The 280,046-nt window shown below is 49.2% G+C and overlaps 10 protein-coding genes, 2 long non-coding RNA genes, 1 other non-coding gene and 3 pseudogenes across 34 annotated transcripts; 7 read left to right on the forward strand and 9 right to left on the reverse strand.

Annotated features, from left to right (window-relative positions):
- Positions 1–26,492: 26,492 nt before the first annotated feature.
- On the reverse strand, positions 26,493–30,519 carry CTF1 (cardiotrophin 1). Of its 2 annotated transcripts, none has more exons than XM_036413059.2 (3): positions 30,370–30,519; positions 29,052–29,170; positions 26,493–27,082 (listed from the first exon to the last, which is right to left on the reverse strand). In XM_036413059.2, the coding sequence occupies exons 1-3, from the start codon at positions 30,392–30,394 to the stop codon at positions 26,612–26,614; spliced, it is 615 nt and encodes a 204-aa protein (XP_036268952.1). In that variant the 5' UTR covers positions 30,395–30,519; the 3' UTR covers positions 26,493–26,611. The 2 variants fall into 2 exon arrangements, with proteins under 2 accessions (XP_036268952.1, XP_036268953.1); XM_036413060.2 differs by having other exon boundaries at positions 29,052–29,167; positions 30,370–30,468.
- Positions 30,520–33,110: 2,591 nt separating this feature from the next.
- BCL7C (BAF chromatin remodeling complex subunit BCL7C) lies at positions 33,111–36,637 on the forward strand. Of its 2 annotated transcripts, none has more exons than XM_045572432.1 (5): positions 33,111–33,349; positions 33,862–33,940; positions 34,221–34,329; positions 35,882–35,967; positions 36,444–36,637. In XM_045572432.1, exons 1-5 carry the CDS (start codon positions 33,258–33,260, stop codon positions 36,567–36,569), a joined length of 492 nt encoding a protein of 163 aa, XP_045428388.1. In that variant the 5' UTR covers positions 33,111–33,257; the 3' UTR covers positions 36,570–36,637. The 2 variants fall into 2 exon arrangements, with proteins under 2 accessions (XP_045428388.1, XP_045428389.1); XM_045572433.1 differs by lacking the exon at positions 33,862–33,940 and adding an exon at positions 34,417–34,578 and having other exon boundaries at positions 33,211–33,349.
- A 5,836-nt stretch (positions 36,638–42,473) lies between these two features.
- On the forward strand, positions 42,474–43,270 carry LOC123651316. The gene is made up of 2 exons (XR_006739940.1): positions 42,474–42,877; positions 43,154–43,270. It is a non-coding gene; the product is annotated as an uncharacterized LOC123651316 (long non-coding RNA).
- Positions 43,271–74,697: 31,427 nt separating this feature from the next.
- On the reverse strand, positions 74,698–77,212 carry LOC118704843 (annotated as a pseudogene).
- A 6,743-nt stretch (positions 77,213–83,955) lies between these two features.
- On the reverse strand, positions 83,956–91,180 carry LOC123651310. The gene is made up of 3 exons (XR_006739931.1): positions 91,131–91,180; positions 88,225–88,437; positions 83,956–84,409 (listed from the first exon to the last, which is right to left on the reverse strand). It is a non-coding gene; the product is annotated as an uncharacterized LOC123651310 (long non-coding RNA).
- A 1,822-nt stretch (positions 91,181–93,002) lies between these two features.
- ZNF629 (zinc finger protein 629) lies at positions 93,003–101,380 on the forward strand. Its single transcript, XM_036412785.2, has 3 exons — positions 93,003–93,122; positions 95,472–95,579; positions 95,729–101,380. Exons 2-3 carry the CDS (start codon positions 95,507–95,509, stop codon positions 98,257–98,259), a joined length of 2,604 nt encoding a protein of 867 aa, XP_036268678.1. The 5' UTR covers positions 93,003–93,122; positions 95,472–95,506; the 3' UTR covers positions 98,260–101,380.
- Positions 101,381–104,436: 3,056 nt separating this feature from the next.
- Positions 104,437–116,117, reverse strand: RNF40 (ring finger protein 40). Of its 4 annotated transcripts, XR_006739932.1 has the most exons (21): positions 115,985–116,117; positions 115,681–115,879; positions 115,137–115,304; positions 114,865–115,006; positions 113,898–114,122; positions 113,269–113,390; positions 113,016–113,162; positions 112,838–112,912; positions 111,998–112,117; positions 111,729–111,908; positions 111,403–111,538; positions 110,417–110,538; positions 109,904–110,331; positions 109,709–109,826; positions 109,439–109,588; positions 109,061–109,273; positions 108,856–108,981; positions 107,618–107,758; positions 107,426–107,527; positions 105,008–105,438; positions 104,437–104,767 (listed from the first exon to the last, which is right to left on the reverse strand). XR_006739932.1 is itself a non-coding variant. In XM_036412780.2 (20 exons), exons 2-20 carry the CDS (start codon positions 115,807–115,809, stop codon positions 105,262–105,264), a joined length of 3,003 nt encoding a protein of 1,000 aa, XP_036268673.1. In that variant the 5' UTR covers positions 115,810–115,879; positions 115,985–116,117; the 3' UTR covers positions 104,437–105,261. The 4 variants fall into 4 exon arrangements, 2 of the variants coding, with proteins under 2 accessions (XP_036268673.1, XP_036268672.1); XM_036412780.2 differs by having other exon boundaries at positions 104,437–105,438; positions 113,898–114,104; XM_036412779.2 differs by having other exon boundaries at positions 104,437–105,438.
- A 226-nt stretch (positions 116,118–116,343) lies between these two features.
- Positions 116,344–120,654, forward strand: CFAP119 (cilia and flagella associated protein 119). Of its 2 annotated transcripts, XM_045572507.1 has the most exons (9): positions 116,344–116,727; positions 117,013–117,044; positions 117,895–117,960; positions 118,108–118,277; positions 118,933–119,003; positions 119,191–119,307; positions 119,388–119,457; positions 119,531–119,620; positions 120,438–120,654. In XM_045572507.1, exons 1-9 carry the CDS (start codon positions 116,527–116,529, stop codon positions 120,614–120,616), a joined length of 996 nt encoding a protein of 331 aa, XP_045428463.1. In that variant the 5' UTR covers positions 116,344–116,526; the 3' UTR covers positions 120,617–120,654. The 2 variants fall into 2 exon arrangements, with proteins under 2 accessions (XP_045428463.1, XP_045428465.1); XM_045572509.1 differs by lacking the exon at positions 117,895–117,960.
- A 77-nt stretch (positions 120,655–120,731) lies between these two features.
- Positions 120,732–139,207, reverse strand: LOC118704829 (phosphorylase b kinase gamma catalytic chain, liver/testis isoform). Of its 4 annotated transcripts, XM_036412790.2 has the most exons (11): positions 138,671–139,177; positions 137,530–137,700; positions 130,182–130,294; positions 125,867–126,042; positions 125,546–125,600; positions 123,853–123,918; positions 123,606–123,769; positions 121,795–121,885; positions 121,563–121,716; positions 121,366–121,491; positions 120,732–121,285 (listed from the first exon to the last, which is right to left on the reverse strand). In XM_036412790.2, the coding sequence occupies exons 2-11, from the start codon at positions 137,695–137,697 to the stop codon at positions 120,992–120,994; spliced, it is 1,407 nt and encodes a 468-aa protein (XP_036268683.1). In that variant the 5' UTR covers positions 137,698–137,700; positions 138,671–139,177; the 3' UTR covers positions 120,732–120,991. The 4 variants fall into 4 exon arrangements, with proteins under 4 accessions (XP_036268683.1, XP_036268685.1, XP_045428435.1 ...); XM_036412792.2 differs by lacking the exons at positions 137,530–137,700; positions 138,671–139,177 and adding an exon at positions 130,866–130,884; XM_045572479.1 differs by lacking the exons at positions 137,530–137,700; positions 138,671–139,177 and adding an exon at positions 130,662–130,680.
- A 55-nt stretch (positions 139,208–139,262) lies between these two features.
- On the reverse strand, positions 139,263–177,123 carry LOC118704822 (Snf2 related CREBBP activator protein). Of its 7 annotated transcripts, none has more exons than XM_036412774.2 (34): positions 177,012–177,123; positions 175,308–175,381; positions 174,458–174,720; positions 173,005–173,256; positions 170,533–170,718; positions 170,139–170,279; positions 167,751–167,973; positions 167,358–167,635; positions 166,668–166,761; positions 166,448–166,537; positions 165,531–165,719; positions 165,127–165,452; positions 164,846–165,023; positions 164,009–164,145; positions 163,609–163,778; positions 163,295–163,487; positions 162,031–162,167; positions 161,747–161,933; positions 158,582–158,751; positions 157,955–158,220; positions 157,456–157,749; positions 156,738–156,902; positions 156,036–156,221; positions 155,555–155,821; positions 153,507–154,978; positions 149,184–149,446; positions 148,843–149,045; positions 146,971–147,140; positions 146,626–146,822; positions 146,417–146,531; positions 146,089–146,208; positions 142,624–142,818; positions 142,404–142,487; positions 139,263–142,308 (listed from the first exon to the last, which is right to left on the reverse strand). In XM_036412774.2, the coding sequence occupies exons 3-34, from the start codon at positions 174,509–174,511 to the stop codon at positions 139,657–139,659; spliced, it is 9,654 nt and encodes a 3,217-aa protein (XP_036268667.1). In that variant the 5' UTR covers positions 174,512–174,720; positions 175,308–175,381; positions 177,012–177,123; the 3' UTR covers positions 139,263–139,656. The 7 variants fall into 7 exon arrangements, with proteins under 7 accessions (XP_036268667.1, XP_036268668.1, XP_045428392.1 ...); XM_036412775.2 differs by lacking the exon at positions 177,012–177,123 and adding an exon at positions 176,780–177,005 and having other exon boundaries at positions 157,456–157,752; positions 157,958–158,220; XM_045572436.1 differs by lacking the exon at positions 177,012–177,123 and adding an exon at positions 176,780–177,005 and having other exon boundaries at positions 157,456–157,731.
- LOC118704955 lies at positions 166,846–166,974 on the reverse strand. Its single transcript, XR_004983555.1, has one exon. It is a non-coding gene; the product is annotated as a small nucleolar RNA SNORA30/SNORA37 family (small nucleolar RNA).
- Positions 177,124–187,851: 10,728 nt separating the features above from the next.
- On the forward strand, positions 187,852–188,326 carry LOC118704845 (annotated as a pseudogene).
- A 31,369-nt stretch (positions 188,327–219,695) lies between these two features.
- Positions 219,696–231,944, reverse strand: FBRS (fibrosin). 5 transcript variants are annotated; one of them, XM_036412782.2, is made up of 19 exons: positions 230,395–231,942; positions 229,912–230,091; positions 229,195–229,230; positions 229,054–229,083; positions 227,952–228,000; positions 227,571–227,862; positions 225,950–226,251; positions 225,557–225,744; positions 225,399–225,443; positions 225,106–225,201; positions 224,806–224,874; positions 224,004–224,033; positions 223,559–223,630; positions 223,157–223,277; positions 222,975–223,055; positions 222,018–222,101; positions 221,686–221,893; positions 221,449–221,591; positions 219,830–221,406 (listed from the first exon to the last, which is right to left on the reverse strand). In XM_036412782.2, exons 1-19 carry the CDS (start codon positions 230,839–230,841, stop codon positions 221,006–221,008), a joined length of 2,874 nt encoding a protein of 957 aa, XP_036268675.1. In that variant the 5' UTR covers positions 230,842–231,942; the 3' UTR covers positions 219,830–221,005. The 5 variants fall into 5 exon arrangements, with proteins under 5 accessions (XP_036268677.1, XP_036268675.1, XP_045428404.1 ...); XM_045572448.1 differs by having other exon boundaries at positions 219,830–221,398; positions 221,429–221,591; XM_036412784.2 differs by lacking the exon at positions 221,449–221,591 and having other exon boundaries at positions 219,696–219,891; positions 230,395–231,944.
- A 1,226-nt stretch (positions 231,945–233,170) lies between these two features.
- PRR14 (proline rich 14) lies at positions 233,171–238,663 on the reverse strand. Of its 3 annotated transcripts, none has more exons than XM_036412786.2 (12): positions 238,415–238,655; positions 237,554–237,625; positions 237,261–237,429; positions 236,085–236,206; positions 235,811–236,012; positions 235,522–235,565; positions 235,214–235,323; positions 234,343–234,931; positions 234,142–234,211; positions 233,968–234,059; positions 233,644–233,715; positions 233,171–233,554 (listed from the first exon to the last, which is right to left on the reverse strand). In XM_036412786.2, the coding sequence occupies exons 2-12, from the start codon at positions 237,574–237,576 to the stop codon at positions 233,296–233,298; spliced, it is 1,752 nt and encodes a 583-aa protein (XP_036268679.1). In that variant the 5' UTR covers positions 237,577–237,625; positions 238,415–238,655; the 3' UTR covers positions 233,171–233,295. The 3 variants fall into 3 exon arrangements, with proteins under 3 accessions (XP_036268679.1, XP_036268681.1, XP_036268682.1); XM_036412788.2 differs by having other exon boundaries at positions 235,826–236,012; positions 238,415–238,651; XM_036412789.2 differs by lacking the exons at positions 236,085–236,206; positions 237,554–237,625 and having other exon boundaries at positions 238,415–238,663.
- Positions 238,664–247,309: 8,646 nt separating this feature from the next.
- Positions 247,310–248,546, forward strand: LOC118704830 (annotated as a pseudogene).
- Positions 248,547–271,339: 22,793 nt separating this feature from the next.
- Positions 271,340–275,851, forward strand: ZNF689 (zinc finger protein 689). Its single transcript, XM_036412798.2, has 3 exons — positions 271,340–271,897; positions 272,574–272,687; positions 274,251–275,851. Exons 1-3 carry the CDS (start codon positions 271,693–271,695, stop codon positions 275,432–275,434), a joined length of 1,503 nt encoding a protein of 500 aa, XP_036268691.1. The 5' UTR covers positions 271,340–271,692; the 3' UTR covers positions 275,435–275,851.
- The last annotated feature ends 4,195 nt before the right edge of the window (positions 275,852–280,046 follow it).

The following is a 280,046-nucleotide window of genomic DNA, read 5'->3' on the forward strand; positions in this document are numbered from 1 at the left end:
ATGGCGGCCGAAGGGAAGGGGAGACAACGAGCTGGGATTTGTAGTCTACGCCCTAAGGCTACTCCTTGCGGAAACCGGGAAAAGGACTACAGCAAAGATGGCGGCTTACCGCGCTCCCTTTGTGGCAAGGCCTGCTGGGGGATGTAGTCCTTGGGCTTTAGAGAAAGGACGTGGGCAGCAGGAAAGTGCATTACCGCACCCCAGCCGAGCGAACGCCAACTTGGAGTTGTCCTCTCTGCTGCCCCCTTCTCAGTGATCTGCCGGGAAATGTAGTCCCACACCTTCACTCGCTAGTGGAGGGGGAGGATTTATGTCACTAGTGGGGATCGGTGCAGGCGAGGGAGAAGGAAGTATGGGCAATCCAAGAATATATCATGTCCGCCTCCCCGTGTGGCGAGGACTTAATATTTCTGGGGCGGCTCTTAAAGGAAAGCAAATTAGTATTGTCGCGACAAGGGAGGGGTGGTTCAGGCTGAAAGCACTGTCATGCTGTTGACCCTTGGAAATCTTGTTCATCTCATAACCGATGCTTATTCCCCCAAAGCACAAGGAAGCAATCAAGTCGTGAGGGTTCCAGGGAAAAGGCTCTGAGATCATGCACAATTTACCCGCCCCTCCTTTGGAAGTCACTAAATCTCGGTTTTCACCTCTGAAAAATGGGGATAATGATACCTACCTCTGAGCAGAGTTAGGAGTGTAAAGACAATGGTCACGAAAGTTCCCAGCTCAGGGCCTGACATGGGGCACATTTTAGCCCAGTTGTTCTGAGATCCCAGGAATCCATCATACTAGAAGTTCGCTCCTGGGGGCAGGCTATCCCCAATTGCACCTCATTCTCTCCCCTCACCCCCACCTCAATCTGGTCCTCCAGCATCCACTACCGAGCACCGCTCCTAGGGGGCGCCCATTCTCCACTTGTCTGAGGTCCTGCAATCTGAGGTGGTAGGCGCTGCATACTGCCCAGCCGCCTCCTGCCAGCTTTGGAGGGATCCTCCTAACCTCAGCTGCCAAAGCAAACGGAACTGCCTTCGTACTGCCCTTTCTACCTGGAAAAGTGTCTTGTAAAAGACTTGATGGGTATGGTTTCTCTGTCAGAGAAAGTTAACCGCTGGCCAGTAAGGTGTGAAATCCTAAATTTGCAGGGACTTATAATATTGTATGTAATCTGTAATTGGAAAATAAAAAATGATTTAAAAAAAAGACCAGCTCAGCCAACATGGCTCAGTGGTTGTCACACTATGAACCAGGGGGTCACCGTTCTGTTCCTGGCCAGGCATATGTCTGGGTTGAGGGTGTGGGGCATGCAGGAAGCAGCTGATCAATGATTCTCTAATCATTAATGTTTCTCTCTCCCTCTCCCTTCCTCTCTGAAATCAATAAAAAAAAAAAATTTCAATTTTATTTATTTTTTATTTTTTTTTAAATATATATTTTATTGATTTTGTACAGAGAGGAAGGGAGAGAGAGAGTTAGAAACATCGATGAGAGAGAGTCATCGATCAGCTGCCTCTTGCACACCCCCTACCGGGGATATGCCTGCAACCAAGGTACGTGCCCTTGACCGGAATCGAACCCGGGTCCCTTCAGTCCCCAAGCCGACGCTCTATCCATTGAGCCAAACCGGTTTTGGCAAAAAATTTCAATTTTAAAAGACCATATTCAGACCTTCTCAGACATAAGTGAACTCAGGGAATACAGCACCCATGAGCCCCTTTATTTTTGCTTAAAAATGATGTTTGGCCCTGGCCAATTGCTCAGTGGTTAGAGCATTGGCCTGAGGACTGAAGGGTTGAGGGTTCAATTTCCCACCAAGGGCTCATAACTAGATTGCAGATGTCCCAGCACCCCCTCTTCCCCCAGGGGCGCATGTGGGAGGCAACCAATCAATGTGTCTCTCTCACATGGGTTTTTCTCTGTCTCTTCCCCTCCCTTCCATTCTTTCTAGAAATCAAAGGGGAAAATATCTTCAGGTGAGGATTAACAACAAAAATGGTGTTTGCTTTCTGTCCACCTTTTTCTTTAAAAAAAATATATATTTTATTGATTTTTTTACAGAGGAAGAGAGAGGGATAGAGAGTTGGAAACATCGATGAGAGAGAATCATTGATCAGCTGCCTCTAGCACACCCCCTACTGGGGATGTGCCCGCAACCAAGGCACATGTCCTTGACCGGAATCGAACCTGGGACCTTTCAGTCCGCAGGTTGACGCTCTAACCACTGAGCCAAACCAGTTTTGGCCTGTCCACCTTTTTCATGTGTTTTAAGAATCTTTGGAAGGTTGGCTTACGGCCCCTGGTTAGTGGTGGTTTCCTATGCGAGGGCCTGGGCCAGGGGTCCTCAAACTTTTTAAAGTGGGGGCCAGATCACGGTCCCTCAGAGAGCTGGAGGGCCGGACTATATGAACTACTAATTCCTACTGTAACACCTCGGCTGCGCTCACTGCCCAAAAAACCTGGCGGGCCGGATCAGACTCCTCTGCGGGCCGCATGTGGCCCGCGGGTCGTAGTTTGAAGACGCCTGGCCTGGGCTGTGGGGCTGCAGACCAGCTTCAGAAACAGGCTCCGGTGAGGAGTTGCTGCAGGGAATGGAGGGCACCTGCCTACTCTCAGACCTGTCTCCAGCCTTGGGATGAGCATGGCACACTGAATCTCCGAGCTGGAGTAGCCCACCAATCCTGTGGTTTCTTCTTACCAGTGGCTGGTCTTCCTTCTCAGTCTCTTCTGGGTCTTTGCAGAAGTTTATAGCTTCCGTGTCAGCAGGGTGGCGAGGTTCTCCTTCAGTAACAAACAACAACCACATTTTAGGAGCCTTCTAACAGCAAAGGTCTGCTGCTTGCTCATGCTGCACGTCTCCTGCTGTCAGTGGAGGGCGGTTTGCTCCTCGGGGAGTGAGGTGGAGGGAAGAAGCCGTCTACTGGTCTAATCACAGAAGAAGGGGAAGGAGGATGTGGCGACATGCTCACTGGCTTTTTAGCTCCTTCCAAGAAGAGACACATGACAGTTCTGCTCACATTGTATTGAAGGGAATGTAAAAATGGTGCAGATGCTATGGAAGACAGTATGGTGAGTCCTCAATAAACTAAACATCCACTTAATGTTTAATTAGTTAATTAATCAAATGCCTACCTTTATTTTTTTTTAGATCTTTTATTTATTTTTTTATTAATATATTTTATTGATTTTTTTTTGCCCCCTTCCCTCCCAGACATACCCTCCCTCCCCAGAGTTTTATGTCCATTGGTTGTACTTATATGCATGTATACAAGTCCTTCGGTTGATCTATTATCTCCCCCAAATCTCCCTCCCCTCCCCGCTGTAATTTGACAGTCTGCTTGTTGCTTTACTATCTCTATAACTATCTTTTGGTTCATCAGTTTATAATGTTCTTTATTATCCACAAATGAGTGAGGTCATGTGGTGTTTCTCTTTCATTGATTGGCTTATTTCACTCAGCATGATGTTCTCCAATTCCATCCAGGTTGCTGCAAATGATGAGAATTCCTTCTTTTTTATGGCAGCATAGTATTCCATTGTGTAGATGTACCATAGTTTTTGGATCCAATCATCTGCTGACGGGCACCTAGGCTGTTTCCAGATTCTAGCTATTGTAGATTGTGCTGCTATAAACATATGGGTGCATATATCCTTTCTGATTGGTGTTTCTGGTTTCTTGGGATATATTCCTAGAAGTGGGATTACTGGGTCAAATGGGAGTTCCATTTTCAGTTTTTTGAGGAAACTCCACACTGTTCTCCGCAGTGGTTGCACCAGTCTGCATTCCCACCAGCAGTGCAAGAGGGTTCCTTTTTCTCCGCAACCTCGCCAACACTTGTCGTTTGTTGATTTGTTGATGTTGGCCGTTCTGATGTTGGTGTGAGATGGTACCGCATTGTTGTTTTGATTTGCATCTCTCGGATAATTAGTGACTTTGAGCATGTTTTCATGAGTCTTTTGGCCTTCCTTCTGTCTTCTTTTGAAAATATTCTATTTAGGTCCACTGCCCATTTCTTAATTGGATCATTCATCTTCCTTTTATTTAGTTATATAAGCTGTCTGTAGATGTTGGAGATTAAACCTTTATCAGTGGTTACATTTGCAAATATGTTCTCCCACACAGTGGGCTTTCTTGTTGTTTTGTTGATGGTTTCTTTTGCTGTAAAAAAGCTTTTTATTTTGATGTAGTCCCATTTGTTTATTTTCTCTTTAGCTTCCATTGCCCTAGGGGTAGTATCAGTGAAGAAGTTCTTTTGGCATATGTCTGAGATTTTGCTGCCTGTGGGTGTTTCTAGTATTTTTATGGTTTCCTGTCTTAGGTTTAAGTCCTGCATCCATTTTGAGTTTATTTTTGTGTATGGTGTAAGTTGGTGATCTAGTTTCATTCTTTTGCATGTATCTGTCCAATTTTCCCTGCACCATTTATTGAAGAGACTGTCTTGACTCCATTTATATTTGTGCCTCCTCTGTCAAATATTAATTGAGCATAGTGCAAATGCCTACCTTTAAAGGAGGCAGAACGCAGAACTCCTCACACGCCTAGAAGGAGGAGAACTGGAACATTGTTGACAAGCACAGCTTCCTGTGGGCCCTGAGGGAAGTTGGTCCCACCGCGCAGATTTCCTGGGTAAGCACCCACCACAAGACACGGAGTGAGTTCTTTTGTTGCCACATGATACGGCAATGGCCACAAAAAGTGGACTGAAAATGCCACCATGAGAGGGTGATGTTCAGCCCGAGATCACAGTCACAGAAGGCAAAGCTCCCCAAAAGCTGTGTGGATCTCATGAGTGTGAGCCCCAGAGGTGAAATGCGATGGGCGTGGCTTCAGGTGGCTGCAGAACGTTCCTGGAGGATCTGAGGACAACAGTAGCTGGGTTTCTGCTGGTAATCCATGTGGAATTTCTCCCCGAGGCACTTCAAATGGTCATGTAGATAATATCACATTTCTTTTTTTTTTTTCTTTTTCTTTTTTTAGCCATCTCTATCTATGTAGTTAAACCAGCTTGGCTGCCTCTCTCAGATCCATGGCAAACAGTTAAATTCTGGAGTCTGACCCAATCCGAGTGATGTGCATACCTGAGAAGGCAGCATCGTTTCCTAAAAGCTTGTCCTCCGAACTGAAGGAAGAGGTTCCCTTTCAGGCGAGAGAACTTTAACAGCTGCTGGGCCCCGCAACTTCCCCTCTCCCTATCCTAGGTCAAGGAGAAAATCTAATATCACCTTTCTTTTTGAATTTCATTTGGGAACTATGATTGATGTTCTGAGTGGGCTCCTGCAGCAAAGCTCCGACATCATATAAGTTTCCCCTTTTAGCTTAACAATAACCCACAACCTTTGGACCAACTTAAGTTTCCCCTTTTAAGATGGGAAATTATATATAAACTAGTGCTGGCCAGGGCCTGCCTTCATTCCACGCCACCCCCTGGTGGTTAGCACACATCATAGCGAGTGATTGAACTCCCAGTCAAACTGTGGAGGGGATACTTTGCATATTATATATATATATATATATATATATATATATATATATATATATATACACACACACACACACACACACACACACACACACACACACACACTAGAGGCCCGGTGTCTGAAAATTCATGCACTGGAGGGGGCGTCCCTCAGCCATGCTTGTCCCCTTTCACAGTCAGGGAGCCCTCAGGGCTAGGAGGTGACTGGGGAAGGCAATGCCCCATCACACCTCTGCTGTTGCCACTGCCAGCAGCGCAAGCCGCAGTGGGCAGGCCCTGGGCAGCTGGGGGGCTAAGGGAACTGGGCACTGCCATCTTGTGGCTGTGGGTGCTTCCATCTTTGAGGGCAGGGCAGTCAATTAGCATATTCTCTCCTTATTGGCTGTGGGCACCACCATCTTTGTGACAGTGTGAGTGTGAATTAGCATATTCTCTTTTTATTAGATAGGATATTTTGCCATAAGTAAAACTTAAAAAATGTTTTAAATATACTTTTTATTAATTTCAGAGAGGAAGAGAAAGAGAGAAACATCAATGATGAGATAGAATCATTGATCAGCAGCCTCCTGAACATCCCCTGCTGGGGAGGGAGCCTGCAACCCTGGGCATGTGCCCTTGACTGGAATCAAATCCAGAACCCTTCAGTCTGTAGGTCAATGCTCTATCCACTGAGCCAAACCAGATAGGGCTTAAAACTCTTTTAAAATATATTTTTATTGGTTTTAGAGAGGAAGGGAGAGAGAGAGAGAGACATCAATAATGAGAGATTCATCCATCAACTGCCCTCCTGCAAGCCCCTACTGAGGATTGAGCCAGTAATCCTGGCATGTGCCCTTGACCAGAATCAAACCTGGTCCTCAGGTGGATGCTTTATCCACTGAGCCTAATGGGGTAGGTAATATCAATAAATAGTAATAAAAATAACGGGCTAATTTTTTTCTTCATTATATTACTGTAGGAACTACAGATAAAACAGAATGGACTCTTCTAGGTAGAATGGAAAGGGCATGATCCTTTCTTTAAAATTATATATATATATATATATATATATATAGATAGATAGATAGATAGATATAGATATAGATATAGATATAGATATAGATATAGATATAGATATAGATATAGATATAGATATATAGATATATAGATATATATATATATATATATATATATATATATATATATATATATATATATATAAAAGCCTAAGCGACTGGCTGACTGGTAGCTATGATGCACATTGACCACTCTCAAGGCAGGAGCGGAAACCACAGGCATTGAAACATGGAACAGACTGATGAATCTCAGATGGAAGGGGATGAATCTCAGAGGGTTCAGCCTGGCCTGAACCCTCTCGCAAATCCTTGGGGGATGTTGGAGAGCTGGTTTCAGCCTGATCTCTGCAGGCCAGCCTGAGGTACTCCATCGGTGCACAAATCCATGCACCAGGCCTCTAGTTTGAAAATATAGATCTAGCTAACCTAGATGACTCAAAAATTTTGTTGATTTGAGAGAAAAAAAGGGGGAGGAGAGAACTTATGAATATAAACAGCAGTGTGGTGATTTCAGGGGGGGATGGAGGTGGAAGAGGGTAATAGGAGGAAAATGGTGAAAATGGGGGGAAAAAGACAAGAAAAATTGTTGGTTATCATCGAAAATATTTAAATATCAATCTAAATAATTAAGGAAATAAGGATTGTAGATAGAATACACTGTAAGTGTAAATGCATGTTATAACTATTAGTAAGCTAAAAATGGTAACATAACCAAATCTGGATATAGAGGAAGTGAGAGGAATGCTGGGAATGAATTGGGAGTAGCTATTGTGGAAGGAAGTCAGCTAGCCATATTGACTTTTAAAATGTGATTAAGGACAGGTGCTGGCTAGAAGGAGTCAATGGGGGCAAAGAGAGACACCTGTAATTGTGTGTGTGTGTGTGTGTGTGTGTGTGTGTGTGAATCCTCACCCCAGGATATTTTCCACTGATTTTTAGAGAGAGTGGGAGGGAGGGGGAGAGACAGAGAAACATTGATGTGAGAGAGACACATTTATTGGTTGCCTCCTGCATGTGCCCCAACCAGGGCCAGCATCGAACCTGTAACCAAGGTATATTCCCTTGACCAGAATCAAACCCAGAACCCTTCAGTCTGGGGTCCAGACGCTCTATCCACTGAGTTAAACGGAATAGGGTTGTAATACTTTCAACAACAAAGATTTTTAAAAAACAAAACATGTGGGCAGTGCCCTCGGTGGTCCCAGATCTGTCTCTTGCTTCAACAGTGTTTGGATGAAATATACCCAGGGACACCCCTTCTTCCAGCCTCTGACCCCTCTCCTGCGTCTTACCCAGTCACCACCGTCAGAAGCACCTCTGGGACCAGCCGACACACCGGGGGTTTTTCTACCTTAATTCTCATCGCTGAACAACCATGAGCTCCCAAATTCCTCAGAATTATTCCACCCGCCTGGCCAGCCTGCACCTGCGGGCTGCCCACACCTACCTCTCTCTGGGCTTCTATTCTGAACGTGACGATGTGACTCTTGAGGGCGTGGGCCACTTCTGTGAGTTGGCAGAGAAGAAGCGTGAGGGCGCTGAGCGTCTATTAAAGTTGCCAAACCAGCGTAGTGGCCGAGTTCTCTTCCAGGACGTGCTGAAGCCTTCCAAGATGAGTGGGCAAAACTCAGGACGCCATGGGTGCCGCTCTGGCCTTGGAGAGGAGCCTGACCCCAGCTCTGTGGACCTGCAGGCCCTGGGTTCTGCCACACAGACCCTCAGCTCTGTGACTTCCTGTAGGACCACTTCCTGGGTGAGGAGGTGAAACTCATCAAGAAGATGGGCAACACCTGACTCACCTCCGCTGGCTGCCGGCCCCCAGGCTGGGCTGGGCGAGTATCTCTTCGAAAGACTCACCCTGAAGCATGACCAGGAGCCCTCTGCCTTCCCCTCGTGTCTGGCTTTTACCCGGGCTTCTCTCTGAAACTCCTGGGCAGTCTTTGAAGCACCCTGAAGCCCTCTCCCATGCCTTGGACCAAAGGAAACAATAAAGCTTTTTGCAGCAAAACAAACAAAAAACACCACCCAAAACAAAAACATGTTATCTCTATACACTGAGCGGCCAGATTATTATGATCACCTGACGTTTGTAGGCACATTAGCCGTACACTTCATCATATGGGATATGAAAGCCAAAAGCATGTTTAAACACCGGTGCTGTCTGCAGTTACCAAGATAAAACGTCTCCAATTCGCACAGGAACACAGACTGGACAGTCAAACATTGGAAAAAAAGTCATGTGGTCCGAAGAATCACGTTTCCAGTTGCATCATGCAGATGGCAGAGTGAGAATTTTGCAGAACAGCATGAAAGCATGCACCCCACATGCATGAGTACAATCCTTGAAGCTGGCGGGGGCAGTGTTATGGTTTGGGGCATGTTTTTCTGGCATGATTTGGGCCCTTTAATTTGTGTAGAACAACGTCTGAATAGCACAACATACCTAAGTATCATTGCTGACCAAGTTCATCCTATCATGTTGATGGCGTATCCCAATGGAGATGGCTTCTTCCAACAAGACAATGCGCCCTGCCATGGTGCTCGTATTGTACAGGAGTGGTTTCAAGAACATGAAGGAGACCCTACCTTGCTTAGGTGGCCCCACAATCACCAGATCTCAACCCAACTGAGCATTTGTGGGACAAAGTTAAAAGAGCCATCAGACAGCTGGTTCCACAGCCATCAAATCTCACAGACCCGACAGTGCTATTCCTCAGGCACGGTGTCAGATTCCTCGCATCACCTTTCAGCATCTCGTGGAGTCAATGCCAAGGAGAATCGCCGCCGTATTGAAGGCAAAAGGTGGCCCAACGAAGTACTGAAGATGGGTGGTCATAATAACCTGGCCACTCAGTGTATATAAAAGAGTAATATGCAAATCAACCAAACAGCTGAACCACCAGAATGACAGCTCGACCAGTTGCTCTGAGGCACACTGACCATCTTCCTGTCCCTCCCACTGGCCGGCAGGCTCTGATGCGCTGATGGTGAACGGGGGTGGGTGCAGAGGAGGGTGGGGCCGGCTGCTGACAGCCAGGGAAGATGACCCTGATCACAGGCCAGGCCTAGGGACCGTACCCATGCATGTTGTGCCCCAGGCCTCTAGTCCATAGATAATAATTCATACTCCATGTTTTTTAAAAAAGCTTTTTCTTTGTAATATATGTGTGTGTGTGTGTGTGTGTGTGTGTGTGTTATTGATTTCTTACAGAGAGGAAAGGAGAAGGATAGAGTTAGAAACATCAATGAGAGAGAAACATTGATCAGTTGCCTCCTGCACACCCCCTACTGGGGATATGCCCACAGCTAAGGTATATGCCCTTGACCGGAATCAAAGCTGGGACCTTTCAGTCTGCAGTCCAATGCTCTATCTGCTGAGCCAAGCCAGTTAGGGCTCTTTTTAAGATTTTAAAACCAGAATTTATTTTTATTTAAAAATTTGCAAGAGGCCCTAGCCCAGGGATGGAGGCAGCTGATCAATGATTCTTTCTCATCATTGATGTTTCTATCTCTCCCTCTCGCTTCCTCTCTGAAATCAATAAAAAAATTTTTTTTTAAATTCTGGAAAATTCAAATATGCCTAAATATTGGTTGAGGACCACTACCACTAGATTGAATAAATGAATAGGAAGCACCTCTTGTATGCCAAGCCCCATGCTAGGCGTCTATGATGTAAAACTGTCTTAATCCACAATGAGAAGGGAACCTAGGCCTTTGTCTAGAGATGTGGGTGTGGGATTTATTCTCCCCAGAATGCAGGGTCGGTAAAACTATGGCAGTAGTCGGCAAACTGTGGCTCATGAGCCACATGCAGCTCTTTGGCCCCTTAAGTGTGGCTCTTTCACAAAATACCACGTGCAGGCATGCACGTACAGTGCGATTGCAACTTCATGGGCCATGCTCAGAAGTCAGTTTTCGGCTCTCAAAAGAAATTTCAGTCGTTGTACTGTTGATATTTGGCTCTGTTGACTAATGAGTTTGCCGACCACTGGACTATGGCATCCTGCATGACATCATATCCAAAGCACAGCGGAGAGCGTGAACACCAGCTGCCCCTGGGCCTCCTGCCTCCATCCCCTCTCTGAAATGGGATCAGCTTCTCCATCCTCAGGGCCAGGTCAGCCCCTAAACTCCAGCTACTCCTTCAGACACTAGGTGCTCCCAAGGACTTAGATTTGCTACCCAACATGCTCTTTCACTAGAATGACCTGAATCTCCTTGTTTTCTTTGGTTAAGATAGAGTCAGGAGTCAGCTGCCTCCCTTCCTCCCTTCCTTCCTTCCTCCCTTCCTTCTTTCCTTCCTTCTCTTTCTTCATTCCCCGCCCACCCTGCTCTTTTTTTTTTTCTTTCACATTTATGGTTATCTTTCCCCATCTGAAATTTTTCTCTAACAATTAAAATACAGTCAATATGCAACAGCATTAGAATTTGTATATGATTTCAATTTTATTGTACAGCTTTTAGTTTTAATTCACTTTGATTTTTAACTCTTTATTATAGAAAATTTTAAAAACATAAAAGTAGAACAGTGCAATGTTCTAATCTACATAACTCTTACTCAAGTCAATATTTATCAATATACAACTCAGTTTCATGTAATCCCCCATTCACCCCCTTCCCCATCCCCACTGCATTATTTTAAAGCAAATCCCAGACATCATAACATTTTACTTGTAATATTCTTCACATATCTCTCTAATATATGAGGAATCTTTTTTCTTAACACCACCAGAGACTTTTGTCACATCTTACTAAATAATGGTAATTCCTTAATACGATCTAATACATAGTCCATGTTCAAATTTCCCGGATTATCTCATAAATGTCTCTTTTCCGTTGGTTTATGGAAACCAGGTCCACACGTTGCATTTGTTGCTGAAGTGGGTGGCGTCCGACATGGCTCCGAATGATCCCTGCCCCCTGGTCTTCCCGCCCTATCCACAGAGGCTGGACCTAGTGACTTCTATAATGAACAGCTTAGGCAAAAGGAGTGAGCAGTCACTTCCAGGATACGGCCACCAAAGACTGTGCCCCCACCTTCTTAGCACTCTCTCTGCCTCTTCGTGGCTCCTCTGAGGTCATGTTGTGAGAGGCCCAGGTGGCCAGGAACTCCCAGCAGCCTCCAGTGAACAGCCAGCAGGAGTGAGGTCCTCAGACCAGCCACCCCCTGGGAACAGGATCCTGCCAGTGTCACATGGGTTAACTTGGACCCAGATTCTTCAGCCACTTGAGACTGCAGCCCTGACCTTGACTGCTACAGCCTTTTGAGAGCCTTCAGCCCAGTTTCCTGACCCATAGCAATGGAATAATATGTTGTTTTATTTTCTAGTGCTTTTTTGGAGGGAGGAAGGGAGGGAGGGAGGGGGAGGGAGGGAGGGAGGGAGAGAGAGAGAGAGAGAGAGAGAGAGAGAGAGAGAGAGAGAGAGAGAGAGAGATGGATAGATTTGTTGTTCTATTTATTTATGTATTTATTGGTTGTTTCTCGCATGTGCCCGGACAGGGGATCAAAGCCACAACCTTGGTGCATCCAAACGACACTCTAACCAACTGAGCTGCCCGGCAGGAGTGAATAAATGTCATTTTAAACCACTAGGTTTGAGGGCAACTTGCTGTGTGTGAATTTTTATATATTTAAGACAACAAAGTATTTATAGGAAAATCAGCTTGACTACATATGAAATGTTGAAGACAAGAAATTATAGGGAATCTGAAATGTCAGACCCCCTTCGTTTTACTTTGTGTTTTTAAAAAACATACATTTTTTTTTTTTTTTTATTTCAGAGAGGAAGGGAAAGGGAGAGAGAGGTAGAAACATCAATGATGAGAAAGAATCATTGATTAGCTGCTTCCTGCTCACCCCCTATTGGGGATCAAGCTCACAACCCTTGCATGTGCCCTGACCAGGAATCAAACCGTGACCTCCTGGTTCATGGGTTGACGCTCAACCACTGAGCCACGCCATGGCTTCCTTTGTGTTTTGAACTGTCTGGATTTTTCCTGCAAATTACTACTGGGTCTGTGCAATTTCATTGCTTTTTATTTCTATGCCACATATTTCAGTCCTTGTTTTAGTTATCTCGTGTTTCCTAAATTTAGTGGCTTAAACCGGCAGCAATCATTTATGATCTCTCTGGTTTCAGTGGGTCAGGAATTCGGTCAGGCCACAGTAGGGCTGACTTGTCTCTGGTCCATCATGTTTGGGGTCTCAGCTAGAAGTCTCTCTTTTAAAAATATATATTTTATTGATTTTTCACAGAGAGGAAGGGAGAGAGAGAGAGCTAGAAACAATGATGAGAGAGAGACATCGACCAGCTCCCTCCTGCACCCCCCCCACTGGGGATGTGCCTGCAACTAAGGTACATGCCCTTGACTGGAATCGAACCTGGGACCTTTCAGTCCGCAGGCCGACTCAGGCCGACGCTCTATCCACTGAGCCAAAACGGTTTTGGCTCAGCTAGAAGTCTTGAAAGCTGGGGGGATCATCTAAAGCACGTGTGTCAAACACAAGGCCCTCGGGCCAAATCCGTCCCGCCAGGCCTTGCAATGTGGCCCGCACCGCGCTGTCATCACTGCACTCCGCTGCGTTTCCATCACAATGACAGTTTATGACTGTTCAGTAAACCATTCGGCCCGTGATTTAGGCTGGATTTTAGATTTTGGCCCCTTCTCTGATTGAGTTCGACACCCCTAATCTAAAGCTTCATTCACTTACATGTGTGGCTATTTCTGCTGGCTGTTGGCTGAGGGCCTGGTCTGGGGCTGCCGGCCAGACACGTACACATGGCCTCTTCTGTGGCCTCGGCTTCCTTACAACACGGGACCTGAGTTCCTAGAGCAAGTGTCCAGAGAGACGCTTCTTCTGACTAGCCTCAGCAGTCACACGTTGCTTCTGCCACGTTCTGGTTGTTACTGTTGAGTCTCTAAAACCAGCCCACGTTCAAGGGCACGAGAATTGCACTCCTTTCGAAGGGAGGCATGTCAAAAAATATGTGGACATGTTTTCAAATCAACAGACATTCATGACAGTGTCAGTGGAAGCGTGACCCACTCGTGTTCTGTATTGGAGAGAGTGTGTGTCAGTAATCAGCAATATGTGTGTGCACTTACAATAAAAAATAAAACAAAACAGGAGAGAGTGCCTTTAAATTTATCAACCTTTAACCTTTTACTTTTGTAAGTATGCTTTGTGATTCTCTTTTGAAGGCTTCCTCTTAGCCCAGCCTTTTAAAGTATTTGTCTATGTTTTTGTTTAGTAATTTTAGAAATCTCTTTCACGTTTAACACATTTTAAAAATAGTATTAGATCAGGTTCCTGAGAAACAGAGCCCAAAATGGGAGTTCTTGACCGCGTGCCTGGGGAATTGTTCTAGAAGAAGGAGAATGAGGCCATCAGGACAGGGCAGTGAGGAAAAGCTGAGCAACGGCTCAGTCATGGAGCCCCAATGGTCCCACCAAGTTAATTCCACCTGGAGCATCCAGACCGTTCAGACACTGGGCGAGGTCTGCCTTGAGGAGGGTGGGGATGGTGGGGGTGGGGACATCGGGGGTGGGATGGGAGGGGGTGTCACTATTGGAAAGGGATCTGGGGCAGCTCAGAACACTTGCTTTCCCAGAAGGTCACTCCATCCAGCTATTGCTCCTGCAGCATTCCGATTGGTCATACTTTCTGGTAAACGTAGAAGAGGAGAATGAGTTCTAGAGCCTTAACTGATATCCATCCGCGCCTTCCTCTGCCGTTCACTCATCTAGCCCCCCTCCCCCCTTTACAGCTGGCTTCTCTCTGCTGCTGTCTCGCAGCTTGCGTGGTGCGTGGGCCCTGCTCCTCATCCCTGAAGGGTTGAGTCCCTTCAGGCCGTGGCCATGGAACTTTCCTCCTTAAAACAGAACAGCCTGGAGTCAGGAGAGGTCCCCGTGGATCACCGAGTGCCCGTTACGCAGCAGCAGCTCTGGCTCCGTGAGCACCAGGGGGTGCCACCCCAGGCTGGTGGCAAGGCCTGTCCTTCCTGCTGCTGTGTTGGCACCAGGAGGCCAAAGCGGCCAACAGGTGGCAGGTGTGGCTCTGAAGTCACTGCAGGAAACGTGCCGCCCACTCTGGAAACGGGGGTGTCTAGACTGTGCTGGAAGCACAGGTTCCCCAAGGAGGCACTGGGGTGACGGCAAGCAGGGCCACTCCCGCGTCCACTCCGGGGTCCCAGGCTCCCGGGGCTGAGCTGGGCACGGCTGTGCCGTCCCCGCTGGCTTACGGTGTCCGCTCGCCCTGAGGACGCAGCACCCTCTCCCGCTCCACGCGTTTCTCGGCTGCGTGTCCAGAGCCTGGCCCATCACCCAGCAACCTAGCAGCTCCTGATGGTGCAGCGCAGGCAGCGTGCCCACCCCACATTCCTGTGCCTAAAGGGGCCGTGTCTGAGGAGCGGGGACAGCGAGAGCCCGCTGCCCACACGCACACGGTGGGGACAGGCGGGGTGCGAGCGAGGGGTCTGCTGGCACATCCCGCGCCACAGGATCGAACTCACACTTTTCCATGTAGCTTTCCAGCTCTCCCCAACCTCTCATTTAATAGTTCATCCTCCCTCAGTCTTTCTTTTCTCCCGAGTTTAAATGTCCAGGATCACACCCTAAAGGGCAGTCTCCCTGGCTCTGCCCCTGGCCTCTGCGTGCCCCAGGCCCGGCTCCCGCTCCGCCCCTGCCGCGGGCTTGGTCCCGGGGTTCAGGGAGTGGCTGCCCCTCGGTGGGGCTGCTTCTCTGACTAGACCCCTCGTTGTCATTTCTTGGGAGTTCAGGTCACACGTGGGAGTTTGGTCTGTGATTGTCGAGTGGAGGACAGCCCTCTGGCTCTAACTCACTTCTCCCCACGTGAACAAGCCACAACCCTCCCATCAGCCTCTGCCTCTGCCCGGACGCAGGGCTAAGGAGCTGTTCTCTCTTCCTCATCAAGGATGGCGGCCTGGCCCTGCCGCAGAGGTGAAGCTGGCTGGCTTCCAGAGACCGCCAAGGGCCGGGACAGGGGTGGGGGGGTGGGGGGGGATTGGGTTAGCTCATCCTGGCAGCAACAGTAACGGGCAGATCTGACAGGTGGCGACGCAGAGACCGGGACAGCAAAGGAGCTGCGGCAGGGGACAGCTTGGACCCGGAGCCCGTCCTGAGGTCAGGCCGATACAATCCACTCCCTGTGTGATGGGTGGCAGGTCACCTGACCTCTCTGAGCTTCGTGTGAGGAGGTGGAGCTACTGCCGAGAACCTGCCTCCCAGGCGGGGACCAGGTGCGATGAGACCACGTCTGCGTGTGAAGTGGCCGCATGGTGATTCTCCTCCCTCTGCTTCTCCCTGGGAAACCGGGATGGCACCCCTTGCCAGAGGAACCCCTCGGGGAGCCCAGGGCGCCTGATGGTGGGAAGGTCTCCCAGACCAGAAAGCCTCGATCCTGGAGCCTCGAGGTGTGATAGTGGGAGGCCCCTCCCAGCGGTGTGGCCTGCAGGATCACTAACCTTGCTGTGCCTCAGTTTCCTCCTCCGCGCGACGGGAAACAGTGCTGCCCATCGGTGGGGTTTGTAAAGGAACCTTGAACCGAGAACAAAGTCTGCCCGCAGGACGTGTCAGTGCCGCCATGAGGGAGGCCGCGCGCTCCGGGAGGGCAGGCCCTGACCCCATCCGGCGCGCTGAGCAGCTCCGGGGGGCAGACGATGCGGCCCCTGCTCCTCACCACCATCCCGCATTGGGCACCTCTTCCATGTGCTCGCTGTGCCTCCACCGCCATCCCACCAGGAAGGGGCCCTGGCACAGGGGTCCCCCAGACCAGCCGCTCCTCTCGGCACCTGCTCCCCTCACAGCCACTCCGGGGCGTGGACCCAGCCTGCTCCTGCCTTCCTCCCTCATCCCCACTCACTGAGGCCTCTGGGCGCTGGGCATCCGGAGGTGGCAAGTCTCTGCCTCTTGTCACTCGAGGGAGAGAGTAGGAGACTGAGAGTTACAGTGCGGGGTGATCAGTGAAAGGAGGGAGGGGGAGACGGGGGGGGGGGGTGCGCAGGCAGAGGGGGCTGTGGGAGCCCAGAGAGGGCAGAGGAGAGGGAAAACTTCCCAGAGGAGGCAAAACCCGAGTTGAAGTTGAAAATCTGAGAAGGCTTGTGCCTGGTAAGGGTAGCGGGGAGGGGGGGGGGGCGCGGGGGGGGGGGGGGCGGGCAGGAGCGCTTTCTACCCCTATGAGCAGGCTGCATAGCCCTGGCCGGGAGGCAGAGGCGCAGTTGGTTGGAGCATCATCTGCTACGTCAAAGGTTGCAGGTTCTTTCCCCATCGGGGCGGGCACCAATCAATGCTTCTCTCTGACAGCAGCGTTCTTTCTCCCTTCTCACTCTCTAAAACCCAAAAAACAGATCCTCAGATGAGGGTTAAAAAAAAAAAAAAAAAAAAAAAAAGCTGGTTGTGTGGCTGAGGCAGAAGTTGGGGGAAAGCAAGCAGTAAGGGTTGGGGTGCACAGGGACTCGGAGTTGAAGGCTGCAGAATGGGAACTAGCTTTCTCCTGAGGGCCCTGGGAGTCAGGGGAAGGGATGGGGGTGGCGGAGGAGGCAGGACAACCCTGGCTCTTCCCTGTCGTGTTCTTTCTCACCCAGCACCAGTCTGCTCCCCGCGACCTGGGACCTGTGAGCCGCTCCCAGCTCAGGCCTCTGCTCGCGCTGTTCTCCGCCTGGAGTGGGTGAGGGCGTGCAGTCAGGGGTGGGCATGGAGCCTGTTCTCCGCCTGGAGGGGGGTGACGGCGTGCAGTCGGAGGGGGGATGAGCTGGACTTCATTCAGGGCCAGAGTGAGGGTCTGGCTTAGAGTTCATGGTTATTTGTTCTGAATGGGCTCCATGCTGTGACCTGCCACGTGGCACTGGTCATGCTGAGTGACCTGGGGGATGAACAGGACAGATCTCTTGGGAGCTTGTATGTGTGCACTGGGCTCCAAGCATGCAGTGGTGGGACATGGAGGGAGCGTTATGTACCCTTCAGGGGCCGGCGCTTGGTGGCGGAGTTGGTGAGAGCCTGGGAGGTGGATGTTACCATCCGGGCCTCCCGCCAAGGAAACGGACTGGGGCTCAGAGATGGGGAGTGAGAGCCACAGCCGGTGACGAACAAAGGCGGGTCTGAACCCTCTGTCCACCCCTGAGTTACTAGGACCCTCAGGCACCAGCTGCTGGTGAGAACGGGAGTAGAGCGGGAGACAGGTGGGCTGGCCAGCAGGCAGAGCTGGTGACCGCTGGCGCCTTGGACAATGGGGCTGGACCTGGGCTGGGCCGATTCCAGGGAAGTTTCCCCCCAGGGTCCAGAAAGAGAGAGAGTGAAGCCCGTGAGCAGTGGGTGTGGGGGTGGCCAGGGAGGGTGGTCTGCCCTCCGTTCACCTGTGAGCGGCACCTGGCCCGCTGCCTGCCCCCTCTCCTCCTGCCCCCTCTCCTCCTGCCCCCTCTCCTCCTGCCCTGCTGGCCTCCTGCCCGCCCCCCCCCCCCCCCGCCTCCTCCTCCACCACCCGGCCTGGCCACGCTCAGTGCAGCCATCCAGTGGGCCTAGTCCAATCCCCTGACATCCCCGCCGCCCAGTACAGTCCTGTCTAGCAGCCCTGGCACTCCCCCCCAACACACACACCTCGCCTTGGAGTCTCAGTTTAGGATCCTTCACCTCAGAACCCATCTTCCCTTCAACCTCTCTCCTCCTTCCGTTCCCAAGCTGGGGACAGGAGTCTGGGGTCTGTCCTGGCCTTGCTGTGTGACTCGGGTCAGTAGGCACACCCCTCTGGGCCTCAGGCTCCTCAGGAGTCTCCTTGACCACCAGCTAATCACATCGGCTTATATTGGCTTATCCTCTGCACTTTGCTGCCTCAGGACATTTTTTATCAGTTCACAGGTCTGTTGTTGGTCTCCTGCACTGGACTGAGTGCCCGGTATGGGCGGGACCTGGCCTGCCCAGCTACTCACCGGGCTGGCGCTCAGCAGGGACTCCATGGGCATGTGCTGGCGGCAGGAACACATGAACGAATGAGCAGATGTACCTCCTGCCTAGGCAGGGAGGGGGCCGGCCTTCTCCCTCCACTCCAGCCCCCAGTGCTGGGGCGGGGAGAGCAGTGTTCCAGCCCCGAACTGGATGGAAGCCGGGGAGGCCTCTGATTGCTGGGCTCTGACTCAGCAGGTGGGCGCAGGCTGAGCATCGAACAATGATTCCTGTGAAGAGACTGGGAAAGCGCTGGAGAGGGACCAGCCCCAGCACCTGTCTCCCCTCACCCCCACCCCCGCCCCTCTAGCACCGGCTTGGAGCAGGGCGGGCTTCAGATGCATGTCTGTGTGTCTGGGTGTGCTGTGTCCGGGTGGAGGCAGCCACTGGCCCACCATCTCCTAGGAAAGCAAAGACTGAGATGTGGCCCGATCTCAGGACTCCTGCCCCACTGCATGTGTGCACACACATGCCATGGTATGTATACACCACTTATGTGCATGTCTGCTCTGTGAACGCACCTCTGGCGAGGCCTCTAGTGGTGGCTATGCACTCACATATCTGTGCATCTGTGTGGACGAGTCTATTCACAGGCTCTGCCTGTGTAATGTGTGCAGGCCTAGTTGGGAGTGTGATACATGTGTGAAGGCGTGAAGTGTCAGTTCCAGAGGGGCAAGGATTTTTGTCTGACTTGTTCTCTGTTCCATCCCAGAACCTGGAACAGGTCCAGCAGGCAGCAGTGTCGATACATACGTGAATGAATGAAGGGATGAACGTGTGTGTCCATGTCTGCCATGTGCCCAGGTACCAACATGTGTGTAGACGTGTGCTTGCTCCTGTGTGGAAGGTGCGCCTGGGTGTGGGCGGTGCTGCTCAGGACCACCCCTCCTGTCCCTTTTGCAAATTCCTCCAGAACCAGGGCCCAAACCTGGGTCCCTGTGGGCGGAGCAGGGGGCCGCCTCCTCCTGGGAAACTGGGTCTCAGGACGTGAGAAGCTGCAGGGAACTGGGCAGCCCTTTTGTCCCCTGTAATCCCTCCCTGCCCCTGCCCCTGGCCTCCCAGCAACCAGGGTTTAAGGTAGAATTTCGGGGGCTGTAGAGGACTAGGATGCAATCTCAGTGTCCCCTGCCCAGCCTGCTCCCTACCTCTGCTCCTGCACCCCCCTCTCCCTCTTCCTTTTCTTCTTCCTCCCCCCCCCCCACCCCGGACTTCCTCCTTCCCTCTTTGGCGGGCCCAGGTATAAAGCCATCTGAGGGACAGGAGGACAGGTGCCCCAGAACAACCCCGAGGCTGCAGAGGAAGGAGCCAAGGAGAGAGCATGAGCTGTTCTCTGGCTGAGTGAGGGGGTGGGGCCCCAGGACCCCAGAGACCAGCAGGGGAGGGGCAGTGCCCAGGCCCTCTGGCTCAGCTGTGCCTGGTTGTCTTTGCATCTATGGAAAACCAGCAAATCCTTACACACAGAGGCTTCATTCATTCATTCATTCATTCAAGAAATAGTGTTTGAATGACTATTTCGTGGTAGGTAATACTCTAAGCATTAGGGATTGGGCAAACAGACAAAAATCTATGTATGGTCTCATGGAGATTTCATTCTGTACACAGGCAATCCTATATAATAAAGAGGTAACATGCAAATTAACCCTCACGCCCTCACAAGATGGCTGCCTACAATCAGGCTGGCAAGGGGGTTAGTGAGGGACAACCAAACGACTGAACAACAGGCTGCATGGGGTGACCAGGCTGGCAGGGGGCTGTGAGGGGTGACTAGGCTGACAGGCAGGGGCAGTTGGGGATGATCAGGCCAGTGGCGGGGGAGGGGGAACAGTAAGAGGTGACCAGGCCAGCAAGGGCGGTGTGTGTGCAACTGGGGGCAGGGGAGGCAGTTAGAGGTGATCAGGCCAGCACTCAGGCAGTAAGGGGTGATCAGGCTTGGGGGCAGGGGGGCAGTTAGGATTGACCAGGCAGGCAGGCAGGTGAGCAATTAGGAGCCAGTGGTTCACGATTGTGAGAGGGATGTCCGACTGCCAGTTTACCCAGGGATCAGGCCTAAACCAGCAGTCGGACATCCCTCAAGGGGTCCCGGATTGGAGAGGGTGCAGGCTGGGCTGAGAGGACCCCCCCCGCAACCTCCTCCCCACCCACCTCCCCCCCCCTGTCCTGCACAAATATCGTGCTCCGGGTCTCAAGTACATTTAATAAATAAGTAAATCAGAATGCTGTGTGACAGAAGGGGAGTGGAATGATCCAAATTTGCTGAGTGAATGAATGAAGGGCCTTCCCTCGGTTCTGAACTGCTAGGAACTCAGGGATGGAGAAAGGAGAATAAAGGAGGCCATCCGGTTTGCCTGTCACCTCCGTTGCTTTCTGCTGGCAACCTTAGGTAACGGCCCCTCCCTGAGCCGCACGCCTTTGGCGGGAACATAACCTGGGCCTGATCTCTGAGAGGACAGTTCGGCAGCATTTATTCAGATTTGAAATGAGTGTCCCCTCCAAGCCTGATATTCACACTTTCACCTGTGCCCAAAGAGCTGGGGTAAGGATGTGCATGGCAGCCTTCATACAGTCAACAAATATTAGGCTCCATGCTAGCCCTGGCTGTGTGGCTCAGTGGTTGAGCGTCGACCCATGAACCAAGAGGTCACTGGCTTGATTCCCAGTCAGGGCATATGCCTGGGTTTCAGGCTCGACCCCCAGTGCGGGGCATGCATCAGTGATTCTCTCTCATCAGTGACGTTTCCAACTCTCTCCCCCTCTCCCTTCCTCTCTCTCTCAAATCAATTTTTTAAGAAAGCTCTATGCTGGGTGCCGGGGAACCAGCAGAGATGAACCAGGTGAGGTTTCCTCTTTCCTGGAGCCAACAGACTAGGGAGAGAGACAGCAACAAGCTGGTAGACAAAGAAATAAACGACGCAGTTGCAAGCAGCATGAGCGTCTGTGAAGACTATAAATCCGGGAGGGAGAGGTTTTGATATATAGGAGTTGAGGCCTGAAGAACAGGAAGGAGGCAGCCTTGGGGAGGTTTTGGGGTGGCCTGGCAGGCCCGAGGGGGATGCTGCACCACAGAAAGGAGCTGTGCGGAGGGGCAGGCCTTCACTCTGTGTGAGGTGGGAGCCATGGAGGGTTCAGGCAGAGGAGGGATCTCGTTGGACTCAGGGGTTCCAGGAGGGGGTGGGGAGAAAAGGAGGAAGCAGAGACCAGCGGGGAGGCCACTGTAATGGTCTGGTGAGAGGCGCTGGCAGCTGGGATGCAGGGGAGAAGTGGATACACCTTTTCATCTTTTAAAAGGTTTGATTACAAATGACAAACATACAGAAAAGTGCTCGTCATGAGTGTACATACAGCTCAGTGAATTTCCGCAAAGTGAATAACCCTGTCATGAGCACTAGGTTCCAGGAGCGCAGACCTGTGCTGGCGACCTGTAAGGACGGAGCCAACAGGATTTGCTGTGGGGCTGGTATGAGAGGAAGGAAGGCCCCAGAGAGGACCCCATGACGTTGACCTGAGCAACCGGAAGAAGGGAGTGCTCCTGTCAGAGGTGGGGGCTGCCCGGGGGAGCGGGCCAGAGCTGAGTGGTGCCTATTTTGAGTTTGAGGTGCTTATTAGTGTCTAAGGGGAAATGTCAAGCCGGAAGTTGATCACATGGGACTGGAGTTCAAGGGGATGTTCTGGGCCGGAAACAATCTCCATTCAGGGTTACTCTGCCCTGATCTGGATACGCAGGATTGTTGTGGCCACAAGGGCTGTTTCCGTTTAGGTTGTAACGAGAAATAAATGAACCAGTGGGCGGAGTTGGGGATGGTGCTGACCTCTGATGCCTTCTGCCAGCCTCCCTCTGCCTGCTGACCCTGCTGCAGCCCCCTCAGTCCGGGGCCCCATCTCCCCAGCTGAGCCCATCAGTCAAGCCCATAGCCAGGCAGAAGAATACGTCAGTGCTCCTGCAGATGGCTGTTAGTGATGCTGGGCCTGAGAGGGAGTGAGGGGCGGGGACATGCCCTCCGGCTCTGCTCTTTGCAGGGGGAAGAGCAAGGCCAGGGGAAAGTTCCTCCATGGGTCGGAGGGTACAGGCGCTCTGTTAACTAGAGACACACCCACACGATCACGGTCACTGAGGGCTGGTGATCCTGGACAAGTCATTCTTTCTCTCTCAGCCTCGGCTTCCTAGTGATCCTGCCTTTGCTGACCTCTCGGGTCTGTTACAAGATTCAAAGGAAGCACCAGAGAGAGGGCTTTACCGCCATGATTATCTCCACAGGCACGGGCTGTGCTGTTTATTTGGTCCTCATGCCCCGAGGGCACTCCCTCCCATTACCTCACTGACTTCTCCGGAAGTTCTGAGACAGGGACCTACAGTCCACTTCGCAGACAAGAAAACAGAGTCCGAGAGGGGTGAACAGTTTGCTGGAGGTCACGCAGGAATACCGGGAAGTGCCAGGATCTTAAACCAGGGCTGTGACATTCAATGCCAATTCTCCCCACACCCCCAACTATCTGGAAGTCCAAACTGGAGCCTCTTGGCCAGCTGTTTCCGGCGGGGGCTGTGCAGGGCTTGTTCAGTCCTGAACGTGACGCCTGTCTAAAGCAGGCACAGGAGTCCTGTGACCAAAGCTCCTGCGTTCCTCCCAGGTCACATGACCTGCGGGCCCTGACCCTCAGGAGTCTGTGGCTCTTCCACTGTCTATAGTCCAGGCCCATGTGATGTTGCTAAATCTAGTTTATCTTACACCTTCCACCATTCCTGGTAGCTTTGGGCACCCTGAGCCTGTTTCTCCTGTGAAATGGGGATGTGGGACCAGGTGATGTATCTATCAAGGAGGAGATTTATCAGCAAGCACGAAGATTCTGTGCGTGTAGGTTTGTGGAGGCAAGAACTTTAATGGAGAAGGCACTCAATGACATTTAATAATATCAACAATTATTTATTGACTAGAGGCCCGGTGCACAAAATTCATGCACAGGTAGGGTCCCTAAGCCTAGCCGGTGATCAGGGCCAACCAGGGCCTTCTGGCTGCTGGCTGGGGCCTTCTTTCATTCCATGCCACCCCCTGGTGGTCAGTGCATGTCATAGCGAGTGATGGAACTCCCAGTAAAACTTCAGAGGGGACAATTTGCATATTAGGCTTTTATGTATATAGATTATAATAAAATTAACAAGCACAAACAATTAAATGCTGTAAAAAAAAAAAGAAATAGGGCTGTAACTAAATTGTCAATAACATATTTAGGTATTTAGGTAGAAAATGTTATAATAATATAATCTGTGTTCATGACATTAACATTTATTATTAGTGGTGGCTTATCATGCTCTTATAGTATGCCAGGTGCTGGGCTAAGGGCTTTCTATATATTACTTATCATCTCATGACAATACTGCCACATGGGAATTATTGAAACCGTGATTCAAACTTTCACAACTTACATGTGGAGGAAGTTAAAATGGAAGCCAGTTGAGCCCAGGCCCTGTGCTAAGACATCTCACTGACTCGCTGGGGTGTAATGGGTGGCAACTCCCCCTGGGAAGATGCTGTCGCATAGAAGGCAGATGTGAAATCCTGGGAGCTTGAGGGTACCCTTTGGTCCCCTCACTTCTGTCTCTGTCCCTCACGCTGCTCCAGCCCCAGGGCAGCCCTTCTCAGCCCCTGCGCTCCAGCTCAGCAGCCTGCCACCTGCCGCTGTCTCCTTCAAGACCTGGCATGCCTTGGCTGATGGGGAGTGCTGTGCAGTGCCCAGGGGGCCTTCTTGGCCTTGACCGAGCACCTTCAGCTTGTGGGAGACAACCAGAGCTACCTGAACCCTGGCAGGCCTCTCCTGCTGGCTCAGCTGGGGCTGCGAGGCTCCGGGCCCACAGCCTGCTGGGCAACATGGCTGCCATCGTGACTGCCCTGGGCCTGCCTATCCACCCGAAGAGGACACTGCCGGGCTTGTCACCTGTGGGGCCTCAGCCTTCGAGAGGAAATGTCGAGGCTGTATAGTGACCCAGGAATATGACCACTGGACAGGCCGAGCTGTGAGGGACTTGGCTCTGCTCAAGGGCAAGTACCCGGGAGAGAGGAGGCAGGACTTCCTGTCAGAGCTGCAACGCTTCTGGCCTTTCTGCCTGCTGCTTGGCTAGCGGACAGGGTCAGTGTGCCATGTCATGGGAATACTTCCTGGGAGCCAGCCTCAACTCCCTGGTGGCTGGGCCTTCCCAGACCCATGGCCTCCCTTCCAGATCTGGTGGGAGGATGACGCTATCATCCCGGCATCGCACTCCAGGGGGCTGGTGGCCGCCTCCTGGGTGGAGAGAAGCACCGCTTTGAAGAGGCTTCACACCCCGTCTCTGGGCAGGACGCTGGCCTCCTTCCTGGGCTTCCCTGAGGCCGCCCTTCCGGTCATTGTGGGGAGGTGCAGGGCGCAGGCTCTGCCTCACTTCCTGGGGGGAGATGCGGAGGCTGTGGAGCAGACGGGCCTCTTCCTTTCGCTGGAGCTCACTTCCTCCCTGGTCTCCTCTTCTGACCGTGGCCACGGTGACAACTTCCCGTCTCCAGGGGCTTCACTTCCCCATCAATGGAGGTTCGATTCACATCTGTTTCCTGCTGGGGACACAGGCTGGTCCCGCTGGGGCCAGCGTCCCTGACCCGGCTCTCAGGAGCCCACTGCCACTGCACTGTGGTGTTAGTGTGTCTGGGCCCAGGCGACACCCAGGATCCTGTTCTCCTCCAGGCATCTCCCATCTTCAACAACTGTATCTGCTGGTAACTTTACTGTTCTTTTTATTTTTATTTTTAAAATATATTTTATTGATTTTGTACAGAGAGGAAGGGAGAGAGATAGTTAGAAACATCGATGAGAGAGAGTCATCAATCAGCTGCCTCTTGCACACCTCCCACTGGGGATGTGCCCACGACCAAGGTACATGCCCTTGACTGGAATCGAACTGGGGACCCTTCAGTCCGCAGGCTGATGCTCTATCCACTGAGCCAAACCGGTTTCAACTCTTTTTATTTTTTTTTAACATTTTATTTACAAAAAATTAATTTATTTTCAGAAGTGAAATTATTTTAAGGTGTCGATTGTTTTTCTTCACAGACCTGGCTTTGGAGGCACAGTAGGTGCAAGGACATGGTGGAGGAAAGTGAAGGGGGAGGATGTAAAGGGAGGAGGGCAGGGGTGGGGTGGGAGGGGGGCAGCAGTGGATGGACTGGGGTGGGGTGGGGGGAGGGCGGAGGGAAACAGAGTGACCAGGTGTCCCTTCCTTGAGTTGAGGCTGAGCTGCACACAGGCTCGTGCGGGTCGAGAGGAGAGAAGAGTGAGGAGAAAAGGGAGGCAAGTGACCTCCAAGTCACGTGGGTGAAGGTGTTTGTGGGGGGGGGGGGCACACCCAAGGGATGGAGGAAAGAGGGAGAAAGCAGGAGTGTGACGGAACTGGGAAGTCACACACGGAGACGAGGAGGTCCCTGGAGAAGAGGAGAGTCTGAACAACGCCGACAGGACAGAGGCGGAGAGATGGAGAGAGATGGAGAGAGATGGGGAGACAGAGAGATGGAGAGAGATGGGGAGACGGAGAGATGGAGAGAGATGGGGAGACGGAGAGATGGAGAGAGATGGGGAGACGAAGAGATGGAGAGAGATGGGGAGACGGAGAGATGGAGAGAGATGGGGAGACGGAGAGATGGAAAGATGGAGAGATGGAGGGAGATGGAGAGAGATGGAAAGACGGAGAGATGGAGGAGATGGGGAGACGGAGAGATGGAGGGAGATGGAGAGAGATGGAAAGACGGAGAGATGGAGGAGATGGGGAGACGGAGAGATGGATGGAGATGGAGAGAGATGGAAAGACGGAGAGATGGAGGGAGATGGAGAGAGATGGGGAGACGGAGAGATGGAGAGAGATGGGGAGACGAAGAGATGGAGAGAGATGGGGAGACGGAGAGATGGAGAGAGATGGAAAGACGGAGAGATGGAGGGAGATGGAGAGAGATGGAAAGACGGAGAGATGGATGGAGATGGAGAGAGATGGAAAGACGGAGAGATGGAGAGATGGAGAGAGATGGAAAGACGGAGAGATGGAGGAGAAGGGGAGACGGGGACATGGAGAGACGGAGGGAGATGGAGGCGGCTGGCGGAGGCGGCGGCGAGCTGCGGCCGGCCTCAGGCGGGGCCCCCGGGTACCAGCTGGCCCAGGTCGGCTTCGGTGCGGCTCACCCAGTCGCGGTAGAGGCCGCACACGCGGAGCCCCAGCAGCTTGGCGGGGAAGGCGCCGGCGGCGGCGGCGGCGGCGGCGGCGGCGGCGGCGGCGGCGGCGGCGGGCTCGGGCCGGGGCTCGCGGGGCTCGGCGCCCAGCGCGGCCAGCACGGCCTCCAGGGCGGCGCCCAGCGCGCGGGCGCGGCGCGCGGCCTCCTCCAGGCGCCGCAGCAGGGCGGTGCGCGGGTTCAGCTCGGCCTGCAGGCGGCGCACCGCGTCCAGCAGCGGCGGCAGCGCGGCCAGCGCCCCCGCGTCCAGCCGCAGGCGCTCGGGCAGCGGCAGCCCCGCGTGGCCCGCGCCCGGCGCGCTCAGCCCCGCCACCGGCGGCCGCGGGGGCGAGAAGCCGGGCCGCCCGAAGGGGTCCCCCTGGAGCTGCACCTGCGGAGACAGGCCGTCAGTGCCGGGGCCGCCGCCCGGGGCTCCCTCCCCGCCCGCACAGGACAAGTCCCGTCTGGTTATGAGGACACAGAACTGCCAAAAGTGACCTTCACACAGGCCTTTGTGTCCTCGTCTCTACCATGGAGATAACACTGTCAACCTCATAAGGTAGCTGCGAGCATGTCAGAAAGCCTGTCAGTCCCGGCCCGCCCCGGGAAAGGCACAGTAAACACCAGGGCAAGCATGCCAAACTCCAAGGCTGACCCGGGTGAGGAAACAAGGTTTACGTTTATGTGGCCAAAAAATCAAAAGCTTCCATTTTCAGACATGCTGAATACAAAGGGCTGAAATAAATGGGTCATCGTGAACATAAAATCATAGAACATTTTAATAAAAATTAATATTTTTTCTTGAACATTAATTTACCAGACACTGAATGCCTGCACAAATTAATAAGCGTAATGCAAATAAACCTATTTTCCTTGTTCTCCAAAAGCGAAATATTTCCTGTTGCACACACCAAACAAGTCAGTCCAAGACTAAGGTGACAATTGGCTGCTAAAATATCCGCTGCTAATATCAGTGGAGAGAAATGGTGCACCTGCATGTGAGGTATGTAAGGGAAATGAATGCAACACGATTGTAGTAATCAGTCATTAGCAAACGTTGAAGTTTGTTATTAATAATTATGTATAACAGGATATTATAAAGATTAAGTTACAAAATTTTTATTAAAATATCTCTTACATACTGTTATATTGGCTGGGCTGCAAAAATATTTGTTGTGGGTGACCCGTGGGCCGCGAGTTTGACATGCTTGCAGTAGGTGCAAATCCTTTCTCCATTTACTAACTGTTCAGTTTCTTACAAAACCATTTCCCTTCTCTGAGCCTCAGTCTCATCTGTAGAATGGCGGTGAGGGGGGGGCCCGCGGGGGGGGGGGCAAGATAGTATGGGAACTAGTCTTTTTCACACACCCCACCCCCTCTCCCACCTGCCTGGCACACAGCAGGGCTTCATGAATAACTATCATATGAGTGAACAGAAAAAAGCTAAAGGTGATATGTAATTTGTAAAACTGCTATACAATCCCATTTATCCTTTGCTAACATCTTGCCTCTGGTTCAGGCATTGTGCTTGCTGCTTTAAGCACACTATTCCTAATTTCCCCAATAATGGGTGTGATGTAATTATGATGATTTTGTAAATGAGGACTCTGGAGCTGAAGAGGTACAGCGCCTCGACCTGGGTCCTCCATCCAGGAAAGGGCAGAACGGGAATCGGAACGAAAGTTGGTAGGTCGACAAAGCTGATTCTGTCCTCCCACTACCTACTAATTGTTACTTCATTCTTTTCATGTTCTCATCCCTGCCCAAGGTCACAGTAAGATTGGCAGGACACAGTCTGTCTGCTTCAAAACCATACCCTCCCTCCACTGCACTATAGAAATTTGGGGAAATTTCTTCTGTCCTTAGGCAGGCGCTCTACCCAACCAACTATACTGGCAGACCTCCCTCCTTTGTAAAAGTCCCCCGGGGATGGAATTTTTGACCCAGACTGAAACCCCTTCCTGGCCTCTGCATAGCACAAGTAAGAGTTCACATCTCATCTTGTTCAACTGCCTCTTTTGACAGCTGGTGAGACCAAGGCCCATGGCAGTGAGGTGACAAACCCATCCAGCCTGGAACCCAGCTTTCCTGACTCCCAGACCAGAGTTATCTAATGCTCAGGATGCCTGTGTGAAGCACCAAGAAGGGAGCCTCCAAGCTTAGGTGGATGAAGGGGCATTTGGGGAACAGACACGATCCTCCTCGCATTGCTATGTGGCCGGGGGCAAGTTACTGATCTCGCTTGGAGCCCCAATTTCTGCAGCTGGGAAATGAGGTTGAGAAAACAGGTGCTCAGGTAACCCTATGATCTGTGTTTCTCTGATCCCCGGCCCCTCCCCCCCACACCCATCCCCACTCACATATTCCTGGAAGAGCTGCTCAGCATATTTGGTGAGGAGGCGGGCAAGGCTGTGTGTCTGATGGATCTTGGCCTCCAAGAGGGGAAGGGGTGAGATTGAGGAGTCAGCCTGGAAGTCTTCTGGTGGGAAAAGGGGGGAGGAATGAGGGCAGCCCCAACTCCTTGCTCCTGACCACTTCAGGCTGGCCCTTTCTTCCCAAACCCAGAAGCTCAGCTCTGAACTCTCCAACGTTTAAGCCAGGCAGGCTCTGTCCCATTCCAACTGAGGGAAATGAGATACCAAACATTTTCCAAACGTTTTTTTTCTGCGAGAAATGTGTTCCCTGTTCTCAAATCACTGTTGAAATACTATTAAAGCTAAATTCAAACACTGCCTCCTCAGTACAGCCTTGGATTCACTCCTCCCTTAAATTAACTCCTTTCTTCTTCTTAAGGCCATTTGTTCATACTTTCAAGGTAGTTCTTTTAATGGCGCTTTTATGTGTGTGAACTGGCCTCATCCTGGGAGCCATTTGAGGGTAGGGCTTACATACCTCGGTACCGCTGCTGTAATTGTTGGTGAAATTCAACATCACTGAAACACGGCACTTCACACCGGAATGCGCCTTTCAGCCCATTTTACAGACTGGGAGACTTAAATCCCCTTCCCTCCCTGATAGCCTTTTTATGCGAGGCCCTGGGCACCAGACATCATCAATTGAATCAGCGGCCCCGTCTCCCTAAACACAAGCTGAAAGGTAGTGCCCGGGGAAGCACTACATTTCCCGAGACGCCCCGCGCAAGCGCCCAGGGCAGGCTGGGTAATGTAGTCCTGGCTTCTCAACCCTGGCGTCCCGCCCCCGCCCCCACCCGCCTGAGGTTCCCACCGCCTATTCCTGTCGTTATCAACCTGGACTTTCGTCGCTCGTAGTCATTCACTCTCTACTGTGGCCCAAAGACTTCCTCTGCTAACTCTGTCACTCCCCGGGCCCAGCTCGGATTCTCCGCCGGTTTTCAAAGAGGACCCAGGGTACAGCCTCAGCCACGACCCCAGGCCTCCCCCAGGGGGGACTCGAACCGGTTATCTAATCCCTGAGCCCACGTCCCCGAAGGTACAATCCAGGCCTCCTCTCAACGCCGGCGCCAGCACCTTCCCACGCTCGCCCACAGCTCGCCCACAGCTCGCCCACAGCTCACCGCTGTTACCTGACACCGGCCCTGCTCCCCCTCTCCGGCCGCTCCCTCCCCGGCCCGAAGGTAGTGGGGACCCGGACCCCAGCTTCCAGCCCTTCAGACACGGCTCCCCTTGGGCACTCGACAGTCACACTCCAGCCCCTTACCCAGACTTCCCTCCCTCTGGCTCATGCTGGCCCCAGGCTGATCCCGGTTGCCTCCACGCCCCCCTTCCCAGAGGGGGAGAAGGGGGGAAAAGGCGGGGGCGGGCCCGGGCGCAGCCAATCAGGGCTCAAACCCCAAGAATTTCCCCCCCCCTCCCGCCCCAGGCAAGATTCCTTGTCCGGGAGTCCCGGTCACCGCCTGCTGGGCCTAGTGGAGAAAGGGCCTGAGGGGGTGGCAGGTGGTCTGCAAGGTGGATTTGGGACCTCGACCCGGGGGAGGACTGGGGCCAGCGCCGGAGAAGCCCCGCATCACGCCAGGAGGAGGAGGCTCCGGCTCCGGCCAGAGACAACGTTTGGCGCCAGGCTGCTTTTCGGAGAAAACGGGGGTTGGTTGGAGGGTGGGGCTGGCAGGACAGGAATGCGCGGCACTCTCTCTTGTCTGGGAAGGAGGGGGAGAGGGGGCTCTAAGGCTTGGGCAACACCTGCCCAGACACACTGTCCACCTCCTTTCTTAATACGTCATGTTCTCTGCTCCCGTTGCACCTACTACGCAGCAGAGGGACAGGTTCACCAGCTCAACTCACAACCAGGCTCACACACCTGCTCTGACCGCATATAGACTTTCATTCTCACACAGGAACACGCTTCAGAGACAGGTGTGTGTGTGTGTGTGTGTGTGTGTGTGTGTGTGTGTGTGTGTGTGTTAGCCACATGTCAACTCCACTAACCTGGTGCAGACAAAGCCCAGTCTGTGCTGGGCGCTGGGACCTGGGGGTGACCCAACTCGCTTCCTGGTTCCCGAGGAGCTCCCAGTCTGATGGGGGAACATAGAAACAGCAGGTAGAGTGACGAAGGGACTGGGGAGAGGCTGTGTCTGGGAGAATATCGCCAGAATAAAGGAAGAAAGGGATTACTGGCAGAGGGCACAGCAGGTATGATGAAACCCGATTGTTCACAGGGTCCACAGTCACATACTCATTTAAAATAATGTTTTTTATTGATTTTTTAGAGAGAGAGGAAGAGAGCTAGAGATAGAAACATCAAGGAGAGAGTGAGAAACATCATTGATTGGTTGCCTCCTGCTGGCCCCCTCTGGAGATCAAGTTCGCAACCCAGGCTTGTGCCCTGACCAGGAATCTAACTGATGACCTCTTGATTCCTGGGTCAATGCACAACCACTGAGCCACATACTAATAACAGTGAATATTTATTGAGTATTTACAGCGTGCAAGGCACTGTTCTAAGAGTTATACATTTATTAACTTACCCTCGTTACAGTTGAATTAGAAACAAGTGACGTACCCAGGGTGCCTGGACAACCAGAGCTGGGATTTTACCCCAGCAATTTGGTTCCCCAAATGCTGCCATAACCATCTTCCTATACCTTAACCTCTGTGGACCTAGTCTCACCAAAACAAACAGACCCAATAGCCACTCCTTGTGAAATACACACACACACACACACACACACACACACATTTAGATGTCATATGTGCTGGCAAACAGACTCAAATCAACCAAGACATGCTCCTTTTAAATAAGATTTTACTTTATTTAAAGTACAAACAACCAGGATTTTTTACAGAGTAAATAGGCCCAGGGAACCAGCACCAGATTAAGAAAAAGGCCGGAACCGGTTTGGTTCAGTGTATAGAGCATCAACCAGCGGACTGAAAGGTCCCAGGTTCGATTCCGGTCAAGGGCACGTACCTTGATTGCGGGCACAACCCCAGTGGGGTGTGTGCAGGAGGCAGCTGATTGATGTTTCTCTCTCATCAATGTTTCTAACTATCCCTCTCTTTTCCTCTCTATAAAAAATCAATAAAATATATTTAATAATAAAAAAAGAAACAGAACATGACCAGTTCCCAGAGCCCCCTCTAACTCCTCCCAGTCCCAAGGGTGCCCCCATTCTGATTATCACACCCTAAGTTAGTTTCGTCAGTTTGGAACTTCACACACATGGAGTCAGACAGTTTGCCTTTCTTGAGACTGGTTCCCCTGGTGGGTGTAATGGGACTTCCTTCTCCTGTGTCCAGGGTGTGGGTGGGCTACAGCTCCTATCCACTCTCCTCGGACGGGTTGTTTCCAGTCTGAGGCTATTGTCACTAGTGCTGTGAGCATTCAGCACCCCTCGGGCCTCTCCTGGTGCTCATACCTAGCATTTCTGTTGGGTGCTGAGGGTGTGGGAGTGGAATTGCTGCACCAAAGGGGTTTCACTAGAAAACTGCGTTTTCCACAGTGTCTCTACCAGTTTACACCCCCAGAGGCACGAAGGATCCAGTTACCCTACTCCTTCCCCTGCCCTCGGGGCCCCAGTCGTTCTCATTTGGCCATTCTGTTGTTGGGCAGGTCCGTGGCACTCAGTGAATAGGCTGCTGAATGAAAGGCTGAAGGAACAGTCGGACAGTGTACACTGGACAACCTGGCGAGGGTGGACACACACACACACACACACACACACACACACACACACACACACACACACACACACACACACACACACACACACACACACGTGCGCGCGTGCGCGTCACAGGAGCGCTCACGCGGAGGACGCACCCAGGCTCAGCCCCTCCCGCTCCCGGGCTCACGTGCTCTGGACGCTCCCTCGGCCGCCGCGCGCACCCGCCTCGCAGCGGCCCCAACCTCCCTCCGGGCGGCGGCAGGGGGCGCTGCGCGGCCGGCAGGGGGCGGGCCGGGCCGGGGCGGGCTCGGCGGCAGGAAGCGGGCGGGGCCTGGCGGCGCGTTGGGCAGCGAGGGAGGGCGCGGCCAACTCCCGGGGGGACGGCGGGCCGAGGGATCCGCGACCCGGCCTGGCGCCGAGCCTGAGCCCGCCGGACGGGAGGCGGCCCAGCCGCGGGCTCGGCCCCGGCCCCGGCCCCGCCAGCATGGCCGGCCGCACCGTGCGGGCCGAGACCCGGAGCCGGGCCAAGGATGACATCAAGAAGGTGATGGCGACCATCGAGAAGGTCCGGAGATGGTGAGCGCTGTCCGGGGCCAGGGGCCAGGGTCGGGACCGGCAGGGCCATGCCTCCCCCAAAGGCGTCTGGCCGCCCCTCACCAGCTGTGGCCCCGGTGTCAGGCGTGTCCCCCAGCTGCGCCCCGATCTACAGAGCTCTGTCCCCTCTGGCTGCCCCGGGGTCTACAAAGGTACACCCAGCCGTGCCCTCCAGGGCAGGAGCCCCCACCTGCGCCCCGCCCCCGAGGCTTTGACACTCCTCCCTAAGTATGCCGATCCCAGGCCAGGCCCCAGCCTGGTGCCCATTCTACCCCCCGGGGTCTGTGAGCCGTGGCCGCATACTCCGTCCCTACAGGCACCTCCATGTCTGCCCTGGCATCTGCAGGTTCTCCTTCTCCCTCTCACTATGCCCATTAGCAAAACTGCCCCTTCCCATGCACCACCCACACCTCTGAGGTGTCCCCAGGTGTGTCTAGCTGCTGAGGGAGGCTCAGCTCAGGCCTCTCTGACCTGGTCCCCCCACTCTCCCGCAGGGAGAAGCGCTGGGTGACTGTGGGCGACACGTCCCTTCGTATCTTCAAGTGGGTGCCAGTGGTGGACCCCCAGGAGGAGGTGAGCAAGCTCCCCCACGCCAGACCCTACATCTGTGCAACCCCCTCCCCCCCCATCCTGGCCTCCGCCTCCAGCCCCCACTCTTAGACACATGCTAATCATTATTGGCAGCTCCACCCTCCTCCTTTCTCCCCCTCCAGACCCCGGAGTTCAAGACTTCACCCAGTGTGCCCACCTCTGCCACCTCACGCAGACCTTTTGCTTCTCTGCACCTCAGCTTACTTATTGGTAGGGTGGGGGCTTTGCAAGCAACTCTGATCCTTACCCCTCTGATCCCCAGGAGCGACGGAGGGCAGGTGGCGGGGCAGAGAGATCCCGAGGCCGGGAGCGTCGGGGTAGGGGTGCCAGCCCAAGAGGGGGTGGCCCTCTCATCCTGCTTGATCTCAATGGTATGTAGGGATCCGGTGGGGGGGCTGTGGGATTGAAGGAGGGGACTGGGACCTCAGGCCCAAGCCTCTCGACGTTTGCTCTCACAGATGAGAACAGTAACCAGAGTTTCCACTCGGAAGGCTCCCTGCAGAAGGGCACGGAGCCCAGCCCGGGCGGCACCCCCCAGCCCAGCCGTCCTGCGTCGCCTTCCGGACTCCCAGAAGGGGTCCCGGAGGAAGCTCAGCCCCCGCGGCTAGGCCAGGAGCGAGGTAGGACCCGGTGCTGCCAGGAGCCTCCCTCTGAGCCTTGTCCTCTCCGAGGCTGGAGCCACCAGCTTGTCCCTGTCCCTGCTCCCCTCTTCTGTGCCTCCTCCGAGGCCTTCCTGACTCCTGTGGAAGGCCCAGGCCTTTCTCTGGACTTCTGGTCTGTTGATAACTTACCACTGGGATTTTCACGTAAATCTAACCTTTATTACCTAAGTGTCTTTCTTTCCCTCTTCCACCTCCTGTCGGCTGCCTGAGTGTTGGGTCCATATTGATCGTGTTTGCTACTGTATCTTCAGAACACCACGTGGCACATAGTAGGTGCTCAATAAGTATTTGTTAATAAGTAAATAACAGCGCTAATATTAAGAGTAATTAAGAGATGACAGCTAATACTTATTGAGCTCTTATTGTGTGACACTCTCCTAAGCTTTTTACATGTTTTATTTTATCTCCTTTAATCCCTACTGCAATGCTTTGAGGATTATTATCACCATTTATAGGTGAGAAACTGATCGCCCAGCTCACCAGCCTGGAGCGTGAGTGATCCTCAGCTTCTCTTTTCTCCACATAATCAATCCCCTCTCTGGTCAGTCCCCCCTCCCAGCATCGCCTCGCTTCCTCTCCCTCCCCAGGTGCTGTGCTCATCCTCACCAAACTCCAGCCTCCTGTAGGTCTCCCGTCCTCCAGTCACCCCCACAGGGCCCACGGAGCGGCTTTTTCTAAAGCAAGAGTTTGAGGGGGTCCTTTTCCTGCTCACGGCCCTCACTGGCCTCTCTGGCTCTCATCACCCCCTTTCCGGAACATCATGACATGGGCTATGGCTGTGTCTACATTGTACTCTGGACCTTTACTAATATAAAAACCACAACTGGCGTTTACTGAGCACTTAACTGTGTGCCCCACCCTGTGCTAAGGACTTTCCCCGTATTATCTCACTTACTCCTCACGGCAGGTCCTGTGGTAGCTACTGTAACGACCTACATTTTACAGGTGGGGAAACTGAGGTCCAGAGGAATTAGGTCACTAGCCCAAGGTTAGGATTTGAACGCCTGCAGTCCAGCCCCAGAATCTGTGCTAAGTGTATGTTGCCTCTGCCTACAATGTGCTCCCCCTCCCCCTCTGCCTGGTCAAACTTACTCCCCCGTCAAGATCCCACCTACATGTCCTTCCTGGGCCTTTTCCTGGGTGCAGCCGGTGCTCGCCTCCCTCCTCAGTGCTCCCCCAGCTGGGCCGTATGTGCCTGGTCTTTGCCCCCGGGTCTCAGGGCACAGAGCGGCTCTCAGGGACTGTCACCTTGCCGTTCCAGATCCCGGGAGCATTCCTGCAGGCGGCACCGACGAGCCCCCAATGCTGACCAAGGAGGAGCCGGTCCCAGAGCTGCTGGAGGCTGAGGTGAGAGGCCAGGAGGCTGGACTCCGGGCCTTGGAGGGAATGGGACCCTGGGGGCTGCACTCAGAGGTCCGGGTGGGAAACGCAGCCCTCAGGCCCGGATTCTTGGGACGGAAAGGAAGGGGTGTTTTAGAAACCAAGTCCTGACGGCTGGTGCAGGGCTGATCTGAGACCATTGAAAGCCTGAAAAGATCCTGGTGCTCCTGCAAGCATTATTTTTTAAAATCCTAAATGAGACAATTCGCTTAAGAAAGTCCCCCCACAAAGTTGGCTTCCCACAGGGCCTACCTTGATGTATTTCCCAGAAATACCAAATGTCAACTTCTCCTCAAAACAGTATTGTTCCCAGGGCCCCCTTACTCTGCGCGCCGGTCCCTGGCTCCGGGCCGGAGGAGAGGGGAGAGGGGCTTCGGAGGAGGCAGAGGCAAGGAGGTGCCCTCCTGGGTCCGGGAGCTCATGCCTGTCCCCTTCCTCTCCAGGCCCCCGAAGCTTTCCCTGTCTTTGAGCCAGTGCCACCTGTCCCCGAGGCAGCCCAGGGTGACACCGAGGACTCGGAGGGCGCCCCCCCACTCAAGCGCATCTGCCCAAATGCCCCCGACCCCTGAGAGCTGGTCTGTCTTTCCTGTTGCCTAGGGGCCCCTTGGATTTTTTACGAATAAAGACCTTTTTGTAACTCTGTGTCCTGTCATTCCCATCGGGCTGGGGAGGGTCTTGGGAGCCAGTTTTGTCTCATGCTCCGTTTCTCAGATAGGGTCACTCGAAGCTCTAAGAGGATCTTTCTATAGTCACACACATGAGTCAGGTATGGAACGGGGGCTGGAGCCAGGACCCTGCCTCTCAAACACTCCCTCCACCCTGCCCTGCACCCCTGACCTTTGACCCTTCCTGACCTTCAGCAGAGGAGGAATCCAGGGACCCGGCCCGGCAGTTACCAAAGCTCTGGGCTCCAAGGCCCACGATGCCCATTCGTACACAGGAACAGGGATGCCAAGAGGAGCTTTGGGGCCCGGATGGCCCACCCCCTCTGCTGCCTCAGGAACCTCCTGCCTCTGCGCAGTCACACCTCCGCTGGAACCTGCCCACACTCCGGGCTGTCTTATCTGTCCCGGCTCCATCACCTCCTCCTCCAGAAAGCCTTCCCTGGCCCCAGGCATCGTCGATTCCCCTTCTTTTGGGCCCGCTCTGTGCTCCCTCCCCACTGTCTCAGTCCTTATCAGGCCGTTTGGGAGGGTTGGTCTGCGTGTAGGTTGTGGGCTTCTGAGGGCAGAACTTGGTCCCCAGTTTTCTTAGCACCAAACTGGGCTCAGAGCTGCCATAGCAACTATTTGGTGAATGAATGAATGAATGAATGGGCTGAGGCTATCCAGGAAGGCTTCTCTGAGGAGGTGGCACGTGAGCTAAGCTCTGAGACATGAAGTCCGAAGCCCTGGTTCAAGTCCTGGCTCTGTTAGTAGCTGTGTGGCTCTGCATGGGCTATTTCCCTCCCCTTCATTTGTTCATCTGAGCAATGGGGCGATAACCAGACCTCATCTGCCCCAGTGGTTTATGGGAACCTTCAAACAATGGAAGGCACCTTCATTCATTCTGTGCCTGCTAAAGAGTTAGGGTCAGGTGTATTAGCCCTACTTTTATATTTTATTATTTTTTAAATTCTCTCCTGAAAATGTTTATTGATTTTAGAGAAGGGAAAGAGAGACAAACATCGATGTGAAAGAGACACATTGGCCAGTTTTCTCCTACATGCGCCCTGACCAGGGATCGAGCTCGCAACCTAGGTATGTGCCCTGACTGGGAATCGAACCCCCAACCTCTCAGTGTACAGGACGATGCTCCAATCAACTGAGCCATCTGGCCAGGCCCAGCCCTATATTTATTTTTAGCAAAGGAGGAGACTGAGATTCAGAGAGGACCAAACTGGAACTTTAAAGAACTATTGAAACTGTAAGGGTGATTCACAACAGCAGCTGCAGCAGTAGCTGAGCCAGAGCTGGCCAGGGGCCAGGTGTGTAGTGATGTGATATATTCATTTTCTGTTGCTGCTGTAACAAAATACCACAAACTTAGTGCTAGAAACAACACAAGTTTATTATCTTACTGCCTGGAGGTCAGAAGTCCAAGATAAGTCTTAACGGGTTAGTCTGGGTGTCCGCAGGGCTGGTTCCTGCCAGTGGCTCGAGGGGAGAACCAGTTCCCTGTCGTCTTCGTCGTTTTCTTCTTCCTCCTCTTTTTCCTCCTCTTCTTCTTCCTCTTCTTCCTCTTCTTCCTCTTCTTCTTCCTCTTCTTCCTCTTCTTCTTCCTCTTCCTCCTCTTCCTCTTCCTCCTCTTCCTCTTCTTCTTCTTCTTCTTCTTCTTCTTCTTCTTCTTCTTCTTCTTCTTCTTCTTCTTCTTCTTCTTCTTCTTCTCCTCTCTCCCTCTCTCCTCTCTCTCTCTCTCTCCCTCTCTCTCCCTCTCTCTCACTCTCTACCTCTCTCTCTCTCCCTCTCTCTCTCTCCTTCTCTCTCCCTCTCTCTCTCTCTCTCCCTCTCTCTCCCTCCCTCAGCATGTCTCCTTTTTCCTCTCTCCTGCCTCCCTTTTCTAAGGACCCCTGTGATGACATTGGACCTGGATGATCCAGGATAATCTTCCCATCTCAAGGCCCTTACTTTAATCACAGCTGCAAAGTCTCATTTGGTGGGTAAAGTAACAGTCACAGCCTCTGGGATTAGGGCATGGACATCTTTGGAGGGCATTATTCAGCCGCACCAATAATCTCAGCCTTTTCCTGGTGTGGGGGTCATCTCATTATCCTCTCAGCCACCTCGTGATGTGATGAGTGCTCTGTAAACGGTGAAGTGCCTTGTGTGGGTCAGTAGTACAGCATTAGGGCCCAGATTCAGCTCTGGGTTTGAATCTCAGTGCCTCTATTCCATCACTGTGTGACCTTGAACAAGTGACTTATCTCTGAGCCTGTTTTCCTATCTGTAAAATGGGTATAAAACTAACGTTCACCTGGAGAGACTACTGGGAGGATTAAATGAGGCAATACATAGAGACCTTGGTGTGGCACATAGTGCGTGCTCAGTAAACTGAACGGCAGCTGTTTTTCCTGTTACCCCATTTCACAGGTGCAGAAACCAGGGTTTAGGGATAGAGGCCAGAGACTTGCCTGTCAGTAAGACTGGGGAGGAGGAGTCCATTTCTGAGCAGCCTTGCAAGGCTAAAGCTTGAGTCTCCCTGATTCCTGTCCTCCTCCTGGTCCCAGCTCCCAAGCCCCAGGCATCTGTTCTTTAGCCTAGGCCTATGCAACCCCTACTGCCCTCCTAGTGACCTTTTCCATGGCCACACCCTAATGCCCACCTTACCATGCCCACCCAACCCTCCCCGTGACCATACTCTCTTCCATCCCTGGTTCCAGGGCCTGGGCCCCAGGGCTGCTCTCCCTGTGTCACTCTTCTTCCTGATCCCTTAAATACCTCCTGCCCTGGCCTAGCCTTCTCTCCATGTAGCTCTGCTCCCTGCTGGGTCACAGCTACTCCTTGAATCTCTGCCTCCAAGTTCTGCCCCCACCTCCAGACTCAAAGAGCAGATGCCTCTGAGACTTCTCCCCTGGATGTCCTACAGACGCTCAGCTCCATCTCCTCCCAACGTGTGTCCACCATCCTGTGCAGAGAAGTAGCCCCCAATGCCAGGAGCTGGCTCAGCTGGGAGCATTCAGAAGTCAGTCTATGTCCCATGTGCTATCATGTCCTGTTAAGTCTCTGTTCTAAGTATCCTCCCCTTTCGAGGGCCCCACTGTTTCTCTGTAGGTTTCCCTGCTTCACTCTTGCCCCCAGGCCATTCTCCGCCCAGCATGTGGGCAGTCTCAGAAACCCAAGCCTGTTCATGCTCCTGCCCTGGGTTAGAGCCCTCTAGCTTGCAGGACCTACAGGATGGAGCCCACACCCTGACACACCACCCTGCACAGCTCCCCTCCGAACTGCTGGCAATCACTCCCAACGCACTCGCTGATCTTCACCTCTCAGCTTAGCTCATGCTCACTGCTCTGCCCGGAGTGCCCCTCGCATCCCCTCTTCAGCTGGCAGATGCCTTCTTGTTTTCAAATCTCTGCTTCGGGGTCTTCTTTCCTCTCATGCCCCTGCCCCTCTCCTGCCATTGCGTGGAGCACTAGTTATTGTCCTGGATGGGCTGTGTGAGCCCCACTAGGGAGGGGAATTCCTTTATTCATAGCACCATGTATTGTGGCTGTTTGCTGGGTACTTTTCTAGGCTCTGGGGATACAACATAAACAAAATAGAAAAAATCCCTGCCTCGTGGAGCTTACTTTCAGTAAATTATATCATATGTAGGAAGTTATAACTACTTTTTAAAAAACGGAGTAAGGAAGACGGGGAAAGAATGGATTGCAATTTAAACAGGAAGCTCGGGACAGGCCTCACTGAGAGACCTCTAAAGAAAAGCTTGAAGGAGGTGAGGGAGAGAGCCATGCAGATATGTAGGGGAAGAGAATCCTGGGCAGATGGAACAGCCAATGCAAAGGTCCTGAGGGGGAGCATGCCTGGAAATGAGGTCAGTGTGGCTGGAGCCGAGGGAGGGACGGAGGGAGGAGACAGAGAGGTGTGGTGGAGGGAAATGAGGTCAGGTCACAGAGGGCCTCATAGGCAAGGCAGGCACATATTCTGTCACTCAAACTTTGAGAATAAAAGAGGATGATGCATTTATAATTATGCCCAGATGACAGGTAAAGCCTGGGATAACCAGAATGTACTGTCATTCTGTAGGAGGCCATTGTCAGGGCTCTGGATTTTACCCTGGAAGAGATGAAGAATTATTGAAGGGGTCTGAGCAGAGGATGACATGATCAGACTTATATTCCTCCCCCTAATATTTTATTATAAAAAGTTTTAAACATACAGCAAAGTTGGAAGGATTATACAGGTAGCACCCATACACTCACCACCTAGACTCTAGCATTTTACTGTATTTGCTTTATCATAGATCCATTTCAAAATTAGTTGCAACAGTACACTTCCCTTTAAACACATCAGCATATTAACTAGAATTCAGTATCTTCTATATAATAAAAGGCTAATATGCAAATTGACCAAACGGCAGAACGATCATCGCTATGATGCGCACTGACCACCAGGGGACAGACACTCAGTGCAGGAGCTGCCCCCTGGTGGTCAGTGGGCTCCCACCTTTGTCAAAGATAGCAGCTCAGATTTTTATTTTTATTTTTTATTTTTTTTTATTTTTTTAAATATATTTTATTGATTTTTTACAGAGAGGAAGGGAGAGAGATAGAGAGCTAGAAACGTCGATGAGAGAGAAACATCGACCAGCTGCCTCTTGCACACCCCCCACTGGGGATGCGCCCGCAACCAACGTACATGCCCTTGACCGGAATCGAACCCGGGACCTTTCAGTCCGCAGACCGACGCTCTACCACTGAGCCAAACCGGTTTCGGCCAGCTCAGATTTTTAATATGAAACCACTTGATTTTAAATGTTTGCAATATATTCAATACCAGGTAAGCCAAGCAAATCCTATCTATAGGCCAGAGGTTGCCAAACTCTGTATCACCTGTGGAGCTTTTAAAACTCCCAATGCCAGCCAAAGCCGGTTTGGCTCAGTGGTAGAGCGTCGGTCTGTGGACTGAAAGGTCCCAGGTTTGGGACAGGCCTCACTGAGAGACCTCTAAAGAAAAGCTTGAAGGAGGTGAGGGAGAGAGCCATGCAGATATGTGGGGGAAGAGAATCGGGAGTGCCGATTCTCCTCCTGCAGTGCCCTTCACCTCCCGCCCCCTGCTGGCCAGCTGATTGCCAGCCAGGCCAAGGGGCCCCACCTGTGCACAAACTAGAGGCACTGAGCCTCTGGTTTACTTAAAAGTTTGTTTTTTTCTGTTGAGGCAAAATATCCATATAATGAAATGCCCAGTTACCTGAATGTTTCAATCAGTTTCATCACATGATACATCTGCATAACACAAGCCCTTATCAAATACATCACTATCTTCCCCCAATTCCTTTTGTCCCTTCCTGTTGCCCTTGTCCCCCCTTTCTGTCCCCACTTCCCAGAGGCAACCATCGTTTTGGTTTTGACTAAGTTAACCTGTTCTAGTTCATATGCATGCACTCATTTGCATCTGTTCTCCTTCACTCAGCATGATGTATTTGAGAGGCATCCATACTGTTGCTTGGATCCTTCTGTCCCTTTCTATTGCACAGTAGCATTCCACAGAGTTGGGTTTAACTAGGATCGCTCTGCCAGGTGGAGAACAGATGGCTCCAATTCCTCTCCTTTTCTAGCTCCCTGGACAAGCCTGTCAGGCCTGGGGCTCGGAGCCCCAGGTGAGTGTGCCCCAAGGAGATAGAGGACCTTTCCCAGGGACCTTTTAGAATGTAGAGTTTGTGGCATCAGTCCCCAGAAATCTGGGGAGACAGAACGATATCAGGGGCAGGATCTACAGTGACGAAGCACTTCAAGCTCCATATCCCAAGAAACCACTGGGTCCTGGGCAAACGGATCCCACCACTGCCCCTTTCTCACTTACTGCCCTGCTATCCTCCTCAGGACTGACTTTCCTGAAACTACACTGGTCTGTTCTCCCTGCTCTAAACTCCCCAAGACTCCCCTGCCTCTGCCTGGCACCCCTAATGGTACCCAGGTGCACTCAGGCTTTGGGGTCCCACTCCAGACCACCACAATAAAGCAAGCATCACAAGAAAGCAAGTCATGGTCTTTTTGCTCGTGGAGGGTCTTGCCTTCTATTTGTAAAAACCACAACCCCTCTAAAGCACAAAAAATGAGGTTTGCCTGTACTTAGCCTACAGCGCTGCTTTTCATTTGCTGCAATTGAAACTACCTGGGATTTCATACCTGGTCCTGCCGCAGACACTTCCATCAGTATGGGAGGTGACTCAGGCATTGGAAGTTTTTTGGTTTTATTGTTTTGGTTTTTTTTTTAAAAAAAAACCCCACATATTTTATTGATTTTTTTTACAGAGAGGAAGGGAGAGAGATAGAGAGCCAGAAACATCGATGAGAGAGAAACATCGACCAGCCGCCTCCTGCACACCCCCCACCGGGGATGTGCCCGCAACCAAGGTACATGCCCTTGACCCTTGACCGGAATCGAACCTGGGACCTTTCAGTCCGCAGACCGACGCTCTACCACTGAGCCAAACCGGCTTCGGCTGGCATTGGGAGTTTTAAAAGCTCCACAGGTGATACAGAGTTTGGCAACCTCTCGCCTATAGATAGGATTTGCTTGGCTTACCTGGTGTTGAATATATTGCAAACATTTAAAATCAAGTGGTTTCATATTAAAAATCTGAGCTGCTATCTTTGACAAAGCAGATGGTCTGAGGCACTGAAGCTGCGTCTCCAGGTATGGCAATCACCTGGGCTGAGGGCATTGGCTGCCCGCAGAGACAGAGCGTGCTCCCGTCACCACAATCCCCACTGCTCCTTAGGGTCTGCATCGTCATTTATGTCCATCTGCCTGGCATGCAGGCTGATGTCCGACTCTGCAGCCAGGCACTGAAGGCCTTCCAGGGCAGGTCTCTAATGCCCTCCTCAGTCACTATTCCAGCATGCTCCTGCCACTTCCTGCCCCCGGCCACGTGGGCCTCACAGTTCCCTTTCACACCTGCCTTTGCCCATGCAGTTCTCCCACCAAACCCACTCCGTTTGGCCCCTGCCCATCTCCTCACTCCCCTCCCCTTCCCATGCCACACACACAACTTTTAACACACTGAAGTGTTCCCCCTCGGCACCTGCTGTTCCCTGGCCTGGGTAACTGCCCTTCCTCTTTCTTCCCGGCCAATGCCTCCTCACCTTTCAGGCCCTGCCTTAGCTCTTACCTTCTTCAGGAAGGTTCCCTGGACCTCAGACTAGGTCAGGACCCCTGTTAGTCACTGTATTTTCTCTTTTGCTGGACATCTCACTTCCCCTGCTAGAAAGAGGCCGAGTGCTCTATCCGTCCTCCTAAATCTGGACTTTTTTAAAATGCCGTGGGACGCGGGACAAATGGTTAAAAATAGAGACCAAAATCTGGACTTTTTTAAAACAACGCGGGACAAATTGTTAAAAAGCGGGACGTCTGGTCACCTTATCCTAGGGTCTAGTCTAGTCTGTTCATGAATGGTAAATGGATGAAAGGACAAAACAAGCACCTGTCCCTTTCTCCACCCCTCTTCGGCTGGCGTTTCTCTCCGTCCTCCTGGAGACCTAAACCTCACTGAGCTGAGATCTCACAGGGCCCCGCCTTGCGGCTTCCCCGCCTTCAGAAGGCGCCCGTGGAACAGGCGTAGCAGCCCTGGCCGAGCCCCACATCGTGACCGGCGCCTGCGCTGCTGCAGGGCAGGGCTGTGACTGTGTCTCTCCATTCCCATGCAGTCTAGGACTGTCCGGTGGCCGTGGCTTTGCTGCTGGTCCCTCCGTTTCCGTCAGCTCTGGGAGGGGGCTGCGGTGGAGACGGCCAAGACCCCGGGTAGCACCGGGCTTTTCCAGGTCCAGCCGATCTGTCCTGGACACTTACCCACTGGGCCTTTTGGCCTCTGACACATGGAGCCAACCATCTTTTCCTCATGGGCCGTCCTCTGTCAACCTTGTCAGGAGCGGCCGGCACCGGAGACGCTGTGTGTAAACCCAATGGTTGGAAAGTGACTATTTCCAACCTTTCATTTTCAGACTCACCGCTAGGAAATGTAGGAAACGCGGTGCCGAAGAAAAGAGAGGAAAACTGCCTGCAGTGTGTGACAACCCCGGCTGAGGATTTAATGTACATATTTTAAGATGTTGTGCGGCGGTTGGGATCCATGGAAACCGCCCGTGCACGTTCGGGGCGGTTGGCGCGGCGGGGCGGTCGGACGGAAGCCGCTGCCCTCGCGGCCTCGGCGGAGCTCGGATCGGACAGAGGGCGCGCCGGCGGTGGGGGGCACCGAGCGCGCCGGGCGTCCTAGAGAGGCCTCGCGCGGACTTCCGGCCTCCAGCCGCCGGCGGAAGTGCCTCCCGCCGCGGAGGGCGCGCAACCGACAACCCTGGCCGTCGGCGCTGCGGTGGAGGGTTCCTCGCCCAGCCCGGCCTGCGCCGTTGCGGCGAGCGGCTCTCCTGGGCTGGCTCCTGCCGACGTGTCCGGCCCCCATGTGAGCCCCTCGGGTCCTTGTTCCCCGGCCGTCCTTCGGGCGCTGCCGGTTTCTGGTACTTGCACCGGGGAGTCCGCAGTGTCCCCATTATCCAGCCCAGGAGGCTGAGACCGAATAGCAAAGGCTGCTTTCCCGCTGGAGTATCCGGTCGGGCAGAGCCATGGCCCACAGCGCGGCCCTTGAGCTCTAGCGCTGCCGCCGCCGGACCTGGATGTGTCCGGGGAAACGCCGCTGTCCCGGGGAAGGACCCCGAGAGCCGGTCTGCCTCCGGGGCGCTGGTAGCGTGGGTTCTTGAGTTCCTGCAGGAAATATGTCCCAACATGAGTCCAGGTGACTCTATGAGAGTACGTACGTTCGTTAAAGCTGGGAACACTGACCCGGGGAAGGGCTTAGGGCAGCGTTTTTCAACCGCTGTTCCGCGGCACACTTGTTGCCTGGTGTGCCGTAGGTGCAGACAAGACAAGACTTTTATAATTTTTCACTTTTGTTTACTTAATATTTCATAATAAAGTAATTATAAAATACTTTCTTTGTGTTTATTTGATTCCTATTCAAGAGAATTACTTTATATGTAGTCAATATAGGCACAGAGTTAAATTTTTTAACATTTTCTAATGGTGGTGTGCCTCATGATTTTTTTCATGAAACAAGTGTGCCTTTGCCCAAAAAAGGTTGAAAAACACTGGCTTAGGGTACAAGGAGCAGCCAGAGGGGACTAGGTGCTACTGCTTTGGCTCCAGAAACGCCATTGAAAGAAGCGAGCACAGGGGCCTGCTGCCCGCTCAGCGGAGAGTCAGAGAAAAGGGGGCCTTGGGGGCAGGGGGAGGGGTAGCCCAGAACGAGCAGCTGCTGGTTTCAAGTCTTGAGAGTGAGGAGGCTAAAAGGGGTAATTCCAATGTGACCCTCATATTTGGATTGCCAGTGACCTGAATCCAAGTCAGCAAGCTCAGTGTACATTCCTGATAACCTATAATTAAGTCCCTCTCTCTCTCCCAGATACTGGTCTTGCAGAACCGGTTACAGAGTCCATGGGGCTGTGGACAGTGCACTGCCCAGAAGGAGGGCTATTAACTCTGACGCCAGGCCAGACCATCAGATACGGCCTGGAGACCCCAGCACCTGGGGGCCTTCTTACAAGGCCCTCGAAAAGGACCGGAAGCATAATCCATGTTGTGGGACAAAGATCCCAAGGAGGGGGGTGTAAGGGAGGGCCCCATGCTGTTCCTTCACTCAGACTTGGAAGGCTGTTCCCTGAGTCCGCTGGCGTATTAAACAGTGTCCCTCCTACTTCCTCAGAAGCCTCCTTGGTCTTCATGGTCTTCTGCCTCAGCAGGACACAGGCTTTTAGGAGGGCCCTGACTCAGTGGTGGGAGCCTCGGCCTGCACACGAGGTCCCTGGGTTCAGTTGGTTCCGGTCTAGGGCACCTTCCTGGGCTGCAGGTTCATCCCTGGCCCCAGTGACCGGTGTGACAGGCGACCAATCAATGTGTCTCTCTCACATCGATGTTTCTCTTCGCTTCCTCCTCCCAACCTCCCTCCCTTCCACTCTCTAAAAAGCAATGGGGGAAAAATATCCTCAGGTTAGAATTAACAAACAAAACAATTTTTTTTTAATTTTTTTTTTGAATTTTAGGAGAAGGAAAGTAAAAAGCTCACGCCTGAGGAAAGTAACAGCCATGCTCCACAGAGAGCCCTGGCTGCCCCTGAGGGTTTCCAACTCTTTTGTGAGGACCTTGGGTGCGTCTGAGGGGAGGGTTCCAGCAGGATGGTCATTAGTTTCCAGGTGTGGCCTTCAATGTGTTGATTCACTTTGGAGCTTCACTGCTTTTATCTTGGGTCTGTGGGGTTTTTGTTATTTGTTCCCCTGCCTTCATCCGTGCTTGGGTTTGGCTGGCACAAATGGCACTAATTGGGTCCTGTTACCTGTCTCCCTGATTTAAGCTATTTATTCTCTCTGGTGATGGGGGGGCGGGGGCACGGAGAGGTATAAACCATTTGCTCTCACGTGTCCTTGGTTAGGGAAGATTACGTCTTGCAGTTTATACCACTGGCTGTGAATTGGTCAAATTGTTTGGCCTTGTTTAATGATCTTGTCTCAGTTTTCCCATCCCACTTGTCAAGGAATGTTCCTAGGTTCTTTATATATATATATATATATATATATATATATATATATATATATATATATATATATGTATTTTATTGATTTTTTTACAGAGAGGAAGGGAGAGAGATAGTTAGAAACATCAATAAGAGAGATTCATCGATCAGCTGCCTCCTGCACACCCCCCACTGGGAATGTGCCCGCAACCAAGGTACGTGCCCTTGACCGAAATCGAACCTGGGACCTTTCAGTCCGCAGGCTGACGCTCTACCACTGAGCCACACTGGTTCCAGCTGTTCCTAGGTTCTTACTGTCCTTCAGGACCTACAGATCCCCCCACCTTTATCACACCCCCCGAGGCAGGTGCTGTTCACACGTTACAGGTGACAGAAATGGGCCCTTGATGCTGGTCAGTTGCTGGGGAGGGAGGAATATAAGCCCACGTGTGACCTGACTGACAGCACCGAGTGGTTACACCGGGCCCTTTCACAAAGGGCAGAGTTTACCCTCGGAGCTGAGGGGAGGGATGGCGCAGACCCGGGGGCCCTGGTTCTGGTTTGTTTGCACCCCTTCATTCACTCAAGGAGCAAGAAACAGATTTAACACCTTTCTTTTTAGTAACAGCTTTATTGAGATATAACTCACTATACAGTCCACCCATTTAAAGTGTACAATTCAGTGGTTCTTATAGAGAGCTAGAAACATCGATGAGAGAAATATCGATCAGCTGCCTCCTGCACACCCCCTACCTGGGATGTGCCTGCAACCAAGGTACATGGCCTTGACCGGAATCTAACTAGGGACCCTTCAGTCCGCAGATGGACACTCTACCACTGAACCAAAGTGGTTTTGGCATCCTCCCGTTTTTACTCTTTTTTTTTGCAGAATAGCTCCAACTGTAATGTTGCGCTATAATTTATTTATTTATTTTTTTTATAATATATTTTATTGATTTTGTACAGAGAGGAAGGGAGAGAGATAGTTAGAAACATCGATGAGAGTCATCGATCAGCTGCCTCTTGCACACCCCCTACTGGGGATATGCCCACAACCAAGGTACATGCCCTTGACCGGAATCGAACCCAGGACCCTTCAGTCCCCAAGCCGACGCTCTATCCAGGCGTCTTCAAACTACGGCCCGCGGGCCACATGCGGCCCGCAGAGGAGTCTGATCCGGCCCGCCAGGTTTTTGGGCAGTGAGCGCAGCCGAGGTGTTACAGTAGGAATTAGTAGTTCATATAGTCCGGCCCTCCAGCTCTCTGAGGGACCATGATTTGGCCCCCACTTTAAAAAGTTTGAGGATCCCTGCAGCCAAACCGGTCTCGGCGTGTTGCGCTATAATTTAAAGACCCATTTTCAGGCCAATGATTCTGACCTAAAACATATTGGGGGCATGCAGCGCTGCATGAGAAACTCACTGTTCTTTGTTAAAGGGCCATGTTCCAGTGTTTCCAGGTGAATCCAAAGGGATTGAAATCCGAGCTGAAGGGTGATTCCGTTTGTTGAAGGCATTTCCAGCCCCCGAGGGGCCCGCTAAGACCTGCCTGTGAGGGAGCTCGCCTCCTGGGTCTGGGCTCCATAGCCAGTGAGTGCTGTCCCTTTCCCGTAAGGTCTTCAAGCCGGAAGCCACCCCGCTCGCCAGGAAGCCAGGCACAGACGCCCAGAAAGATCACCAGGAAGTACTGAACTGGACAGCGGCCCGGGGTGTCTCGGATCTCTTGACCTTCAGTCCCCCTGAAAATCCACGCCTCCTCCCAAAATTCCTCAGTCAGTATCCCCACAAGTGCTTTTTCCCTGTCCCAGAACCTACATGCTCTCTAGAAGTGAAACAATCATTCCAACAACCCTATACCCCAAACAGGAATAGAAATACCAATTAGAGCGAGCACAGGGACTGGCCTGGCCTCCCTTCTGAAGGGTTGAATGAAACAGGTTCAGGTGGCGACTCCGCTGCCGAGTGGGCCAGGCAGCGGTGAGCACCAAGCAGGAGTCTCCCCACGAGCAGAGCCTCCAGCCGGGGGAGACAGCCCCCAGAGCTGCCGGCCGCTCCACCAGGCGTCCCTCCCAGGCCCAGAGCGAGTCTTTTTAGGAGAGTCCCATCCGAGTCCCCAGATTTGTCATCAAACTCAAGGGGTTCGCCGCTTGGGGTGCTCTATTCAAGGACAAGACCAGGTTGTCATTAGGCAGTTTTATGTACTTACAACTAAAGGAAGCAGGATTCGCATCCAAAGCTCCGTCTCCCCAAGGAGGCTCGGCCAGGGCTGGCATACACCGTTTGGTGCATTGATGTTCTTTGTGCTATCTTTTAACATGCAGTGAGAATAGCATTTAGTAAGAAGCGCCCACACCTGGAGCTTGTTGTCCTATTTAACCAACCGTTCTGGGACTAGGGCCTGGACGTTGGAGGACACTGACAGAAGGGCCATTATTCTGCTTACCACTGTTATGTCAGCCACATGCATAAACATTCATAGAAAAATAGACCACTTGCATAATTATATATGACAAAATATAATGTGTAATAACCACCTTATAACCACCTTCATTACCAGAGTCTCAGAAAAACCCCTTCCCCTAGATCACGTTTTCTGTCTGCATTTGCCTGAAATAGGTTTTGTCCAGGTTTTGAAATATTTTTGTCACTTTATCTTATGTGTGCTTCCTATAAATTTCTTATAGCTAGATTTTAAAAGTAATTTACTCTGATAGGCTGTGTCTAATAATAGGTTAATTCAGGCTGCTCATATTTATTGCAATAACCAATATACTTTTTCCACCTTATTTTATATTTACCATTTATTTTTTTAAATATTTTTTATTGATTTTGTACAGAGAGGAAGGGAGAGAGATAGAAACATTGATGTGAGGAAGTCATCAATCAGCTGCCTCTTGCACGCCCCCTACTGGGGATGTGCCTGCCACCAAGGTACATGCCCTTGACTAGAATGGAACCTGGAAGCCTTCAGTCCGCTGGCTGGCACTTTATCCACTGAGCCAAACCGGTTTCAGCGACATTTACCATTTATTTTTATTAATGTTTTCTTGCTTGCTTTTTAAAAAAAATTTGTGGGCTTGGTCAAATTTCTCCTTACTGCCCCACCTCCACTGCCCTTGTTAACTTACTAGTGTTTAGCTTATCTTTCCTAACAATCATAATTATTCTAAAATTGTTGTATCAGTACATGGTAATAATCCTACTTTTGCACAAAAATGTTTTATTTGCCTACTCCTCCACAACCTCCTGACAGATGATATCTTTAGAATGCTTTTAACTTTCCCACTCTTCCACTCATGGAGTTTTACTAAGATAGCTTAACATTTTTGGTGCTAGTCTAGTATTGTTAAAGTTAATCACTCTGGTCATAGCTGGTTTGGCTCAGTGGATAGAGCATCAGCCTACGAACTGAAGAGTCCCGGGTTCGATCCCAGTCAAGAGCACATGCCTGGATTGGGGGCTCGATCCCCAGTGGGGGGCGTGCATCAGGCAGCCGATCAGTGATTCTCATCATTGATGTTTCTATCTCTCCTTCTCCATTCCTCTCTGAAATCAATGAAAATATTTTTTAATTTTAAGTAAAGTTAATTATAAGAGTCCTTACTTAACATTTAAAACACAAGTTTCCCGTCTATCTTCTATCATTTAAACCAAGCTCTCAGTCACTACTGAGAATTTCTTGAGCACTTCCCTCAGTAAGGACATGCACGTGGTATAGGAACCGAAGGACATGCACGTGGTATAGGAACCGAATCTTGTGGGCCACATCTTTCTCTGCCCTGGTTGGGAGGTGACATGATGGCTGGTCTTGTTTCTCTGTATTGTACTGTCTTCCAGCTTATGGTATTGCAGACGGGTGATCTTACACTTATCTGACTCTTGTTCCTACCCCTTTTCTCTGGAAGCTTGTAAGTTTTTTCTATTTCTGAAATTCAGGAATTTCATCAGGATATGTCTAGATGCTTATCTTCACGGAAATCCTTTTAATCTTCAGACTCAAATTTCCCTCTCCAACTGATGCTTTTCCCTTCTTTTGGGACTTCTATTATTTGCACGTTACGTCTTCCGGATCTGTCCTTCAAATATACATTTCATGGCATGATTTCCTTCCTCTTATTTTGGGGAATATTTTTGATGCGCTGTAAGATTTCTCCCAGTATCTTTGAGTCTCTCATTAGTGCCAAGTCTGTCTATTCTAAAAATAAATTTGAGCATCGAGGAAGAAACCACAGGGTTTGCCAGCCACCTGGCCCGCTGACTTGGCCTGCAGTTAAGACTTATCTATCCTCTGACTTATGTAAGCCTCTCCTTTGGCAAACCAAGAGGCATTTTTGGGGTCCCGGGAATAGGTGTCCATATAGTCAATGTTAAATAATCGTGGAGGGTCTGGATATTTCCCTTGCCCAATGCACAGATATCCTAGAAAATGGCCTTGGGTATTTTTGGGAAGGCTGGGAGGAAGATTTAAGATGAGCACTGGCAGCAATGGTCTTTCCTCAAAAAGACACAGCATTACCTTCAATGAAGAGCTCCAGGTCTCTGACTGATGTTGGTCTGGGAACTGGTGAGAGGCTCACTCTCCACTGTTGCAACCCAGATCAGGCTTTTGGCGGCCAGACCTAGGGCTTCTACTTGTACAGACCAAGCAGGAGACAAACACTTCCAGAGTGGATCTCCAAAAATTCACTCCTCCATAAAAACAAGAACTCTAGTTTTGTTTTTTGTTTGTTTTTTTTTTAAAGGTCAAAATCAAATTAACCAAAAACTAGCTACAATCTTCAGGAAAAATAGCTGAATCTTTGTGAAAATGTGAACTTGGGTGAGTTCTAACTTGCCCTAGTCCAGTGGTTGGCAAACTGCGGTTGGTGAGCTGCGGTTTGCCACTCTGTTGATTAATGAGTTTGCCAACCACTGGGATAGGGGCTTCATCACAAGGAACAACAACAGCCTGTAATTATTGGAATTGAGAGTCTAGGTCAGTGGTCGGCAAACTCACTAGTCAACAGAGTGGCAAACCGCAGTTCGCTAGCCGCAGTTTGCCAACCACTGCCTTAGTCCCATTCTCCTCTCCCCGTGTCCACAGATACCTTGAAAATTAACAGCCTTACAACCGAAGGAGCTGTGAAGAGCGAGGGCCTGGCAGCCACTGGAGGGAGAACAAGTCTGAAGCTCACAAGAGCCCGGACCCAAAGTGGGGCTGGTCTGATCGCTCTCAGAAAAACTCCCTTCTCAGGGTTTATCTTTATTTGATCTAACTCAGAGCTCTCCCTATGCTAACTGCCATAGTCCTAGGGATTTGTTGAAAAATCCCTAGTTGCAAAGCATCAAAGTATTATAGGAGCCTAGGTGGGGGTAACAAAAGGATGACAAAAGAAAATCTTAAAAGGAAAAACTAGGGAATGATGCCCATAAAGGGCGTTGACAAGCACTAACACATTCCTGAGAATTCCTAGGTACCAGCATGTGGGGAGCTGTTTGCATGCCCGGGAAAAATCTGAGAAGACCTTAAGCTCTCACCTCTAGCTGACCTTGAGGCTCTGTAAACAGGAAGTGAGGTGAAAGTAGTGTGCACACACATACACACAGCCCCTGGGGAAAGGCTAGAAAAATTTATTGGTTGAAGGCATTTAAGGAAAGTTTTGCCCAGTCATTAGTTGACTACTAAGCAAGCTAATTGAGTAGAGACTTCAATGGCTCCACAACTAAGAATAAAGTCCTTCCAGGATTAGTCCAGGGAAGTCACCAGACAAACAGCAACACAACAATAACAACTGGGGAGGGGTCAAATCTGATTTTCAGAGCTGCCACAAATAATGTTTAAGATATAAGTTTCAACAACAAAAAATTATGAGCCAAACAAAAAACAGGAAAGTGTGGCTCATATAAAGCACAAAAAGAGTCAAAAGAAACTGTCCCTAGGGAAGCTTTTAAATCAGCTATTATAAATATTTTTAAAGAACTAAGGAAAACCATGCCTAAAGAATTAATAGAAAGTATGTCCCCAGTAGGGAACATGCAAGAGGCAGTGACAGATGATGATTTCATCTCTCTCTCTGTCCACCTTCATCTTTCTTTAAAAAAAAAATCAGGGAGAATCCAAGATGGAGGCATAGGTAAACACTTAACTGCAGCCTCACACAACAATTTCAATAAAATACAACTAAAATACAAAATGGACATTACCCAGAACTACAGGAAAGTCAACTGACTGGAAATTCTATAATACAACAAGAAGGAAAGAGAAAACCAGAAGGAAAATCAGAGGAGCTGTAAAAGCCTAAGGTACGGAGACACACTGCGTGCGCAGGACTGAGCAGGAGAGGAGAGGGAAGCTGAGTGCCTGGCTGGCGTTCCCTAGCGCAGTGTTTTTCAACCTTTTTTGGGCAAAGGCACACTTGTTTCATGAAAAAAATCACGAGGCACACCACCATTAGAAAATGTTAAAAAATTTAACTCTGTGCCTATATTGACTATATATAAAGTAATTCTCTTGAATAGGAATCAAATAAACACAAAGAAAGTATTTTATAATTACTTTATTATTAAATATTAAGTAAACAAAAGTGAAAAATTATAAAATTCTTGTCTTGTCTGCACCTGCGGCACACCAGGCAACATCTAGTGTGCCGCGGAACAGCGGTTGAAAAATGCTGCCCTAGCGGGAAGGAGATAAAAGCTCTGGACTGTGCTGAACCCCAGATCCAACAGCACTGAACCCTAGTTCTAGGCCAGACCCCAGGGACCCAGGCTCATACAAGGGAGCTTGGGCTATAAGACGCAAACCCAGGGGAGCGGAGAAAGAAAGGAAGTCCCTGAGGCACGCATATTGTGTGCAAAGAACGGACAGTTGACTGTGCCGCTGGATTGTCCTAGTGGGAAGGAGACAAAAGCTTCAGACTGCTCTGAACCACACTTCCAACTGAACTGAACCCCAGTTCTGGGCTCATTGGGGGAGAGCCTAGACTGTTTTGTAGCGGGTGAAACTCGGGGGCACCTTTCTCTCAGAGGTGCTTGCAGCGAGTACCGAAGGACAGTGAGGAATACTGAGACTCAGGAGCCTCATAGGGCGGGGCTGACGGAAGCCAAGGCTGTAGGCTCCACCCTGAAACTTCGCTCCATCCAAACTGAACACAGAGACTTTTTTTTGTGTGTGTGTGTGAATATTTTATTGATTTTGTACAGAGAGGAAGGGAGAGAGATAGAGAGCTAGAAACATCGATGAGAGAGAGTCATCGATCAGCTGCCTCTTGCACACCCGCTACTGGGGATATGCCCGCAACCAAGGTACGTGCCCTTGACCGGAATCGAACCCGGGACCCTTCAGTCCCCAAGCTGACGCTCTATCCATTGAGCCAAACCGGTCTTGGCTGAACACAGAGACTTTTAAGGCTACCAACTCGGGGAAGCTGGGAAAATGCCGAGACAAGGAAACAGATCACAAATGAAAGAAATGGAGGACAAAAAGCGACTGGATATAGAGTTCAAAACCACGCTTATAAGGTTTTTCAAGAACTTCCTAGAAAAGGCCGATAAAATAAACAAAACCTATGAGGATATGAAAAGGGGTCAACTAGAAATAATAAGGGATCAACAAGAAGTAAAGAATACATTATCTGAAACAAAAAATATTATACAGAGTCCTAAAAATAGAATGGAAGATTACAAGAATCAAATAAAAGATTTGGAACATAAAGAGCCAGAAGACACTCCTCCGCAGAAGCAAGAAGGCAAGAGAATCCAGAAAATTAAAGATAATGTAAGAAACCTCTGGGATAACTTCAAGCGAACCAACATCAGAATTATGGGGGTCCCAGAAGAAGAGAGAGAGTAAGATACCAAAAACATACTGAAAGAAATAGTGACAGAAAACTTCCCCCACCTGGTGAAAGAATTAGACCTACAAGTCCAGGAAGCACCCAGAACCCCAAACAAAAGGAATCCAAAGAGGACCACACCAAGACACATTATAATTAAAATTCCAAGAGCAAAAGACAAAGAGAGAATATTAAAAGCAGCAAGAGAGAAACAGGTAGTTACCTATAAAGGAGCACCCATACGATTGTCAGCTGATTTCTCAACAGAAACCATGCAGGCCAGACGAGAATGGCAAGAAATATTCAAGGTGATGAATAGCAAGAACCTACAGCCAAAAATAATCTACCCAGCAAAGCTATCACTCAGAATCGAAGGCCAGATAAAGAGCTTCACTAATAAAAAAAAGCTAAAGGAGTTCATCACCACCAAACCAGAATTATATGAATTGCTGAAGGGGGTTCTTTCGAAAGAGAAAGAAAATAAAGATAAAAATTATGAACAACAAATACGTAACTATCAACAAGTGAATCTAAAAACCAAGGGAATTAAAAAAAAATCTGATGAACAATATTAACTATTGAGTATAATAGAATCAGAGGTATGGAAGGGGAGTGAATTGACGATTCTTGGGGAAAAGGGGAGAGGGGGGTGTGGGAAGAGACTGAACATAAACTGTGCACCTATGGATGAGGACAATGGGGGGTGGGGAAAGGGCAGAGGGTGGGGTGGGAACCTGGTGGAGGGGAGCAATGGAGGGAGAAAAAAAACAAGGAACATTTGTAATAATATTAACAATAAAGATTTATTTTTAAAAATCAATAAAAATATATTCCTTTTTAAAAATTGAAAGTATGGGAATGATGTCTCATCAAATAAAGAATATAAATAGGCAAATATAAGTGTTATATTTACATAAAGTAAAAACATGTTTATGTATTTAATATTATAATATTATGTATTAAAATATGCAAATGTATATATTTTAAAATAATGTATTTTAATATAAGTACATTTTAATGTTTTTTAAAATGATATAATATCATATATAGATAACATATCATATATATACATATGTATATGTATATATATATTCCCCCAAAATATCTGCACACTTTTAACAGGTGATAGTTCAGATTTGAAAATAATATGTATTTTAATAAACACTGTATTTATAATTATTTGGGACACCTTATACACCAAATAGAAATTCTGGAGTTAAACAGTACAATAACTAAAATGTTGGATTCAATAAAGGGTCTCAATAACAGATTTTACCTGGCAGAAGGAAAAAAATCACTGAATTTGGAGACAGGTACATTGAGATAATTTAGTCAGAGTAACAGAAAGGAAAAATGATGAAGAAAAATGAATTGTGCCCCAGAGACCTGTGGGACACCATCAAGTATACTAATATACACCTAACAAGAGTCCCAGAAGGATAGAAGAGAAAGCAGAAGAAAGAATATTTAAATAAATCATGCACAAAAGACTTCTAAATTTAATTTTCAAAAATTATATATCCAAGAAGCTCAAAGAAGGCTGAACTTAGAGAGATTCACATCTAGACACATCAGAGTCAGACTATCAAAAGATAATACTAAAGCTGCAAGAGAAAAAGCAAACCATCATATATAAGAGAGCTTTAATAAGAGTAACAACACCTAGCCAAAGCCGGTTTGGCTCAGTGGTAGAGCGTCGGTTTGCAGATTGAAAGGTCCCAGGTTCGATTCCGGTCAATGGCATGTACGTTGGTTGCAGGCACATCCCCGGTGGGGGGTGTGCAGGAGGCAGCTGGTCGATGTTTCTCTCTCATCGACGTTTCTAGCTCTCTATCTCTCTCCCTTCCTCTCTGTAAAAAATCAATAAAATATATTTTTAAAAAAATAAAAAAAATAAGAGTAACACCTAACTGCTTATCAGAAACTTGGAGGCCAGAATGCAATGGAATAACATATTCGAAGTATTGGAAGAATGAAACTGTTATATATAATTATAATTATTTAAATTCTGTTTTGTCTGATTCATCAGGAGGACATAATTATAAACATTTATGTACCTAACAGTAGATCCCCAAAATGCATGAAATAATAACTGACAGAATTTAAGAAATAGACAATTCAGCAATAATATTTGAAGACTTCAATACTCTACTTTCAATTATGGATGGAATAACCAGACAGGAGATCAAGAAGGAAGTAGATCAAGCAATACTGGAGTAGGTTGCCCATCTATTTCATATGTGATCAATTACCCATTGGCAAGTACCTCTGCAAGCCAAGAAATCAGTTTGCCTGGTGGTCCTTGTTACCCTTTGCAGTGGATGTGTACACTGTCCGGATCCTATCTCACCCTGAGATCAGGGAGCCATATCTATGTGGCATCCTCTACAGACATACTTGGCCTACAAAGTGGAGTAACCAGAGAGCTTGTAGAGACAGAGGTGCTCCATTCGGTGCCTTCGCAAAGGAAGTGTCTGTGGGTCCTCTCACTGAACACAGTTGACAGGCTGCAGAGATAAATCCAGTCTCTCACAGCCTGTGGATTTCCTTTTCCAGGTGACGCCAGGAAAATTGGCACCTCTACTTCACTAACTATAGATGACCATCAAGCTTGAATTTCAGTCAACTAACCAAGTAACTTCTTAGAGTCAACTTCAGGTGCATGAGCTAGCCCATTAAATCAGAAATGTCATGCACTCATATCAATGAATTTGGCCCTATCTAGTGTTGTAGTCCACCCTCATTAGTCTAATGCCCTTAGAATCCATTCTCACACTCTCCCCAGGTTTTGTTCAATATCTTAGTAACATATTGCAATTCTTTTTATGTGTAAGCTATTTCTTCCAGGATCGTAGTGTATACCTGTCCCCCTGGAATATGCTGAGATTTGACCCTAAAGATCTAGTGGCAACAGGATAGTTGTGAATTTTTAATGGGATGGATATCTCCTTTCAAGGCATTTGCCCATGTGAGGGCATCACAGGTTTTGAGGGAGAGGAAAGCTAGTCTCTTCAGACATAGGAGGGCAAGCTACTTCACCTGGCAAGGAAGGCTCAGGATGTCTTGGGAGTTCAATATCGTTCACTTCATCTGGGTGTAACTAGGTGCACATTCTGAATTTCTGGATCCCTTCTTTCCAGAATGTTCCTGACAAAATCTGGTAGGACTGTGAATTCATTTGTCATCATAAATCAGCAACCTACAGAAAACAATTATGTGTTTACTTTTAGCAATGTCAACCCTCAGTCTAAGTGAGAGACTGTGTTAGAACGGTGACAGAAGAGTCCTGGTTCTCAGATTGTGACTTGTGTAGGAGATGGTAGACCCCAGCTTGTCATATTCTCTCTGCAATCCCTCAAGTGATTCCATCCTATGACACAGTCCTCAGTCATTGCTAGGTCAGGCAGTCAAGGGCAGCAGCCATTTGGGTTCCAAGGAAGGCGTTTCAATTGGCACTGCCTCACAGTCAGCCACTGGTGACAGCCTGACTCGCTGTGACGCCACTGCCTGCTGTGGAGTACGAGCAACTCATTTGCCATCGGTGAGGAGCTCAGTGCTGTGCTCAAGCCCAAGGGTGAGACCAAATCAACTGCATCAATCCCACCATGGTGCATCTGTCTCCTGGGACTACCGGTACCATATTACATCAGTGAAGGTGCAATCTGAGGAGAGAGAAACTGAAATGGGAAAGTTTAACATAAATAATTAAGAATAACAGGGAGTTGGCTAATGAGAGCTAAAGGCAGTTCTAAAGAAATACAGAGATCTAGAGCACTAGCCCTAGGGCTGAGAGGGATTGCCCAGGATGAGTCCTCTCCCTGGGACTGAGCTCCAGACTTCGTTTGGAAGGGCAGCTGAAGTCACTGACTGCCCCAGCAATGGGACTTCCTGGGAACCGGCCCTCTGGGGTATCCGGCGAAGCTGCTAATCCCTGAGCACTGCTGGAACCAAGACTGCAGGAGGTGTCCTCTCAGGAGCTTAGTGCCGGAGAGAGCTCTGCCAGCCATCAAGCATTGTAGGAAATCACGCCAATACAGAGGCAAGTGTGAGAGCATGCGGGCTCAGCGCGAGCCCAGTGCAGAGAGCGCCGCACCAATGCAGGAACCAGGCGTTGTCAGCATTAGAGAGAGTCCTCTGTGATGGAGAAAGCCAGATGCTGTCCAAGTCCGGTGCTGGCGGAGGCTTTCTGCAGGAGGTCAGTGCTGGAGGCAGCTGCGTGAGAGTCAAGGCAGGCGGGCAAGTGTGCAGAAGGAGCCCAGCATCCCCGCGTCCCCAGGAGTCTACTCATTGCAACAGCAGCTTGTGCTGGAGTCTGTGGTGCTCACATGGGGTAGGAGGATGCGGCTAGGTGATCGCAAGCTGGGGCTGTGAGCTCCCCAGGACTCCTTACTCTGGACGCACATCTCAGGCAGAGGACACCGGATGTGCCCACATGCATGTGCCCTTGCCAAACCGCAGTAAGAAAAAGAATCCTAAGACCCAAACCTGAAAGAGCATCCCTTTCCCCTGTCAGTGTCCCTTCAGCGCCCTCTACCGACAGAGCTCAAGCTCACTCTCAGTGCAAGGAGAAATACATACACACTATGGAATAGTAGTTCAGCCCATTATCTCAGGGCAGATACTGGAGAGTGAATTCGGAGCTGAGAGGCAGTAAGTGGAAAACCGACATAGTGACAGAACCCACTCTGCTCTCTGACGCCTAGATTGGGGGCCAATATGGTGGCAGGCCTAAGTGACACCCCCTAGAACTTCCTCCTCCTACAAAAGCAGCGAACCAGTAAAAACACCCACTCCTGGGAGAAGCGCAGACTTACGCTGCCTACAAGGAACTGACAAAAGCAGGAGTCGTGAGACCTAGTCACATACCCTTTTTGTTTTAACCCTCACCTGACGATGTGTTTTTTTTATTATTATTATTGATTTTTTACAGAGAGGAAGAGAGAGGGATAGAGAGTTAGAAACATCGATGAGAGAGAACCATCGATCAGCTGCCTCGTGCACACCCCCTACTGGGGATGTGCCCGCAACCAAGGTACATGCCCTTGACCGGAATCGAACTCAGGACCCTTCAGTCCGCAGGCCGATGCTCTATCCACTGAGCCAAAGCGGTTTCGGCCTGACGATGTTTTTATTGATTTTTTTCTTTCTTTTTCTTAGAGAGAGAAATGGAGAAACATCGATGTGAGAGAGAAATTTCATCGTCAGTTGCTTTCCCTATGCACCCTTACTGGGGATAGAACTGCACCCTTGATGTGTGCCCTGATGGGAAATCGAACCCACAACCTTTTGGCGTAGGGGATGATGCTCCAACCAGCTGAGCCACTGGGCCAGGGCTCACCGATCTCTTCTACCTGCTAGTCCGGCCTGTGCGGAAATCAGGTGCAGAATGACTGTGGACCTTCCTGCACTCAGTCAGGTGCTGACTCCAGCTGCAGCTGTCGTCCCAGGTTTGGTACCTTCCCCGGCTGCTCGTTCGCAGCAGTCGAGCTGGCTTTTCCTTCACACCAATGGGCTGGGGCCACAGCGGTTTCCTTTTAGCTGGCATTAACATCCCACCAGTGTCACACTGGCCCACTGTACTGACAATGTGTGGGGCCTGATGGGCAGGAAGTAAAAAGCACTTTGCCCTGGCTGGTGCTCAGGGTCGGAATCTGGGTCAAGGGCTCATACCTCCATGTGGGTTCCTCCCCACCCTAGGTCAGGGTGCATGTGGGAGGCAACCAGTCGACGTGTCTCTCTCACATCGATTTGTCTCTCTCTCTCGCCTCCCTCCCTTCCTTCCAATGGAAAAAAGTATCCTCAGGTGAGGATTAAGAACAAGTGCTTTAACTGCCTTCATAAGACATTACAAACTAGAGAGTGGGAGCTAATCCCCAGAAAAGTTTCAGGAATCACCCTTCAGAGAAGTTTCTGGGGACTCAGTGACCTAGAGTTTGTACAGATTTCTCCTCCAAGGTGAAAGACACGTTGTAGCTCATACAACCTACTCCCCACAAAAGAGGCACAATGCTTGCTCGGCCTATTTGGAGGCAGCGTATCTCATGAACAGAGTCACCTGTGAGGTGCCAGTCTTGAGAAGGGTCCAGAGCAAGAGCAGGCTCTGCGGCAAGCTCAGGCTGCAGCACACACTGCCCTCCACTCGGTACTTGTGAGCCAGGAGAGCTGGTGAGACTCAGAATGCTCGTGGCAACGGGATGCCATAAGGAGCCTCTAGCAAGCACCTCCGGCAGAATCAGGGCACAGACTCACGGAGTTTTGATAAATATAGGCCCTTTTTCTACAACCATTCTACTTTTGAGAAACAGCTCTGTGGTACTGGTATTAGGACTTGTTAGGGACTGAACACCTAACCCATAAGGTTGGGTGTGCAGAGCAGCAATATATCATCATATATATATATGTCTAAGTGACTGTCTGACCCTCCAGCCAGTAGCTATGATGCACGCAGACCACCAGGGGGACAGATGCTCAATGCAAGAGCTGCTAAGCTGTGGTGACTTGGCAGCTGCGGTTCTTGGGTGATGCACCCGAAATGAGAGAGGAGGGAGCCTGATTCCAGAGTGTGTCACCCGAGAACCACCCTCTTGCCATCCAGGACCCCTCGGTGGGATGTCAGAGAACCAGTTTCGGCCTAATCCCCACAGGCCAGTCTGAGGAACCCACCCAGTGCATGAATCCATGCACCAGGCTTCTGGTCTATAATAATAAAGTGTAATATGCTAATTAAACTGGATGTCCTTCTGGACGACCTTCCAGACAAAGCCAGGGCTGTGAGGGAAGCCTGGGTCCCAGGTGCCAGAGAGAAGCCGGTGCCGGCAGCTGGAGGAAGGAAAGCCTATTCTTGCACGAATTTTGTGCACTGGGCATCTAGTATATAATAATAAAAGGTTAATATGCTAATTAGACCAGGAATCTTCAGGACCTCATTCTAGACTTTCTTCCTGATGAAACCAGGGTCAGAGGGAAGCCAGCCCATGTCCTGGGTGCCTGCTGGTGGCCGGAGGACGGAAGCCTGGGTCCCCGGTGCCAGAGGGAAGCTGGTGCCAGAAGCTGGAGGGAAGAAGGCCTGATCTTGCATGAATTTTTGTGCATCAGGCCTCTAGCTTAATGTAAAAGACCAAGCTTAGAAAGGCCCAGAAGTTAGGAGCCATTTACATAAATAAGCAGGTGACTCCTGTTCCATTGTCCTCTCTCCCTCAGTCAATGCCTGTGGCCTCCTTGGGTCGCCCTCATGCCCAGCTGACTGAGGAGAAAAACTCAAGCGTGTAAATGGGTGAGTCAGTGATGGCTGTTTGACCTGCCAGTGGATGGCTGCAGCACCACACCCACTGAGTACGTGAAGGATCATGGTGGAGAAAATCCTCGTGTAGACAAAACTTTGCAGGGTGCATTTGGTGATTATTACATGACATGGCCCGAAGTACAGACCTATCCTAGTTCTACACTTGATCCCTATAGTTCGAGCTTGACCCTAGTGGTGGGGGGCCCGGAGTGCAGGAGGCAGTGACCAATGTTTCTCTCTCATCATTGATGTTTCTGTCTCTCTCTCCCTTGCCCTTCCTCTCTGAAATCAATAGAACTATTTTTAAATAATAAAATATTATTTATTTACATAAATAAATAGATGCTCAGTTCAGATACTAGTTCATGGGCAGTTGCTAATGGTTTGGCTGGATAGTTAAGGAATTGGAAGAAACAGAACAGGAAGATTGGTGACGAGGAAGTTGGAGCTGTTATAACCTTTTTAAAAACAGTCCTCATCGATTTTACCTCAGTTGGAGGCATTTCATCCAGGCCCCAGTGTTCCCTCCTCTGGCTTCTGAGTCCCCTGAGGTGGACATTAACCTCTCGTGAAGTGTGCACACACTTCTCAGTGTTTCTTTGTCCTTGGCAGTCAGAGCAGGGTATTAGGTTCTCTCTGTGGGGGGGCAAGTGATGTAAGACGCAGAGTATTCATTTGCTGGGGCTGCCATCATAAAGTGCTACACACTGGGTGGCTGAAAGAACAGGAGTCTATTTTCTCAAGTTCTAGAAGTTTGGAAAGACAAAGAGAAACATCAATGTGAGAGAAACACATCGATTGGTTGCCTCTGACCGGGGCCAGGGCCCAAGAAGCCTGCAACCAAGGTATGTGCCCTTGACCTGAATCGAACCCAGGACCTTTTGGTTCACAAGCTGACATTCTATCCACTGAGCCAAACCAGCTAATGAAGGATTCGCTTTAGAAGGGCTTTGGTGCCTTCCAAGACCACCTTTTGGGTGTGTCATTTGTGAAGGTGGTTAGGTGGTGCTCTGGTGTGGTCTGAAGCTGCCACTGGTGTGCTGATTTGGGGGCCTCTTGGGAAGGGCTTTGTTTCAGGCCAAGGTCAGCTGCTGCCTGTGCCTGACCCCAGGCCTCATGGTATAAGCTACAAAGTGATCTGCAGTTGGCTGCTGTTTGCATTGGGCTTGGTGGTGCCTGGGAGAGGTGAAGCTGTAAACTGAGGTCAGGTCAGCTGCCATTAGTGCCGAGCTTTGGGCAGCTTAGCAAGGTGTACGGGGCATTCTGAGGCCAGATGCTGATTGTTTGGGGTTTGTGAACCTTTAAGGAATTTTAGGAAAGTCTGCAGCAGGAGTGAAGACAGGTTGCTTGCATGGAAAAGCTCCTGGGAGCATCTTGGGTAGGCAAGAGAGTTGGGTGGGGCAGGGTCTCAGGGAGTCATTAGGGTGGAGCGAATGGAGAGATGGAGATTCAGACGTGGCACCCACCTGTGCCTGCAGACTGTGTGTCTGTGTCTCAGGGAGTCATTAGGGTGGAGCGAATGGAGAGATGGAGATTCAGACATGGCACCCACCTATGCCTGCAGACTGTGTGTCTGTGTCTCCACAAAGAAAAGTGGGAAGATGCTGCCCTTGTGCCCTCACTGCAAAGCCAGACCATTCCGTTCTTCTCTGTATGTCCCTGCCCTGGTGCTCTTCAGGCTGCCTCCCCAATACTGGAGCACAAAGTGAGTGAGTCCACCAGTGAGTCAATCCATGTGCAGGCCCTTTAAGAGGACAACTGGGATGTCAGCAGGCCTCCATCTCACTAAGCTACAATCTCTACTAATTTTCACAGCCAGAAGTTATGGGGACTGCTCTTCCTGGCTCTGCAGCCCTGGCTGAGGTTTGACTGAGACCCCTCACTCCTCAGGGGGCACCTCTGCAGCTGAGATATCCCTTCTGATTTAAAAATAATAATAATAATAATAATAATAATAATAATAATATATAAATAAATATATATATATATTATTATTATTATTATTTATTTTTTACAGAGAGAAAGGGAGAGACAGAGTTAGAAACATGGATCAGCTGCCTCCTACACGCCCCTACCGAGGATGTGCCTACAACCAAGGTACATACCCTTGACCAGAATTGAACCTGGGACCTTTCAGTCCACAGGCAGACGCTCTATCCTCTGAGCCAAACCGGTTTCGGCTCCCTTCTGATTCTTAACCAACCTACATGGGTGTGGGGCTTGCCCGTTCCACGTCTCTGCCCTTCCTACCAGTCTTCACATGGCTTTTTCGGTGTATCTTTCGTTATAGGAGTTTTGTTCATCTAGTCTTCAGGTGGTTCTCAAGGGTGGTGGTTCTGTAGTTTATCTGTGATTTTGAGGTGGTTGTGGGAGGAAGCAAGCACAGTCCACACCTTGACTGGGAAGTCCTACCATGTGCTCCATCCAGAACCTGAACTTGCTACAATGCTCAGACCCTTAGTATGATTCCCTCACAGGGGTGAACTGACAACCTAGACTGGTCCTTGCCAGTCACACCTCTGATCCGCTCAAGGTGGGGAGAGCTGACCTTGGTCAGTATCAAGCAAGGATCAGTGAAAACGAAATGACAGCGGCCCGGTTAGGCCTGCCTAACTGCTGCAGCAACTCCTCAGGGTTCGCTGAAGAGGAGCAAATCACAAACATTTCACTGAGAACACAGCTCCCACAACACAAGGCCAGCAGAGTGCTGGAGAGAACACTGAGTACTCTCCTGGACAGAGAAAGCCATGACCCTGGGACCTGAACCCCGTGTTTCAGATGCAGCCCTGACCTTGAGGAGCTGGGCCGCTGTAACTTTCCTCAGATGGTCTCCGTAGGTGGGATGCAAGCCCCAGTCCTGGTCCTGGGAACGCTAGCCCAAGTCCCTGGGGGTGACTCTCGCCCACAATCCTCAAGAGATTTCCTTAGACAATGTGGGCGTGAGTGATGTGAAAGATGTCTGCTCCCGAGGCCGTTTCTTTTCTCAAAAGCGAACGTGATGCCTGGAGCGCCGCTGGGGAAGCAGGAGCCCAGCGCTGAGCCTCTGGCCAAAGGTCTAAGCAGCGCAGGGTCAGCTTCAAGGGCCCTTGCCCCTCCAGCGGCTGCAGGGCCTCGGGCACAGTCACAGAAAAGACCAAACCCCTTTGCAGTCACCAGCTCTTTAAGCAAGGCCCCACTGCCTGGTGCACAGAGGAGCCAATGCCATGCACCAACTTTTGAGAAAAGAAGAAGCTTTTATTGTAAGTCAGCCTGCAAGGAGCTAGGCGGCACGGCTCAAGTCTGTCCCCCTGGTCCAGGGTCAGGGTGAGTTAGGGGTGAGGGACAGGCTGGCTGGAGGGAAGCTCCTGCAGGGCCTTTGTATTTGATGGTTTGTGGTAAGATATGGGGCGGGGCTTCTGCAAAACCAATCTTCCTGGCAGCAGACCCTTTGCTTCTGGATATGTCCTGGTTATGTCCTGGTTATGTTCTGGTTAAGTTTTGGTTATGTCCTGGTTATGTTCTGGTTATGTCCTGACCCTCTGGTTTCAGGGGGACTTTTGGGTATAATTGGAGGTCAAAGTCTCTCCTCTGGGCAGACATGAGCTGCATGACTTGCAAGTTTAGTCTGTCCTCTCTGGAAAGCAGCTCAATATCTTGTTAGAAACGGGATAGGACCAGTTTGAGCTGGTTCTGTGATCACACCTTCAAATTTCAGAAACTGAGCTCTGGCAAGGCCTGCCTGGCCCCTGCTGCTGTCAGAATCGCAGAGCTCTGTCCCTGCAGGCTTCCCACGAGGACTCCCGGCAGGTCCTCCTCGCCTCGGGTGGGAGACGAGAAAGCGCTGCCAGCTCCTCCTCTCCCCGCAGGGCCTGGGAGCCGAGTGACCCCCAGCTCCTCCTCTCCCCGCAGGGCCTGGGAGCCGAGTGACCCAGAGGGCCCTTAGGAGAAAGGCCTGAAGGCAGAGCTGCTCAGAGGATCCTTCCCGGAGGGGCCTCCGGACTAACACTAGCCCCCTGTCCACGTCCACCGGACCCCAGAGCCCCCGGGGGAGGAAGCAAGGCCCCAGGGCACCCCGACTCTCCCCCAGGGGGAGGTGAGGAGAGCAGGCTCCCTAGGCAAGGCTAGGCCCTCAGGCTTCCCCTGGTCACCCGAGATGGAGCCACCACCCTTGCCCTGAGGGTGGCACGTTTCCTAGAAAGACACCTGGGAGCACGGGGGTCCATCGGCCTGGCCGCCTGGACCTCAGGCCTCAGGCCACAGCACCTGTGTAGTTACAAAGAACCCATCTGGCTCACCACCTGCTCTTTCACGAGGAGCACCCACCAGCGCCCTAAATGTGGGAACGGCTTCGAGCACAACTCAGACCACAGCCAGGCCTGAGGACCCATCACAGCCAGAGGCCCTGGCCATGGGGGGGGGGGGAGCCCGGGTGGATGCCGGGCCTCAGGCCACTGCCTCAGGCCCCAGGGCTCTCAGGGTGAGCAGAGGGCGCAGCACCTTTCCCGTCCCAGGGCGGAAGCAGCGCCTGCACCAGGCTCCACAGCCTTCTGCCTCCCCCTCCCGCCGTGCCTCAGTGCTGCAGGCGCATCACACACAGGCTCCCCACCCTGCACCCCACCCAGCCCCTAGCAGACAGCTCCTGAAGCTCCGTGGCACTAGGCTTGTGAGCGGGGTTACCTTGATCGCCAGCGGAAGACAGCAAGAGCTCGCGCTCGGTGCCAACCTGGCCAGCCCCCTGGAAACCCACGTGGGCAAGAGGCCCTTCGCCGGGGCACCTGCGGGGCCTCCAGGCGACGAGACCCCAGCTTTAGCCGGAGGCCGGGGCTTCAGGAGCCGAAAGTCCTGGTGGAGAAGGCCCAGGGGCCCAGGCAAATGGTCCCTTTGCGTGTTCCAAGGCGCTCACCAGGTTCTTGCTGCCCGGCCAGGCCACCGCTGGGCCTGTCATACCAGGAAACACCGTTTGCGGCTTTGTGATTCGTGGGAATGACCCTTTTCATCCTCACAGCCTCTCTGTGACTGGTGTTCTCACCAGCAGCATTTACAGATGGAGAAACCAGTCTCAGCAGGCAAGGGACCGGCCTAAGGTCACTCAGCCGTGTAGGAGGGACCAGCTGCACTCAGACCAGATCTGCTTGCCTGACTCCACAGCCTGCTGCCACACCGGTCAGGGTGCCGGTGGGACAGGGCCTCCTTTTATGGAACATCACTTTTCTTGTGGCAATTATATAAAACTTTTTTTTTAAGAATGAAATTTTAAAAAAATATATATTTTATTGATTTTTTTACAGAGAGAAAAAGAAAGAGGGATAGAGAGTCAGAAACATCAATCAGAGAGAAACATCAACCAGCTGCCTCTTGCACACTCCCTACTGGAGATATGCCCGCAACCAACATACATGCCCTTGACCAGAATCGAACCCGGGGCCTTTCAGTCTGCAGACCAACGCTCTACCTCCGAGCCAAACCGGCTTCGGCTATATAAAACTTTTGAAAAATGTTTTTAGTGACTTTTTAGAGAGGAGAGGAGAGGGGGAGAGAGAAACAATGATCAACTGCCCCCCTGCATACTCCCTTCTGGGGATGGATCTCACGACCAGGGCATATGCCCTGACCAGGAATCCAACCCGGGACATCTCAGCAGGTGGGTGGATGCTCAACCAACTGAGCAACACCAGTCCAGGCCAGATGCCACGCCAGCCCAGGCCAGATGCCACGTTAGCTCACTATATGCCACGCCAGCCCAGGGTGTAGAAAAGTGAGCAGGTGCTTCCTGGAATGAGAGTTAGCATTTGCACCAATGACCGAGATGCAGTTTGAGATGCCAGAGAAGTTCAGGCTCAGTCCACGAAACCTTGACACGACCTCTTCTCAGCCCTCTGTCTGAGGGATGTTGGCCAAGGGGTCCTGCTGGGACCAGCGCTTGGGGAGTCTTCCTGGAGGCCAAGGAGGATGGCCTCACCGCAGCTGGCCTTCCTGCTGGCTTGCCTGGGAAGTTCATCTGAGCTAAGGCTTCCAAAGTCTCAACAGACACTTCCCTTCAAGATTTGGTAATGAAAAATTGGAATGCTTGAGAATTCCTGAAATTATCTTACTCTGTATTTTTCATAAGTTTATACACTTTTTATAAATAAGAAATACACATGTAGTAGTAGTTACAAAGAACTATAGGGTTTAGCAAATATTCTAAAACCAGAAAATACCAGAGAACATTATTGAGTAGTATTAAAATAACAAAATGTTTGAATCTTTAACAAGATTATCTGTACTACACAGAATCATGAGTTGAAATTGCCAATTTAAGGACTTGTTTCCAAAACTTGCTATTTCTTGGAAGATCATTCATAGGATTTGCATATGATATACTATGCGTGTAAACTGATTAATATTCGTGAGAGTGACTCACTGCTGCCCAGCTGGCATGGCTCAGTGGTTGAGCATCGACCTGTGGACCCGCAGGTCACGCTTCAATTCCCGGTCAGGGCAGGTGCCTGAGTTTCGGGCTGGATCCCCAGTGGGGGTGTGCAGGAGGCAGCCGATCAATGATTTTCTCCCATCGATGTTTCTATCTCTCTTTCCCTCTCCCTTCCTCTCTGAAATCAACAACAACAACAAATTTTTTTTTTAAATGATTCGCTCTTAACAGCAGACAGGGCCACAAATACACAACAGTGCAAAAAAGACTGATTAGACTGTCACCGCTTTTCTCCAATGTGCTCCTGCCCCAAGCTTCAGAAGGATCTACCTTAACCTTGGACTCCGTGTGCTAGTGTTTCTTCTCTTGCTTTCTACTTCATGTTAACAGATTCCTTCAAACCAGGAATGCCTCTCTGTTTGTTTTTAGGCATCAATCCTCACAGGAAAATTATAATACTTTTTCCTATTTTCCCAATTTCCTGACCTATTGTTGTTGGGATTCAGGAAAACATGAAATTTCCAGGAAATGTCAGGAAGGACTTCCTGCACATAAATACTACTCTGGCCTGAGCAGAACTGGCACGGCAAGTCTGCTACAGAAGTAAGTGCCAAGCCTCATGGTTTCAGGGGGCTCAGAGCCAGAAGAGGCGGTTATGGGTCCCAGTCCTCCCACCTCCTGGTTGAGACATAGGCAAGTCCCTTCAATGAGACCTCTTTGAGCTTCAACTTAATGGACAGAAAGGTGCTTGGGAAATAACAGACTGGCTTTGTGAGTCAGTGGCATAGAAGGTTAAAAGCACAGCTTTGGAGTCAGACAGTCTGGGGGCCATTATTTACCACCTCTTTGATTTGGGGCAGGGTCTAACCCCTCAGGGCCTCACTTTTCTCTTCTGTAAAATGGAAAAGCTGGTTGATCCCATTTCATAGGATTTAGGTGAGCTTAAATGAGATCACACAGGAAAATTCTAAACGCAGAGCACAGTACGTTGTAAATGCTTGATAAAGGGGGGCAGTACAGCTATAATCTGCTGTGTCTACCTCACAGGGCAGCTGTGAAAGAAAGGGAGGTGATGTTGTGAAGATGCTCTCTCAGCTGTGAAACGGTACCCACACACCGTCTTCCCTCCAGAAATGGGACGGTCAGAAGCTCCCAGCAGACACTGCTGGTATCTCCCAAGGAAGGGGCCTGCGCATGCTCACTCATGTTCATAGAGGGTGACTGTTGAGGAGGAGGTGTGACATGGTTACATAGAAAGCAGGGTTTAGTTGCAATCAAGTCAGCACACTCCGGCATCGTCTGACTTTGGGCACACTTGGAGGATGGGGGAAACCAATTTTCGGGCGCAGGCTTTGGAGAAAGAACAACATTCAACAGAGCCTGCCGGCTACAGTTTGTTTAAGAGGGATTGCAGCAGCCAAAACCGGTTTGGCTCAGTGGACAGAGCCTCGGCCTGAGGACTGAAAGGTCCCAGGTTCGATTCTGGTCAAGGGCATGTACCTTGGTTTCGGGCACATCCCCAGTAGGGAGTGTGCAGGAGGCAGCTGATCAATGTTTCTAGCTCTCTGTCCCTTTCCCTTCCTCTCTGTAAAAAATCAATAATATATATATATATATATATATATATATATATATATATATATATATATGTTTGTTTTGTTTGTTTTTTTGTTTTTGTTTTTGTTTTTTTTTAAGGGGGATTGCAGCAGAGGAAGGGAACATGTAATAGAAGGTGGTGAGGAGACTGACTATGGTCTGGAGCCCTATTATTGGCAATAAAAAATATATTTTTTAAAATGTTTTAAAAAGAAGAGGAAACAAGAAAAACATCAAAGCCCCACTTTCTCGTATTTTACTGGCATTGCCAACACAATTGCTCTGGTTGCATAAATATCTCATTAGGCAGATCCTGTCTAGTCCTCTTAGTGTTGGAATGATTCATTTCAGGCCTCGTGGCATTGGCGTGGGAGCTGTGGCTGGGCAGTGGGGACAGAAGCAACTGGGGACCAAATGCAACTCAAGAATCAGTGCTTGAGCCCATCCAACTCATCCTTTCATTCAGTGAGTGTTTATTAAGGACCCACCGCAGCCCAGGCTCTGAGGACGTGAGATGATCAGCACATACTTCCTGCCGTGAAGCCCTCCAATCTAGCAGAAAGGGAGTCCCAGTGGAAAGAACTAATCATAGAGCATGTGCCCTGCCACCACAGACGCCCAGTGTGCGGAGTTGTGGTGCTTAGAGAAAGGGGCTGGAGGCAGCGGAGGCCCTGGAGGAGACAATGAGCAGTGAGAATGGGAGGAGGAGGACGCATGCACATGGTCAAGTTCACGTGGAGGCGGCTGCGTCCTGCTCTGTCTATGTGCTGAGGCATCTGGGTGTTTGTTTTTTCTGTTTCTATTTCAAATATGTCCTTCCTCCCTCCAGGAGGGCATTCTTACACTCTTCAAAATCTCAACGTGCATGCTTAATTCGTTTTTATTTTCTACACTAAAAACAGTTAATGCTGCTGATTTTGCCTCTGCAGATAGCTTTGACTATATCCTATTTTTAAATTGTTTTTATATAGTTTTTATTGTCCTCAGGGTAATCTGAGATGCTATTTGTGTGTTTCAGTTTCTAAGTGATGTGCTTTATATTAGTGTACATTAAATTGCATTTTGATCAGAGACTGACCTCTAGAACTTCCACTTTTCAAAATTTACCAAAATACTTTCTGTGACTTACTATTTATTGAAGATTTTCCCTGTTCATGAAGCTTGAAAGGAGGTATACTATTTGTTTTCAGGGTAAAAGAAAATTATGTTCAGATCTTCTATGTCCTTATAAATTTATTTTTTATTCTTGTTCAGAAAATGTGTTAGAATATTCCCAATAAAACTATTTATCAGGTTTCTCCTTGTGTTGCTAATTTTTTCCATAAATCGTTGGTGTTATTTACCACATAAGAAATTAAACCCACCGAGCCGAAACCGGTTTGGCTCAGTGGGTAGAGCGTCGGTCTGCGGACTGAAAGGTCCCAGGTTCGATTCCGGTCCAGGGCATGTACATTGGTTGTGGGCACATCCCCGGTGGGGGGCGTGCAAGAGGCAGCTGGTTGATGTTTCTCTCTCATCGACGTTTTTAGCTCTCTATCTCTCTCCCTTTCTCTCTGTAAAATATCAATAAAATATATTTTTTAGAAAAGAAAGAAATTAAACCCCTTGACTTTTAGGAGCCCTCGATCCAGCTGACCGTGGGCGTTATTAATTGCCTAAGTGAAGCCCAGGACCAGGGGAGCGACGTGACCTCAATAAGGTAAAGCCACGCTGGCTGCCAAACGTGGCCTTCCGGCACAGCCTCCCCAGGGGTACCACTGCTGCAGGCCCACCTCGTAGCGAAAGGTCTCATCCTCAAGTTAAAGGCGAAACCCACCAGAACTGCCAGTGAATCGCTGTGATGGCTGTGACGTGCAAACCCCTCAGATGTCCAAGCCTCAGTCTTACAGGAACTATATGCCTCCCACACGCCCCAAACTGGGGATCGAGCCTGAGTCCCGACATGTGCCCTTGACTAGAATCAAACCCGGGATCAGTCCACAGGCCGATGCTCTACCCACTGAGCCAAACCAGCCAGGACTGCCTATAATCTTGCTTAACTTGTTTAAGAATGGGTGCTGGTGGCTCCATCCAAAAAGACACTCCATTAGGACAGATCTTGGGGGACTGGGCTATTTACATTTACCCACAGATGACAAGGAGGAAAATGGTGTGATACTGCTTGGCCTACACTAGTATGTGCTCTAGATTCTGGGGAAAGGTGGCTATTAAACCGTTATAATGGTTTTGTCAGAGGTTGGGGAGATGGGGGGAGTGCCGTGTGTTCGAGCCTTTATGTCTTTGCATAATTCTAACTGGAAAGGAAATAAGAAAGGGGCTGAGGTGATGGTTCAGAGAAAAGATGTGGTACCTGTAAGACAAAAAAGGTAGAGAGCCAGAGAAGGAGGGGAGGGACAGGGGAGGAAGACTGCCTCATCCATGAGCTCTAGAATCTGGTCGCTCCCTCCTCATCCTGGGCCGCTGGGCACTGGAAATGAGCCTGGGAGGGCCACCCCTCTCCCTAGAACAAGGCTGGGCACTGAGTTTGGAGGGGATAGAGCTACTTCCCTGGCAGAGCAACTCCCTCTCCACCACACACCGGTGGGAGCCACTGAGAATGGCCCCCAGTGGGTGTTATTGGGCCCATTCTCCGTTCTGCACTTGGATTTACTAAATTGGAAACATTCCAATCCCTTCTACCAGGATGATCCCGCTAAGATCCCGGATATGGTTGTGTCCATATTCACCTCTCATAACCCCAACGGGGCTGACGTACAGGCACTCTCAAACATCCTCCGCACTGGGGCAGGGTGAGTGTGTGGGAGAGCTTGAGAGGAAGCACAGTGGCTCCATGAGGAGGACCCACATACAGCTGGCTCGGCCCCAGCTGTTCCTCCAGCCGAGCCCAACTGGGACCCCAATGCGGAGACTGCCTTGGCTTGAACATTATAAGAGATGCACTGTGAAGCACCAGGGGGTTCCCAAGCAAAGGAGTCCAAACCTTTAGGCAGTTCAACAGAGGGCATATGAGGACCCCTCTGCCTTTCAGGCGCATAAGGGAATACCCTGGCACAGACCCTCACCGCTGGAAAGAGTCACATGGTCAATTGGACTTTTATTAGCCAGAGATTTCCAGACATTAGAAAAAAATTGTAGGCATTGGATGGGCACTTGGAACGAATCCCTGGCAATTGGATGATACTGTTTATAACAAGAAGGAAATTAAGAAACAACAGCAACAGCCCTAACTTGTTTTGCTCAGTGGGTAAAGCGTCTGCCTGCGGACTTAAGGATCCCAGGTTCGATTCCGGTCAAGGGCATGTACCTTGGTTGCAGGCACATCCCCAGTGGGGGGTGTATAGGAGGCAGCTGATGGATGTTTTTCTCTCATCGATGTTTCTGACTCTCTATCCCTCTCCCTTCCTCTCTGTAAAAAATCAATAAAATATATTTAAAACAACAACAACAAAAACAAAACAAACAGCCACGGTCTTTGTATCCAGACCAATGGCCAAGGCAGAGAGAGCCAAAAGAAAGGAAAAGACAAGAAGGCCCCTGTCCCCACTCAGTGTGCCTCTGCGAAGGCCGGTGCTGGGAGAATGGTACCCCAGGAGAGAAGATAATGGGGCAAAGTCAGAGGACAAAGAGCTCCACCATCATGCTGAACAAGGAGGCCGGCCCGGCTGCCTGCGGACTGAGGACTGTCAGGGGCCACCAGCTGGGCCAGCACCCCTTTCGCTGTGGGCAGTTAGACAGACAGCAGCTGAGCAAGGACTGGTGGGCCGGGTACAGGTCACCGGGTGGAAGCCCCAGGTGCCTAACACTGATAATCAATTGTAGGCTGGGACCTGCCCCAGGTGAGTTTTCCTCCCCTCGCTTATTGCTGATCACGTGGTTTGGACCCATCACTTTTCCTCCCTAAAAAAACACACACAAAAACTATGGTTCAAGTTGTATCTCAGCTTCAGGCCCAGAAAAGCAACGAAACCAGCCACACTGACGTCAGGACCAGCTGCACTGAATGATGACCCCTGCCCCGTGCCAGCCCACCGATCGGTGGAGACCACACCTGGAAAGGACACACCTGAAAGCTGCTGGCAGTCTATTGAGACTATAGGGACCGTCCTACATCGCACCCTTAAAACACATAGGACAGGACCCCATGTTCTCCCTCCGGGAGCACACTCTGCCTTTCCCTTCCCCCTCCCCACCCTGCCCCAGGCCCCTTCCCATCGGCTTCCTCACTCCCACGCCCTTCCTTTTCATCCACAACTTGTTTCCTCAGCCCATTTCTTCTAGGATTTACTTCTACTTCTGTCATTTACCAAATAGATGTTCTTTTTCTTTTTTAAGTTGAAAAACCTTTTATTTCACTGGAAAGAAAAACAAACTGATCCAACTCTGTGTGTCCACCTGCCACAGGCCTGTGGGCCAAAGACAAGGGCCATTCCCCAATCCAGCACAACCGGAAGCAGGAGGTGAGGAGACGGCACAGCCCACCAGTGTCTGCGCTCAGCGAGGTGCAACAGCACGCGAGTGGGAAGCCACAGAAGTATTGAAGGACAGGACGAACAGGAAGACGGGCAGAAAGGAGGAAAAGAAGAGCTGTTCTGAACTTAGCAAGGCAAATTAAGGTCCACAATTCCTGAGGTACTGAACGCACAGAGCAGAGAACTTCCCGGAGACAGATACCATGAAGGGCGTATTCTCATGCACAACCACAGCGTGGGATTTCAGCTCACACACACCCCATCTCCAGCCTTAAAAGGTTGGATACCCCGCCTGCTCTGTGTACTGCGCCCGCTGGTACCGGGCCACGTCGTACAGGGAATTCGAGCGGCTGCTTAAGCTGGGGACAGCTGATTGTCATGCCCGTAACGTGGCCTCTCCAACAGCGGGGCCTGGGGCTGTAGCGATGCAGGGGGCTCCGATCCCACCCGTGATATGAAGAGGAAGCTGCAGTAACAGCAGCAGCGCTGCAGCAGCTCCTGAGGTCAGCAACAGGTGTCTGTGGTAGGGATGGAGAGAGGTGGAGGTGAGGCGATGGGCCATAGCTGTGTTCTGGATGTGGGGCAGCTGGGACAAGGTCTGCTCTGTGTCATTAGAGGCAGCTGCAGCCACCAAGCCTCACAGGGCCGGGCAGCCCAGTAGCGCTTGTTGTAGGCAGCGAGCGCTCCGTGTGCGTTGTTGTGACACAATGAATACCCGTCGCTCACGGCGGAAGGCGGAAGGCGTGCGCACTGCCCCAGATCACTCACTACATTGCTCAGTAAAGTCTGCCCCTCGGCCTGGACGATCTGTGGGCCGCTCTTTGGACTAGTGCCCCACTTTCCCGCACCGATAACAACCGCTCTGGTCTCCCATCCCGGGCACAGTCCTGAGTGGCTGGTGGACAACTTCACGTGCATCCGTTTGCCTTGAAACTCTGTGTTGTCAAGGGCCCTGATGACCTCAGCCGCGTCCTCAGCCCGCTCCGTGTGGACAAAGGCACAATCTTTCACAACGTCACATTCGATGGCTGGACCATACTTCTCAAACTCGGCCCCAAGCTCTTGGTTGGTACAAACGGGGCTGATGTTGCCCACATGTAACTCTGTGAGGTTTTGGCTTGTTCCTGCTGGCTTCCACATTGATGTTCACCCCAGGCAGGCTGCGCATGGCATTGTCAGCCGTTTTGTCCTCTGTGTGCACAAAGCCGGAGTTCTTCATGATGTCACACTTCAGCACCTTCCCGGCTGCTCAGAGAGCCAGCGCATCTGCTCTGTGGCCTCCCCGGCAGGTTCCGACAAACAGCTTCACCATCTCCACACTGCTCGCCGGGAGTCAGCAGAATTCTTCCTCGAGGCCGATGCTCTGACAGAAAGCTAAAAATCCAAATAGACGTTCTTTCACAGTCTGGGTCTTGGCTCGGAATTCTTTCCTAACCAGAACCCAAGCACAAAGGCTGCTGAACCCAGGTTTGTTCTGATCCCTGGTGCCGGTCCATCACCCACACACTAACCAAACCTTCGTCCCAAACAGTGATGGTGATGGTGATGGAGATGGGGTTCTCTGAGCCTCTGGAGCAGCGGCCTCTTCGTAGCCATCAGAGCTTGTGATTGGCGAAGCCGGCTAACTCAGACATTTCTAAGGCCCACCCTGCTCTGGGGATGAGACTCGCTCTGAGCTGGAACGCTTTCCTCCCAGAGGAACAACAGCTACACCTACTGGTTCCGTGGGAACATGCCTGGCAGTTTCCTGTACAAGGTCAAGGTGATCGGGAACCAGCTAAAATAGAGGCCCGGGTACAGCCACCATTTTGGGCTCCAGGGGAACCGGAAAAGCCAACGGGCTTTGCCAGTCAGGCAAAGATCCCCCAAGGGGCAGTATTCCTTGAAAAAGGAGGCCAGGATTCAAAAATTCCTCAAATTTGGTCTAATTCGACCAAGCCCTATAACACTCCTATATTGCCAGTAAAGAAACCCCAACGGGAACACCTGTTTGTCCGGGACCTAAGGGTTATAAATGAAGTCACTCAGGATATACATCCTACTGAGCCCAAGCCTTCCACGCTAAGTCCTGGGCTATCTAGAGACAGGGAACGGTCCTGGGTCCTGGGCCTCAGAGACGTTCTCGTCTGTGTGCTGGTCCACCCGGCTTCGTGGCCGTTTTTTGCCTTTGAATGGCGAGACCCAGAGCTCTGGCTAAGACTCAGTGCCGGTGGGGCTTGCCCGGGGTGGGAATGGCTGGGGAGTGTGGGGGAGGGGACTTACGTAAAACTTTAGACAATAAATTTTTTTTTAAAAAGACTCAATACAGTTGGACAGTCCTTCCCTCGGCGTTCAAGAACTCCCCCACGATTTTCGGGGAGACACTAAGCAAGGGCCTGGAAAGGCTGCAGTTTCAGAAGGGAGTCTTGCTACAATATGCGGACGATCTGCTGGCCACAGGGCGCACCTGTGAGCATGTCTGACAACATCACGGACTCAGCAAGCTGCGGCTGTAAGGTCTCGGCCCCCAAAGCTCAGACTTTGCAAGCAGCCCATCAAATTCCTGGGGCCTCTCCGGGGCTTCTCCTGCGGCCTGGCAACCAGAGTTTAATGGGGACCGTGAGGGCACTATCATTCGGTGCAGCCCCGAAGGCCAGGAGGCAGTTGAGAGGATTGGGGGGGATGCTGGGCGCTGCCACATTTGGACTCACACTGGACCCTGTATGAGGCTCCGAAGGGGCCAGAGGAGACCCCGGACTGGGACAAGGAATGTGAACGAGATTTTGAGACCGCAAAGGCCCTGCTTTGGGCCTCCCGACTCTGTTGAAACCTTTTCGTCTGTATGTGCATGAGAGGAAAGGAATTGGACGTGGGTTCTCAGATTCTAAGGGCCACACACTGCAACATACATACGGCCTGGAGGCCACAGGCCTCAGGGAAGGTTGAGAAAATGAGCCAGACCTTAAAGAAGAACATAGCCAACCTATGGCAGAAGACAAGTCTGCATTTGATCGGGTCGCCCATTGCCCTGCTCAGGATTGGAGAAGCGGGATTGATTTGAGTCCCTAAAGTATAGTATATGGGTGACCCTTCCAGGCTGCTATGGGAACAGGAGATGTCTATGTATCTAGATCATGATGCTAAAATTAAGAATGATATGCAGCATCTTTTTTTTTTTTTAGATATATTTTATTGATTTTTCACAGAGAGGAAGGGAGAGGGGTAGATAGCTAGAAACATCGTTGAGAGAGAATCATCGACCAGCTGCTTCCTGCACACCCCCTACCGGGGATGTGCCCGCAACCAATGTACATGCCCTTGACCAGAATCGAACCTGGGACCTTTCAGTCCGCAGACCGACGCTCTATCCACTGAGCCAAACCAGTTTCAGCAATATGCAGCATCTTAAACACTGAGTGTGATGAGTGATTTGGCATGTGCAAGGGTTTCTCTGTCACAAGCCCATTACACCCCTTCCAAGCAGGAGACAGAGTTCTCAAGACATGGAAAACCGGGCCTAACTGGTTTGGCTCAGTGGATAGAGCATCGGCCTGCGGCCTGAAAGGTTCCAGGTTCAATGGCAATGTACCTTGGTTGCGGGCACATCCCCAGAAGAGGGTGTGCAGGAGGCAGCTGATGGATGTTTCTCTCTCATCGATGTTTCTGACTATCCCTCTCCCTTCCTCTGTAAAAAAAACAAAAACAACAATAAAATATATTTTAAAAAAGACATGGGAAACTGGATGGCCAGACGATCAGCTGGAGGAAAATGGATGGGACCCTGGTGCATGCTTCTCACCACTCCAGCTCTGAGGCTGGCAGGAATCCATCCCTCCAGAGTAAGAAGGTGCCGAAAGGGAAGAATGGTGACCGAACCCAAGGAATACCTCAAGGAAGCATGCATTATCATTTATTCTTGGCCACAGCGTGTCTGGTTAAAGGAAAACTAATTCTGTTCAGAAGAGATGAAAATATTTAGGTGAATCTAGCACAAAAAACCCCACAATGTTATTAACATCCCTGACTTTTGCCTTTGAGAAGGAACCTATGCAGAACAGACATTTCCATCTTGCCTGGTAGGAGTTGGGACACTGATTGTATTATACAGAATTGCACTCATTCTGTTCTTTTTGGGAAGAGCACAGATGGGCCCTTTATACATGGGACCCATTGTCTAAGAAGAGGAAGCAGGGATGTTGTCTCTGAAGGTTGCTGCCAGCAGCTTCCTGTGGTGAGTGTCTGGCTTTGACCGGGTGTTCTGGTTACCGTCTTTCAGAATCTAATAACTACAGTATGTATTGTTCTGGCAACTTCACCCTTCCTTATAGTGATGGACACACTAACCTGCCAGCTGATTGGTTTCTGACCTGTGAGGTACCTGCTTAGTCATATGTCCCTGCCTACAGCGCTGGGGACCTTGTTCCTTAGGATGACTGACCGTCCTTATGCCCCGAGAATATCACAGGATGGGGACCAGAAGCGACTTTCGTGGCTGTGGCTGCGATGATGATGGCCACCTGTGGAGCCCTGCTGACTGTACTGCTCAGTTAACTGCCAAACGTCCAAACAGAAACCACCCCCGCATGCCACGATATTTTGAATTTAATTTAAAGAAATCAACTTGCAATGAATATTATAAAAATAAATGTTACAATTTGGGTGTTCTTGAATGTGAACACATTTCTCATGGAAATGATTTTTTAGTGCCTATAGATGCTTATGGTGTACAAAGGGTTAACCTTTTTGTTATGCTGGCAATGACAGGCTCCCTCCTTTCAGAGTCACAGAAAGCTAGATACAGCTTCCGGAGTTGTTGAGGCTGCAGGCCAGGACTCAGGTCAGGAATGAGAATGGGCACAATGGTTACAGATTTCAGGTAATGTGGACCAAGGATTCAAAGATCAGCACCTGGGGCTCCATTGTTTCAGCAACAAGGCTGCTTTTTCCGTGATGACAGGCAGTTCTATTCTATTGCTCCCTCCCACATTTAACATAAGCTCCATCTTCACAGTATATCCAGAATCTGACCACGTTATCACCACCACCCCATACAAATTACCATCATCTCTTACACATTGTGCCATGCATTACTGCAATAACCTAGCAGGCCTCCCACTTCTATTCTTGCCCTTCACTGCCCCCCCCCCTTTGATTCTCAACACAGCAGCCAGCATGGTTATTTTAAAATATAAGGCATGGCCTAGCTGGTTTGGCTAGTGGATAGAGCATCCGCATTCGGACTGAAGGGTCCCGGTCCAGTCAAACGCACATGCCCAGGTTTTGGGGTCCACCTCTAGTTGGGGTCGTGCAGGAGGCAGCCAATCAATGATTCTCATCATTGATGTTTCTGTCTCTCTCCCTCCACCGTAACTTGCTCTACTTTCCCTCACCCCCACGGCCTACGTAATGTATTTTCTCCTCCTGTCAGAATACAAACTTCCAAGAAGGCAGGAATCTTTGTTTTGTTCACGGAGCCCAAACACTTAGAACCGTGTCTGGCACACAAAGGCCACTCAGTAAGTGTTAAACATTAAATGCCCACATTCCCCACAATATTACTATGGATAAGGTATAACAATATCTGATGGGGGGACCCAGGGGTTCTTGGAGTCCCACTACCTTCATCCACACCTGGGAGAACCGTTATTTTGAACTGGACACACCGGATTGTTAGTCACCTTAGTCCTTTCTCTGCTCAGCTTCTCAAAAGTGTGCATCCCGCCCTCACCGTGTCTAACCTGGGCGAGGTCCCTTCTCTCAGCCCCAGACACTCCAATGATTGCACTTGACGCATCCAACCAGCCAATCAAAATCGCCGTCCTCTTTGCCCCTTAAAGGACTTCACTTTAATTTGCCAAGAGGGGCGGGACGCAGCAATCTAGCCAGTAGAAGTGACGCTGGGCGCGTTGCCTAGGTCACCGCACCGCTTTTCAGTTGCCCAGAATAAGGTGGGCGGGGAGAGGGCGCGGAGGTCCCGCCCCCATCACGGCGCGGCCTGGGATTGGCTCTCCGCTGGCTGCGAGGACCTGGCGGTTTCGGTCTGGGAGGGGATCTCAAAGGCAGGGACCCCTGAGTCCGCCGAGTCACCCCACGGCCTGGCGCAGGGAGAGCTGTCTCTGACCTGTGGTCCCTGTGATCACCGGCCCGGGTTACGCTCGCAGGCTGCCTTGCGAATCTGGAGGTCTGGATCCAGGTCCAGTAAATTCTGGAAAACCTCAATCGGGGGCTGGCAATTTAGACAAGTCCCAGTTAAAAGAGGGATTGGACTCAATACAAGAAGTCGGCACCGGCTGACAGGCTCGGTTCTTCTTATAAGTCTCTGGGTTTGGCTTCCAAGTGTGATGGTCAGGATGAGAAAGCCCAGAACCAGCCGGGCACTCATGTGCTGCCGAGGCCTTACTTAGCAAGTCACATCCTATTTTTAGTCTTTGTTCCCATCTCGGTGTGAAGGGATTGGGCTAGATGTCATTTTAGGTCCCTGCCAGTTCTTCCTAACTATGAAACAGCCTTGACAACACGTGTAAAGGCTTTGTAAATGTATGGCATGTTATACAAATGGTCAGCAATTCATATTGCTACCTTCTCATCCTTCACTTTCTCTGCCCAGAAGTCCCAGGAATGGCAGGAAAGGTCTAGAAGGGCACCTAAAGATGAAACAGGGCCTTTCATCAGATACTGGAAAGGCTAATTGCCTGCACCTCGGGAGATGATGCTGGAGAGTGAACTAATCCTCTACCCTTTAGCCCCCTCCCCTTCATTTTATGGAAAGTTTTGAAAGCAGCTAAGTCAGGCTGCTTCTATAAAACCCAGATTTTCTGACTTGATACAATGATCAGTCATTTACACACAGTGTTGGCCAACAGGAGGCATAAATATGAAAGAGCAGGTAAATCTTCCAGAGACAAAAAAGATAATTTCTTTGGAACATTTCCCACTTCATTTGCTTAGTACCCCTATGCTATGGACATCTGGGGTAACTTACAACGCAGAATCAGAGCGATAAAAAATGAAACAGAAGCAAGTTATCTCCCTGTCTTGCTTTTTCTGTTACCCTTATCTTCCCAGAAGAGCTTCTCAACTTTATTTATTGATTGAATGATTGATTGATTGAGAAAGAGAGAGAGGAAGGGAGAGAGAAACATAGCTTTGTTGTTCCACTTATTTATGCATTCATTAGTTGTTTCTTGTATGTGCCCTGGCCAGGGATTGAACCTTGGTGTATCAGGATGTTGCTCTAACCAACTGAGCTAGCTGTTTAGGGCAAGCTTTTCAATTTCTGATATTTTGATCCCCCTTTGTAATATTCTTCGGGGTCACCCACCTTCCAAGAAAAAGTAAAGTGAAAAACCAAATATGCCATTTATGTCATATCTACAGAGGCAGAAAGAACATTAGTGGTGACCTAGATTTGGGGTGGGACTAGGGGGTAGAGGTTGAGAATTAAAAAGTGACTTTTTAAATATTTTTAATTGATATCAGAGAGAGCAAGGGAGAGGGAGAGATAGAAACATCAATGAGAGATGTTTCCTACACACCCCTACTGGATATCAAGCCTGCAACCCTAGCCCATGTGCCCTGGCTGGGAATCCCATTGTGGCTCATAGGTCAATGCTCAAGCACTGAGCTGCTTCAACGTGGCAAGAAGTGACTTCTTACAGATACAAAGTTTATTTTGGGGTGTGATGAAAATGTTTGAAAATTATGATTGTACAGCTCTGTGAATAGACTTGCACAGTACGTGGATTTTACCACAAGGAGACATACCCAAAACAAACAAGTTCTGTGTGTTTACACCTCACTTTTAGGAGACCTGGTGGCAGTCCCGGCCATCTGCCCCTGAAGACGCTCCCTAAGTCTCCAGGGGTGTCAGCCCCGGGCTGCCCACCTCCTCTCTGGCCACCACTGTACACGCTGCCTGGATCATTGCAACTGCAGGACGCGTGCTAGTTCCCCTGCTCACCTGCTCATCTGCTCAGCTGCCACCTCACTTCCTGGCCGCCCTGGACAGCGCTGGGAAAAGCAGGGAAGGACAGGCTTGGCAGAATAGACGTGAGTCTTACGGGAAATGGGAGAAGTGAGCCACTGTCTAGAGCAAAATCAGAAAGCACAAAAGGGACTGTTGAGAAGGCAAAGAATCACTTCCAGTCTGTGATTGTCCCCCTCCTAAACTATTTCAATAGCGTTTGAGTAGCTTTCCTCAGGGTCTGGGTTGTCTTCCTGCTGAAGTTCTATTTTTATGTTTTTTGTTTTTTGTTTAATTTTTAGGTAGAGAGGACAGGAGAGGGAGAGATATAAACATTGATGAGACACATCAATTAGCTGCCTCCTGCACATTCCCTACTGGGGATTGAGCCGCAATCCAGACATGTACCATGACCCGGAATCGAACCCAGGACCCCCACTGAGCCACACAAGCCCGGCTGGAAGAGTTCTTGGAGGGAGCAGCCCGCAGTTGACTGTTACACGTCTGCTACAAGTCTTTTCAAATTCACCTTCTCAGAACCTCCTCTGGCCCCCTAGCCAAAATGCCAAGCCCTTTTCCACTTTTGTCTTATTTTGTTTCTCTATTTTCCTTAGAGTTTAGCCTCTGTAAGGACTGGAATTTTTTTTTTGGGGGGGGGGGGGTTGTTAATTTTTATGTTTTGTTCACAACTATTACCTGAGCACCTAGAAGAGTCCAGAGTAAGCACTCATATGTATTTACTGAAGAAGGAAGGAAGGAAGGAAGGAAGGAAGGAAGGAAGGAAGGAAGGAAGGAAGGAAGGAAGGAAGGAAGGAAGGAACGAACCTACTATGTGTGGTGCACTTTTGTAATAAAAAGGGAGCCTTACAGGAATATTTTGTAAACCTGACAAATTCATAGGTAGGAGGCAAAGGAGATACAGAGGCCCTTTTTGTGTGTGTTTTGTTTTGCTCATATGGGCCCATCTAAAAACGATCTGGAACACGAGGAGGAGGAGGAGGTCAGAAGGACATCTGGACCCTGAGGGACTAAGGTGAGATGGAGCTAGAACTCCTAAGTCAACAGCTTCTTTGACCCAGAGGGAGGCTGGATGCCGACATCTTCCCGACAGCCTGGGCATGCTTCGGATCGAGCACCGGCCTCAGCATCCTTCTGCAAGCTTGTACGTGTGAAAGCCTTGTTCCCCTCTTCTGCACCACAGAACGACTACCTTCGTGCTTGTGAGATTCCTCGAGATAATCTGAAAGCCTGTGGGTCCCGCCTGGCACTGGGGGCTCCGCTCACTGCTGCTCCCCCTCTGCCCTTCCTCTTGTGAGCACTGGCTAGTCCGTCAAGAGTTTGGAGTTACAATGTCAGTTTGATATTTCAAAATATGACCTTTTCTTTTTGGACTTTTTAGTTTCTTGGTTCTGAAGATACATATTTTAATGCCTTAGGTAGAGAGTTAAAGAAGAATGTAAAAAAAAAAAAAAAGAGTGAAAAGGCACTGAGGGTTGGCATCTGCATGAGGTTTATTATTTGGCATGTAACCTAGAGCCCAAATTGGCTGACAGCTGAGTCTCTGGGCCGTGCCCAGCATCCCTCTTCAGCCTCAGATGTTCCGAAGGACACAGTACTAAGCACAGGGGCCTGGAATCAGTCCATGTGGACTTGAACTCCTGGTCCAACTGTTACTATTGGCCGTAAGCAAGCGACGGAAACACTGGAGCCTCCGCCTTCTCACCTGCAAAGAGAACAATGTTGACGCCAGGGTGGTGGTGAGGATGGAAGGCGCCATGGATACAAAGCATTTGGCCGTGCGTGGCTCTGAGAGCGCCTCGGTGCATGTGAGCTATTGTTCTAGAGCTCGGAATTTAGAATCAGAATCAGGTTGGGTTTCCGCTCACAAGGTCACACGGACATAGCTGGGTCCTGAATGTGACTTTGGCTGAATCTGAGCAGAGCCTCCAGGTCAAGGTGCTGTGAAGTTCTCCCCATTTTTAAAACTGAGTAAGGCTTTTGCTCTCTAGAAGGCTTTGGGGATGATGTGGGGGGAGGGGAGGGAGAGGGGTTATACTCCCAGCTGTGGGGCAGGATTGAACCTCCGTATCTGTTGCTGGTCTGAGCCCCCTCCCTATTATGGCACGTATTTTCTCAGACATTACCAAGTGTCAGCTATGTGCCAGGCACTGTGCTGGTTGCTAGGGCAGTGCAGAGACACAATTTGAACCCTGCTCTCAAAGATCTTACAGTCTAACTAGGGGGCTAATGTTTTGTGACTGTGCCACTTACCCAGGTAATAATTATTTACTGATCACCCACCACGTGTAAGACATCGATTCAGGCACAGCGACAGAAACCCAGAGGAGGGAGAGATGGTGGTGGCTTGGTCATACCCATCTAACCCAGTACGTGGCCTCCAAAATGCCGAGATGAATGGGTGGAGCTGGTCGGATGGCTGGTTGTCGGGGAAGGTGTCAGGGTAGGTCTGGCGTGGACCTTGCTGAATAGAAATTACTCTGTGGCGATGGTGCAAAGATATGGCCCTCGCATTCACTGAGGCTGTGGGGCAGTAATCTAGCTGCGTGGAGGGATTCCTTGGGGCCCGATTAGAGAATTCAAATGGCTATGGGGTAAGAGCGAGGAGGTCGAGGCGGCTTCGTGCTTCCTCTCTGTTGTCTTTTGGTCTACTCTCCATCTGTGCACTTTTGATAGATCTACGAAAACCAACGATCTTCCTCTATTTTATGAAAAGCATCAGTGCAAGCACAGCAGCTGATCCTCAGGCTTAGAGATAAGAGTGTTTGGAAGAGACTAAGGCGAACTGGGGACACAGGTCTCCGTCAGGGCCAGCCACTTCTCGGTGTAAACCAGGTTCTGGATGCGAGAACGCCAGCCCACTGCTGCCAGCTCCACGGATGTTTCAAAAGAAGCTGGAAACATGGGCTTTTCAATGAAGTTGCCCAATTTTAAAATAAGCATCAACTTGAATTTTACAAAGACACTTTGTGGAGCACTTGAGGCCGATTTTCCAACAGTAGCTACTTAGGGAACCAAGGGAAACAAACTTAGAAAGGTGGGCTGAAGCCAAGTTTCAAATGGTCATAAATCCACGTCCAAGAGTTTGACGTGAGCTCACAGTTTTCGTTTTAAGGATCAAATATGGTTTGTGGAACAAGGCAGTGGATGTGAAATAAAGGCAGGCGGGATTGTAGGCTCCTGCAATAGCTAGGGTTTGTCACGATGAGGTTGAGAGATGGTGGAATGGGACTAGAAAGATAGGTTGGATCCAAGATGAGACTAAGCAGAGGGTGAGAGGTGAGGGCGTCCCGACGGGCGGTGTAACGGGGTTTCTAAGCCCACAAACCGGGGTGAGGCCGCGGGCTGCGCAGGGCGGCTGAGGGGAGCAAAGGCGGCGGCGCGGCCAGCCCTGGGGACTGAGTGCGTTCTTACCGGGCTCTGGAGGCCCGAGCGCCCGGGGAGCGCCCGCTTCGGCCACCCGCCCGGCCGGACACTCCGCCGCCACGTGCCTCCGGCCGGCGGGGGCGGCCCAGAACGCACTGCGGCGGCCAAGCTCAGGGACGCGCCCCGCGCTCCGGGTCTGCGCGGCCGGCCCTCCCCTCCTTCCCCGCCCGCAGGCCTCCCTCTCAGACGGGAGGGCCGGGTGCCTGGGCCAGGGCCTTGCGGGGGACCGGGCCCCGCGGGGAGCCCGGGAGCCGAGCGCCGCGAGCGGGACCGGGCCGCTGGGTTCCCGGAGCCCCGCGCGGCCGGAAGTGCGCGTGCTCCCGCCCCCGGCGGCGCCGCTCTAGCGCGGAGCGCGGGGCGTGTCGTCTCCTTGGGAATAACCCCTTCGGCCCTGCGGGCGGCTGTGCGGGCGGCTGGGATGGATGGCTGTGCGGGAGGGCCGTGAGGGAGGCTGTGAGGGAGGCTAGGAGGGGTGGCCGTGAGGGAGGCTAGGAGGGGTGGCCGTGAGGGAGGCTAGGAGGGGTGGCCGTGAGGGATGGTCGTGAGGGAGGGCCGTGAGGGAGGCTGTGAGGGATGGCCGTGAGGGAGGGCCGTGAGGGAGGCCGTGAGGGAGGCTAGGAGGGGTGGCCGTGAGGGAGGCCGTGAGGGAGGCTAGGAGGGGTGGCCGTGAGGGAGGCTGTGAGGGAGGCCGTGAGGGAGGGCCGTGAGGGAGGCTAGGAGGGGTGGCCGTGAGGGAGGCTGTGCGGGATGGTCGTGAGGGAGGCTGTGAGGGAGGCCGTGAGGGATGGTCGTGAGGGAGGCTAGGAGGGGTGGCCGTGAGGGAGGGCCGTGAGGGATGGTTGTGAGGGAGGGCTGTGCAGGCGGCTACGCGGGCGGCTGTGCCACGGAGGGACTCGCTCCCTTCCGCCCGAGGGGCCGCTGGTGGCCGGGAGGGAGGTTGGATGAGGGCACTTGGGACCTTGCCGCCGGAGTTCAGTCCCAGCGGCTGAGGTGCTGAGCAGCCGGACGGGTGGCCCACCTTCTCTGGGCCTCGGCTCTCACGTCTGTAAAATAACCCGACAACCGCGAAGGCTCGTTGGCAGTCCCCTGTGAGTTAACACACGTGCAGCGCCGGGAACAGGGCCTGTCTCATCCGGGCTTAATACACGCCAGCTGTTACTTCACTGCGACCTTTAAAAAGGCCTTTGCCTTCCTAGGGAGTCCGTTTAGTGATGTGAAAACAAGGAACAGCGTGGAAACGACACCTCTTCTTGAGGGCCCTCTTTGTGCCCGTGGAAGCGTGCAGCAGGTGGTGTCCGGGCGGGCTAACCAGCCATCTCAGACGGGGAACAGAGAAACCGAAGCATTTAAGGAGAGGGGGAGAGGGACTGGGAAATCCAAAGGAGAGGGCTACGCAGCACTGAGCCGAAAGGTGCTGGGCCCAGGGTGGAGCAGAAGCACACTGAGGGCGGTGAAACAGGAAGGGCCTGGGAGAAGCAGGAGCGCCCAGGCTGGGTGGCTCCCTAGGAGGTCAGAGAAAGGAGGCCTTGGAGACAGGTTCAGGGTTCAGCCCGGGACGAGCTGCCACTACCCATTGCTCCCTGGTTGGGGGTCTCATTGGCCCCTGAGAGGTTGGGGAATCGTGTCTGGGGGGGAGTGACACAGGTTGCTTCTGGGAGGGAGGGCGGGTGCTGGTCCTTTGTCCTGAGCATGTTTATCGCTTTCCTGCAGCTGGAAATCTTGGGGGAGGGCCTTGTTAGAATATCCATCAGCTTCCCAGCTGTGCTCTGTCAGGGTCAGGGTCTCCACTGATTGGCCGGTGCCAGGGCAGGGTCATTAGTGTAGCTGATGCCCAGGCATCCTGGCATCACTTGCCTGGTTTTGCTGCTTTTCTGAGCCTGGAGCTGAAACACAACTGAGGCCTTGATGTTATCTTAGGGAGGAAAAGGCCGGGGGGGTTAAGCCGCCTGATCAGATAAGCTAGGGGAGGGCAGGTCACCCTGGAGGCAAGGTCCTAGTTTTCCCTGGTTAGCCTAGGCATCTGGAGTTTTCTGCCCTGGCGAGTTTCTGTACCTGCCCATCATCCTTCTCTGTTCATGTCAAACAGCCACATACCTTCTCTTTGTGTCCTCAGGGCAGCTCCGTGGTTATTGTCCCCATTTATGAAGAAACAGGTTAAAACTGAGTGTATGTCAGAGTCTGAGCACAAGGCTCTGGTCCTCGGGTGCAGCTGTTCCTCTCCACATGGCACTTCTAGTTTTGGAAACCGTTTCTGGGAATTCCAAACTAATTTGTCAAAACCCATGAGGATGCCAGAGACGCCCTAAGCTGAGGAGGCAGAAAAAACCAACAGTGAATAGTGCTGCCCCAGAATGAACACATCCTTGCTTAAGAGGATCTTGTGACCTTAAAAAGAAGCCAGTTGCAGATATCCAAAGGATAAAACAAAGCCACATTTTAACGTGCACAAACAATTACCATCCAGCCCAACCTTTCACACCACCAGTGAAAACTTCAGAGGCCAGTTTGATTTGCCATTTTTTCAATCTTCACCTGAGGATATGTTTTTATTGATTTTAGAGAGGAAAACGGGGAGAGAGAGAAAGGGAAAGAGGAGCACTGATGTGAGACAGACACATCGATTGATTGCCTCTTGCACATGGGGACGGGTCGAGCTGTAACCGAGGTACATTCCCGTTAACCAGAATCAACCTGAGACGCTTCAGTCCTAGGGGCAATGTTCTAACCACTGAGAACCCAGCTAGGACAAGCATCACTTTATAGAAAAACACAAAATGGCCGAAACCGGTTTGGCTCAGTGGATAGAGCGTCGGCCTGCGGACTGAAAGGTCCCAGGTTCGATTCCGGTCAAGGGCATGTACCTTGGTTGCGGGCACATCCCCAGTAGGGGTGTGCAAGAGACAGCTGATGGATAACTCTCATCGATGTTTCTAACTCTCTCTCTTCCTCTCTGTGAAAAATCAATAAAATAAATTTAAAAAAAAGAAAAACACAAAATGATAGTTACTTGCTTTCCCCCTTGCATTTTTCACCAACATATTTTGGAGAATTTTTAAAATATATATATGCTTTGTTTATTTTCACAGTTGATGACTATTCCATTATGTGGATATGCCATAATTTATTTAATCAACTCCCCTATTAAGGAACATGTAGGGTATTTCAGTCTTTTGCTACTGGAAGAAAAATTTTTTAAAATTTATCTTTATTGTTGAAAATATTACAGATGTCCCTTTTGTTTTTTTGTTGACTTTTTCCCATATTAACCTCCTTCCCACCCCTACCTCTCCCAAGCCTTTACCACACTATTGTCTGTGTCCATGGGGTATGCATATAAGTTCCCGGGTTCATCTCTCCCCCTAATCCCCGCCCCCAGAAGAACATTTCAGTGCAATCACTGTACCTGTAGGATCTAGAAGTGGACTTGTTGGATCAAAGGGGGTGGGCATTTTGAAATTTGACCAGTGTAGCCAAATTTTCCTTCCTCCAAAGAGACAGTGAAGATGTACATTCTCTCTCTTTTTTAAAAAAAATATATTTTTATTGATTTCAGGAAGAGAGAGAGAGGGAGACAGAGATAGAAACATCAGTGGTGAAGAGAGAGAATCATTGATTGCCTGCCTCCTGCATGCGCCCTACTGGGTTGGAGCCTGCAACCCAGGCACATGACCTTGACCAGAATCGAACCTGGGACCCTTTAGTTCACAGGCCAACGTGCTCTATCCACGGAGCCAAATCGGCTATGGCCAGATGTGTATTCTTACTAATAATGTTTGAGAGTGCCTGTTTCTGTACATAGTATATATATCCAACTCTTTATATTCGATAGCCTTAGATGTAAAATATTTCACGGTTGTTTTTATTTGCATTACAAGATTTGTTTTATAACAAACACTGGTAAGAGGAATTGAAATCTAACATTGGAGGTGTGAAATGTTAAGGAAGCCTGTGCTGCTTTGAGTTAGTCCACGTCTCCTGATCTTATGGGGAGAAATAAAATGAGATAATTTGCCAGAGAGCGCTCCAAGTCACCTGACTCCTTGGAAAAGAGACACAGAAACTGGAGATAGACAAAGGACATCCCAATTTCCAAAAAAAGGGTGAGTGGATATTAATGACACAAACCAATGGGGATTCGCAGAGAACTTTCTCCAAGCTTCATATAAATTAGGTATTTATATGGCCTCTAGAAATGTCAGCCGATCTGTACCCACTTTCAGCAGCTGTAAAGCAGAGCTTATGTCACATTTTGTGTACCAGCCCTGGATTCCTGTTACCATTTTCCCCATGTTTTCCCTTTATCATTTGACTTCCTGTCCTGTTAATACTTTATTCTCGCCCTAGTTCAGCTTGGCTCAGTGGATAGAGCGGCAGCCTGTAGACTGATGGGTCCCTGGTTAGATTCCAGCCAGGAGCATATGCCCACATTGCGGGCTTGATCCCTGGTGGGGGGGGTGGGAGGTGCAAGAGGCAGCCAATCAACGATTCTCTCTCATCATTGATGTTTCTCTCTCTCCCTCTCCCTTCCTCTCTGAAATCAATAAAGATATGTTTTAAAAAATACTTTATTCCCCCTGCTATCAGTAATGATAGCCAGCATTTAGTGGCACCTGTTGTATATGTAGCTCTATAAATGCCTTAAGTCCTTCTCCAAACCAAGCAAGGTACTAGTGTAAGCAAACGCAACTTACAAATTCCCTCGTCTTTTTTTTTTTGTATTGATTTCAGAGAGAGGAAGGGAGAAGGAGAGAGAGAGAAACATCAATGATGAAAGAGAATCATTGATTGGCTGCCTCTGGGGATGGAGCCTGAAACCTGGGCATGTGCCCTTGACTGAAATCTAACCCTGAACTCTTCAGTCCGCAGGCCGATGCTCTATCCACTGAGTCAGACCAGCTAGGGCCCTTGTCTCCTTTCTGTTACCCACCTACAGGTGTCTTTGTAACATCTGAGGCCATAGATATCAGAGAAAGACTCCACCTCCGGTCAAGGGCACGTACCTTGGTTGCAGGCTCCTCCCTGGTCTGGGCCCTGGTCAGGGCTTGTGCAGGCAGAAACCAATTTATGTTTCTCTCCGTCTTTCCCTCTCTCTTCCAATCTCCCTAAAAATCAATGGAAAAGTATCCTCAGGTGAGGATTAAAAATAAAAAGTCATGTTGCCATATCTTTGTATTTTTCCAAAGAAGTAGGGCATGTGGGTTTGTATGAAATGTAATGATTTTAAAGTGTGGCAATTAACTCAGTTTAAAACAAAATAAAACTGCGAAGGCCAAATTCAATGCCTCTATGAGCCTGCAAGGCCCAGCTCTCTATGGACCCATCCCAGGGCCGGGCCAGGCCTCCACAGCCCGGGAACGCCAGAGGGACAGGGAGGGCTGGACCTGCCCCAGGTCTCTCTGGTCCCCGCTGTCCTGCCCACACCTGCGTCTCAGGGTGAGCGGAGAGGGGTGCTGGGAGCGGATGGGAGTGTGCAGTGGAGGTTCTGGCAGGTTTGCCCGTCTGTCCTGCGGGGAACTGATCCGGAGACAGATGACGGGGCAGTGCATGAAGTCAGTGACCGGCTCTGCTCCATGCAGAGCACCTGCTAACCGCGCCGGTCACTGTCCTAGGTGCTGGGGAGACTCAGCGAGGACCAGAGGCCGTGTCCCTGCCCTATGAGCCGACACGAACGTGAGTGCCCAGCTGAGCCGGGCAGAGGCCGGTGGGAACAGACCTTCCGCCGGGATGCTTCGGGCTGTGAGAAACAGGCGGGTCAGGGGTCTGGGAGGGAAAAGCCCTGAGGTGAGGGCGAGGGAGAGGGGGCGATGGGCGCAGGGATAAGATGGAGACAGGCCCAGTGAGGAAGGAAGTGAGGCAGGCAGTCCTGGGGCGGGAGAAGGGGCTGCCCAGCGGGCCTCTCCTGCCGTGGCCACTCTCTGACCCAGACAGCGGCCCAAGGAGCTCTTCTGACTACAGCGCTCCTCCCCGGCCCTCACGCCTGGACGGACAGCCCTTTAGTGCCTGTAACACACACCTTCACGCTCTGAGGATAGGAAGCCTGGCTCTTGTTCACATCCGAGTGTCCCCACCTGGTCCCCAAGCGCCCAGGAATACGAGGACTCGACAAACGTGTCAGCTGGGAACGATGGCGAGGCCCTCAGCACCTTCCCTCGCTTCTCGCCGTGGCTCCCTCCTGTGAGATGGGGACCATGTGCGGCCCTACCTGGGGGTTGTGGTGAGGGATGAGGTGAAGGATATGAACATGGGGAGCCAGGTGACCTGGGCCTTGGGGCCACCGTGTTCCCAGGCTGTTAGAGGTTCTTTGTTCTGAGCGAGTGTCCGGAGCTGGGAGAAAGGCTCCGGCCCTCCGTCAGGGGCTCCTCCCCATTGGCCTCCTCTGCGGGAAGCAAATGGCAGAGAGGGGGCCGGGCACAGACTCCTCCGGCTGCTTGTTCCCAAACTGTGCTATGACTTACCATTTCATTTATACCATTTTAGTCTGAGGTTCCCCCAGACCCTCCCTGCCAGCCCCTGCGCTCGCCCCCAAGCCCAGGCCCATCTCTGGGGGTGAGTCCCAACAAAGGCAGGCCCCGGGGACAGCGGCCACCCATCTGCTGCCTCGGCTCTGGCAGAGCCCCTGCGAGATGGCGAGAGGCCAGGAACCGGGGGCCCTCCCCGGCCCTGGGCCCCCGGGTACCTGATCCCACAGGAGACAGAAAGCGGGGCCCAGTCGGCCGCCGCCCGCTCCCGGCCTCGCTCTCTCCGGGCCCGGGCGGCGAAGGGTTAAATCCCATAGAGCTGATGCTCTGACTCCAGGCTAGAGGGACCCGGGAAGCTGGGGTCACTTCCTGCTCCGTCCCAGTCACCCTGAACGGTCCCTGGGTCCTCCGCCTGGGAGCACCCCTTGAGGAGGACCCCAGAGTCCCGGCACCGGCTCCCGCCCCCGGGCAGCGCTCACGGGGTTAAGTCCCCCGGGGCCGGACTCCGCCTCGGCCTCTCCCGGACCCAGAGCCGTGAGTGGGGGACCCTGGGTTCCCCGGGGGGCGGCCGGCCGGGCGGCGGGGAACAATGGGCAGGCGGCGGCGGCCGGCCCCTCAGGCCCGGCCCCCGGTCCAGGGTGCGGGGGGGCGGGGGGCAGAGGCGAGGCTTCTGGGAGGAGCGCGAGGGTCCGGCGGGGGGGAGGGGAGCGGGGGCTTTCCGGAGCGAACTCCCCGCCCCCCGCAGGGGTGGGGGCTGCGAGCCCCGGGGCAGGGGGGAGAAGGGGGGTGGGATGCCGGTGCCCGGGGCTGGGAGCTGGGAACCCACAGAGGATGGCGGGGACCAGCTGAGCAGAAGCCCGGGACCGGGCCGGTGCGGGTGGGGGGGCCGGAGACCCGGATGGCTGCGTGCCCACCCCGCCTCCACTTAGGGGTCACCCTGGGCCGCTCTCCACGCCTCTGCAAGGCGCCTCCCACCCGCCCGCCCACCCTCCGACGTGGGACCCGCTGAGGTAGGGTCAGGGCCTGGGCCTAGGTCTGCTCCAAGCACTTCTTGCTCCCTGGTCTTCCCACCTCACCCTCCATGGCGGCCTCGTCTTAACCCTTCCCTCACTCCGCACTGAGGGTGACTGTCTGAAGATGGTCACGGTGCACAATCTTACCTGTCCTCCGCACACACCTTCGGCCTCCTGCACAGGCAGCCCCTTCCACTCCCCAACAAAACGGGGGAGGGAGCTGGGCATCGCCTAAGGAGCTAGCGATGAAGAAATTAATTGACTTCCTAAAATCTAACTCGTCTCCCCTGCTGCTGTTTAACAGGCTCCTCTAGCTCCTGTTTCCCTGGGTTTGCCTCCCGGCTGCCTCCTGAGTGCTAGCTGCCTCCTGAGTCCTAGCACGGCTGTCTGTACGCCGCCCCCACGCACGACACCCAGCCAGGGGCAGCCGAAGCCCAGGCTTCCCCGGGGACTCCCAGAGGGTCTCAGGTTATGGGAAGTGGGAACAGCTCTGGGGTCCGGCTCCCTCTGCTGAAAGCACATCACCCTTTACGAGTGAGCTGGCCTGTGCTCCCAGGCGGCCACTCAGCTGCTCCTGTGCCGGGGGTCCCCTTGCAGACTGACCTGCAGAGGCATCGGACAAACAGGTGTTGCGGGAGCAAGGGCATCGCATTCATTTTCGATCCCCGAACGGAAGGTATCAAGCACCTGCTCTGTGTCAGCACCATCCGAGGCACCGCATACAGGAGTGACAGGCAGAACGAGCGGCACAGAAGGGGTCCCAGGATGGGCTGGCCGGAGGGCGTCGCTGGGGAGCACTGTTTGAGTTCGTAGGTGCAAATGGTCGGGCTGGTCACGGTCCCACCCCTCCTGTTACAGCCAAGGACCTCCGGTCCCAGGATTCCTCCTTCCCATCCTGTAGGCTGCTCCCAGCTCCTCATCACGTCCCTGCCAGCAGCCCACGTTGATGAGTTTCACGTGACTCCCAAGGTCATCGTCCTCTCCCAGAGGCTGGGGCAAGCCGGGCACAGAGCCTCGCATGTCTGGTCCGTGCCTCTTCCCAGCCTGTGGTCTCGGAGCATCTCCCCAGGGCGGTTTCCTAACCTGTAAAAGGATGGTCTGATTCCCAGGTCCTCAGGGCTCGTGGGAAGATCGAGCGAGATAACGAGGACAGCACACAGCACTGTGGCCGCTGCTGGTGGTCCTCACACACTTCTCCTTCTCGCTTTTCCTTTCCACTCCCCTGTCAAGGTCATTCCTGCACAAGCCACTAGTGGCTTTAAAATGCCCCCTCCCCTTACCGGCCTGACCTTCGTTCTGTGCTGGGGAACGGGGACTGTGCCCCAGTTCTTGTTCCTGGCGCCTCGGGAGAGCCAGAGCGGCTCTACTTTTTAACTCCTGAAGTGTTCCAGGCGCCTGGTTCTGCCTGGTTCTCTGTTCTCTGCGAGGCTCTTAAGGAAAGTTTATTGGTCCCAATTAGCAGCCCCATTAAGGAGGGAAATTAGAGTCTTAATGAGCTTCTGATTAGCAAAATAACAGGTTTCCCAGCCCCCGGGGTCATGGGGGTGGGGAGAGAGCCTCTCACCCTGTGGGCGTCAGGTACCTCTCCAGCCCCCAGGCTGGGTTCAAAGGGTTATGACTGATGAGCTTTTAATTACACGCTCACATTCATCTACCTGCTTGGTGTGATCTTCAGATCTGGACCAGGAATCGGCCTGTGGAGTGGTATGGGTAGGGACAGTGAAAATGAATGCCCAGAAAAATGGCTTGGTCAGAAACTGAAGTTTACATAAGGAGGAATGTGAGCTGGGGGGATGGGAGTAAAAAGTGGGAGATCGCTCCCATTGTGTGTTCCTCTCTCTCCCTCCCTCCCTACCCCCCCCCCCCCCAGGGTCCCTGGAACACTGGGCAGCCCTGAGCTCTGGGATGGAGCCGGAAGCGGTGCTGTGGGGCCCAGATCTGCAAGGCCCTGAACAGAGCCCCAACGATGCTCACAGAGGTGAGGGGCACAAGCAGGGACTGCGGTCCTGACAAGACAGCGGCCCCGCCCAGGGAGGGGCCCAGACTCTGGGGGAACGCAGGGGAGGGAGAGACGGACCCCGTGTTCTGAAAGGAGATGGGGGCTGGAGACTCCCTTTCTCTCTGTAGGTGCTGAGAGTGGGAACGAAGAGGAGAGCCCTCGGCAGGAAAGCTCTGGGGAAGAGATCATCTTGGGCGATCCAGCTCAGAGCCCAGAATTCAAGGACCCACCAGAGATGCCCCCGGAGAGAGCCTCCCCGGATCCCTCAGGCCGCCAGGACCCCCCGTCTCCATTGGGTGACCCCAACCCCCTGGACCACCAGACTCCTCTTGACCCCCCGACCCCCGAGGCGGTCCCTACCCCGTCTGACTGGACCAAGGCCTGCGAGGCCAGCTGGCAGTGGGGGACTCTGACCACATGGAACAGCCCCCCGGTGGTCCCCGCCAATGAGTCCAGCCTGCGGGAGCTGGTGCAAGGCCGGCCCTCCGGGGCCGAGAAGCCCTACATCTGCAACGAGTGCGGCAAGAGCTTCAGCCAGTGGTCCAAGCTGCTGCGGCACCAGCGCATCCACACGGGCGAGCGCCCCAACACCTGCTCCGAGTGCGGCAAGAGCTTCACGCAGAGCTCGCACCTGGTGCAGCACCAGCGCACGCACACCGGCGAGAAGCCCTACAAGTGCCCGGACTGCGGCAAGTGTTTCAGCTGGAGCTCCAACCTGGTGCAGCACCAGCGCACGCACACGGGCGAGAAGCCCTACAAGTGCACCGAGTGCGAGAAGGCCTTCACCCAGAGCACCAACCTCATCAAGCACCAGCGCTCGCACACGGGCGAGAAGCCCTACAAGTGCGGCGAGTGCCGGCGCGCCTTCTACCGCAGCTCCGACCTCATCCAGCACCAGGCCACGCACACCGGCGAGAAGCCGTACAAGTGCCCTGAGTGCGGCAAGCGCTTCGGCCAGAACCACAACCTCCTCAAGCACCAGAAGATCCACGCGGGCGAGAAGCCTTACCGCTGCACTGAGTGCGGCAAGAGCTTCATCCAGAGCTCAGAGCTGACCCAGCACCAGCGCACGCACACCGGCGAGAAGCCCTACGAGTGCCTCGAGTGCGGCAAGAGCTTCGGCCACAGCTCCACCCTCATCAAGCACCAGCGCACCCACCTGCGCGAGGACCCCTTCAAGTGCCCGGTCTGCGGCAAGACCTTCACGCTGAGCGCCACGCTGCTGCGGCACCAGCGCACGCACACGGGCGAGCGGCCCTACAAGTGCCCCGAGTGCGGCAAGAGCTTCAGCGTCAGCTCCAACCTCATCAACCACCAGCGCATCCACCGCGGGGAGCGGCCCTACATCTGCGCCGACTGCGGCAAGAGCTTCATCATGAGCTCCACGCTCATCCGCCACCAGCGCATCCACACGGGCGAGAAGCCCTACAAGTGCTCCGACTGCGGCAAGAGCTTCATCCGCAGCTCCCACCTCATCCAGCACCGCCGCACCCACACGGGCGAGAAGCCCTACAAGTGCCCCGAGTGCGGCAAGAGCTTCAGCCAGAGCTCCAACCTCATCACGCACGTGCGCACCCACATGGACGAGAACCTGTTCGTGTGCTCCGACTGCGGGAAGGCCTTCCTGGAGGCCCACGAGCTGGAGCAGCACCGGGTGATCCACGAACGAGGGAAGACACCGGCCCGGAGAGCTCAGGGCGACTCTCTGCTCGGGCTCGGGGACCCCGCCCTGCTGACCCCGCCCCCTGGAGCCAAACCACACAAGTGTCTTGTCTGTGGAAAGGGGTTCAACGATGAGGGCATTTTCATGCAGCACCAGAGGATCCACATCGGAGAAAACCCCTACAAAAACTCAGACGGCCTCCTCGCACACCCAGCCCCCAAGCCTCCCCAGCTCCGGCCGCCCAGGCTCCCTTTTGGAGGCAACTCCTACCCCGGTGCTTCGGAGGGCAGAGCGGACGCCCTGGGACAGCCCTTTAAGACGCCCGAGGGGCAGGAGAGCTTCAGCCAAAGGCTGGGCCTGCTCTCCAAGTCCTACATCTGCTCCCACTGCGGAGAAAGCTTCCTGGACCGGGCTGTGCTCCTCCAACACCAGCTCACCCACGGCAGCGAGAAGCCCTTCCTCTTTCCCGATTACAGGATTGGTCTAGCAGAAGGGGCAGGGCCCAGCCCCTTCCTCAGCAGAAAGCCCTTTAAATGCCCGGAGTGCAAAAAGAGCTTTGGGCTCAGCTCGGAGCTGCTGCTGCACCAGAAAGTCCATGCGGGTGGGAAAGCACAGAAGAACCCAGAGCTGGGAAAGAGCTCGTCTGTCCTCCTGGAGCACCTCAGGAGCCCCCTGGGGGCCAGACCCTACAGCTGCTCAGATTGTGGGGCCTCCTTCCAGGATCGCCTGGCCCTCCTCCGGCACCAGGAGACACACACCCAGGAAAAGTCCCCCAGACCCGAAGACCCCCTTCCAGAGCCAGTCACCCCGCCCCCAAGTCAGGAAGGTGAAAGCGAGGCCCCCACACCCGCAGGGAGCAGTAGCCATGAGGATGGGGAAGCCCCCAAAACTCTCTTGGAAGAAAAGCCCTATTTGTGCCCCGAGTGCGGAGATGGCTTCACAGAGGTCGCAGCCCTCCTTCTCCACAGGAGCTGCCACCCTGGGGTTGCCCTGTGAAGTGGGTCTGGAGGCCGGGGGCCTCTCTCTCCTGAGAGGAACACTGGATCTCCCCAGATATTGTACGAGAAAAGAAAGAAAACCCTATCAGATTGTAGACGTGTGGAGGATAAAGGACCCTGGGTAAAAATAGTGCTTTTATATTAGTGGTAAGAAACCCTATAAGTTGTTGGTGGGAACCACTTATAATGCAGTAGAGAAAAACCGTTGGGTTAGAAACCCTATAAATACGTAGGAAAAAAGCCCTTTAAGTCTGTAGCAGAAATCCCTATAAACCATAGTGGATAAAAGCCCTATTAATTGTAGGATGAGGTCCCATATGTCTCTAGACAACCTTAGGAAACTGTACTGAAATCCTTGTAAAGCTATAGGGTTGGGGAAACGCAGGGAATATAGCAATGGCGTTGACTTGGGAGCAGTGGCCCTTGGAAGGTGTGAAAGGACCCCCCCATGAACTTGCTCAGCAGTGTTCTTCCTCTCCCGGCACATGGGAGGGGCTCATTCCCAGAAGCCATGGACAGTTACACTGAGTAACATGGGAACTGGAGAAGGAAGAAAACAAAGACAGGACAAAAGTAAGTGAGGAAGAGCCCTCAGACCCACAGAGAAGAGCCCGGGAAGGAGGAGGAGAAAGGCCAGCTCGCTGCTCTGGGGCTTCCTCGGGGCACAAGGCCAATCCTAGGTAAAGTGTATGAAGATGAAGAGGCTCCTGAATTCCTTATCAGAAAGAAGCCAAAATGGGGAAGAAAAAAAAATAGGACGTTGAGCCTTTTAAAGGCTGAAGTTTGGGGTGCATATAACTTGAAGTGTAAGAATACCAGGGAACCACCACAAAAATGCAGGGGGAAGAGTCGGGATTCTTTGAGGGAAGGAAGCCAAGCAGAGGAACTGCTCAGATGGAACCCAGCTCACTCCGCTGTCTTCCCCATTCCTGGGAGCTTGTTAAACTGCAAGTGCAAGCGGGTCCCAGCCAGGCCACCGGGTCCTCCCCCAGCCAGGCAGGACGACCCTCTCCTGGGGACTCCCGTGTTGAGAGGCCTCCAGGACTGGAGGGTCCCTCCTGCTGACATCTCAGGTCTCACTGACAAGAGGTTCCTCCTGAACTCTCACTGCCGCCCGTGTCGCTGCAGTGGCAGCCATGTCCTTGAGTTCTGTCCTCAGTGAAGGGAGAACTGCTGCTAGTTGACCTCCAAAGAGTAAAGCCCTTCAGAGTCTCAAGGCCTGTGTGTGCACAGATCCTCTCTAGCGTGCTCTTCGGCAAGTCAGTGGGAGCTGTGCGCAGGTTCCCTGTGGCAACCAAGACAGCGAGTTAAGAGAACAGAGATTTGATTGGTCAGCAATCTGCTCTTAAACCTTACTCTCTTCTCTAAGCTGATAGCAACGCTGCTGGCAGGATAAGCCAGCCGCACAGTGATGGTGCCCAAACCCCCCCCCCCAGAGAGTATATGGAGGCCTGACCACCTTCCTTGCCCCATATCTGGAGCCCCTAAAGTGACCAATCCCCCTGATTGTAGTCTTGGGAAGGGATGGATTCCACCTACTTGACTCTTCTCCTCCTTAATCAGAAACCTTCAGAGGGAGACGGAAAGATGAGAACTGCACCCTGCCAGCCCATCTGTTCTCACACACCACACAGCTACACGCTTTCATTAACCCAGCAGACCTGCCCACGTGACTGGGTGTCTGCGGCAGGAGAGAGACTGTTGCCCTCTGAAATGATTGGAGAAAACTCTTGAAACATCCGTAACAAGAACCCATCCCCTCACCCTGGAGACACCATCCAGTGCTGGGTCCAAAGGAAGTGCCCCTCACCCAGCAATGCACTGTGGTCCTGAAGTGAGAACCAACGTGCCGGAGAGGTGGAGTCACATCTGAGAGGGTGACCGGGAACCCTGCGAAGCTGTGGAAGAGGCCTCTCATTTCATTACTTGAAGTTCAGAAGGTGGAAGTCCTTCACCTTTCATCTACCCTGCCCCCAAAAGGATACCCCTCAAATTTAAAGGGTCAAAATCTAGAACACTGTAGGAGTAAAAAGCCAGGCCTGCTGGGGAGGAGAGGGCAGGGGTTGCATGACTGTGGGGAGACTCTGCCATCTGCATTCAACTCCCACCCAACCCAAGTGCAAGGTCAGAAAGCCCTACTGAGGGGAGGAGCCTGCCTGCGGAAGCCTCCAGAGGGGGAGTCCCGGCGAGACGACAGGACACAGTCCTGTCTGTCAAAGCAGATTCTTTTCCCTCTAAGATGGCAGCAGAAAGAAACTCCAGTATAGACAAAACCCCTTTAAAGGTAGAAGCAGAACCCCCAAAACAGTCTGAGTAATCTGTCTCCAGAGGAGTCCTGGGAGCAGCCAGCCCAGGGGGAGGTGGTCCGTGTGGTCAGAGGCTGGCCACGGGCCTATGAGGACTTGGTGTAGCATATGTAGTGGGATGCTCGCATGTTGTAGGAACGGGTTAGGGCCAGGAGTTTAGGCTCCGGTACTTCAATGGATGATGTGGATATGATGAGTTGGGGTCTGGAAAGGGGCAGAGTCAGAGACCTTTGGGGTATGACCTGTTCTCTGTTGCTCACTTCCCCCAACTCCTTAAGCCAGGTGCTCCTCTCCCAGAACAAGTTACATCTGGGGAGGAACTGAGCAGGGGATTGGTTGGGGGAGGCGGCGATGTCCAGAGTCCCTCTGACCAGCTCAGGCAGAGGCCCGGATCGCCCTGAGGCCTCTTGTCCAACTCCACGCAGGCCTGACTCTCCAGCAGTGCCTCACTGAGGAGCCCAACAGACAGGGTCAGAGAGTCGGTGAAAGCAGAGGGAAGAGTAGAAACTGATCTGAGCTTAGGGCGAAACTCGAAACTGCTATGGATATGGAGGTCAGAAGGGAACTCAAAAGAACTGGGCATGAATCCTGGATGATGAGGAAACTTGAAACTCACACAGAGGGGTTCCATGGCGCCTGCCCCCGAGATGAGCAGCCCCAAACTCCTTCGCCCTCATTAGGGAAGCCCCACTCACCTTACTTGTGCCCCCGGAGTGAAGAGAGGCCCCCCTTTTGAGTGTTGTGTGTCAGTAAGTGTTGTGTCACTGGTGGTCATGTTGATTAGTAGGAGAGAATAAAGGGAGTAAGATTTCCCAGGTGTTTTCTGTCTTCTCTCTGAACCCTAGAGCAAGCTGAGAGAGTGCCCTCTCCGAGAGCCAGGGTCTGATGTACCCTCAGAAGCTCAGCCCAGCTCCAGGCTGCCCTTGCCCTCTTCCCAAGGCCCTAAAACCCCCACCCAACGCATGCTGCTGAAGGTTTATTGAGTTTTAAAATCCATACCCTTGGGAGAAGGGGAGAAACGTTCTGAGGTGGTGGCAGAGCGAGGCGGCACTTGCTGACTGATGTCTGGCTTTGGCACCAGCATGTCCTGCTGACTCCTGGGTGATTGCCTGGTGACTGGCGCCGGCTGGCTCAGGTCCAGCCGTGCAGCTCCACAGGCCTCTCTGGCCACACACTTGCTCCCTCCCGGACTGCCATATGGGAAAGCTCCAAAGACCGAGTTGCAGAAGCTGGAGGCCACCTTCCCTGGTTCACTGGGTCCTGGCCCTGGCCCAGGCCTTTATCTGGACCACAGCTTCCTGGCCTCTAAGGAATGGTGGTGGTGGAGGAGACCTGGCTGTCATCTCACTCTCGGGCTGCAGTCCACCGCCCTCGCCATGTGTACAGGCTGAGGCTCAGAGAAGGGCAGCCACTTGTGTAAGAGCCACGGCAAGGGAGGGAGGGAAACGTGAATGGCCAGGAGCACCTAACCAGCCTCTCCGCCATCGTTTGGCCTGCCTGAGTTCCACACTGGGCCAGGCAGGGTTGCTCTGATGAACCCTCAGTGCTGGGCTTACCTCTGTGCCCAGGCCTGGTCATGGCCAGAGCCTGAGGTCAGCACCTGCTTTAACCCATCGCCTGCCAGTCTGCCGGGAGACTCCTGCTCCAGCCAGGAAGCTGTCTCCCCACCTTCCTTGTGCTGCTCTGACCAAGACTCCCAGGAAAGGCTCCCTGCCTTTCCGCCCCCTTCCCCATCTGGAAAGGAGGTAATGAAGGCCGCCCCGCATTCCCGTGTCCCGTCCTTGGGACAGCTGAGGCACATCAGAACTGGCCTCGGCACAGGAGTCCTCGGTAAAGTGAGGGGACTCCAGGGAAGAACTGGCGCTAGGGTAGTGATTTGTTCAGACGGAGAAGGGGCTGTGACCCAGGCATGGTGCCTGCCACAGCAAAGCATCAGGAAACTGGCTGGAGGAAGTGACCTAAGGAATGAGGATTGTGGCAACAGGAAATGGTGTGGGTAGGGGCCAGGGGATAAAGGGTGCTTAACAGTTGGGGGTGGCTTTAGAACAGGGGGCTGGGGATTGAAGGAAGGCAGAGCAGAGGCCAGAGTGTGGGGCATCTTGTTTGAGAAGCTTTGGCACAGGGCAGCATTGGGGGACTTTAAGGAGAGTACATGATCTCACCCCCCACCTCACCCCACGTTTGGCCTCAGGAAAGAGAACTGGGCTGGAGGAGTTGGGCCATAGCAGCTTAGCTGTAGCTGTGGCCACAGATAAAACATACCCAGGAAGAGAAGCAGAGTAGAAAGAACTAAGGAAGAGGACCAGCAAAAACAGTCCATTTGAGGAAAACTAGGAGAGTGTAGCACCACAAGACCTGAGGGAAGTTCTGGCGAGATCAGTGCTAAGGGCCCCATGGACCCTGGGTCCAATCGCAGACAGTAGCCCTAGTTGTGGCTGAAACAGGCACCTTCACCAGAAGGCCAACATCTGCTCACCATCAAGATGCCAGGCAAGGTCAGTTCTGGCCTGGCCATCCAAGGAACCCAGGGTCTCACAGCCAGAGGCCACTGGGGCTGTAAGAGGCCAAATCTCCTGGCTGGAAGGGCCTGTCCAGCCCCTAAAGCAGATCCTCCCAGCACCGGGCAGCTACTGCAGACCGAGGTTTGTGGCGTTTGCTCTGCACTTCTGTGGCAACAGTGCTTGCTCCTGGCACTGCCATTCTGGCATCTCATCCCATTCCCTTGGGTTTGAGCTTGAGCATGCGGTATGAGGACTCACCAGCAGTGCCAAGCTCCTCCGGACAAGGAAGCTACCTGGGGAGGCGATGTGCAGTAACTTGCATCTAAGGAGCCCCAGGGAGGTGGCTCCTGGGAAAGGGGTGACTCACAGAGCATTGGCTGACCCCGACCCACTCCCGGGGACCGGGATCCTCAGCGCCAAGCAGCCTCACTGTGATGCAACCTGCTGCGTGTTCCCCACCCTTGCCGCGGCTGCCCTCGCGCCACGCAGTCTTTTTCGGAGGCTCCATGCCATCTCCGGCCACAGCCCGTGCCTCGGCGAGCGTGCCCGCCACCTCCAGCGCGGCGCAGGAAGCCCCGGTGGCCCGTGTGTCCGTCTCCAGTCCGATCTGGTCCAGCCGCTGCGGCCTCGCCGACAGCCTGGGCGCCAGGTGTGTCCCACCGACAGACAAGGCTGCAAGCCCCTGTGAAGGCGCCACCGCAGGGCCGCGCCAAAGTGGGCATGTTGCCAAGCCCTCGGCCGCTACCCTGGCCATGGCCGCCGCGCCGGCGCCGGGACCGACCCCGCTCAGCACCGGCCTCGGGGCGAGCCCCAGTGCAGCCTCCGTGATGGCGCTCTCCGCCCCGGCGGCTCACTGAACCCAGAACCCCTCCACACTCGAAATGGTTCCCAGGGGGCACACGACACCCGGCCAGCCGCCGGCACAAATTGCAATGAAGAAAGCCACACACCGACGTGTCCCGACTTATTCGTCTGAGGGGACCAAACCCTCCCCCCCCCCCCCCCCCCCCTTGCAGTAAGTAGCGCCGCTTCTCGCCAGCAAAACCAGGAACCCGCTCCCCGCCCCCACCCCCGGACCTGGTTGCTAGGTGCCGATTGGGAACTATATTTCCCAGGATGCAGCCGGGCGCTTCCCAGCATCCCAGCAGCCAATGACTGCCAGAGGTGTGAGGAGCCCCTCCCCCCAAGGGTCAGCTCTTCCTCCCGGAGCCCAGCCGGGAGCCTCGTGGGGTGGACAGGAACAGGCTCTCTCTCTGTTCCGAAGCTCCAGGTTCACAGCCAGGCGGGGCAGCGGCAAGGCAGGTGTAGCAGCTAAAATCAGGAACCGCGTTTAGGGCATGGAACCTGGCTCCTCAGACCACAGGCTGAAGGTTGGGTGTTTATTCATGACATACAGCCTATATTACAAGACATCGCTAGAGCAGGGGCTGCGAGTCCGAGCGCCCCCTTGCACCTGTCAGCAGCTCCACCTTCCAGGCCAGGCCTGCTGCCCTCAGCCCAGTCTGCCTGGGCAGGCAGCACAGCAAGCATCGTGTACAGGCTCAGTTACAGGATTAGATGAAGCTCTTCTACCTGGAATGATCAGAAGTTCTGCCTCCACTGCAGTTAAGGCCACCAAGATGAAAGCAGAGTCAGGCTGGGGACGGGTGGGAAGCATGAGGGGGGTAAGAGGGCCTGGGAGAGTAGATACCCAGAGGGCCTGATTGGAATAGAAAGGGATGATCTTGGTTCAGCACTCCCAAAATAAGGGCAAGGTGACTGCAGCAACCATAGAGCTTCCCCAGGAAGAGGACTGTTACTCCCCCTCCCCCGCTACACCCTCCCCCTCACCTCACTCCCAAGAGCCAGACAAAGAGCCCAGGGAACTCCACAGGAGAAGCCCTGCCAGGGCCTGGAAGGCAGGGACAAGGGCTGGAACCCGGCCCACCCTGGTCCTCACTTGTGGGTGTGTAAGCAGGTGAGTGAGTCTCCTCTTCATAGGAGGTCACAGCCTGGGGTTTCCCCCTGGGTGCTCACAGCAGATCTTTCCTGCATGGTGGGTGCCTCAGCTCTGACGAGAAAAGGTGGGCCTGAGCTTGGCTCATCCCACTCCCACTAGCATGCACTGGAGACCCCAAACCAGCTAGATGGGAAGGGGCTGGAGGCACAGCCCCCAGGGCCCACGGGTGTTCCAAAGTCCCCTGAGTTATGGGTTCAGCTGATGTAGACTCGGTGGAAGTCATGGGCACCAAAGGCTGCGTTGCACTTGGGACACTTCCTCTGACGGGCCTCATAGCGGCCCCGCACGCACTCGAAGCAGAAAACGTGGAAGCACTTGGTAAGGACTGCATCCTTCTTGCGGGTGTTACAGCAGGGGCAGGTCAACCGTGCCTGGGGCAGGCAAAGGCATCAGATCAGATCAGGAACATTCCCGACGGTGCCCAGAACCCCAGCTGACAGCAGCAGGTGGTTCTGGCTATGCTATCACACATACAGCCAACTGCATCTAACTCGCCCATAACCCTGGGGGGTGTGGGTGAGCACTCTCCATGAGGGACTGAGACTCAGAAGAAGCTGGTCTCAAAGCTACAAAGCAGCAGCTGGATTCTAAGCTGGCAGTGATGGCCAGCGGTCACTGTCCCCCTCTCAAGGCCAACAACCCACAGGCTCATTGGCGTCATCTCTTTCCTCCCTGTTTTCTCTGGAAAAACCCCAATCCTGACTTAAGCCAAATGTCTACTTCACCTGCACCCCTAGCCACAGCTGGGTCTGGCAGAACGACTAGAAAGATGCAGTCTCCACCCTCAACTGGGTCCAGAGATGCTGCTGTGGGTCCCTGGATCTCTGCTCCTATCCTGAAACCTGCCACCTGTCCAACTGCAGACAGGAATTCCCTCAGCTCAGCATTCACAACAGTTCTCCTCTGCTCTGCTCGAAATCCCAGCCCAGCCACCGCATTCTTCCCAGCTCTCAGCTCTCAGAACCCCACCATCAGCATGTGATAGGCTCCAGTCTGTCTCCTCTTAAGAAACCCTTCCCTTATCCACCATAGCTGCCTGCAGTGCCTCTGACCTTTTAAGGCCAAAGTGCCTAAAAGATCTATGACCCCCCGTCCACCCTCTCTTCACTCCAGTTAGCGAGTGTGCAAGTAATGGCATCTGACCTCACCAACACCCTGTCCAAGATCCATTCCTATAAAAACTGCCAAAGCCAAGGGGCATCTCTCATCACTCACTTCATTTGCCTTCTTGGCAGCTCTGATTCAGCTCACCCCCTCCTCCTTTAAGTGCTTTCCCATCTACTCCCTCTACGATCATCTCTCCTTCACCCCAATCCACAGGCTTCTCTCTTGCGCATCTTTAAAGCTTTGAGGTTCCTAAGGGGAATGACCCCATCCCTTCTTATGCCAGACCCTCACTTCTATCTCTGCCTCAGCCGGCAATCCCCCAAGCCTCTGTTCTCCAGACCTGCCCTTCTGCTTCGAGTGCTTTCCCAGACAAGACCCGCGAGCACCTTGTTCTCAACATCTCTGAACACTGCCCACCAAGCCCCACTCTTATTCAGTCTGTCTGATCCCACTAACTGCTCCTCTTCACCCAGTTTCTCAAATCAGGTGCCAGGAGTTCTCAGTATTTCTGTCTCCCTCCAATCACTGAATCCAAGCATTTCTGCCTCTTAAGTATCTCCTGAGCTCCTCTACTTGTTTCTAATACCTTAGCTCAGGATCAAGTTTTGCCTCAACGATTACAATAGCTTAACAAATCTCCCTGCCTCTAGTCTTTACCCACTTTAACCCAAATCTGATAGCAAATCAGACCACAGTGCTATGGTTCAAAACCCTTGCATGTCTCCACGTTGCCAACCTGGCTTACCGCACGTTTGATCCTGTGCCAAACGTTTTAGGTTGACACTGCCCAATGTTCACAGGCTTGCTGGTCACCACAAAACCCACTTTCTGTCCTCCAGCACCCCTCTCTCAATTAGGGGCCTCACCTCTGCCTTCCTCTTTGCCAGAACCCTCTTATCCCCATTCCTCACAGCCGACTTGGACTCATCTTCATGCTTCTTTTGGATGACATTCCTTCCAGGAAGCCTGCTGACCCCAGGGCCGGTCTAAGCGCCTCCCTTCCCCGAGTTCCCACACTGCTGATCCTCAGACGGGAGAATTATGTGGCTGCCTCCTCCAACACAGTCAATTTCGAGATCTAGTTCCAAGCCCTCTGCCTGACCTGCAGCGTGTGTACTATTCTTGGTCAGTTGTCTGACTCTCCATTACAGGTCTGCCCACTTCTTGCTATCCTTATTTCTGGGGTCCCCAGACCACCAACCCCTCATTAAGATGCCTAGGGATGGGGCACAACCGAGCCGCACAGCCCACCTTGTACTCCTTGATCTCCTCCTGCAGGATTTCATCAGCATCTGCATAAACCTCCACCTTCCTCTGCTTCTCCAGCTTGCGCCGCAGTCGTGAGATGTCCTCCTGAAGCAGGACAGGGGCTGGGCTGAGCACAAGGTCTGCATCCTAACCGCCCCCCACGCCACACCAGTGCCGTCCCCACCATGTGCACACCTGAGCCCTCTTGAGGTTGAAGCTCTCTTTCTCTCGAGCAGCCCGGCTTTCTGCCAAGCAAGGTTGAATCTCTCGCAGCCGCGTCTGCACATGCTCCAGCTGCACCTTCAGGTCCTCAGCCAGCTGGGCTGCTTCCACAGCCTGAGGCGGGAGACAAGGAGGGCACCATTCTCCTGAGCCTACGGAGTTAGGCACCACGGTCCACAGATGCTTGTGTCAAACATTCCAGTGGTTCTTGCTCTTGGGATTAAATCCAATTTTCTTCCCTGGAGCTGGTCCCTCCTCACCCCGGACTCATACCGGCTCCTATTCTCCCCATTCCTGGCCCTTTCCTCACCTGCTTATTGCTCTCTCCGGAACCTAAGCTTGCACAGGACCTGTCCTCTGCTACCACTCCAAGGCATACGTCTGTCTCCCCTGCAACTCCCTCAATGTAGATGTCACTTCATACTTTTTTATTCGTTATCCCTCACAAGACTTGCCATGACCTGTGATAACACTACTTTCTCTCTGGGATTACTTGCTGGCTACCTGTCCCCTGAAGACTGAATTTCCCTCTTCTAACAGGACCCTCTTGTTCTCATGGTCTCCCCAACACTGAGCACAGGGTCGGGTATATACAGCAAGGGCATGTATACTGTCTAAATTAGGGGTGGGGAACGTTTTCTCACCAAGGGCCATTTGGAAATTTAAAATAATATTCGCTTAATGTTACTCACTTACTATAAATTTTGTTACTATGAAAAAAGCGCCCAGATTTATTGAATTTTGAGTTCCACCTGCAGTTGCCTTGGCAGGGCCGGACCAAATAATTTCGCAGGCTTACACTGCTTTTCCCCACCTCCGGCCTAAATGAATGAATGAAGCAGGAGGAGAAAAAAGTCCAGTGGGGAAAGAAACTGAAAATCAATATCCATCTTAAGCTTTACCATGAGCTCGCTATTTGTGTTTTAATACAACTATGTGACAGGAAGCACCACCCCATTTCACAGGTCAGGATGTGGATCCTAGAGCCAAGGAGACGCACCGAATCCAAGTTCTACTCTTTCTTGAGCAACTCAGTTGACCTCCTGGGCCTTAGTTTCCTCACGGATAACAAGAAAAACCGTCACAGGATTATTATGAGACTAAAATCTGACCACATATGAAAAGTCCTCACTCAGCACAGGGTCTGGCACGTAGTAAGAGTTTGAGACGTGAGCCAGCGTCTTACGTTGCTTCCCGAGGCCCGGCCTCACCTTCCTCTTATTGAGCTCCAGGGCCTGGCTGCGCAGCGTCAGCTCCTTCTCCACACCGCCAAGGCTGCCCTGCAAGGCCCGCTCTTTCTCCTCCAGCTTCTGCACAGTCAGCAGCTGGGCATCCACCTGAGAGCAGGGGAAGAGATTCAGTGCTGGGAAGCCCCTGCCTCTCCAGCTCCACCCTACAAGCCCAGGGTGACCATACCTGAGACTTGAGGCCAAGAACCTGCTCACCCAGCTCATCCTTCTCCTCCCGCAGCAGCTTGTGAATCTGGTTGGCCTTGATCCGCTCCGACATCAGCTTAAAGTTGGCATCGTCCTTTTCCCGCAACTGCTGCAGCAGCCGCCCGTTTTGCTCCTGCATGTCCTCAAAAGCCTGCCCTGTCACATCCATCTCCGACAGCAAAGCCTCCTCCTCCTGCGCGGGCAAGGACAGAGGGAACGGGCAGATGGACAGGATGACCATGGGGAAACCCCAGGGAAACAAGGCTGAGCAAAGTGGAACCAGGCCATCTGCTAGAACCCAAGACTGGGGGTGGGGAGAGCGGGTAAACATTTAGAAGAGAACCCAAGAGGCTCACACCTGCTTGGTGGCACCCAACTTGCGCTGCAGGTGTTCAATCTGCTCCTCGGCCTGCCGAATTCGCCTCAGGGCATCCTCGTCTGCAATCTTCTTGCTCTCCCTTCGATCCCTCTCCTCCAGTTCCCGGATACGACTCCGTAGCTCATCCACCTGCAGCCACCAGAGGAGGGAGCTCTCCTGTCAGGCTTCCTGTTGATCCAGGGCTCTGCTTTGGCCAGAACCCTCTGGGGTAGCCGCTCTCTATGGCCCCCAAGCCCTACCTGACCTCACCTCGGCCTTGGCCTTGCGTTCAGCCGCCATGAGCTGCACCTTATCCCGCTGCTCCTTGGGTGCCGACTTGTACATATCCAGCAGCAGCTTCATCTCCTTCTGGCTCTCCTGGGCCTTCCTGGGGGAGCACAGGGGCCTGGTGAGAGGGCGGGAGGCCACGTGGCATGGGGGGAAGAAGACAGGACAGGGCCTCACTTGAGCTCTGCTCGGAGACCTTTCAGGAGCTCTGGCTCCTTCCTCTTCACCTCCTCCACCTTGGCCTTCTCCCGATCGGCTCTTGCCAGTGCTGAGGCTACAGGCTGGGGTCCCAGGCCAGGCCCTTCCCGCTCCCGAAGCTCACGCTTGGGTCTGGCCTCAGGTTCTCGGCCCCGGGAAGAGGGGCCCTGGGGCCCGGGGGTTAAGGCCTGGGCGTCTTCCTCAGAGGGGACCGGTTCCTCCTTCTTTGCTGAGGAGGTATTCACGGTGGCAACAGGCATTGGAGCGACCTCCTTTCTGGTCTCATGGGGTCCAACAGGGCCTGGCCCGCCCTCCTCTTTCCCTGCGGCTGGGGCGCTGAGGCCCGAGTCCTCCGGGTGGCCCAGGTTGGGGATAGGGTGCGTAGAGCCACTGGCCTGGGCCCGGAGCTGCAAAGAACAGGAGAACAGGGCTGCAGTGAGACGTACTCACCGGGCTCTAGCCAAGGTTCCTCCCAGGCAGCCCTCTCCTCACCTTGCCAATCTCAGCCTGCACTTCCCGCAGCTTCCGCTTGTATCGCTGGGCATCCCCCTTTAGCTGGTGGTTGTGGTTTTGGAGACTGCTGATCAGGTGGCGCATCTCACGGTTGATGGGCCCTAGGGGAGAGTTGGGGATCAAGGTCAGACTGACCCCTGTATTAGGGCCCAACTCTTTAGTGGGGGAAGAGGAGGAGCCAGAGCCATCACTCCCGTTATAAAGAGGGAAACCGAAGCCTTTATACAGTATGACTTCATCGAAGAAATGTAGACTTTACAACATGATCTCATCAAAGTAACGGAGACTTTACTTTGAAGAAAATTCACCCGAAAGTAACTTCACACTGTGTTATTTCTGCTCATGTACGTTTTTAAATATTTCCAACTCTCCTTCAAAAGAACACATAACAGTAAATCCACAAGTGAGTTCCATCTACTTCGGAATTTTTAAACGAACGCCGCCTTCTCAGTGATACATTCCCAGGCCTCCCCATCCAGAACTGCAGCACCCTTTCTCCTAATACTGCCTGTCTTCAACCCACACTTTTTCTTGGCGTGTGAGTCATTATCTACAACACATATTCTACATTCCCTTTCCTTTTCCTTCCTTCCCTATTATGACAGTGCTCCACACCACAGGATTCTTTGTGTTTTGTTCACTGGTCTAATCCCAAAGCCTAGAAGAGAGCCTGGCCCATAGGGGGTATTAAATAACTCTTTCCAAAATAAATTAATTGTCTGAGAGAGACACCAGAAGGCCAGAGAACCACTGGTGGGGCTGACAGCCTGCTCCATCAACCACCTCAGCTGGTTGTAACTCTTACTGTGCCTTTGAGCCAGGTGGCGTGGTACCTGTTTTCCACAGGGAGATGAGGCTCTGTGACAGGAAGGGTTAAACCTCTGGCATCTGGGAGAGCAGCCGCCCCTCACGAGGGCCTAGCAATCCCAGACAAGGCCCACCTCCACCCTGTCCTCACCACATACCCGCCTGCTCGTTGGCCGCCAGGTTCTGTTCAAACTCGATGCGCAGCATCTCGTACTCCTTGCGTACCTGGGCCAGTGTGTCCTCCAGCTGGATAACCTCTGTGCGCAGCTTCTTTTGCAGCCCCAACTCATCGCTCTGTGGGTGAGGCATTAAGGACCCACACAATCCCTTCGCTCCCTGGAAGCCCCCTACCTTAGGCTTCAGTGGCTTAAGAAGAATTTATTCCCAAGGGACCCCTGGCAGGCATGCAGGGACTGAACCCAGGAACGCCTTAACCCTCAGGGTCTGGCACTCTCCCACAGCTCCACCCGTTCCTGGGCCCTACCTCCATGTGCTCAATGTGTCTCAGGTGCGAGTTCTTGGTGGCCAGCAGCAGCCCCCGGGCCTCATCCAGCTGGGTCTTCACTTGCAGGGACTCGTTGTAAAGCAGCGAGAACTGGGCCTGCAGCATTCGATACTCCCCCGTCTCCCGCACCACCTCTTCAGGAAGGCTACGTAAGGCCACCTAAGGCGGGAGCCCAAAAGCGATCAGTGAAAGGATTCACCCCCACCTTGCAGTCTTAGGCCCTCCCAGCCCAGCCCCAAACAGCTCACCTTGAGGCGCTCATTGGTCCGCACAGCCCCCTGAAGTTCAGCCTGTATCTTCTCCAGCTCTGCCATGCGGCTATTGGCCAATTCCTGGTTTCCCTCTAACTCTGCATTCAGCATCTCAAACTGTGGAATGGGAAAGGTCATGGGAGTCAGGGCCAGGCCAGGGGGCATGTTCCTTCACACAAGCCCCACTCAAGCTCTCCTCTGTGTAACAATGACTATTCTGAGGCCCCTGGGACAAGCCAGACCTAAGCCCTTTCCTAAGCGCTCCCAGGCAGGTGGAAGGAAACAATGCGCCTGGTGAATGCTAGGAACAAGGCTGCTTGTAACTGACAAGGAGCCAGCGAGATCTTCCTCGAAGCCCTGAAGAGTAAAGGAAAGGGACTTGGGCATGGTGATCCCCACACACCAAGAAAGCGTGCCCCTGCCGAGAGGTGAGAGCGCACAGATATGAAAGGAATGAGACAGTGACTAAGGCTGTCTCACAGGCTCTTCTTCAGCCACCAAACTAAGAATTCCAATTGCCTACATTTCCTTTTACCTACTGTCTATACTCGCTCTCTGTGGTGCTTATAACCAACTGATGTACTATTTTACTTACTTCTGTTCAGTTCTCCCGACTTAAGCTCCCTGAAAGCTTTGGTTTTTCTCTATTTTTTCTCCAATATGCTTGCCGCCTAGCACTTAGTGTTTAGCAATGACTTATTGAACATATTTGTGCATAAATACAACAAAGAGCAGCATGAGTGACAGGGAAGGACCTCAGACACCATAATTCTGTGGGGAATGACAAGGGTAGAGAAAATATGATAGGAGGGACTGGGAAGGAGGATACCTGCTCACCTTCTGCATGTTGAGTGTGATCTGGCCCCCCTGGAAGCCTGAGGAACTCCCAGACACATAGTAGCCAGAGTTGAGCTGTGGAGAGGAGAGAGACAGACAGACAGCTGAGTGTGGAGGAGAGAACCTAGGGCCCTTGGTACCAGCCCTGGCTCCACCGGACACAGCACCCTCACCCCACCTGCTCCAAGGCCTCTGCCAGGTGCTTATTGAGCTTTTGCTCACGCTTGCGCAGCTTCTCAATGTCCCACTGCAGGTCCTCTACTGTCGTCTCCATCTCTAGCACTTTGGTCTCTGCTGATGTCACTTTATCCTGAAGCTCAGAGTACTGAGAACAATGAAGAGGGCAGATGCTTAAATGAGGAGACTTGGTTGTCCACCTAACCTAAACCCTGCCCTGGGTCTAATCCCACCCCCAAAAATGCAACGCCCACCTCCAAGGAGATACGGTGGTGCTTCTCCTGCAGCTGGGTGGCCAAGTCCTGAAGTCGCCGGTTCTCACGGCCCAGCTCCCGGGTGCGTGCCCGAGCCGCCTCACCAGGGGGCTCACTATCCCCTGGAAGTCAGGGCTTGGGTCAAAGTCAAGTCCAGGGCAATGGGGAAAAGTGCTACCTCCTTCTGGGGTCTGCTATGTGCCTAGTGTGATCCACCATGACAAAGCCAGGAGTCTTTACCCTCACTGCCTAGCTCAGGAGAGCCATTTGCCCAGAATGCCAAGGCTAGAGTGACAGAACGAAGGCTTGGGGAAGCCTGTCTGCCTACAAAGCCTGGGCACTTGCTGCTGTCTTATGGATCAGCATCTGCCACTGAGATTTGTGCAAAGTGCTCCAAAAAAGATAACCCGCCAAAACGGGTTGGCCCCACTGGAATCAACAACTCCTCTTCTTGATCTCTTTAGAGTTCAACTCCAGAAATCAAATCTACAACCGAACCCTTCCCCGAGAACATGCCTGATGTATTCCTTGGGGAATTCTGGCTGCCTCTGGGCCAGCGGCATTGAGAAAGGGGTAGCATAAAGATGCAAACTGGGATGGACATCTCTGGGCGGGGCACAAGCACTAACCTCTGCTGTACACTCGCTGGCAGAGTTCCTCCACCTGGCGCTGCAGGTGGTCTGAGGCCTCCACGACTCGGGACACGGCGGCCTTGGAGAACTCCATTCGGCCCTGTAGCTGCAGCTCCACCTCCTCACTGCTGCTGGCACCCAGCGCCACCACAAAGGCCAAGGCCGGCTCACTGAGTGGGGGCCGCAGCTGCACGGGCAGGGTCTCTAGGAGGGATGGAAACACTAATGAGGACAAAAGCAGCAGTCACAACTCTGAACCAAGTTCCACACTGAGCCATTCGACACTCGGGCTCACTGAATCAACACAACCAACACCTAGAGTGCATTGTTATCCCCATCTTGAAATCAAAACGAGATTCAAGAGGTAATATCCCTAAGGCCACAATGCTCCCAATTACTTCTGCAGGGAAGCCTTCTCAAACCAAACTGGAACCCACACCAGGCTCTGGCTTGGTCAGATCATCAAGGCTATGGGTGATCCCTGATCAGAGCACATACAAGAATCAACCAACGAATGCATAAGTAAAACAAGTCTATGATGTTCTCTCTTTCCCTAAAATCAATCAATCAAATAAAATAGAACCACACACAAGTGCACACACACTAATTCCCGTTCAGGGGCCCCTATACTTTTATGATTTACAATCACTTCCTCTCTGATGGCAGGGGTACTATTTCTTTTTGCTTATCTATGTCTCCTGCAAGTCTAGATCAGTGCCAGATACAGTTAACACTCAACATTAACACTTTTAACTGAGCGAATATCAAAATATAAAAGGCACTATGAATCAAGTCACTCAGATTCCAAAGCTTGTACCATGCTGCCCAAACATGAAATCAATTTTATGTGCATGTGTGGGACGGGAGGTGGGGACTCCAGGAGCCTAATATCAAAAGTCCCTTTCTCTCCAGAACATTTCCCAGACATAATTAAGCTCCCCAGATCCTAGGGCTCTGACCCTACCCCTCAGTTCTGACGTCCCTGGCTCTGTGAGAGGGGTCTCGTCACGGGTCAGCCCCTCCTGGGTTCCATGCGCCTCTGTCCCTGAAGACAGCTCCCCCTGGTTCTCATGGTGTCGGAGAAGGGTTTCCACAGTTTCATCCAGCTGAAGGGAGAAAGCACCAAAAATGTTACGAATTCCTCAGGTGCTTCCATCATAACACTGCTGCCCAGCAGAGGAGCCTGAGAATTGGCAACTGGATCAAGGCCAGGTCCTCGAAAGCAGAGGCATCCACCTGGGCCCAGTAGCGATTGACAATGAGGAGCGTGGCATCATCTGTGGCCTGCCGTTTTTCCAGCTTCTCAATTCGTTCTCGGAGTTCATCTTCACAAGCCTGTCGCTGTTCCAACCGCTCTGCTAGTTTCTTATTCTTGAACTGCAAAACCTTCAGGTCCATCTCCTCCTACCAAGAAAAACAGAAGGACCAAGAAGAAAGTCAAGCAGGACCCAAGATATCAATCACAGAGAGAGACAGAGGACAGCAAATGGAATGGGTGGGAAGAGGAGTATCCCAAACTAACTGCCAACGGGATTTAAAGAGGCGCAGACACCCACAGGGTGTCTTGGTTAAGGAGGGTCTGCTTCCGTCTCTTCCGAATCCTTCTAGGAGCCTGTTTTCCTATCTGGAAAGGGAGAGCAGACGTCTTGTTCTCGGTTTCTTTCAACTGTGTCCTGTAAAGTGGATCCTGCTAAATTTGGGGATGTGGGAATAAGGTTCCGGGCGATTTGGGCGGAGAACAGGGTTGGAAGTCTGGTAAGTTGAGAGGGCTGGAACGAACCGTAGAAGAGATGCCCCCAAGACGAATGGGTTCTATAAGTGTGGTTGTGGTCTTCTCTTCGCGGCTCAACTTCTCCGGGGGCCCCGAGCCCCCGTCGCCGGCGGCGCGTTTGTTGCCGGGCCCAGACATGGCCGCGGCGGCGGGAGCGGTGCAGGGTCTCCCAGGAACGCCAGGCAGGAGGCGGCGGCACTTCCGTCACCTGCAGAAGACGGAGACACAGATGTGGACGCGACCGGGGCTCCGCGGCCCCAACCCTTCACCGCACATACCTGCCGCATCCCGCCCTCGCCGCCCAGGCCCTCACCTGCAGCGGGATCAGCCCAGCGCCGCCATCTTGGACTTCGCCAGACGTCACCCGGCCTCCGCAGCGCGGAGCGCAGGCGCCGGGAGGCAATGCCGGATGTGGTGGAACTGCACTTCCTGTTTCTATTGGTTGCGCTTAGTCCCGCCTATCGGGTTTCTTCCGAACTTCTCCTCTTTTTCTCCGTGATTGGCCAGTAGACGTCCCTATAGTTACTGACACCACAGCCCACTCCCAGCCTAACGACGTCGTCGGCGTTTCGTTAGAAACTTTGGAGCAGCGAGGGGCGCTTTGCAATTTATTACGCACGCGCATTCTCTTCTAATTGACGAGAACATTACACTTCCTGTTCTTTCCCCAGCCGCCTTAGCAACCGTCGGGTAGCGACGCCCCCCGCGGATTGGCTGCAGCCAACTTCTCGGCTGCGTCGATTGGCTGAAGCGCGGAGAGAGGGTCAGACCTAGGAAGTGCCTGAGGAGGACCCGCCGTCTCCGAACCGAGGCCGGGTAGAGCCTGCGGCGACCGGGACTAGGAGGGGCGACGGGATGATCCGTCGGAAGTCCAGCCAATTCCAGAGCCTGAGAACGCCGTCGGAACTTGAACAATCCTCCCAACTGCGGCGGGAAAACAAGAAGGACCGAAGCTCAGTGGATGATCTAACTTCGCGTGTGGGATTAGGTGTGTGGTCCGAGCGCTGCACCATTACCTCGGAGGAAGATGAAGATTCTGCAGCCAATTTGTTCCCGGTAAGGACAAGTAGTCCGCTCGTGAATGTTATAAAAGGGCTCCGGCCAGGGCGCCACGCGTCGTTATGTTTACTAACTTTAAGGCGTCTCCTGGCTGCCTTGGTGAAGAGGCGAATGGACTGTTCATATGCTCATTAATAGTACTTGGGGCCTGCTGAAGCCCCGCCCGCCCGCGTTGTCCCTTCATAGTCCTTGAGCTGAGAAAGCAACGAGTTCTCCGGTCCCCTGGAGATTTGCCATGGACCAGGGACAAGGATTTTGGTCCAATTTACTTTCTCTCCGCAGCCTCCTCTGCCCCAGCCCCGGATCTGCATGTGGTGAGTGTAAAGAGCCTTGGGAAAAGTTACATCTCACTCTTGCGTGATTCCCTTGCTTCCCCAAGAGCCCTGTAAAACTGCCAGGGCAGAAAAAAAGGACATCCCCATTTTACAGATGAGGAGACTGAGGTCCAGAGATGCGTTTACCCAAGATGACTAGAAGCTGGCTCTCCTGCCTCCATAGTCCAAAGAGCAAGTGTAGGAAGAAGGGAGCCAAAGACTGAGGATATAAATAGAATATCAAAGCTGTCATGGAGCATTGTGCAAATAGGGGCACTGAGGCCCACAGGGGCACTGCCAAAATTAAGGGAGTGACAGAGCAGAAACAAGAACTCAAGTTTCCTAACATTAGGATTTATAATGAAAATAATCAAAAGAATTCATTTAGGTCATGGCCAGTGTATTCAGTGGTTAGGCATGCACTAAAACCTTGCAGGTTCCATTCCTGGTCAAGGTCATGTACCTGGGTTGCAGGTTCCATCCCTGTCCCAGTCAGGGCACAAGTGGGAGGCAACCAACTGATGGATGTCTCTCATATCAATGTTTGTTTCTCTTTCTTCCACTACCTCTCCCTCTCCCACTCTAAAAGCCAAGGTAAAAAATATCCTGAGGATTAACACACACACACACACACACACACACAAAGTTCATTTAGATCATATCAGTTATTTACAAATGGAAAACATGAGGCCCAGAGAGGGAGGTGGCTTGCTTAAGGTCACATGGCAAGTTAGTAGAAAAGCCAAATTTCAAACTCAGGTTTCCTGGTTCCCAGCCTTATGCTCTAGTCCTGCCGTGAGACTAATGTATGACGGCCACCAACACCATTCCTCCTCTTTTCCTATGGCAGGAAGTATCTGGACATCCATTCCATGCACAGGCTGGAGAAGACGGCCAACGCTGAGGAGATGAGGGAGTATGGTGGGGGAGGAGCAAGAGAGAGGCTGAGGGGTGTACTGGGAAGGCATGAGAAATGCTTGGCTCCAAAGCTTGTTGTACACTAGTGGGGGGTAGTGAAGGGAGGCTTCCATTGTCTCTCACCCCATCCTCTCTCCCTCTCAAGGGTGCTGGCCGACCTGTTGGGGCTAGGATGGCCTGAGCAGAGCCAGCGTGATGCCATCACCCTGGATCTCTTCTCCCATGCACTCATCTTCTGCCGCCAGCAGGGCTTCTCAATGGAGCAGACATCAACGGCTTGTGCCCTGCTCCAAGATCTTCACAAGGCCTGCGTTGGTAAGAGAAGGCGCTGACCAGGTTTGAGCCCAGGAAAGAGGAGCTGGATGGCACAGTAACCATGGGAAATAGAAATATCACCACCTGGCATCTGTTGTCATTAGTAGCAGTGTTACCATAGTTATTTCACCTATGAAATCTTCATTTCCTTAGCTTTAAGAATACTGACTGTTCTGCTATGGGGGAGGGGCAAAAATGTATACACACTGAATAATTATTAATTCCAATGGGTTAAATCTGAAAAAAGACATTGGAATTAATAAATGTACAAAGTGTGTATATATATATATATATTTTGGACACCCTGTATGTGAAATATATGTATGCACAGTGCTCAGTAAAATAGCTGCTTTCTCCCTTCTATTCCCAGAACTGGTTTTTCTCAGGATGTTTAGTAAGAGCTAAAATGATGTATTTCTTGGTTTATTGTATGTCCCTTCCACTGACATGTCAGCCTCTTAAGGGCAAGACCTTACCTGTCTTGTTCAGTGCCCAGTCACAGGACTCAGTATGAGTGGGTTAATGAAACAGTCCAGTACTTAAATCTAGATCTGTCCGCTTTTATAGCTCATGCTCATTGAGTAGCGTAGCTCTTGAGTAAAATGAATGATTATCACAGAGGTGACTCACTGGAACATCTTGTTTTCCCTCCCAGCAACCCCCTTGGGCAATGTGGAGGAATGTTACCGCTACTTCACCAGTGTTCTTTTTTGCCATGGAGTCAGGGTCAGTTCCCCTGGTGGGATCTCCGCTCCTCCCCAGAAAAGGCCTAGCCCCATCGCCTGTTCTCACACTCATCACCCTCATCTTCCTCTGAAGGCCACAGTGGGCTCTCCCTGCTCCTGGACAGCTGGGCACTAGGAGAAAAGGCCAGAGCTTCAGTCAGTCCTCTAACTCCCTGTCACCCCCACAGCGGCCCCCTTTCAGTATCAACCTTTTTAAGGAGGAACAGCTGTTGGCCCTGGCTGATTATGTGGTCAACACCTACTTTCGCCACTTCAAGCTCTACAAATACGTCTTTACTCCCGAGGTACTGGGCCCGGGACCACCCCTCCGCTCCCCCTTCCCCTGGTGCAGATGCCGTCCTCTCAGCTGCCTTTGTCTCCCCAGGTGCGGCTAGATCTGTCTTTGACTTATTTAGGGCTGCAGCCACCCAAGCCCTGGCCAGAGGATGAGACAGGTAAGGGAGAATGCCGGGGCTGGGGTCGGGGCCGGGGCTGGGGCTGAAGGCTCTTCCTGCTTCTGGCTTGCAGAGAAAGAAGGTGGCGAGGAGGTGGAGGAGCAGGCAGTCACCCTACAGGAGATGGAATCAGAAACGATGGCTGAGTCACAGCAAGAGCCAAGTGAGGACCTGGAGGAGTTGGGGTTCTCTATGACTTGGGGCAAATGTGAAATGAAGGGTTTAGACCACATTGGGACTTCAGACTTTTTTAGTCATGGTCCTTTCTCCAAAGGATTCAGCATGCATAAGTCCAAGATGACAGATAAAAACACAGCAGCTAGGAGCTCCAGAAAAACCGATGGCAATAGCCAGCACATAACTGATAATATTTTGTGCCAGGCAAGCCCTATTTCATTTTATTTTTTATTATATTTTTTAAATCCTCACCCGAGGACACTTTTCCTATTGATTTTAGAGAGAGGGAAAGACAAGGAGAAACATGGATGTAAGAGAAACTGGTTGCTTCCTGCATGTGCCCTGACCAGGGCCGGGGCTAGGGAGGAGCCTACAACCGAGGTACATGCCCGTGACCAGAATCGAACCCGGGCCCTTCGGTCCGCACTTTTCCATTGAGTCAAACCGGCCAGGGCCAGGCAAGCCCTGCTTTAAACATTTTATGTGCATTAACCCATTTAATTTTCTCTCAATCCCAGATGCTAGGTGCTATCACTATCCCCATTTTACATGGGAGGAAACCTAGGGCATAGGAAGGTGAACTCACCTGCCTAAGTTCACAAAGCTATTAGGCAGCAATCCAGAAAGTCTGGCTGGAAATAGCCATTCTGCCCACTTCTCTCTCACAGAAGGGCTGGCTGGCATTTCCTGAATTGAAGCAACATGACCACCTATGTAGTCCCTAGGGACAATTTGGAACTTGTCTGCCCAGCGAGGGGCAATCTTTCAGCCCCAAGCAGCCTCTCTCCTTCCCTGCCCCGCAGGCCACGTCTCCCTCCTCCGAGCCTACATCAAGACCCAGCTGAACAAGGAGCTGGAGCTGCTGCAGCAGCTGGTGGAGGAGCGGCTCAAGGCCAGCGAGGAAAGGCTCAACAGCAAGCTGACCACACTGGAGCGGCCCTTCCAACTGCCTCCAGGCAAAAGCAAGAACAAGTCCAAGTGACCACCGTGTTTTCCCCAATAAAGGCCAGAGTGGCCCCATCCGTGCCCCCACCCCCATTCTGAGCAACTTCTGGGTTTTCCTGCCAAAGCCGGACACCGGACACAGGGCACTGGCACCTGGTGTGTAGACTTTATTGCATACACAGCACAGGCAGCACTGACGAGGCCAGGCATGGCCCTCTTGAGTGGTTCCTTCTACCTCCGCTCTGAGCTGAAAGCCCTGCCCAGTGGGGATGGACTGGACTTTATGATGTAGATGAGCGGTGGCCTGGCCAAGCAGTGGGGCTCAGGGCCTAAGGCCAGAGCCAAGAGGGGCTGGAATGATAAAAATCCTCATGGAAAGTCCTGCTTTCTGGGATCCCCCCAGGCTCAGGTGCTAGCCCAGCACCAGCATGGCCTCCTCCTCGGTGACAGAGGCCGAGTCCCCCTCCTCCTGGGGGCCTATCATGGGGAAAGGCCCAGGCGGCCGGTGCTGGAAGAGGGCCGCGCGGTTCTGCTGCTCGCCCTTCTTCACCCAGTGCCCGTAGAGCCGGAAGGCACAGCTGTCGATGAGGCGCCGCACTGGCCGCAGAGCATAGGGGTCCCTCAACAGTGCACTCTTGGTCAGCGGCCGTGCATGGTGGATGCTCAAGGCCACTCGTCCAGCAGCCAACACTGTCCACACTGCCACCTGGGAAGGGAGGGGAGTGAGTGCCAGTGTAGCACTGCCACAGGGGACAGAGACAGGCCGAACCTGACCCTCGGGCTTACCCGGAACCGCTGTCGGGGGGTGAGGTTCCAAGGTTGGCCGCCTTCACAACGCTCAAAGAAGGGGTGCAGTAGAGCTTGCTTAGCTGTCAGACGCTCTTCAGGATCCACTTGCAGCAGCCTTGAAATCTAGGGGAACCCCACAACATGAGGGCTAGCTCTTGGGCCTCCCGCTTTGCACCCTCATGGTCCCAGCTCACCAGGTCTTTAACGGTGTTTGAACGGTCATCCCATTCGGGTGAGTTAAACTGGTACTGGCCTTCCATGATCATGCGTAACATCAGGATCTGACGCCGGTGCCAGAATGGCGGAGAGCCAGCCAGGAGTGTGAACAGGATTACGCCACAGGCCCAGCTGGGAAAAGACACAGTCAGGCAGGAGCAGGTGCTGGGCAGATGCACACCGAAGAGCACAGGGGTGCCAGAGACTCACAGGTCGACCTCCTTGCCGTAGCCCGGGTGGGTTTCATCCATGGAGCATTTAAGGATCTCAGGTGCTAGGTATCCCGGAGTCCCACACAACTCTGGGGAGAGAGGGCGAAGATTGGTGGGATGCCACCAGCCCCCTCATGGCCCATAACACCAACCCTCTACTGGAGCCTCAACAAGTATTCCCTGTTCTGCTCCTGCCAGACTGCTGAGTCTCAGTACTAGACCCTGGCCCTGCTGAACAACTCAAATACAAGGCTCCTGGTGGCCTTGGAGAAATCAAGGAAAGCGCGATTTTTAGATTGACTTCAAGGTCCTATCCAACTATCACTTGCCTCCAACCCTCTGGCCAAACCCTCCCATTCCTCACGTTACAAACAACTTTTCTGCATTCCTTTCTGCCCAAATCTATTCTTCCTATAATCTCTACTCTGGTTAGTGGAATCACCACTCAAACCAAGGGGAAGGAGTGGGAGTATGGGATTTCTTCAAGTGCATACTGGGTAAGTCCCTTGTGTAAAACTCTTCCCTGGCTCCCCAATATGGCCTCAAGATCAAGTCTGTTCTTACAGCACAGAGCCCTCCATAACTCGATCCAAGCCCTTATTTCTAGTTTCTACCACTTTGTGCCCCAATTCTAACATCCCAGAAATTTTCTAACTGTATTCCACGGCACACTTCCAGGACAGCTTAAAAGGCCTAAACTGAACATGACTCCCAGGAAATTCATTCCTATGTATTTCTTGCCTACCATGTACCATGCAGTACACTGGACACAGTAGTAAATTAGATGTGCTCTTATGAAACAATGTGTACTAAAAAAATGAGAAATAATAGAGTAAGATGGGTGCCATGAAGGGAGTAAAGAACAAAAAGAAAAGGCCCTAATTGGTTTGGCTCAGTGGATAGAATGTTGGTCTGCAGACCAAAGGGTCCCAGGTTCAATTCCAGTCAGGGGCACATGCTTGGAATGCAGGCTTGGTCCACCATGCAGGAGGCAGCCAATCAATGATTCCTTCTCATATCTTCTCTCTCTCTCTTCCTCTCCCTTCGTCTCTGAAATCAATAAAAATATATATTTTTTTAAAAAAGCTCTGAGGATTTTTTAAAAAAATATATATTTTATTGATTTTTTTACAGAAAGAAAGAGAGGGACAGTCAGAAACATCGATGAGAGAATCATCGATCAGCTGCCTCTTGGACATCCCCCACTGGAGATGTGCCCACAACCAAGGTACATGCCCTTGACCGGAATCGAACCCGGGACCCTTCAGTCCACAGGCCGACGCTCTATCCACTGAGCCAAACCGGCCTCAGCTCTGAGGCATCTTGCAGTTGAACTTTGTTTAGTTTTCCATTTGCACCAGAATTATTCTGTCACAACAAATGTGTTAACGCTGGGTGAACCTGAGGGCCAGAGTACCAGGTTCCTCATTGCACCTAAGACTCATGCTGATAGACCCCAAGTGTGCAGCTGAGTCCTGTATCCCCTCTACCTTTTTCCTCCTGGGACAAGCCCCGCCTCCCAAGGACCAACTCAGTAGGTCCGTCCAGCTAACTCAGGTGCTCCTTTCTCCTCGCTCCCCCCACATGGCCCCTAGCCGCTGCTGGGTGCCATTTTACCTGCTCACTTTCCTGTCTCCCTCCTCCCCAGTCTGAGCTGCAAACAAGGCTCTGCACCCAGAGGGTATTTGGCAAGTGTTTACTGACTTCCCTTTGCTTGGTAGCTGGGACTCAGTTCTCAGATCTAGCCAAGCCGACTCCTGTCTGGGGCTCCTTCCCTCTCAAGCCTCTTAGGGCACCAGGTCCCCTCACCTCGAAGCTTCTCGCCAGGTTCCAAGTGGCACGAGAACCCAAAATCAGAAAGTCGGATCTGCATATTGTCATCTAGGAGAATATTCTCGGGCTTCAGATCTCGGTGCACAATGTTGTTGGCATGGAGAAAGTTCACTGCTTCCAGCAGAGATCTCATGATGGACCTGGGGGAGGGGCAGTCTCCTCTGCTTCTCCCTGCCCCACCCCACTCCCTGCTCACCCCAGGGGCTGCAGGCTCAGCCATTACCTGGTTTCCTTTTCGGAGAGGGCCACTTTCTCTGTGAGATAGTCAAACAGCTCCCCCTTCCGCATCCTAGGAGATAGAAGTGGTAGGAAGGGAGGTGCGCCTCACAGTAAGGGCTGAGGAAATAAGCCAGTGCTCAAGGAAAATACTACGGAACAGGCCAGTAGAGAGATTTCTCTGGCCTGGCTGGTATTGCTCAGTGGTTGAGTGTCAACCCATGCACCAAGAGGTTGTCAGTTCAATTCCCAGACAGAACACATGCCTGGGTTGCAGGCTTGATCCCCATTGGGTGGCGTGCAAGAGGCAGCGGATCGATGATGTTTCTTTCTCATGGATGTTTCAATCTCTCTCTCCCTCTATCAATAAAAACATATATATATATATATATATATATATATATATATATATATATATATATATATATGTGTGTGTGTGTGTGTGTGTGTGTGTGTGTGTGTGTGTGTGTATGTATATATATATTTTTTTTTTTTTAAAGAGAGGGATATTCTTCTGTAGACAAACTAAAGGGTCTCAAGACAGAGCACTCCAGGAGTGAGAGGAATGCCAGAGGCAATTTGGCCCAGTGGGGTAGAAGCTCAAATATCTTCATTGTGCCTGAGGGGCTATTTTAGCAAGAATGAATGCCTTCTGGCAAAACCGGTTTGGCTCAGGGGTAGAGCATCGGTCTGCGGACTGAAAGGTCCCAGGTTCGATTCTGGTCAGGGCCATGTGCGTTGGTTGTGGCAGGGGGTGTGCAGGAGGCAGCTGGTCGATGTTTCTAGCTCTCTCTCTCTCTCCCTTCCTCTCTGTAAAAAATCAATAAAATATATATTTAAAAAAAAAAAGAAAAAAAAAAAAAGAATGAATGCCTTCTTGTGCCAATAATCTTCAGGTGGTCCTTCTTATCTAATACTCAAAAAGGCATAACTTTTTAAAGTTATCTATAGCACCAACCAAAATTTCAATTAATAGTAGGGAAAAAAGTTGTAAAGGGCTTTGATTTTTCCTTATTTTGTCTTCTCTTTAAAGAATGAGGTTATAATTGTAACTTTGTGTCAATCATTATTGAAATATAAAAAACACATCAGGTATAGTCTGGGGAATATTATTATTATTGGGCAAAGTTGCATGATGGATAAATAAAATGGACACTTCCTTCCTCCCCTCAGACTTTTGCAGAGGGTCATTTCTGTATTAAAAATATTTTCTAAAGGCCTCTCTTAAATATTTAATATCCAAACCATTCTCTTTTGAAGAACCTTTGCAACTGGTTTGCCTTATATGGTATAGCATGTGACATTCAGATTTACACTGACCAGAAAAGGAACTGATGAGCAGAGATAGACACCAGCATAGGGCGTCAAACAATGTGAGACTGGTGAGCAAATATCTATTTTATAAGCAGTCAGCTCCTAGAGACACTCTCAAATCAATCCTTTCTTCTGCTACCCTTATAACCACGGGAGGTTAAGCCAGTTGGGGATTTGGGTCATGAAGACCCTTGTCTTTGGTCACTATTACTCCTTAAAGAACGTGCCTCAAGGCACCAGGAAAGAGGCCAGAGCCATGGACTGCCAGGCGGCTCCGGCGGGAACAGGAAGGGGTGAGGAGGGTGGTCTTCAGCCCATTGTGCTGTGAGTCTGGGGCTGTGCATGGAGGTGAGGCGGCTTCTCAGACTGGGCAGGGAGATACTCACAGGTCAAACACCAGGAACATGAAGCTAGAAGACTCGTAGGAATCGATGAGAGTGACTGGGGAAAGAGGCAGAAAGGCAGAGACAGAGATGGAAAGGAGCGCATGCATATTAAAGGGGCTTTCCACCCTGAGGCAACAGTGGGCTGTGACTGGGAAGGAAAATCAAAGGAGGCATAGGGACCCAAAGGCTGGCCACACTTTGAGGTGGAACAGAGCCAGGAGGGAGGGAGCAGAGGGGCGGAGCAGTGTTGGGGGGAGTGGGCTCTGGGCAGACCAGCAGGAGGTGGTTGTCATCTAACAGGAGCAAGGGATGCGGCCTCACTGATATGGGGGTGGCCAGCGACCTGGCGAAGGATGTGTGTCTCTCGCCGCGTGGCTTCTCGCACCTCCTCCAACTGCTCAGGACTCAGTCGCTCAGCTGTCACCTCCATGATTTTCACTGCAAACTCATGGCCAGTAGCTCGATGAACACAACGGCGGACCACAGAGCTCACTCCTCTGCCAGAGTCGGACAACACAGGAGTCAGGGCCGCCTACTCTCTCACTTCCACCAGAGAGAGCCTCAGCATCCTCATACATGCTGCACCAGACTCTGAAGACCCCTCTGGACAGGCAACCTCCCAAGAAGCTCGTCCTGACCTACAACAGATTCACGGTGGCCTAAGCAGCAACGCGGGTACCCAGGAAGGTACCAGGGAAGGCAGGCCCGGTCCTGGTTTCTAACCCAGCCTCTGCCATGCACTCAGTAGGTGAATCTAGACAAGTCCCTTCTACACTGAGCCCCAGAACCAGCCCCTTACCCTGAAACCTCACAAGGAGAAAGTGAGAAGAAATTACCTAAGACTTCCTCCACATTTTACTCACACTTCCTGATTACCACATCCAAACCCCAACGTTCCCCTACATTAGCTCAAGTATAGGAGGCACTAAGTAAATATTGGGCAATTGACTAGAAGAACAAAGTTGCGAATTAAAGATATAGGTTTAAGCCCCAAATTTGCCACTAATTAATCTCTCAGGAACCCACTAACATAAGGTCTCTGGGCTTCCGCTTCTCCAGCTCTGAAATGTAGCCAAAAATAACCTGACGGGAAGCTGGAAGACATTACTGAGACAGAGACAGGAAAGCCCTTCTGGCATTGTAAAGACAAAGTCCTAGACAGAGATTTCCTCACTTGGGCTCCGTCACCAACTCTCTATAACCCTACAAGTACTTCAGGCTAAGGTGCAAATCTTCTCAGGATCACACCACATCTCATTCGCTGGTTCCCTGGCTGACGTCCACATAACCTCCTGCTGTGCTCTCACCCCCCCTCCTGGACCTTACAATACTCTCTTTGCCTGGAATGCCTGTCACCCACATCTCTGGTTCGATCAAATGATGCAAACGATTAACCCCCTGGCTAAACAGCCCATATATGAATTACGTTTTGGTCAGTCCAATATTCTTTCCAAATCTGAATTCATATATTTTAGATGGGACAAGAATCCTCCAGCTGCCACAATACTTGTCACCTCCTACTATCTTACTCTTAGCCACTTCAGTTTTATTTTGTGCTCAACCACTAAATGCATGAGTTTGAAGCCTAGTACAATAATCTTAGAGCTTCAGGCCTTTATACATGAAGAAACTGGTACTCTGAGGAAAGTAATTTAGCGAGTGTGCAGGAAAACAAGAGGGAAATAGGAGACAAGGAATCATCTACCACAGTAACTGTGGAAGGAGATGGTAATGACACTACCCTCTGATCCGCCTTTTCCAAAACTGGCCTTCCTGGGCCCCCTGGCAGTGGAACCACCATTCTTCCCGGAGGTTCTTCCCAGCCTCTATGCATCCTCCCCTGCCTGGTCCTGAAACCCACTACTCAGGATGCGGGTCTCAGCTCTCTTCTCTTCCCAATACTCTCCCCTGCTGACCTCCATCCAGTCCCAGGGGCTTTTCAAACCAACAATGTATGAATGATTCCTGCTACACTGTCCTGAGCCGTCATTATTTCTTTCCAGAATTCCAGATTCTTTTTAAATATATATTTCAGAGAGGAAGGGAGAGGAAGAGAAAGATAGAAACATCAATGATGAGAGAGAATTACTGATCAGCTGCCTCCTGCTCATGCCCCACTGGGGATTGAGCCCGAAACCCGGGCATGTACCCTGACTAGGAATCAAACTGTGACCTCCTGGTTCATAGGTCGATCCTCAACCACTGAGCCACACCACTGAGCCACACCTCAACCCCTGAGCAGGGCCTCAGCAGCACTTATCACAGCAGACCATGCCAACCTTGCAGAAGCACGTTCTTCCTGTTCTTTGTAACTCACAGATGACATCTTCCTTGCTCTCCCTTACTGGCTCCTCCTTCTCTAATCCAAGATACATCCTAGGGCCTGAGCCCATGCCACTTTCATTCTCTGTCTATATTCTCTGGCCAACTACTATCTACACGCTGATGCCTCCCAAGTTTATGGCTTTAGCCCAGCCCTCTTCCTTTAGTTCCAGACTCAAAGACCCACCTGACAGCTCCAGTTATTTATCTCAAAGTTAACATTTCCAAAATGGTATTCTTTTTAAAAATATATTTTTGATTGATTTCAGAGAGGAAGGAAGAGGGAGAGAGAGAGAGAAACATCAATGAAAAGAGAGAATCATTGATCAGCTGCTTCCTGCGCCCTCCCTTCGGAGATTGAGCCCACAACTTGGGCTTGTGCCCTAGACCAGAATCGAACCCGGGACTCTTCAGTCCACAGGCTGATGCTCTATCCACTGAGCCAAAACTGCTCGGGCAAAAAAAATGAAATTCTTGACTTGCTCACCTGTCCCCATAATCTGATCCTCCTGTCTTCTCTGTTTCAATAAATGGTACTGTTTCAATAAATGGTACTCAAGTGCTCAAATCAAAACCTTAAAGGTTGCCGAAACCGGTTTGGCTCAGTGGATAGAGCGTCGGCTTGTGGACTGAAGGGTCCCGGGTTTGATTCCGGTCAAAGGCATGTACCTTGGTTGTGGGCACATCCCCAGTAGGGGATGTGCAAGAGGCAGCTGATCGATGTTTCTCTCTCATCAATGTTTCTAACTCTCTATCCCTCTCTCTTCCTCTCTGTAAAAAAACAATAAAATATATTTTAAAAAAAACCTTAAAGGTTATTCTTCTATCTTCTTCTATTTTTCCCTCATGGTCATATCCAATCCTTCAGGAAACTGTATCAAGTCAACACCTAAAACTATCCGTTTCTTTTCATGTCTATCACTCCCCTCCAGTCTTAACCCACCACCATCACTAGCCTAAATGAATCAATAGCTTCATGACTGGTCTCTGTGCTTCCATTCCTGCCCCCTCCTCCTCCTCCACTCTCTACATAAGAGCCAGAATGATCTTTATAGCTGTGTTGAGCACTTACCAAGTGCCTGAAAGTGTTCTAAGAGTATCACATTAACTCTTTTCATCCTCACAGCAACCTACAAAGTAGGATTTATTTTTATTCCCAATTTACAATGAAGAAACTGAGAGCTGGCATGGCTCAGTGGTTGAGCATTGACCTATGAACCAAGAAATCATGGTTCAATTTCTGGTCAGGACACATGGCTGGGTTTCAGGCTCAATCCCCTGTGGGGTGTGCAGGAAACAGCCAATCAATGATTCTCTCTCATCATTGAAGTTTATATATCTCTCTCCCTCTCCCTTCCACTCTGAAATCAAGAAAAATCTATTAAACACACACACACACACACACACACACACACACACACACAATTGAGGCATAGAAAGGGTAAGTTCCTAGCTCCCAAATCACAGAAATGCAAATTAGTTCCTATTACTTCCTTTTTGAAATAACCAGTTACACTAAAATTTAAATTCCTTATCATGGCCTAAGACCTTACATAACCTAACCTCTATTTACCTCTTCAATTTAATTTCCTACTTTGTCTACTTCTAGCCACTATGCTCTTCTATCTATTGGTTGACAAGGCCCTTTCCTACCGTGAGCCTTTGTACTCATTGTTCCCTCAGCCTAGAATATATCTTACCCTGTTCATTCTCATCCTCCAAGTCTCAGCTCCATTCATGACTCTCGTTCCATCACTCTATAGTCTCCACAGCACGATGATCTTTGTCTTGTTTTTTTGTGTGTGTTTATTGTCTGTCTCCACAACCATAATTCCCAAAACAGAAACCTTGTGGGTCTGGTATCCCCAGTGCCTAGCACCGTGCACCCAGCACATTGTACAAGCTGAGAAACCTTTGTGAGTAACTATCTGCCATTGCCCCTACAGCGGAGGCCCGCCTTCTGTTCTCTGCAGCTGAACTTCCTCCTCCTCCTCCTCCGAAACCCAAACATCGCCTCTCTGGGTCTCAGGGAACCACAGCACTTTCTACACAGCCCCCGCTTGTTGAATGTCCCCGTGTCTCTTCCGGTCACTTCACCTGGACTACCTCCAGGGTACAAGCGCCTCTTCTTCCCTTTCTGTTTAGCTTTGAGCCTGGCACACAGTAGGCAATTCAACTGTTTGAACACACAAATGAGTTTGTGGGGGGAGATGGGGGCTGACCCAGGATAAGTCATGTGGAGCTCCCCAGGCCCTCAGACGGGCTGTCCCGGCCGGAGCCCCGTCTCCGGACCTCGCGTCCCGCCGGGCCTCACCTGCCGATGACGTCCTTAGGGTCGTACTTCTGATAAAACTCCTTGGCCGCGGCCCAGTCGGGCAGCTCGTCCTCGGGTCCCACGTCCAGCGTCATTCCGACGGAGGTGGGGGCCTGTGAGGAGGAGACGGAGGACAGGGAGGCCCACAGGCTCTGAGAGGAGGGACATCGCGGCGCGCGGAGGCACAGTCCTTGCGGCTGGGGCGCCAGGATCTTGGGGAGTGGGACGGGGTTGGGGAAGGAGCAGGACTGGGGAGGCCCAGCCCAAGGGCCTGAGGGGCGGGAAGGCCGGCAGGGAGGGGGCGGGGGGCTGGGAGGAGGGGGGAGGGGACGCGGGCGGCGGCTGTTGCCGCGCAGGCGCACTGGCCGGCTGCGGGGCGCGGGTCTCGCGCGGGCTCACCCGGGAGGCGAGGCGAGGAGAGGCGCCGGGACCAGCGGGCGCCCTGCCGCCGGGTCTGGCCGGCCGCCGCCGGTCCCTTACCTTGCCCGGGGCGTGCCGGTAGCGACCTCCGGCCCCGCCCCGCCCGCCCGCCAATGGCGGCACCTCCTGAGGACCGGGCTTCAAAAGGCCCAGCGATTGGAAGCCGGCGGTCTAATGGGGAGCCGGGGCCGTGCTGCGGCGGCCCGGCGCTCGGCGCTCCCGGCTGCGGCGCCGGGGCTTCGAACGGAGCCAATCAGCCGGCACCTGCGGAGGCGGCGGAGGGCGGGCCTTGCTGGCGGGGCCGGGGAGCCGGGTTTACTGGGCAGCGGGTCCTCGGGAGGTTGGAGACCGGAACAGGAGCCAGGTTCGCTGGGCTGCGGGACCTCGGGGTGGCTGCGATGCACGACTCGCTGCGCGTCGACTCCGGACGTGGGCACGGCCCGCGCAGGCTCCTCCCGGCATCCTTGTGGGTCTCGGCTCCACCAGCGAATGGCCCTGCTTTGGGGCAGACTCCAGCCGGGAAAACTGCCCAGCGCGGCCGCCGTGCGGACGGGGACAGGCCACGGTCTGTCAGCCTGAAGAGGCTGCCTCGTCCTGTGTCTGCTCGGACTCTTGAATACTTCTAAAGCCCTGGTACTCCCCAGCTGGGGGTCCTGCTTCCACCACCCCTCCCCAAAGCTGGGGAGTATTACACAGTTTTAAGGCTACCAGGTTATGAGATTCTGCCAGGAGCCACTTGCTTCATAAGCCTTCTGTGCATACCTCAACCCTGGCATTCACTCACTCATTCAGTGAATATTTGTTCAACCTTTTCATCTCATGGCACACATAAACTACTAAAGTTCTGAGGCACACCAAAAAATAGGTTATAATTTTTGCTGATTTGGTAAAAAAAAAAAAAAAAAAAAAAAAAAAAAGTATAATTTTGATTCATTCATACCAGCGGTCTTGTAGTGTTGGCTGTTGTCATATTTTAATTTGACACTCTAAGGGAAAAGAGATCAGTGTCCCTGACTAAATAGTCAGGTATTGCATGTTTAAAAAAATTTTGTGGTCACTGGTTGAAAAATCACAGTGCTATACTAACAGCAATAATAATAATAATAATAGTCCCTACCCTGTGGAAGTTCTATTCCCCATGAAGGAGGCAGAGAGTAAGTTAATAGAACCTAACAACTATCTTAGAAATGTCACTTTGTGATCACAACCACGTAATGAGTCCAAGTAACTTTTTGACTATATCATCAGTCTGAAAGACAAAATAGCCCTGGTGTATGAGCCAGGAGGTCCGGGTTGGATTCCTGAGGGGCGGGGGGGGGGGGGGGGGGGGGAACTGGACGGCACACATGCCTGGGCTGCTGCTAGATCCCTAGTTGGGGTTGTGCAGGAAGCGGCCAAATCAATGATTCTTTCTCATCATTGATGTTTCTATCTCCTTCCTCTCTCCCCCAAATCAATAGAAATATGTATTTTTAAATAGATAAAACAGGCGCCCTGTCCCTCCCAGCATCCTTCTCTCCCCTACACTTCTTCCCCCACAGGCATGCATCTCCTAAACTCTTAGAATTCTCATGAGACTTGCAACCAGGGGAGCAGTGGGCAACAGCAGCTTCTCCCTGGTTAACCCCTGAACCTGTCTCCAAGGCCCTTTTCTCTGACTCTGCTGAGCTGACAGCAGCCCCGTGTTGGCTCACTTCTTTCCCATGATGTTTCTAGAGCCAAAGCAGCCCTGCCTGCCTCTCTCCTGCTGCTGCTTGTACCCTAAGTCCGTCCTTGTTTCACAGCCCCCAGCTTTAATAAATGTACTCTCAAAAATAAAGACAAAATGGGGGGGGGGGGTGGTAAGATATGTACACAGATAATTTAAATTTGGAGAAAAAAAATAAAGACAAAATAATTGTGAAGAAATACTTAACTTTACTTAGTAGGCTTGTTATTTAGTACTATAATGGGATAATTATTCTAAAATTGAGCAAGTGAATAAACATTAGGTAGCCAAGGGTTTTACTGTGGGAGTAAGGAATTTAGAATAGAGAAATAACAACCCTGACCAGTGTGACTCTGTCCCATGCATAGAGGGGCTGCTGGTCCCATCCTGGTCAGGGCATCAGCCCAGGTTTCAGGCTCCATCCCCAGGGGGTGGGGGAAAATATACAGGAGGCAGCTGATTCATATTCCCCTCTCCCATTGATGTTTCTCTCTCCCTCCCCCTTCTGCTCTCTAAAGTGCAATGAAATTATTTTAAAAAATAGAATGGGGAAAGGAGAGGACCATGTTATTAAATCAGATGTGATTTTTAAAAAATAAAATTAGGGCCGGGACCGGTTTGGCTCAGTGGATAGAGCATCGGCCTGCGGACTAAAGGGTCCTGGGTTCCATTCCGGTCAAGGGCATGTACCTTGGTTGCGGGCACATCCCCAGTGGGTGGTGTGCAAGAGGCAGCTGGTCGATGTTTCTCTCTTATTGACATTTCTAACTCTGTCCCTCTCAATTCCTCTCTGTGTAAAATCAATAAAATATATTTAAAATAAAATAAAATTAGGGCTGAAACCGGTTTGGCTCAGTGGATAGAGTGGCAGCCTGCGGACTGAAGGGTCCCAGGTTCGATTCCGGTCAAGGGCATGTACCTTGGTTGCAGGCACATCCCTGGTGGGGGTGTATAGGAGGCGGCTGATCGGTGTTTCTCTCTCATGGATGTTTCTAACTCTCTGACCCTTTCTCTTCCTCTCTGTAAAAAATCAATAAAAATACATTTTAAAAAATAAAAAAAATAAAATTAGGTATTTCTAGCATGAACCTCTGAAAGGGCCTAAACCCAGTAGAATGAGCACAGCTAGTGTCTAGATTTCAAAGTAACAGTCCCCAATAGAAGGAACCAAAGCTCATTTGAAGAAATGGCCAATTCCCAGGCTGGAGCAGAGACAGTGCATGATGAATTACAATAATTTGTGCCAGAAAAGTGAAAAAAGTTGGGGACATATCAGAACAGAACCAGGTTGAAGGTGTTCCCACTGGCCAAAATCAGGGACAAAAATAAGACTGAGAGGGCCATGGGGGAGGCTTCTGAGGTGCTAGAAATTGTCTATTTACCTATTCAGGGTGGGAAACCTTTTTTCTACCAAGGCCATTTAGATATTTATAACTTCACTCAGGGACCATACAAAATTATCAACTTAAAAATTATACTGCTATATACTGCTTCTCTCTCATCACTGATGTTTCTATCTTTCCCTTTTCTTCCTCTCAGAAAAAAAAAAAAAAAAAAAAAAAAAAAAAAAAATATATATATATATATATATATATATATATATATATATATATATGTATGTATCTCCACAGCAGAATGATTCATAATATCCCCAAACTGGAAACATCCCCAAAATCTACCAATATAAAATGTATAAAATGTAATATATTCATGCAATTGGATGCTACACAGTAATGAAAACTATAGCTACACCAAAGATTGGTAACTCTCACAAACATTAAAAAGCCAGGCATAAAAAGAATCCATAAGAGCCTTGGCCAGGTGGCTCCTTTGGTTGGAATGTCGTCTTGAGCAAGGAAAGGTCATGGGTTTGATTCCCAACTAGGGCATATACTTAGGTTGCAGACATGATCTGTTTGGGGCATGTGCAGGAGACAACTGTCCATGTTTCTCTCTCACTGATGTTTCCCTCCCCCCCCCTTTCCCTCCCTCCCTAAAATCAATGAACATAGTCTTGGGTGAGGATAAAAAATACGATTCCATTTATATAATGTTCAAATGTAGGCAAAACAAAACTACATTGTTTGAAGTCAGAATAATAGTTACCTGTGGGAAGAAAGGAAGTAGTAGTGATAATAAGGGATATAAAAGAGGCTCAGGAGTGCTGGCAATGTTCATTTCTTGACTTAGTGGTAGTTTTTCACATGTTTGCTTTAACTTATTGAGCTCTGTATTTGTTTTGATATTTTCCTGTATGTGTGATATATCTCATATTAAAAATGTTAAAAATATTATCAGCCCTAGCCAGTTTGGCTCAGTGGCTCGAGTGAAGACTCATGGATTTGATTCCGGTTAAGGGCACATGCCCAGGTATGTAGGAGGCAGCAAATCAATGATTTTCATGGTTCTCTCTCCCCCTCTCCTTTCCTCTCTGAAGTCAATAAAAATATAAAATATTATCAATAAGCTCATGATAAAGGCTATGCAAATTCAATATAATCATATAAATCTCTATATATAAGGGATGGTTGCTGTATTCAATACTCTCTCTCCCCTCAACTCCATAACCAAAGTGTCTGAGTTCATTCCCAACTCTGCCATTTACTAGCTGTGTGCCCTTATAATCTGTGTCTGTTTCCTCAACTATAAAGCCAGAATAATGGTACCTAGGTATTGAGTGACTGTGAGAACAAAAGAAATTAAGAAATACAAAGTGTCTAGAACACAGCTTGGAATATATCAAACATTCAATAAATAGTAGCTGATGCTATTACTCTTGCTCTCTGGGTCTCTCTTCACGTATAAGGAAGAAGCTGGGGCCTTTCCAAGAAGAGCTTCCAGAAAAAGAAAAGGAAATCTTTTGTTCTCATGGAGCAACTAGGCACGGGGAGATGGAGACTTCTGCCATCAGTCAGATGCCCACCCAGGCTCTTACCAAGGTCCCAGGGAAAAGCAGGGGAAGAACAGTAGACAGGAACAGCATTTCACCACTAAAAAAGGCTTTTATTATAAAACAAATTCTAATAAAATCAGGCTTGGTCTTCAACCCCACCTCTGGGTAGAGGCCCCTAGAATGGGGTAGGGTGGGGGGAACAGGGAATGATGAACACTGAAAGAACAGAGCAGGCTGCCCTCCCCTCGTCAGTCTCAGTTTGCAGTTTCCTTTTAGAAAGGGCTAGAAGAGCTCTTCCGAAGCCCTTTGAGAGAGGCGCCATCCTCCAGCCAGGAAGGACCACCGCTGGCATTTGACCCTAGCAATGCCGCATTGCAGGATTCAAGAGGTTTCGGCTGACTCAGTAGAGCCCACCCTCAATCACTCAGCTTGGGCGATGATGTAAGAGAGCAGCCATAGAAGCAGGGGGCCCAGAACGAGGACAGCAAGCCAGACAACAAAGCTGGTCAGGATGCACCTCCGGGCCCGGGCGCCCCAGTGCACTGCTTCCTCGAAGTGGCCTGCCTTATGCCGCTCTTCCGCCTGTGGGGGCAGGTGTTTGGTTAGGTTCTCCCCTTGCTTCTGTCCCAAAATGCCCACTGACCCACTACAATCCTCCATCCTTGTCATGGTTCAAACCTCACATCAAATCCCCTACCTTCCTTTCTAGTTTCTACTTCTCATGCCTCATCTGCAAAATAAAGTTATCCATTATGCTCTGCCTAGTTCTCAGAGTGGCCACTGACGCACAAGATAATATATGGTAAAATACTTTTCTGTAGAAATTTGGAATTCGTGGCAAGAAATAGTGAGCTAGGCCTAACTGGTTTGGCTCAGTGGATAGAGTGTCACCCTGCAGACTAAAGGTTCCTGGGTTTGATTCCAGTTAAGGACACATGCCCAGGTTGTAGGCTTGATCCCCCAGTGGGGGTGTGCAGGAGGCAGCCAATTGATGTTTCTATCTTTCCCTCTTTCTTCCTCTCTGAAATCAATAAAAATAAAATAAAATAATACTTTAAAAAGTGAGCTATCTTGGAGTATTTTTGTATTTTTCACTCATGTTCAGTCACATAACACCCCATTCTCATTAGTCAATGGGCCTCATCTTTCCTTAAGGATTCTTTTTATGACTGTACCTTAATGAAACCCAAAAATTTTTATGACAGGAATACAGGTTTTTCTTTTCATTTTTTAAAAAGATATTTTATTGATTTTTTACAGAGAGGGAGAGGGATAGAATTAGAAACATTGATGAGAGAGAAACATCAATCAGCTGCCTTCTGCACACCTCCCACTGGGGATGTGCCTGAACCAAAGTACATGCCCTTGACTGGAATCGAACCTGTGACCCTTCAGTCTGCAGGCCAATACTCTATCCGCTGAGCCAAACCAGTTAGGGCAGGAATACATTTTTCTGATGGTTAAAATACAAATTCAAGCATGGTGTTTTAAGTCGGCCTGTGTGACCTTTCAAAAGGTAAATGTGCAGTTTCTGTTAAGTATTTTGAAATGGTGAAACCCTCTCAACACCCTTATAGCTTCTCCAGGCTTCTGCACACTGCTCTCATGACTGCTCAGCTGCCTCCAGTTTTTTAATTGATTCTCCATGTATAACTCGAGAGTGGCTCTTACTGAAACACAAATCTGACCGTGTCACTCTCCTCTGCAAAAACCCTTGAGTGGTTCCCCAGTACTTTCAAGATGAAGCTCTTGGAAATCTGGGCCCTCTGGCTTCATCTCTATTCCTCACTGGTCCATTTAGGCTGAACTAATAGTCCAGGCCTTCATATATACTGCTTCCTTTACCTGGAATGCCTTTCACCCTAATTCACTCATCCTTGAAGGTTATTTCCTGCCACCTACTTTACTCTACAGACACATGTAATCACACACATAAAGGGTGGAGCAAAAGCAGGTTTACAGTTGTTTGTATGGAAAATAATACAATGAATACTACAAAATAAATTGTTTTGGATACTTACAACTGTTAACCTACTTTTAACCCACCCTATATATCCTCCCCCAGCTCCCAGAATACCTTGTGCTTCTTCTACCATAGTACTGATGAGCTACATCCCATTAATAATTATCCATTTTCACAACCATCTCTCATTCGACTGTGGGGCCTTTCATGGCAAGAACCATGTCTTCTTACTTCTGGCACAAGGTCCAACACCAAGCTCTGATAGGCACTTAGTAACCGTTTGATCAATGTAGACAGATCAGATATGAAGTCATTGCCTTTACTACACCCAACCTCCTGCTCCCATAGAAACTGCATTCCTCACCTTGATGGCAAACACAAGGGCCATGACTCCCAGGCAAGAGCAGCCACAGATAATGCTAGTAGCTGCCAAGTAGCGGAGGCGGAGCCAGCAGCAGCGAATGGGGGATGGAGAATGAGCAGCTTCCGTGTTGCTCACCAAGATCTCCACTGCATTCTCCTCGTCCTCCATCACCTGTGGACGATACAGTCGAGGTACTTTTAAGCCCCAAAACTGAGCTCTTGGCTTGGCTTTCTCAGGCTCCACCCCGCTCTAATCATATTCTTGTGGCCTAGCCCAATCTTAAGAATGCCACCTTACTAGGGAATTCCTCTAATGACTCATAGACCAAGAGAGGAAATGTGTGGCTGGAATCCTTCCTCAGACTAAGATTTCAAGTCTTTTAAAGGCGTGAACATAGCATTATCTATATTATTGTTTTGACAAGTTGGGAGAAGTAGAATGATAGGTGCACTCTGAGAAGCAGGAAATAAAATCTCAACAGCTGCTAGGAATCGGAGACTATCAAAGTCTGATTTTTAAACTGTTTTTCAAAGGGCACTACAATTCCCCAAAGTGCCTCAGACTGACACAGTAGGCCATTCCCTACTTCAAGCAAAACTGCCACTTCATGTGATAATTCTGGAGATGGGAGAAAGGAAGAAAAAAGTACCCATCTAAGCTCTTTATAATTGAGGAAACTGAACATCAGAAAAGACCTTAAATCTCTCTCCAATAGGGCCTCCTTTGCTATGCTGACTCCCTGCCATCTCCTCTCCATTTCAACGCAGGCCACACAACACAATCAGATTAACACCGAGTTTGAACGACCTCATAACCCACACAGAAACCTGCATAATGATGCCCTACTTAACCATTTCTCATCTCCCTAGTTCTCAGGTCCTCTGAGCTTTGAAATCAAACCACCATTTCCAACCATTCCCCTACATTCTAGATAAAATAAAAGCATTTGCTGTTCTCTGTTTAACCAAGGATAAAAAGGGTGGAAAGAGGCAAGCAAAGATATGTGCCACAAAGCTGCAGAAGTGGGTTTGAGAAAAGAACTGGGATGGAGTAAACAGATACAGACATGATGGGGAGAACACAAGGAGAGGGGCCAGGGAGTTGAGATCAGAGAAAATGTAAAATGAACAGGGGCTCTTACCTGGCTACAGGCCTTGAGGTACTTTGAGTTTCGGCTTCTGCCTCAGGTTTGATTTGGCTTGGGTAGAGATGGAGCTGACTCAGGGCTCCAAGCCAAGCCCAGGGGTGGGGTTGGGTGGCCAGCCACCACCTGAAGAGCCCCAGGAGCTCATATGGGGGTGTAGCTGACTCAAACCAGTTTGGCTAGATGGAGGAAAGCAAGGGAGGAAAAACAATGGGAGCAACCCAGGGTAGTGATGCCTGCCTTCTGGAAAAGGAAAAGCACCTGAGCAAGAAAGATAGAAGCAGGGAAATGTCTAAGGCATCAGAGGGCTTGAGGGAAAGTCCAGGAACTGAGAGAATAGAAGAGAGGAGAGGAAAAGCGAGAGTCTGAGTGACTGAAAACTAAAACTTTAGAGAAAGGCACCCTACCAGATCAGATTTGCCAAATCTTCCCTCTTCTTAGGTGGACATTTCTTCCTCCAAGATATGTAATTCTGTGTTAGAGATGAGGTACTAGGATCTTGGCAGGAGGAAGGGAATTAAAAAAGATGCCCAAGTTCCCACCCAACCCTCCACCAGACCAGAAAATCAGAAGCCTCCTTACGCGGATGCTCATACAGAAACTAAGTTTATTATTTTTTCTTCTTAAAAAAAAGAAAAGAAAAAAAAAAAAACCTTATTGTAGAGAAGTCCTTCCCCCTTTCCTTAAGGGTGGAGGACTGTGAAAGACTGCTGGGGAATCAAGTACAAGGGGGTGGGGACAGAGACTATCTTGCCACCCTTAACACTGCCCAGCCATGTGGGGTGAAAGGGAAGGGAATATGTGAAGTGCCCCATTTCCGTGACAACCAGGTTCCTACCCCCTACTTTGGTGGAAAGAAGGGAGAAGGCCCCTGTCTCCCTGGAGGCTTTCCCCCTCGAGACTTCAAGTAGTGGTTAACAGAGTCAGGCCTGGTTGTGGAGGGAGGGGCCACGGTGGAAAGCCTAGGTGGAGGGGCAGCCCACTCACGTCTTGGCCTTTCGGCCTCTGTGACTAACAGTGGGGCCAGCTGGGTGGGGTGGGGCACTGCTGCGTAGGATGCGCTGGTCCCCTTGGTTGGTTGTCACCCCAAGGCGGTGGGAGCCAGACCTGCGGCGTGGGGTCCCATCCCCTTCCTCCTCTTCACCTGAGGCTTCAGCCTCAGACTCTTCTACTGAACCTTCAGGCCCCAAGGGACTTGGGGTCTGCAGGCAGCTCCGCTTTGCCTGCCCAGGACCTCTGCCAACTGGGACACCTGCCCGTTTGCGAGGCACCTTCTCAGTCTCTAGTGGGGGAACTAGAGAACCTGGACGTAGCCGGGTGGAGCGCAGTTTTGGAGCCGACACCACGGGAGGTGCCAATTCTAACCCGCCTGGTCCATCTGCCAAATCCAAGTCATCCTGAATTACAGCCACCACCATGGACCCTTCACTTTTTCGTCCCCGAATCCCCTCTGCTTCAAGGCGCAAGCGGGCCAGGCGGGTAAGGGGGCGGCTTCCATCCTCATCAGAAGAACTACCCTCACTCTCCCCCTGGCCCTGGGGTTGCTGCCGCCTCCCCAGTCCACAGCTCTCCAGGACAGAAGACGTGTCACGGTCCAAAACAGGGACCTGGCTGGGCCGTGGCGATGGCGGATTCTTGGGAGGCCGGCCTCGCTTCCTCTTAGGTGGGGATGTTGAAATGGTGAGAGTGGTGACAGTGTTGGCGACAGTAGCAATGGGACAGGCTAGGAGTGGTGGAAGTGGTGGCATTGGGAGCGGCTGTGTCCTGCTCTCTAAGCTGCCATCCCCTGGAGAGGAAATGGTCCCAGGAATGGGTAAGTCACGTGCCTTAGGGGGCCGCCCACGCCTTCTTTTCTCCACAGGTGATAGGATGGGCTCGGGTCTATGAGTGGGCTGGGGTCCAAGAGGCTGGGGCCCAGAAATAAGCTGGGGTCCCAAAACCGGCTCTGCAACAGTAAGGGGGTCAGCCCCAGGGACCTGGTCAGCCCCGTTGGTTTTTCCCTTGGAGGTGGACGAAGGGGCCTCATCCACCCCTCGTCCAGCATCTGCGGGAGACCTGTTCTTCTTGGGAGGCCTCCCCCTCCGACGTTTCATGGCAGGAGAGGTGATGGCAAGCAGTGCCCCTTCTCCATTCTCTGGACTGCCCTCTCCAGTCACCCCCAGCTCAACGTGACGGCGAGCTATGAAGGGCTGCTGGGTTGGGGTGGGCAGTATGGATGGGGGAGCAGCTTCACAGGGCCCACTGGTAGGTGGTGAGGATTCTGGCCCCAACATGTTGCGAGCAGATGGGCTTCCTGGGCTGGCACCAGTCTCCGAGACCCCAGGCACTAGAACGCTGGCAGTGCCCCGCTGCTGTCGCCGTCGCCTCACCAGTTCCTTTTCCTCTACCACAGTCACTAGCCGTCCTGGCAACTTGCGAAGAACTTTGGGGCCTGGAGGCTGCCCCGGCCGACCAGCCCCTTGGCCCCTAATTTCTACATCGGCACTGGTGCGACGTCGAGGGGGCCGGGCAGGTGAAGAACCCTCAGGTGAGGAGGTGGCTGAAGATGAGGTTGATGGAGCTGTAACCTCAGCTGAAGCAAGTTCCTGCAGCTTCTGTGGGCTGGATGTTGGGGTCTGGGCTTCCACGAGCTCTTCTGAGTTCTTGTCAGCCTCCAATGGCAACTGAAGTTGCTCATCAGATACTGCGGAAGGTGGGAGCGCCACACCACTGTTCTCACTCGGACACGTGGGCACCTCCTCACCATCAGGCAGCACTGTGAGGATGGTCCCCTCAGCAGGCTCTGGTCCCTCCTGCTCTTGACCATTGGGGAAACTGCCAGTCTCCAGGATTGGGCTAGGTGAAGAGGTGAGAGAAAGGTTCTTTTCTGTCACAGGCAGGATCTCAACAGCATCTGGTAACAGATCCTTAGGGGGCACATGAGTAGGCGGGGAAGTCTCAGAGGGGGCCACATCAACCAGCTCCAGGGACTCACTAGATGCCAATGTTTGTGTACACAGCTCTGCCTCAGGCCCCAAGTCCAAGGGGAGGTTGGTGACTGGGGGAAAGATGGGCACAGAAGGTCGACTAATCGAGAGAGGGGAGGTAGGAGTTAAGACAGAGGTTTGAGCTGGAGGTGGGGTATGAGCTGGTGGAGGGGTATAGGCAGGAGGAGGTGTGCTGACAGAAGTACAAGGGGGAGGAATCTGCGGAGGAAGTGGGGGAGAAGGCAAGATAGGGTCAGGAAGCATGGTTAATGGATTTGGAGCTGAAATGGGAATTGGGGCAGGGACTGGGATGGGAACTGCAGCAGCTGACGCTGGAGGAGTGGGTCGAGGCTTAGGCACTGGCCTGGGAACTCGCTCCCTGGCAGGGCTACAGCGGGGGGGTGTGGAAGTGCTGCGGGTATGATGAGTGGATACGACAGGAGTGTGGTTTGCCCCTTGAGTCTCAGCCCGGGCTCCACGAAGACGCTCACTGACTCGAGTCCCTGGCCTTTCAGGGGCCTTGACCTTCTTACTGCGCCGGTGGCTGCCTCCACCAGTCCCACAGGAAACCTCATCCCCAGCCCCTGGTCCCTCCTCCTCCTCTTGGGGTAGGCGGAACACCTCCTCCTTGGCTTGGTCCAGGTCCTTGCGGGCAGCTTCCACTTGCTCCTACCAACAACAGACCCCACAGGGTGGTCAGAGAGAGGCACTCAAGGTGGTAGTGGGTAGAAAACAGTAGCCTCCCACCTCCTAGAACTACTCACTTCTGCCTGCTTGAGCTCCTCTCGGCTCACCTCCTCCAATGAAGCTTCCAGAAATTTCATAGCGTAGCGCTCAATAGGGGTCAGCTGTGGGGAGGAAGAGTGGTAATGAACAGAGGGACCGGTGTCCTGGCCCACCCATCTAGCTGTGATTATTTTTACCAGGGAAAGAAAGAGGGTCAGAGTCCAGAAGGAGTTGAGAACTAGTGGGTCCAACACTGACCTGTTCGACAAGGGCAGCAATTTCCTGCTCAGCTCGGGACATTTCCTCATCCTCAGCCCCAGGCCGACCAGCCTCCTCTCCCTCACCAGCAGGAAAACTATCATTCTCATTGAATTCTGCAAGCTCAGCAACCTGTTCAGCCTTGGCTTGGGTGGCTGCACGGATATCCTCTTCATCTTCTGCCCGACATAATGCCTGCAAGGGCGTGTGGAAGAAAATCCATGAGAATTAAAAAACTACATCCTGTGATTTGATTCTGGCAAAAATTTGAGGCCAAGTTTACAACAAAATAAGGAAACAAAAAAGCACTGGGCTCAAAAACCCTGGGTCCCAGTCATGGTTTTGTCTTTGCCTTTTTTTCATAGACAAGCTAGTTAAATTCTAAGGAGCAGTTTTCTCATCTGTAAAATGAGACCAAAGCACGTGGCCTGCTTAACCAGAGGCATTTTCTGTATTTAAACATACCATATGTTTACAATTTATTAAGTGCTATAAAAGTGATACCATTATTGTAAGGACTGGACTAAATTGGTTCTTCATTCTACATGGTAGATTCTGGAATAAATTAAATGTTGTCTGGATCACAGCCCAGATTTAAAACAACAAAAAAACATTTATACCAAACCAGGTTTATAACATTACTAGAGGTGTGGTACACAAATTTGTGCATGGGTGGGGTCTGGCCGGCTTGCCTGGGGCTGGCCAGGGGGAGGGACTGCAGGTGGTTGGCTGGCCAGCCCCACCCCCAATCAGGGTGGAGGTGGGAGCCAACTGGGGCTGGTTGGATCAGGCTGGTTGGCTGCCACAGTACACATCATAGCCATGGTTCATTCTGGTAATTCTAATGTTCTGGTCACTGGGCTTTTATATATATACATACACACACACACACACACATACATACACACACACCCTGTTTCCCCAAAAATAAGACAGTGTCTTATATTGTTTTTCTCCCAAAGTTAGGCTAGGTCTTATTTTCAAGGGATGTCTTATCTTTCCATGCACTAGGTCTTATTTTCAGAGGATGTCTTATATTAATTTTTGCTCCCAAAGATGCGCTAGGTCTTATTTTCAGGGGATGTCTTATTTTTCCATGAAGAAGAATACGGTACACACTTATTGTTAAATGAAAATAAAGGAAATTTATTACCTGTATGTAGTTGTCAACACAAACCAGACAAACTGTGAATCCTACAGTATCAAGAATTTACTCATTTATTCAATGACAATCATGTCATCATCTTCTGGAACATCATCATAACAAACCAATTCCTGAATTTCCTGGTGAATTTCTTGTGACTCCATTTCTTTCAGAGTCAGTGGACCAAATCTCTCTTATGTAGCCTGGGGGGGGGCTTATTTTCAGGGGATTCCTTATATTTCACTCAGAAGAAAACCTGTAAGTAGGTCTTATTTTCGGAGGATGTCTTATTTTCAGGGAAACACGGTATATAGGTAACAGAACTCAACTCTCATCTAGGCCCCAAGTTACCAAAGCAATGCAGTTGTACACATAGGATGGAACGGTGGTAGGGGGGTGGGGAAGAGAAGAGATCAACCAAAGAACTTACACGCATACTAGAGCACCAGTGCACGAATTTGTGCACGGGTGGGGTCCCTTGGCCTGGCCAACAATTGAGGCCAGCTAGGGGAAAGAGGGCTTAGGAAGTTGGCTGGCTGGCCCTATCCCCAATCTGGGCCAATCAGGGGAAGGGCCTTGAAAAGCTGGAAGTGAGCACACTGACCACCAGGGGGAAGTTCCTGTGCTGGGCGTCTGTCCCTGGATGGTCAGTGCACGTCATAGCAACCCGTCATTTGGTCATAAAAGCTGCATAGTTATATATATATATATATACACACACACACACACACACATATATAGTTATGAATAACCCATGGACAGACTATATGTAGTAAAAGCCTGGGGGGTGGTGGTGGTGGAGGGAGTGGGCAACAAGAGGTCAATGGAGAGAAAAGGGGACATATGTAATGCTTCCAACAATGAAAAAAAAATTTTTAAAGGCAGAAAGTTTTAAAAACAAAATTATCTTTTTATACTGAGATGTTTCATGGCAATAGATTAACCACATCTAATTTTTCCCTTGAGATATGATGGGAGCTTATACCCAAGTCACTGAAGGAACTAGCCTAGAGTATGGTCAACCATGAGAAGGCACCAGGTAGAGAAAAACATTTCCATGACACTTTACATCTGTAGTTCCTAAACATATTTACTTCTGAAGAGCTCTGAAAAAATACATATGATCAGACTTCACCTCCTAAAATGATTTAGATTTTTAGATGAGGTCCAGGAATCAATCCTTTTAAAAGCTTCCCAAGTGATTTTATTATGCAACAATGTTTGGAAAATGAATTCTACCCATGTATAAAACACTTCTTTTATATTTTTATTTTATTTTTAAAAAATATATTTTTATTACTTTCAGAGAGGAAGAGAAAGGAAGAGAGAAACATCAATGATGAGAGGGAATCATTGACTGCCTGCCTCCTGCATTGTTGGACTGAGCCCGCAACTCAGGCATGTGCCCTTGACCAGAATCAAACCTGGGACCCTTTGATCTGCAGGCCGATGTTCTATCCACTGAGCCAAACCGGCTAAGGTAAAACACTTCTTTTTAAAAAATAAATATATTTTTACTGATTTCAGAGAGGAAGGGAGGAGAGAAAGACAGAAACATCAATGATGCAGAGGTTCATTGCTTGGCTGCCTCCTGCACACCCCCTACTGGGGATCAAGTGTGCAACCTGGACCTGTGCCCTGACTGGGAATCAAACTGTGACCTCCTGGTTCATAGGTTGACACTCAACCACAGCCACACCAGAAGGGCAACAAAGCACTTCTTAATCCACATGTCATTTAACCTTAGTTCTTCCTTGTCATTAGCATTTTAGAAAAATGGAAAGTAAGGTTCAGAAGATTAAACAGACTAAGCTTAACAAATACTATTATTAAAAAGCACTGCTGGCCCTGGCCAGTGTGGCTCAGTTGTTGGTCATTCCATGCACTGAAGGGTCACTGGTTTGGTCCTAGTCCAGGCACACGTCCAGGTTTCAGGCTTGATGCTGGATTGGGGTGCATGCAGGAGGCAGCTGATCCTATCAATGCTTCCCTCTCACATCGATGTTTCTCTTTCTCTCTCCCATCTCCCTCTCTAAAAATAAAAACATATTTAAATAAATAAATATGTATATATATGTGTGTGTTTTTAAAAAAAGCACTGCTGCTTTTTTAACTTAGAAATAAAAGTTAGAAATAAAAACTAAATCCTGTCTTTTTTTCTATAAAACCAGAGAAAACAATCTATTCACAACTATCAAAGGCCAACTATAATTTGAGAAGTAGCAGAAATAGTTCTTTCCCTCTGGACAAACTCAATAGATCCAAAGACAACACACACTATAACCATTAGTTCTCCTCTGGGGACCGCCCACTTTTTTCACCTGCTCCAGGATGTGGGTCTGCTTGCTGGCCACAGTTTCTTCCTCCTCTTCAGAGGCAGAGGGTATAGAGGAGCCAGATGACTCCTCCAGGGGCATATCAAACAGCTCTCGAATGGTCTGCTTTAGAAAGAACAGAAGAAAAAACGTCCGAGTCAATGGAATGCTGGTCCCAGGCCTACAACTATGAAACTGATGACGGTTCTTAGAAGTATCAGGCCACTGGTTGAAGATGCATGTCTGTAAAGGTCAGAGCATCCTCTTTCATAAGCAGGAGTAATGCTTACAGGCAAAGCAGTTCTATTCTCCATAGGCTGGAAGAGAGTAGTACCTGTTTAAAATATGCTGTGGTAAAGTTGCCTCCCTCAATGGCCATGTCTCCCAACATTCTCTTCTGATTTGCCTTTTTTAGGATGTTCTCCTCCACTGTCCGTTCACTGATAAGCCTAGGGGTTGATGAAAGCCATGGGTAAACAGCCAAATACATCAATAAAATCATTCTAGCAAGGGGGAAGCAAGGTAGGGGAGATTAGGCAATACCTATAGATGTGAACATCTCGGGTCTGGCCAATTCGGTGACAGCGATCCTGGGCCTGAGCATCCATGGTGGGATTCCAGTCGCTGTCATAAAAAACAACAGTGTCTGCTCCCGTCAGGTTCACGCCCACGCCCCCACTCCGAGTTGAAAGGATGAAGCAGAATATACGCTTGTCTGCATTGAATCGTTCCATCAAGGCCTAGAGGAAAAGGGGGAAAAAAAAGAAACATTAGGAGAAATGCCCCCCAAAAAGACCCAAGGTTTAGTGGGCTCCTTCTTGGACCCCAAGCTCTGGAAAAAGGAGACAGAAGCTGAGGTGTCTCTTAGGGCTGCAATGCCTGGATTACCTGTCTTTGTTCAACTCTAGTAGACCCATCCAGACGCAAGTAGAGGTGACCGTGGTAGGTTAGAAACTGCTCCAGTACATCCAGCATCCGAGTCATCTGGGTGAATATGAGTACTCGGTGGCCCCCCACCTTGAGCTGTCGCAACAGCACTGCTAACGTTTGCAACTTTCCTGAAGAGATATGAAGGGGTGCGGGGAGCTAGGTATAAATAACAATGAAGGCTGTAGTTGGATGGTAACCAAAATTTTAGGCCAGGATTTCAATTAGCACAGGATACCAAAAAATCTGAATTAACCTATTTTCTTTCCCTAAGGTTTCTCCTCTTCAGTCTGCTTTTGTCTTGGATTTAACTTCTATAGTCTTACTAGGAGTAGGGTAATATACACCCTGGAGGAGAGAGTGGGAAATAATCTGCAGTAGTATTTGAGTAAGAAATTTTTAAGTACTACAATGAGTTATATCAGCTGAATCAAGGACAGATTCACAGAATAAATTATCAACAAATCCCGGTCACCGAGATCAGAACCATTAAGGCAAGATCCTACGTTATCTTAGGATCAACGTCCCATCAAACATGGAATTAACTCCTGAAATATTTCTAGTAAGTCAATCTGAAACACTTTAAGATTTGAATTCATCTATTCTAAATAATTTCAAATGGTTTTTACTAAAATATATATTGTGTATAGTAATAAAAATTCTGCTGACTTTCTTATAAAACATTTACAAAATCTCCAAACACGTTATTATAGAAATATCTGCGCAGGATTGTGACAAAAAGACATTCTTGGTTAACAGAACCTGAGTAACACTGTGGACATCTGGCAAGGCAAGCCTCAACCCAACCCAGAAGACAACTCATGAGTGATCCTAAATAAGCCAGAGTTCCTTTTTTTTTGTTGTTAACTATATTTTGTTGATTTTTTACAGAGAGGAAGGGAGAGGGATAGAGAGATAGAAACATCGTTGAGAGAGAAACATCAACCAGCTGCCTCCTGCACACCCCCCCAACAGGTTTCAGCAAGCCAGAGTTCCTTTTTGTCATTACCTTTTGACAGTGATTGCTCCAGGGATGGGCATATGGCCCAATTTGAGCTAATTAATTATGAAGCAAAGTCAACTGGGAGAGCTTTCTTTCCCAGGAAAGAAGATTTGCTAGAAGTCTTTTATCTCAACCCCTGGCTTCCTACTCAGAGCATTTGGTGTGCTCCCTGGAGTTATCTTATGACCAAGAAGAAACAAGCATGAGAATAAAAAGATAAAAATTAAGGATGGCAGCTGAAACCGGTTTGGCTCAGTGGATAGAGCGTTGGCCTGCGGACTGAAAGGTCGCGGGTTCGATTCCAGTCAAGGGCATGAACCCAGGTTGCGGGCACATCCCCAGTGGGGGTGGTGCAGGAGGCAGCTGATCGATGATTCTCTCTCATCGATGTTTCTAACTCTATCCCTTTCTCTTCCTCTCTGTAAAAAATCAATAAAAATATAAAATAAAATAAGAAAGTACTCTAACCAAAAGGTAAGAATTCTTGTCTTTTCACAAAACAAAATTTACTATTTACTGTGCAGCATAAATCTGAAAACTCCATGCTGTGCTATATTGTTCATCACTTGTAACCCCAAATGATTAGCAAAACAGATGTTCACAAAATAATCACTGAACAAATAAATGAGTTAATATACATTTTCAACTTTCACCAAAGTCAAATTCATGAATGAGGAGAATTCATCATATGTCTACAATTCTCTATCTTTCCCATAAGCATAACCTAAAAAAACTGTCTAATGTTTAATGAAATCTACCAAGGCCTAATATACAACATCCCTGAAAAGAGTAAAAGAGGTCAAGGAACCCTCATTGATCAATGAACTCACCGCAATCGTACTGGATAAGCCTCAAGTCAGGGAACTGGGTGCGCATGTTACACACAATACGGTGCAAAGGACGAGCCCGGGGCCAGAGCTCACAGGCCAATTGCTCCTGGAAGGCTGCCTGACGTGGGGCCAGCCAAGGAGGTGGGTGGCAGGCATGCAGGGAAGGGGGAGGTGCCTCCACAGGAGGCATGACAAAGATGAACCTGCAAAAGGAAGAGGCAAGCAGTATAAAAGATGAAACTCTGTAGAGTCCCAAGAGATAGCACCTTCAACATCCCTAAACACTACATCCACTCAGAAGCCCCAAGACCCTCTTCCCATGAGCACTTAGTCCTGCCAACCTCTCAATGATTTCAGACAGCTGGTCTAGGCGTTGCTGAGGAAACAGTACAGCCCGGCGGGCAGCCTCAGTATAAGTCCAAAAGGTGGGGTGGCTGGGGCGAGAACAAGGGCCGATGGGGCTGGCAACAGGTTGGGGCAAGGTACAGAAATCCAGGACTTCAGTCCCATACACAGGTGCCAGGGCCCCATGAGCCTCACTAAGTTGGAAAATCCGTTCCAGGCGTTCAGACCGCTGTCGTTTTCGCTTTTCCTCTAGAGAGTCCTGGAGATGAGAGAGAAAAAAACCCCCCAAAACACAGAATAAGTAATCAGTGTCCTTACAGAAAACCTGACAGTTCCTCCCACAATTAAACATAATCTATGTGAACCATAAGATTTTAAAGTACATTATGCTTTTAATTTTCCAAGTCATCAATTACTCCTTTCACAATTTTTAAGTGAAATAAATTCTCTGCAAAACTGATCTTTCCTGCTGAAGCCGGTTTGGCTCAGTGGTAGAGCATCAGTCTGCGGACTAAAAGGTCCCAGGTTCGATTCCAGTCAAGGGCATATACATTGGTTGCGGGCACATCCCCTGTAGGGGGTGTGCAAGAGGCAGCTGGCCGATGTTTCTTTCTCATCAACATTTCTAGCTCTCTCTCTCTCTCTCTTCCTCTCTGTTAAAAATCAATAAAACATATTAAAAAAAAAAACAAAAAAAAAGAAAAACCCCTGATCTTTCCTTGTATGCCACCAAAGCAGAATGCCTGAATATTCAAATTTAAGATCTGCATTCCAAAAATCTTATAAAATAGATGGTTTGTGGAAATTTTCCTATATAACATTTAACTCTAAAACATTCAATTAATTTATCTTCTTGCAGCAGTATATAAAAAAACAAGTATTAAAAGCCTTCCTCAAATCACTGACCAGGACACAGAAAGACTAATTAAATCCACAACAGGTTTCTACCAAGGGCCAGACTAGAATGAACAGGGATGGGAACATAACCAGGTATTTAGATAACATCACTCTAAGAGAGAAAAGGGGAATGCCTGGCAGATAGGATATCTGTATGACTTTGACTCAGTCCTTTCCCATATCTTGTTTCCAGTTTCACAGGTTATAAAACCACCTCTCTCTATACATATATATGTATGTTTTTAAGCACTTACACTTGCAATTTTACTTTGTAAAAAAGGGAAGGGGATATCTTTGATTAATGCCTTCTACCCACTAAATTTAAGGCCCATATATCATGGACCCTATCTGATCTTAACTATAATCACCCACTACCTAGCTCAGTATCTGACACAAAGTAGGCTGTCAATAAATCTGTTAATAGAAGGGATCCTAGAAATGGTCCTGAAAAACATCAGGTTTTGTTTTTTTTTAATCCTCACTAAAAAAGGATTTTATTTTCACTGATTTTATAGAGAGAGAAAAGGGGGGAGGGAGAGGAGAGAAACATCTAATGCCTTCCATACACACCCCAACCAGGGATCAAACCCACAACCTGGGTATGGGCCCAAACCAGGAATCGAACCTGCAACCTTTTGGTGCATGGGACAATGCTCCAACCAATTGAACCACACCAGCCAGGGCCCAAATCTCCCTTTTTGATGGCTACATCAAGCTTAACCTCTTGGCTCCTTGTGATCTAAGTGAGAAAGCATCCCTAGTACAGTGAAAAATCAATCCAGGTGAGTTCTCAAATAGTAGCAAAAGAGGAAAGATTTGAAAATCTGAAAGGGGCTTGTATATAGAATATATAAAGGACTCTTACAACTCAGTAAGAATAAATAACCCAATTAAAAAGGGCAAAGGATCATAGAGACATTTCTTCAAAGACTATGCCGAAACCGGTTTGGCTCAGTGGTAGAGCGTCGGTCTGTGGACTGAAAGGTCCCAGGTTGATTCTGGTCAAGGGCATGTATATTGGTTGCGGGCACATCCCCGGTAGCAGGTGTGCAGGAGGCGATGGTCGATGTTTCTCTCATTGACATTTCTGGCTCTCTCTCCCTTCCTCTCTGTAAAAAATCAGTAAGATATATATATATATAAAAAGAAAAAGACAAAAAAAAAAAAAAAAAAAAAAAAGACTAGAGGCCAGGTACACAAATTTGTGCATGGGTGGGGTCCAGGTGGCCTTCCCTGATGGGGGCAGATAAGGTTAAGGCTGGCTGAGGGGGAAGGGAGGGAGGAGGATGACAATGGCACACAAGGCGGCCCTGTGGGAGGTTGGGGGCGGGGCAATCAGGGCCCCAATTGGCCTGGTTGGCCGCTGCAGTGTGCATTATAGCAACCAATCGTTCTGATGCTTGGCTTTTATATATATATATATAGATACACAAATTGTCAACAACCACTTAAAAGATGCACAACATCATTAGCCATCAGAAAAATGCAAATCTAAACCATTAGGTTCTACTTCATACACACTAGAATGTAATAAAAAAGACAACTAACAAGTGTTGTCAAAGATGTGGAGCTCCTGGAACCAGGTGTCGGTGGGAATATAAAATGGTACAGCTACACTGGAAAAGAGTTTGGCAGTTCCTCAAACAATTGAACATAGTTATCATATGGCCCAGCAATTCCAGTCCTAGGTATACATCCAACATAATGGAAAACATGAAAAGACACAAGATCTTATTTCATAACTGCATTATTCGTAACAGCCAACAAGTTAAATAATTCAAATGTCCCTATCAACTGATGAATATAGAAAATGTGGTCTATTCATAAAATGGAATATTTAACAATAAAAAGAAATTAAGTACTGATATGTGCTCTAACATGAATGAACCTCAGGAACTTAATTAAGCCAAGTTAAAGAAGCCAGTCGTAAAAGGCTGTATATTTTCTGACTTCACAGACAAATCTATAAAGACAGAAAATAAATAAGTAGTTGCTGAAGGCTAGGAGAGATAGCGAAGTTCGGGGATGATGGCTAAGGGTGTGAAATTTCTCTTTAAGACCATAAAAATGTTCCAAAGTAAGATTGTGGTAATGGATGCACAGCTCTGTGAATATAATAAAAACCACTGATTTTGTGTACTTTAAATGAATTAACTGTATGATTATGTGGCATATTTCAAGCTGTTTAAGGAAAAAATAGTGTCAAAAAGCTGCTATCTACTTGCACAGCAACCGAAATTTAGCATAGACCATGGGCTGTCACATTTGGGTAAGATCTAGATTCTCTTTTACTTCCAACAAGCCAGACCGATCTGGTAGTGCCAGAAAGACAAAAGGTGGAGTTAGTCGCACTGAGACTGGGTGGGAGACTGAGGCTGGGGCAAAGAATAAGCAGCAGCTCTGTAATAGAATGAGTAAAAGATAAGAAGGCCTGGGGAGATTCACTAGATCTTGAAATTTGTTCCTGGATTATTTACTTGAATCTGAGTTGTAAGTTTAACTTACATGTACGGAATTATTTACATGATGGAAAAACAATGGCTAACAGAAAGCTAAGGAAGGGATAGGAAACATAGAGAACAGTTCTATTTTTTTTAAAATCATCACCCAAGGATATGTTTTTATTGATGTTTAAGAGAAAGAGTAATGGAGAGGGAGAGAAAAACATTGATTGGTTGCCTCTTATATGTGCCTTGACCAGGGACTGAACCCACAACCGGTATGTGCCCTGACTGGGAATCAAACCCACAACTTTTTGGTGACATTTTAACTGAGCCACCCAGACAGGGCCAGAGTTCTTTTATTGCCACTTAATCACCATGGAGGTAAAAAAAAAACTAAGAAATGGCCATCAAAGTCGGATGATGATCTTTGGGGAACTGTATTCCATGGTGTCATCCCTCCCTTATAAGTTCAAATACTTGATGATGGTAATAGTTTCAGCAACTGAAGAAAGTAAGTCTGTCTCTGAGGACTGCCTCTTGTGGGGAAGAGGAGAAAGCAATGGAGTCAGCACATCTCTGTTCTCACAAGCTGTGTAACATTTACAACATCATTTAACAGGCTAGTCTCTTCATCTGTAAAATGAGGCAATTAAATGCCAACACTAACTCAAAAGAGTAAGCAAGAAGAGACCAGTGATAACAATAAGGCTTTCAACGTATCAGTGAATAGTTTTAAAAGCACATTAGGTCCTCAATTATCCCTATAAGAAAAAGTAGAACATGATTATTCCCATTTTACAGAAAATAATATAAGCTCAGGGAAAAGGACTTGTCCAATGGCACTGAAGTCTCAGGTCCACAAAACTAGACTTTGTAATTTACCAAGATAAAAGTGACATTATTCTGTTCCATCCATTCTGTCAACATTCCAAAGAAACTCAACTCCCATTCCCTCTCTTTTGAGGCAGTAAAACTTACCAGATAGAAAGGGGAACGAGGTGGTGGTGGGGGCTGGCGTCGAGGCCTGGGACCACTGAACGAGGTAGCAGTGGAGGGAGGGCTGGGGGGACCAGAGCGCAATGTCAGTGTCTCAGGCTCATCCTTGGAAACAGGCAGCCGGGATACCATGGTGATGGGCAAGGGAGCAGCCCCAGGTACAGAAACCACAAGGGAGGATGCCTGGGAAACTGGGACCTGTGCTGAGGCTGGGGCCAGTGCCAGAGTCTGAGCTGTGGCTGGGCCCAAGGTGGGCACTGGAACTTGGGCAGGACTCAAGGTCAGTGTTTGCACTGAAGCTGGGGCCAGGATTGAAGCAGATGATGATACCGGAGCCAAAGTCAAAGTGTGAGCTGGAGACAGGCCCATCGAAGAAGCAGGAGCCAGAGAGGGTGCTGGAGCCAGGGAAAGCGTCTGAGTTGGACCCAGTGGTGGTCCTGGTGCCAAAGACAGTGTCTGGGCTGGAGCTGGTACTAGGGATGATGCTGGAGTCAATGATAATGTCTGAGCTGGAAAGGGCTTCTGGGGATTCCCTGTTCCCAAAGATAGTGTCTGAGATGGAGACGAGCCGCCAAGAGTGGATGCTAAAGCTGGGGCTAAGGCCAGTGTCTGTGTAGAAGCCGGGCTTGGGAGAGGTGACGGATTCGGGGCTGGTACCATAGTTTGAGTTGATGTCGGAGCCAACACAGGAGTTGGGACTGGCACCAGTGAAGAAGCTGAGGCTATAGGAGTTCCTGGAGTAGGTGATGTAGCCAGTACTGGAACTGAAGTCTGTGATGGAGCCAGGACTGGAAGAGAAGTCAGGGAAGGAGCTGAAGGAGCCAGGATTGCTGTCTGTGGAGCCGCCATGGGAGCCATAGAGGTGGCTAGAGCCTGAGATGCAGGTGTTGGAGCCAGAAGGGAAGCCTGTGCTGGAGCTGGATTTGGTGCTGCCGGAAAAGAATTAGCCAGAGCAGAAGCTGGCACCAGGACAGGTGAACATGCTGGAGCCACAGCTGAATTCAACCCTGGGACATGTGAAGAGGCTGGAGCCAACAACAGAGGGTGACCAGGTGCCTGAGATGGGGACAGGGACGAAGTTGTGGCCAAACCTAAAGTCAAGGCTGATGCTGATGGGGAAGTCCCAGCTGGTGCCAAAGAGGGAAGTCCAGGAGCCGCTGAGACAACAGATGTCATTGTTGGAGTCACAGTGGTCAACACAGTTGGGCCTGAAGCCGAAACAGGTAAGGAAGCTGAGATTGGGATGGTGAGTGGAGCTGAGGCTGGGGCAGGAAGCGTGGTGGAGATAGAGATAGGGAGTGAAGATGACACTGGAACGGAGACTGTAGAGGACACAGGACTAGCAAGGGGAGAGGAGTTGGGAACTGGCATTGGGGAAGATGCTGGCCCAGGGAGTGAAGATGGCACAGGAAGGGAAGAAGAGATGGTCAAGGGAGCAGTTCCGGTTGCTGAAGCTGTGGAGACAGAAGATGAGTTAGGCCCAAAATTCTTTTCTTGCTCCTGCTATTATCCTGTCCCATCCCTTCCCTTACTTGCAAGTTTCAACTGTTTCCCAGAAAACCTTCATTCCCACACCATGAGATCAAAGAATCAAGGAATCTGGCAACTTAACATATCCTTTCCCTCCAAGAGTCCAATAAATGTATGTTGGAATTAAGCAAGGGGTCGGCAGCCCAAGTTTGGGGCCCACTGCCCAGCAAATCAATATGCTGGATAATGAAGTGATCTGTTGTCACAGAAACACCTTAGGGCACCCGGCTAGGGTGGCTCAGTGGTTGAGTGTCGACCTATAAACCAGGAGGTCACGGTTCAATTCCTGGTCAGGGCACATGCCCAGGCTATGGGCTCGATCCCCAACAGAGGGCATGCAGGAGGCAGCCAATCAATGAGTCTCTCATCATTGATGTTTCTCTCTCTCTCCCTCTCTAAAATCAATAAAAATGTATTTAAAAAAGAAAGAAAAAAAACCCTTGGGGCCATTCCATCTCCAATCCTCGTAAACATTTCTGGCCTTAGCCACGTTGACTCACCATTGACTTCAGGCGAAGGACTCTGGACCAGCTTGAGAAGGGGCCTCACCAGAGTGGATGTAGGTATGGGAGCCCGGGCAACACCCAAAGTAGGTGTGGGTAGCCGGCCAGGGGTTAATGTGGGCCGTGGAGTCAACACAGCTGGAATCCCAGAGCTCGGAGGCCGGGGTGCTGGGGCCAACGGAGGAACCGGAGTCAGTCCATCCCGAGGGGCCTGTCTTACTACAATCTTCACCACGCCTGTATTATTCACCATGGTTGGTGGCACTGCAAGAGGAAGCTACATTGAGGGAAAGGTAGAAAAGAAACAAGAGACCCAAAAGATGGAAGAAGTCCAGGGGCAGGAGAGGGAAGCAGACAGATATTGGAGACACCAGCAAGGGAAAACAATACTGAGGGAAGGCTGGACAGACAGTAGCCCAGGACATGCCTGGAAGGACCAAGGCCTGCAAGAGCTAAGTAGGAAGGCCAGGAGCCTCACCCTGGTTAGCAGCAAGCGAAAGGCTGAGGCCAGTGGGGGCAGGGGTGGTGCTGGGGGTCGAAGAAGGCAGCACAGAGACAGGGGTGGGGCCAGGGGTCGGGGCCACGGCCTGGATCAGGGCCACATGGGCAGGCTGACTGATGAGGTGGTGCTGCCCCCCTGCTGACACCAGGTGCACCACATTCCCTGGGTTAAGGGAAGAGAGAAAGAGAAGCAGCTATCAGCCGGATGGAGGCAAAGAGGCAAGGGCTAGAGGAGAGAAAGAGAATAGAGAGAAGATAATGTCTCTAAAATGACTTCATCCGGCCCAGCCAGCTCGGCTCAGTGGTTGAGCATGGACCTATGAACCAGGAGGTCACAGTTCGATTCCCAGTCAGGGCACATGCCCAGATTGCAGAATGAATCCCCAATGTGTGGTGGGCAGGAGGCAACTGATCAATGATTCTCTCTCATTATTAATGTTTCTATCTCTCTCTCTCTCCCTCTCACTTCCCCTCTGAATTCAATAAAAATATATTTTAATAAATAAAATGACCTCATCCTTATCTTTATAAAAAACTTCTTCCAATCATTCTCTTTGGCCCCACCCACCAAATACTAGGGAAAGAAACACACAGGCTGACATTTTCAAAGAGCCATAAAAAAAACAAGAGGATAAGAAAGAAGAGGAAAAAGGCAGGACAGGGGGTGGGTTTTACCTACTTTGCAGCGGGCGGGGTTGCCCCACGGCAAGCTGGCGCACCTGGGCACCAGTCAAAGTCAGCTTGTTGCCCTGGATTTGGAAGGTGAGAGGTTTGCTTCCCCCTGTACTAGCCACTGGGCGCTGTGCCAGTGAGGCCAACTGGCCGATGCTGACCACTTCACCTGCTATAAACAAAGAAGGGGCTTAATGAACATAGGGCTCAATGCCACTTTGCAGACCCTCATGAGGTACAAGTCTCAGTTCCTCTAACTCTTCCCCTCAATTTCTCATGTTTCAACAAGCTAAGCCTTCAATTAATCTGAACTTGACACGCTACTCCTTCCAATTCCACTCATTTGCTTAACCATTTCCTTTATATCCTCTAAAGCAGCAGTTGCCAACCTTTTGGACCTCACAGACCACCAGTTAGTGACTGCTGCAAAGGCCTGCCACCATACTGAGCTAATTAACCACTCAAAACCCCCCCTCCTCTATGTTGCCCTTTTACCTCACATGACTTTCTACCATGAGGCTTACATGTCATCTCCCCAACTAAATTGTGAACTTCCTGAGGGCTCTTGATTATGAGTTACCAACATCTGGCAAAATACCCTATACATGTTAGCTAACTAGAATTTGATACTCTCTCATACTCCTGAGCTTTTCTTCTCCAGCTCTGGGGCATATAAGCCTTCCTCCCATCTCAAGTCCCTCGCCCTCAGAGCCCTAGGAACTTACAGGGCAGGCGAGCTTGCATATCAGGAGACAGGATGAGGCGCTGTGGTGCAGGAGTAGGAGCTGGTACTGCCGTGGTAGGAGCAGTAGCTGTGGTGGTAGAAGTAGTGGTGGCAGTGGCAGTGGCAGAAGGGAAGGTATAGCCTGGTGGCACTGTCAGGGGCTTCAACAGGCTGGAAGAGCCTGGGGGTGGGGCAGGACTCAGGCGAACAGGGGCAGGTGGGGCTGGCTTCAGGGACAGGGTTGGTGTGGGAGGCCGTGAGGTTCCACTCAGGACCCCTAGGGGAGAAGGTAACACTGAAAACACAAAGGAAACATCTGTCAAATATGCCCTGATGAGAGCCTTAGCCAGCTCCCAGCAGCCTCCACAAATACATACTCCCTTCCAACCCAACAAAGACCACACCCATCTGTAACCCAACTTCTCACTCTCTATTTATTCTTCTGACCAATCTACTTGAAGTAGCCCCTAACCCAACACTCTGGCTCTCTTGTAACTCACCCTGGGGAAGAGGCCCACTGTTTGGCTGCAGCGGGGGCAATAGAACAGGGGCTGGAGGCCTGGAGGCCGGAATAAGTGGGGATCCGGTAGGCGAGGTTGACACCATCACTGGTGCTGGCAGCAGTGGAGGGGTTGGGCAAGGGGTCGGCTGAGCTGACAGCTCCGGGCCTGGAGGGGGTCGGACTGGGACAGGACCCAGGAGGGTCCGTGGGCTGTTCACTACCACCACTGTCCGGCCTTCTTGCTTGGGCACTGGCTGCAACATCCTATGAGGAAAAACAAGGAGGTGAAGAGGGAGAATAAGGTGTAAGGAAAAAAAGGAAATAGAAAGACAAGGTAAAAAGACAAAGATTGTAAAAGCAAAAGGGGAAAAGGATAAAGACCCAAAAGATAAAGAGTGCTTTTTGGTTATCTGAGGGAAGGGGATGGGAATCAATGACAAACACAAGGGCCCCTCCCAGGACCCTCTAGTTATTGTCTCCCCTAATACTGCCACAGTATTTTGCATCTGTCCCATATAAACATTCCAGCCTACTCTCAGAATCTCTCCTTGCTACCCTAATCCCCCCAGCCAGCTGTACTCAGTTTTTCTAGGAATCCATCCCCTTAATTCTTCAGCCCTGGTACCTGTTGACCTTCATCTTGACCGGCTTGGGCCGGGGTGGGGGATCAGGAGCAGTAGCCACCTCTAGCAGTACCCGGCGGGACAGGCGGTGCCGGGGTAGAAATGTGTCGGCCTCATATCTAGAAATTCGACCCTCCAGGCCAATAAGATCAAAACGACCCATGTCTATCCGCTGGCACAAAAAGGAACACAAAGGGGTCAATGTGGCCATAATTTCTTAGATAAGACACCAAAAGCACAGACAATAACCAAAAAGAATTGATAAAATGAACTCCATCAAAAGACACTTTCAATAGAATGAATAGGCAATCCACAGAATGGTACAAAATATTTGCAAATCACATCTCATAAGGGGTTATATCCAGAACATACAACTCCTACAACTCAATAACAAAAACACAAACAACCCATTTTAAAAATTAGCAAAGGCCTTTAATAGACATTTCTCCAAAGAAAACACAAAATACTAAGCACAAAATGCTCATCACTATCATTAGGGATATGCAAGTCAAAAATCACAGGATACTACCTTATACCCATTTAGATATTATTTAAAAAACAAAAGAGAAAAATAACAGGGTTGGCAGTCACTATGGAAAACAGTATGGTGTTTCCTCAAAAAATTAAAAATAGAATTACAAATTTCTATATAATCCAGCAATTCCATTTCTGGATATACGATCATGTATCACATATCAGTCAATGTAGGACTGCATATACAAGGGTAGTCCTATAAGATTATAATGGAACTGAAAAATCCCTATTGTCTAGTGATGTCTAGGCATCCTAATATTGAAGTGCAATTCATTGTGTTTATGGTAATGCTAGTGTAAAACCTACTATGCTATCAGTCATATAAGAGTATAGCACATTTTTAAAATAATTTTTATTGATTTTTTCTTAGACAGACTGAAGAAAGATAGATGAGAGAGAAACATAGACTGGCTGCCTCCTGGGGATTGAGCCTTAAACCCAGAAATGTGCCCTGACTGGGGATTGAACCAGTGACCTCTTAGTACATGGGATGACAATCAACTGAGCCACACCAGCCAGATCTGTATAGTGCATATTTAACAATTATAACAATTATGATGACTATATTACAAGCTTATGTAATTACTACACTATGTTTTTACCATTATTTTAGAGTGTACTTTTCCTGTTTTTTTGTTTTTTTTTAAGACTGCTATATAACAGTATACTGTTAGGCCAGCAGCAGCCCCATGCATGTTGTCTCTTGATTTTAACAGTTTATCTTGTGCTTCACTTAATCTTGTGTTGTTTTATAAATTTATTTTTTTATAAATTTAACGTAGCTTAAGTGTACAGTTGTGTCCTACACCTTCACATTAACTCACCATTCACTCATCAACTTACTCAGAACCATCTCCAGTCCTACAATCTCCATTCATGGTAAGTGTCCTATACAGGTGTATCATTTTTAACTTTTATACCATATTTTTACTGCCCCTTTTCTATGTTTAGATACACAAATACTTGCCATTGTTTACAGTTTTTAGTCTAATACACTGTTCAGGCATTAAACCTAGGAGCAATATGCTACACCATATAGCCTAGGTATGTAGATTACACCAATTAGTTTGTGTAAATGCACTTTATGATGTTACCACAATGATGAAATCACCTAAAGACACATTTCTCTTAACATATCCCCCTCGTTAAGCAGAGCATAACTGTATACTCAAGAGAGAATTGAAAGTCAAGAACTATGATTTCATTCTTATGTGGGATATAAAACTGAAAGCAACAAATGAACAAATAAGACAAACAAAAACCCCTAGACACATACAACAGTATGGTGGTTACCACAGGGAAAAGGTTAAGGAGGAGGTAGGAAGGGTAAAAGGGGTCAAATATATGGTGGCAGAACAAGACTTGACTTTGGGTGGTGAACACACAAAGCAATATATAGATGATGTATTTTAGAATTAGATACTTAAAACCTGTATAATGTTATTAACCAATGTCACCCCAATAAATTTAATTTTTTTAAATGAGAGAATTGAACAGATATTTGTACACCTATTTTCATAGCAGCATTATTCAAAATAGCCAAAAGGTGGAAGCGACCCAAGTGTCCAATGATGGATGAATGTATAATCAAAATGTGGTATACATGTATGAACCTTAAAAACATTCTGCTAAATGAAACAGCCATTTACAAAAGGATACTGTATGATTCCACTTATATGAAGTACTCAGAGTACTAAAATTTATAGACAGCCAGTAGAACGGTGGCTAACAAGAGCTGGGAGGGGGTGAAAATGAGGAGTTAATATTTAATATGTAAAGTTTCAATTTGGAAAGATGAGAAAAGTTATGAAGATGGCTGGTGGGTAAGGGTTGCACAAATTAACTGTACTTAATGCCACTGAGTCATATACTTAAAATGGTTCAAGTAGTAAAATCTGCTATGTATTTTACCACAAAAACAAAAATGAGCTCGGCCAGTGTAGCTCAAATCAGGAAGTCACAGTTCGATTCCAGGATTTCGGGCTCAACCAGTAGGGGGTGTACAGGAGGCAATTGATAGATAATTCTCATCACTGATGTTTCTATCTCTCACCCCCTTCTCCCTTCTTCTCTGAGATAAATATATATATATATTAAAAAAAAAAAAAAAAATTAGGCCCTAACCAATTTGACTCAAGGGTCCCAGGTTCAATTCCGGTCAAGGGCATGTACCTTGGTTGCGGGCACATCCCCAGTAGGGGGTGTGCAGGAGGTAGCTGATCAATGTTTCTCTCTCATTGATGTTTCTAACAATCCATCCCTCTCCCTGTCTATAAAAAAAAAAACAACCCACAATAAAATATATATTTTTAAAAAATTGGAGGCGTGTACGAAGTAGCCAAAAAGAGGAAACAGAAAAACAAAATAGTTAAATGTTAACATGCCAGGCCCTTTCAAAAAAGATTAACACAATTCTCACATAATAGGCCATATAATCCCTATTTGGAAGGGCAAGCAAAATTAGGATTAGAAATTAATTAGCTTGCCTAAAGTATCACAGCTAAAAATAATAATAAAAGCAGGGGAATAGTTTTAAGATGATAGAAGGAAGGATGCAAAAGATCAGACTTTAGCCTAAAGAAAACAAATGAAGGTTTGGGATAGGGCCAATAACCTTGGGGGTAACTACTTACCTGGAGGGGATGGATATCAGTGGCCCCTAGGACCAGAGAGGCGGTGCTGAAACAGATGCCTGGGGTGATGAAGGGGGAGGTAACAGGTCGAGGGTCAAACAGGTTTGGATGATTACAGACTTTTCGCAGCTGCATCAGAATGTTGATGACGCTCATAAAATGGCCAGTGGCTAGTGTCTCTTTAGTTCTGAGAGAGAAGAAAAATAAATGGGGCATCCTAACTCTCAGCTCTGACCTTTGCTACAATCTAAGAGTCCCAGGACCCACCCTCAGTTCTCCCTTACGTAGTTTGTGCCATGAAGTCATCATAGAGATAGCGTTGGCGCTTGGAGAGCCGGCAGCGGATAACATGCTCATACTTTTTAGGCATCTGCTTCTCTACATCCACCTTAACTCGGCGCAATAAAAAAGGCCGCAAAACCTAAAAGTAAATAATCAACATTATTTGATGACAGGAGAACAGCAGGAGACTGAGAGCCCTAGTCTAGCCCTTCTACCTGGGTCTTGGCTTGATCAGCTGGGCACTGCCTTAGCCCTATCAGTAAATACTCTTGGAGCTACGCAGCATGCCCAAAACTAATCACACAAAGATGAGTCAGATGCAAGCCCTCCTTCCTCTTAAGGAATTTACTGTCTACTGAAGAACAAATATTAAAATTATAATACCACAACATAAGAAGTGATAAAGAAGAGTACTGAGGGCAGAGCAACTAACTACACAGGAGGGATGACTCAAATTACAAGATTACAAAAGTAAGTCCAGTGAGAAACTGAGAACAAAAACTGGGGCAGTGACACCAGCAGAGAAAACAAAAGGCAAATGTGAGATCTCAGGAGGTAAAATCTGAGAAGACACAGTCATCAAGTTAACATGGAAGAAGTGAAGGGAGATGAAAAGGTATAGTAAAGGAAGACTTCTTGGTTTCTATGATTTACCAAAATAATGGTGTGATTGACCAAAATGGAATAGAAATAATAGGTTATAAAGCTTGAGATGTTTGGGCTAAAACAGAGTTGAGTTCAACAGTAACTTTCAATTAAAGACATAAAGTCAAATTTGTAGGTCACATGGTCTACAGAACTGAGGAATTAAAAACACAAATTGGCATCTTTAAAGCCTTATGAGTGAGATATGCAAACTGGGAGACAAAAGTAAAGATCAGAATGCTGAGAGATGTTATTTAAAAACTGGACAAAGAGAAGACAAAAAAAGATAAGGGAGGGAGAAAGAGAAAAAGAGAGAAGAGGAGAGGAGAGGGACGGAGTGAGATACGGAGAGAGAAAAAGGGAGGGAGAGAGAAAGAGAGGAGAAAAAAGAAATAATAAAAATACAAAGTTGAGGAAAGCCAGGTAGAGAAATCCAAGCAGGGACTAATGAGCAATATTATTCTACTCACAGAATATGCACAAAAATGTTCCCATTAAAGAAAACACTGAAGCTTGACAAATGGATGAATTTAACCTGTTTGACCTCCCTCTCCCTAAAGGTTTTTTGCCCTTAGTTCCTCATCATTCCCAAGAACCCTGACAAACTGTTGCAGGCCCTACCTTGTGGAGGCGTTTGACTAGACCTTCATTGTACTCTTGGCTACCCTCAATCATGCCAGTTAGGGGGTTAGAGAACCACTCTTTGAACTCTCGGTGAGACTGGAAGACATGGGGCATCAAAAAGTGCATCAAGGACCACAGCTCCATAAGGCTATTCTGCAAGGGAGTTCCTGTCAGGAGCAGGCGTCTCTGGCTGCAAAGAGACAGAGGGAATTAGAGGGAGGATGGTCAGCAAATTCTCAACCTTCCAAGCATCCCACCCTTCAGACCCAGTCAACCATCCCAAGAATCTCCAATTCCATTTCCATTTCCACCTGTTGAAGTTGAGCAGTGACTGCCAACGCTGTGACTTGAAGTTTTTGATGTTCTGAGCCTCATCCAGAATGAGATAGCGCCAGTTTTTGCGGCGAAAGGCCTGGTGATCCTGCAGCACCAGCTTGTAAGACGTGATACACACATGGAAGGCATTGGGCTTGGTCCAGCCCTGAGGTATCAAAAGAAAGTAGCAGATAGTGAGGTGAGGGGGGGCGGGGGGGGGGTAAAGTGAGACATGCTAAGGTTCGTAGGGGACAGAAATCAGGTTGTGAGAAAACAGAAAGTCCCAGAAGCAGAATTAAGCAACAGAAAGGGAGGAAAAGAAGTTCATCTGAAAAAGGGCCTAAAAAAATAAGGCATCAACTGGGGGGAGAGAGTTGGTCACATGGAGGAGCAAACCTGCCGCTTGAGCTTCCTCTCTTTCTGGGCTCCATAGTAAGTGAGAATTTTAAAGCTGGGGCACCAACGCTTCAGTTCCATCTCCCAGTTCAACATCACACTGGTGGGGACAATGATCAAATGAGGACCCCAGTTACCTGTTTAGCAAAAGAATGAGAGATGTATAACATGGTATAGTCAGTACTGTATTGTATTATTTGAAAGTTGCTTAGATCTTAAAAGTTCTCATTGTAGGAAATAAATGGTTTGTATTATGTATGATGACAGATGTTTATTGTGATCATTTCACAATGTATACAAGTACTGAATAACGTTATATACCTGAAAGTAATATGTCAATACACAATTAAAAAAAAAATTCAACCCGGCCAACATGGCTCAGTGGTTGAGTGTTGACTATGAACCAAGAGGTCATGGTTCCATTTCCAGTCAGAGCACATACCCGTGTTGTAGGTTAAATCTCCAGGCAGCCAATCAATGATTCTCATCATTGATTTTTTCTCTCTTTCCCTCTCCCTTCCTCTCTGAAATCAATAAAAATACAGATTTAAATAAACAAAATGCAGGAAAATTTTAAACAAATTAAAAAAAAAAAAAAAAAAAAGAATGAGAGAAGGCAAGGAGATATACAATTTAAGGTTCTTGCTCCTCAGGCCTAACCCTGACCAGTCTGTCCTAATGGCCCTTCCTAAGAAACCTAGCACTGATGCTGGCCTTGCTATACAGTTACTGACCAGTCAATGAAGCTATTAAGAGTCCAGCAAAAGAGTATTTCACTGTCCTGTAGCTGGAGTCATCCCCAAGGAGACCCAAGAGGAAGGGGCCCTGTCTAATTACCTTTCTCACAAGCCAAGTGGGCAAGCAGGGAGATGGTCTGGATTGTCTTGCCCAGCCCCATTTCATCAGCAAGAATGCCATTAAGCTTCTTCTCATACATAGTAACCAGCCAGTCCAACCCAATATGTTGGTACTCCCGGAGCTGGCCTCGCAGGAGCAAGGGAATTGGTGTCTTCACCTATCAGGGAAGAGAAGTGTCAAGGTGAACTGAGGCATCTTGTCACTGAGAAACAGAGAAGTCAAGATATGAGAAAGCAGAAGCTAGGGCCTGAGGATACTACCTGGGTAGTAGCCAAGGTGTAACCCTTGGGTTGGAGACTTTCAGCTGCTGCAGCAATGTCAGTAATTTCTTTCTTAGGGCCTCGAGTGGTGGTGGGCCCTGGGGTGGGAGGTCCACTGCCCCCATCTGCCTCACTCTGCTCTTCATCCCGAGCAAGCAAGTATTCCACCCCAAAGTCGTCCTCCTCCTCTTCCTCCTCTGCTTGGCTCTGTGACTGGGACTCCTCAGACTCGTCAGACTCAGATTCCTCTGATTCTGAACTCCCACTTGTTTCTTCCTCCTCAGAATGCTCATCTTCCTCATCCTCACTCTGCTCCTCAGAAGAGTCTAAAGCATAAGACCAAGGATTAGTGTTAACCATACCTGCTCCTCCAGTGCCTACCCTCCTCATAACAACACATTTACCTGATTGACTGCTACTATCCTCCTGAGGAGCCTCTTCAGCTTCTATGGCCCCCTCTGGTTCACAGTCAGAGCTGTTAGCATTAACCTCATCTTCCTCTTCCTCTTCACTACTGCCAGAATCTGGGGCAGAGGCATCAGAGGCATAGGCTCCTGCATATCGCTGCAATAGCTCCTCCACAGAGAGCTCACCTGAAGAAAAAAAGAGAGTAAGTGCTTGGATGCATGAGGGAAAAGGAGAAGAGGTCTGAAGGGTGCCAGTTTGTTTTACCTAGATCTCTGTAGATACCAATAGGTCCAGGTCCCAGGGAAGGCAAAAAAAATAGCTTACTTTCAGCACCAGTTACTAAAGCCAAGTCCTCAACATGGGCTAGAGCCATGGATGGCACTGCCTTCCATTGGGAAGGATAATATCAATGTGATGAACCTCCCTTTAAGGCGGGTGTGTGTGTGTGTGGGTGTGTGTGTGTGAAGGAGGTGGACAGACACTTCTGGCCCACAAAATCATTTGGTCTGGCCCTGCCAAGGTATTAAGGGTGAGATAATTAAATGTTTGACCAAATATAGCAGGCTAATTTCTAAGTTAATAATTTTGTATAGCCCATGAATGTTATAAATATCCAAATGGCCCTTGGGAGAAGAAAGGTTCCCTCCCCACTCCTGCTTTAAGATTTAGGTAAAACTCAAATCCTTTCACAATAGCTCTTCCCTCCATGAGCTCTCACATTACTTTGTTCAAAATGTCATCATAATTAGTCATCATAATCTATTTATAAGTATTCACTTATAAATCTATCTTTGTCATCAGATCTAGGAGTTCCTCTAGGAAGATAAAACATCTCTTAGTCATCTCTTTATCCCTGCAACTCTGCACAGGAGACACAGAAGTATCGTTCATTAAAATGTCTAGTGAATGTCACCTTCTCGAGCCAACTCGCTCAGCTCCATGGCATGATCCACCTCCCCTTCCAACTGCTCCTCAGCTGCTATGGTATCCTCTTCATCCTCCGCTAGAAAAGAGAATAAAGCCATATCAATAGGGAAGAGACACAGGCACAGTCTAAGTGGAAGCGGTAAGAAAGCCTGAAACATTAGGTTCAAACTATTCAAGGGGAACAGGATAAAGAGAATAGATCTAACCTTCATCCTCATTGGCAGTGAACTCTTCATCGTCCTCATCTGGATGCCAAGGCTGTTTGTTACGCTGTGCAACAGAGGAGGGCGGGGGGGTTACCTATATGTCAAAGGATAAAAAGGAAGAGAGCCTAAGGTTAAAACAGGAGAAAGGCACAATGAGAATATGCTGCTACAGAACAATTTCTGTGCCATTGAGTGATAGCTGCCACTGGCACAATCCCAGGACAAGAATGCAATCAAAGGTTTTCTTTCAGCACCAGCTACCAAATCCCGGCCCCACTGCCTGGGGGAGGACCTGTGAAAGTGCTAGATAACAAATATAAGCCCATGCATTCAGACATATGGAGAAACAAAGAAATTAGATCCAAATTACCATCCCAGTTCCAAATCTACAAATCTGTAAGGGAATATGAGGACCATTTCACAGAAGTGGCAAGGGCCAGCATAAGTATTTTTTAAGGTCACAGTAATTTAAAGAGTAGAATACAGTATACTTCCACTACAGCATTAGAATTTCTGCCCATCTCAGATTGCAACTTGCTCCAAACCAGATTTTTCCTTAGTTAGCCCCAAATGAGAGCCCAAAAATTACCTTTAAACAGGGAAAACTCCTGAAAACCACAACTAACCTTATAGACCAGAACTCTATCCCTGCTCCTACTCTGAGCCCTCCCCTATCCCTTCTACCCATACCTTCAACACCTGAGAGGGCTCTTCTTCACCACCATCTTCAGGTTCATCTCTGGTGTCACTATCATGAGATGATGGGGTTCTTGAGGGGCTGGAAGGCCCTCCTAGCAGCTGAGGGGGAAGGGAACGGAGCAGCTCGTCCAGTGGCAATTCTCCCTCACGTTTAAGCAGCTCAATCTCACGCCTCTGTGTCTCTGCGTCATTGCCTTCCTGCTGTTCTTCAACCTCAATCGTCTCCTCATCATCCTCTTCTTCCTCCTCTTGGGGTTGGAAGTCCCCATCTATAGCAGGAGAACAAGGTCACAAAGTCCACGGGGCCCTGCAAGCCATAGGGTGGGTTTTCAGCTCTTGAAAGGGTACATGAGGAGGAGTAACAGAGCCAAAAAGGACACACACCTTCATCATCCAGCTGGGAAACGGGGGGTGGAGGACTAGAGGCAGCTGAGGAAGAGCCAAGACAAGGGGAGGAGCCAGCTTTGCTGGGGGCTACTGGCTGGTTGAGGCTCTGAGATAGAAGGTCTGAGTACTTTTCAGTTTGTCCCACAATGAAGTCCAGGTGCAGGTCCAGAGCTTTTTTGCGCTTTTCCTCCAGCCGGGACTGTTGCTTGAATTGCACCACCTGTCACAAGCATGGCATGGATGGTTCACCAAGATAATCTTTTATTCATGTATTCTTTTTTACGTAAAATTTACGGAAGTCTCCTATGCTAGGCCCTGGATGGCTTTTTAGGAGGATGAGCTAAGTAGCTCTTCCTTAAGTGGAATGAGGAAAAAGGCATTCCCAGCAGCAGAAAGAGCCATATATTAATGGCCAGAAATGCGCAAAAGAAGGAATAATTTGCAATGGAAAAGAGAAAAGGAGCTGGCAGAAAACAAAAGACTGAAAATATAAATAGAAGCCATGTAGTGCTTGAGAAACAATGATGTAATAATATATGTGAACAATTTAGTAATGAGAACTTTGATGTGCAGGTAACAGGCACAAATACTAAGTTTTAGAAAAAGTATGCTGAATGCCTTGCAAAAGACAGATGGCCTAGAGGAGTCAATAAATCCTATTAATAATCCCTAATCCAATCAAAAATTGGGCAGAAAGGACATATAAATGGCTAGTAATCATCAGAGAAATGCAAATTAAAACCACAATAAGATATCACCTCACTCCTGTCAGAATGGCTGTCATCAATAAATCAGCAAACAAATGTTGGTGAGGATGCAGAGAATAGGGAACACTCGTGTGCTATCAGTGGGATTGTATAGCCATTATGGAAAACAGCATGGAAATTCCTCAAAATAATAAAAACAAAGAACCTCAAAAATTAAAAATAAAACTACCATATGACCCATAAGTCAGACTTTTGGGTATATTTCTTAATAATATTAGTAATTCGCTGAAGCCGGTTTGGCTCAGTGGTAGAGTATCAGTCTGCGGACTGAAAGGTCCCAGGTTTGATTCCGGTCAAGGGCATGTACATTGGTTGCGGGCACATCCCCAGTAGGGGTTGTGCAAGAGGCAGCTGGTCCATGTTTCTCATCGACGTTTCTAGCTCTCTATCTCTCTCCCTTCCTCTCTGTAAAAAATCAATAAAATAAAATAAAAATAAATAAAAAAGAATATTAGTAATTCCAAAATACTAATTCAAAAAGAAAAATGCATCCCCATATTCACTGCAGCATTATTTACAATAGCAAAGGTAGGAAGCAACTTAAGTGTCCATCGAGAGGCAGTGAATAAAGAATATGTGGTACACCCTGCTTGGTGTGCCTCAGTGGTTGAGCGTTGAACCATACACTGAGAGGTCACCAGTTTGATTACTGGTCAGAACACATGGTCTGGTTTCGATTCCCTGATTTGGGGCATGCACGAGGTAGATGACCAATGTTTCTCTCTCTCTTCCCCCACCCCCGTTTCTGAAATCAATAAAAACATTAAAAAAAAAAAGATGTGGTACAGTCCTCGCCAGATAGAGCATCATCCCAATATGCTAAGATTGCAGGTTCAATCCCAGGGCAGAACACATACAAAAATAAATCAACCAATAAATGCATAAGTACACAAAACAACAAATCAGTATTTCTCTCTTTAAAAAAAAAATAGATGTGGTACATATATTCAATGTATGTTTTACTCAGCCATAAAAAAGAATACAATCTTGCCATTTGTGACAACATGGATGGAAAGAGACTGAATGAATTGAAACTGAAAAATACAAATATCATATGATTTCCACTTGTATGTGGAATCTAAAAAAAATAAGTGAACAGATAAAACAGAAACAACACTCATAAATACAGGGAACAAACTGATAGTTGCCAGAAATTAAGGAGATTGGGGGGCTGGGTGATAAAAGTGAAGGATTAAGAAGTACAAAAGGGCAGTTAGAAATAGTCATGGGAATGTAAAGTATAGCATTAGGAAAATGGCCAATAATATTGTAATAACTATGTATGGTGTCAAAGGTGCTGGACTTAACAGAGGGTCACTTCGTAAGTTACATAGATGTCTGACCACTATATTGCATACCTGAAACCAATATAATATTAAATGTCAGCTGTAATTAAAAACAAAAATTTAAAACGATCCCCAAAGGCAGGGCCTATTTTCCACTGTATTTCTTTCTAATAACACTTAATAAAAGAAAGATCTAATGTACAACAGAAATGTCATCAGAATTGCTGGAAATCAAAATATTCACTCTCTCACAGAGTTTTGATCATTTCTGCTACCACACTACCCACCAATCAAACCCAAGACATCTACCTTTCCCAATCCCTGCTGCCTACCTTCTCCACATTGCTCCAGAACTGCCTGACATCTTTGGCCATGGTGGAGGCAATTCGGCGCAGCTTAGCCTGCTCCTCCCTCCGGGCCCGTTCCTCTTTCTGCCGTTGTTCCTCATGGTGCCGGATCACCATTCGCACTACCTGTGGAAACGAGGAACCAGCATAAAAACACTCCATGGCCAGACCGGACCTTTCCTCAAGTCAAAAGCAAAGAAAATAATCAAGGCCAAAAAACCTGGGAAGCCAGCTTGCCTTTGAGACTTGGCATTAATAAGCATCCTACACTGGTCTGTTTAGTTTCCCTCCAATCAACCTACCCAACAAACAAACAAACAAACAAACAAAGAGCAAACCTGAAAAAGAAATGGAAAGTAGACCCAGTTGGGAGACATACCTTACGGGCCACACCCCGTTTCCAACGGCGCTCCTGAGCAAAGTCAGCAGAGAGCCACTGCATCTCCTCACACAAATAGTCCCAGTGGCCTTTGGGGCGGGGTGGCTCGGGTACCTTAGGCAGCCTCTTCAGTGACCAGAAACCCTCCTTCCGAAGCTCAGCAATCCGAGTCTCAATCTCAGCCTCCTATTGAGGGAGAGCTAGATCAATCAAGTTACTGGACATATACTCACCCTCATGACTATGCTGAACGCCTGAGCACAGACTATACACAGAAACTGACTGGACTGGATGTTTTATGCTGTCTTAAGTCCACATTTCAATCCTACAAGAAGGTATTATGCCATCTTCAAATAATTAAAGTAACCATCAGGCAGATTATGTGATTTACTTTAGATCACATACCTAGGAAGTATTAACAAGCTGAGAATTAAAAATATGTCTAATGACTCCAAACACCAAATTCAATGCTCTTTCCATTATTTTACACAATCTCCACTCCCCATGAATATAGGCACGACTTCGGAAAACATATCCCAAGGGCACTTCCAGAGAAGCTGGGAGCACACGTTTCTGTACTGGCTCTAGGTATAAGGGTTCTTCTCACGGCAGAATTCTGCTTATGCAGGAGCATGTTCACGATGACAGGTAAACTATAGCCAAATTTACACAAACTCATTTGTTTTAAATACTATTTTAAGAAAAATATATTTTTGTGAAAACACTGAAAAGTTATACACCAAAAAAATGAAGTGCTTACCACAAAAAATAATTTTGCTGCCCTAGTCTGTTTGGCTCAGTGGGCAGAGTGTTGGCCTGCAAACCAAAGGGTCCGGTTTCGATTCCCGGACATGTACCTTGGTTGCAGGCTCTTCCCAGGCCCGGGCCCTACTCAGGGCTCGTGCAGGAGGCAACCAATCAATGTGTTTCTCTCACATCGATGTTTCTGTCTTTCCCTCTCTCTTCCACTCTACCTAAAAATCAATGAAAAAAAGTCCTCAGGTGAGGATTAACGAAGAAAAACACCACAAAAACCAAAAACATTGTTTCTACATGATTATACAAGGTGGAGCAAGAGTAGATTTACAGTTGTAAGTATGTGAAACATTTTATTCTTGTATTATTATTTACTGTAATATTTTACATATGAACTGTGACCATATTTTGCCCCACCCTGTATTTCATAAAGGATAAAATAAAAACATTTTAATTTTTTTCATTTAAGAGACATGATTTAAAAACTGAAGACAACTGCTCTCATTATTCTTATGCTCTCCTGTCAAAAACTAATCCAGAGGAAATAATAGCCAGACATGAATCATGAAACTGATGAAGAAAATACCAGGAAAAACATGAGCATTTAGACCAATGGTTCTTAAATTTGAGTATGCATGAGAATCATCTGAAGTACTTTTAAAGACAGATTGCGGGCCCCACCCTTTAGTTTGAATGGGTAGGAAAGAGAGGAGTAAGAATGCATATCTAACGATTCTCCAGGTGGTGCAAAGCTGCAGACCCAGGACCACACTCACCACTAGGTAAATAAGCAGCAGCAACCAGCAAATCTTAAGAGCCTCACAGCTTACAAAGCACTTTGATGTCTTTAATGTTATGTCCTAACAGCCTATAGATTACTAATAACCCAGTGCACGAAATTCATGCACATTAAAAGGGGATTAATTAGAGGAAATAATTGCCCTTTCTCTATAATAGAAGTGTCAGAGATGAAAGAAAATTAGTGAAATGTATATAAAAACCTTCCTCCCGTCAGAGCCTGGGGCACACCACAGGACCCAGAAAAAATGAAAGTAAGTCCCCACCCACCCACATGCACCTCAAAATCGAGTGAGACCCAGACGCAGTCGGCCTCCCCCCATTGGGCTAGATCCAGACCCAGCCAGTCCCACCCTTGTCAGGGGTTGTAGCCTCAGATTCCCTGGCCCGGTACCAGGATGGGAGGCATGGCCTGAGGTCCCCCAGCCCAGACTGAGCATGCCCTGAGGTCCTCCGTCAAGCCCCGCCAGGTGGGGGACACTGCCTGAGATCCCTTGTCAAGCCCCGCTGGGTGGGGGGGCACAGCCTGAAGTTCCCTGTCAAGCCCCTGGTGCTGGGAAGGTGGGCGTGGCTTGAAGTACCCTGTCCAGCCCTGCTGGGTGGGGGAGGGCATAGCCTCAGGTCCCTGCTGATTGCTTGTTAAGGCTCCTTATGGGAACTTGACCTCAGCTGTGGGTACAGCCATCTTTGGATGGAGTGATGGTCAATTAGCATATTCCCTTTTTATTAGATAGGATTATACCAGATCTAATTCATAGAAAAGGAAATGAGGCTCAGATTTCAAGAGACTAGCTCAAGATCATGTAAGTTAAAACAGAATTTACACATAATGAGAAAAGTAATGTAAAATATCCATGGAACATAGCAGTTCAGGGAAGAAAATTATCAAGAATCCTCATGAGCCCTCCCAATACATACATGCTTGGCCTGCTCTGCGATCTCAGCATGGCTCTTCTCCCACTTTGGGCCCTTGTTAGCCAAGTCAGCGGCCTGCAGTAAGCTGAGCCCCTCCAGGGACACGGTGGCACCATCTGGGGGCCCTGGAGGTCCATCCAGAGAGGAATCTTGAGCTATATGCTGGGGGGAGATGCCACCTGCCCCACTAGAGGCTGGGGAACTGGATGAGGCAGGGGACACAGGATTGCTGCCTGTCATGCCGTCCGACACCATCTAGAAAAGGAAAAAAGAAGATAAAATGAATGCTTAAAACTGTACTGGGCGTTTGTAGTACATTAGTTCACTCTATCTTTACAAGAAAAAAGCTCTGAAGTAACTATCAACCTCATCTTATAAACACAAACCTATGTGGTAAAGTTTTAAGGTGTTCAAGAAGACAGACCGAGCTTATAATAGAAGTCTGGCATGCAAGAGGAGTTCTAGTCTGATGGTGTTAAAGAATACTATAAACTACTCTTTCATAGCTATTGTATTCAAGAATACTATAGCAGATGACTTCAAATTTTAATGAACTTTTCAGGACCTCAATAATTTCACTTAAACAAATAAATCCCTATTTTCCCATCAAGTATGGCAGAGTCACCTATGCAAATAAATTTGAGCTACCACCAAATTCAAAAGGCTTCAAAAAACCAAAAACAAAAAACACAAGATCATCTAAACCTCTTTATTACCAGTCTTGGTAGTTTCCTTTACTGGTGAGGTGTAAGGGGAAAGGGATGGGGGGTTGGTCACTGTCTTCACACACACACCTATTATTTTACAAGGTCTTGCACAAGCAATATGAAGTAGAGAACAAAGTCCTACTTAAATGTGGATTGTAAGAGAACTCATTAAATTCACTCCAGCACACAAGCTTCAGTGTGCTACTTACATTCCTACTCAGCTAAATGACAAAAGATTATGTCACAAAATTTCCCAGCTGCTCAGGAAAATTATAAATATCAAATCCATAACCGTCAAAAGCCTACTATAAACAAACCTAGGTCAGACTAGTTTAAAAAGCCATGATTTCCCCCCCACACACACTCTTAACTTCCTTGGTATGGCAAAGAAATGAACACTACACACACAAACCACCAATAACGCTTAAATTATTCCAGTTTCGAGAAAGAAACAGCTATTTGCAAAGCAGAGAGTCTTGGGAGCATAATGTCCTAACCTCCATTTCCAACCTGGCCTAATTCAATCTTTTTCAGGTGACAAGGAGTTTCCAGACTCTCAGTGACCAATGATATACTAATATCAAGTACAATGTAAGTAGCCAACAGGTTTACCAGTCTACCTGAAGATTCTCCTATCTCAGTATTAAGGTAGCCAGAATCATAGACATATGGCTAAGTACTGCTCTTCTGCCTTAGAGCCAGCAGCCCACAAAGCAGAAGCAGAGAAGGAACCCTCGCCACTTTCAAACCTGTGTCTGTAGGACTGGGAGTTGAGGGTGAGCAGGGGAGGGGCTGCTCTGCATGGTCCCACTCCCAGCCTCCTCTTTGGATGCCTGAAGTATGACTGGGTCGTTGTCACCACTGCTGCTGGCCGAGGGGTTGGCGTCCGGCTGCAGGGCATGCTGGGAGCTGGCCTCATTCTGGGCCACAGGCCACCGGGACCCGCCTTCCAGGGCCCGGGGCCCACTAGGGCGTCCCAGCCTCCGCTCAGGTCCACTGGCCTCTGGAGCACCTAAAGTAGGGTAGAAAGGAGTAGAAATGGGATTTTTAAAATATTAAAGAATCTTTTAAATAACCAAAGATAACATTAAAAAGATTAAACAAACAGTTTATAGCCTGCATTTCTTGAGCATCTACTATATGTTGGATACTTCACTTTGTACTTGATGTATTCTATACCCTCATATCTACCTTATGAACCAGGTACTTTTCATTTCATAATTATTTACTTAGTTCCTTCTACATACTAAGGATAGAGCCATACAGAAAAAATCCTGCCGTAAATGGAGCTTACATTCTAATATTTTCTCTATTTTACAAGTTAGAAAGAAATCAGAATACAGAGGCACCAAGTGACTTGTGTAAGGTCACAATAAGGAAGTGGTTAGAGGACTTAAACTTAGGTAGTCTAATGCCAAAACCATGGAGGACATGCAATTCTTGGTAGAGCCAGAGTGATCAAATCTTTCCCTTTACACAGTCCCAGGTCTGTGGTTGCGATGTTATCATCAACCTAGAAGTATTAAGCTATAATTCTCCCATTATCTCAAACATCTCTCTCATTAGCATCAGTATACAAAATGGTATCTGAACACTTACCTGTGTGAGCTGAGACCACACCCCCTGTGAAAGTCTGTACTTCCACGGTGCCGCCGTACTGAGGGGAATCACAACTGAAACAGAAGAAAACAGCAGTGAGGAATTAATCCACATTTACCAACATCCATCCAAGCCTTCTTTACACCAACTTTTGAAGCTTTTAAATATACCCAAATCAGTGCAAAGGCTGAAAGCATTAGGAAAAGCTCAAATTTTAGAAAAATCAAAGCAAATCCAAATTCTGACTAGTCAGAAGGGACGGGAAGGAAAAAAAAAAAAAAAAAAAAAAAAAAGTTGAAAAGCCCAAGGGTAAAAGGTTCCAACTGAATGGGGGGCAAACAACAAAGAAAAAAAACTTGTCACATCTAGAAGCTCAAAAAGGTGCTAGGTGCCTGGCAGCCTGCTCTCCTTGCCAGTGAGAACAGAACACTGTCACAGGAGAACAGGGCAGGGCCCCCTGACTCCCATACCTGCACTAGGAGACACTTCCCGAAACACAAGAACTACAGCAGGAAACATGAGAGGAACAATCATAAGTGAAGAAGGCCGCATAGCAAAGAAACATGGGCCGGAAACAGGCGGGTAAATCCACAAGGCCCGGAAGTGTTTCCCCAGTGTTTAAGGAAATTCCTTAACCACGGTGCTGCTGCCTTTGATTCACCCCCTCCTCCACAACAGTCTCAGGACCCGAGCTAACTGGAATACAAGAAGCTCGCTAGAACGCTCAACCCGAGGCTTCGTTACCGGCTCACACCCCTCCCAACAGTCTAACCCAGCATGACCCCTGACCTCTACCCCAAGTCGCCACTAGCCCTGAGGTAGCCCCGCCCCCTCCTGGACTAACACCCCACCCAACATGCGCGAGTGGGGGAGGGGCCCGCGCGTGCGCGACTGGAGGCGGAGAGAGCCGGCTGCGCGCATCGCCCGGGGGCTCCCGCCAGAACCCAAGCCCACGCACACAAGGGTCGCGGGGCTGGGTAGCCTCGCATCCCTGCCCGTCCGGGAGCCCCCACCACCAGACCGCGAAAGGCTGAGATAAAGAAGGATTCGAGCAGCCAGATCCTGGTCCCTGACTGGATATGGTGGGCGCACGCCCCGACTGCTCATCCCACGCCCCCCTTCCTCTTCCCGCGCGCCCCTGAGAGGGGTCGAGGTTGGTGGGCGGGCAGGAGCACACCTGGGTCCGTCCTCTCAGGGCTCGCTCGCTCGCTCAGGCACGCGTGCGCAGACGGGCGGGAAGGGAGAAGAGACGCGCCCAGGCCCGGTACCGACCGGCCTGGCCCCCTCAGCCTGTCTCTCTATGGGCGCGCGCCGACAGCCTCGCGTACCGGCCCCGGGGCCCCGGCCGAAGGTGCGCGCGCAGCACCCCGGGAAGGAGGGAGGGAAGGCGGTGGCGGAAAGATGCGCGCGCAGTCACCCGTCAGGGGAGGGGGAACTGTGGAGCGTCCGCCATCTTGTCTCCCTCTCCTTACCTGCGTCCTCGGGGGCGTACGCACCACCCCCCTCCCGCAGCAGAGGAGGGGGGAGGACCCCCTCTTGGTCGCCGCCTTCGCGGCCTTTAAATTCCCCTGGGGCCTGCGACTACAGCCACCGCCTTGCTTCCACTGCCTCCTCTCACACCACAAAGATGCGGACGGTGGGTGGGAAAAATGAGACGGTAGCCCCTGCGAACTGCCGCCGCCGCCGCCGTTTCCGAGGCCTCACCAAAATGGCCGCTGCCGTCTCGGCCGCCACCACCTGCACCAGCACCACCACAGCTATCGCTACCGCCGGCGCGGCCCGTCCTCTCGCGAGAGACGGTAACTGGAGGTTGGAAACGCGGAGAGGCTCGCGTGCGCTTAGCGTAGGGCGCTGTCCGAAGCGCAAAGCAGCCTGGGAGGTGTAGTCAGCCTGGAGGCTCCGCGCTTGCCCCGCGGCAGAATGTCTACCCTCCCTCACTGAAGATGCCATGGGCTTTATTGCGGTTCCCCCCTTTTAATAGATTGCCCAGAAAGCTGAACCAATCTGTCAGGTACTTTCAACAAGTTAACAGTAGAGCCTGGGTCTCCGGATTCCCTCTGCAATCCACTTATCATAGAGCTCCTTCGTTTTACAGAAGGGTGGTAGTCTATATAGCTCTGAAACACCTGTGCCATCTGTTCGCCAACTTCTAGGTTAATAACCTCTTTGAAAATCGATACCCTAAACCAGAATAGAATAATAATAACAACAGTTAATTTTACTAAGGCCACTTTATACATTAATTGTCTCATTTAATCTTAACAATACACCCATTTTTACAAATGAATTGAGGCTTATATATTAACCAGTGACAGGGCCCAAAGCCAAGATTCATAGTCAAGCAGTCGAAGTCATAAGGATGCTCACACTCACAAATTACACCACCTGCCTGGCACATACCCAGGTTGTGGGTTCGATTCCCAGTAGGGGGCATGTAGGAGGCAGCTAATTTATGATTCTCTCACATCATTGATATTTCTATCTCCCTCTTCCTTTCTCTGAAATCAATTAAATATATATTTTTAATTGCACCACCTAAACTCCACCCTAGGAGTCAGGTTAGTAAGCCCTGATAAAACTCTCATCTTCTCTTCATCTACTTAGGTTAGCTCTTCCCTGTTCAAATGTTGATCATTCTCTCTGTGTCATTGACTTGAAGTCCTATTTTACTTACAACAAAAACCAGGGGATGAAAAGTCAAAAACCTAAAAGGGCCAGGAAGGACTGTAAATAAGGTGAAGAGACGCTATGGAGGAATGTGAAGAACAGGAGAGCATATATATACTCTAAAAGAACAGCCACCGTTAAAACCACTATGCTAGTGATCCTATAGGAATGTGGGGCAAAATACAAGTAAGCATCAGACACAGGTTTCTAGTTTGCTACCTCAGGCCTTTCCATGAGACTCAAGGCACATAGAAGCACTTAGGAGTAGTTGTTTGATTGAATAAATGGTGGAATGCCCAACCATTTAGACCCAGTTCAAAGTCTTTTTCCAGGCCAGGCTCTCATATTTATGAGATCTCATCATAGAACCACACTGAACTTCCATGAGATTTTACATAATTTAGTTTTCCCATATGCCTTTTCACCCTTTAAACCAGCATCGCCAACCGGTGGCCCATGGACCACTGGTGGTCTGTGAGGTCTGAAAGGTTGGCAACTGCTGTTTTAAACTATTTGCTACCTTACATTTTACAAAAAACGATTCCTTCTTAGAATTTAGCTAAAGGGCCACAACCCCCAGGTGATCTCTCTTGACCACCCCCAGGCAGATATAACACCCTTCTTGCTCCCATAGCTTCCTAGGCTTCTTAAAGAACTGATTGCATTATATGTGGATTCATAGTCTGTCTACATCACTCCAAAAGGTATTTATTAAACCTTTCAGTATAGAAATATAGTTAATACATGCAAATTCATGATTCCAGGCTCAGATTCAGGAAGTTAATATGAGCTACTTGCATTATAATACTTTAAAAAAATAACTGGTATTGGATACGTGATCTCAAACTCAAATCCAAACCTCCTATTTCCATGACTATTACCCTGATCCAGTCACCATCACCTCATCACCTCTTGCTTGGGTTACTCCTAACTGGGCTTCCACTTCCACTCCTATTTCCCTTCACTCCATTATTCATACAGTAAGCTGAGTATCTTTTTCATGTAAATCAGATCATATTGCTCTCTAACTTAAGACCTCCAAATGGCATCTTACACTTAAATCATCACAGGAAAGACATGATGAGCTGAAGAAGCCAAACCTCCTATGTAATAAAAGCCTAATATGCAAATTACCTCCTCAGTCAGTTGTTCCACTTGACTAGAAGACCTAGAGTTCTGCTCTCCTGTGCTGACCACCAGGAGGCAGTGACCAGCCTGGGGGCAGGAGTGATGGGGTGGAGGTGTGGTGAGAATGCAAGGTGTCCTCCAAGCTCGCTCTCACTCCACCTGCTACCCTCCCCGGGACACCAGGCCTTTTGCGCCAGGGAAGGCCCCATGCTCAGGTCCCAGCATGGCCTCTTCAAGGTGAGCCGGGCCTCAGCCTTAGGGACTGCTGGAGTCAGTTGGACTCCCCGTGGAGGGTTCACACAGGAACTGGTCTGTGAGGCCAGCTGGGAGAGAGCGCGATGCCCACCCAGCTTCCCCGTGGCACTGCTGGGCAGCCCACAGGCCCACACTGCACCCCGCCTATGGTATCTGGCTGTGCTCACTGCATCTCTGACTCAGGCAGGTTGGGGTGGGAGGGAGAGAAAGGGCGGGGGCCCAGGTGCTGTCCAGGGCCCAGAGATCAACTGGTACTCTTCTATGCCAGATGCTCACGCTTCAATCACCAGCCAGGCCTAGGGACTGCACCCATGCACAAATTTCATGCATCAAGCCTCTAATAAGATTATATGCATATGATTCCATTTAAAGTTCCAGAGCAGGCAAAATTAATTGATGGTGACAAAACCATACCAATAACTTTGGGGGAGAGGGATTTTACTGGGAGGAGGTACAAGGAAGATATTAAAAATGAATTATATAAGAAGTTGGTAAACTATGGCCTTGAAGGGCAAGTCCTGCCTACTCTATATTTTTTTCATAGCCCATAAGCTAAGACTGCTTTTTACATTGTCAAGTGGTTGAGGAAAAATCACAAAGAGAGTAGTATTTTGTGATGCATGAAAATTCTGTGTAATTGAAATTTCAGTGTTCACTAAAAGTTTATTGAAAAAACTGTGTGCATCCACTTACGTAGCATCTATGGCTTCTTTCCAGCTGCAATAGCAGAGCTGAGCAGTTGCAACTGAAACCATAGGCCCACAAAGTCTAAACTATTTGCTATCTGACACTTTACAAAAAGTTTTCTGACTTCTGTTCTGTGTCTTGATCTGAATGAGATTACATCCAAGTGTGTGTACAGATGTGGGCATTCTCTGAGCTGTGCACTTAAAATTTATGTACCTCGCAGCATATATTTTATACTTAAAATTTAAAACTACTTTTATTTTTAAATATATTTTATTGATTTTTTACAGAGAGAAAGGGAGAGAGATAGAGAGATAGAAACGTCGATGAGAGAGAAACATCGACCAGCTGCCTCTTGCACACCCCCTACCGGGGATGTGCCCACAACCAAGGTACATGCCCTTGACCGGAATCGAACCCGGACCTTTCAATCCGCAGACCGACGCTCTACCACTGAGCTGAACCGGTTTCGGCTAAAACTACTTTTATTTTTAAAATAAATGAAAATAACTCTGTAGGCCACGTGTGTCAAACACAAGGCCCGCGGGCCAAATCCGTCCCGCCAGGCCTTGCAATGTGGCCCTCACCGCGCTGTCATCACTGCACTCCGCTGCGTTTCCATCACAATGACAGTTTATGACTGTTCAGTAAACCATTCGGCCCGCGATTTAGGCTGGATTTTAGATTTTGGCCCCTTCTCTGATTGAGTTCGACACCCCTACTGTAGGCATTGACACCTGCCTGTTTTTTTTTTTTTTAACTTCATGTACCCCTTGCTCACTATACTATAGCCACCATGCTCTTCTCCAGACCATCCGTCAAGTTCATTTCTGCTGCTCCCAAAGCCCTCATCTTTGTTGTCTGGATTTTTTTTCTTATGAGTATTTCTCCCTTTTCATGATCATGGTTCATATTAATACATTGCCTCCTCTGAGAAGTTTCCTGGCATTAAGAATCCTTTTCACTGCCAGTCACTTGAGCACATGTTTTCCTCAGTTATCTAAAATTATTAATTTATTTATATGCTTGTTTATTGTGTATCTCCCAACCCAAAATAAACCCTCTAAGAGCAAGGACATTATTACAGAGTTTGAAGTGCTCTTTAGATAACTAATAAGTTAATGAAAAACATTTCAAACAACCTGGTGAGAAAGAGGTTGTTGGTTCAACTTTACAAATGAAATTTTGGTTGGATGAAAAATGAATGATAAAGTCTCAATATCATCAAGATTTTGGTTTTTCTTCTGAACTTGACCCATAGATTTAATGCAATCACAATCAAAATCTCAGTAAGTTGTTTTATGGATATCAATGGACTGATTCCAAAGTTTAGATGGAGGGGCAAAAGACCCAGAATAGCCAATACAACATTGAAGGAGAACAAAATTGAAAATTGAAATAATCTGATACCAAGACTATAAAGCTGCAGTAAACAAGACAGTGTGATTTTGGTAAAAGACTAGACAAATAGATCGGTGGAACTGAATAAAGAGCCCATTAGTTGACCCATATAAATATAGTCAACTGCTCTTTGATAAAGGAACAAAGGCAATATAATGGAGCAAAGACAGTATTTATAATGAATGATGCTGGGACAACTGGATATCCAAAAAATATTAATCTCAACATAGACCTTACACTCTTCACAAAAATTAACTTAAAATAGAACACAGACCTAGATGTAAGGCACAAAGCTATAAAACTTCCATAAGATAACAGGATAAAATAGAAGGTAGATGGCTGGCCTGCGTGGCTCAGTGGTTGAGTGTCAACCTATGAACCAGGATGTCACGGTTCAATTCTCAGTCAGAGCATATGCCGGGGGTTGTGGGCTTGATCTGCAGTGTGGGGTGTGCAGGAAGTGGCCAATCAATTATTCTCTCTCATCATTGATGTTTTTCCTTTTTTATTTCAGAGAGGGAGGGAAAGGGAAAGAAAGATAGAAACATCAGTGATGAAAGAGAATCATTGACCCGCTGCCTCCTGCATGCCCCCCACTGGGGATCAAGCCAGCAACCTGGACATGTGCCCTTGACCAGAATAAAACCCAGGACCCTTTAGTTTGAAGGCCGACACTCTCTCTATCCACTGAGCCAAACTGACTAGGGCTCATCATTGATGTTTCTATCTCTTCCTCTCCCTTCTCTGAAATCAATAAAAATATTTTTCTAAAGATTAAAAAATAATTAGGTAAGAGAAAAATAGGAGAGAAACCTAGATGACCTTGGATGTGATAATGATGACTTTTTGATTCAACCCCAAAGAACGATCCATGAAAGAAATAACTGGCAATCTGAACTTCACTAAATTTAAAACTTCTGCTGAAACCAGTTTGGCTCATTGGATAGAGCATCAGTCTGCGGTCTGAAAGGTCCCGGGTTCGATTCCGGTCAAGGGCATGTACCTTGGTTGTAGGCACATACCCAGGAGGGGGTGTGCAGGAGGCAGCTAATGGATGTTTCTCTCTCATCAATGTTTCTAATTCTCTATCCCTCTCCCTTCCTCTCTGTAAAAAAAATCAATAAAATATATATTTTTTAAATAAATAAAAATAAAACTTCTACTCTGGGAAAGACAATGTCAAGTAATAAGACAAGCCACAGACTAGGAGAAAATATTTGCAAAAGACACATCTGATAAAGAACTTATCCAAAATATACAAAGAACTCTTAAAACTCTACAATAAGAAAACAAGCAAGCTGATTAAAAATGGGCCAAAGACCTTAACAGACAACTCATCAAACAGATACACAGATGTCAAGCATGCATGTAAAAAGATACTCCAAAAAGAGAAAAACACAAGGTGTGCTACATCATGTTATCAGGAAAATGCAAATTAAAATAACAATGAGATACCACTACATATCTATTTGAATGGCCAAAATCTGGAATACTGACACTACCAAATACTGAAGATGTGAAACAATACAAACTCTCATTGATAGCTGGTGGGGATGCAAAATAGTGCAGCCACTTTAAAGACAGTTTGGTAGTTTCTTATAAGAGTAAGCATACCTTCACTACAGGAAGCAGCAATTATACTCTTTGTAATTTGAAACGAAGTTGAAAACGTATGCCCATCCAAAAACTACACACAGGTGTTTATGGAGGTTTTATTCATGACTAGTGGCCTGGTGCATGGATTAGTGCACATTGAAAGGAAATTAATTAGAAGAAATATTTGAATATTGCTATTCGCCCTTTATAATACAAGTGTTAACCAAATTCATGATTGACAATGATAGAGGGAAACACACATGTGAGACAGGAGCCAGTGAAAGCTTTATATGTATTGTGCATAACTTATTCTTTTATATGTAAAGAATAAACTTACTTAATTAGACCTATTTCTAATTTAGTTAAACTTTTTCCAGCCCAGTGAAACACCCCAATTTCTCTTTCAGGTAATTAGTAGCAACACAGCAGTAAATATCAACATGAAGCAGATTATTATTGTAGATCATGCAGGGAGAACGAAGTGTAAAATATTTAACTACAGTAGTGTTTAACTATGTTCTGCATAGTGAGAAAACCTGAAGTCATTTTCAAGGTCCGCCATTTCTTACTTCTTTTCAGTCAGGTCAGGTTTCTAAACTTTCTAAATCTGTTTTGTGCTAATAAAAAGAAAATAGAATTCTACCGAGTCTCCTATGTACCTACTCCAAGACGTCTGTGAGGATCAAATGAGATGAGGCCCTGGAAAATGCTTCAGACATTTGGTTAAAGAGTAAAATGTTTTTTTTTTTTTGTTTTTTTTTAAATATATTTTATTGATATTTCACAGAGAGGAGGAAGGGAGAGAGATAGAGAGCTAGAAACGTCGATGAGAGAGAAACATCGACCAGCTGCCTCTTGCACACCCCCTACCGGGGATGTGCCCGCAACCAATGTACATGCCCTGGACCGGAATCGAACCTGGGACCTTTCAGTCCGCAGACCGACGCTCTACCACTGAGCCAAACCGGTTTTGGCTAAAGAGTAAAATGTTTGCACCTGACTATAAAGCAAATCGTGTTCCTGGGCTAAAGAAGCTGCAAGGAGGCTAGTCATTGATAGGGAGAGGAAGCCAGGCATTGCTATGTGATGTCATTACCGGCACCTACAGGGACTGTTTCAGGGCTGGGCTGTGGGCCACATTTTGTGCCATGGGGTCTTGTCAGCATAGGCTGTGATTTGGTGGGGTGTTGCTCTGCAGTGGTGGCCTGGCCTTTGTCCCATTTGGGGGAAGCTGAGTATTGCTTTGTGGGTGCCAGGCCCATGGTGTTATTTCTTTGAAAATGGCCAGTGCACCTCACAGCAGCCCCAGGTGGCCAGTACATGTCATAGTAACCAGTTGGAGGGGCACTTAGCATATTAGCCTTTTATATATATAGATTGCTAAAACTTGGAAGCAACCAAGATATCCTTCAGTATATGAATGGGTAAATAAGCTGTGGCATATATCTGATAAGGGGTTAATATCCAAAATACATAAATAACACAACACAATAGCAAAAAAACAAACAAAAAAAAAAAAACAAAACCCAATTTAAAAATGGGCAAAGGATCTGACTAGACATTTTTTTCAAAGAAAATAAATGAACAGCTAAAATGAAAAGATACTCAACATCATTAGTCATTAGGAAAATGAAAATTAAAACCAGAATGAGGTATCACCTCACTTTTATAATGGCCATTATAAAAAGAACAAGATACTACAATATATAGAGAGAACCCTAAAGATTCCACACACACACAAAAAAAAAACCCTTTTAAAATAAATGAATTTGCCGAAACCGGTTTGGCTCAGTGGTAGAGCGTCAGTCTACGGACTGAAAAGTCCCGGGTTCGATTTCGGCCAAAGGTATGTACCTTGGTTGAAGGCACGTCCCTGGTAGGGGGTGTGCAAGAGGCAGCTGGTCGATGTTTCTCTCTCATCGACGTTTCTAGCTCTCTATCTCTCTCCCTTCCTCTCTGTAAAAAAATCAATAAAATATATATATTTTAAAAATAAATGAATTCAGGAGGACCCAAGTTGGCTGCTCAGGTAGACACCTAACCGCAGCAGCACACAACAATTTCAATGGAATACAACTAAAATGTAGAGTGGACATTGCCCAGAGCTACAAGTAGTCGGCTGACTGAAAATTCTACAACAAGAAGGAAAGGGAAAACCAGAAGGAAAATCAGAGGAGCTGAAAAAAAGCCTAAGGTACGGAGACATGCTGCGCGCTCACACGCACGCGCCCGCAGAGGACGCAGCCGGAGAGGAGGAGAAGGCTGGGGGCCCCCCTGGCGTTCCCTAGCAGGAAGGAAATAAAATCCCCAGCCTGGGCTGAACCCCCAAACCAGCAGCGCTGACCCCCAGTTATGGGCCAGACCCTGGGGACCCAGGCTCGGGCAGGGGGAGACAGGACTGTGAGGTAGAATCCCAGGGGAGCGGCGAAAAGCAGGGCCCCAGGAGTCGGTCGCACATTGGGCACAGAGGACTGAATGTTGACTCTGATGCTGGATTACCCTAGTGGGAAGAAACAAAGCCTCCGGTGGTCCTGAGCCCCAATCCTGACCGCCCCTGAACTCCAGTTCTGGGCCAATCCCTGGGGACCCAAGCTCAAGCAGAGGGAGACAGGGCTGTGAGGTGGAGTCCTGGGGGAGCTGCGGAAAGCGGAGCCCCCAGAGTCCTGCACATTGCTTTCAAGGGAAGGAAGGTTGACTCTGATGCGGGATTGCCCTGGAGGGAAGGAAACAGGAGCGCCCCCAGTTTCGACTGCTCTGAACCCCAGTCCTAAGCCAGACCCTGGGGACCCAGGCTCAGGCAGGGGGAGACGGGGCTCTGAGGCGGAATCCCAGGGGAACGGCGAAAAGTGGAGCCCCCCAGAGTCACGCACACTGCGCGCAGACACGCACAATGCCTGCAGAGGACAGAATGTTGACTCTGATGCTGTATTGCCCTGGCAGGAAGAAACAAAATCTCCGGCGGTGCTGAGCTCCCCTCCTGACTGCCCTGAACTCCAGTTCTAGGCCAATCCTTGGGGACCCAGGCTCAAGCAGAGGGAGACGGGGCTGTGAGGTGGAGTCCTGGGGGAGCTGCGAAAAGCGGAGCCCCCGGAGTCATGCACACTGCATGCAGAGGACAGTCTGTTGACTCTGATCCTAGATTCCCCTAGCGGGAAGGAGAAAAAAAGCTCCAGACTGGAGGAACGCGACGAAGAGCAGGAGCCCCTGCCGGACACCGGCCAACCAGGCACCAGCAAGGAGCCGGGCGACGGGGCTCCCGGGGCGGGGGGGGGGGGAGGCAGGATGCCCCTGGGCCTTCGACTGCTGAGCGTGGGCAATGGAGCCAAGGCCAGGGGCTGCTTCCTGGGTGGCACCGACCCCGGCAACAGGCTGAAGCAGCGCAGGAGCCCGCGGAGAACAAAGGGGTGCCACAGGCCAACCTGCTGAGCTCCCAGGACAAGGAGGAAGAAACCAAAGAAGTTCTCAATGTGAAGAAATCAAGTGAGAGCAAAAGATAGTAAAATTACTTAAGAAAGAATACAAAGAAGATCTTGAAAAATCAAAGATTAAGTCAGAACTCAACTCACCAGCCAACATTGCAACATAAATGCGTGTTTTTTTTTAAAAACAGGACAGAATGTTGGAACAGCGGTGGCCAGGTCTAGAGTGGCCAGGCACAAGGCAGTGGCAGCCGGGCCCGGAGCAGCAACAGCCAGACCCCAGAGCAGCAGCAGCCAGAACCAGAGCATCAACAGCCAGCACTGGAGCAGCCAGACTTGGGGCAGTGGCAGCCAGGCCTGAGGCGGAGGCGGCCAAGCCCAGGGTGGCCAGTCCAGGAACACCCAGACCAGGAGTGGCTGGGCCCAGAGAAGCCGGGCCCAGAGCAGCCGGGTTGGGAGCAGCCAGGCCCAGAACAGCAGTATCCAAGCCCGGAGCATCCAGGCCAGGAGCGGCCAGGCTATGAGCGGCCGGGCCCAGGGCAGCCGGGCCCAGAGCAGCCGGGTCGGGTGCGGCCAGGCCTGGAGCAGCAGCAGCCAAGTCCAGAGCAACTAGATCGGGAGTGGCAGTGACCAGACCCGGAGCAGCTGGTTGTGGAACGAACCAGAGCAACAGAGGCCAGGCCCAGAGCAGCCAGACCCGGAACAGCTCGCTCCTCGCCTGCCCCTGCCCCACGGCTGCCTCTCAGACATGGATGGAAACTTTTGCGGGAACTTGAGGGTCTGCTGAATCAAGTGATGAAGGCTTAGATCTGGATGTGTTGAGTTAGTATAGCGCTGGGGTGTTGATCTGTGAGTGCCTTGGGTGGGGCCTGGATGAGGCTGGTTGACCTATTTGGAAATGTCTTTTGTGTGAAATGTATCATTGGGCATGTGGAGGTATTATTGATATGAGAAAATGCTGAGTAACTGATTTACTATCTGAAAAGGGATTTACTAACGGGGAAAGGGAGGGAGGAAGAGACTGAACATAAACTGTGCACCTATGGATGAGGACAATGGGGGATGGGGAGGGGGCGGAGGGTGGGGTGGGAACCTGGTGGAGGGGAGAAGAAATGAGGTATCTTTGTAATAATATGAACAATAAAGATTGATTTAAAAATAATAATAAAATAAATGAATTCAGTAAAGTAGCAGAATACAAAATTAATATTCATAAAATCTGTTGCATTTTTATACACTAATAATGAACTATCAGAAAGAGAACTTAAGAAAACATCATTTACAATTGCATGAAAAAAGAATAAAATACTTAGGAATAAATTTAACTAAAGAGGTAAAGACCTATAGTAAAACTATGATATTGAAGAAAAAATTGGGTGTTCACAACCGCTCTCCAATGCCTGCGTTGCCTCCAGCTCACGGAGCTCCAGCCGAAGGAGAAAGGAGGTACATAAAGAGGTCTCTATACCATGGATCCTACCAAGCAGACTACCTGCAAATCCACTGACGGCAAAGCACCAAGGAAGCCACTGGCTACAAAAGCCGCTGGGAAGAGTGTACCCTCTATTGGAGGGGTGAAGAAACCTCATCGTCACAGGCCTGGTGCAGGGCACTTCGTGACATTAGGTGTTCTCAGAAGTCCACTGAACTGATTCGTAAACTTCCCTTCCAGCGTCTGGTGGGAGAAGTTGCTCTGGAGTTCAAACGGATCTGCGCTTCCAGTGTGCAGCTATTAGTGCTTTGCAGGTAGCCAGTGAGGCATATCTGGATGGCCTTTTTGAAGACACCAACCTGTGAGCTATCCATGCCAAACGTGTAACAATTATGCCAAAAGACATCCAGCTAGCACGCCAATTGAGTCACTAGCCAGGGCTCAGGTCTTTAAGACTTTAATCCATTTTGAGTTTATTCTTGTACTAGAGGCCTGATGCATGAGTTCATGCACCAGTGGGGTCCCTCAGCCTGGCCTGCAGGATCAGGCCAAACAAGCCCTCCGACATCCCTTGAGGGGTCCCAGATTGCAAAAGGGTGCAAGGCAGACTGAGAGACCCCACCCGTGCATAACTGAACATGCTTAAGAATACACTATGATGGAAAACATTTCATTCTTTTTTTAAAAAATTTTTCTCTTCTTCCCATTATTGGTAGTTCTGAACATTAAGTACCCCACCCCCTCAATGGGGTCAAAAGGTACCTAATTATATGATTGGAAGTTGAAAATAGGGAACAGCCGAAACCGGTTTGGCTCAGTGGATAGAGCATCAGACTGCAGACTGAAAGGTCCCAAGTTTGATTCCGGTCAAGGGCATGTACCTAGGTTGTGGGCACATCCCCAGTAGGGAGTGTGCAGGAGGCAGCTGATCGATGATTTTCTATCATCGATGTTTCTAACTATCTCTCTTCCTCTCTGTAAAAAATGAACAAAATATATATTTTTTTTAAAAGAAAATAGGGGACAGAAATTAGATATCGGCAGTTTTTCCATTTTCATTTGTGTGTGAATTTTTAAAATTTAAATGCGGGGACATAAAGCATTAATGTAAGTCAAATGTTTAAGTGAAGAAGTTTCAGCAGTTTCAACTTTATAACAATACAAATAAACCTGTTAAATTTTTCTGGACAATGACAGCATTTGGATTTTCTTAAAACAAGTAAATTTCTGCCGGCACCGGTTTGGCTCGGTGGTGGAGCGTCGGTCTGCGGACTGAAAGGTCCCGGGTTCGATTCCGGTCAAGAGCATGTACCTTGGTTGCGAGCACATCCCCAGTTGGGGGTGTGCAGGAGGCAGCAGGTCAATGATTCTCTCTCATTGACGTTTCTAACTCTCTATCCCTCTCTCTTCCTCTCTGTGAAAAATCAATAAAAATATATTTAAAAAATCAAACAAAACAAGTAAATTTCTTATTGATGGCAACTAAATGGTGTTTGTAGCACTTTCATCACACAGTGCATTCCATCCATTCACTATACTTTTCTAACTTAGTTATCCTACATGCAAGTACATGAGTTTTTTAAAAATATTTTTTATTGATTTTTTGTAGAGAGGAAGGGAGAAGAATAGAGAGTCAGAAATATTGACAAGAGAGAAATTTCAATCAGCTGCCTCCTGTAGACCTCCTACTGGGGTTGTGCAAGCAACCAAGGTACATGTCTTTGACAGGAATCGAACCTGGGACCTTTCAGTCCACAGGCCGACACTCTATCCACTGAGCCAAACCAGTTAGGGCCAAATACATGTTTTTAATGTTGTCTATCTTCTGTGTTGTTCCTGTAAGTTTGGTATTAAAATACATTAAACTATTTTTAAAAAGAAAAAATTGAAGATACAATAAATGGAAAGTTATGCTGTGATCATGAATAGGAAGAATTAACATTGTTAAAATGTTCATACTACCCAAAGCAACCTACAGATTCACTATAATTCCAAACTATACTACAAGGTTATTGTAATCAAAACAGCATGGTACTGCCTGGCCACTGTTTTTCAATGGTTGAGCATCGATCTATAAACAAGGAGTACTTGGTTTTATTCCTAGTCAGGGCACATACCACAGTTGTGGGTAAATCCCCAGTAAGGAGCATGCAGGAGGCAACTGATCTGATGTTTTTCTCTCATTCTCTCATGGATGTTTCTATCTCTCTATCCCTCTCCTTTCCTCTCTCTAAAAATCAATAAAATATATATTTTTTAAAAAAAACCAGCATGGTACTGGCATAAAAACATACATAGGTTATGGAACAAAATAGAGAGCCCAGAAATAAATTCACACCTATATGATCAATTAATCTCTTCAAATGAGGCAAGAATATATAATGGAGCAAAGACAGTCTCTTCAATAAATGGTGTTGGGGAAATTGGACAGATATATGAAAAAAAAAAACCCAAAAAAAACACTAAACTAGAGCACTTTCTTACACCATATCCTATATAATAAAAGGCTAATATGCAAAGTGTACAGTCCAATGGCCAGCCATCCAACCAATCAAAGCATAATATGCTAATGACATGCTAAGGCCTCTCAACCGCTCACTATCATGTGCACTGACCACCAGGGGGCAGATGCTCCAACTGGTAGGTTAGCTTGCTGCTGGGGTCCAGCCCATCAGGACTGAGTGAGACAGGCCAGACACACCCTGGAGCCCTCCCTCAGTCCCTACCTGGCTTGCCAACCTCCTGCATCTCTCCCTGGCCCAGATCATCCACTGGCTTGTGGCCTTTTGCAATCTGGGACTCCTCAGATGTCAGAGAGCTGGTTTGGCCTGATCCTGCAGGCCAGGCTGAGGGACCCCACTGGTGCACAAATTCATGCACCAGGCCTTTAGTATAAGTATAAACTCAAAATGGATTAAAGTCTTAAAGACCTGAGCCCTGGCCAGTGACTCAGTTGGCTGGAGCATTATCCTATACACCAAAAGGTTGTGGGTTTGGTCCCCAGTCAGGGTGCATATGGAAGGCAACCTCTCCCTAAAATTAATTAAAAAATATCCTCAGGTGAGGATTATAGAAAAATAAAGAAAATACTTAAAGACCTGAAACCATAAAACTCCGAGAAGAAAATATATGCAGTAAACTCTGTGATATTGCTCTGAACAATATATATTTTTTTGATATGTCTCCTCAGGTATGGGTTACAAATGAAAAAATAAATATATAGGACTACACTAAACAAAGATTTTTGCACAACAAAGCAAGCCATCAACAAAATGAAAAGAACTGAAACCGGTTTGGTTCAGTGGATAGAGCATCGGCTGTGGACTGAAAGGTCCTGGGTTCAATTCCGGTCAAGGGCATGTACCTTGGTTGAGGACACATCCCCAGTAGGGGGTGTGCAGGAGGCAGCTGATCAATGATTCTCTCTCATTGATATTTCTAACTCTCTATTCCTCTCTCTTCCTCTCTATAAAAAAATCAATAAAGTATATTAAAAAAAAACTAAGATGAAAAGACAACCTACTGAATGGGAGAACATATTTGCCATTGATACATTGGCTAAGGAGTTAATATCCAAAATATGTAAAACAAACAAACAAACCTCTACAATTTAACATAAAAGAAACCCCCCCCCCAATCTGATTTAAAAACAGGGAGAGGACCTAAATAGATCTTTCTCTAAAGAGTATATGCAAATAGCTAACATGTATGAAAAGATGCTCATTAATCATCAGAGAAATACAAATTAAAACCACAATGAGGCCCTAGCCGGTTTGGCTCAGTAGATAGAGTGTCTGCCTGTGGACCAAAGAGTCCCAGGTTCAATTCTGGTCAAGGGCACTTACTTCAGTTGCAGGCTCCTCCCTGGCCTGGTACCTGGTTAGGGAGCGTGCAGGAGGCAACCAATCGATTTGTTTCTCTCACATTGATGTTTCTCTCTGTCTTCCCCTCTCTGTTTCACTCTCTCTAAAATCAATGGAAAAATATCGTCAGGTGGGGATTAAACAAAACAAAACAAACACAGTAAGCTCTGGCCAGTGCGGCTCAGTAGATAGAGCATTAGCTTGTGCACTGAAGGATCTTAGGTTTGATTCCTGGTCAATGGCACATACTTGGGTTGCAGATTTGACCCCAGTTGGGGCACGTGAGGGAGGCAACCAATCGATATGTCTTTCTCACATGGATGTTCACCTATCTATCTATTTCTATCTCACCCTCTCCCTTTCTTTCTCCCACCCACTCTAAAAATCAATGGGGAAAAAATATTCTCAGGTGAGGATTAACCAAAAAAACTAAACAAACCAAAAGAATCCACAATCCACAATGAGATATGACTTCACACCTGTCAGGATGACTATCTTCTTCTTCTTTTTTTTTTTTTCTTCACGATTTTTGTTTCAAGTTTAATATCTGGCTTAAAAGCACCTGTATGTCATATCAAACAAAGTCTAAATTCTCAAGAATGGGAAGGAAAAAGCAATCTATTAATAAAAGGAGGGAGAAAGAAGTAAAATGGTGAATGCAGGAAAAATAACCCCATTTTGTGAGACACTAAAAGTGTTCTGCTAACGCCTCTGTTATAATAAACCTTGTTGTCACATTTATTTTGAAATCAAATCATACTTTAGGGACTTTTAAGGGTGGTCACTGTCTGCTTTTATCACCCTCTCTTCCATTCCAGCTCTCAGCCTCATCTGTATCTCTCCGTACTGTATGTACTGTATATGTCCTTTAAAACTTCTGGATAGTTCTTATTCTCCTTACCTTTATTCGCATATTTTTTTCCCCTCGGCCTTTTCTCCCCAGGTGAAATTCCCCTCAGCTAATAAAATGTCACCCACTCAATAAAGTCTTTCCCACCCTATTCTGGTCCCTGGTGTTTTCTATCTTTAGTTCCTGCCATGATCTTTGTCCCCAGAACTTCATTGTGAATCTCACAGTTACTGAAATTTCCTCCACAGATTGTGAATAGTTCCTTTCTGGGGCTTCCCACCATGCTCCATACAAGTGATGGACTTAATCTGTTGCAGAATATAAATTGGAATGTATTTTATCACCTTGTTTCTCGAGGGGAGAAATTCGACTATTTCTCCTATAAAAAAGGTGCTTCTGTTTCAAAATAAATGTGTGGCAGCAAGGTTGTTGCAAGAGATGAGTTAGCAAAGAGCTTTTACTGTCTCAGTGTTGCTTTCTTTTTACGTACTCAGCCTTTTTCCTTCCTTTTCTGAATTGATGGATTGCTATGTCTATGGAGATCCGGAGGGACCCCATTTCCCATTGCACGCAGGGGAGCTTCTCTGGTTAGTGACACCAAACTCTTTGCAAATCCATCTCCATTTTGCCTTTTCTACTGTCTTATGTTCCCTCCCCTCCATTTTTCCCACCACCTCTGTATTTGTCCAGTTTCTTTCCTTCTCCCAAATATCTCCCCTTTCTAATTTACCTCTCTCTCTTTGTTTTCTCTCCATTTTCTTATGTAGAGACTGCACAGTCTTTGTCACTATTTATTATATGAAAAACCGGGGTGACTATCTTCAATAAATCAACAAAAAGCGAGTGTTGTAGAGGATGTGGAGAAAAGGGAATCCTTGTGCACAGTTGATATGATTGCAAATCGGTGCAGCCACTATGGAAAACAGTGTGGATTTTTCTCAAAAAAATTAAAAAAACAACAACACAGAACTACAATATGACCCAGCAATTCCACTTCTGGGTATTTATCCAAAGAAATCCAAACCTATGCGTCCCTGTATTTATTGCAGCATTATTTACAATAGCCAAGATATGAAGCAACCAAAGTGTCCATTGATAGATAAATGGTTAAAGAGATGTGGTACATATATAATAGAATATTGTTCAGCCATAAAAAAAATGAAATTTTGTCTTTATTACCAAAAATATTTTTAGCCCAATAGGTGTGCCACAGTGGTTAAGCATTGACCTATGAACTAGGAGGTCAGGGTTTGATTCCGTCAGGGCACAGGCTGGGTGCAGGCTCAATCCCTAGCAGGAGAAGTGTAGGCAGCAACTGATCAATGCTGCTCTCTCATCATTGATGTTTCTATCTCTCTCTCCCTCTCCCTTCCTCTCTGAAATCAATAAAAATAAAATAAAAAATACTAGAATGTACTATAGAGCAACCAAAAGCTGTATGTGGGAAAGGCTTCACCATGAAGTTTGATCACACTGTACATCAGCAAACTCACTCTACAGAAATAGTATAGGTGCAATGGATGTGGGAAAGCCTTCTCCAGAAAGTTCATGTTCACTGAACACCAGAGAACACACACAAAGGAGAAATCTTATAAATGCTCTGAATGTGATAAAGCCTTTTTCAAGAAATCATGGTTCAATATACATCAGGAAACACACACAGAAGTAAAAACCCTTTATATGCATTGACAGTGGGAAGGCTCCATCCAAAGGGGTAGTTTCATTGTACATTGGCAGATTCACACAGTCAAGAAACCTTATACATGCAAAGAATGTGGAAAAGGCTTAGTCTGAAAGACCTATCTTATAGCACTTCTGATAGTTCACACATGGAAGACACCTTTTGTGTGCAGCAAGTGTGGAAAATCCCGTTCCCAGAATCCAGGTCTCAATAAACATCAGAGAATTCACACAGGAGAGAGATCCTGTACCTGCAATGAGTGTGGGAAAGCTTTTGCCCATATGGTTTGCCTTGTGAAATGTTAAGAGTATTCACACAAGAGTGAAATGTGATGCAACCAAGGTGGAAAATCTTGTCACAGAGTCCCAGATTTTCACAAAACAGTGCTGTCCTGCAGGAGAAGAGCCTTGTTAACATGGTGATTGTGCAAGTGCCTTCTGTGGCCATTCAGAAAACATTAAGACATTAAACATAACAAATTTCTGAGGAAAAATTTCCAGCTCAGGTTATGGTTTAAAAGTGTATTTTGCCTGGCTGGCATGGCTCAGTGGTTGAGCATTGACATATGAACCAGGAGGTCACAGTTCAATTCCTGGTCAGGGCACATGCCCAGATTTCAGGCTGGTTCCCCAATAGGGGGTATACAGGAAGCAGTCGATCAATGATTCTCTCTCATCATTGATGTTTCTCTCTCTCTCCCTCTCCATTCCTCTCTGAAATCAATAAAATAATAAATAAATAAATAAATAAATAAATAAATAAATAAATAAAACATCATAGCTATAGAGAGCACTGGTGATTTCCAGAGTGGAGGGTTGGGAAGGGGGAATTGAAGGAAGGGGATCAAAAGTCACAAACTCCCAACTATAAGATAAATAAGTGCTAGGAATGTAATATAAAACATAACTATATTTAGCACTGCTGTATGGTATATAGGAGAGTTGTTAGGAGAGTAAATCCATGAGTTCTCTTCTTTTTATTGTATCTATATGAAGTGGTGGATGTCAGCTGACCGATTGTAATCAATGCATAATATATATAAATCAGACCATCATGCTGTAGCCTTAAATTTATACAGTGCTGTGTGTCCATTTTTTCTCAACAAACCTGCAAAACATAAGCTGAGGTACATCTGGACAACAGAATATTATTCAGCGCTAAAAAAAAAAAAAAAAATCTATAAAGCCATGAAAAGACACGAAGGAACCTTAAATGCATATTACTAAGTGAAAGAAGCCAATCTGAAAAGGCTATGTCAGTATAATTCTAAACTATATGACATTCTGAAAGAGGCAAAAGTATGAAGAAAATAAAAAGGTCAGTGGTTTCCAGGGAGGTGGGGAAGGGGACTAATAGGTGAAGCACAGGGTGTTTTTAGGGCAGAAAACACTTTTTTTAACATTTTTTTTCTAAAAATATATTTTATTGATATTTTAGAGAGGAAGAGAGAGGGATAGAGAGTCAGAAACATCGATGAGAGAGAAACATCGATCAGCTGCCTCCTGCACACTCCCCACCGGGGATGTGCCCGCAACCAAGGTACATGTCCTTGCCCGGAATCGAACCTGGGACCTTTCAGTCCACAGACTGACGCTCTATCCACTGAGCCAAACCAGCTTTGGCAGAAAACACTTTGTTTGATACTAAAATGCCCTATATTTTGTCCAAACCCATAGAACATACACCATCAAGAGTGAACTCGAGCCGAAACTGGTTTGGCTCAGTGGTAGAGCGTCGGTCTGCAGACTGAAAGGTCCCATGTTCGATTCCGGTCAGGGGCATGTACATTGGTTGCGGGCACATCCCCAATAGGGGGTGTGCAAGAGGCAGCTGATCGATGTTTCTCTCTCATCGACGTTTCTAGCTCTCTATCTCTCTCCCTTCCTCCTCTTTGTAAAATATCAATAAAATATATATTTTTAAAAAGAGTGAACTCAAATGAAAACTGGACTGTGGGTGATTAAGATGTGTCAATGGAGGCTCACCAATGCACAAATGTCCCACTCACTCTCGTGGGGGATAACGATAATGGGGAGACTGTTGCATGTGTGGGGGCAGGGGCTATACAGGAAACCCCTGCACTGCCTTTCCCTCATTGCTGTGAACTTCAAACTGCTCTAAACAGGTCTTCATTTTAATAAAACTTAAAAATCCTCATTGAAAGATATGTTAGAGATAGGAAGGAAAGGAGAGAGAGAGAGAGAGAGAGAGAGAGAGAGAGAGAGAGAGAGAGAGAGAGAGACTGATGTGACAGAGAAACATCGATTGGCTACCTCTCATACTGGCCCCAACCTAGGCATGCGCCCTGACCAGAAACTGAGCCTGCTCCCTTTCAGTGAATGGGACATTGCTCCAGCTCCAAACAACTGAGCCACCAGCCAGGGTAAGTCTTCATTTTTTAAAAACGAGTGCTGCTCATCCCTTTGGACTCTCCACCCATCACCCGCGGAAGGCAGGCCAGACCGGACTCTGAATACTATTTCCTTGCTGTGACGATGAGCCAGCCATTCACGTCACTTTTCTGAGCGCTGTTTCTTGTAAAGCGGTGATAGAGTTGCTGATGTGTAAACTTGCTTTGAAAGCTCTAAGGAACCACCTAAGCCCAAAGGAGTATTGCTGGCAGTGTCACACATCTGTCTTGGCCGTGTGGGCCCTGAAGCCAGTTGATTTGGGGCCTATTATTCCTACACTACTGGTAGTGGGTGCGCTCTCCTGACCGCTCTCCGGAGTGGCAGCCCCTGTGCTGGGTGAAGTGAGAGATACAGAGGGGGAAAATGACATAGTCTCTGCTCTCAAGAAGATAGTCTCTTTGGGGTGAACCATAAGATTGGTAAAAATAATGGCAGTGTTTTGATGCCATGAGAGAAGGTGGTGAAGGGTGAGGTCAGATCAGGGAGGGCTTTCTTGAGGAGGTGTCATTGGAGACTGGCCTTGAAAAATGTATGCATGAGGGCAGACAACTCAGCAAGAGGACCCAGGCTGGGCAAGGACAGGGATAGATCAGTTCATCTCTTCTGCGAAGGAGGCGATTGAAATAGGTTCCTTGGAGGCAAGTGTGCAGAGGCCCAGGGTGCCGGGCTAGGTAGAGGAGAGTTCATTCGGATGTGACAGGCAGCTATTGAACGTTTCTGAGCAGGATTAGCATGGTCCAGGCCCCACTTTCCAAAAAATGATCTGGCAGGATGCATGGGATAGCTGCAAGGCGAGCAGTAAGGAAGCAGATAGGACAGTAGTAAAGGGGGCTACTGCAATGACCCCGTTGTAATGGGGGCTCCTGGACAGGAGGTGGCAGTGGAGATTGAGGGAGAGACTGTAGGGGAAGAAGTAGCTGAACTTGGCAATTGATGGCTAGACAGCCTACTTCTTGCTTTCTCTGAAGCCAGTCTTTCCCAATCTCCCTGAAGGGCCTGTCTCCCTGGGCCCCTCAGTTGTAGGGTTTCCTCAGCATCCTCCCTGAATCACCTTGTCTCATCCAACATCTTGCCAAGGGCATAGGCAGATCCTGAAGTCAATGAAGCTTAAATTTCAGGATACCTCCCGTACAGGGGCCCGTCATGGCTAGAAGTATCTGAGGTTACGGAACAGCCTAGCTGAGGTGGGGAAGCAAGGTTGCAACCAGAGAGCGTTTGCACGTAAGCTATTTCCGGTAATTTGCCTAAAGAGATTTCAAGAAGAAAAGACATTAACCCCCATAATTTGTCATGATTTCATTGTGCCTTCTGTCAACACAAGAAACATCTGAACCTGCAGAGAGTCTGTATGAGTTTATTTGAGCCTAACTGATGACATTGCTGAGAAGCAAGATCTCAGATGCTTCGGAGAACACACACCGTTTTGCAGTTTCTCTTCCATGTGTGGAATGAAGGAGAATGTAAGGACGGAGGTGGGGGAAAGCAAGGGTAGTTAGCAGAGTAGTTGCTCCCTGGAGGTTCGTTACAGCTTTGGGGGATTGGAAAAGAGGACTGTGTTCGGCATTTCAAAATAAGCCAGGTGCACAATAACAGGAGGTTCCATTGCAGTGGGGGTCAGCAGGGAACAAGCATGAGAAGGTGCAATATGTCAGGCACTGAGGAGGCCCAGGCCTCTCACCAAGGCGGAGCGGGGCGGAGGCTAGGGACAGGGAAGATGCCATTTTAGACGAGGTCTTTGATGAGGTGGCAGGTGAACAGAGACAAGGTTTTTCCTCACAGCAGCCAGGAAAACCTTTTCCGATGTACTGCTAACTGATGGGGTCACTCTGCAAGTCTTTCATGGCGCCCTGCGCAGGGGCGCCCACCAAGTTTTCCAGCCCCATGGCTCCCAGCCCTTCACCCTCAGACACTGGCCTTCCCACTGGTGGCTCCTCATCCGTGCTGGGCCGTCTCAGATATGGTGTCTCTCTTTTTTCTTTTTCTTCTTTTTTAAATATATTTTATTGATTTTTTTACAGAAAGGAAGAGAGAAGGATAGAGAGCTAGAAACATCGATGAGAGAGAAACATTGATCAGCTACCTCCTGCACACACACACACACACACACCCCTCCCCCACCAGGGATGTGCCGGCAACCAAGGAACATGCCCTTGACCAAAATCAAACCTGGGACCTTTCAGTCTGCAGACCGACGCTCTATCCACTGAGCCAAACTAGTTTCAGCTCCTCTCAGCACTAAAACACTAGGAACAACTTCCTGGAATTCCTGGAGGCTCCTGGGAGGAGAAGGGTCACATCTGTCTTGTGCATGTGTCTGTACCCTTGTGTGAGGCAGTGCCTGGCACATACTAAACATTAATCCACAGGATTGGTTGATGTCTGCATGCATTCACGATAGAAATTACTCATGTGTTAAATTCACTCAAAAATTATAATAAGGCCCGGCCAGTGTGGCCCGGTGGTTGAGTGTCAACCTTTGAACCATGAGCTCACAGTTCAATTCCCAGCCAGGGCACATGCAGGCTCAATCCTTGTAGGGGGTGTGCAGGAGGCAGCCGATCAATGATTCTCTCTCATCATTAATGTTTCTCTCTCTCCCTCTTCCTTTCTCTCTCTCTCTAAAAAAGTCAATAAAAACATTTTTAAAAAATTATAATAGGGCCCTAACCGATTTGGTTTAGTGGATAGAGCATCAGCCTGCAGACTGAAGGGTCCCAGGTTTGATTCTATAATAGTCTAGGGTAGGGGTGTCGAACTCAATCAGAGAAGGGGCCAAAATCTAAAATCCAGCCTAAATCACGGGCTGAATGGTTTACTGAACAGTCATAAACTGTCATTGTGATGGAAACGCAGCGGAGTGCAGTGATGACAGCGCGGTGCGGGCCACATTGCAAGGCCTGGCAGGATGGATTTGGCCTGCGGGCCTTGTGTTTGACACATGGGCATGTACCTTGGTTGCCCAGGGATGTGCAGGAGGCAGCTGATCAATGTTTCTATCTTATTGATGTTTCTAACTCTTCATCCCTCACCCTTCCTCTTTGTATAAATAAAATATATTTTAAAAATATATTTTAAAATCAATAAAATATATTTTAAAAATATAATAGGGACAAACACCAAGTACCAAACTATGTTTTTACATTAATTAATTGACTTAATTTTCAAAGTAACCCTATTAAATAGGCTGTCAATGCCGAAACCAGTTTGGCTCAGTGGATAGATCATCGACCTGAGGACTGAAAGGTCCCAGGTTCAATTCTGGTCAAGGGCATGTACCTTGCTTGCGGGCACTTTCCCAGTGCGAGGTGTGCAGGAGGCAGCTCATCGATGATTCTCTCTCATGGATGTTTCTAGCTCTCTATCCCTCTACCTTCCTCTCTGTAAAAAATCAATAAAATATATTAAAAATAAATAAATAGGCTGTTAACCCCATCTTAAAGGCAATAAAGAGATGGTTGATACAATGAGAAAGCAGCAGAGCAGGGACTTGAACCCAGAAGTTGACTCGTCTGTACGCCCTTAATGTTGTGCTGGACAGTCTATCAAATCCAAGTGTACGAAGTGCCAGGCATCATTCTTGGTACCAGGGGGATAATATTGGAAAACCAAAGAAGTAAAACAAGCTAACAAACTTCCAGTTTTTATCAAGTTTCCACTCCTGGTAGAGGAAAACAAAGAAAAAACATAAAAACAAGTAAGAGGCAGTTCCTGGCAGGGGAGTATAAAGAAAATATAGAAGAATAATGAGTAATGTGATATGAAAAAAACAAAATGGGGCTGGGGAGAGGGAATGAGGGGCACAGGTGGTACTGCTTTATTTATTTTATTTTTAATGCTCACTCAAGGATATTTTTTCCTTTTTGTTTTTACAGAGAGAGTGAGGAGAGAGAGAGAGAGAGAGAGAGAGAGAGAGAGAGAGAGAGAGAGGTGAGAGAGACACCTCGATTGGTTGCCTTTTGCACATGTCCTAATGGAGGCTGGGAATGGATTCTGCAACCCAGGTATGTGCCTTTGACTGGGAATTGAACCCTCGACCCTAACTTCTAACTACTTAGCTGCACTGGCCAGAGAAGGGAGGTATAATTTTATTTTTATTTTAAAAAAATTTTCTTATGTCACTTATTCTCTAAAGTTTAAGGGTAACTTTGTTTTATATATATATATATATATATATATATATATATATATATATATATATATAAAATCATTGATGTTTCTATCTATCTCTTCCTCTCTGAAATCAATACAAATGTATTTTAAAAATAACAAACAAAAACAAACAAAAATAGGTTTAAAAAAACTGAGCAAGACCAAGGGATTGCTTGATTAAATAATTGTGTAGCTGTATAATGATATATTGTGCACTTATTAGGAGAATGTACTAACATGGAGTATATTGAAAAGAGCAGGGTACACAGCAGTGATGATTCTAATAATAAATCGAGAGGATATTTGGATAGGCAGAGAGAAATATGAACGAGTGTTCAACAGGCCCTGGCTGGGGGCTCAGGTGGTTGGAGTGTTGTCCCATGCACCAAAACATGGCAGATTCAAGGCCAGGCCAGGGTACATACCTAGGTTGCAGGTTTGATCCCCAGATGGGGCATGTGCAGGAGGCCTCTATCTCTCTCCTCCTCTCTCTCTCTCTTAAAAAAAAAAAAAAAAAATCAATAAAATCACCTGGCTAGTGTGGCTCGGTGGTTGAACACGACCTATGAAGCAGAAGGTCAATTCCTCCCAGTGTACCAACAGCAATCAAGGCATAACTACACCAAGACATTGCACTCAGCCCACAAAGGGGTGCACCGAGAGTGTCCACCTCAGGTGATTTGGGAGGCTGAGTTACCATACAAAGCCACTCCATCAACACAGGGAGGCAACCAAAATGTGGAGACACAGAAGCATGTCACAAATGGGAGAGATGGAAGAAAGTAAACTACTGGGGGAGTGGGGATTGGTAAGATATGTACACATATAATACTGTAATAAAAAATTAAAAGAAAGAAAGAAAGACGACACAGAGTTCAGAATCACATTTATAAGATTACTCAAGAATCTTCTAAAAACCACTGAGAAACTTGGAGAGACCTTCAAGGACCTTAATGAGAATGCAAAAAAAAAAAAAAAAAAAAAAAAAAAAAAAAAAAAGGAAAAGGACCAGTCAGAAATTAAGCATACACTGTCTGAAATAAAGAATATACAGAAACTCAACTGTAGATCAACATACTCCAAGAGTCAAACCAAAGATCTGGAATATGAGGAAACAAAAAACACCCAACCAGAGAGGCAGAAAGAAAGAAGAATCCAAAAGTGTGAGGATAGTGTAAGGAGCCTCTGGGACGGCTTTAGGTGTACCAACATCCGGATTTTTGGGGTGCCAGAAGAAGAGAGAGAGCAGGATATTGAAGGCCTATTGAAAGAAATAATGACAGAAAACTTTCCCTACCTGGTGAAAGAAATAGACTTACAAGTTCAGGAAGTGCACAGAACCCCAAAGAGGACCACACCAAGACATCATAATTAAAATGCCAAGGGCAAAAGACAGAGAGAGAATCTTACAAGCAGCAAGAGAAAAACAGTTAGTTACCTACAAGGGAGTACTCATACGACTGTCAGCTGATTTCTCAACAGAAACTATGCAGACCAGAAGGGAGTGGCAAAAAATATTCAAAGTGATGAATAGCAAGAACCTACAACCAAGATTACTCTACTCAGCAAAACTATCATTCAAAATTGAAGGCCAGATAAAGTGCTTCACAGACAAGAAAAAGCTAAAGGAGTTCATCACCACCAAACCAGGATTTACATGAAATGCTGAAGGGTATTTTTTAAGAAGAGTAAGGGGGGAAAAAGAGAGAGAGAAAGAAGAAGAAGAAGAAGAAGAAGAAGAAGAAGAAGAAGAAGAAGAAGAAGAAGAAGAGGAGCTTGAAGATGGCGACTGAACAGTCGGATTTGTTCTGACTCTGGTCCCAGAACAGACAAAAGTAGCGTCTGAGCAGCTCAGGGAATGTTGATTGGCAGCTGAGGGGCAGCGGAGTTCTCAAGGAAGGTAGGGAGCTGTCCGCTGGACAGGATTTCCTGGCCGGGTGGCCAGCACTGCCGCGGCGGCGGCAGCGGAGGTGGTGGCGAGCTGAAAGCTGCTGCTCAGGGGCTCCGCCACCTTACCAGGAAAGGAGTAGCTTCTCTGAGGCCTGGAAAACCCCAGCGGAGAGGTCCATCAAGCAGCTGAGAATCCCGAATCGGCGCAGACACGTGGATTCAAGGGAGCTCTTCGGTCACCCACGGAAAGGAGAAGGAACACCGCATAACTAGACATCCTGAAAAGAGAGGCCATGGGGAGACAAAAACATAGTCCACACGTGAAAGAAAAGCAGGCATCACCAGAAAAGGAAGTAAACGAGTCAGAGGCAAGCAGCCTACCAGAGCAAGAATTCAGAGTAATGATCATAGGATGGCTAAAAAGAATGGAAGAGAAATTTGACAATAGCCAAGAAGAAATGAGGAAGAACCATGAGGAACTGAAGAAAAGCCATGAGGAACTGAAGAAGAACCAAGAAGAAATGAAAAATGACATCGCTACCATGAAGAACTCAATAGAAAGCATCAAGAGTAGACTAGATGAAGCAGAGGACCGCATCAGTGAGCTAGAAGATAAGATGGAAAAAAATACCCAAGTAGAGCAACTTCTAGAAAAAAAGATTAAAAAGCAGGAGGAGAGCCTACGGGAGCTTTGGGACAATACAAAACAAAATAATATTCGAATAATAGGGGTTCCAGAAGGAAAGGAAACTGAGGTAGACATGGAAAAAGTATTTCAAGAAATAATGACAGAAAACTTTCCTGAAATAGAGAAGAAAAAAATCACACAAATCCAAGATGCTCGCAGAGTCCCAAGCAAAATGAATCCCAGAAGACAGTCTCCAAGGCACATTATAATTAAATTGGCAAACAACATCGACAAAGTAAGAATCTTAAAAGCAGCCAGAGAGAGACAGAAAGTTACATACAAAGGAACCCCCATCAGACTAGCAACTGATTTCTCAACAGAAACTTATCAGGTCAGAAAGGAATGGGATGAAATATACAAAGTCATGCAAAGTAAGGGTCTGAATCCAAGAATACTGTATCCAACAAGGCTATCAATCAAGATTGAAGGGGAAATCAGGAGCTTCACAGACAAAAAAAGACTGAAGGAATTTATCTCCACCAAACCAGCAATGCAAGAAATGCTAAAGGGTCTACTGTAAAAATAAAGAAATAAGAAGTGAAGAAGGAACATGGGTATAGAATAAAAATGGCGTCAAATGAGTACCTATCAATAATAACCTTAAATGTAAATGGATTAAATGCTCCAATAAAAAGACATAGGGTAACAGATTGGATAAGAAAACAAGACCCATACATCTGTTGTCTACAAGAAACCCACCTCAGAAAAAGAGATGCACACAGACTGAGGGTGAAGGGATGGAAAAAAGTTTTCCAGGCAAATGGAAATGAAAAAAAAGCCGGGGTAGCAATACTTATATCTGACAAATTAGATCTCAGAGTGAAGGACATAATAAGAGATAATGAAGGCCACTTCATAATACTAAAGGGAACAATCCAACAAGAAGAAATAACCCTGGTAAATATATATGCACCCAATACAGGAGCAACCAAATACATTAAAAAACTGCTGTAGGACATTAAGAGAGAGATTAATAGCAATACAATCATAGTAGGAGATTTTAATACCCCACTGTCACCCTTTGACAAATCATCTAAACAAAAAATCAGCAAAGAAATATCAATCCTAAATGACTCACTAGACCAGATGGAATTAATTGACATCTTCAGAACACTGCACCTCAAAGCCACAGAATATACATTCTTCTCAAGTGCACATGGGACATTCTCAAAGATAGACCACATTTTGGGACATAGGCAAAGTCTCTTCAAATTCAAGAAGATAGAAATCATATCAAGTATCTTCTCAGACCATAATGGCATAAAACTGGAAATTAACTACAATAAAAATAATCCAAAGAAATCAAACACATGGAGACTAAACAGCATGCTATTAAACAAGGACTGGGTTACCAGAGAAATCAAGGAAGAAATTAAAAACATCCTGGAAACAAATGACAATGAAAACACAACAATCCAAAATCTATGGGACACAGCAAAAGCAGTTTTGAGAGGGAAGTTCATATCCTTACAAGCCTATTGCAAAAAAAAACTAGAAAAAGGGGTAACAGATGATCTAACTCTACAACTCAAAGAGTTAGAAAAGGAGCAACAAGAAAAGCCCAGTGTAAGCAGAAGGAAGGAAATAACAAAAATCAGAGCACAGATAAACGACATAGAGACCAAAAAAACAATACATAAGATCAACAAAACCAAGAGCTGGTTCTTTGAAAGAATAAACAAGATAGATGGACCTCTAGCCAGGCTAACCAAGAAACAAAGAGAGAGGACCCAAATAAACAAAATCAGAAATGAAAGAGGTGAAATAACTACAGACCCCACCGAAATACAACAGATTGTTACAAAATACTACGAACAACTCTATGCCAACAAACTGAACAACCTGGAGGAAATGGACATATTCCTAGAAAAATACAAACTTCCCAAACTCAATCAGGAAGAATCTAAAAATCTCAATAGACCAGTGTCTTGGGAAGAAATTGAAACAGTCATCAAAAAGCTTCCAGCAAACAAAAGCCCAGGGCCAGATAGCTTCATAGGAGAGTTTTGCCAAAGATTCAAGGAAGAACTAAAACCTATCCTCCTCAGACTATTCAAAAAAATCCAATTGGAAGGAATACTTCCAAACTCCTTCTATGAAGCCAGCATCACCCTAATACCAAAACCAGATAAAGACAACGCAATGAAAGAGAATTACAGGCCAATATCCCTCATGAACATAGATGCCAAAATCCTCAACAAAATTCTAGCAAATCGTCTCCAGAAGAACATGACCAAGTAGGATTTATTCCAGGAATGCAAGGATGGTACAATATCCGCAAATCAATAAATATGATACATCACATAAACAAATTGAAAGATAAAAATCATATAGTCATATCAATTGATGCAGAAAAAGCATTTGATAAAATCCAACACCCTTTCCTGATAAAAACTCTTAACAAGGTGGGAGTACAAGGATCATACCTCAAAATAATAAAAGCCATATATGATAAACCCAGGGCCAACATTATACTCAATGGGCAAAAACTAAAACCATTCCCTCTAAGAACAGGAACAAGACAGGGATGCCCACTCTCGCCACTCCTGTTTGACATAGTACTGGAAGTACTAGCCATTGCAATTAGACAAGAGGAGGAAATAAAAGGCATCCAAATTAGAAAAGAAGAAGTAAAGTTATCCTTATTTGCAGATGACATGCTATTGTACATAAAAAACCCAAAAGACTCCATTAAAAAACTAATTGACTTAATAAATGAATTTGGCAATGTAGCAGGACACAAAATTAATGCCAAGAAATCCATGGCATTTCTATACACCAACAGTGAAACTACAGAAACAGAGACTAAAAAAGCAATTCCATTTACCATCACACCAAAAAAATTAAGATATCTAGGAATAAATTTAACTAAGGAAGTAAAGGACCTATATGCAGAAAACTACACGACACTGAAAAAAGAGATAGAGGAAGATGTAAGGAGATGGAAGGACGTACCATGTTCATGGATTGGTAGAATCAACATCATCAAAATGTCTATACTTCTTAAAGCAATCTATAGGTTCAATGCACTCCCCATTAAAATACCAACGGCATATTTCACTGACCTAGAAAGAACTCTCCAAAAGTTCATTTGGAACAATAAAAGACCCCGAATAGCCACAGCAATCCTGAGAAAGAAGGGTAAAGTAGGAGGGATCTCAATACCAGACTTCAAACTGTATTACAAAGCCACTGTTCTCAAAACAGCCTGGTACTGGCACAAGAACAGACATATAGATCAATGGAATAGAATTGAGAACCCAGATATCAACCCTAATCACTATGCTCAATTAATACTTGACAAAGGAGGCACGAATATACAATGGAGTCAAGACAGTTTCTTCAATAAATGGTGTTGGGAAAATTGGGCAGACACATGCAAAAGAATGAAACTAGATCACCAACTTACACCATACACAAAAATAAACTCAAAATGGATGCAGGACTTAAACATCAGACGGGAAACCATAAAAATACTAGAAGCATCCACAGGCAGCAAAATCTCAGACGTATGCCAAAAGAACTTCTTCACTGATACTGCCCCTAGGGCAATGGAAGCTAAAGAGAAAATAAACAAATGGGACTACATCAAAATAAAAAGCTTTTTTACAGCAAAAGAAACCATCACCAAAACAACAAGAAAGCCCACGGTGTGGGAGAACATATTTGTTAATAACACCACTGATAAAGGTTTAATCTCCAACATCTACAGACAGCTGATACAACTAAATAAAAGGAAGGTGAATGATCCAATTAAGAAATGGGCAATGGATCTAAATAGAATATTTTCAAAAGAAGACAGAAGGAAGGCCAAAAGGCACATGAAAACATGCTCAAAGTCACTAATTATCTGAGAGATGCAAATCAAAACAACAATGCGGTACCATCTCACACCTGTCAGAATGGCCAACATCAACAAATCAACAAACGACAAGTGTTGGCGAGGTAGCGGAGAAAAAGGAACCCTCGTGCACTGCTGGTGGGAATGCAGACTGGTGCAACCACTGTGGAGAACAGTGTGGAATTTCCTCAAAAAACTGAAAATGGAACTCCCATTTGATCCAGTAATCCCACTCCTAGGAATATATCCCAAGAAACTAGAAACACCAATTAGAAAGGATATATGCACCCCTATATTCATAGCAGCACAATCTACAATAGCCAGAATTTGGAAACAGCCTAGGTGCCCGTCAGCAGATGATTGGATCCAAAAACTATGGTACATCTACACAATGGAATACTATGCTGCCATAAAAAAGAAGGAATTCTCATCATTTGCAGCAACCTGGATGGAATTGGAGAACATCATGCTGAGTGAAATAAGCCAATCAATGAAAGAGAAACACCACATGACCTCACTCATTTGTGGATAATAAAGATCATTATAAACTGATGAACCAAAAGATAGATACAGAGACAGTAAAGCAACAAGCAGATTGTCAAATTTCAGCGGGGAGGGGAGGAGGATCTGGGGGAGATAATAGATCAACTGAAGGACTTGTATACATGCATATAAGTACAACCAATGGACATAAAGCTCTGGGGAGGGAGGGGTTGTGTGGGAGGGAGGGAGGGGGAAAAATCAATAAAATATGTAAAAATTAATTAATTAATTAATTAAAAAAATAAAGTTATTATTGAAGGTAAAAAGAAGAAGAAGAAGAAGAAGAAGAAGAAGAAGAAGAGGAAGAAGAAGAAGAGGAAGAAGAAGAAGGTGGTAAAGGTAAAAACTATGAAGAAAAAGACATCAAATACTACCAACAAGTGAATCTAAAAATCAAGTGAATAAAAAAATCTGAAGAACATAATGAACTGGTGAATATAATAGAATCAGGGACATAGAAAGGGAATGGACTGACAATTCTCAGGGAGAGAGGGTCTGAGGAATGCGGGAAGAGATTGGACAAAAATCTTACATCTATGGATGAAGACAGTGGCAGGGGGTAAGGGCATGGGGTGGGATGGGAAATCAAGTGGAAGGAAGCTATGGGGGGGGGGGAAGAGGAACACCTGTAATAATCTGAACAATAAAGATTTATAATAATAATAATAATAATAAATTTTAAAGATCTGAACATTGGGATCTACCTCATATTTTTTTATATTTTAATATATTTGACATATAGGTAATTTAGAACTGTTTTTTGTTTTGTTTTTTGGTTTTTTTTACAAAGAGGAAGGGAGAAAAATAGAGAGTCAGAAACACTGATGAAAGAGAAACATCGACCAGCTGCCTCCTGCACACCTCCGACTGAGTATGTGCTCACAACTAAGGTATATGCCCTTGGCTGGAATCGAACCTGGGACCCTTCAGTCCATAGGCTGAAGCTCTATCCACTGAGCCAAACCGGTTAGGGTTACCTCGTATTTTTATTTATTTATTTATTTTACCTCATATTTTTAAAGGCCCTGGTATTCCACTGTGTGAATGTCAAATCCCTATTTTGGACACTTGAATTGTTCCTGTTCTCTAGCTCAAAAACAATACTTTGGTGGCTGCACACAGTGTATATGAAAAATAGTCGGTTTAAAATATATATATATATATATATATATATATATATTAATTTTATTTTATTTTATTATTTTTATTTTTATATATTTTATTGAGTTTTTACAGAGAAGAGGAGAGTGGGATAGAAAGCTAGAAACATCGATGGGAGAGAATCATCTATCAGCTGCCTCTTGCACACCCCCTACTGGGGATGTGCATGCAACCTAAAAATATTTTTTATTGATTTTTTTTTTTTTACAGAAAGGAAGAGAGAGGGATAGAAAGCCAGAAACATCGACGAGAGAGAAACATCAACCAGCTGCCTCCTGCATATCCTCCTCTGGGGATGTGCCCGCAACCAAGATACATGCCCCCGACTGGAATTGAACCCAGGAACTTTCAGTCTGCAGGCTGATGCTCTATTCCACTGAGCCAAACCGGGTTTGGCTAGTTGGGTGTTTTTGTTTTTTTTTTGTGTGTGTGTGTGTGTGTGTTTGTTTTTGTTTTTTTTTTGTGTGTGTGTGTGTGTGTGCGTGTGTGTGTTTTAAGAAGATTTTTCTTAATTTTATTGATCTTGAGAGAGAGAAACATCAATTTGTTGTTCCACTATTTATGCATTCATTGCTTGATTCTTGTATGTGCCCTGACCAGGGATCGAACCCACAACATTAGCATATCAGCATATTGGTACAACACTCTAACCAACTGAGCTCCTGGGCCAGTTTTGTTTTGTTCCATTGTTGTTTTTCCAAACAATCTCTCTAAGGCTCACTTACCTAGCGGGTTCCGCACCCAGTATCACGGCCTCAGGCCTCGGCCTCTGTGTTCCTCGTCCTCCCCCCCTGGTCTCCCCAGGAGCGGGCTGGAGCCCTGTGACACCCCAGGCGGGGTCAGGAGCTCCTAGGGAGTCTACAGCAGCTTCTCTTGAAGTCAGAGTGGAGAGGTTTGCACTAGATAAACGGATTGCCTTAGATAAGAAAAAAATGGCTTTGTTTCTAAGGGAGCCAAGCTCTTTATAAACATTTCCTCAAAGGTGAGTTAGCATCTTTACTGACCATCATCCCCACTTCAGCTGGAGACCGGCGAGGCCCTAGCTCACACAGCCTCTTAGAGACCTCGCCTGAATTCCAAGCCCGATTGCCCCAGCGGGCTAGAGGCAATGTTTATTGTTAAGGAGAGTGGGGTGTGAAGATCAACAAACACTTGTTAACCGATTTTTCTCCTTTCAAAGTTCTAAACGGGCTCATTGTTTTGTTAATGAAAGTCAACATTCATTTGCATCGCGAGGGCCGCCTCTCCTCTGTCCCGGCGAGGGCAGAGGCTGGGACTAGGGAGCGAGGGAGGTGGCCCGGCGACTGGAAAACCTGACGCTGGTTCCTCGGCTCTCCGTGCCTAACGAAGGGTCTGACACCTCGTTCTGTAAATGTTATTGTCTTCACTGCAATGACCCTCACCGGTGCTGTTTCCTGGTCATCTACCGTGCCCCGCGCATGCGGGAGGCCTTCCTTTGCAGCGGCTTTTCATCCCCGGAGCCCAGGGAAGTCCACGGCCTGTGGGAGGTGTGACCAACGCTCAGGCTCACACAGGCAACTCGCCCCAAATCACAACGCAGCTCGCTGGCAACGAAAGATTCAAACCCCTATTTGTCTGGCCCTTCACTCTGCCCATCTTGAATTTTTCACTAAGTTCGGATGAGCCCTGCTATCTTTGTGCCTGGGTTTGCTTATGGATAAGATGGGGATAGTCCTACCAGTTTCTCCTGTATCGCAGTATAATTTTGAGTGTTATGCTTTCCTTAGTTGTGCTGAAGGCAAACTAATATTAATAATAATTCTAACCATTTTTAGAACACTAATAATTCTCATAATAACTCCATTGAGATAAGTTTTGTTTTTATGCTCATTTTGCAGATGAGGAAAGTGAGGTTTAGAAAAGCGAAGTCACTTGCCCAAGGTTCACTGCCTGCTCTGGATTTGGTAGGTCCGGGTACTCAGCCGGGAGTGGGCGAAGGGCCGGAGAGGACTCCCTGCAAGACTCAGGGCGGGGCCTCCCGCCTCCAGGAGGAGTTGAAGGCACTTAGCGCTTTGGGTCAGCCTTACCCACCCGTGTCCACCAATCCCCCCAACCCCGAGCCTGCAAAACGCCTGGCATTCAGAACGTGCTCCACAGGCTCTGTTCATAGCGATGCCCCACGCAGCAGCCAGCAACAGCCACACGGACCTCTGGTCCTGGCTGGTGCCCAGCTCGCCCAGCACTGCTGCTCTTCTGCTAAAGCATCCCTCCTCCGATTTTTTTTTTTGGCATTTTTAATTTTTGTTGTGATAATTTATTTTTTTAATATATTTTATTGATATTTTACAGAGAGGAAGAGAGAGGAATAGAAAGTCAGAAACATCGATGAGAGAGAAACATCGACCAGCTGCCTCCTGCACACCCTCCACTGGGGTGTGCCTGCAACCAAGGTACATGCCCTTGACCAGAATTGAACTTGGGACCCTTCAGTCCGCAGGCCGACGCTCTATCCACTGAGCCAAACCGGTTTTGGCTATTGTGATAATTTAAAATTATGTTTTAATAAAAATTATGCATGTATTTGTTTTTTAAATCTATGTCCACTCCATAGAAGTTCCTGTTAAGAAAATTTCAGATATATTTCTAGACATATTCTCTGTGCATGTATATATTCCTTCAGTACCAATGGTGGCACACTGTACACACAGCATCGCAGAGCTTCTGTCCCCACATCTGCAAATGCAGGCGGACCTCCTTTTTCTTAATGCTGCGTGTGTTAGGCATTGATGATTGTACGAAGTTTATTTAATAGATCCCTGTGGGTTTTCCCCAGTTTTGTGCTATGACAAACAGGGTTTCTGGAGACATTATTATTGTTACTGTTATTATTAATTTATTTTTAAAAAATATATTTATTGATTTCAGAGAGGAAGAGAGAGAAACATCAATAATGACAGAGAATCATTGATCGGCTGCCTCCCGCACACCCCCTTCTGGGGATGGAGCCCGCATCCCAGGCATGTGCCCTTGGCCAGAATCCACAGGCCGATGCTCTATCCACTGAGCCAAACTGGCTTCAGCTATTATTGATTTATGATTAATGTTCCATAAATTCACACTTCTAAAGGATATAATTCAGGGCGTTGAAGTGTATTCACAAAGTTGAACAACTATTATATTTACCACTATCTAATTCTGGGAACATTCTTTTTAAATATATATATATACATATATATATATATATATATATATATATATATATACACACACACACACACACACACACATACACACACACACACACACTTATACATACACACACACACACACACATATATATATTTAATTGATTTTAGAGAGGAAGGGAGAGGGAGAGATAGAAACATCAATGCATCAATGATGAGAATCATTGTTCGGTTGCCTCCTGCATGCCTCCCACTGGGGATTGAGTCCACAGTCTGGCATGGGCCCTGGACCGAAATTAAACCCAGGACCTTCAGTCTGCAGGCTGATGCTTTACCCATTGAACCAACTGGCTAGGGCCTGGGAACATTCTTGAACACCCATTTTCTGGCCTCGCATGACTTTGGCAAGAGGTGGCACTTCCAGAGGTGTGATGGATAAGCTTTGGGAGATGATTTTTTCCGTCACGCACAGTCAAAAGCCCTGGGCCTAGGAACTTGGAGTCACCACATTTCTCATGGTCACAAGCACATGCCCCTGGCAATGACTGTCCATCAGAGGAAATCAGATCCATCTGTATTTTCACACATTTAGATTTGCTTAAATCGGGCCAGGCCCCTAAATATTCCAATTAGAACATGCTAACGGTGGGAAATGCCCCAACAACATGTGTACTGTACATCTCCATTCACAGAGGGTGCTGCTGTATGGTCCTTGAAGAAACCAAATCAAAGAATGTCATTCCTCTGCTCCAAAACGCTCCAAAAAAAAAGTGTATAAGTACAGCCAAAATAAATAAAGTCCACAATGGCCAGCATCTCGCTCACAGTAGAAGCCAAAGTCCTTCCAAAGGCCCGTACGGCCCTGTCTGAGCTGGTCCCTGCTCACCTCTCCTCCCCATCTCCCAGCCCGCTCCCTCGCCCTCTGTGCCAGCCACGTGGCCCCTGGCTGGTCCTCCAGCCCCCAGCGAGCTCCCACCTCAGCACTGCACACTGCTCTCCCTCTGCCTGAAGCGTTCCCTTCCCTCTCCTCATCCCATTCCCATCTCTGCTCCCTCTCATCCATCGGAGAACCTTCTTTAATGCCCCCGTATAAAATAGCACCTGGAACTCTCTAGCCCACACCCTATTTCTTCAAACGATGTATATTTATTTCTTCACTTTCTGTCTGAATTTTAATCTCTAGAGAAAAATACCATTGTCCTTTCTGTTCACTGACATGTTGTTAAACAGTCTGGTTCACAGTAGGTGATCAATAATATTTGTGAATGGAATAAATGAATAAATAACTTTCATTGAGGTACAAAAGTTATTAATAAATCCAAAGACTGGGGGAAGGGCGAGTGGACAAAGGGTCTGGATAGACAATTCACAGAAAATGAAACACACACAAATGATTTGTAAGATCAGGCAAGATGTCCAGCATCACTCATTGTAATCGAAGACGTATGAATGAGAACTCCTATGAGTAACCGTCTCTCACCCATCGCACTGGCAAACATCCCGAAGCTGTCAGTTCTCCATGTTCGCAAGGCCGTGGAGAAACAGGTCCTACCCTGCAATGCTGGCGGGAGTGAGCATGGGGAAAGGTTTGCCAAAGACAACTAAACAGCACCTAAATTTTATTTTCTTTTTTTAAAGAATCGTTTATTGGTTTATTGGAGAGTGAGAAGATATAAACGTTGATGTGAGAGCGCAACATCAACCAGCTGCCTCCTGCACGCCCCCCACCGGAGATGGAGCCCAAAACCCTGGCATGTGCCCTGAACTCAAATCGAACCAACCGAGCCACACTCAAGGGCTAGCACCTAAATTTTAAAAGTGTACTCTTTGGCTCAGCAATTCCGTGTGTATAAATTTATCCTGCAGGTGTATTTGCTCAGGCATACAAATATGTGGGTACTCACTGCACACTCCTTGTTCTAGTGAAAGACAGGAAAGGCTGTGAATACCCCCGAGGAAGGTTGGTTAAATATATGATAGTATGACATTACAGTGGAATAGTATGCAGAGGCTAGGAAGGAAGTATATCTCTACTACTAAATGGAATTACCCACGCCCCAGCCGGTTTGGCTCAGGGGACGCACAGTCAGCCTGCAGACTGAAAGGGGCACATGTCCAGGTTGCAGGTTCCATCCCCAGTAGGAGGTGTGCAGGAGGCAGCCAATCAATGATTCTCTGTCATCATTGATGTTTCTGTCTCTCCCTCACCCTTCCTCTCTGAAATCAATAAAAATATATTAAAAAATAAAATGCTATTACCCACGAGAGATAGTGACATGAAAAAGCAATACACAGAACAGTGTGCATCATATGTAAACATTTGTTTAAAAGAAGGACAAGAGGGAATTGCTCTGGAGAAACAAACAGGAAATCAGTATGGTCTCTGAGAAGGGGGAATGCAGCAGGGGAGGCGTGATCAGAGAAAAGAAGGAGACTTTACCTTTCTTACAAGCTGGGAACTTTTATATTTTCATTGATTTCAGAGAGGAGGGAAGAGGGAGAGACAAAAACATCAATGATGACAGAGAACCAGAGAAACATTCATCAGTTGCCTCCTACACACCTCACACTGGGGATTGTGTCCACAACTCAGGCATGTACCCTCATGGGGAATCGAACTGTGACCTATTGGTTCCATAGGCTGACACTCAACCACTGAGCCACACCAGCCAGACAAACTAGGAACTTTTACTGTTACTAGTAATTACATTAGCTGCTGCTTTTAACTTTTAAAAACAGCACATAAGAAAACCCCCCCCCCAGAGATATCCTATATAATAAAAGCCTAATATGCAAATTGTCCCCCTCCACTGGGAGTTCAACCATTTGCTATGATGTGTACTGGCCACCAGAGGGCAGAGCATAACATGGCGGGCATCAGCTACACAGCACTGGCAGCGAGCGGCAGTGGAGTTGCTGCCAGCCCAGATAGGCCCCAATGAGAGTGGGACCATGGCAGGATGGTGGAGCAGGTGACCAGGCAGTGCCAGGCCAAGGCGGGTACGAGTGGAGCCCAATTGCCCCACTGATTGCCCAGCAGATGGTGACCAGCGGTGGCAGTGGGGGACAGGGCCGCCACCCGGCTCCCAGGGGCTGAGGGAGCCGGGCGGAGGCCGGATGACTCAGGTGGAGGGGGGTGCTCAGGGGCCTGGGCCCAGGTGCTGCCCAGCTGGGAACTGCCCTTCCACACCAGACTCTGAAGCTTTGATCACCAGCCAGGCTAGGGACCCACCCATGCACGAATTTCATGCACTGGGCATCTAGTAAAAGGATAAGCAGTAAAAAGTCTCTGCTAAAAAAAAGAAAAAACCCTAATCCACAATGATGGGGTATGTCAAAGGGACACAGGAGCTACCCGAAAACCAGAGAGTAATAAAGCAGTACTGGAGGTTAACCTAAAGTGTAAAATAAGTATCCATGAATAGTCATAACATAAAAAAGTGACTGAATAGCCAAAACCGGTTTGGCTCAGTGGACAGAGTGTCGGTCTGCGGACTGAAAGGTCCCGGGTTCGATTCCAGTCAAGGACATGTGCATTGGTTGTGGGCACATCCCCGGTAGGGGGTGTGCAAGAGGCAGCTGGTCGATGTTTCTCATCCATGTTTCTAGCTCTCTATCCTTCTCCCTTCCTCTCTGTAAAAAATCAATAAAATATATATTTTAAAAAGTGACTGAATAAATAAACAAATGGAGAAGAGACAGATTTCTCATGCAGAAGAATTCCAAATAATGTATGCAGATACTCTGCTCTCAACGAGGTGGAGCATAATTTCCCAGCTCCTGTAGAGTGGGCTGTGCATGGAGACTGCCTTCCACAGCACAGGGTATGGAAAGAGGGGGGAAGAGTAATTCTGTGGTGGAATCTGACAAGCACCACCTCAGCCAGGTGATTGAGGTCAACATCAACAGTGACAAACAGTCTTGAAGGACGTACCCTTGACTTGATGGAATGAAAATGGCACTTCCCCTTTGCTTCCTCCCCAAACCCATAATTTGTCTAACCCTAAGGAAAACATACAAATCCTAATTAAAGGACATTTTATAAAATATTTGACCAGGCAACAGAAAGAGATTTTGCTTGGGGTGATGGGCACACAGTGCAGTGACAGATGATGTTTTATTGAGCTGTACACTTGAAACCTGTATAGTTTTGTGAACCAATGTCACTCCCAATAAATTCAATAAAAAAATATTTGACCAGTACTCCTCCAAACTGGCAAGATAATAAGGAACAAAGGAGTCTGGAAGTTAAAAGGAGCCTAAAGAGACAGGATGAGGAAATGTAAGGTGGTGTCCTTGCAGGTCCTGGAACAAAGGACATTAGGTAAGAACTATAGGAAATTAAGATGAAGTATGGACTTCAATGAATAACAATGCATCGATACTGACGCACTAATTGGACCGTGTGCAAGATGTTGATAGAAAAAAACCGAGTGTGGGGCATATAGGAAATCTTATCATATCCTTGTAATTTCTCTGGAAATCTAAAACTATTCTAAATAATAAAAGCTTATTTTTAACTTCCTCCCCAACTGTCTCCTTTATTCTCCTGACTCTGTCAGTCACTTAACTTCTCTGAATTCCAATGTGCCTATTTTGGAAAAATAGGGGGATTATTTCTAATCTTTGCAACCACAATCAATAACAACACTCCAAGTTAGTGAACTTTCACTGGGTCCTGAACTCTGTGCTGAGCACCCTTTGCATGCATCACCCCATGAAACCACCACAATGACCCTATGGGTTGGGACTGTCCTCTTCCCTGTTTGCCCACCATGGAAACGGGCTGCCACTAGACCCAAGTCACAGAGCTGGTTAGTGAAGGTCGAATCCGAACTCTGGCCTGTCTGATGCAAAAGGCTCTAAACCTCTGTCTTTCACCGGCTCTTCCTTCCTTCTTCTCTGCCCATGGGCAGATGCTGCCCACCTCAAAGTCTGTTTTGAAAGATCCCCACCCCCACCCCCCGCAACTGCTTGTAAGTAAGCATTCTCCCTAATCGAGCTCTTAAGATCTGCTTCTTCGGCTTTCTAAGGAGGAAGGCATCACCAGTAATGACAGCAATAATTCCATGAGCACTTAGTCTGGGCAAGGCACTGTTCTAAGAACTGGGTGCTTATTAACTTAGTGAATTCATACAGTAATACTAGGAGAAATCATTAAAACTCCATCTTCATACATTTTGGAGGGAATGCAGCCACTTTGGAAATAAGTTTGGCAGCTCCTCAAAATGTTAAACATATGACCCAGCAATTCCATTCCAAGGCACATACCTAAGAGAATTAAGAACATGCATTTGTACAAAAACTTATAGTCACAGTAGTATTATTCTTTTTTTTTAATTTTTGTTAAAAAGAACATATCTTATTGATTCTTCACAGAGAGGAAGAGAGAGGGATAGAATGTCAGAAACATCGATCAGCTGCCTTCTACACCCCCTCTCCCCCCACTGGGGATGTGCCTGCAACCAAGGCACATGCCCCTGACCGGAATCGAGCCCAGGACCTTTCAGTCCATAGGCCGACGCTCTATCCAGTGAGCCAAACTGATTTCGGGAGTAGTATTATTTTTAATAGTTGAAACAACTCAGTGTCCATCAACTGAAGAATGGGTAAACACAATGTGGTCTTATCCATACAATAGAATATTTAGCAATAAAAATAAATTTAAAAATAAATAAATAAATAAATAAATAAATAAATAAATAAAGTACCACCCCGGCCGGTGCTGCTCAGTGGTTAGAGCATTGGCCCTCACACTAAGGGTCATGGGCTCGATTCCTGATCAAGGACATGTACCTGGGTTGCAGGTTCAATTCCTGGCCCCGGTCAGGGAGAGTGCCAGAGGCAACTCATGTGCCTCTCACATCAATGTTTTGGTCTCTCACACCCTCCCACTCACTAAAAACCAATGGAAAAATATCCTCAGGTGAGGATTAACGAACAAAAATAAAACAAATAAACAACAAAAAAACTAAGTGATACAAGCTACAAATGGATGAACCCTGAAACAAATAAATGTAAGTGAAAGAAGCCAGTCAGAAAAGATTGGATGAATTGTATGATATATGAATGATCTCAAAAAAGTTGTTCTTTAAAAACCCATTTTACAAATAAACCATGGTGCAGAAATAAGCACATTGCTTAGGATTACATAGCTACTCTGCCGAGCTCATTCAAAGCAAAGAAACACATTTCCAAATCGCAGCCTCTCGACGGTGAATGATTTGGGTTTGGGTTTGTTTTCCCCAGGATGGAAGTCATTTCCAGACTTTTCTTTGACCTCAGCCTGAGGAGCTGCCTGCATTAGGACCAGAACTCGTGGAGATGAACCAATGGAACATACTGGCTACAAGGACAGGCCCTCAGAAGGCAGCCCTTGGAATTATTTCCTTCTCCCTCTCTCTTTTACTTCTCACAATAAGTCTTTGTTGCTCTCCTCACAGTAGCTTGTAGGCTCCAGGAAAGCTGGAATTTTGTTTACCTCTGTATCCCAGCCACTAGTTTAGTTCCTGGCGCGATGAAGTGAACAATGGTTGAAATAATAAAGGGCAGTTCAACCAGTGAATCAGGTGAGTTAATAGGGAGGTTTCTGACTTGGGTGCTGGTAACACTTGCAGCGATGAAGGGGGGTGGAGGGCACAGTACCAGGTCTAGGGGATATCTGAGTACACGGGAGATCTAGGAGGGTGGGTACCCACAGGCAGATGTTTCTCCGAGTGCTTGTAGGGACCAGGGTAGCCCCCTGAATAGGGACAATGGCCCATTCCTAAACAATACAGTGGGTGGGACAGTGGCAGGCAATCTGGAGAGACCATGCCCCATTTCAAGGGACAGTCAGAGGGGAAGCAGGCAAACTGATTTTTCAGAAACTGAACACAGGGTTGCCATGTGAAACCTTGTCTGAAGGCCACGGTTCTCCTGGCCACCTGTTTCTGGTTTCTGTTGGATCAAGGCTTGAGTCGGCCCTAGGAGGCCTGGGTATGTGCAGTGGATCAGAAAATGTTGCACAGATGCATCTTTTCCAGGAGGAGCTCACGTGGGGACCGTGCTGGGTGGCCGGAATGGAGCCAGCCTCTCAGCTCAGTTTAGAGTCACTTGTTTTAATGATTACATCAAAGAATGATGTTAAGAAGGCAGCTGCAGGATTCCATTTTAAGCAAATATTAGAGAACTATGTTGGAGGAATATGGCCAATTAACAGAGGTATCTGAGGGTGGGGCTATGAGGCCCTTTCCCTCAGTACTATGTATTTCTGGGTTTGAGTTAATAATGATCATATATACATTTTTTTAATATAGGTATTTTCTAACATAATCATGTATCCATATGTATGTGCAGGTAAACACATAGTATAGGTACCTAAAGAACATACACCATATGGTTGACAGTGGTTACTGCTGGATGTGTGGGGCTTGTGCAGGTTGGAAGATACATAGGAAATTGTTTTCTCTCTTTCTGTAGTGTTTAAATCTTATTTAACATGCACTCATGGGTTGTAAAAAAAACACACAAATAAAAAGAAAAACTCCAGTGCCCAACGCCCCAATCCATCCACCCAACAGAACTCTCCCAGATGGGAGGGAGGGGAAAACCTGTCAGGACACAGTATTATCTTCACACGCGCTTCCACCCCCCCCCACCCCCCCAACCCCCCCAGGATCCAGCCCAATCCCCAAACCCAGGTGACACACACACCGAAAGAGGAGCCAAGGGGTCTCATTGTAACACTCATTTTTATATAAATATCCGCAAGTCATGTTACAGAATAAGCCCCACCTGGGAAAAAAGTCAACATTATGTTTTTGTTAAACGGACCCCTGCCTTCCAGGCTGGCCCCAGCTGCTTTGGGAAGGCCGAGCTGCTGCCCAGAGGCCGCTCAAGCTGCCTGTGGCCACCCCGCGGACCCCCTTCTTTGGTGTGTGGTACACGGTGGCCTCCTCCGGCCTCCGCAGCCTGGGCAGGCTCTGGGAACGGGGCTCCAGAGAGCAGGGCCCAGGAGTCCTGGGGGCACTTGGAAACGGAGTAGGGGGCTGAGCCACTAAGAGAAGTAGACTCTGGAGCTTACAGGTTGAGCCTTTGGGGCTGGGCACAGAGGTAACAGGAACAAGGGGGGGAACCTGGGCTGTCGGCCAACAGGAAGCATTTGCACTTCTTTCCAGCCCAGGTATCCGGGTCCCTTCCCCCATTGGTCCACTTCCTGCTGGATCCCAGATTCCTAGGATAAACCTTGGGCCTGCCTGTGGCCTTCCAGCTCTTCCCCTGCAGTCCCCTCCCCCCAGAGAGGCCAGAGGCTAGGAACACAGCACCAGTCTGAGGATTTAATTAACCAGGAGGGGGTTATGGGAGGGGCACCCCTGTAAAAATGTACAAAAGGTCGGGGGCTATGTGGAAGGGGAGATAAATATGTACATGGAACTCCCGTTCCTGCAGCCCCTCCTCCCCCAACCCTGAGAGGGCATGAGGACTTGGGTGGTAGGTGAAGGGGAGGGGGGCACTTTGGCCTCTGGCTTAGTGAGCCCTTGGGGAGGCAGGCCAAGGGCCTAGGGGCCCTCGGGGGGCGATGGTGCACCTCAGGAGATCTATGAGCTATGACCTCTGAAATGACCCCCACTCTCTGTATGTGTACAGACACACACACACACACACACACACACACACACACCCTTCTCTAGAGGTTTGTGACCTCTGCCCTCCCAATGACCCCAAGGTTCATCTGATGCTTGATCTCATGGGGGTTGGGGCTCTGTTCCTCTGTTCTCAGGTTCCATGACCTCAGAGATGGCTGGTGAGGTCACGACCTTTGCCCTCCAGTCCTGGCTTAAAACCTCAGCTCTAGGATCTTATCAAAAGGAAAGGGGAATGGAGCTTTGCCCCTGCCCCTCCCCTCCCCTCACCTGTCAGCCCGGGCTGGGCCAGGGGCTCTGGGTGGGGAACTAGGCCGGGGGGCGGGCACAAGTGGAGGTGGTGCCCCCAAAAGGGCTCCCGGTGGGGTCTTGCTGAGAAGGTGAGGGGTTCCTGGGGCCGCAGTAGGCGGTGGCGGAGGAGCCAAGCGGCTATATAGCAGGGGATGGGCAGGCTCTAGACCATACAGGCGGGCAGCAGCCACCGCCCCTGGTCCAGTCAGCTCCTCACCCGCCTCATAGAAGCGGGGTGGTCTTGCAAGGCGAGGGGGCCCTGCCAACCAGGCTGGCTCCAGAAAGCCAGCACAGCGCTCTGGAGGAGCAGGGCCCAGAAAGGGGGGCGGCCGGGGCCTCTCAAACAGCAGGTGAAGGCCCTGAGGGCCGGGGGCGGTGGCCGCGGCGGCGGCGGCGGCAGCGGCAGCAGCAGCGGCGGCGGCAGCGGCGGCAGCAGCCTCCTCTTTCCGCTCCTCCTTTACCCGCACCGACTCCTTGGCTGGCCTGGCCCCTTCCTCACCAGCCCGGGCCTTGGGAGTAGCAGGAGACACTCGGGGCTGGGGCCGCGAGAAGGGGCGGTCCCTGGGGGCAGGTGTGGGAGAGAGCAGAGGTTCTCCAGAGGTCAGATGCAGGCTGAGGGCAGGCGGGGGCGGGGGGCAGTTTGCGGAAAGCATACCTATCTTTCTCCTCCTTGGTGATGGAAGGCTCCCTCCGCTCCACAGGCCGCTCCTTGTCTGAGCCTGGTGTCCGGGCAGCCTCAGGGGGCCGGACCCAGGCAGGAAAGGCCAGAGGACTGCGATGCAGGCGACCCCACGGGTCTGGGGGGGAGACGAAGGCTGGTGGGGCCCCTGGGCTTTCTTTTTGGGCAAAGACGGCGCCGGAGTCTAGACAGAGGGCAAAGTAGAAGTGACAGGAGCCAGGCGCGGGAGGCCCAATCAGGCACCCCCCTCCTGCTTGAGCACATTAATCCGCTGCCACAGCCTCTTACCCACCCCGCCCAGGACTCACTGAATGTGGGGCTGCCCAGGCCTCCAAAGGCCCCGTTGGAGAGGGCAGCCAAGGAGGCGAAGCTTGTGGGACGCCCAAAGGGATCTGTAGGAGAAAAGGAAGGTCAGAGCATTGGGAGAAGTCACCAAGAACAGGGAAGAGGCAGATGGGCAAGCAGGCCCTAAAGCCCTCGGCTGCTTTGTCTTAACCCCAACCACCGGGTGCTCAGCACTTCCTTGGGCCAGGCTGGGCGATGCGCTCTGACCTGCACGGCGCTGTTTACCCTCACGAGCCCATTAGGCACACAGGACCATTCCAGCCACAGATGGCGGGACAAGCTCCGAGAGGTGAAGTGACTTGCCGACAGTCTCTGACTCCAGAGCTCAAACGTTTACCCCGCACTCCCTCCACCGCCGCCCATACGAGCTCTGCAGCTGGCCAGCTGCTGAAAACCTCTGCTGGCTTCCTCCCCCTGACATGCAGAGCCCTTCCCAGCGTGACCCTAATTCCCTGCGCATGTCCCACGGCCAATCAGAACCACTAACCTATCCACTCTGGACCTCACCATTTCCTGCCAGGAGCACCTTGCCCATTGCCAGCGGGCTCAATCCTCCTTGCCCACCCAAGTCCAGGTTAATCTCCCCCAACAGCCGGCCAGAGACGCTAGGAACCAGTGACCATGCGCTGTGCAGCCTTCCCCCGCCTTCCTCTCCCACGTGGCACAATACCCTTCCACGGCTGTTCTTTCAGAGACTATCTGGGCTGGCAGAGATTAGCAATCACTATGCCCTTTCCTATCCCATTTTACAGGCAATGAAATCAAGGCTCAGAGAGGGTAGAGTAATTTGCCCAAGGTCACAGAGCAAGTGGAACCAGATCTACCCCCATTTCAGCTGCCTTTAGGTCTAACTTCCATCCCAGCTTGAGAACTCCTGTCACAGACAAGGCCTGAGTGCCCACCATGCCCTCGGCTCTTACCAATGTGGGTGCCTGGGCTCAGAAAGGGTCCATGGGCCCCAGGGGCTGCCGTGAAGGGGTTGGCTGCAGCGTGGACGGCACCTGGGGCAGAGAGGTGGGAGATTCTGATGAGGCTGAGTGGGCGTGAGGTGGGTCTTGGGAATATATGGGAACCTTAGGCCCAGAGGGCTGGCCAGACTCACCAGTTGCAGTGAAGAGGGAGGCAGCCGGGTGGGAGAGCTCCTGGCCAGTGGGCAGGGCCCCATAGGGCCCCGGAAGGCAGGGCAGGAGGTCGTTCCGAAAGTCAAGCTTGTGGGAGTCGCCCTGCGTGGGACAGGGAGGGGCAGTGAGTGAGGAGCCAGATGTGTCCTTTGCTCTTCTACCCCTGCAACCCCTCCAAGGGCTGCCTGGTGCCAAGATGGGGCCTGGGTGCCTTCTCTGACCACCCTCTGGTTCTCCAGAGAACCTAGTGCTGGTTTTGGAATTGCTAAGGCAGTGACTAGAGATAGGATGGGATGTGTCTGGCCAAGATTTTGCCAAGCTCTACAGAAGGTAGACCCCCGAGTTCAGGCAGCCCGCTCTCCCCAGCCCTCCGGCCCCAGTACCTTCATCTTTTCCTGGTGTCTCAGGATCATGTAAGCCACGCGCACGTGCATAGCACACCACTTCCCTGGTTTCTGCCGCCCCAGAAGGATGACCAAAGGGAAAGGGAAGGAAAGAATGTTCGTCACCCACTCCGGGCCTGGCCCTGGGCCAGACTTGCCACACATCTCCTTTACCATCCCTACAAGTGAGGGATGAGCAAGTCCATGTCACAGCCTAGGAAACTGAGGCTCAGAGAGATGAGCTGTCTTGCCCAACGTCCCATGACCAGTCATATCTGAACCCAGGTCTCTGGCTTACAGCCCTTTCTCTTTCTGCTGTTCCACATCCGGCTGCCTCCAAGCTTTGGATTTCTCACTCCTTCTCAAGCATGACCTCCCCCCCCTCAGCCAAACACCCTGACACCAGCCCCCGCCTCATGCAGCCTGAGGTCCTCACCACACTCACCCTCAAAGGTGGCCGGAAATGGTCAGGGATCTGGGGATGGCAAAGCAGATTGGTGGCGATTCAGACCTGTTTACTGACCTGGGCACCTCTTGTCCGCAGCCCCCAATCCGCCCCCAAACATCTCCCTGAGTTCATGTGGCCTCCTCAATCCTTTCCTGCTTTCCCTACCTCTCTCACTCCGAGCCTCTCCCATCCAGCACCCAGTCCCTGAACCAGGCTCCAAGCAGCTTTGCTCGGAAGACTGCGAGTGGTTGTGGGCAGGCAGAACGATTTCTCAACAGAAGAAGCTGTCCCATGTAGCTTTGTGAGGGTCTGTGTAAACTTTCTTTAGAGAAAAGCCTTTATTACTGCTAAGAGGATTGGAAAACCTCTGGTCTAATCTCTCCTTTAGGAAATACATCCTGTGTTTTTCACATTGTCCCGGCCCTGGGCTCTGAGTGGGAGGGAAGGCTTGGTCTCCTTGTGGCACTTCACAAAGGGACAACTTATCTCCTCACTGTTTTATAGACAGGACTTCCTGGTATGATGTCATTATGGGGAGAAAAAGTTTTGTAACTAAAAAAAATATATTGAAACCCTTACAAAAACCACTGCCCCAGCCCCGAGTGTCATGGGTCTACTTCATGAAATCCCCATTCCTCATGCCTGGGAAACCTGCCATTTACACGAACTCTCTCACATCGTGTTCTCAGGAACACCCCAATGTGTCCACAGGAGCATCAGTCAATGATTCATTCTCAAGTCCACCCTGCTCTACTCAACAGACTTCCCATCCCAGTGGCACCTGCCTCGGCCCCCTCACCTGTGTCCCCTTTTGGGGAAGCCCGCTTGGCATTGGCCCCAGGCGTGGTGGCAGCTCGGGGTTCATGCTCTGGGAAAGGGAGTGGAGGGAACAGTCAGGAGAGCTGGCACTGGGCAGAAAAGGGTCTATCACCACGCTGGGGCCTGGGACAGGGAGGAACTATGGCTTTAGGGAAATCTGGGGCCACAGGGGAGGGCAGAACGGGCATGGTTTGGAGAATGGGAAGGAGGTATGTGGACCTGGAGGTGTCTGGGTGTTAAGGGGCGGGAGGTGGTGACAGTGTCTAGATTGGGAGCTCACCTTGGGCTGGAAGGCCCCCTGCAGGGAGCCAAAGGAGACAGCCGGCGGGAGGCCCGGAGGGAGGCCGGGCACTGCGGGAGGGAAGGCCGTGTACGGCTGTGGAGAGAATGGGACTAGTCCAATCTGGGGGTGGAGGTGCAGCCACATCTGGTCTGCCATCAATCCTCTGGCCTCCACCCTAAGCCCCCAGGGAGTCCGAGGCTCTTGCTTGTGAAGCTGAAGATCGGACCCCCAATAGTTAGGGTCACACGCACTAATGCATCTATGCCCACACACCACACACATGCACTCACATTATGCCGGAAAAGGCCTTCCATCTTTCCTGGGTATTTCTCAAACTAGGGAAGAGAAGGGAAGAGTAAGCTGCTAGCCAGAGACCCGGGCCTTCCCTTGAAGCCAGACCCTCCCCCCAAGCCTCTGAGCCTCATCACTGGCTCAATGAGGAGCTCACCATGTGGGGGCCGTGGGGTGGCAGCAGGCCTGGGGGGTAAGGGGTGAAGTGCTGGTGGGTGTGCTGGTGGGTGTGCTGGTGCTGGTGGTTGTGCTGGTGGAACTGGAAGGCCAGGGGCCGGGCTGAGCCCCCTGCCCCCACCACCTCAGGGTAGCGAGAGTTCAGGTCCTGGCCGATCAGGTCCTGCTCTGTGGGAGGGGAGGGGGAGAAGGCTTTAATATCTGTCGCCACCTGTCAGCCTCCTTGGGCCCGGATGACTGGCCTTCCCTTCTGGCCTTGAGCCACTCCCTCCTCAAGCCCTGCAGTCTGCTATGGTCCAGATGCCCCAAAGCTGACCGGGCCCAAGCCCAGGGTCACTGCCCCCCACCCCCCCGGCCAGGACCCCAAACTCACCAGAAAGGGCGTTAGCAGCTGAGGCCCCAGGGTGCCCTGGCACCTGCAGCAGGGGTGGGGGTGGGGGCAGGGTGGGGCCAGGGGAGAACAAGGAGGGGTGGTGGGGCGGTGGGGGGGGCCGCAGCCCAGGGGGAGGAAAGCTGTGGTTGGACAAAGGCAGGGGCAGTGAGGGCGTCGGGGGCCGGTGGGTGAGCTGCGCGGACGAGGAGGAGGCAGATGAGGAGGAAGAGGACGAAGAGGATGATGAGGGGGGAGGCTGAGCCACGGGAGGGGCCGGGGCCTTGGGGGGCGGCCGTGAAGAGCTGGGGAGAGAAGTGGGGAAATGAGTGAAGGGTTGGGAGGTGCCAGCTCTGACAGGAGTGGGTCAGAAGCCTGGGCGATACCTTGACCCTGGTTCTCCAACATGGAAGGTGGTAGAACCTGGCCCCCAGGATCTCCACCCCCCCAAGGAACCCGTCCTCAGACTAAGGTACCTCCCACAACCAGCACCCCCTCTCCCCTCGCTAGGTCTCATCTTTCACACAGCTGCCTCTGCTGTTTCTGGCCATGTGACTTTCCCTTTTCTGATTCAACCACAACACAAAACATATCATTCACTTTGACACTTAATTACAACAGGCCACCTGGGTCCCTACCCTCCTAAGACAGTGGAAGCAGCACCCTGCTGGCCTGACCTAGGAGTGCTAGGTCCAGCTTGCCATTAACATCCTGGGTGACCTTGAGCAAGTCACTGCCCCTCTCTGAGCCTTAGTTTTCTCAATAAGAAAAAAAATAACATTGATGGCAATAACAGAGATCGCATGAATAATACTAGTGTCAATAACTCTTACCCTTTAGTGAGCACTTACTGTGGGCCAAGTGCTGTCACGTGTTTTATACGCTAATCCAAGTCTGCAACATTTCATACCACTTCCCAATCACTGCGCATCCATGTAACCACCTGTGCCTTTTACTGCTTTAACATAACTCAGCTTTCCTTTTGAACTTAGCTTCACCCAAGCCACAATGTGTGAAACCAAGGAGTGAGATACTAGTCATATTTCTCAAAAGCACAAAATGAAAAAAATGTGCTCACGTAACATCTGAAGTCACTTCACTCAGCACTAATGATGAGAGTGCACACTTTGGGAAACACTGCATTAACTCACAATTCTCACAACAGCTTTAGGATGAGGTACTGTTATTATTCCATTTTACAGGAAGAGGAAATTGAGGCTCAGAGAGGTTAAGTGACTTCTCCAACATCACATAGCCAGTAAGTGGCAGAGCAAGAATTCGAATCCAGGTCTGACACCAAAGCCAGCACTCTTAATCATGACAGCATTTCCCAAAGCATGTTCTAAGAATACTACTTCTAGCAGACGTGCCTTGCAAAGAGGTCTCACCAGCAAATAATACTGAGAAAAGGCACAAACTGGATTCCCCTGCATGTGAGTGGATAAAGCGTTCTGATGAGTTCTGTAGTAATCTCTTTCAATTTGTTTCACCCAGTATCTTTCAAACTTTTCAATCTCATCACCCTTTTTCAAATCATATTCCAAAGGTACTATCCCATGTCCCAGCCACAGGATGTAGGGGTTACTGCCAAAATGACCAGGCCTTTCCAGACCAGACCACTCACCTGCCGGTGCTGAGGTCCAGGCTGCTGTAGGGAGAAGTGCGGATGCCAAAGGGTGAGACCCGGAGCTGCAGCTGGGGTGGGGGTGGCAGACTGGGGGTGGCCGGCAGGGGTGCAGGGGGTGAGACAGGAGGCCGAGGGGCTGGTGGAGGTGGTGGTTCCTTCGGGGGAAAAGGCACTAGCAGCGGATCGGGCCCTGGGGGCTGTTCCTGGCTCCGCTCCAGGCCCGACACTTTAGGGACTATGGAGAGTTTTGCTTCACAGTTCCCATTGAAGGCGCCATGCGGGCCCGAGGCTGTGAAGGCAGGACAGCAAACATTCCGTTAAGACCCACGCTTACCCTAATCTCCTCCCTTGTCTCCAGCCCCAGCCCTTGGAACCAACCTTTGCTGGTTGAAACAGTAAAGGATGGGTCGAGGTCATCATCGGAGACCTGGGGAAGAAAGGTAGGGACAGGGTCAGGTTCTGGTTAGGCCAAGCCCTTATCGAGGAAGGCCAACAACTTCTGAGCCTACTGGGAACTGGCAGTGGGGGCTGCAATCCATCAAAGACTATACTCAGGGCAGCGTTCGCCAATCTTTCAGACCACTCGGACTAAGGGTTGGCGACGGCTGCTCTGGGGGCCTATGCTTGAGGAAAAAGGGTGGAGGCAGCTGAGCCTGAGAATCTGATTGACCAGGAGGCCTAAATCGCAGCAGCACTTAAAATAGCAAAGAAGCAAGGAAATAAAAACAAACAGGTATCACTAACTGCTGGCCAAGAGGCCTACCTGGTGTATTTGTCTGGTCCGTAAGTTTTAGCAAAAATTAAAAACTAATTGCTGGTATTTAGATATCCAGATTCCGCATAAAAATTCCCACTTGCATGGCAACAATGAGCTAGTATTAAAAGGTGGTTGCCCCCTTTAAATGGACAAGAACTCTCTGGTTCATCACAGTCCCTGTCTAGCCAACTTTAAAAATTAAAACAAGACACATCAGGGAGTACAAATTTAGTTAGTGATAGGGGTAGAGTCCCAACTGTTAGGATCCACTATTCCAAAATAAGCAAATTAGCCTTATTAGTAAACTGAAAAACACCTTTATAGTGTATGTCCTTACACTGATTACAATGGTTTAGTAGCCTCAATGCCATGACCACAGTCCCTGCGGGGACTCATCTGTTAAAGACTGAGGAATGGGCAGGAGGAAGGACCCTGTTCCAGAGCCACTCTGAATGTCTGTGGAGAACCGCTGGCACCTCTAAGGCTTTAGCCTATGATGGCGCAAGGCAGGGGCCTTCTCTTCTTTGGTCAACTGGCTCTAGTGACCAAGGAAACGAAGTCATTCACACTCTCAATCCACCGCTCCCAATCTAATCCTGGCTCCACTAACTCATACTTCCCACTCAAGAGGCGGCTCTGTCTGCTGCACACAGGAGCCTGTAAGCGGCAGTCCATTTTATAAGCTGTGCCACTGCCCACCCAGCAAATTCTAGCCCAACTCACCCTCTCGTCCAGGTCGCTTTCGGCATCACACTGGGGAGAAAGACAGACAGAGGCGTCACAGAGGATGGGCACAAAGTAAGTGTGGGCTTTCGGAGGGAGGACGGGGAGGGGCCGTACAGGCGGAGAGCAGAGCGCACTTACTATGTATCCGGCTTCCACCGAGTGCCGGGAGGAGACCTGAGAAAGACAGAGTCCAGAGGTAAGGGAGGTTGACTGGGAGGCCTTTGGATCGTCTACACTCCCAGCAAGGCACCAGGGCCCCTCGTCACCTCTTTAGCTGCTTCTGCTGCTACTGCCCACACTGTTCCCAAAGCTCTGGCCACTGTCCAAACATACCGGACTCTCCTATCTCTGTGCTTTTGTCCAAAACAACTTTGCCTGGTTTCTCCCCCGAGCAAACTTATGACTATTCTTCAAGGCCTGACTAAGATATCCTAGGGGGCTTTCCCTAACCACAGCCCCTCCCATCCCCCAGGCAGAATGAGTGGCTTCCTCATGTGGGTTTCTAAGCAGCTTTCCCAGGCTCAGCTCCTCTGGGCTTGGTATAGGTGTTTGCTCAGAGACTCTTTCCTACTAGACAGCCACCACCTTGAGGGGGACGGCAGAGATATACCTAATTCATTTAAGACTCAACTACGTCCTTTTGCTATGTTGGAGGTAGACCTAGTGCCAGGCAGGCAGGTCTGTGGACATCTCTTTGTCGGACTTGGCGGGGGAAAAGTTGGCTCTGCTTTTCATCTTTGCCTGGAGATTGCGATCACCGTTTATACGGGTAGTGGCATTGTTAATGGAAAATGGGTCTACGTGAAAAGATGTTCAGGGTTTTAAAGGGCAGGGACCTACGTAGGACAAGCTCACCTCTTTCCTTCTCCGCTTATTGGGCCATTTTCGGGCACGATCTCCAGAGGGCCGGCCAGGCTCCCGGTCAGAGCTGTCCCCTGGCTCCCCAGTGGCCGCACTGGAGCCCCCCCTCTTCCGCTTCCCCGAGTGCTTCAGCCGGTGTTCCAGTCGCTCTGGGGGCTGGAGAGAGGCATCCTTCTGTGGAGGAGGAAGCGGGACTAAAGTAGACGGAGAAAGGAAAGCTCCCGACCTTCTAGGGGTGACCAGGCTACTGAGTGGCTCAGGCCAGGCCAACCTTTCGGACCGCACAGACCCCCAGCTGGTCCCCCGAGACTAGCTCTACCTCCTCCCACCCCAGGGCGGGGCAGAGGCCTGGCCAGAGGAGCCGGTTGCTCTGGTTTGGGGTGCCAACATTCCCCCCTCAACTCCACCCACTCCGGGCACCGTACCCTTCCCTCTGCCCCTTGAAGCCCCCAAGGTCCCCGGCCCCGGCAGGCCCACCTGCAAGGCCTCGAGGCTGGCGAAGCTGGCGATGGCGAAGCCATCGATCAAGTCCTCTTCCTCTTCCTCCTCCTCCTCCGGCTCTTCTTCGGCCTCCCCGTCGTCCGCACACCCCCCCTCCTCTTCCTCCTCTTCCCCGCGACTGCCGGAGCCCGTGGGGCGCTTCCGAGCTCGGGGTCGCGGTGGCCGAGGCCTGGGACGGGGCCGCCGCCGTCTCGGGCCTCCGGGCCGCTCTCCAGACGAGGCTGACGACCAGGGCCTGGCGGGCGGGGGCGGCGAGGACGATGACGAGGAGCCGCGCGGGGCAGCCAACAGGGCCCGGGGCGCGTCGCCGCCGGGACCGCGGCGGCGCCGCTGCTCCCGGTCTCGGTCTCGGCGCGAGCAGCGCCGCCGCCGCCGCTCTCCCTCAGCGGCCCAGCCCGGGCCCGGAGCCGCGGCCGTCTCCATGGCGACCGCCTTCAGTGCCGCATCCGGAGGCGGCGGGGCCCGGAGCGGCCTGTCCGCAGGCCCAGGGTCGCAGGCGCGGCGTTGGCGGCTGCACGGGGACGAGAGGGCCACGGCTTCCTTTTCAAAGCAGGATCTGCTGGCCCTGAGCTTGCCCCAAGGCCAAGGCCTGGGGAGCCGGCGCCGCCCCCGGGGCGACAAGCCCGAGGGTCCCCACCCCCCCAGTGGGGCCGGCAGGGCCAAGACGGCGAAAACGGGGCGGCCGTCCCTTTAAGGCGAAATCTCAAGTTGTCCAGCCCCTGGCCCCTTTAAGACGACCCGACGGTGTCCGGCCGGCCTAGTGCGGTGGCCGCCCCTTGCCAGGGGGTCGAGACTAGTCTCCCCAAAGAGGAAGGGCCACCCCTTTAAAAGGGACAGAAAGCTCTCCCCGAAACGCAGACCTCCCCTTTAAAAGTGTCTCAGGTCCTCCGGCTAAAAGAGGCCACCCCTTTAAGGAGTCCTGGGTCCTCAAAACAGCAGGCCGCAGCTTGAAAGGCTCGAGAGTTTGTTTCCAGTCCTCCACAAGCGGCCACTTCCCTTTACGCTGAATTTAAAGGACTTTCTGAAGTGGGTAGGAAGAGGAGAGAAGAATCCTCACACGCTCCAATTCTCCCAACAGCAGTTTTCAATTTGTCAGCTCCTGTTAGGCGGCTTCCCCTTTAAGGCTGGCGTTGTAGTCTGCCGAATTCAGTGGCCACCCCTTTAAGGAGATTTAAAGGGGCTTCCTCCAGTCCCAGCTCTTCCAGCCTCCGCCTCCAGTCGCCATGAAAGGCGCGAGGGGGGCGGGGCCGCGGGGGCCAGCCCTCCAAAGCCCCGGATGTGAGGCAACAGTGACGGGTAGAGCTTCTCTGTCTGCCGACATAAAAGTCTCTTCCTCCTTTCCTCGTCTCTGTGTGACTCGCTCCTTAAGGGATCCGAAACAGCCGTTGGTCAGCGGGGGAGCTTCAGCGCACCCTCATGCTGTCTCCTTTGGAGTCTTGGGCCTCTTCTCCGGCAGGACTTCCCTACCCCCTCCCGCTTCCTCAGCCTACGCCTCCTTCCTCTCTCTGCCTCCTCCCACTCTTCGCCCCCTTCCCCTCACCCCTCCACGGGTTTAATCGTTGATTGGTGGAAAAGTGTACGTCAGCGCGGGGGCGGAGCCAAACTCGGGGAGTGGGTGATTTGTAACCGCCCTCAAGTTCTGGATTGGACGTACGTCAGATTAGTTCCGTCCTCCACCGAGTCTCGTGACTCGACTGGCTAGGAGTAGGTGCTGGGGCGGTCCTGCAGGTGACTCCGCCTTCTCCCAGCCTCCGCTCATTGGCCCACCTTCTGACGGCGTCCCGGCGTGGAGTCCAGGGGCGTGGGAGGCGGTTGGCTGCTGGGCGGCGCGCCGCTGCGGAAGCTCCCCGTCGGCAGCCAGTTACGTCGTCTCTTTCCGCCGCCCGGCTTGGCTCCATGCGCACGCGCCGCGGCGCTGACGTCCGGCGGCCGCCCGGCAGGATTAGCTCCGCGGCGGAGCGAGTGGCCGGAACTCGCGGCGTGCGGCGACCGCAGGACGCGCAGGGAGGAGGCCGCGTCGCCTTCTCTCGGTTCCGTGGGAACGTGCTGGCCTGTGCCTGCGCGCTAACAGAAGAAACGCCTTGCTCTTCCGGGCCCGGCACTTTCCCACATACTGACTCATTGGGGCGTAAGAATTTTTTCAGGAAGATACTCTCCTGAGCCCCATTTTACAGAGGGGTAGGGCACTGACGCACACACACTTAGTTTCCGAACCAGGATTTGTGCTCAGGCCTAGCCCTCGTTCTAGAGTCTGTGCTCTTAGCCTCTGGTTGCCTCTGGTTGGCTGGTTATTCTTATGTAGACTCGGCACTGCTGCACTCACCGCACTTACCCTGTATGAAATGGTACAACGCCCCTCACTGCGTTCGGTGCACAGTGAGCACAGCTGACAGTTTGTTGTAGTTGTTTTGGCTCTGGACCCCAGCAGCAGGTGCTGGCCTACATGGTAAGAGGACTTTGGGGCCATGGTCCACTCTGGTTCAGTCTCCTCTTTGCTGTAAGTGAATTGGAATAACCCTGACCAGGGTCCCAGGTCACAGTATCTTCTGGAGCAGATTCAGAAGTATTCCTCCACACAGGAATACTCGCAAGTAAATTGAGTATCTCCAATGACCATTCCCCACTCCCTTCCTGTGTCTAACCCTCATTGCCTTCCCTGACCCCTTTCCCATTTCCCAGTCTGAGGGCCAAAGTAGACACATCAGCAATAGTGCCAATCAATTTTAAATTCAACTAGGAACATACAAAAGCATCAGAAACATAACTGAAAACATAGAAATACCGAGGAGAAAAATAAAATGGTATCAGAGGCTTCCTTCCCTCCAGGATGGATGTACAGATAAACAGATGGAGCTCCTAGGTCAGATGGGCTGCTCCCTAATCCACTTCCTCCTCTTCCAGGAGCAAGGCATCCAGCTCCTCCAGCCGCTGCTGCAGCAGGGGTCCCACATCTGGGCTGGGGCCCAAGTTGGGAGTAAGGGTCCTGCCAGCAGCAGCTCGGACCCCACGAGATGGCCGCCGGGATCGAGGAAGACTGCTGTCCCGAAACTCCACAGCACGCCGCAGCTTCTTCGAGCTGGTCAAAATCAGAGTCCCATTGCGCACCCGGGGTTCCTCAAAGATGGTCTCAAATGTCCTGGACCAGGCAGGGAGAGGTGCTGGTTACCAGCACGCCTCTGGTTCTAGCCTTCCCTCTATCACCCCCAAGCCTTTACCGTTTCTCACCTCCTGGTTGTAGGGGACTGATAATTCTTGTTGGTGTAAATTTCTTCCAAGCTGAACTCCTTCTTGTTCAACCTGGGAGCAAAGAGCAGAGGCCACTGAGAAACCTGGGCCAGTGGAGCCTGGAGAAGGGATAAGCAGGGCTGCTCTGTGTTTCAGTTGCTGGGACATGGCAGATCCAGGAGTGCTGCCTGAGGCAGACAGATAGTTCTAAGCACAAACCGCCAGACTGGGCTGTGCTCCCTGAGAGGAGACAGAGCCACACTTAAGGGAACGTGAGTCAACATCTGTTTGGCCAAGGCAGCTCCATGTACAGTGAGCATTCACCTGATCGGTCGCGGCAGCCCCATTGGTGTGAGGTTTAGCTGAGGACGAGCCGGTGTCTTGCGTATTCTAAATCGAGAGACCTTTCCCATGGTCTGTAAAAATGGGCAGGGGGTCAGAGTGCAGTATGGGCACAGGCTCCCACTCTGCTCCTCCCCTGCATCTGTACCCCCCTACCTTGGTCTCAGGGTCTGAAAGCACGTGGTCCTCTGAGGCCCGTGGCTCCTTGCCCTTGGTTGAGCCCAACCTACAGAGAAGATCAAGGCTCAGAGACAAAAAATATTCATAGCAGTATCCCCATCTCCTGCCCTGACACGAGGGCAGGAAGGCCAGGCCCAGACTGTGGCCAGGGGCTTAAGGGTTTATTGAGAGCACTACCTGGGTTCTGCAGGTTCCGAGAAGGAGGAAGTAGATGCAGAGGACGAACAAGATGTGATGAGGGGAGGAGAGCCTCCCACTCCTCCAAGCGGGAAGACCTCTTTCCGGAGACAGGGTCGAGGGGGGGGTGGGGCCCCAGCTATCTCTCCGCCACCCACAGTGTGCCGTCGAGGCCGTGGCCGGCTTGGGTGGTGTGGAGCAGGAGGCCGGCTGCAGGTGTCTGAACCAGGAGGCCCCAGGTCAGGGCAGGAGTGGCTTCGGCCCAGAGAGGGCTTAGGGGGAGATGCTGGGGGATTGTGGGCTTGGGCTCGCCACTGGCGGATCGGGGGGCGGGGACTGACAAGTGCAGTATCCTCAGCAGTCCTGGACTGCTCAGCCTCCGAGATGGCAATCTTCAACTCCAACTTCATGGGAGGTGATGGGGGTGGGGGCTGTGGGGCTTTGACCGGGGTGAGGAAGATGTCTGCAAAGCTCTCTAGCTTGGAGCGGACAGAACGGAAGAGAGGAGCCAAGCCCCAGGGACTGAGGCGAGGGCGTAAAAGGCTGGACAGCGGTGGGGTGGATGGGGCTTCCGGAACCGGATCTGGGGCTGAGGAAAGGAGAGAGTCATAGGTGAGCATTCCCCATCTTAGTAACTTCATCCCCTCCCCGAACACTAAACTGCCCCCAGAGGAAGCCTATTCCTAAAAAAAAAAAAAAATACAGAAAACACCCTAAATTTGAGAGTGGGACATTAGGCCTCTGAAGTCAAAAATCCCTTCTTCACATCCCAAGTACTGCCCCGGGAGGGTGAAGCCCCTCTGCACCTGACACTGACCAGCTCAGCTGGGGCTTCCCATTGCCCATCTCATCCCTCTGTCTCTGTCCTTACTTGGTGTTGGGTTCTCCAGAGGGTCTGCAGGCAGGGCAGACGGCTGGAATGGGGGTTCCAGGTCCCCGGATGGAGGCTTTGTCTGGTGAATCTTCATCATGGACTCAGCTCTGGGGCAAAGGGGCAAGGTAAAAGCTAGGGAAGCTTCCAGACCCAGATCCCACCCGAGCCAGCACCTCCCCTGTCCCTTAAGGCTAGTGAAGGTGCTACATGGAACTACTGAACAAGACAACCTAATACCCCTAGTTCTGGCTGCCTGTATGATGGTTGTCTGGATATCTTAATAATTCCTTCCCCGGCCCTCTCACCTTCTCGCTGGGACGATGAAGTTGGGAGTCTTGTCCGCCAAGTCCTGGGTACAAACATGGGATGTTTGTGGGGAGGCAGGGAAGCCTCCTTAGCTCCCCACATCCCAACTCTCAGCCTCCAGATGCCTGCTGGGGTTTACATTAAAGGCTTTGCATTTGGTCTTTGCTCCTCTTTTCTCTTTTTAAACACTGTCCTCTTTTCTCCGAGCAAAATCTACCCCCGACTCAACTCTCCTGTCTTCCACCCTCACTGGAGTGCCTGAGCCCAGCTGCACCCTGGCATCCTTCCCGGAAGTTCGCACACCTCAGCCGGGGGTCCGGGACTGCCGATGTCTTCTAGCATCACCACCAGAGTAGGCTGCGGTGCCTGGTCCACCTCTTCTGAAGGCTCTTCTGGGCCAGAGGTCGTCTTTGATCGACACCTTAGGGTGGGAGAAGGCCGGTTCATGCGGCTCAAAGGCTCTCGGCATAAGTGCAGTGGATAGGGAGGCCTGGAAAGGGACCACAGAGATCAGAGGGGTTCAGCTATGTTTCCAGCTCACCCCCCGTCCTGCCTTGCTCACCTGGCCTTCGATGACCACACAGCCTGTTGGGGTGGGGAGGCAGGCAGCTGGTGGTGAACAGAATCCCAATGGTTGCTGCGGTGTGGTGGGGTGGAGGTCTCCTCTTGGGGAACCAGGGGGACCTAAGAGAGGAGGTGTCAAGAGCAAGGTGATGGCCCCAGCCAGTGTGGCTCAGTGGATAGAGCATTGGCCTGAAGACCAACGGGTCTTGGGTTTGATTTTGATCAAGGGCACCTACCTTGGTTGTACACTCCTCCCCAGCTCCGGCCTTGGTTGGGGCTTGTGCAGGAGGCAACCAATCAATGTGTTTCACATGAATATTTCTTTTTTTTTTTAATATATTTTATTGATTTTTTACAGAGAGGTAGGGAGAGAGAGAGGAGAGCTAGAAACGTCGATGAGAGAGAAACATCGACCAGCTGCCTCTTGAACACCCCCCACCACGGATGTACCCGCAACCAATGTACATGCCCTTGACCGGAATCGAACCTGGAACCTTCCAGTCCACAGACCGACGCTCTACCACTGAGCCAAACCGGTTTCAGCTCACATCAATATTTCTGTCTTTCTCTCTCTCTTAAAAAAACAAAACAAACAAAAATGGAAAAATATCCTCAGGTGAGGATTAAAAAACTCAAAAAGAGCAAAGTGATGAAATTAGGTTGACTGTGTCCGGCACCAAAGCTGACAGAGGTTGTGACTGATATTCACTTAAGATCTCCAAAGAGGTGAGTGAAACAGAACTGGGCCCAAATACCAGTGTCTGAGCTGCTGGTGTGGGATCTAGATCTCACCCAAGCTGTTTAAAGAAATGAGAGAGAGAGAGTGATCCTGGGTGAGTGACTGCCTATTTGGGACCTCAGGTTTGTGTGTAATGGAGCAAGTGGACTCAGTCTGCTTCCTAAGGCTTGCCTGGAAGCTGGGCGGGAAGGCAGGAGAGTAGGGGTGTGGTTCCAGCCCCAGGGGGTTGGCTGTGTTGGGGAATGGGTACTACAGACCCTGTCCATTTGAGGCTGGAGTTAAGAGAGCCAAGCACTCTAGCATTAGGGAGGCTGCCTGAGCAATGAGTGTGAGAATGAGGTGTTTGTACCTCGGTTATCCTCACCAGTGGTCTAGCCTGATGGGTACTGAGAAGGGACCTGGGGAAAAGGCAGCCTCTCCTTTCAAGGGGCTCACCATATGGGCAGCCATGACATCTTCCAGCACCACGGCCAGGACCCGCCGCGAGGCTTTTTCCAAGGGTGAAGGGACCACGGGGGTCTGTAGCCTCGGCCGTTTCGGGCTTCTGGCTCCCCATAATCCTCGAGTCAGGGGCTGGCGGCACAGACGTGGCTGGCCAGGGGGGCTGCAGGATGAGAGAAGCAGAGGACAGTCGCTTGAGCCTGACGTTGGCTTCGTGGTTTCCCCTGTACAGTCACCAGGCTCCCCGTTTCCCGAGCTCAAGGCACGCTGGCAGGGCACACTCTCACCTGGAGTCCCCGGGCAAGTCCATGGGGGAAGCGGCGGCTCCGGGGAGTCCCTGGGGGATCCCAGGCTGCAGCCTGGGGTGGGAGGTGGGGAGCGGGGGAATGGGGCGTGAGAGCCAGCCCTTTCCCTGGGGCTCCGCCCTTCATGGTAGTGAGCAGTTCTCGGTAACCGACGGGGCTGGAGACTTGGGGCGCGAAAAAGCGCCCCCAGTGGGCCGTCCGGAGGTGTCTTCCCGCCGCCGCCGCCGCCGCCGCAGTCAAAGGGTCACTGCTTGGCACTTGCCGCAAGAACCACAACTGTGGCGGCCCCAGGTCTCCCGCGGCCCGAGCCTCCCAGGGCCTTTGTCCCTGTAGAGTCCGCCCTGAGAATGCCCCACCCCACCCCACCCCACCCGGGATCAGCTGGGATCCTGTCAGAGCGGCTCAGTTTCCGCCCGATCCCGCTGCGATCCACAGCCAGCGAGTGGCCGAGGGCTCCGAGCAACACCCACACCGCGGCGCCTCCCCTCCCGCCAGATCCCGCAGGCTGGATCCGAGCGGAAGGAATCCTACGGCGCGTTTCCTCCAATCAGACGCCGCGGGAGGACCCTCCGCTCCCTGCGAGCTTCGGCTCCGCAAAGCTCCACTCAGGGGCGGCCCGAACGTGAGCATCGCAAACTCTGTCAGGATCCCCGGGGATCCCCTGTCCAGCAGGCACCCCTCCACTCCGATCCGGAGGTCCCGCCCACAGGCCCCCTCCCTCCCCTCCCCGGTCCCCGCCCCGCTCTCTCCCCAGCCCCGGACCAGAAGGTTCAGAAGTTTCCTTCCCTCCCTCCTCCCGCCCTTTCCCCAGCCGCTCCGCGCCCTCCCCCGCTCCCTGCTCACCGCCGCCTCCCGCCGAACCCGGGTCTTCGACGGCTCCCACCTGCGGCTCCTTTAAAACGAGCCTTGCCCGGCGCTACCCAATCGCCGGGCGCCTTCTTCCCGGGGCCTCGGGCGGTGCCCAATCGCCGGCCCGCGTCTTCCCGGGTGGCGAGAAGCTGGGTGAAGCCACCTGAGAGCCATCCTCCCCAGGAGGCGCTCTGCCAGACGCGGGGCGCAGCTTCTGTGTTGGAGGGCGGACGTCGTCGTTCCCGAGGAACCAAAGGGAACGGTGGCGTCGCCTTCCGGTAGCCAGGCGGCGGCGGGAGCTGTGCCCAGTTTCCTGAGGCAGGGAGGCACCCGGGGCGAAGCTAGCCGCCGCCACGTTTTCTGAGGGCACCTTCCGGTCCTTTCGCTGGGAGGCCAATCAGTGGGAACTGCGTGCTAGCGATGTGTGAAGTGCTCAGCTTCCTAGAGAGGCTCGTCGAGGCCGGTTTCGGTACCGTCCTGGTGCCTCCACCGGGTTCCCACGCTGCAGGAAGCGTTTGGGAGTGGGGGGTGAGGCCCAGAGACGAGGACGGGTGCCCTTCTGGCTCCCTTGCTCGGCGGGTCCTGGAGAGACTGGGCTGAGCCAGAGTGGGGAGGAGACGGGCTTGAGCTTCATTTCACCGTGCACCTATTCAGGAAAAGGGGGGTTTCTGCGGCCCGTGCAGAGGGCTCAGTACAGGGGAGTCATTGCAGGAGACCAGTAACCACTTGGGCGTGCGCTCCTTCCTCTCTGAAACGGGCTCCCATGAGCCCTCTTTCAAAAGGGGCCTGGCTGGTGAGGCGTGTGAATGGCTCTTAGTAGTAAGAGATGAGGGATGCAATCCCGCTGCTTGGAAAGGCTGCATCACAGAACCTTTATCAGGACGGGCCTGGTGATGGGGGGGAAACGGGTAAATCCTGGCTCTTGCATTGTGAAGGCGTTCTCACCGTCTAACCAAAGCCTGTGCCTCCACTAGTTCTCCTTCCCCAGGATTCTCTTGTCTAAACCAGTACATTTTTGAAATTGACTTTTTAAGAGAGAGAGAAACATCTATTTTGTTGTTGTTGTTCCACTTAGTTTTGCATTCATTGGTGGTTGTTTTTTAAAAATATATATATACTTTATTCATTTTTTACAGAGAGGAAGGGAAAGGGACAGGTAGTTAGAAATATCGATGTGAGAGAAACGTCGATCAGCTGCCTTGCCCTTGACCAGAATCGAACCTGGGACCTTCAGTTTGCAGACCCATGCTCTATCCACTGAGCCAAACCGGTTACGGTGTCATTGGTTGCTCCTTGTATGTGCCCTAACCAGAGATCAAACTGCAAGGGTGATGTATGGGGAGGAGGCCCTCAACAACTGAGCTACCTGATCTGATTTTCTTTATAGAAGAGAGCCTGAAGCCTAGAATTCTTGGCCTGAGGTGCCCCAGCTCAGCATGATTCTCTCATATGGGATTAAATGATAAAAGTGATTACACAGCCCTAACCGGTTTGGCCCAGTGGATAGAACATCAGCCTGCGGACTGAAGGGTCCCAGGTTCGATTCCGGTCAAGGGCATGTACCTTGGTTGCGGAGACATCCCCAGTAGGACGTGTGCAGGAGGCAGCTGATTGATGTCTCTCTCTCATCGGTGTTTCTAACTCTGTATACCTCTCCTTTCCTCTCTGTAAACAATAAAAAAAACAAACAAACATTTTTTTAAAAAGCGATTACACAAAAGATTATGTCGCTTCCAGCACGGGCAGGTTCAGTGAGCCTGAGGAGGGGAAGTGAAGGATTAAAGAAAAGACAGACGAGAACACAGCTGGGGCTCGGTGGAACACAGCTTCTCTGATGGAGAGACAGTGCTATGGCCTGCAAGCCAAGTCTTCATTTTAATAGAGCACACAGAGCAAAGTAAGGGTAGTGGTCAACATGTTTACAATGTTCTTGTGACTTTCACTTGTTTTGGCAGCACTTGAAGCACTTCCCACAGCCTGTTAGCTACCTAGAAAGGAGCAACAAGGAGTATAAGGTCAAGCTTAATTATGCTCAGAGGGTTCTGCCCTCCAAGCTGGGACTTGTTTGTGGCCCTGCCACAGGCCAGTCAGAGGCTTGGCCCTATAGCCTCCCTACAAAAGATGATATAGAGAGACTTAGTAAGAGTTGGTGTGGAAAGTGAAAGCTCTCCAACTCTATCAACAAAGACTCATCCATAGCTCTTCCAGGACTACAGCAGCGACTCTGTAATGGCCTGCCGGGCCTCTGGAGTTCCATTATAAGGCTTCTGGTAGAAGTAGCAGCTCTTTCAGCTAGAGGTGTTCTCTCCCCCTGGATCGGGACTGGCTGCATAGTACCTGAGGGTGTTCCTTGGCTGTCTGGTGAAGCTCGGAGATCCTTCTCTACCTTGGTGAGTTAAGAGACCCTCTGTAAGCTCTCAATCGCTTAAACACAAAGTTACTTCCCAGGCCTTAAGGCAAGAGAAGTTGCCAGATCTGACTTTTAACTCTCTAGATCTGAAGAACTCAATGCCAAGGGCAAAGGAGATAATCTTAAAGAAAGGGCCTGGAACTGAGAAATCTGAGAGGTACAGCCCTAACTGGGGTGCTAGAGTTCATCAAGTTGAAGTCTAAAGTAGACTCTGGTGTCTTGGCCCCCAGCTCAGGCAAGCAACTACCAACCAGCCTTAATAGCTTCAAGAACTTATTTGGGCCAAAACAGGTTTGGCTCAGAGGATAGAGCGTCGGCCTGCGGACTGAAAGGTCCCAGGTTCGATTCCGGTCAAGGGCATGTACCTTGGTTGCGGGCACATCCCCATTGGGGGAGTGCAGGAGGCAACTGGTCGATGTTTCTAACTCTCTATCCCTCCCTCTTCCTTCCTCTCTGTAAAAAATCAACAAAATATATTTTTTTAAAAAGAACTCATTTGGGCCCTCTTTGTGACTACCATTTCAAAAACTGTCTTACCCATCACCTGTGTACACACTACGGTGTGGCTGGAGGCCTCACACAGTCTCCAGCAAGCCAGGCGATGTGGCTGAATATTGGCTTAGGGCTCTTTAGTGTATCATCTTCAGAAACTCTGGGCCCATTTAGACTCCGGTCTCCCACCTGCTTAACTGTTCCCTGGCTTCAATATAATGAGAACAACAAACCCTGCCAGTCCTTATCTCAAAATGGACTTGGAAGATCAAGATCAAGTGAGCAGACACATCTGAATGTGCCTGATAAATAAGCCTCAGGCTACAGGTAAAAAGGATGATAAAAACCGCCTATTCTTCCTCTCAGAGAGGCCTATGCCTTGTCCTTCCAAGTCAGCTTCTCTACTAAGTGCTTTTCTCTGTAGAAGCCTAACCTGATCTCCAGATCAGCCAGGGTGGGTTGGTTAGGATGTGGCGTTAGGGTATTGAGGTGGGTTTGGGTTGCTGCTCTTGTTGGCATCAGCAAAGCAAAAAATGTCAATGCCTCCTATAGACTATGTCCTGGGGACAGTTAAATGCCTGCGATAACCAGAATGGTGAGCCAAGGTATTTTCCCCCAGGGGCGTGTCTCACCTCTCCCAAGAATGACCACCTTGGGCCAGAAGATTTAAGCAAAAGTGGGAATTTTATTACAAGCAGATTCTGTCTCCCTGGAAGAGGAGGGGAACCCAATAACGGCTGCCTGTTAAAGCGTGTCTAGGGCTATATATTTGCTACAAGTCTGTTCTGTATCTACTCATGTCATCACCTGATTGATTTCCTCAGTTGTTCTTGCCCAGCAATGGACCTGAATTTTCCCTGTTCTTATAAATCAGTTCACCTTATTGTGAATCTAAGACTCTCCTCCCTAGATTCCTGTGCCTCCCACTTTGAGTCCAGAAAAGTTTTATTAGTTCTGCTTCGTTGGCTTTTGTGATCAGGCTTGCTCACACTGCTGTGTCTGCCCCTGCCTGTTTCACCTGCCTTTGTTTCCCACTCGACTCCTGCCCTGTGTGCCTGCATTTCGAGCTAACTTCTCTCACCTTTCCCGAGGAGTTTGGAGTTTATATTCCTGTATACAAAAGCGCCATTGTCTCTGCTGATTACCTCAGCTTCAGTCCTCTCCATCCTCAAGCACTCAGCCTAGCCAGGTGTCAGCACATTCCTGCACAATTTAATTCTGCTGAGAAGCTTTTATTTTTTTTAATATATTTTTATTGATTTCAGAGATGAAGGGTGTTATGCCCAGACTTCGTGATCCCCAAGGACCACCAGGGAGCCAAGTCCGATGCAATAAGCAAGAGAGCCTTCACCATGCTAGCATGTGCTCCCCCACTCATGCCGGCAGCATGGCGGAAGAGAGCGAATTTCTCCCGGTCCAGGCGTTTTGAGGACTAGGGATAACTCCGCCCTACGGGGCGGAGTTGGGAGCTCATCCTCGCCCCGCCCTGCCCTTTCATTCCCCCCTTGTCTAATGTGCCTAGTCAAATCATTGACTCAGCAGCCTACTTCCTTTCAGCATAAACAACAAATACAGTTATCAAGACCCTTAGTACCACAGTTCCCATCAGTATTGTCCTCACTGAAGTCCAGTTCCCCTCCTGCAGGCATCAGTTCTCCTCCTGGCCTGTAGTTGCCAGGATCCAGGCCATGCACTAGCTGGGAGTCATGTAGTCAGGTCTGGGTGCCATCTACTTCAACAGCAGTGGGCGTGCTCAGGATAACAGTGCAGCATCCCTTTGAGTCCTTGGGCAGCAAATTTCTTTACCCACATTGAGTTCCAGGGCTACAGGGTCTGCGGTGGGCACTGGCAGTGCATCTGGAACAAGCAAACTGCAGAGCCTGTAAGGACTTGAGCAAGGAAATGGTTACCATACATGATCCCCTCCCAAAAAGGGGAAACTTGTCCCAATAAGGGGTACACCTGGCCCTCAAGAGGGCAAAGGACAGGGGGTTGGTCCAATTTTCACCGATTTTAAGACACATTTAGTTAAACCCCCTTCCTCCTGAGTTGCACCTACCTGTCCTAAGGCTAGAGCTATACTCTGAGATACCTTAGCTACCAAGGTGGGGCTGTTATCTGATAATGGGGTATACTTCAACCTAATCTGAAGTGTCTATAAAAACTAGACCTTAATGCTGGTGGTTTAATCTCTGAAATCCACCTACCAATGCTCTCCTGGAGAGGTTCCCTGGGACCTGAATTCCCAGGGGGGATCCCCTTACCTTGCTTAGCATTTACCTGTGCACAGACAGTACTTCTAGCAACTCTGCCTCACAGAAGTTCAGAAGTCTTGGTGACACTTAACCTGGTGTCACCGGGCAACTCTGACCTAGAGCCTCTGGGACCAACAGTCTTGTCATCTGGAGGGTCTATCAACCATCTGGTCCTTCAGGGGCTTGCTTCTGGTCAGCCAATTCCGTCTGGCTGCAGTTGGTACCCCTCTTTTCTTTGTGGATGGCAGTGTCTCCATCAAAGGGCCTGGATTAAGGCCAAAAATTCTGGAACTGTGCCCAAATGGTGTGGTCCAGGGTGACTACCACTGCCCCTGCATATCAGGTCCCATCCTGAACATAACTGCTCCCATCCGTGAACAGTACCTTGTCGTCTGTTACCTCTGTGCAGTCATGAATGGGTTCCATCATCATCATCTGGAAGCAGGCTGGCAGGGTTGATGGCCAGAGTTTTCTGAATCTGGACACAGGGCTGGTCCAGGAGAAAAGCCTGGCCCATCCAGGTTAGCTCCTGGTCCAGAGTCCACTTATCTGCCTCCTTCACCAACAATGCTGTGGCTGCCACAGGGTCCAGTCTCTTAGACAGATAGGCAACAGGTCTCTTCCAGGTACCTAGAGTCTGAGTGAGAACCCCTTTGGCAATGTCTCTTACCTCACTCACGTAGGGGTGGAAGGGCTCCGCGTCGTCCGGCAAGGCTAGGGCAGCTGCTGAGATGAGAGCCTTCTTTAGCTCCTCAAAGATCCGTTGTTCCACTTTGGACCAGTTCAACAGCTGCATTCCCCCAGTACGTGTTCCTTCCGAGGACCACAATCCTTCTTGATGTCCAAGGAAAACAGGCAGTTTGTCCGGTGGCTTCCTGGGCTGATGTACGGGTCCTATTGGCTCTCTCAAGACTAAATAGGGTGCCCCCATGCCCATCAGGAAACTAAAAGGCTTGCCTCTCCTAGCTAACCTGTCAGGACATACTCTTTATAATTTCTATAAAAATCTTATCTTCCAAAAATACATAACCATGCCTCAAATTTTAAAAGGCAAGGGAGGAGGGAGCAGGTCCAGTACCTGTTCCCAGGCCTCTAACAGCCACCTGAAATGTAAAATGTCACATTTTCCCTACAGATATAGATTTATCTATCAATACATTTCTAAGCCCCTCTACTCCCCACTGCAGAACATCGGTGAAAATTGTCCAAGCAGTCTCGGGGGGTTAATCATACAAATAATTGTTTTCACATTGTTTTAACACAATTCTAAATAAATTATAAACCTTTGTGATGAAGTCTACTTAAATCTATAAAGTAGATACACATGACTGAAACCAAAAATTATTCCCAAAGTTTAAACAAAATACAAGATGCAGGTACAAGCCCAAATTTAACAACAATGGCATATGAGAAAAGCAAAACAAAACAAATCAAATATAAAAGTTTCATATGTTACATTAAACATTACTTTAGAAAAACTGACTTAAAAAAATACTGCATCACTGACTTAAAATAATTTTTTAAGTGTAAGCATTACATACTTTTTCATCTGACAAATGAGAATAAATCAATCCTTGAGATCTTAGATCATTACTGCTTATTCTTAACATATATAATACAGTTTAGCCTGCCATATTCTAGGCATCTAGTTACTGCAATTAACTTTTCCTAATTCAATTTATACTTTGAACTTTTAAAGCTGGCAAGTCAAATAAATTTGGCATTTCTTAGATTAATAACATTACATTTCTAATACATCCTGCTTATTTAGGGTAAAGTTTCAGCAACAGATCTAATCATACAGTTTTTTCAGATCTCAAAATTTTTTTCTGAAGTTCAAACAAAGCACTGAATAATCTCTTTGTAGGAGAGCTAATAGTCTTGCGCTCTCCGGCCTCCCCTAGACCTCTCCACACCAGAGGCAGTTTACTAGGATTTAAGACAATGTCAGAAAATCATAGGTCAATCACAATTCATACTTAAGTAGCTATATGACTCTGCTTAGCTGATACCAATGACAAGGAAGACTAACCATTGTGACCTGCCACTCCCTGAAGCTGGAGCAGCATTCAAATGCAAATGAACACATTCTTTACCTAAAGACTCCTGGCCATTCAGGGCCATTCACCACCATTCACATAAACTTGTTACCATTACCATCTAGTTTCCGCCTCATGGCGGGGAAATTTCAAAAGCTACTTACAATGACTTGGGAAACCAGTTTTAATTTATCTCCACCACTTTTAAAACTTATTCTGTACCCAGAAAAGTGTTTTTAAGCACAGCCCAAAACTATGCGCACTCGCTTTGAACTGGCCTTTTCTCTTTACTGAGTACAGAGATTTGCCCTTGAGCTCTTCTCCGGCACCTGATGTCTCCAGGGACCAATGTCTCTACGCTGGCCCAGGCCCCTATGGCCCAGGCCCCTGGGGCGAGGCTGCTTTAGCCACCCCAGCCACACTACTCAGGCAGCCCCCGAGGAGAAAGCGCGGGTCGCCCCAGTGGCTTCCCGGCTCCACTTCCCAGGCAGCCAGCAAATTAGCCCAGGTGCCTGCTGCCCGAGCGAGGCCACCACTGCCCAGCCGCGCTCCAACGCGCAGACTGAGCCCCGCGGGAGCCCCCCCTCCGACTCAACGCCGCCAGGGGGCCCCGCACCGCCATGCCAGCCACACTTCGCCGGCTCCATCCTGGGGCGCCATGTCGCCCACAGATACCAAACTCAGACCTGGGAAAGGCTCACTTTCCGCAGGTGAGGCAACGGCTCACGCCATTCCTCTCCCCATACGAGGGTCCCTCTCGGGCCCTCCCGGGAGGTCAGAACGTCTTCTGATCCTCCTGCCCGTAGCCTTCACGGTGCGTCCACCAGGCGTCTTCGGGCACCAATTCCATGAGGGGTTTTATGTCCCTCCAGAGCGCGCACACACCTACCGCGGCCAGTCAGACTCTCCGGATCGGGTTTTCCCTAATGGTCCCGGGGATCCCGGACGACGCCCCCATCTGTTATGCCCAGACTTCGTGATCCCCAAGGACCACCAGGGAGCCAAGTCCGATGCAATAAGCAAGAGAGCCTTCACCATGCTAGCATGTGCTCCCCCACTCATGCCGGCAGCATGGCGGAAGAGAGCGAATTTCTCCCGGTCCAGGCGTTTTGAGGACTAGGGATAACTCCGCCCTACGGGGCGGAGTTGGGAGCTCATCCTCGCCCTGCCCTGCCCTTTCAAAGGGAGAGGGCCAAGAGACAGAAACATCAATGATGAGTGAATCACTGATCGGCTGCCTCCAGCACACTCCCTAACAGGGATGGAGCCTGCAACCCGGGCATGTGCCCTTGACCAGAATTGAACCTGAGACCCACAGGCTGATGCTCTATCCACTGAGCCAAACCAGCTATGGCCTGAGGAGCTCTTAAGGACCCACCTTTGGGGGCTCTTCCATTCTGGTCAGCTACTTGGAATGGTTAGCATTTGTCTGAGAAAGCTAGTACTACCCATGGCCTAACTCTCTTCCCCAGTCTAGGGAGCCCACCACCAGTTCCACCTTTCCTTCATTTTCACTTTGAGGGGAACGGGGGTGGGATTGGGGGGACGTGATAGGCCGGGGTCAAGTATGGAGGAACTGGTAAAGTGGAGATGGAAGGGGAGAAGGTCTGAAGGATTGGAGAAAAGGTCAAGAAGGGTGGAGGGAGGTGCGTCGCGCAGGCAAGATGGCGGCTGCGGCGGGCGGGCGGCCGGCCGGGGTCCTGGGCCTCCTCTGTCGGCGGTGGATCCTTAAATCTAGAGCTTTCTCAGCCCCTGGCGCGGGCCATAAGGCTTCACATGGTTCCCAGGGCAGCAGACAGCACCGATCTCCTGCCCCACGTGAGGAAGTGCCCGAGCAGCAGCTGGTGCAGCAGGCTCCCCGCCGACTGTGTGTGGTGCAGGGCGAACTTCTGTGCCTACGGAAGCCTGGCACCTTGGACTGCAGTCAAGCCTTCTGTGACCTGTGTTGATCAGGACTTAGATCCCAAAAGCACCTTTTCATCAACATGACTAGCCGATTTCGCTGGCAACTTCCGGGGACTGACTACAGTGCTCCAGCTCCACCAGCTGCGGGACGGCGGCCAGTCCCCGGCAGCGCTACCCGCCAACTGCCCGGTGCGGGGCCGCGTGCGCTGCCTGGGCAACTGACGTTTCCCATGATGCTCTATTGCAACTGGACCAGCGGCTATAAGTGGGCCATGGCCCTGGCTCTGAGCATCACCCTTGGTTGCTTCGGCGCGGACCGGTTCTACCTGGGCCAGTGGAGAGAAGGCCTCGGCAAGCTCTTCAGCTTCGGCGGCCTGGGCATCTGGTGCTGATCCACGTCCTGCTGATCCGGGTCGGCTAGTGGGGCCCGCAGACGGCTCTCTACATTTAGCGGCGATCTGTGCTTCAGGGAGGAGTGGCCCTGGAAGGCCTTGGCCCAGAGGAAGGGGTGTCCTGAGTGACGTATTGATATGTTTTTAATGCACAGCATCTGTATTTGGCCTGCCTTGATGAAGGTAAAATTAAAGTAGAAAACACTGGACAGTGCTTCTCTGGAATTCGGTTTCATTTGCCTGAGATGTATTTTTTTCTGTGAAAAAACGGACTCGATTCAGCTGGAGGAACACGCTGCAGTGATTGGAAATGGATTTCGTTCCCGTGGCTTCGTTTTCTGTCACTCAAGTCCAAGTGTATCCCTTGGCTCTCGGCCTGGACGGCTCGGCCTCAGGAGCCTTTCAGCTGTGACTTGGGAAGTGGGCCGGTTCATTCTTTAGCCCAATGAGTGACCACCCACACTTCAGTGCTCCATGAGTTGTGCGATGTCGTATGTATGTCTGGTCTTCGACTGTGACTGTTTAAAGTGACCTTCCAGGTCTGGTGGCTGTGGCCTGAACCTGATTAGTAATGTAAAAGGTTTGAGGGGATGGAAGAAAAGTTAATAAAGTTATAACTGGCTCTAAGAAAAACAACAACAAGAAGAAGGTTCCTTAATCCTGCCCTAGAGGGAAGATTCCAGCAAGTTACACTGGAGTGGCAACTCCGTGATTTCTATCTTCTCTCCAAAAAGTTATGAATCTCAACTAAGGTAGCTTAGTTGGCTGGAGCATATCCTGTACACTAAAAAGTTGCAGGTTCGATTTCTGGTTAGGGCACATATCCAGGTTGTGGGTTCAATCCCCAGTCAGGTGTGTATGGGAGGCAATCAGATGATGTTTCTCTCTCTCTCTCTCTCTCTCTCTCTCTCTCTCTCTCTCTCTCTCTCTCCCTCCCTCCCTCCCTCCCTCCCTCCCTCCCTCCCTCCCCTCTCTCTCTCCCTCTCTCCCTCTCTCCCTCTCTCCCTCTCTCCCTCTTCCTTTCTCTCTCTAAAAAGTAATAAAACATATCCTCAGGCGAGAATTTAAAAAAGTTCTGGATCTCAGCTCTAGGGAGGCCCAAGTATAGTCTTTTTCTTGGGGGCTGTTCAGGAGGGGTAGTGGCTGCTCCTATATATTATATCACTGTGTTCTTTAGAATTCTCTTTACTTCTTACTTTCTGTAGTGGGCAGAACTGTATCCCAAAAGAAGTGTTCTAACCCCAGTTCCTGTGGCTGTGACCTTATTTGTAAATAAAGCTGAACTTTTCAGATGTATTCTATGAGATCATACTGGTTAGGGTGAGCCCTATTCCAGTGACTGGTGTTCTTATAAGAAGAAGAAAATTTGGACACAGACTTGTAGAAAGTAGAATGCCATGTGAAGACAAGCAGAGACATATGGAAAGAATGCCATGAGGCAACAGAAGCAGAGATTTGAGTGATGCATCTACAAACCAAGGACTGCCAGAGATTGCCAGCAACCAGCAGAAGTAGAAATAGGCAAGGGAGGATTCCAGCCTGGATCTCAGAAGGACATGACCCTCTGATGCATCGACTTCAGATTTCTAGTCTCCAGAACAGCAAGCAAATAAATTTGTGTTGTCTTTTTAAAAATATATATATTTTATTGATTTTTTTACAGAGAGGAAGGGAGAGGGACAGAGAATCAGAAACATCAATGAGAAAGAAACATGGATCAGCTGCATCCTGCACACTCCCCATTGCTTTTCAAAGAGAGTGGGAGGGAAGAGGGAGAGGGAGAGGGAGAGGGAGAGGGAGAGGGAGAGGGAGAGGGAGAGGGAGAGAGAGAGAGAGAGAGAGAGAGAGAGAGAGAGAGAGAGAGAGAGAGAGAGAGAGAAACATCCATGTGAGAGAGACACATTGACTGGTTTCCTCCTGTACATGCTCAGCGAAAGGCCGGAATCAAGCCAGTGACCCTTTCGTGCACAGGCCAACACTAACCACTAACCCACACCAACAAAGCTATCCTTAGACTTAAAGCAATATTTTACCCCGCCAGTGTGGCTTAGTGGTTGAGTATCTACCTATGAACTGGGAGGTCATGGTTTGATTCCAGGTCAGGACATGTGCCCAGGTTGCGGGCCCAGGGGGGCATGCAGGAGGAAGCTGATTAATGATTCTCTTTCATCATTGTTGTTTCTTTTCCTTTTTAATATATATTTTTATTGATTTCAGAGAGGAAAAGAAAGAGAAACATCAATAATGAGAGAGAATCATTGATTAGTTTCTTTCTGCATGCTCCCCACTGGGGATGGAGCCCACAATCAGGGCACAGGCCCTTGGCCAGAATTGAACCCAGGACCCTTCAATCCACAAGCTGATGCTCTATTCACTGAGCAAAACCAGCTAGGGCATCATTGATATTTCTTTTGTGTGTGTATGTGTGAGAATTGTCATTTGTATTTTATTGTACTTTTATTTTTTAATTACAATAGATATTCAATATTACTTGATATTAGTTTCAGGTGTATAGCATAATGGTTAGACCTTTATATAATTTACAAAGTCATTCCCTGATAAGTCTAGTATTCACTGGACACCATACATAGTTATTACAGTATTATTGACTATATTTCCTAGGCTATACTTTACATACGATTATTTTGTAACTACCAATATGTACTCCTTTTAAAAATATATATATATTATTGATTTTTTACAGAGAGGAAGGGAGAGAGATAGAGAGTTAGAAACATCGATGAGAGAGAAACATTGATCAGCTGCCTTCTACACACCTCCTACTAGGGATGTGCCCGCGACCAAGGTACACACCCTTGACCAGAATTATACCCGGGACCTTTCAGTCTGCAAGCTGATGCTCTATCCACTGAGCCAAACCGGTTTCTGCTTGTGAGTTTGTTTTTAGTATGTTTAATGATTTCAGAAAGATCACCCTTTGGTTGTGTCATTTGTGGAGCTAAGTGGGTGGTGCTCTGTTATGGTCTAAGCTGGCAGGTATGTTGTTTCTGGGGCCCATTGGGAGAGACTCCAGTGCAGGCCAAGGGCAGCTGATGCTTATGCCCACCCGGGCCAGCTGGTAGGAGCTACAAAGGCATCCACAGTCAGTGACTGCCTGTGTTGGGCTCGGAAGCGCGTGGGAGAGGCCATGGTGCAAACTGAGGCCAGCTGCCTGTGAGGATCTGCTGCTGAGAGAGCCTCGGACAGTGCATGAGTTGGGTGGAGTTGGGGTTTCAGGGAGACCAGGGTGGGATAAGTGACATTTACCATATAAATGCAGACTCAGATTTGGTGCTCACCTGCACCTGCACAAGCAAGCTGTGGGGGAGGAGGACTCAACATAGGAACAGCAGCAGCTGCTCCTTCGGACCTAGCTCTGAAGCCGCAGGATTCCATTGCTCCCCATATGTCCCTCATACCTTTCAAGCTGCTGAAGGACAATTTTTCATTGAACAGGACTGTCTGATACTGTGTAAGATAACTGATACTCCTGGACCTATTCATTAAATGTCAGTAGGTCCTCCATCACTGTAATCAAAGAAATGCTCCCACAAAAATCACAAACATCTAGCTGTGGAAAGCCATAGGGCTGGGACCATAGACTTAGGGCATGAAGTTCAGTTTAGCAACTGGGAAGTGATCATCAAAGAAATGGGAGCCCTCGCTGTTTGGCTCAGTGGATAGAGAGTCGCCCTGCAGACTAAAGAGTCCCAGGTTTGATTCCGGTCAAGGGCACATGCTCAGGTTGCAGGCTTAATCCCCTGTAGGGCGTGTGTAGGAGGCAGCCAATCAATGATTCTCATCATTGATATTTCTGTCCCTCTCTCCACTCTCCCTCTCTGAAATCAATAAAAAAAAAATTTTTTTTTAAGGGAGGTGAAAAGATTATTCAGGCTCAGGGAAGGTCACCTAACATTGAGGGGAAAAAGTACTATAGTGGGGAAAAGTGGGGGCTTGATTCCATAAAGATTTGTTAAATGAATAAATAAGCAAATGAGTGAATGGATGCTGCAGGAAATAAGAACCTATATTGCCTTTTAAAATTTAATTTTTAGCTGAAACCGGTTTGGCTCAGAGGATACAGCATCGGCCTGCGGATTGAAAGGTCCCAGGTTCGATTCTGGTCAAGGGCATGTACCTTGGTTGCAGGCATATCCCCAGTGGGGAGTGTGCAGGAGGCAGCTGGTTGATGTTTCTCTCTCATCAGTGTTTCTAACTATCTATTCCTCTCCCTTCCTCTCTGTAAAAAAATCAATAAAATATATATTTTTAAATTTACTTTTTATTAAGTAATAAAGCTATATGGTTTACATTTTAAAAACCATGTTTTATTCAGTCCTGATCCTGTATAGGAAATCATATTAGATTAATAACTGTCCTTTGTGCATAGAAAAGCAAATATCTATATCTGTTTTCCTCGCTGGCTTGTGTATGCTCGGGAGGTATACTATACTGCATACAGTGCTCTGCTCTTCACCTACTGTATCTAGGAACTTGTTCCTTAGCAATGTATAGAGCACTTCTGCATTGTTTACAGTGCCTGGGTTTTCCGTTGTGTGGCTCTACTACAGTTCCTGTCATTACTCTCCTATCGATGGGGATTTAAGTTGTTTTCTATCCTTCAGATTATAAACAACTAGGAGCCCAATGCACAAATTCGTGCACCTTAAAAGGAACTGTAGGCCACAAGGCTGCAGTGGGCACAGGGGCAGATCTCAGCCCATTCTCTGCTCCCTCTGCCTCCTGTTGTGGCCCTAGTCCCCTGTCTGGCAGTCCTGCTCCTGCTGCTGCCACTGCTGCAGCTCCCACATGCTGACAGCGTCACCCCGCTTGCACCTGCTGACAGTGTGGAGTGATTGGGGCCGGCGCCATTAGGGCCAGTGCCATCCGTGGGTGCAAGTGGCAGCTGCTGCACTGATTGCCCCTCAGGAGCAGGGGGAGGGGGTGGAGAAGCCCTCAGGGGCGATCAGAGCTGGCAGCTGCCACTTGTACCCATGGACAGCATTGAGCAATCGGGGCAATGGGTGCGAGAGGGGCAGCACCCGCAGCAGGTGCGAGGGCCGGGCAGGACCATGGTGTGCAAGAGCAAAGAATTTTCAGTAACCACCAGAGGCTCACCCCATGACAGCAACCAGCACCCCCACCTTAGTCTGGCACCCTGCTCACCTCCACCATCCTGCTGTAACTGATGCCCGCCATGTTCCACTCTCTGCTGCCTGCTGCCAACACCTGCCATGGTCCCCATGTGCTCCCTGGTGGTCAGCACACATCATAGAGACCGGTTGTTTGGTTGTTCCTGTTCTGCCATTCAGTCTATTTGCATATTAGCCTTTTATTATATAGGATGCCTCAATGGTAACCTTTATATACATGTCACTTAGCCCATGTGTTTTATAGTGACCTAGAGGCCCAGTGCGTAAAATTCATGCACCAGAAGGTGGTGTATGTGTCCCTCAGCCCAGCCTGCACCTTCTCTAATCTGGGATCCCTCTCATAATCCAGAACTGCTGGCTCCAAACCGCTCACCCTGCCTGCCTGATCACCCCCTAACCACTCCCCTGTCAGCCTGATTGATGCCTAACTGCTCGCATGCCAGCCCAATTGCCCTCCCCTGCAGGCCTGGTCCCATCCTCCCCCAACTGCCTTCCCCTGCAAGCCTGGTCTCTACCAGCAGAGCCTCCCCTGCTGGCCTGGTCGCCCACAGCTGCCTTCCCCTGCTGGCCATCTTATGTCCACACGTGGTGGCCATCTTTGACCACATGGGGGCAGCCATCTTGTTTATTGAAGTGATGGTCAATTTGCATATTACCCTTTTATTAGATAGGATATTTTTGAGGAAAGACAAGGCAAAATTAAAACGATCCTTTGTGAAGATTTAGCAACTCCTGTGCAATATGGATTTGGGAGCAGGTATATATGATGGGGAGGAGTTGGTGAGGACCACAACACTGAGTTGACCACCAAGGAAGTTCATGACCTCCAGAGGGAGCAGCAACAGACAGCAGCTGAGGAGCTCTCCTCAGAGGAGGATGAGGAGAGGGAGGATATTCCTTCTTCACTAATCAAGGGAATGCTAGGGACATGGGGAGAAATGCAGTTTTATTGAGAATATCACCCTGACAAAGAAGTACCAAACCTTAACTATAAATGTCTTTAATAACAATGCATTTCTTTATTTTATTTTATATATTTTATTGATTTTCTACAGAGAGGAAGAGAGAGGGATAGAGAGTTAGAAACATTGATGAGAATCATTGATCAGCTACCTCTTGCACACCCCCTACTGGGGATGTGCCCACAACCTAGGTACATGCCCTTGACCGGAATCGAACCTGGGACCTTTCAGTCTGCAGACTGACGCTCTTTCCACTGAGCCAAACCGGTTTCGGCACAATGCAGTTTTTCACTTCAGAAAGGTGTCAAAATGCAGGCAAAAGCAAGCATCATTAGATAGGTGTTTAGTGAAACAGGCCCAGTGAGCCTGAAGCAAGTGGACCAAAATGACAAAAGAGAAAGAACCCCAGAAGAATAGCTGTCTGACATGTTTGTTTTTTGACTTATTATTTCTTTAATTGAAAAAAAGACTTTCAATTAGGGTTGACATTCAATATTATATTACTTTCAGGTGTACAATATAATGATTAGACATTTATATAATTTGAAAAGTGATTCCCTATGTTAACCCCTTTCACTTCCCATGTGGTTCAGGGTTCTGGTTCAGGGGTCGATTCTGGAGAAGGGCCGCACACAAATGAAAAGAGACTAGAAAAATATTTAATATGTGGGGCAGGCAGGAACCCACCTCTAGTGGGAAGACTATGCCAGGCTCCAGCCTTATTATCTCTTTTATTGATACTATGGGATACACCCATTACCCTTAAGCAGATTTGGGAGACACCCATAGCCCTTAGGCAGGTAATAAGGGGATTATCATATCAGTGAGGATTTACATGATTATTTGATGGGGAAGATGCCTCAGTTACTATTGTCTCAATTAGATAGGGAGTGGTTGACTCTGATCTTTCAGAGCTTCAAGGTTGACCAGACTTTTACATCTTTCTATTAGTGAGTCAATGGTCATTTTCTGGCATCTCCCCCGTTTCTTTCAAAAAATCTTGCATCTGCAGACCCAAAATAAAGATATAAGAACAAAAAATGTTTGAGTCCCAATTTCAATGTCCAACAGTTCTGAGTCCAGTTTCAATGCCAAACAATTCCTTATGTGTATATGTCAGCAATGATATTTCAGTTCTGGATGGTGGAGAAATGGTGGTAATGCAGGTCCAACCCTCTCTGGTTTGGTCCTGGCCCACCTGCAGTGAGGCCCGGCTGCTGACTGCTAGCATGGCAAGGCGTCGTTAGCGTCTTCCATCTCTGGACTGTTTCTCCTCTTGTCTTCATGGCTGGAGCATTCCTGTCAATTTCTTTCTGTTGTAGCAATCCACACCATCTTGGAGTTATTTTGTGAAAATACACAAAGCTTTTTTCAGTGAATTTTCCACACCTTTTCTCGGTGTACTTTTTCCTTCCTTCGCTTTTAGGCAAAAAATACCTTCTCCTCCAGATGTCTCGAGGTCAGGCACCAGATATGGGAACCCCTTTCACGTCCCGCGTGGTTCAGGGTTCGGGTTCTGGAGAAGGGCCACACACAAATGAAAAGAGACCAGAAAAATATTTAATTTGGCGAAATGGGGGGCCAGGCAAGAGTCCACCTCTAGTGGGAGGATTGCCTCCTGTTTTGTTTTGTTTTTTAAATATATTTTTATTGATTTCAGAGAGAAGGAGGGAGGGAGGGAAGGAGAGAGAGAGAGAGAGAGAGAGAGAGAGAGAGAGAGAGAGAGAGAGAAGCATTAATAATGAGAGAATCATTGATCAACTGCACTGCATACCCCTTACTGGGGACTGAGCCCACAATCCGGGCATGTGCCTGTTCAGGAATCCTGGTTCAGCACTCAGCCACTGAGCCATACCAGCTGGGCTGTCTGATGTGTTTATAGAAGAGGACTCCCCTTCCAAATGATAGCATCCCTCCATCTCTCCTCTCCATATTCAGCCATCAATAGCTCTCAACATTAAAGGTCAGTTCTGGAGTTTACATACATTTTCATTTGTTTTAAAGCATTTTTTAAATTACTTTCATTTTTTTAAAAATATATTTTATTGATTTTGTACAGAGAGGAAGGGAGAGATAGAGAGTTAGAAACATCGATGAGAGAGAGTCATCGATCAGCTGCCTCTTGCACACCCCCTACCGGGGATATGCCCGCAACCAAGGTACATGCCCTTGACCGGAATCGAACCCGGGACCTTTCAGTCCCCAAGCCGACGCTCTATCCATTGAGCCAAACCGGTCCCGGCAAATTACTTTCATTTTTTATTAAGGTATTATATCTTACCATTGCTCTCCCCCACTACATTTTCATTTTTTACTGTTCATATATCATTTTGGTTAAATGTTCACACTTCATGTCCTTTTTGTTTTTAAAGTGTTTTATTTATAAAAAGTACATTAGATATGTACTGTTTATACAAAAGGTTAAAATGGAATCATTTGTGTGGAATGGATTAATTCAACTTACATTATTTCTAATGGAGAAAAATGAATCAGTTTTTTAATAAATCTCTTCTTGAGCAGCCTTTCAGAATGCATTAAATTTGAGAACTAAGGTTTCACTGTATGATTATTAGAAATTGTTCATTCTTCCCCTTTGGAATGTAAGCTCCTTGAGAAGAGGATCTTTGCCTGTTTTGTTTTGTGTTTTTAGCTGACTTACCCTAAGCTACTAGTACATGGTAGACTGTTGGGACTGGCAGGGAAAAGCCAGGAAAAGGAAGGACTCAGATAACAGACATTAGGTCTGATAAGCCAGTAACAGGAGTGAAGTGTAGTTAACAGTCATTTAAAATATATAGGGGAAAAACAAACAAGCTGCAGTTCAGCAACCATGTGAAATTTTTAAAAATATATATTTTATTGATTTTTCACAGAGAGGAAGAGAGAGAGGGATAGAGTTAGAAACATCAATGAGAGAGAATCATCCATCAGCTGCCTCTTGCACACCCCCTACTGGGGATGTGCCCACAACCAAGGTACATGCCCTTAACCGGAATGGAACCTGGGACCTTTCATTCCGCAGGCCAACACTCTATCTACTGAGCCAAACCAGTTTTGGCCATATGAAAATATTAATATCCAGTTATATGTGTAGGGCAGGAGGAGGATTTCAGTGCTATTGATATTTTGAATCAGACAGTTCTTTGTTGAGAGGAGTTGCCTTGTGTGCTGTAGGGTGTTTATTAGAAGTATCCCCAGCTTATACCCCTATGATGTCAATAGCACACACATATCCCCACCCTGTCCCCCTTCCCTGCCTGCTCCCTTGTGTCAACCAAAGAATGTCTCTAGACATTGCCAGTTGGGAATACTGGCGTAAGGGATATAATGACAATTGAAACCAAGGGAAAGAGGTTGAATGCCTGAACTTTTGGGAAATGCACTTTAAAAAATGAGGGATGTAATAAAAAAGGCAAAAACCAAAACCAACAAAACAAAGATTCAGAAGCCATCGGAAGAAAGTAGCAGTGTATGATGAGGTTAGCAGGACGTGGAGAGAATTGTTTTAGTGGAATGTAGGGACAGAAGCCTGGTTGCAGTGTTTTTGTGTGAGCAAGGGCACAAAGCTGCATTCTAGTGGGACAGGTGATGAAAAAGCAAATGCAGTCAAGTAGCCAGTGACAGAAAAGCAACGAAGCACAGATAGAACAACCAAGTCAAGGCAGTGAGAAGGTATCAAAGCAGAAGGAGAGAGTGTAGGAGAAATGAGGGAGCAATTGTACATTCTACTGCATTCTCCAGCCCTACAGTCTTGGAAAAGACAAAGTATCAATCATCCTTCCATCTTGAGAAGGAAGTTAGTTGAAGGAATGAAAGGAGCAGAGATTGATTGATTTGTTTGTTTGTTTGTTTATATTGATTTTTAGAGAGAGAGGAAGGGGGAGAGAGACTTAGCTACCTGGTCAAGGCAGAGTGCAAATGAAGTGGGAGAAAACCATGAAGTAGGATCTAGGCCCTAACTCTTGGTTTCCCCAGACTAATTTCAAGAGTGGCTTACTGGGTTGAGATGTATAAGAATTTTCTCAGATTGTGTCATTCCTTTAGAATGCTACAGAAGGTTCTGGAAAGGACCTTCCTATGCATTTCTACTACTTACCCTGAGATAAAACCCCTATTTACTCTCAAATGGATGCACTAAAGCAAAATCCTATTCTTTTTATTTATTGACTTTTTTTTTTTTTTTTCTGAGAGAGAGAGGAGTGGGGGAGAGAGAGATTTGTTGTTCCACTTATGTATTCACTGGTTCATTCTTGTATGTGTCCTGACCAGAGATCAAACTTACAACGTTGGTGTATTGGGCTGATGCTTTCCAATTGATCTACCCGCCCAGGGCCAAACCCCTTTGTTTACCTCTAGATCCTCCTCTTCCAAATCTTAAAATCATATAACTCCCTTGCTCAAGAATACCTACAATCTCCCTGCTGCCTACAGTATGAAGACCAAAATTCTAAGGGAAACATGTATCAATGCCTACCATATGCTAAGTGTATTTGTTTCTTAGGCTGCCATAACAAAGCACACAAACTGGGTCACTTAAGACAGCAGAAATGTAAATCAAGGTGTCGGCTGAGCCATGTTCCCCTTGAGACCCTCAATAGAATCCTTCCTTGCCTCTTCCTAGTTTTTGGTGGTAGCCAACAGTCCCCGGCATTCCTTGGCTGCATCATTCTCTTCCTATGTAGCTATTGGTGTTCTACTTGTGTCTGTCTGTGTCTGCTTTTCTTTCATACTAAGACACTGGTCGGATTAGATTAGCGGCTGCCCTAATTGAGTGTGATATCACCTTAACTCGATTAAATCTATGAAGACTTATTTCCAAATGAGGTCACATTCAGAGAGTACTAGGGGTTAGGACTTAAACATGTATTTATGGGGATACAAATTAACCCCTAACAGTGCCATTTAAGTATCACGACAACTTTGCACGGAAGGAACTATAATTAAACTGAGGCTCAGAAATGTTACTGATTTACTAATGCTAATTAATATCAGAGTTGGATAGTCAGATATCATGTTCATTTTGTATAGCTTGACCTTCCCCAAACAGACGTTTGTGAAAATTCTTCCTCACATACCCCATGCTAGAGCCAAACATCTAATTATTATGGTGATATATATCCGGTGCTTTCCCATCTGCTAGGACATCATTGTGTCTCCATTTGTCCAGTTTCTACCATCCCAGCTCAAGTGGAATCTCCTCCTAAAGCCTCCCTCAGTCTCTTCTCCTAAATCTAGGGCATTTCCCACTGTCCTTTGTGCCCTGCATTTATGTGTTTCTTTCTTTTTTTAATATATCTTATTGATTTTTATAGAGAGGACGGGAGAGGGATAGAGAGCTAGAAATGTCGATGAGAGAGAAACATCGACCAGCTGCCTCTTGCACACCACCTACTGGGGATGTGCCCACAACCAATGTACATGCCCTTGCCCGGAATCGAACCCGGGACCTTTCAATCCGCAGACCGATGCTCTATCCACTGAGCCAAACCCGTTTCGGCTATGTGTGTTTCTTTCTAATGCTGATCACCTCAAACGACTGGATACTACGTGGGGAAATTTTGTGATATGTGGAGTGTCCCAAATTTTTAGTGAGGTTACAAAGAACTTTCACACATTTTAAAAATTTTATTGAGCCCCAGCCGGTTTGGCTCAGTGGATAGGGCCTCGGCCTGCAGGTTTGATTCTGGTCAAGGGCATGTAACTTGTTTGCGGCACATCCCCAGTGGGAGGTGTGCAGGAGGCACCTGATCGATCTTTCTCTCTTATCGAAGTTTCTGACTCTATCCATTTCCCTTCCTCTCTGTAAAAAATCAATAAAATATATTTAAATAAATAAATAAATAAAAGTTTTATTGAGATAGAGCTCACAGAGGGCATAATTCACCTATTTAAAAAGTACAATTCAAAGGCTTTTTGTATATTAGCAACACTACAATCTAATTTTAGAACATTATCATCACATCCATAACAAATCCCACATCCATCAGCAGTTCACTCCCATGGGGCCCTTTCCCTGGCCCTACTTCTACAGATTTGTTTATTCTGGACATTCCATACAAACTTCCACACCTTTTTATTTGACTTCCCAAGGATTAGTCTTTGTAGGTGTTTTTCACAATGCTCTTGGGGGATCAACACCCTTATTTTACAGGAGAAGACTGATTGTTATTAAGGATCTGTACGTGTCAAACTGGAGCACAGAGTCCTGCAGGCTCCCTCGAACCATCTGCCTACTTAGGCTTTTCCTCGAGGCACCTGGTCACTTGCCCCAAGAGAATCACTTAGGGTTTGGTTGCAGGTTGCACCCACACAGGCGCCATTCAAACCTCCTCACCCATTGAGGCCCAATCACCGCGCCTAGCTTAGGCAATTGGCTGAAAATGTCCTGTCCACCAGTGCAATTGTGGGGACCAGCACCCAGCTCACGAAAGAGGGTCTGGGTGGGTGCCAGGAGAAGAGCTCTATTGTGCCTGGGTTAGTAAGGCACATGCGACATAATTCACCACTGCCCAAGGCCGACATGGGCCTTTTATCAAATTGGGAGAGGGCCTAGCTATTACTGTTTTGTTTTGTTTAGCTGCTATCATATTTTTAAAAAATAAAAAATCAGAATCCTAAAACAATGGTATGTTTTACATGTGTTTAGCAAGCTGATACTTTTTAAAAAATATATATATATATATTTTATTGATTTTTTACAGAGAGAGAAAGGGAGAGAGATAGAGTTAGAAACATCGATCAGCTGCCTCCTGTACAACCCCCACTAGGGATGTGCCTGCAACCAAGGTACATGCCCTTGATTGGAATCAAATCCAGGACCCTTTAGTCCGCAAGCCAACCCTCTATCCACTGAGCCATACCGGATGAGGCACAAGCTGATACTTTTAACACAAAAGGCATTGCAATATAATTGTGTTATTCACAAAATAATTATAAAAGTAATACATAAAGCCGAGGTGAGGTGAGGTCTGGTAATGGTCGCTGGGTCCAGACTAAGTGTTTAGGGATTGATGCCAGGCAGATTTGGATTCTGATTCTTACTCTATCCCTTCCATGTGGCATGGACTTGGCCATTTCTCTGAGCCTTGGTTTCCTTAACATAAAATGGTTCTACTAACACCTTGTTGAGTTGCGCCCTGCCCCCCTTTCCAGACTCCTACATCTCTGACTCATTGCTTCTTCCCCAGAATATGAAAGCACCTTTGTTTCTTGGATAAAACAGAAACTTGAGGTGTGTGATTCTCTGGAATTGGGGCAGGGCCCAGAAGAGTCTGTTGAGAGCGGCAGCTTGTGTCTGCCTGAAGTCAGACTATTTTGAAAGACCTCGAGGGCCCATCGCTTACAAGACCTCTCTCTGAAGGAACTAGCTAGTGCAATTTCAGTGTCTTTTCTAAGTCAGTTCCATTCTCTCAGCTTCCAGGTTCAGGGAGTATAATACCACAGGTTTCTAAAAATAACCCTTGGCCATTCTTTCTCTTGTGAATGCTATGGAGAGAGAGTGTCATTTGAGGGGTAGAAAAGGAAAGTAAATTTTGTTCAACACATACTGAACCTCATTGCTTCTACAGAGGACTCTTCCCACGCCCCCCTCTCCCCTTTACCCCAAGAATCATCAGTTCACTCCCCTTCCATACCTCTGATTCTATTATATTCAACAGTTAATATTGTTCATCAGATTTTTTTAATTTCCTTGGTTTTTAGATTCACTTGTTGATAGTTATGTATTTGTTGTTCATAATTTTTATCTTTGTTTACTTTCTCTTCTGAAAGAACCCCCTTCAGCAATTCATATAATTCTGGTTTGGTGGTGATGAACTCCTTTAGCTTTTTTTTATTAGTGAAGCTCTTTATCTGGCCTTCGATTCTGAGTGATAGCTTTGCTGGGTAGATTATTTTTGGCTGTAGGTTCTTGCTATTCATCACCTTGAATATTTCTTGCCATTCCCTTCTGACCTGCATGGTTTCTGTTGAGAAGTCAGCTGACAATCGTATAGGTGCTCCTTTGTAGGTTACTACCTTCTTTGCTCTTGCTTCTTTTAATATTCTCTCTTTGTCTTTTGCTCTTGGAATTTTAATAATGATGTGTCTCGGTGTGGTCCTCTTTGGATTCCTTTTGTTTGGAGTTCTGTGCGCTTCCTGGACTTGTAAGTCTAATTCTTTCACCAGGTAGGGGAAGTTTTCTGTCACTATTTCTTTCAGTATGTTTTTGATATCTTGCTCTCTCTCATCTTCTGGGACCCCCATAATTCTGATGTTGGTTCGCTTGAAGTTGTCCCAGAGGTTTCTTACATTATCTTCAATTTTCTGGATTCTCTTGCCTTCTAGCTTCTGTGGAGGAGTGTCTTCTGGCTCTTTATGTTCCAAATCTTTGACTTGATTCTTGCAATCTTCCCTTCTGTTTTTAGGACTCAGTAAAATATTTTTTATTTCAGACAATGTATTCTTTATTTCTTGTTGATCCCTTATCATTTCTTGTTGACTCCTTATTAATTCTAGTTGATCTCTTTTCATATCCTCATAGGCCTTATCCATCTTTTCTAGGAAATTCTTGAAAAACCTTATAAGCGTAGATTTGAACTCTATATCCAGACGCTTTTTGTCCTCCATTTCTTTTGTTTGTGATCTATTTTGTTGTCGCATTTCGCAGTTACAGATGGGACGGGGTTTCAGGGTGGAGCCTGCAGCTTTGGCTTCTGTCAGCCCCGCCCTATGTGGGTCCTTCAGTGCTCGCTGCCGGCGCCTCTGAGAGAAAGGTGCCCTCGATTTTCGCCTGCTGCCAAACAGTCTATGCTCTCCCCTAATGAGCCCGGTATTGGGGTTCAGTTCAGTTGGAAGTGGAGTTGGAGGTGGCGTTCAGAGCAGTCTGGAGCCCAGGTCTCCTTCCCGTCAGGGCAATCCTGCGGCACAGCCGACCGTCCCTTCTCTGCGCGCCATGTGCGCGCCTCCGGGACCTCCTTCCGCCTCTCCCCCGGGTTCCGCCTTACAGCCCGGCTCCCTATGGCTGAGCCTGAGTCCCCGGGGTCCGGCCCAGAACCGGGTTCAGAGCAGTTGGGGGCCCAGCACAGTCGGAGCTAGGACTTTTAATCACGTTCTCATTTAATCTTCACAAAATCCCTAAGAGGAAGAAATTATTTTCCCCATTTAACGTAAGAAATTTAAAGCAGAGAGATTGAGTCCCTTGCTAATGAGGAGCAGAGGATCAAAGTGCTTTGCAAATGGGAATTCTCAACAAAACATGAACTCTTTGGAAAGAGGCCCAAGGATGACTTAGTGTGGGGCTCGGGATACATATCCTTTGGTTAAAGCGGGAGAATGCAAGGTCGGTTGACATTCACAATCATTTCAAGGAGAAGATCAGAATTTTAATGCGCCATTCATTAAAAAGAACTTAAGCCCTAATCCGTTTGGCTCAGTGGATAGAGCGTCGGCCTGCGGACTGAAAGATCCCAGGTTCGATTCCAGTCAAGGGCATGTACCTTGGTTGCGGGCACATCCCCAGCAGGGGGTGTTGCAGGAGGCAGGTGATGGATGTTTCTAACTCTCTATCCCCTCTCCCTTTATCTGTTAAAAAAAAAAAATCAATAAAATATTTTTTTAAAAAGAGCTTCAAGCCCGGCTGCTGTGGCTCAATGGTTGAGTATCAACCTATGAACCAGGAGGTCATGGTTCAGTTCCCTGTCAGGCCACATGCTCGGGTTGTGGGCTCAATCCCCAGTGGGGAGGTTTGCAGGAGGCCGCCCATCAGTGATTCTCTCTCATCATTGATGTTTCTATCTTCTCTCCCTCTCCTTTACTCGCTCTATGAAATCAATAAAAACATTTTTTTAAAAGAGCTTCAAATATAGTGGGCTCTTCTTTTTTTCTTAGCTTTTTAGGTACACTCTTCTGAATACTTATATGTTACTGATCTTAGACCTTTATAAACTTGAAATATAAAGATTGTCAGAGTAGCTTCTCTACAGGTTGAAGATATTATGGTCCTGATTCCCCCCCCCCCCCCCCCCCCGCCCCAGCTGATTCTAGGGAGTTCCTAGAGGGTTCCTGTCATTTGCAGGGAGTATGAGAGGACTTTCACAGTGAGGAACAATGCCCCTGACCGAGGCGTTCTCTCCGACTCCACACACTAGAGGTGCTCTTGGTGATGGGTCAGTGTTCCCAGGGTGCCATCGAACTATGAGCCAGCTGTGGGGACTTGAGGGCCTCTCTTACTCAACTATCCAGGGGAGCTCTGACTCATGCCTTTGAATTTTCCCACTGCCCTCATCCTCATCCTCTAAGAACTGTGAAAAGCCTCATGGACTAAAACTGCTTACAGCCCAAGTCCTCAGATTCTCCCTCTTCTAGCAGAAAACAAGGGGAAGAGATGCACCAGGAAGGGACCAAAAGTCAAGAAACATTGGGATATAGAGATACCAGTGCCATGGCAGGTGCCTCACCCTGAGACAAAGAAGCGAGGCCTGGCACCCACTGCAATTCCAGTTCCTTTTCTAGGTCAATTCCATTCTCTCAGCTACCAGGCCACTTCCAGGCTTGAGTCTCAGTGTTTAGATCCCGAAGTTAAGCATTACCCAAATACCTCCCATAAATCTAGATTAGTCAGCGTGGGAGAGTGAGGGGCCCCGGCACCAGGGATATGGAAGAGGAAGATACTGGATTAGCCAAGGGACAGGATCAGAAGAAGGTGGGGTTGAAAACCATAGCCCAACCTTCAAGACTTCTCCAAGAATAAATGTTATATACTTATGGTGTTTTATCACTGTTTCAACATAGTAGAACATGCTAGGAAACATCTGTTGGAGGAGGTCATCAAGAGAACATGACTATGAGCCCAACCTGGGCAATTGGGAGGCTCCTCCGCCTCCCCTGTCCTTGAAATGTATGTTCTTCCCACTGGTCCCAAATGGGAGCCATTTTCAAGGATGAAGACTTGAGAGAGCAACATGGTTTTTTTGTTGTTGTTTTTTTAAATATATTTTATTGATTTTGTACAGAGAGGGAGAGAGATAGCGAGTTAGAAACATCGACGAGAGAGAGTCATCGATCAGCTGCCTCTTGCACACCCCCTACTGGAGATGTGCCCGCAACCAAGGTACATGCCCCTGACCAGAATCGAACCCGAGACCCTTCAGTTCCCAAGCCGACGCTCTATCCATTGAGCCAAACCGGTTTCGGCGAGAGAGCAACATGTTGTTGAGACCATCTGGATGCATACATGACTGACGCCTATGAAGGCCTCTATATAAGCTTTTTTTTTAATATAATTTTTTATAGAGAGGAGGAGAGAGGGATAGAGAGAAACATCGATGAGAGAGAATAATCAACCAGCTGCCTCTTGCACACCCCCTATTGGGGATGTGCCCGCAACCAAGGTACATGCCCTTGACCGGAATCGAACCCTGGATCTTTCAGTTCGTAGGCTGACGCTCTATCCACTGAGCCATCTGGTGCCGGCAATATATAAGCTTTTAAGACTCTGGCGGGATGGGAGGAGATCTACTAGTAGCTGCCCAAGACAAGACTTATATGTAAGTTCCCTGGCTTGTTAAACCTGCCACCTACTAGTCTAGAGTAGCTGCCTCTTTCTTTGGTCTCTCCTTGCCCTCGGTGTATGGGAACCAGTTTCAGATTCCCCAGGTTTCAAACCAACAGCACCCCTCTTGTTGGCTAAGTTCCATCTCCTCAGACACTAACCCTTGAATTAACCACCATGGGCCCCACAGTTTATAGTTAACTCCTTTAAACTTCAATGACATACATGTCTGTAAGATAGATAATATGACCTCAATTTTACAAACGAAGAAACCTACAGCGGTAAGGTGAAGAACCATGCTTCCATTATACTGGTACCAAGAGGTAGAGTGTCACCTGACTTCAAGGCTGAGCTCACAGGTCCTGTACCTCATATCTGTAAAGGAAGATAATTATGAAATGAGGGTCTCTTCCTTGGGGGTTAGGGTTGGGACACAGGGGCAAGGGGCAAGCAAAGAAAAAATTTTCATTACTCCCTTATTTTTGAACAGTAATTGTGCCGAGGAGAAGCTGTGTAGTATGATGGTTAGGATAATTTAAGCTTCAAAATCAGATACATTGGATTCCATTGCCTGCTCAATGAAGCTGTTACTGCAAGAGTTTCTTTTTGGACTGAGCTTGAGCGCCCCCATTTGGAAAGTGAGCCGATCAGCCTCATGGGTCTGGCTCAAGCATTAAAATTAAATTAACGGTAACGTATTTGGAGCGTTTTGCACAATTTCCAGCACATTGTGTGGGTTTTTCTTGTCACTACAGTTATTAGATGAGTGGGAGCAACAAAGAATAAGATTCTGACTGCGTACTCAGCCCTTAAAAGGAGGGAGAAAGGGGAACAGGGCGCTTCTGTGAACCGGGAAGTCCTGGTGGTGGCAGGGACTTTTATCCAGGAGTGTTCGTGAGCTCCTCCAAGGCGGGGCGGCTCAGAAGGGGAATTCTGGTGATTAATTAGGTCAGTAGAAAGGGCACTGGGCTTGAAACCAGAGAGGCTGGGGACCAGTCAGCCACTCTCAATTTTCTTATTCTTAAATAGGGACCACACTGCCTACCCTCAGGTGGAGCGTTGCTCAGGGTTAGAGGATTCTATTATGTAAAAATGCCATAAATGTGCTCAGCTTCCCAGAAATGCCTTCTCTAAGGACAGGAGCCAGTTCATTTGTGTCCAGAACGCGCTTTGGGGGGCCGTGTGGGTCATCGGACCGGGAGCCGAGGTAGAACCGCGCCAAGGCCGACTCAGTAGCCGGTAAACCCCTCCTAACGGCTCTCAGAACCCGGCCCCCTGTCAAGCGTTCCCTAGCAACAGCGTCCGGAGTCTGGCCCAAGAGGCCAATCAGCGCAGACGTAGTTGTTTCAGCAACGAGAGTGACCAATCACGGGGCGCTGTCAGAGCCACGTCCTCGAGCCAATGGCCCCGAGCACCAAAGGAGCGGTTAAGAACTGTAACTGCGGGAGCCCAGCTTCGGAGCGGACGCTCCTTTGATAAGATCCGCCGGAGGGGACGAGTGACCGGGGCCGTGGAGGCAGGTCGCCGCCCTATTCTGTGAGGGCGTTTCCCGGTTGTTCCACTCCGTGTCAGTGACCCACGACGCGACGCCGTGATTCCCGGGCTCTGGCCGCAGCGGGCCCTATGCGGAGCCAGCACCGGGCCGGCTCAGACCCCGGGCCCGCGGAGCAGTCTCCTCGGCCCGGAAGAGACAGTGGCCGGGTTGTAACGTCGAGGACCTGGGGCCTGAAAGCGGCCAGAGGGTTGCCCTCGCCCCCGCTCCACCCGAGCCCAGAGCTTGGCCCCGAGCGGAGGAGAAAGGGCTGTGAAGCTCGGGCCTGGGCGAGTGGAGGAGCCCGAGGCGCAGAAGGCCGTGCACCCGGACGGGACGCGAGAGACCCACGGCCACCTGGGGGCGCTCGGCGAAGCCCTGTAGGGGCTCGCGCGGCCCATTTTCGCTCATTTATCCATTCATTCGTAACCTACTCAAACCGATTCTTGGGTGAGAGCTGCAGACGCGGAGATTACCCACAGGACGCAAAATGCCGAGAGGGGGTTAGGGAAAGGAGGAGCTAAGATGGCAGGTATCAGGCCGAGGCTGGGGAAGGCCTGTGTTTTATGTGGGAATAATTTACCATGACCATCTTTCCATGTCTACGACTACAGTGCAGTGACTTGAACAGCTTTATTGCGATGTCATTCACAAACTATATCCTTCACCCATTGAAAGAGTACAATTCAGCCGAAACCAGTTTGGCTCAGTGGATAGAGCGTCAGCCTGCGGACTGAGGGGTCGCGGGCTCAATTCCGATTCCGGTCAAGGGCATGTACCTTGGTTGCGGGCATATCCTCAGCAGGGAGTGTGCAAGAGGCAGCTGATCGATGACTCATCAATGTTTCTAACTATTTCTCTCCCTCTCTGTAAAAAATGAATAAAAATAGATTTTAAAAAAAGAGTACAATTTAATGCTTAGTATATTTAGTTATGAAAAACCATGCCACAATCCATTTTATTTTTTTATTTTTAAAAAAAATATATATTTTATTGATTTTTATACAGAGAGGAAGGGAGAGAGAGAGTTAGAAACATTGATGAGAGAGTCATCGATCAGCTGCCTCTTGCACATCCCGTACTGGGGACATGCCTGCAACCAAGGTACATGCCCTTGACCGGAATCGAACCCGGGTCCCTTCAGTCCCCAAGCCGACGCTCTATCCATTGAGCCAAACCGGTTCTGGTCACAATCCATTTTGAATATATTTTATTGGTTTTTTTTACAGAGAGGAAGGGGCAGAAATAGAGAGCTAGAAATGTCGATGAGAGAGAAATATCGACCAGCTGCCTCTTGCACACCCCACACTGGGGATGTGCCTGCAACCAAGGTACATGCCCTTGACCGGAATCGAACTCGGGACTTTTCAGTCCACAGACCGACGCTCTACCACTGAGCCAAACCGGTTTCGGCCACAATCCATTTTAGCACATCTCAGAAAGAAACCCCTTAGCCATCCCCTTCAGCCCCTGGCAACCACTAACCTTCTTTCTGTCTCCACAGATTTATCTATTTGGGACATTCATATAAATGGAATAAAAAGATATGCACTTTAAAAAAACTGGCTGCTTTCACTTAACATGTTTTTGTGTGTATTTTTTAAAAATACATTTTTATTTCAGAGTGGAAGGGAGAGGGAGAGAGAAAAACATCAATGATGAAGAGAATCACTGATCTCCTCCAGCACACCCCACACTGGGGATCCAGCCCAAAACCCAGGCATATGCCCCAACCGGAATCAATCCTTACCTCCTGGTTCATAGGTCAATGCTCAACCACTAGTAGCCATGCTGGCAAGGCATCCCTCAGTCATTTTTTCAATAAAGTCACTATCTTTAGGATAGAGTAAAACTCAATGTAAGGATTACTGCAGGTTGTTTTTTGTTTGTTTTTTGCCAAGTTATCCTCAGAATGTGTTACTGCTTTTGTTATTCCAGTCTTCATTCCCTGTAGGCTTTGGAGAATTGTTTTGCCCATAGTAGATGCTTTAAAATATTAATGGGTTGGACATTTTAATGATGTTAATTCTTTCAATCCATAAACACCGTATATGCTTCCATTTGTATCTTCTATTTCTTTTTTCAATGTCCTATAGTTTTCCAAGTACAGGTCTTTTACTTGGTTAAGTTTATTCATAGATAATTTATTTTTGTTGCAATGGTAAGTGGATTTTTTACAAAATAATTCTTTAAAAAATATATATTTTATTGATTTTTTACAGAGAGAGAGAGAGAGAGAGAGAGAGAGAGAGAGAGAGAGAGAGATAGTTAGAAACCATGAGACATGGATCAGCTGTCTCCTGCACATCCCCCATAGGGGATGTGCCCGCAACCAATGTATATGCCCTTGACCAGAATCAGTCTGCAGGCCGATACTCTATCCACTGAACCAAACCAGTTTTGGCAAAATATTTATTGTTGAAAGTGTTACAGAAAAAAAAAAATTAAAAATTAATATATATATATCCCTATATTTATAGCAGTATTGTTTACAATAGCTAAGATCTGGTAACAGTCTGAAATGCCCATCAGATGAGTGGATAAAAAAGCTCCGGCATAGTTACACAGCAGAATACTATGCAGATGTAAAAAAAAAAAGGATCTCTTACTCTTTGAGATAACATGGAGGGACCTGGAGAGTATTATGCTAAGTGAAGTAAGCCAGGCAGAGAAAGACAAATATTACATGATCTCATATGTGGAATCTAATGAACAAAATAAACTGACAAATCTAGAAACATGGTGGCATGGAACAGAGTGAATAATCTCAGAGGGAAGAGGGGAGGGGAGGAAGAGATTAAACAAAGAACTTATATGAATACCAGTGACTGGTGCACGGATTCATGCACGTTGAAAGGAAATTAATTAGGTGGCCAGCGGGTGTGTGTGTGTGTGTGTGTGTGTGTGTGTGTGTCTAGGTGAGATGGGTTGGACACACCCTGGAGCCAACCTCCCTTGGTCCTTTCCTGGCCAGCTGCATCTGGGGTGGTGCTGTGGCTTGAAGGGCATCTGAGGAGTGAGCGGGGGTCCCTCCAGGTGAGGTCCCTTGGCCTGGCCTGCAGGGGTCGGGCCATATCAGCTCTCCGACACCCCCCAAGGGGTCCTGGAGTGTGAGAGGGCACTCTGCAAAGTTGCTGTTGTACAGAGTGTGGAACACAGACGCAAAGGTGCAGTAAACCAGATTCGGGCTGACAGTGCCCCAGCAACAATATAACCCACAGCCAAAGGTGGAATCATGTGCCCTACGAGGAATCAGGCTCCCTCCTCTCTGCTTTTGGGGTACATCATGGTAGAACCGCAGCTGCCAAATCACTGCAGCTCAGCAACTCCTGCGTTGAGCGTCTGCCCCCTGGTGGTTAGTATGCATCATAGCTGCAGGTCAGATGGACACTTAGCATAACAGCCTTTTTTATTATTATTTCTTTCATAACAGCCTTTTAAATATATTTTATTGATATTTTTACAGAGAGGAAGGGTAAGGGATAAAGAGTTAGAAACATTGATGACAGAGAATCATCTATCAGCTGCTTCCTGCACACTCCCTACTGGGTATGTGCCCACAACCAAGGTACATGCCCTTGACCAGAATCAAATCTGGGACCTTCAGTCCGCAGGCCGACGCTCTGTCCACTGAACCAAACCGGTTAGGGCTCAGGTGGATTCTTGAGTTACCAAGCAAATTAAGGTTGTGGGAGGGGAGAGTGACTAGTTCAGCAGCATGAATGAAGACTCCCATCTGCTCCCCCACTCCCCGCCCCCGCCCTCACCCCTGTTTCAATCTTCCCTCTATTTTGCTCGCAATGTCTTTCCTCATTTGTGGAACTGGAATGGTAACCATCACCTCACATAGTGGTGGCAAGGAATAAATAAGACAGAATGTGTAACATGTTGGGTATGTTGCCAGCACATACGAAACTCTTAACAGTAATTCCCTTCCCAAAGGGGCAACAAGGAAGTTCCCATTATCCAAAGAGAAGGATCCTCTTGGAAAGACACGAAAAGGAACCCAGGGGCTCCCCCGCTCACATCCGCCCCTCGCTCGGGTAGAAGCGCTCGGACTGCCGGTGGCTAATCCCAGGCCGCTCGGAGGCTTTCCCGCCTCCAAGCTCAGTCACCGGCACCCGGGCCGGTTCCTGCCCTTAGACTTCCGTTGGCTTCGTTCAAACAGGCCGCTTCCGTCAGCATCCAATCAGAACGCTCGGTCTTCGGCCGCCGTCCAATGAGCGCGTGGGATAGGAGGAAAAGGGCGTGAAGCCCAATCGCAGCGCCATTACACTTGAGGGCAGAGAGGGTAGGAAGCCGTCATGGCGCTCTGGTCAATAAAATCGATAGCTGGAAGCTGCCTGTGTTCCAGGCAAAGGCGGTGCGGTGGCAGCGCCGCCATTTTCGCCGAAGGCATCTTCCGGTGCCTGTCCCCCAAGTTCGGGCAGGAGTTTCCTGAATAACGACGAGAGGTTTCCGTTAGCCCGCAGGCGGCTGATTCCGGTTTCCTCCTGGCGGCCCCGGGACGCTCCGTCCCGGCACCCCGAGGGCTCCCAAGTCCCGGGGTCCGCTAGGGGCCGAGGCCGGGGCGGGAGGTCCTGGCGCCGGCTTCGCTGGCCCAATGGCACCGCCTTCCGCTCCGCTCTCCGCTCGGGGACCCGGAGAGGCCGGGCCCGGCCGGAGAAGGGGAAGGAAGCCCAGGGCGGTGAAGTTCGCGGACGTGGCCGTGTACTTCTCCCCGGAGGAGTGGCGGAGCCTGCGGCCCGCGCAGAGGGCCCTGTACCGGGACGTGATGCGGGAGACCTACGGCCACCTGGGCGCGCTCGGTGAGCCGGGCCCAATCCGCTTCCGCGGGGCCGAGGGATGGAGGAGCTTGGCTGGGGCGGGGGTGGGAGGAGGGGCGGGAGGAAGCAGAGTGTCCAGGTCCTGGACTGCGACCAGGATGTGTCGGTGGAGGAGAATGGGGGCTTGGCAGGAGATGCCACCGGGAGCATATTTACCCAGTTTTTTTTTTTTTTTAAATGTATTTTATTGATTTTATACAGAGAGGAAGGGAGAGAGATAGTTAGAAACATCGATGAGAGAGAGTCATCCATCGATCAGCTGCCTCTTGCACACCCCCTACTGGGGATGTGCCTGCAACCAAGGTACATGCCCTTAACCGGAATCGAACCCGGGACCCTTCAGTCTCCAAGCCGACGCTCTATCCATTGAGCCAAACCGATCCCGGCTACCCAGTTATTTTTAAATATATATATTTTATTGATTTTGTACAGAGAAGAAGGGAGAGAGATAGTTAGAAACATCGATGAGAGTCATCAATCAGCTGCCTCTTGCACACCCCCTACTGGGGATGTGCCCGCAACCATTGTACATGCCCTTGACCGGAATTGAACCCGGGACCTTTCAGTCTCCAAGCCGACGCTCTATCCATTGAGCCAAACCGGTTTTGGCTACCCAGTTATTTATGAGCTGGACCTCTAACTGGTTCTCCTTCCCCAGGGTGCGCAGGTCCCAAACCAGCCCTCATCTCCTGGTTGGAACGAAATACCGAAGATTGGGAACCAGCTGCCCTGGACCCACAGGAGTGCCCCAGGGGATTAATGGTCCAAAGAAGTGAGTGAAAAATGCCTGCGGAGGTCCCGCAGCTTGTGGTGACTCCGTTCAGAGCTGCGGTGGCTGTGACCCAGGTTGCAGTTCACAGTCTCAGGGTACCATTGATGATGGTGTTGGTTTGGTCCCCACACAGATTCACATATCAGCTTGAAGACCAACTACAGTGGAACCTCGGTTCTCGAACTTAATTCATTCCGTAAGGCTGTTCGAAAAAACCGAATCATATTTTTCCCTTAGAAATGATGTAAATTGAATTCATTAATTCCAGACTCCCAAATGATTCTGTTTTAGCCTTTCTTATCTATAGTACATGTGTAATATACTGTTTATACAAATTTATAGATACTTTAAAAGCAAAAGAGATATGAAATTTAAATTTAATAAGAAGGAAAGGAAATGTACAGTAAAATATGAAGATTTAATAATAATAAGCAGCAACAAAAGCAAAAACAAAACAAAACACGAAAATATTCACAGCACAACATCCTGAGATGTTAACAGTGGTAAACGGATTCCTACTTTCACAGTCATGACCATACAGTTATCAGCTTGAAAGGGTTGTCAGGTTGAGAAGCAAGTTGTTCATGATAGGAAACTTCCAGAACTGAGGTTTGACTGTGTGTAGTTTTCTATTGTGAATACAGAAGCTACTACCCTTTTGCCTCCTTCCCAGGACCCCTGCCCCTCATTGGAGAGAACCTGTACCTCTGAGTTGTGTTTTGGCTGAAGGGGTTTCATGGAGAACAGCTGCCTGGGGTGCAGGGGCCTCTCTGTCCTCAGGCAGAACCCTGACCAGTGTAAGGCATACAGCACTCTCCTCAGGATCAAGCAAGGCTCTGATTAATGCCATTCAGGTCGAATGGCCCCAGATCCACCCAAAGGGGCAGATGGAACTGTCTGAGCTGGAGTTTCTATATCAGATTCTCTAAGACCAGGGTTATCTTTCTAAGATTGTCAAATGGCAATCAGTTATACTAATCACTTGGGGGACCCTATCCCAGAACTATTTACCTTTATAGATGTCTACAAAAGTGTATGTTTTAATAGTGCCAATTGATTTGATGTATGTTTAGGTTTGAGAGCCATTGGGTACAATAGCGTTATGGTCCTCACAGCAGTGGTTCTCAGACCAATATGGGCATTGCTCCTGATCATGTTACAAATCAGACTGGCTAAATAAAAAACTGGGAGTAGGGCCCTGTAGTCTGTTGCAGTAGCCCTCCAAATGATTCTGATCACAATACAATTTGAGAACTATTGAGCTAGTCCCTGCTAGCTCATGCCTTGTTTCCACTTCCTACCTTATACTTACCTCTTCAAAACTCTTCATTTTTAAAATCAATTTAATCTCCAAGAAACCTTCCCCAATTTCTCCCAGCTGGGTTAGGGGCTCCTGTAATTCCCTCCATACTTTATTAGTAGTATGTCACACTCAGTTGTCTGTGTCACTAACACTCCTTGAAGACAGGGGCCAAGTTATTTGTCTTATAACCTGTAAACAGTATAATAGGCAAGAGCAGTAGCCCCCTGTTTGTTAAGTTAATTTCTCCCGTGTCCCTGTAGAAACCAGAACCAGAAAGAAGAATGGAGAGAAGGAAGTATTCCCACCCAAGGAGGCACCCCGGAAGGGGAAAAGAGGACGGAAGCCCAGCAAGCCCCGACTGATTCCCAGACAGACATCTGGGGGTCCCATCTGCCCTGACTGTGGTTGTACCTTCCCTGATCACCCGGCTCTGAAAAGCCACAAGTGTGCCCAGAATCTAAAAAAGCCTTACCCTTGCCCAGACTGTGGGCGCCGCTTTTCCTATCCATCTCTGTTGGTCAGTCACCGGCGGGCACATTCTGGCGAATGCCCCTATGTTTGTGACCAGTGCGGCAAACGTTTCTCCCAGCGGAAGAACCTCTCTCAGCACCAGGTGATCCACACAGGCGAGAAGCCCTACCACTGCCCGGACTGTGGCCGCTGCTTCCGTAGGAGCCGGTCCCTGGCCAATCACCGGACCACTCATACAGGGGAGAAACCCCACCAGTGCCCTAGCTGCTCGCGACGCTTTGCCTACCCCTCCCTGCTCGCCATCCACCAGCGCACACATACAGGAGAGAAGCCCTACACCTGCCTGGAGTGCAACCGCCGCTTCCGCCAGCGCACGGCTCTGGTCATCCACCAGCGCATCCACACCGGCGAGAAGCCCTACCCGTGTCCAGACTGTGAGCGGCGTTTCTCTTCGTCCTCTCGCCTGGTGAGCCACCGGCGAGTGCACTCTGGGGAGCGTCCCTATGCCTGTGAGCACTGTGAGGCCCGCTTCTCCCAGCGGAGCACGCTGCTCCAGCACCAGCTCTTGCACACAGGAGAGAAGCCGTACCCCTGCCCAGACTGTGGCCGTGCCTTCCGTCGAAGCGGCTCCCTAGCCATACATCGCAGCACGCACACCGAGGAGAAGCTGCACGCCTGTGATGACTGTGGCCGCCGTTTTGCCTACCCCTCGCTGCTGGCCAGTCACAGGCGCGTCCACTCAGGAGAGCGGCCCTATGCTTGCGACCTGTGCTCTAAGCGCTTTGCCCAGTGGAGCCACCTGGCCCAGCACCAGCTCCTGCACACCGGGGAGAAGCCTTTCCCCTGCCTTCAGTGTGGCCGCTGCTTTCGCCAGAGGTGGTCTCTGGCCGTGCACAAGTGTAGCCCCCAAGTCCAAAACGGTAGTCCTAGACCTGCTGTAGAGGGAACCAGTCAAAAGGGCAGTGCCCTTTAGAATGGGAAGGACTGTCTCAAGTTCATTTCATTTCATGGAGAGGCCAGAGAAGGGAAGGAGAAGCCCTGGGTCATACGGGGCAGATTCAGAATGAAAACCCAGGTCTGCCACAGTATATTCTACCAGGTCTGAACCTGAGTATATTCTACCGCCCTGGCTGCCTTACTCTCTAGGACAGATGGTCCCATTAGGAGAGGTAACATCATTTGGTTCAAGTTTAACAAGCTCTCCAATCCTAAAAGAATTTGTGTGTGTGACCATCAGGGTAAAATTTCTCCCCTTACACTTTAGGGGCTGTCTGCTTTCTAATTTGCATGTAGGGTCTCCCTTGCATGCAGCCAGGAGGATCCTATTTAGAGGTGGCAGGGTATTCCCCTGCTCTGCCTCTTCGTCCAGACCAGGTGTAGCCCCCTTTTTACAACACTCCTGCCAAGTGGTGTTCTACTCTTGCTTTAAACCTCCCTTGACAGGGAGTTCACTACCTCACCAGGCAGGTCATTTCTTTGCAGGATAGCCATGATCTTTAGAAGGTGGCTAAGTGCCGTACTCCTTCCTTGAATGCCTTGCCCAGAATATGTTTATTTTTATTTTTATTTTATTGCTTTTTTTATAGAGAGGAAGGGAGAAGGACAGAGAGCTAGAAACATCAATGAGAAAGAAACATCTATCAGATTTCTCTTGCATGCCTTCTACTGGGGATGTGCCCGCAACCAAGGTACATGCCCTTGACCGGAATTGAACATGAGACCTTTCAGTCCACAGGCCGACGCTCTATCCACAGAGCCAAATCAGTCAGGGCCAGAATATGTTTAATATTTCCTCTATGTGGCAGCCTTTCAGGTTAACAGCATTTGGTCAATCATTCCTGAAAGATAGGGTTTCATTTCCCACACGTGATCTCCAAACATGATCTTCAGTGTTCCTTTTAAAGGGTCATACAAAAATAAGGCAGCACCACAGTGTATACTGTATACCTCCTTAGTCTGGACTTGTTTTAACAGCTCTAGATTGCATTAGATTTTGGAGGAGTGGCAGCCTGCACTGGGGTTTATTGGCTGGAGACACCCCAAAACCTGAGGTTCTTTTTTAAACCGCATGCTGTGAAGCTAAGGCTCCTGCACACTGGAAAATTGGTTCCAGTTGGATCTGGGACGTAAGTTCAGTGAGCGTTGGGTCAAGACGGATCTTAAGGAAAAGCAGGGGAGGCATATGGGCCAGCAGCAAGAAGTGAAAGCTCGACTGGCTTGTACTTGATCTGGAGGGTTTGGATTGGTTCCTTGCAGCCAGTGGTTAGAAAAGCCTAGATTTCACTTCAGCACATCCTCCGTGAGTCCTCAGTCAACATGTTTTTCATAAAATGCGGTGAGGCCCTTCAGGGAGGGTGGAAAGTTAGGTGATGGCAGACAAAGCAGAGTATGTAGTCATCAGGTTGTGTTCATGCTGCCCCTCACTTAGCCCCAGAGGTAGCAGTGTGTCTCAGTCTTTGAGGAGCCCCAGGGCACCCACCGAGGCGGTAGGCGCTCAGTAAAGCGGTACTGAGGTGAATGAACAGGCCTATCACTTGGCTGGGTTGCTGCACCAAATTGGAATTTCCAAACCTGACTGGTCTCATTATAACAGCTAGACAGGGCATCCTGCCACTTTAGTTCTGACCTCGGCCCCAGAGCCCAGAGCAGCTGGGGAACACAGCCTTTGTCATTGCTCTGTTCTGGTGTTCATTGTAACCGTCTCCTTAAATGATTAGCTACTCCAAGGTAGGGGTCGGACCAGATTGGATCTCATTAAAATGTCTGTTGAATGGATTGTGTTCCTTGTGGAATTACTGTTTATAAAATTCCAGAGGCCCAATGCAGGAGATTCATGCACTGGGGGGCAGGGGGGTACACCAGCCCGGGCTGCATCCTCGCAGTCCAGGACCCCTTGGGGCATGTCCACCTATTGGCTTAGGCCCGATGCCCCCAGGGATCAGGCCTAAACCTGCAGTCACATCTCTCTCGCAGTCCAGGACCCCTCACTCCTTACCGCCCCCCTACAGTGGAGGCAGGAGAGGCTCCTGCCACCACGGCTGCGCTCACCAGTCATGAGCCCAGCTTCTAGCTGAGTGGCACTCCCCCTGTGTGAGTGCACCGACCACCAAGGGACAGCTCCTGTGTTGAGCATCTGCGCGTGCCACCCCCCTTCCCCCCAGTGGTCAGTGCACGTCCTAGCGACCAGTTGTTCCACCAGCCATTCCTACATTTGGTAGATTTACATATTAGGGTTTTATTATATAAAATATAAGTCTAATTCCTTAACCAAGTAGAAATTTGTACAGTTCTGATGGAGACGTGCCCTACCCTACCTAGCAATTACCTGTTAGATGACTGCCTGCCCCCTATCCCCCCGTTTTATTTATTAATTTATTTGTTTCTTTCTTTGTTTATTTATTGTATAGCCCCTCCCTCCCCCGTTTTAGAACTGGCTCCCCTATTTTTAAAAAAAATACATTTTATTGATTTTTTACAGAGAGGAAGGGAGAGGGATAAAGAGTTAGAAACATCCATGAGAAAGAATCATCGATCAGCTGCCTACTGGGGATGTGCCCGCAACCAAGGTACATGCCCTTGACCAGAATCGAACCTGGGACCTTCCAGTCCGCAGACTGACACTCTATCCACTGAGCCAAACCAGTTTCGGCTCTTTCCCCTATTTTTATCACTAGGCCGACCTAACTATTTCTTTACCTAGGAACTTTACTTTGGACCTGACTGTAACTCATGAAAACTTGGGAGCCATTGGTGGCCAAGTTCCAATATGTGGTCTACAGAGGGCAGAGATGAGGGACAACTTCCTGGGCTTCCTAAAGCACTTCAGTCCCAGGTCCATTTGATGACCAGCTGTATCCTTCCAGTAATTTCCCCCTTCTGCTTCAGGTAGTTCAAGTTTCTTTTACTTGCAACCAAAAGAATTAACTAATACACAGCCCCCCTATGGGTTAATCTCCCACCTGCCTTTATGATCTATGAAGAAAAACTGGTCTCTTCTGATCTCCAGCCTCTGTTAAACCTTCAGTATCACTTAAGTCTTCCATCTATCTTGAGCCAGTGAATACCTTCTTCACCAAGAAAACACAAGGTGTTAAAAAGGAACTCCTTCAGCATTCCACTCCCCACCTGGACTCCAAATTTACCAGTGAGACCACTCTGCTCACTTGCTTACATCTCACCTCAAGAAAGCCTCATGCCATGGCCAGTGTGGCTCGGTTGGTTGAGTGTAGTCCTATGCACCAATAGGTCACTGGTTTGATTCCCAGTCAGGGCACATGCCAGAGTTGTGTGCTCAATCCCCAGTAGGGGGCATGCAGGAGGCAGCCAATTGATTAAATCAATGTTTCTCCGTCTCCCTCTCTAAAATAAAAAACATTAAAAAAAAAAAAAAAAAAAAAAGAGGGGGCGGAGGGTGGGGTGGGAACCTGGTGGAGGGGGGAAGAAATGAGGAACCTTTGTAATAATATGAACAATAAAGATTGATTAAAAAAAAAAGTATCTCATATGCAATGCTCATCAATATAGCTGTGCCTGAATTTCATCAACTGCCCTCAGGGACTTTGCTCCATCTAGTCATTCTCTCTTAGTTTTATCATTTTTGAGTCCCTCTCTTTTCTGGAACACATACATCCAAGCCTACAAACACGCTAAAATTTATCTTTAAAAACAATAAAGAACTTGCCCTCTGGCCTCTGGCCCCATCTATTTTCAGCTACATTTCTTGATGCACTAGTCTGCATTAACTGGATTCATTTTATTTATTCTCTAGCCTACTGCATAGTATTACAGTCACTTTGTTGTACATTTATGATGTTCCATGTCCTGTATGAGACACTTGATGTTCATTCCCATCTAATTTTTATAAGAACTGCATAAAGTAGGTGTTAGGAGATGCTCCTCCATGGGTGTCTCATGCTGCTACATATCTTGCTGATTATGCCCAAAATGCCAGGTCCTGCCCTCAAATTCACACCATGAGCCAATTCTAGACCTAAAGCCCCACTGAATGAGGGGAGGCTGGGTCCTATTGATGAAGGACCATGTTAACATTGGCAAAAACAAAACAGTAGGTCTTCCTAGCCTTCTCCAAATGTACTTGCAGTCATTCACCAGGGTAGCTGAGCCCTGGAGAACTGGACATTGGATCTAAATTGCATAAACCCTGCGCACACACACACACACAAAAAAAACAAACAAACAAACAAACAAAAAAACACACAGTCCTGGCCAGTTTGGTTCAGTGGATAGAACATCAGCCTGCGGACTCAGATTTGATTCCGCTTAGGGGCATGTACCTTGGTTGCCGGCACATACCAAGTAGGAAGTATGCAGGAGGCACCTGATTGATGTTTCTCTCCGATGTTTCTAACTCTCCCTCTTCCTTCCTCTCTGCAAAAAATCAATACAATATATTTAAAAAAAATAAAAATAAAAAAGCTGCTTATCTTTAGGACTGGCATTTGGCTCACTGTGGAGATAAATTCTGAGCCCTCCAAATATTTTGTCCAGTTGTTTTTGAATGCCGGAGGCCTTGAGCCATGCTGTACCAGTCTGACCAGATAAGTCTGTCCTAACAATGTGATTAA

The sequence above is a fragment of the Pipistrellus kuhlii genome, unplaced genomic scaffold (genome assembly GCF_014108245.1).
Source record: "Pipistrellus kuhlii isolate mPipKuh1 unplaced genomic scaffold, mPipKuh1.p scaffold_m20_p_48, whole genome shotgun sequence".
Classification (NCBI taxonomy): Eukaryota; Metazoa; Chordata; class Mammalia; order Chiroptera; family Vespertilionidae; genus Pipistrellus; species Pipistrellus kuhlii.

Excerpts from the sequence above, each read along its gene's own strand:
- CTF1 (XM_036413059.2), bottom strand. The coding sequence starts at position 30,394 with ATGAGCCAGAGGGAGGGAAGTCTGG. Across the intron at positions 29,171-30,369 it reads CCAGAGGGAGGGAAGTCTGG|AAGACTTCCAGGCTGACTCC; the intron begins GTAAGGGGCTGG and ends TTTTCCCACCAG. Across the intron at positions 27,083-29,051 it reads AGCAGCTCTTCCAGGAATAT|GTGCAGCTCCAGGGGGACCC; the intron begins GTGAGTGGGGAT and ends CTGTCTCCGCAG.
- BCL7C (XM_045572432.1), top strand. The coding sequence starts at position 33,258 with ATGGCCGGCCGCACCGTGCGGGCCGAGACCCGGAGCCGGGCCAAGGAT. Across the intron at positions 33,350-33,861 it reads ATCGAGAAGGTCCGGAGATG|GGAGAAGCGCTGGGTGACTG; the intron begins GTGAGCGCTGTC and ends ACTCTCCCGCAG. Across the intron at positions 34,330-35,881 it reads CATCCTGCTTGATCTCAATG|ATCCCGGGAGCATTCCTGCA; the intron begins GTATGTAGGGAT and ends TTGCCGTTCCAG.
- ZNF629 (XM_036412785.2), top strand. The coding sequence starts at position 95,507 with ATGGAGCCGGAAGCGGTGCTGTGGGGCCCAGATCTGCAAGGCCCTGAA. Across the intron at positions 95,580-95,728 it reads CCCCAACGATGCTCACAGAG|GTGCTGAGAGTGGGAACGAA; the intron begins GTGAGGGGCACA and ends TTCTCTCTGTAG.
- RNF40 (XM_036412779.2), bottom strand. The coding sequence starts at position 115,809 with ATGTCTGGGCCCGGCAACAAACGCGCCGCCGGCGACGGGGGCTCGGGG. Across the intron at positions 114,123-114,864 it reads AGGGACGTCAGAACTGAGGG|TGTTTCCATCCCTCCTAGAG; the intron begins GTAGGGTCAGAG and ends TGTCCTCATTAG. Across the intron at positions 107,528-107,617 it reads TCAACCTCAAGAGGGCTCAG|GAGGACATCTCACGACTGCG; the intron begins GTGTGCACATGG and ends GTCCTGCTTCAG.
- CFAP119 (XM_045572507.1), top strand. The coding sequence starts at position 116,527 with ATGATCCGTCGGAAGTCCAGCCAATTCCAGAGCCTGAGAACGCCGTCG. Across the intron at positions 117,045-117,894 it reads CAGCCCCGGATCTGCATGTG|GAAGTATCTGGACATCCATT; the intron begins GTGAGTGTAAAG and ends TTCCTATGGCAG. Across the intron at positions 119,308-119,387 it reads AATACGTCTTTACTCCCGAG|GTGCGGCTAGATCTGTCTTT; the intron begins GTACTGGGCCCG and ends TTGTCTCCCCAG.
- LOC118704829 (XM_036412790.2), bottom strand. The coding sequence starts at position 137,697 with ATGGAGGACGAGGAGAATGCAGTGGAGATCTTGGTGAGCAACACGGAA. Across the intron at positions 130,295-137,529 it reads CCCTTGTGTTTGCCATCAAG|GCCCCCACCTCCGTCGGAAT; the intron begins GTGAGGAATGCA and ends TCCTCCTCACAG. Across the intron at positions 121,492-121,562 it reads CAAACACCGTTAAAGACCTG|ATTTCAAGGCTGCTGCAAGT; the intron begins GTGAGCTGGGAC and ends GGGTTCCCCTAG.
- LOC118704822 (XM_036412774.2), bottom strand. The coding sequence starts at position 174,511 with ATGCAGAGCAGCCCCTCCCCTGCTCACCCTCAACTCCCAGTCCTACAG. Across the intron at positions 163,779-164,008 it reads AGAGGAAGCTCAAGCGGCAG|GGCTGGACCAAGCCCAATGC; the intron begins GTTTGCTCCTCC and ends TTGATACCTCAG. Across the intron at positions 158,752-161,746 it reads CTGATATCCATCCCCTCCAG|CGGATAGACATGGGTCGTTT; the intron begins GTAAGTAGTTAC and ends TTTTTGTGCCAG.
- FBRS (XM_036412781.2), bottom strand. The coding sequence starts at position 230,841 with ATGGAGACGGCCGCGGCTCCGGGCCCGGGCTGGGCCGCTGAGGGAGAG. Across the intron at positions 229,084-229,194 it reads CGGTGGAAGCCGGATACATA|TGTGATGCCGAAAGCGACCT; the intron begins GTAAGTGCGCTC and ends CTTTCTCCCCAG. Across the intron at positions 225,745-225,949 it reads AGCTGCTAACGCCCTTTCTG|AGCAGGACCTGATCGGCCAG; the intron begins GTGAGTTTGGGG and ends CCCCTCCCACAG.
- PRR14 (XM_036412786.2), bottom strand. The coding sequence starts at position 237,576 with ATGGACTTGCCCGGGGACTCCAG. Across the intron at positions 234,212-234,342 it reads TCGGAACCTGCAGAACCCAG|GTTGGGCTCAACCAAGGGCA; the intron begins GTAGTGCTCTCA and ends TCTTCTCTGTAG. Across the intron at positions 233,716-233,967 it reads GGGCTGCCGCGACCGATCAG|GTTGAACAAGAAGGAGTTCA; the intron begins GTGAATGCTCAC and ends CTTTGCTCCCAG.
- ZNF689 (XM_036412798.2), top strand. The coding sequence starts at position 271,693 with ATGGCACCGCCTTCCGCTCCGCTCTCCGCTCGGGGACCCGGAGAGGCC. Across the intron at positions 271,898-272,573 it reads CGGCCACCTGGGCGCGCTCG|GGTGCGCAGGTCCCAAACCA; the intron begins GTGAGCCGGGCC and ends CTCCTTCCCCAG. Across the intron at positions 272,688-274,250 it reads GGGATTAATGGTCCAAAGAA|AAACCAGAACCAGAAAGAAG; the intron begins GTGAGTGAAAAA and ends GTGTCCCTGTAG.